The sequence below is a fragment of the Mesoplodon mirus genome (genome assembly GCF_964341445.2).
Source record: "Mesoplodon mirus genome assembly, chromosome: 3".
Lineage (NCBI taxonomy): Eukaryota > Metazoa > Chordata > Mammalia > Artiodactyla > Ziphiidae > Mesoplodon > Mesoplodon mirus.
The window spans coordinates 41,795,798-42,081,888 of NC_138978.1; the positions used below are offsets into that span (position 1 = coordinate 41,795,798).

A 286,091-nucleotide genomic window follows, 5' to 3' on the forward strand; every position below is an offset into this window, starting at 1 on the left:
GCCAGAGGGACCCATGGGGCCCTGAGCCCCCCATTTCCCAGGTCGCTGCTGGACCCTAGGAGGCACATTCCTCTCTCCCCAGTGGGGCTGCGGATCAGGGCGGGGAGCACCCCCTTCACCTTGCCTTCCCACCTCCCTGGGAGGGGCTGGCTGATCAAATATCTGCCCCAAATCTCCTACTGCCCCTCCCAGACCTGAGCCCCGCCTGCCCCTACATACCTCTGCCCCAGGTATACACCTTCCCTGGTGGAGAGGGCACCCCGGGAACTCTGCAGTTCAAATCACTCATGCACTCAGCACTTGCTGAGCACCTGCTGTATGCCTGGCCCTGTGCTGGGCACATAGAAATGAGTAAGGAAAACATGGTCCCTTCTCTCAAGACAGTACAAAACAGGGTCATTTGGGGTTCAAAAAATAGAGAGCCATGGGAGTTCAGAAGAGGGGTCCCTAGCTCAGCCCAGGGAGGTCAGGAAGGCCCCTTGGGAGGGGGACTTTTGAGCTGAGTCCCATAGGTCCAGTGTTCACCAGGAGGGCAAGAGAGAAGAGTATCCTGGGAGGCACAGCACACACAGAGCTGCAGGACCAACGGCTGGTGAGCCTCGAGTCCTGGGGGAGCCGGGGCCTGTCCAGGTGGGGCTTGAGAACGGTGAGGGGTAGTGTCGGGCTGAGGAGGGAAAGGGAAGCTGGGAGCTTGGACTCAAGCTCAAGGGGCATTGGGAGCTATTCCCAGTGGGGGAGTGGGGTGATCAGATTTGCATCTTAGAAAATCCCACCCCCCCCATACCTTTGCTGCATGGTGGCTCGGGAGGAGGTAAGGAGACCGAGAGGAGGCCACTGTCACATCCTGGTGGGAGGAGGGTGGCATCAATGTGGACTAGGGGAGGAGGGGTGGGAGGAGGGGTCAGACTGATGAGAGATTTAGGAAGTAGAATTACTATGGTTACTGCAGGTTTGGGAGGGGTCAAGGGTGCTCCTGAGTCTCTGGCTTGGTGGATGGGGACCCTTGGGCTGGGGTGAGGGGAATGAGCCCGAGTTAGACTGGTCTTTGGGGCACCTTTAATTTATTCAAGGGAAGATGTTGGGATGTACTAGATCAGGGCACAAAAGAGGGGTCTGTCTGCGCTGCTTAGACTTTATTTAATAAGTACTTACATAACACTTTCTCCGTGACTGGCACCTCACAGATATTGTCATTTAATACTCACATAACGCTATGTGGTATTATTATCCCCATTTAACAGATAAGGAAACTGAGGTGCAGAGAGGTTAAATAACTTGCCCATGACCACACAGCTAAGTATTGGGCAAACCAAGGTATGAACCTGGCTAACCTCAGAATCCATGCACTTCACCTTGGTGGTTGTCAACAGAGACAGAGAATGAAACCATGTCACTAAGTAAGACCACACAGGGGACTCTGAGGATAGGACCTCAGGGAAACACTGACTACAAAGCAAAGAAAATTCTGTTATGGAGTTGGGACAAGCTGCTCCCGGCTTGCTGTTGACTTTGGGCAAATAACTGCCCCTTTCTAGTCCTCAGTTTCCTTTTCTGTTGACTGGGAATCATTAACTATGTCCAGACTGCTTCCTGGGAGGTTTAGGTGAGACCAAGAGAAGGGTCTGGAGGAGGTCGAGGGGCTGAGTGGCCTGTGCCCAGCACACAGTAGGTGCTCAGACAGCCCACGGTGGGTGAGTTGAGAAAGGCATGGGGGCTCCCTGGAGCTTCTCCCTGAATCTCCATTTCCTTAGACCTTGGTCCGTGTTTTCCTTCGGTCCAGGGTTCTTTGGGGGCCCTGTGGAAGGGGCACCATCTGAGAGGGTCCTGGTGGATGGACCCCTTTAGGGCGGGGCGGGGCGGGGTCCACCCCTCCCCCGTTTCCCACAGAGCTGCCGGGCCTGGAGCTCCCCCACTCCCACCCCGCCCCATCTCTCATTCTCCACTCCCTTCTGGGAAAGCCGATTAGGAGGCAGCCTCCTGCCCACACCCCTGACAAGTTTGTCTGAACTTCCAACAAAGGCCCTCAGAGGGCTGCAGAGGGAGGGCCCGGCACCAGGAACCTGACACCACTGGCCCAGGATCACCCGGGCAGCCTGTGCAGCTCTGCTCACCCTATGCAGGCAGGAAGGTCTCCCAGAGGGGACCTGGCCCCTCCAAGGCCTGGGGGCTGGCAGGCTGGGAGACATCTCCCCCTGGGAGCCCCTCCTAACGGGGACAGGGCCAGCCCCAGGAGGACAGGTGGGGATCTGCATACATTCTCACCCACAGTCACACACACACTCCCAACTCCCAGGGACACTCGTACCCTCTCCCGCTCACAACCACACACACTCACACACGTATCCTCTCTGTGATACACACGGGACGTGCTGACTTCTGCATTGCACCACACAGTCTCAGGGTGTCTGTGTGTCTGTCTCTGCTACACTTGCACACACCACCCATACAAGCCCTCAGCCTCGCCTGGAGGTTGCACACTTGCCCCACTCCCAGATGTGCACTCTTCCTGGCTTATACTCCGGACAGCATTCCCCCAGCGCTGGGATAGTGGCTCCACCTCCCCCCCTACACACAGGCCTCCAAGCCACACTGCCAGCTTGGTGCCTGGAGATACTCCACGATTGCTGCCCTGGGCCTGCTGAAGACACTGCCCAGATACCCGCACGAGAGTCAGACCCGGGCCTGAGCTACCGTTTTAACACCCTCGTTCCCTGACTCCGTGCATCCATCCTCACACGCCATCTGCTCTCTTGAGGACACCTTGGGGACACATAGGCCCCTGGGCTCAAGCCCTGTATTGTTCTGATGTCTCCATTTCAAAATCCTTAACTTTTTTTTTTTTTGGCGGTACGCGGGCCTCTCACTGCTGTGGCCTCTCCCGTTGCGGAGCACAGGCTCCGGACGCGCAGGCTCAGTGGCCATGGCTCACGGGCCCAGCCGCTCCGCGGCATGTGGGATCCTCCTGGACCAGGGCGCGAACCCGTGTCCCCTGCATCGGCAGGCGGACTCTCAACCACTGCGCCACCAGGGAAGCCCCCAGATCCTTAACTTTCAAACAAAGGACCCTGCATTTTCATATTGCCCCGGACTCCACCAAGTATGGAGCGGCTGTCACTCCCTCATCACAATCTCCCTCAGTCTGACTCACTCGGCCCTTCTGAGGCTTTAGAAACTCAGAGTTTCCAGAAAGCTCTCAACTTTTCCCACCTGCCCGAATGCCTCCACTTCGTCTTACAGCTGAGCCTTCCCTGTCCACTCCCATTCCTCGCCAGGCAGCTGAGTGTGATGGGTGGAGGGAACTACTAAGAATATACTACACTTCTATATACCTCCTCCTAGTGCAATCTTGGGGCTCAGTGTCCTCATCTGTAAAACAGCCTAATGATAACACTGACTTCGGGGTTCTTTGTGAGGTTTAAATAACATCTGTAAAACACTTAGCACAAAGCCTGGCATCTAGTAAATACTCAATAAATACTTGTTATTATTTCTATGATTACATTCTTATAAGTGCTGGCAAACAAAACTAGACTGGCCCTATGATTGTCTAGTGGGTAAAATAGAGATTACTCGAATAATCACACATACAGGGCCTCCCTGGTGGCGCAGTGGTTGAGAGTCCGCCTGCCGATGCAGGGGATACGGGTTCGTGCCCCGGTTTGGGAGGATCCCATATGCCGCGGAGCGGCTGGGCCCGTGAGCCATGGCCGCTGGGCCTGCGCATCCGGAGCCTGTGCTCCGCAACGGGAGAGGCCACAGCAGTGAGAGGCCCGCATACCGCAAAAAGAAAAAAAAAAAAAAAAAAATCACACATACATAAATGTGAAGTAGCAGCAGTGAATGAGGAGCACAGGGCTCTAACTTCGAGAGGTTTACAGCTAACAGGAGAGGCAATCTGAGGCAAGGATCAGGGATTGGTCTGGAACAGGGCCAGGAATAAGTCTGAGGCTAGAATCAGGGATCAGCCCGGGGCACATTGGTTAGGGGACAGAGGTGGGGCTCAGAATGGGGCCAGGGTCAAAGCTTTGTGTGTGGCTGGGATCAGGGATCACTTGGGGCCAGGGGTAGGGTTCAGCCTAGAGCAAATCACAGCTCAATTAGAGGTCAGAGTTGGGGCTCAGAATGGGGCCAGGGCAGAGCTCAGTTCGGGGCAGTGCTGAGCTAAGTCTGTCACTGGTACCAAGTCAATTTCATTTCTAGCAGTGACTCACTGTGGGGCTGTTTTAATAAGCTGCTAGGCTTCTGTGAACCTCTGTTTTATCATCTGTAAAATGGGGAGATCTCTGTCTACCCCCCAGCCCGTGGGAATCCAGTGAGCTAATAATGGAAGCGGAGGATTAAACCGCTGCCACAGCTGCTAATGATTCTAAGCCTGGCCCCCAGGGGTGCTCCTCCCCCCACCGCCAGGCTGGGGAGGCTGTGCCATCCTCACCTAAGTCCCCAGCTGTGGGGAAATCGCCACCCCAGCCTGGGATGCTTTCCAAGAGGAGTCTGGAGATTTAGCAAAGCCCTTTGAACAACAAAGGCCACAGAAGCGATATTTCCTCCTGGGGGCTGACTGCCCAGTGGTTCCTTTTTCTTGGCAACCAGGGTTGAAGAGCCATTCTTGGAAAGAGCTCGTGTGGGGCGTGTGCGGGTGCATGTGAGTGTGAGCATGTGCTTACAAAGCTGCGCTTTGTTGCCGTCCCCACCTGAGCCGCTGCAGACCTGGAAGCCTGGGTCCTTCAGAGTTCAGCCCATCCATCCCTCGCCTCCACACAGGTGTGCTGGGCAGCCAGGAGGGCGGGAACACTTTCTTTTTTACCTTAAGATCTTCCCGGAGGAGAGAACTCCAAGAAACAGGAGCCCTAGTGCCTCAGGAACAATGTAGGCTAGGCTGAGGTGGATGTTTGACAACATGGGAGAAATGAAAGGGAGTTTTGGTTCTTTTAGCAGGTGCAGGGCATCCTCGGCCCTGGGGTCCCTCCCCAGCATACATGGCCCCTCTGGAGCAGGGCCGACAAGATGCCCAAGAGGCTTGCCTCATTCAGACTTACCTTCAGTCTGCTCTTGGTAAGCCACCTAGAGAGAGACTGTGCAGCCAGCAAGCCCCGACCTGCCTCTCGGACTGTGGGACATGGGAGAAGTCCCTCTCTAGGCCTCAGTCCCTGTGTTTAAGTTGGGCTTGGACTGAAGCCCCTGACTGCACTGGGTGGAAGCTCCAGGTATACAGGCAGGACCTGGAGTAGCTGGACCTGCAAAAGGAGTCTTTCTGCCTGTCTTTTCCTCTCCCTTTCTCCTGTTCTAGCTGCCAGGATCCCACTAAGCCCAAGCGAATGGACAAGGGTGGGCTGGCGGTTGCCTATTGGAGGGCCTGATGTGTGTGGATGGTCTGGGGTTTTGTGCTGCAGGTTCTCAGAACAGATATCCTCAGGGGCCCTCCAGTTCAGTCCCCATTTGGGCAGGAGTCACTAACACCCAGCCCCTGCCACAAACCCGCAGGGACGGGAAGCTCATTACTTTGCAGGGCAGCCTGCTCCAGGTCTGACTGGGAAGTTCTTCCTCATTTGAGCTGAAACCTGCCTCCTCCTCCTCAGGCCTGGCCTGGGGGGTGGGGGTGGTGTGCACACAGAAGACATCTATTCACACTGTTTTGGGACATTCAACCAAACTGGACCACGTGGCACCTCCCGCACTCACTGTACCGCTTCCCACCTGTCTGCTCTTGCTAATCAGGCCTTCTGGGGAAAGCCTGTTCACTCTTCAGAACCCATACATATGCACCCTCGCCAGGAAGCCTCACCTGATCACTCCTTAGCCCCTCCCTCTCTTGACCCCTCTTGGCCACCCAGGGACACCGAGATGGAGCTCCCTGAGCTGGACTTGGCACAGGCAGAGCCAGGCTCAGAGTTGTTGTGGGACCAATACTGCACCTGTCTAACTGAACTGGAGGTGCAGCGTGAGGGGCGGGCTCTGCCTGGGACCCTGGGAGCCCGGTTCCTGTCTGGCCTTGCTTTGTGGCCCTGGGCAAGCCCTGGCCTTTTCTGGGCCTCTGTTTCCTGTGTAGAGGTTGGAGGGTAGTCTATTCAGGCCACCCGCCTGCCTTAGACGGCCTTGCTTTCTGAATGTCCTGCTGAGTTTTCTCTTCTGTGTGATATTCACCCCCCAGTTTCCTCAGTTGTTCCATCCAGGGCCTCTCCCCATGCTGGACCACATGACCTGCTGTGGGTGCAGATGGGGCTTGGAGGCACTCGTGGCAAAGGCCCAGCAGCTGCCCAAGGAAGTGGGATGAAGGGGTGTCCAGGGATGGTGCCCAAGGACCAGTGAGCACCCTTTGGCCATGCAGGGCCTCGCCCTTCTCCTTTAGAGATGAGGCTGGGCCTGAGGCTGAGGCTGTAGCCCAGTCCCTGTCTCTTCCTGTCTCTTCTCTTCCTGAGGATGTGGCCCTGTCTTGGCACAGGCTTTAGCTCCCTCCTCTCAGTCTTGAGCCCCAGTGCCCACACTTTAGGGACCACCCGCCACCAGTCTTTGTGAGGTGGATGGGAGGGGCCTCAGTCAACTAATGTTTACTGAGCACCATCTATGTGCCAGACACAGCCTGGGAACTGGGGATGCAGTGCTGAACGAGACTGTCCCTGCTCCCAAGGCACTCATTGTTGGTGGGGAGACAGACAACAGGTAGATAGGTGCTGAAACAAATATGTTTGGGGTGCTGATTAAAGGTTATGAAGAAACTCAAATAGAGAGTGGGGTCAGGGTGCAGCTGAGGAGACGGATGGAAGGAGCAGACCAAGAGTGAGGCCAGAGAGGACCAGACAGATCAGATCGACAGGCTGGCGCAGGCCTGGAGGCTCCACTGAAGGCTCCACTGAAGGCTCTGGGGGAGAAGAGGTGGGGGGTGGTGGGATCTATTAAGCTGATGACTCCAGGCCCTAATCCTGTGCCAGGCCTCGGCGGGTAGTGTGTGTGTTGGGGGGAGGGGAGCACCCCCGCTGGGGTGTAATTTCACGCTGAAGAGCCTGATGGGGCGTCCCAGGGACTGATCCTTTCTGGATCAGAAAACTCACTTCCCTTTGTCGCATGCAAGGACGATTAATGCTTTAACCCTTTGTGGGCTGGCCTAGGGCCAGCCCCGCTCCTCCCCCCCTCCAGCCCCTTGGGACCTAGCCCAGAGCCCTTCGCCTCCAGCCCCATCAGCTCCTGGACCTGGTCCTGTCTGCAGAGAGGGAGAAGCTGTGACTGAGGACAGCCAGGGGACAGCTTTCCAAGCAGCTTTTCCATGTCCCTGTTCCCTGGAATGCAGCTGCCCAGGCCCTGTGCCCCCAGAGACGTGAACTCCCCACACCTATCTGCAGGTTCTCTTATAGCTCAGTTCAAGTCCAGTCTCCTTCAGGAAGCCTGGGGTCTAGTCCACCAGCCACCACAGCCTTCCCACATGTCCTGCGGAGGGGCTGCCACTCTCTCCCGGGGGGCCCCTCCCAGCGGCCGTAAGCAATACAGCCATAACCGCCCAGTCCCGCTGACCTCGCAGCGAGGAATTAACACTGCTCCGCCCCACACCCCCAGAAGGCCAGGTCCCCTGACCCTCACAGTCCACGCCTCCACTAGCACCCCAGGGATAGCCCTGGCCATTCTGTCCAATGGTGGCATTGCAGGCCTGGGCAGCTCACCACCGGCAGCCCCTGCCTCTCCGCCCGCTCGAGATCGCGGCCCCCCTCTCTCCCCGTCTCTATTCAAAGCTCCACCAGGAAGTTGTCGCACCTTCTCTGGCCCCTCCCCTCGCTCCTCGCAGCGTAACTTCGCCGCATCCCGGGGCAGCCCGGGCGGGTCGCCCCTCCCAAGGGGGGCAGAGGGGCAGGGACCCGGGCTGGGCCTCCCCTAAGCTCCCCGGGTCTCTGAAACCCCAGCCCCGTTAAAAGAAAGCCCCTAAATGTTATTTACACTTCGGAGTCTTAAAAACCATTAACAAAAGCCACTTAATTCAATTATCTTCCCGGCTGGCTCGGTTCTCAGAGCTGAGCGCGGGCCTCCCCTTGCCGCCACCCCCCCCACCCCCCCCCACTGTCATTGTGTCGGGCTAATGAGGTAAACTGAAGCGAGCCCTGTCCCCCCTGACAGGTTTATGAGAATTTAATAAAGCGTGGCCGGGACCAAATGAGTTGCCTCAGCCTGGGAGAGCTCATTGTCTTCGGCGTCAGCGTTTTTGACTCGAGCCGCCCCTCCCCCGCCCCGGCTCCCGCCTGGCTCGGCCCCCACGCCCGCGCCAGTGCCGCCCAAGGTGAGCCTGGGGAGGGCCTGGCAGAGGCCCGCTCGGGCCCCGCAGGGCCGAGGCTCGCCGGGCCGGCCCTGACCTGGGCAGTGTGCCCTGCGGAGGGGATGCATGGTGCCTCGCGGACCTGCCTGTCCTCACACACACACCAGACCCCGGGAGGGTACGGGGACCTCCGGGACTCCTCCTTCCCGCCTCCCTGCTCCTGTCTCACCCACCACTGCCAACCTGAGGCTGAGGCCTGGCTGGAGCCGCCTTGAGCATGATTCACTTCCTCTTGCTTGTCTGCAGTGACCGGCCAGAGCGAGGGGGCTTCTCTTCCTGCCAGGGTACACGGTGGGGACACGGGGCCATCAGTCATGACCTGGTCACCTTCTCCCTTTTGCCCTGAAAGGTAACGAGGGGTGGAGCACAGCCCAGTGAGTGGAAGGGACTTGCCCAGGTCTTAGCGGGAGTCAGAAGTGCAGATGGAAGAGGCGCCCAGGCTGGAGGCCCCCAGACGCACAGGCAGGAGGGCAGGCCTCACCGGAGCTCCAGGGGTATCTGGAGAAGGCCCAGCTGTCCTTCGTCCCTCATGTCCCGAACAGCCTAGAACCGGCCTTTCTCTGTCTGGCCTCTCAGGGATGCAATGTCTAGGAGTTTCCGGACCATTCGGAGACCCAGAATTCCTTCTTTCCCCTTCCAAAGTGTTTCCAGAAGTTACTTCCTTCTGGGGCTGAAGCCCGGCCTGGGAACCTCATCTGGAAGGTCCTGAAGTCAATGGGGTGTGTGGGAGCCAGTCTTAGGGATCAAGGCTCAGGCTGTGACCATGATGAAAGCTCAGTCTTAGTTCAGGGTCAGCATTCAGTGTATTGATTAGGGTCAGAGTTCAGGTTGGGACCAGATTCAGGGCTCTGTGACCAGCGTCAGGCTCAACATGTTACCAGAATCAGGGCTTAGAGCATGCATCAGGGTCAGGGCTCAGTCTGTGACCAGAATAAGGGCTTAAAGTTTGTCCATGACCAAGACTCAGTCTGTGCCCAGATCAGGGTTCAATTTTTGATAAAGTTCAGGGTTCAAGTCAGAACTCAGTCTAAGATCAGGATCAGGGTTCACTGTATGGCCCAGGCAGGGTCAAGGCTCCGAATGTGATCAGGATCAAGCTCAGGTCAGGACTTAGTCTAAAATCAGAGTGAGGGCTCAGTCTAGGACCAGACAGACCTAGGACTTACCTGTGTCCTTGATAAAGGATGTCTGTGTCCAGCATCAGGTCTCCCTCTGTCGTAAGGTCAGGTTCCAGGGTTGGAGGTGTCACTTAGTGAATCTGGGTGATTTTAACACCCACCCCCTTCATGCACACCCAACTCCCTTCTCCCCACCTCCTCAGAAGAGGAAAAGGCAAAGTTGTGCAGTCTGGCTGGGCTGTCACCTCTATCCCCCGTCATGTGCCCAGGGTGCCCTCTGGTGGCACTCCCTAGCAGTGCCGGTTTCCTCAGTCTTAGCCCATCCATCTGGCCATCTCCTATGTAGGGGAGCCTGGCCCTCAGGTGCATCCATTAATGCTCATCTAGCCAGCTCTATATTCCTGTGTCACCCCACCTCCCCACAAAGTAGAAAACAGGAATTGGCCAGGAGAACTCCCAAGCGCATAAGGAGCTTTTCTCCCTTCCTGTCCAGAATCAGGCATCTTGATAAATCCCTATTTCCGGCGGCCCAGAACCTTAGCTGTGTGATAACATTCACACCCTTTACTCATTCAGTCGTTTGACACATATTTATGGGGCACCTACCTTGTGCCAGGTAGGCACTGAGTGCACAGCTGTGAATAAGCCAGAAGTCCCAACCTCTTCGAGCTCACATTCTACTCACTTCTCCCTGATCCCCAACTCCTAGTGCACAGACCTCATCAGAAAGGCACTGGCATCAGCAGAAGGTTAGGTGAGATTCAGAACTGGGCAACTTCAAGTCCCTTCTCTCCCCTAGAGTCAGAGGTTGGACTACTCTAGGTTCTGGTTCTTGGTCTTCATCTCTCCTCATACGCCTCATCTGGACTCATGGCTTCACCACCGCCCACAGGTCAATGGCTTCTGCATCTGCCTCCCCAGGGCTCTCCATCTGGGACTCGGGCCTGCGGCTCCAGCTCCTACAGGACAGCTCCACTGGGTTTACTGACATTTCATCTGACCACAGCCCTTGCTTTTCCTCCACCATATGCCCAGCTGCTCAAACCAAAATTCTAGAACTTCCTTCCTGATTCCTCTCTTTCACTCCCTTAAACTCCCCTGACAGGGAGACCTCAAAAATGGGTGTTGAATCGGCCCAGCTCACAGCCACCACTCCGGTCCTGACTCCTAGCATTTCCCACTGCAATGACCTCCTAACCCGGCCCCTCTTTTCCCTCATGTCCCTCAACATCTATTTTCCACATAGCAGGCAGAGTGAGCTGTGCAATCATAAATCAGATCATGTCACTTCCCTGCTTAAAACCCGCCAGTGGCTCCCATCTCATGGAGAATGAAACCCCAGCCCTCACCCTGCTGACTAAGCTTTACAGGAGCTGAGCACTACGCCCGCTCCCACCTTCTCCAACTTCATCTCCCACCCTTGTCTCTACAGCCCTTCTTTCTTGGTCTGACACAATCTCTCCTTAGGGTTGCACTGGCCATTTTCCTGAGCTTGAAATGTTCTTGCTCTAGACCCATGTGTGGCTAACTCTTGTCAGTCAGAGCTCAGCTTAAATGTCACCTCTCAGAGAAGACCTCTCCATCCATCGAAGTCCCTCTGTCACACCTTCCTATTGTGATTTTCTGCACAGCACTATCAACTAGCTAGTATTTTTTGTCTTGTTTGCTTACTTATTTAATTCTTTAATTCTCCCCCAAGTAGAACGTAAGCTCCTCCAGAGCTTGTTCACCAAGCTATGGGTTCATAGTAGGGCTCAGGAATTATTTGTTGAATTAATTAGTAAAAAATGGTCCTAAGTGGCCGCCCTCATTTCTTCTAGTGGGAAGAGAGGGAGGGGATCTGAGTTCCCGGCCCTTAGTGGGTTCCCTTGTCTTGGTCCTCTGGGAGGTGGCCTCACTGTGCCACCCCTGAGCTCCCCCAGGCCCCAGACGGCACCCCTCCTTTCAGAAGGACCAGCTATGTGTCCTCCACTGCAGCCCCTGGACCTCTGAGGACAGACCCTGGTGCCTCAGTTCTGAATCTCAGGGCCAGGAGTGGGAGTGGGAGGGTTTAGCCTTCATCCCAGGACCCCTCGGCAGTGTCCCAGAGGGAGGTGCCAGTTCCTGCTCAGATTCCTCAAGGTCAGGGAGCTTGCTGCCTCTGTGCCCTCAGAATCACCTCCTCTCCTTCCACAGAAACCTGCTCCCCACCTGGTGGCCCGCTGAAGCCCCTCTCTGCCCTCAGTGCCTGGTGCCTGCCCGGGAGGGGACTGCAGACATGCGGGGACAGGGCAATCCTCCAGCCTCCTTGTGTGTGGAGACTGTGGCTGCCCTTGGGCCTCGCTGGCTCCACGGTGGATGCATTGCCCTAGGGGGGCCTGAAGGGATATGAGGGGAGGAGTCCCCGGGTGTGGCAGGCCTGGAGGGATACTGGGGGGGGGCTTTGCTAGGGCTGGCTGATTGGAAAGTGGGTCCTGGGGTATAGAGCATGTCTCCTGGTGTGCCTGGGGAGGGAGAGGAGGCACAGACGGGACAAAAGATGACCTTCAGCTGGCGGTGACAATGCAAGGGAGACTCCAAGGAGCCATGCCCCACAACCCGCCCTCTGCTGCCACCTTGATCCCATTCTATTCACTCACACCATCGCTCTGGGGCCCACTGCCTTGAACCCTATCACATGCTCACTCTCCTCCCCAGCAGCCAGGCTCCAAGACAGGATCTGGAAGTCTTCTTGTAGAAGAGGAAGAAACCATGATGGTGCAACTCCAGGCCTCTGCCAGCAGGAGGGGGAGGGGTTTGGGCTGGGCCTGGCATTCCTGGGCTAGAATCTGGGGTGCCTCTTCTTAAGAAGGTGGTGGGAGAAGGGTGGTCCACACCCCAAGGCGGTATCAGCAGTGGCCCCTCTCACCTCCTACTCTTCCAAGGCAGCAGGTGGCGTCTGAGGCTGCCAGTGGACCAGAAGAGACAGGCCTGGAGCCTGGGGAGGTGGCCTTCCACACACACACACACACACACACACACACACGCACACGCACACGCACACGCATGCAGGTGGGGGTGGGGAAGTGCTCTGAGAAGAGGTCATCAGCTCCAGGGGCTAGATGCTTCAAAGGTTAGGACCATCAACCCGTGCTAATTAATAGAGATGACCTGCTCAGAACCCACTGAGAGGGAGTCACTCTTCTTCAGGTCAGTGGGAGGGAGACAGCAGGAGAGGAAGAGGCAGAGAGAGGGTCAGAGGAAGGGAGGAAGAGCCCCAGGGCTGGTGGAAAGTGCCTGCGCCAGGGCAGAAGAGCAGCAGAACCCAGCCCGGAAAGAGAAAGGGAGGCTGATGAAACCAAGGGCAGCTGGACAGGGAGTCATGGCCAGCCAGGGGTGGTGGGCCAGTGCGTGCCACCATCACTGGGCACTGCTTGCCTGGGTCCGTGAAGTGAGAGGAGGGGCTGGCCCAGGGTTGCAGTGTCTTCCCCCCAGCCCCCAGCCCCCTTGTTTCTTCTTGCAGGGCAGCCTGCATTTCTCTACCAGGCACTCTCATCCACCTGGACAGAAGACAGGCTGAGCCCAGACTGCAAGCTCAGCCAGGCCAGGAGAAAGGTGTAGGCTTTGCAAGACCTGGGGAGCCCTTCTTTTTTTTTCTTGCGGTACGCGGGCCTCTCACTGTTGTGGCCTCTCCCGTTGCGGAGCACAGGCTCCGGACGTGCAGGCTCAGTGGCCATGGATCATGGGCCCAGCTGCTCCGCGGCATGTGGGATCCTCCCAGACCGGGGCACGAACCCGCGTCCCCTGCATCGGCAGGCGGACTCCCAACCACTGCGCCACCAGGGAAGCCCTGGGGAGCCCTTCTTACCTCACCATCCCTGCTGGGTGACCCAGCCCTCAACCACCAACACACACACACACTCACACACACACATGCTCCCACACAGGTGTGATGTCAGACAGTGTCACCCAAAATACTCCCACACTCCCCATCTCATAACGTAGCCAGGCTGTCTCACCCACAGTCACACTCATGTACTCATCCAGCCACCCATCCGACACCCTATTTCCACAGATGTTCACAGGCACCCACAGTCTCAGACAGTCTTTTGTTCACAGTCACACACTCCTCTCCCTGGGGCTCCCTTCCAGGTCTCCAAGGGGGGCTGGTGCTGGGACGATGAAGCACTCTGCCGCAGGGTGGGAGGACCGAAGACTCCAGGGTGCTGGGTCAGAGGCCCCGCAGTCAGCTCCTTCCTCCTGCGCTGCACAAGGGCAGAGGACGACTCCAAAGGTGATTTATTAAGGAGCGAGGGAGGTACAGCGGGAATACACAGTGCGGTTCACACCGAGACCTTCAGGGTGGGAGGAGCCCCCTCACCACTCCTCCCTGTCGGCCCCCAGCTCAGCTCCCCCTGCTCTAGTCGGGCAGAAAGGGTGGAGTGTGCTCAACACAGCTCTATTTTAGGGATGATCTGGCTCAAATCATATCCTCCCCCCATTAATCCCAAAAGGTCATGTTGGGGTAGAGACAAGGAGGGCGGGGAGGGACAGGAGGGGAGCGGGCAGCTTTTCACAGCAGGCGGGGACAGGAGACAGCCCAGGCTGAACCCGTCCTTTCTCCCCTTCTTCCTCCCACCCCTTGGGGGCGAGGGCCTTGCTGAGAGCCCCTCAGAGTGGCTCTGCTCACAGTGCCCAGGGAGGGAAGGACCAGCAGCCCAGTTTCCGGACGTCTGGAGAGTGAGGTAAACTAGGGCCCCGCAGACCCCACCCTTTGAGGGCCCTGCCTGGACACCATCCTCACACTCCCCCCTCCCTCCCCCGGAAGTTCCAGAGATGGGACAGAGGAGGCCACCTGTGCCCAGCACCGGACCCGTATGAAAATTTTCTTTTTCTTGTCTCTCCTCCTCCCTCTCTTTCTTCCTAATGGCACTGAGGGGAGGGAACCGGGACAGGGGAGTCAGGGCCGGGGACCCGGGCGGCTAGGGGGCGACGCGCTCCCGGGGCAGGTCGAGCAGGACCCCGTCGGCGCGCGGCGCGTAGACGGCTGCGGGCGCGGGGGCGTCCAGGGCGAAGGGGCCGGGGCTGGGGCTTGAGCGGCCGGACGACGCGGCCGAGGCGGCGGGGCTGAGCTGCACGGCCGTGGTGTCCTGCGCCGTGCGCTCGCTGCTCTCCATCTCCAGCGCCACCGGCCCGCCGCCCCCGCCCTGGCAGGGACCCGCGGCCGCCGTCGAGCGCGAACGGGGCGCGGTCCCGCGGCGGCGGCTATACACGCAGCAGGCCGCGAAGAAGCCGAGCGCCAGCACGAGCAGCGCTGGCCCCAAGATGAGCGGCGCGTTGTGCCCCGGGACGAAGGAGGCGAAGGCGCCCACCAGCGTCACGTTCACGCCCGCCAGCAGCACGCACAGGCCGCAGGCGCAGAACAGCGCCGGGGACGGCGGGCCGGGCAGCCGGCCTTGAGCGCGGCCCGCGGGCGCCCGGGCCGGGGTGCCTGGCTCTTCTCCGGGGGCGGCATCGGCCTGGGGACTCCGGGCACTCATCCAGCTCCCTCCTGCCGCCGGCCCCGGCCAGCCCACATGTCAGGGGCTCAGCTCACAGTAGTCCTGTGGGCACAGATCAAGGGAGAGGTCAGCAGGGCATCTGGGCTTCCAACCCCACTCTCCGTTCTGTGGCTACATTCAGTGCCTGGGAGTGCAGAGGCCATGCCGTCTTGGCCAGCCCCTGTCTCTGCCTCTGCCTTTGGGAAGCAACAGCTCACCCCCCATGGGAAGACTCCCTTATCCCACCAGGTCTCTGGAGTTCCTCGTGGCTAATCTTGCCGTCTTCCTTCCCTCCCCACTTCCTTATGTCCTCCAGACAGACAGGTCTTCCACCTCCTCTACTCCAGGAAGCCTTCTTGGGCTAATTAAGTGAGTAAATAGGTGTAAAGTCCTCGGCACAGTGCCTAGGTGCTCACTGAGTGATAATCATAATCAGTAGTTCTAATCAGAGGCCAGGTGGCAGCTCTTGGGACTTAGACAGCTTCCTCCCTTGAGTGTTAGAGGCCCTAGAAATCATCTGGTCTAGCCCCAGCTCGTCCAGAAGAAGAAACGGAAGCTCAGAGAGATCTAGCAATTTACCCAATATCCGGGACCGGGACCTCATGACCTGCTGCCTGGCCTGGGGGTCACCACCTTAGGCTCTGATAGGCATAGCAATGACATTAACTTTCCCGAATATCAGATGAGGCCCTGGAGTGAGTGACCACATGAGAGTGAGGAGCTCTTGAAGTTTTAGATGGTCAGTGAGAAGAGACAGTCCCTACATGGCTTGGGCTGGAGCAGACTCAAGGTCCCAGGCCCTTCTCAGACTGGGCATTCTATTAGATTTCACTCCTACCCCTATCCCATCCCCCAGGAGTCTAGTGTTGAACCTGGACTCAAAAGCCCAATCACTGGGTACTAGGATCCCTTTCTAGGATTTTCTCATTGTATCTGGTTGTGGGATCTGTCACTGGATTCTATAATTCTGGGAATGCATACAGAAGCAAGGGTAATGTCATCAGAGTCTGGGGAGTTTAAGACTTCTATTTGAGAATTCTGCTCTATAACATGAAATCACAGGTATTAAGGCCCTCGAAGGATGAGATCATAGCCATGGAGCTGTGTTACAATTGTGAAAAAGTGTCGGAAAAGGGCTCTGAGTTGGGGTGGGAGGGGAGTAATTAGATGGGACTACTGGTTGGCATGGAGCATGCTGGATGAGTAATGGAGCATGACCTGGACAAGTGGCCTAACTCTCTATGCTTCAGTGTTAACACCGGTAATGTGGGGCTAATAAGAGAACCTACCTGATAGGGTGTGGTGATAACTAAATGCTGTAAGCTAAATCAAGTGCTTAGAACAGTGCAGGACGTAGTGAGATTTCCATGTTAGTCATGTTGTAGTGGTGGCTGATAAAGAAGGGGCTCTAAGGTCTCAGATCTGGGGGGGTCAGTCATGTCAAGATTGGAAACAGAACAGTTAGTCTGTCCCTCAGATGGAAGTGCCTCAGGGACAGGCCCTGAATTATCCTTCCTGAGTCCAAAGCCTGTACACTGAGGAGTTGGAGAGAATTTGATGATGGGGTGTGTGAAAATGAGGCCTAGTGCTGGGGAGGGGCTGCTCAGGTTGTCACTCTGGACACAGGTAGGAATCAGCTTGGCCCAAGCAGGTCAGAGGGTCTGGAGGCCACCTCCGGGCCTGCCCAATGTGAAGACTACAGGGCTTCCTCCCCTGGCATCACAGTGGGAGGTGGCACCAGGGGAGGTGACAGCTCTCCTGCAACTCCAGCGAGAAGCTCCTGGCTGACACAGTAAGCTGGCAGGAATTCAGAAATCCCCAAATCCTGGCAAAGAAAGCATGTGTTGACCCTTGAGGGCATCTACCAACCACAGATTCCTCAGGAAGCTCCATATTTGCATGAACCATCTTTGATCTGCTGCTGTTGGTTCTGCCAGGCAGCAATAGCAACCGCTGAAGGGGTGCAATTTACTGTTTTTAAAGCAGCTTCACATCCATGACATCACTGAATGATACACCTGCTTGATACTTATTAACAGCCACATCTTACAACTGAGGAAATGGAGGCTCAGAGAGGGAAGTTGATCTGGGTCTAGTGGCTGGACTAAAAGGAAGACCAGAATCAGAGAACACATGGTCTAGTTCACACCGTATGCAGTCGTGCTTCATTTTAAAGAGAAGGGTTTGATCCCCTTGGTGTTGATGTGGAGATAAATCCCAACACTTTCTTCCTGTTGCCCTCAGGAGGTGCTGTGAAATTCCCAAATTTCACCCCTTCTGTACCTCATCATTATCTGACATTGTCCTTCCTATGGGGAAGGCTCTGTCTGAGGCTGATGGAGGGAGCCCCTGATGGAGGGGATAGTGTCTGGCCTTTCACCTTATCTCACAGCAGACTCCTGAAAGCTGACACTGGACAAGGGTTGGGGGGCGGGGGGGAGGCCTAGGTGGCTAGAGGATCCAAGGCTCACCTTTCTTTTCCCTTATAGAGAAGACTCTTTATCTTTGGGTTTTGGCAGTTTTACTATGATGTGCCAAGGTGAGATTTTCTTTGTATTTATCCTTTGTGGGCTTCCTGATGCTTCTACAATCTGTAGCTTGATTTTTGCCCGTTTTGGAAAATTTTCAGCCATTATCTTTCCCCCTATCCTCTCTCTTCTCTCCTTCTGGAAACCTAATTGCATACATGTTCAACCATTTGACATTGTCCCACACATCTCTTATACTCTATTCTGTATTTTCTAGCCCTCCCCCCCCACCCCGCCCTGGTTCTCTCTGGCTATTTTTCTACTGATCTGTCATCCAGTTCACTAATCCTCTCTTCACCTGTGTCTTCTCTGCTGTAAAATCCATCTACTCAGTTCTTAATTTCAGTTGTTATAACTTTTCAGCTCTAGTATTGCCACTTGATTCTTTTTCATAGATTTCAGTTTTCTACTGAAAAACTCCCTCTTATGTATTTTCTTGAACATATTAAGCTCTTTGAAGTCCATGTCTGAAAACTCCAACATCTGGATCTCTTGTTTCTATTGTCTGTTTTATTGCTTTTGGTTTTGGGTCATTAAGTCTTATCTCCTGTAATGCTAGATCATTTTTTTATTAAACGCCCAACATTGCAGAGATAGCTTGAGGCCCTGGATGATGTTATCTTCCTTTAGAGAAGATTTACTTTTGCTTCTGACATGCAGCTGAAGAAGGGACAGGCCCAATCTGGGACTGCACTGACTGGGAGCTGTGTTTCAGTCTTCCTGAGTCTGGTCTATATCTGGTTAACCAGTACTCCCAGAGGATAGCCTTTTGGGGCCCCCAACTAAAAGCTGGAGGTGTTTAACAGGGCCTTTCCCCTTTTTAAGCCATAAATTCCAATTTTGGCTCCATGGCCACTGCCCCCTACAAACTGGAAAATGCCTTAAGGGAAAGAGTGAAATAAAATATTACTTCTCTTCTCTCCAAGATCTTGGCCCCTCAGGTCCTTACTGCCTTGGTAGCTCTCCCATGCCTTTAAACAGATTTCTTAAATGTTTAATCCAGCCTTTTTAGTCACCCTCTGTGAGTGAGTTGGTCTGATACAAGCTAGGCTTTCTTAGCCATAAACAAGTCTAGATGAGAATCTGAAATTAGCACTTTCAGATTGCTAACCAAGTTAGTTGTGTTATGTTGAGCACTTTGCAATAACATCTAATTTAATTTTCACAGCATGAGATTAAGTATTATTGTCATATCCCCATTTTGTATATGAGGATATTGAGGCACAGAAAGATTCAAGTTTCCGAAGACCATTGAGTGGCAGTGGTGGTGCCAGGATTTGAAAACTGGTGTCTTGACACCAAAGCCTGAGTTCTCAACCCAGCATAGCGCTAGGTTTGCTAAGAGCTTGTTGAATGACAGAAGCACAGGGCATAGGCTTCTGTAGATAAGCTCTGTAATCAGTACTTATGCTGCTCAAATATCAACAGCAGAGGAGGACAGGGTGAGTTTTGTGTGTCTCTTAAGGAAGGTAAACTCACTTTGCTCCTTCCTTGGCTTAGCACACTCAGTTCAGCTAAAGCAAATACCTGTCCAAGGGCTGAGCTTACAGGGGCTGATTGCCAGCGAATGATTCTTACCTGCTCCTGGGAGTCAGAACTGACTCTGGAAGACAGACTACTCCCACAGTCTCCACCCCAGGCAGAGAACAGGCTAAGGGCTGATTCCTGAAGTTGCCTCCACCCTGGTTAATTGGGATCTGGAGCACACAGGGGTGAGGTGTTGAGGTCGTTCAGCTATTGCAATTCAGTCTGCAACACCATTTCCATCTGGTGGACTGTGGCCCTCCAGCTGGGGCTGTTGGATACTCTTTAGTAGCGAGTGCTCTGGCTTGCTCTGCTCTGGGTGTCATTGGTGCTGCTCACTAAATCTTTTTGGTACTCCCGCCTTCTGAACACATGTTATGATTGCACTTTCTGGCCAATTTGTGATTAGGTGGGGCTGTGTGACTAGTTCTGGCCAATGAATTGTGACATTCGTCACTTCTAGGATGGAGTATTTAATTTCAGAAGCAGGACCCTCCGAGTTGGTGCTATTGCTATCCCTTCAAACCCTTTCTACCTCATCCCAAGGCCAGTCTTCAACCCCATTGCCTGAGCAGGAGGGAAGGTCATTGCTCTGAATCTTGAGTTTTAGAATTGGAACCTTCTCTTTAGTGAGCACCACAAGCTGCTGAACCTGTAAAGATCATCTCGTTCAATTCCTTCATCTACAGAGGGGGGGACACTGAGGCTAGGAGTGAGGAAGTTCATGGAGGGAGTCTGTGGCCAAGCCAGACCAGAACCTGGCCTTTTCCCACAAAGCCAGGGCTCTGACCATTGCCATTCAGCTGCGCATGACCCTGGTCAGGCAGCCAGAGTCCCCCCTGCCCTGCCTTGGCCTGGGAGGCCTTGTGGACTCTATTTGGGAGTCCAGGCCACAAGCAGTTTGGGGCAGAGGCAGACACTAGGGGCTGGGCCTCAGATAACCGGGGTTCTTGACTCTGGTCTGGTTGGGCAACTTGGGAGGGCCAGGGGCCCTCTCTGGGCCTCAGCTGCTGAATGTAAAGGGAAAGGTTTAACCAGATTATTGTCTCTGAATCTGTCCTCCTGCTGCTGGTGGTTTGTGAAGGTGGACATGGAAACCAATCAGAAATTACTGCCAATATAGCAAAAGATCTCAAAAAACTGTACACTTATCTGTAATATGGCTGTTGTTTGCTTTGGGCTGGGATTAAGTCATTCCCCTCACCCTGCCCTGCAGAAGTAACCTGATGCTCTGCTGTTCAGGGTGGGGGTGGGGTGGGTGGTAGCTCTGATTTTGGGGAGATGGGCGCTCACGTTGAACAGCAACTCTGTGCTAAGCACTTTCCCTGCACTCACACATTTAATCTTTACTATGACCCCGTGAGCTGTTGCCATCCTGAACCCAGTTCACAGTGAGAAACAGGCTGGGAGAGGTGAAGAACATTCCCTGGTTTACTCAGTTGTGATAGGTAAAGCTGGGATTTGAACCCAGTTCTGTCAGATTGAAAAGCCATGTTGTTTCTGCTACACCAGAATTTCTGCTTACGGAAGGTATAGAGATATTTGATTATTTTAAAAATTAGTAATTGATTATTACTATCCAGCCAATCATCAACAGGCTTGGGGCCCAGGGAGGATGGTCCTCCATAGGTGGATGCAGAGCTCCTAGAGAGGGGGTCTCTGTCTGAAGCCCCTCAGGTCAGCCTGACCCACCCAGTCCCTGAATCTGGGATGTCTGTGTTGTTCTAGAGCAGTTACTTGACCAGGGGCAGCTGCCAGGCCTCCTGGTCCCAGGTTCCTGCTGCAAGGACCCAAGAGCCTCTGGGCAAGGCGGCTGGGGCTTCGGTCCAAGCATCAGGCACTGGTCCCAGCCCCCTGTCTTCCATGTGAGATTGAGTCCCTCATTTGCTCAGTCTGAGCTCTTTCCCCTCACTGTGAACCCCTCTGTTTTCCTTAGCTTTGGCCCTTCTGTTCCTCTTCAGTTCCAGAAAGTCTGGGCCAGCCCCCTCCCCTGGCCTCCCCATCCACCACCCTCCATTCCACCCCCATCCTCAGGGAACCTCCCACATCACCATTACTCAGTGCCAGCTTGTTCACTACCCTGGAAGCTCTCAGCTTCTGCCAACTGAATTCTGCCTCCTGGGAGCCCCCGAAGCTGCCACCACCCCCACCCTAGCCAATCCCACGGCTCCCCTACTTCTGCCCAGACAATAGACATGTGAGAGAGCGCACACACACACACACACACACACTCTCTCTCTCTCTCTCTCACATGGGGCTCACCCAGATTCCCCAGGCTGGAAACAAGAGAATGAAGAGAGTGAAATCTGGAGGTGTGGCTTCCCAGCTCCTGTGTCCGACACCTGGGCCCCATGATCCTCGTCCCTGAGTGCATGTGCACACACACACATCACACGTGTACACTCAGTGGAAAAGAAACTCACACACAGATGCACTACACACTGAGAGTTGCAAACACAGGCCAACACATAGCCAGACAGAAAGACACTCTCAGTTGCCTGCCTATCTGGTAGAAAGAAGCTGTTGCCCAGCAGAGGTACCTCTGGAGACTTCTCTTTGCCTGGGAGCATGGAGGTGGACTGCAGATTGGCTGCAGCCCTTCCTGCCCACCTCCTTCCAAGGCTTTGGGAGGCGCTCTTTCTCCTCCAGCCCAAGTCCCCTGAGGGACTTCAGCATCCTTTGCACGACCACCCCACCCTGCACCCTCTTCATTCCTTGGCTGCTCATTTCCAACACCCAGTTCCTCCATTCCACCCCAACTATGCTCCCCCTCGTTACCCCAAGGACCTCACCACCCCTGTCATCACCCTGAATCCCTCCACCTCTGAGAAACCCAGCCATCCTACTCTTGACTAAACCCCATTGCTACCACTACAGAAACACCTGCACAGCACCTACTATGTGCCAAACACTGTTTTAAGCCTTTTATATTATTAACTCACTTAAGCCCTATGACAACCCTATAGATAGATGCTATTGCCATCTCCAGTTTTGGATGGGAACAAAGAGGCTCAGAGAGGTTGAATCACTTGCCCAGGGTCACGGACATGGTGATAATGTGTGACAGAGCTGGGATTCAGACCTAGGCTGTGTGTCTTCTAAATCTGTGTCCTTCACCACGACTCCGCAGCTCTTGCTGTAACAGTGCTCTGATCTAATGCAATCCTGGAACTCTCTACATTTTCTCCGTGAGCCTCTTGCCTCTGCTTCTTTCTGCTTCCACCCGAGAACCCCCACTGCCTTACTTCGCTTACCCTCTTGCAGTTTACCTTGTCTTGCAACTTGTTCCTTTGTCCTTCTGCCAAAGCTGCCCAGTGATGCCTTGACCCTGCATCAGTCCAGCTTTCTGTCTCCTCCACGTTTGTGCCCAAACTGCTCAGCTTTGTAGGTGAAAAGAAAATCACCATCTGGGCAGCAGGGCCCTCGTGCATCCCTGTCTCTGGCGCGACTCAGGCCCTCAAGGCTCCTGGGGAACGTCCCCCTTCCTAGTCAGTGCTCAGTCCTTCTCACCACACCTGCACCTCCTGGAGGCACTCGAGCCTCTCCTTCTTGAAACCAAACAAAGCCCCCACCTCCCCCACACCTGCCTGCATCTTGAGAGCACTGTCTGCCCTCCCTACTGTACCCGCTTCTCAAAGGTCAGTCCACTCCCGTCGCTCTTCTGTGCCACCGCGCTCCCAAGGCGCTAGCTCCAGGGCCACCAGTCACCTCCTCGGTGCTGAACTCAGTGAGGACAGTTCAGTCCTTAGCTAACTTGACCTCTCCACAGCTTTGGACCCCTGAACGCTCCCTCCTGGGAACATTCTCTTCCTGTTGGAAACAAGCCCATTAAACTTCATCTTCTCCCACAAAGCCCAGACTCCCAGCCGGAAACCTGGCTCCATCCTTGCACCTCCTCCTCCCTCAGGCTCTCCCTCCCACATTTCCAATTTCGTCCATCTCCAGCCCTGCAGATTCTTCCCTCCAGCGGTCTAGAACCCATCCCTTCCTCTCTAGTCTCGCTGCTACCCCACTCCACTCTCCTCCCCCATCGCTCCCTGCTGAAACCCCTCCTGGGCTCTCCCAGCCCTAGCTCCCTCCAGGCAGCCCTCTAGATTTTGCTGGAGCGGAGCAGAACTCTCCAGGTGTGGTCGGGTGGCCACGCTGCTGCTCCTGTTGCCTCTACGTTCACCTGGCTAACTCCAGCTCAACCGTCAGAGCGCAGCTGGGACATCGCTTCCTTCAGGAAGCCTTCCTTTTCCTCGGTGATGGGGAACTGCTGTGTCCAGGTCTGTATCCCCCACTGGTCTACCTTGAGGACCAGGATTATATCCACCTTGTTTGCTGCCACATCCCCACTGGAGTATCTGGGTCTCCCCAGGTGCCCAGGAAATATTGGTTAGACAAACGGTTAAGGTCAGAGGGGCCACTGCGGCCTGCCTTTATCTGTCTCTTGGTTTTGAAGTCGCTCTGTGCCCACTTCTCCCCATTCCCTCCTCACTTTGGGTCTTGGGAGGGTGTGGTGGACAGCTTGTGGGGTGGGGACTGGAGGTGGATTCTAGGGCAGATTTTTACTGAGTTAAAGATGGGGGAGGGATCAGGGTAAAGCAGAGGGGCCCAAGGCAGCCTCCCCGTGCTGTGTGTCCCCCTTCTCCTGTTTCCCTCTCTGTCGTTCTCATCTCTTTTCAGAGAACTGTGCTCAAGGCTACAGGTGCTTGACCTCTTGTCTGGGCACTACTCAGTTCCCCTGGGGTTTAGGGCTGGATATAGAGTATCTCCTCCAACCCTAAAGCTACCCTCCCCATCGTCTCCCTTCTCCTTTCATCCCCTTGCCCTCCCTCCAGCCTCCTCCAACGTGCCTGTAGCTTGCACTTGCCTGAGCCGGTCCAGTGGACACTTCTCTGCCGGACCTGCCCCCGGGAACCCCTAGGGGAGGAAGGATCCCTACAGAGGAGGGCAGCCAGGGGGGTGCCAACTTGGAGGGGGGTGCTGGGGGGAGCGGCGGCCGGCCCCCCTCACTCACCTGGCTGGTGGCTTGCAGATCCCGGGCTTAGCGGGTGGGCGGGGGCGTGAGGGCGGAGGGGCTCCAGGGAGCAGCTCCCGGGGACCCGGAGGTGCCGGGAGGACCCTGGCTGTGGGCTGCGCCGTTCAGAGCGCCCATCTCAGCTTCCTTGCGGCCCCTCGGCTCCCTTTGACGCCCCACGGATCAGCGTTCCCACCAAGTCTCCTCTTCTCTTTGGCTCCGGCTCCGCACCGCCCTTCTCCCCTCCCCGCCTCTATGTTTTAACGCTTTTCAAGCGCCTGGCAATGAACTCCCAGCCGCCCACACACTCTTCAGTCTGGACTTCGTGAGTCCGGGATGGACACATTGCCGTTCACTCTAGAGCGAGGGGTGTAGGTCTCACTGGCTCTGTCTTCAGTTTCTGGCGGATTCCCAACCCTGGGCGGGGGTGGGGCTTGGGGGGCGGATGGGAGGGGGATGGAGCGGTGAGAGCAGGAAGATTTTTCCGGGGATGGGGCTTGTTTTCAGCAACCCTTCTCCAATCACCCTCCACATATCCTGCATCCTAGAAAGAGGTGTGGCCACGAGCCCCTTTTACAGCTCCTGGTGGGATTTGTAGGGGTTTCTTCGGGGGTGGGAGCGGGGAGGGAGTGCTTGGCCTGCCTCCAGGCTGGACTGTGTTGGCGAGGACTGGGTGGGAGTCTGAGGTGCTGATTTTCCAGGACCTGGGGGAGTTCAGCTGGAGGAGCATCTCCAACCCCCTCTTCATTCATTCACTCATCCATTCATAAATCTGCCCTGATGTGAACCACGCGCCAGGCAACCTTCATCCTGACAGTGGCCTGGGAGGGACCACTCATCTTCCATCTGCAGATGAAGAAACTGAGGCTCGAGGCCTCACAGTCTCTTGCCCAGGCCCTGGAGGGGGGAGGGGGGTTGCTGAACCAGTATGTCAGTCTTATCCCTAGACTCCAGCTCCAGCCTGGTCAGTCCTCCAGGTTGGCCCAGTGGGAATGTGACTTCCAGGGGGCTGTCTGGACCAAGCACTCCCCACCTTTGGTATAGTCTCAGCACCCAGCCCAAGGCTGGCTAGTCACATCCACAGTTGAGGTCAGAACAGGGCTATTGGATAGAACTGATTTCATTTATTGAACAGACTGCTGTCCTATAACCTGTCCCTGTCCCCGCCCCCCCGCCCCACGCTGAATGGAGGGTTCCGGACCTGCTCGGAGGGGAGAGGGCACTTTCCCCTAACACTACCCACCGCACCACCCCTGCCTGCTTGGCCCAACCTCAGCTTCTTCCAAAGCATGGATGGGGAGAAGTCATGTGTCTCCACACGGCCACTACTGGGACCAGGTGAAGGGGGTGGGGGTCAGGGGTAGAGATGCAGTTGGGGAGGAGGTATCTGGACACTCACCTGGACTGGGGGAAGGGAGTTCTCAGGAAGCCCATGGCAGGGGAAAGAGAGGAAACAGGCCCAGGCCTTGAGAACTCCCAGAGTTTCAAGGGTCCTTGGAGCCCCACCCAGTTCTTCCCCAAAGGACATAGCTCTTGCCTTTTCACGTGTTCATTTCCTAATTTAATCCGCTCTGATGCCCAACGCTGCTCTGTGCCTGGCCCTGCCAGGCATCTGGGATACCATAGCCCTGCCTGGGGGAGATCATGGCTGGGAAGGGTTGATGGTGGGCGAGGGGGGGACCACAATCCCTACAGCTCAGACACCACCTTCCCCACTTCCACCCCATCCACCCCTAGGCATCTCTTTGGGGTGCTGCTGGTGAGGATGAAGATGGACTGGAGGAAGCGTTTCCTTACTGATCAAGGAAACCAGGCCTGAGTTATTGTTGGAGAAGGGAGAGGGAGAAGGCGGGAGGGAAATGCAAGGAGGGGGACACTGACTTCCCTCGGGCTGGAGGAACAAAAGTCTCCCCAGCCCACCAGCATTTGTGAAATTTGTTCTATCCATGGAGGTCTGTCCCACTGTGGTCAGGGAGTTGGTCCCTGGGGCCTGTGTAGAGGACAGCAGAGGGTAGAGCCGTAGGTGCGGAGGAGAAGAGGCCTGGATGCGAGGTTTGGGACAATCTCTCACCATGGGAGTTCATGAGTCCTTTTCCTGCAGGGCCTCAGCTTTTCCATCTGTACAATGGGGTGCTCTCTCCTGCTTTTGGTGTGATTTTCCAACATCCACTGGGTACCTTCCACGTGCCTGGCCCTCAGCGCCCCCACTCTCGTGAGGGGGAAGTAGACAGAGGCCACTCAGAGTGCTGGGAGCTGTGCTGGAGGGGAGCCCTGGGGCTGTGGGAGCACAGAGAAGTCAGGGGGGGCTTCCAAGAAGAGGTGTCATCTGCACTGATTCTTGAAGAATGAGACTCTTCCTAGCTTGTCTTTTGCTCACCAACAAGGACAGAGGTCCAGTGGAGAAGATGTCCCCACAGAGGTCATACAGCTCTGCTTCACCCTGAGGTCGCAGGTGTATGAGGAGTGGCGTGGAGGGAGGAGCAATGTTTCCTGCACAGCCTGGCTCCAAACCCTGACCACATGTGGAGACTTGAAGTGGCTCTCCCGGGAAAGCCTAGGGAATTGTTTTTCCACTAAATTTAAGCCATTTAACATGTATTGAGCACTTACTGTGCACCCTGATGGTAACTGGAAAAGGGCAATAGACAGTAGGTTTAAACAGGATTCGTAACTGTTTTGTGAAAAAGAAAACTTCAACCTGCCTGGAGGGTGTCGAGAGAGGGAGACAGAGGCTGGTGGAAGAGGATGAGGAGGGCATTGTGGTTAAGGGGACACTTGGAAGGAGGCCTTTAAGGATGGGGGATTTGATAGGCAGAGAGGAGCAGAGTGGGGGGCATCCAGGAGAACACAAGCCAAGGCTTGGGAGCTGCAACGTGTTTAGATGGTCAGGAGCAGTGAGAGGGTGGGGAGAAGAGGAAGGCTGGAGGTCTTGTTTGCAGTCAGATCATGAAAAGCCTTAAATAGTGGAGTCAAACCCCAAGAGTCTCAGCGCAGGGCTCAGCTCAGGAGACACCTCCTCCTGGAAGCCTCCAGGCCCGTGCGTCACCTGGGCTCCTGTCAAGGCAGCGACCATTTTGTTTTTCTAGGCTATGCCGCTGTCTGGTTCCCTGCTGCTCAGGGCCCATTCCTGAGGACCTGCCTGGAGCTTTTGATATTCAGGGGAGTCTGGGCCAGGCCCTCTATGCAGCCAGTGAGCTCTTGAGGCCCAGGGCCAGGCCCAGACCCAGTGTGGTTCCTGTAAGCCTGTGGTTCACTTCCCTGGCCAGGCTGGAGCCAGAGACTGGGGTATCACTGGGCCCCAAATTCCAGAGGATCCAACCAGTAGATCAAAAAGGGAAGAAAGCCGAGCTGCAGTTCAGAGAGAAAATCCAGGTCAAGAGCCTGAAACCAGAGACACCGTGGTCCAGGCCCCACCCCACCACAGGGAATCCATTTCCAGTGGCCTTGGTGAAAGCAGGTCTGGCATCTCCAGGACCTGGTTCATCTCTGGTTTGGACCCAGGCAGGCTCTGAGATTGGGGTAGCAGGTGGGAAGAGAGGGCAGGGCAGGGGGGAGCCCGTCAGCCCCTGCCTCAGCCCTCCCCAGCCCCCCGGCCCCCTGGCTTCAGCTTCTCCAGGGTCCTGCTCACGGTGGACAGGCTGCTGCGGGCTCCTGCGGGAGAGACCAGGACAGGGCTTGCTGAGTAGACAGGTCCCGGGTCAGAGCCACCCAGAGGGACCCACGGTCAGAGCGGGCTAGAATGGGGAGGGAGGGAGGCGCGGATTGTCAGAGTGGCCCTTCTGGAGGACAGCAGCATGATGTGGGTGTTAGAGGCAGGACTCGGGGCTGAAGGCCTGGTTTCTGGCCGCACCACTTCCCGGCTGCCTCATGTAATCTCCCTGTGCCTCAGTTGCCCCATATATAAAGTGGGGCTAATTATAGCACCTGCCTCATATGGCTGTTCTGAGAATGAAACAAATTAACACATGTAAAGTGCTTGGCAGAGTGTCTGGAATGGAAGCTTCTGCTGAGCACTAAGCACTGCCACTGGCTGCAGACACTGAGGGTGGAGGCGTCTTTGAGAAACTCTTGCTCTGGCATCTTCCAGTGTGTGGGGATGAGGGAGGAGGGAGATGCCCAGTTTCAGGTACCAGCTCTGAGAGTTGGATTCCACAATGGGAGAGGAGAGTGAGAAAATAAGCGGGCATGGGGTCTAGGGGAGGGAAGGGGGCAGTGTGGTGCCATGCTGGGCCTGACAGAGAAACCCTGGGGACCAGAGGAGCTGAGCTCAGCTGGGAGCAAGAAGGGTTTGGACTAAGCTCATGGAAGAAATACCCAACGCTGCTGCTTCCCTGTGATTGGAGAAGTCCCCTCTGCACTTCCCTCAAGGTTTCTCTGGGGCCCCACAGAGCTGTGTACCCAGAGGGGGAAGATGGCAGATGGACTCTGGGATTTCTGGGACTTACCTTCTTTATTACCATTGGCGCTGGATCTTCCTTCCCCGTGGTCTGGCCCTGGCTGGGGGTGGATTCTCAGGCTCCCTGTAGGATGAGACCACCCCAGGCCCCCTGGTTACCAAGCCATTCTCAGGTCAAGTCCAGTTTTGGGAAGGGAAGTCCTTCCTATTGTCTACTCTCCACCCCTGCTGCTGTCTTTGCTCCACTACATTCCTTTACGTCTCCCACATGATCTGAGCTGAACTGGGGAGAGGAGCGAAGGTGGAAGAAATGGGCCCTGGAAGGAGAAGGTGGCAGATTTTTAAGGAGGTGGAGGTCCCGGGGAGACCCAGGGATACGTAGCCCCACAGGATTGATGGAGATGGGAGCACATATGTGGGGAGCTGAGAAGAGGAGGGGAGCTGTACAAGGGTCCTAAGGTCTCACACGCAGCCAGTACCAGCGACACACGTGGGCTCGGCTCCACTGCAGAGTGGGCCACAGACTTACAAACAAAGTGTCTCACCCAGTCCTTGGCAGGGGGGTCTGCTGGGGGCCAGGGAGAGGACTCACCTATCGTAGGCAGGATGTGGTCCAGGTTGAACCGAGCCTTCAGGAAGGGGTAGGCCAAGACGAGGAGCCCTGAGAAGAGAGACGCAGAGGGGTTCCGTGATGGGGAGGGAGGCTGTTTAGTCCGAGCTGCGTGAAGCTGTGGGCTGTGAGCCTGGGGGTGGATTATGGGTGAGTATGGGAGGAACCCCAGTGGCAGGGTTGGGACTGTGGGTGTGTAAATGAGCCTGTGAGTGTGTGCGTGGTAGGTTCCCCAATACCCGGCCCCAGGAGGGGTTGGGGAGCAGTGCCTTCTGCGGAAGGGGCTACAGGCTGTGAAGGCCCAGGCTCCCGGCTCCACACTGCCCAGGTGATGAGCAGGTTGGCCTTCTTCCTTCCCAGCTGGCTGGAAATGGGCCCACTGACACTCCCCAACTCTCTGATGCCCCACCCTCCCCTAGGGCCCCCAGGGCAGGACTGGGGGTGCTCCTCATGTGCTCCTTTTCACCCAGACCTGGGGAGGGGGTAGCAGAAGAGCGGGTCCTGCTCCGCCCACTCCCAAGGGTCTGTGGCCCTTGGCCTGAGTTCACAGGTACAGATGCCCAGAGCCCACCAGCCTCGTGCTTCTGGTTCTGCTTGTAGCCCAGGGTGGCGGAGTGGGGCGAGGGATGGTACCCAACACCGCTGTGGGGAGGTGAGTGGAACTGGCCCAGATAGACGGATAGATGCCTGGACAGACAGATCTGCTGCTGTGACATTTGGGAAAAGAAAAGGAAGCCCTCTCTCTGAGCTGGATCCTGTCCTGGCTCAAGGAGGGTCCCACAGAGAACTCTGTCCTCTTCCACCTGCCCCCCATCAACTCAGCCCCAGCAGGCTTATGAGTCCCACACTAACCCAAGAGCCCAGGGCTTGGGACTCGGAGCCGGAGCTGGAGTAGCCCAAGAGGTGGTCGCCAGCGCCTCCTCCACACCTCCTGACCCCTGCAGTGCGCTGCAGGAATCTCACCCCAATCTCCCTCTCCCTCCCTGTGCCCCCCATGGCTGCCTTGCTCACACCTCTTGCTTCCATCCTCCCCAACCATATTCCTGATTACCCAGCTCTTGCCTCCATTTCTTGTTCACCTGACCATGGCCCCGGCTCCCTCTCCGAGCCCAGCACCTGCTCACCCAGAGCAGCGGCACCAATAAAGATTCCACCCACGGCAGCTGCAGCTTTGGACACGGAGACACCAATGATGATGCTGCCGGCCACCAGGCCGAGGGCCACGCAGGCCAGCTGCAGGCAGCGGAAGTCTCTGCTGCTGATGGGGATGTCCATGCAGGCCCACCCGGGGCACAGTCTCCAGCCAGCGGAGCCTTTTCCCCCGAAGAGCCCTGGAGGTCTCAGTCCTCTCGGATGTCTCCTTGCTGGAGCTCCACCTTTAGGGAGGGAGTTTCTGGGCAGTAAGATTCTGGGCTGGTAACCCTTGGCTTTATCTGCAACCCTATCCGACAATAGTCTTAGCTAGGATCTCTCCCAGGTCGCCCCAGCTTACTCTTCCTCCCCTAAAGGCCCCTGAAGCTGGAAGCCACTCTTGGAACTTCTGCCTGGTCACATCCTGCCTTGGCTGCCAGAGTTCTGGAGAGCTGGGACTGCCCCACGGGGTCCTCCCCTGTCAGCCTCCTCTCGGGAGAGCTCAGCCCGAGCTCCCCTGCCCAGGACCTCCTGCCCCAGCTCCCTGGAGCCTGCTCAGCTGCCACTGAGCCTCGGCCTATTAAAGTTTAAAGCAATGGAGGTGGGAGGGGGGAGTGGTCCAGAGGACGTGGCTTCCTCAGAGATGCAGGCGGCAGGAGGTGCTGAGTTAGTTATTTATGAGGTTGCAATGTGAGCTGCTGCCCACAGGCCCACTAGGGCAGTCAGCCCAGGTTCCACTGTTAGTCCTGTACGGGGCAGGATGAGTGGGTGGCTTCACATGCGGCTCGGCAGCCACAGATGTGAGGAGACTCCTTGGCCACATGCTCAGGACCCACTCTGCTGTCCCTTTGGTTGGAGGTGCACTTGGGGGCCTCTGCTTGGGGACTCAGAGACAGAGGCATGGAAGGAGACCTGGACGAGGCTCAGGAGACAGGAACAGCGATGGGGACAGGAGGAGGAGTGGAAGAGGGTCCTTCCAAGTCCCCTCGCTAACCCCGCCTCTCTCCCCTCCCCGCTCCCATCAACCTCTGGGCCCCCAGGCAGGGCTGAGAGGTCCTAGTTTGAGGACGATCTCAGGCGACTCTCTTCTCCTCAGGTAGGCTTCCTTTCAGTTGCCAGTGGGCTGAGAAGGTGAGCCCTTCCATCTGCCTTGGGATCCTGGGCGGGGGGCTGACAGGGAAGAACAGTGGTGGGTGCAGGGGTGGGAGGAAACACATGCAAGCGAGGGGCCTAGGGTTGGGAAGAGGAACTGGCAGGGGCTGGGTGTCAGCAGTCGGGGTCAGGAGACAGGGACAACGCTGGCGCCTCCTGACCTCTGGGCTGAGCTGTGCCCAGCCTGTCTGACCTACTTGCAGAAGCCACCAAGTCAAGGCCGGGCAGCGGTAACCCGGCCCAGCCTGGCCCCGCACCCCCAGTGCCAGCCCTCATCACTAATTGCATTCTCTGGCCGTTAATGAATCGGCACAGTTCCCAGGGTCCCATCACCAGCCCCACTGGCCTCTCTTTAGATCTCCAGTCTCTCCACTCCATGTCTGCCATCAGATGCATCCAGGCCCAAGGCCTCTGGCCTCCACCTGCCTCCACAGCTCCTCCTGCTCCCGGCACCCCCCTTCTCCTCTGCGGCCCTTCTGCTGAGTGTGTACCTGGCCTCTGCCATCTGGAGAACCCTCATCCTGCAGAACCCTGCTTGGGCAGCCCCAACTCTGCAGAGCCATTCCTGATGGCACCTGATGGCTGCATCCCCACACGGAAGTGCCTGCCACCTGTCCCTACACTCTGTCTCCTCTGTAGATGGTGAGCCCCCTGAGGACAGGTTCAGGGAGTGAGCACCACTGAATGGCTAGTGGGCACCTGGGCTGGGCTTCTGGACACAAGGACAGAGCTCAGGGAGGGCTTGGACCTGTACGACCACCTCGGGTTGGCAAAGAGGAGGGCCGCGGGCACCATGGGACCTCTGTCTCTAACAGGAGTCTTTCCTGGGTGGGGGTAGGATCCTGGGAAGGCCAGGGTCATCTGACTGAGCTTCAGCTGAGGGAAGGCCCTGTCAGGAAGCTGGAGTGAGGCCTGGGTGGGGACACGTGTGAACTCAAAGGTGTGAAGAGAGGAGGGGTGACTGCAGAGCACCGATGGGCCCCAGGGCCGTGTTCCCAGCCCCCATATGAGGAAGGCCCTGGAGGTGGCGTCCCAGCCACAGCTGCTGCTGCCAACATCCCCTGTGCCTCTCGCCAGGATGAGGTCTGATTATTCCTCTAATTAGGCATCAAATGACAACCCATGTCTCTGTCACACATAATTTATCCCCCACTGACTAGTTTTAGAAGGAGCCATCAAAATAGTTGTCCATGAAAACGTGTTCCTGAGACATGAAGCTTTGGGAACCTGAACACCCTCCACCATGCCCCCGGCCCCTATTAAGTGTTTGCATAACTCTGGCCGGGCAGGGCCTGTGCCGGCTCCTCTCCTGGTGTCAGGCTGAGGGCGACGCTCCCATATCATCAGCAAGACAGAGGCTCCCCAGCCACATCTCCGAGGTGGGAACGTTGCACTGTGGGACTCACTTTGCTCATCTGGTGAATGGGGATGGGGATGGCAGGGGCCAGAGTCAGGGGTGCCTGCGCATGGTGAGTTTCAGATTCCAGAACACCCTGACCTCTAAAAACTGGAGACAAATTCTAAATTAGAGTTTTCCTTTGACACTGTAAATCCCTCAGGGCACAGGGGCAGAGCAGAGCATATGGAGGAGAGACACACTAAGCCACCATCAGTTACAAGATCACAGGACCTCCCAGCTCCTTTCCAGAACAGATGGGGAAACCAAGACATGGGGAGGTGGAAGGATGGCTTCAGAGTCCATGATGGAACCCAACGTCCAGATTCCCCGCTCAGCTGGGAAGTACGCTAGCACATCTCTAAATTATCTTATTTGAGGTGGGAGGAATTGGCAACCCCATCATCAGAGGGAGACATGGTATTCAGAAGAATCAGTCGAGGCCTGCGTCGTTCCCATGTGACAGGAGGGTCACTAAAGGCTACTGGAAACCTGTGACACCTGCTCCTCTGTTGATCACAAATGTAGAGAGGGAGACTTGCCAATTCTCTCCTGAATACTGGCCGTACCAGCTCTGAAAAAGAAAGTGCACGCTTGCCCTTGGGTGATGAGCTTACTGGCACAGGTGGATGAGATGGGAGCCCAAGGCTCTAGAGCCTGACCACCCCACACATCCCCATCCCCACGCTCAGAGCCCTCCTAGCTGAAGCCTCGGTCCTCCAGGCCCCCGGATCCAGAGTGTGGCTAGGCCGTGAGTCACTGCTGAATTCTGTCACAAAATCTCTTTGTCTGACAGGGAGGCCAGGGCTGGAGGGTGCCTGCCTAGGCTCTCTCCTTCCTGGAAGCACCAAGTCCAAGGTGGCATGGGGGTGGGGAGAAAGAGTGAGTGAAAAGGCCTCAGCTTGGTTTAGTTCTGTTTATTTTCCTTGAGGGGTGAGGACCCTGGAAAAGAGCTTGATTAATTCACTGATCCCCTGGGGGACAGGCAGCTTTCCCGGACTGTTTAGAAGCTGAAGTCGGGGAAGTGGCTTCCAAGGCAACTGCTACCATGGCAACAAGAGTGCCAGCCGTGGGGGGACCTTGCTTCTCACTGCTCCCCTCAGACCTCAGCAGCTGGAGCAGTTGGCATGGGACTAGGGCACTGCTGTTCACCGAGCTGGATCTGGAGAGGGGCAGTCAGCCAGAAGGGAGGAGGGGCCCTCAGAGCTCAGGCAGGTGGACACTTGGAGGGAGAAAGACTCCATCCCTGTACCTGAGCCCCCAGACGGAGCTCAGACAGGAGTCCTCAGGGTCCACTTGAATCAGGACGGGCTGGGGCCGAGGCCTGCCGAGACTGGATTTGAGGCAAGAAGCCTGAGGTCCAGGACACTCCAGCCCTCTCCTAAGGGCAGCCCGCACGTGAGCCCTAGAGCTGGGGCTCTGGCTGCCACAGTTCCACGCCCCAGAGCCTCCCTCAGCATGTCTGCCTCTGCCCAGCAGAGCCAGGCACATGGCCTGGTCCCCAGAAAGAGCAAGGGACTTCCCAAGGTCACCTAGTGAACAGTGGTAGAGGAAGGACTAGGACCCAGGGCCCCAGTCCCCAACCTGGCTCTTCCCGTGGCGTAACAGCTGCCCCGTGGGGACAGGGGCCCTGCCAGCAGGAGGATCCCACAAAGGGCCAGAGGCCAGCCCCGTGTGGAAAGGCCAGACACATCTCCACCCACACAAGCCAAGAAGAAGGTTTCCTCATCTCCATCACTGGGGCCCAGTTGAGCAATTCTGCCCCAGGAGACAACAATAAAAGTAACTACAACCATCACGGCTACTGTAATATTTATTGAGCACTTACTATGTGTGCTTGGAACTGCTCTAAACACTTTACATTTATTTATTTGTAACTTTCACAGTAGCACCACAAGGTAAGCACTAGCCTGCCCAATTTTTGGTTTAAGAAACTGAGACCCTCAGAGATTATGTAACTTGCCCAGAGCCCAAGGCCAGTAAGTGGAAGAGCTGGGATTTGAACCCAGGTAGCACAGCTCTGGGTATCACGTCTCTCTGGGAAGCATTCCAGTTCTACCTTCCTAGCTCTACAGCTGTGGGCAAGCTATTTTTTTCCTTTTTCTGCTTGGTTTTTCATGTTAAGTGGGGTGAAATAGCACCTTACCTCATATAACTGCTCTGAGAATTAAATGAGATAATGCCTGTGAGCTTCTCAGAAAGTATTTACTTAGTAAGTGCACAATAATGCCAGCAAAACCCAAGTAGGCACAGTAGCATTTAAGCAGAGCTGTGGATGAGAGAGGCCTTGCCAGGTGGACCTGGGGAGTGGGATCGGTGGAATACTCGGGTCCAGGAAGCTCCTGTAAGTCACGTCCCTGCTGGGCCAACCTGGAGGATTGACCAGGGTGGGGCTGGAGTCCAAAGACAAAAGTCACACCCTGGTTCCCAGTCCCCAGGGACAAGGAGACTTTGGGTCAAAAGGCTCAGATTCTGCAGGCCAATTTATCCAGCCCATCCCACACTGGGTAGATGAAGAGGGGATGTGAGGATGGTAAGGGTTCCTGCAAAGGAAGGACCATCAACAAAAAGTATGTCCTCGTTGACACGGAGGATTCACGGTGCAGAACACCTGGCAGCCTGGCCCATGACCTGCCCCCACAGGGGAGAGCCCCGCACCCCATCTCGGCTCTCTGCTCCCCCAGGGAGCAAAGCTGGCAGCAGCGCCCAGTCTTCTGCCCTGACACTCAGACCTCCCTCTGCCACCTCCTTGGGAATTTCTAAAGGCCCTCCCCATACAGTCCTCTGAGTCTGGTTCTGAGGATTACTAAGGCAACGCGCACAGAAGCCTTCTGCTCGAAGAACATGAGGACTGTGGATGGAGGCGCCATTTTTCTTTGTTACTAACTCTGGCAGGACAAGCACAGTCCCAGGCACAGGATGGAGCCTCAAGAAAGGCTTAGCGCTGCTTCAGACAGACGGGACTCTGCTCCACGGGTGGGTGGGCTGGGCTGGGTACAGGGCACGCCTGTTAAAGTGCTTTTTGAAGCCAGCTTGTGTGACGGTTGCTGACACAGCCTCTTCCACTGGATAGGGAGATCCTAAAAGGCAGAGGCTGTTCCCCACTTATCTCTGGGTCCTGGCACAGAAAAGGAGATTGACAAATGTTTGATGAATTTCATTTCCTCACCTAAAAAAGAGAAGCAATGATCTCTCCTTCACCTTGTGCTATATTCAGAGGTCTCTACAAGGGGCACCCCCCCTCGGCTGGACCCAGCCCCTCTCTAGAAGGCCTGTCTCCTTCTCAGGGTTGCAGGTGAAGAAAGGACCACCAGGAAGGCACTAGAATTTAAAACAGTTTTATTAAAATAAGCACAATGCATAATAGCATCCTTGTGTTTTAAAAACATCTGACATATGCAAATCGATTTTCTTAGATAACTAAGCAGCTCAGTTGATGCTCAGCTATCAGCTCCCCAGCAGAAGGCACTACATGGCTCAGACCATGGTGGTGGGCAGCCTCCGGACTGGCTCCACATCAGGCACAGAGCTCCTCAGTGCCCCAGACCTGCGCTGCCCTCCACACCAGGCTCGAGAAAGGTAGCAGCAGACACACTGGTCTCTAAGTCACTCATCATCTGAACAGCTTAAAACCAGTTAGAGTAACAGGAAATAGCTCATTAAAACCTTCCAAATGCATGGAAATTCAGGAGAGAAGAGTGAACCCTAAGAGCTCTGGAAAGTCCATGGGCTCACAGTGGGAGCTTAAAGTCTCATCTTTGTCAGAAGAGCACGGTTAGAAAAAATGCCAAATATTGTAAAAAACGGACTACTACTGACTTCAGCAGCAATCAAACAAGGAAGAGGATGATAAATGACGGACACATTTTGGTCATGGCAAAGAAAGATTATGTGCTTCTCTGAGCTATCGACTGGAAGACTGATCTGGCTTCCTGAATGCAGAAGGCTCCCTGCCCTTCCCTGAATTGAGGGGATGGCTTCCCTCAGCCAAGGGGGGAGGACGTCCGGAGGACAGAGGAAGGTGGAAGGACTGCCAGAGGCAGGTGACAGTGCAGAGATAGGGAAGAGCCTCTGTCAACTGACGCTTCTCAAGCCTGGCTCCCTGAAGGCCGCAGCCCCAGCCGGTGAGAGCGGGCTGGATCCTCGATCCGCAGGCGGGTGAGCAAGTGGGCAGGAGCCCAGTAAAGAGATGTTCCTGCCGCAGGCGATTATGCAAAGTGACAAGTGATAGTTTCCCTTTCAAAGACAACTCCTTCAGAAAAGGCTTTTTCCTTGAGGGCTCTGGGGAAAGGAGGACGAGAGCCTTTGTGGATGAAAAGGCCTGGATGGAGCCGCAGAGCAGGCCCCTCACAGGTTTCCAGTGGGGCCAGGCCTGGGGCCCGGAGTGGGACAGAGCGCTGTGGGTGTCGGGCTCAGTTGCGTGTCTCCACTGCGGCCTGCCTGGGCCAGCGCCCTCCGGCGGGCCAGGCGTGACTTGGAGGGAGGGGAAAGCTTCACGGAGCAGAGGCCCTCAGCCAGCGCCTCTGACTCCTTCGCCAGTTCATTCTCCTCGTGCTGAGACAGCTGGCGGTTAAGGGCGATGGCCTCGGCCGCAAAGAGCGTCAGGTCCATTGTGCTGCTATTTCTGCAGGGATGGGGGGAGCAGAGAAGAGAGGAAGGCAGGGCTCAGTGGGGTCCGCCAGCCAGCTCCTCGACACCCACACCAGTTGCTGCGGTTCTATGCTCCCACTGGATTTTTCTGAGCTGGCACAGGCTGCTCTCTGAAGAAGTTTTTGCATGGGTTTGGAATCTGACTTCACTGGGGCTGGAAAGGCTTTGAGCCTCAAGGACAGTCTCTGGACTTAAGAGTTGGGACAAACGCCGCCTTCCAGCCAGAGCCCCCTCTTCTGAGCCCTGCACATGCTCTACCAGAGGAAGGGTCACAGCACTTGAAACTCACCCACGTGTAGCCCTCTCCCCCGTCAGGACAGGGGGCTCCAAGAGCAGGGGCTGTGCCTTTACGTCTGTGTCCCCAGAACCCAGCTCAGGGCTAGCATGTAACCGGCACTCTGGGTTTGCTGAATCAGTTTTCTAAGGTGGATCTGAGGTTTGGAGCCTCAGGGCATCTGGATGCAGCTCTAAAGAATCAGGGAGGAACCCAAGCTGGGCTCAAATGAACTGTGACTATAAAGGTGTAATACTTCCCTGTTTAACTCCCGGAAACTGGCCAGGAGGTTGGTTCCCAGAGGAACCAACCATGGAAGCCAGAGGGCTTCCCATGAGGCTGTATTTAGCTCTGGCCCTTGGGGAATAGGGAGTGCTCACTGGGAACATGATCTAGTGTTAAAAGGCACTAGAGTCAAACACATCTGGGTTCAAAGTCCCACTCCCTAGGCTACTGTGTAGCCTTGAGTAAGTTAACTTGATTTATCTATTCCTCAGTTTTCTCATCTATAAAATGAGGCAGTAGGAGCACCTCTCTTTTAAATGTATCGTAAAGCTTATGAGATTCAATATATGTAAAGCCCTTAGTACGATACCTGGTGGGTGGTTAAGTATTTCCTATACAGTGGCCATTATTATTGTTTGTCTAGTAGTGTATATGACACTTGGTCCCTCTGCCTTACAAGGCCCTAGGTTCCTGCTACTTTCACCAACCCACAGCAGTAGAAGGAAACCTTGGTATGCTTCGGGCTGTAAATAGTGATTTCCAGTTAGGATTCATGTGGATCCACAAAACAGGTTTTTCTCCTGCAAACAGCCTAAGGCAGGATCTTAAAGATGCTGGGGCAGGGGAAGCCATCCAGGTGGAAGAAGAGAAGAGAGGGAGCCAGACCTAGTGTAGAGGGAGACAAGGAAGAGGAGCGAGGAGAGGGAGGCCAGGAGCCCATTCAGGAAGAGGATACCTGAGCCTAGAGATGGGCTCCCCGTGCCCCATGTGGGGATAGGCCCCAATGTGGCTGAGAGCTTGAGGGGAAAGTCAAAGCCAAGTGAGGAAGGGCGTGGAGTGCAGCAGGAGCATTTACCTCTGGAGGACTTGCGGCGTGGGGAGTCCCCTTTCTGGAGCTTGCTAGAATGGGAAGGACAGACGTGTGGGTAAGCGCTGCTCCCTCTTTCAAGAGCTGCCCCCACCCAAGCCAGCGGAGTGGGTAGGTTACTAGAGGCTCGGGCCCAGCACAGGGACTTGCCCATGCGTGCCTGCAGGGTCAGACCTTCCAAGGAGACAGAAAGCAAGGTACAGCCCCCAACCCAGCTGCCTCTGCATGGAGAGCCCTCTCTTTACCTGGCAAAGTCCTAATCACCCTCCGAGACCTAGCTCCAGGGTCACTTCCCCCATGAGACAGTCCCCTTTCCTTGCTGCCCCCCAACCCGTCCCAAGCAGAGGTGGGTCCTTGTCCTTTGGTGCCCTGAACACTTTTTTTTTTTTTTTTTTTTTTGCGGTACGTGGGCCTCTCACCATTGTGGCCTCTCCCGTTGCGGAGCACAGGCTCCAGACACGCAGGTTCAGTGGCCATGGCTCACGGGCCCAGCCGCTCCGCGGCATGTGGGATCCTCCCGGACTGGGGCACGAACCCGTGTCCCCTGCATCGGCAGGCGGACTCTCAACCACTGCGCCACCAGAGAAGCCCCTGAACACTTTTGATAACACTTCTGTCGTACTATCCTATCATTTATTCCCTTGGTTCCCTCTCCCCATCAGAACATGAAGACAGGGCTTGGGTCTCGCTCCTCCCACTGCTGCCAGTGTCTGGCATGTGGTAAGTGCTCAGTGGTGCAGCACTTGGGTGGCTACAGCAGTTCTTGGGTGGTTGGGAATCAGCCACTTGGAGACCCATGGATTGGGTTCCCACCTGTAACTGGGGCTGGCAACGCTTAATTCCTTCCACTGTCAGGGCCACTGAGGCTGGCTAGGGACTGGCAGACCAAGAAGACACAGTACATCACAGAAGGTTTGGCAGACCCCTTGGAGGGACAGAGGTCTCGTATCATGATTAACTGAGGAGGATGGTTAAAATGTTTTCTAGTGAAGACGTGGAGCCTTCCTGTGGGGAAAACACCAGCCTTTGCCTTTCAGGAAAGCTGCAGCCAGACCCCAGCAGCACAAGGGGAACCTATGAGCCCCCAATGCAGCTGCACAGCAAGCAGGGTGGAAAGGGCTTGTTTCTGCGTGCTCTCAGCTAACGAAATTTCTGTATAAGGGGATGCTGCTGCCGTCCGGGCTGCTCCCTCTGCTGTGTGCCTCTGCCAATAGTGGGACGCACATGGAGAATCTTCTAGAGGCCTCTTCCATTCCAGAGGGGCATGGGCCGCCTGGGGCTTAGTCTGCGGCCAAGGTTAGAGCCCAGTCAGTGATATCTGTAAGGCGCTCGGTGTGGGGTTAGGCCAGGGGTCAGTTCAGTTCTACGTGCACAGGGGTTGAAGCTGCCATCTGGCTCCCTCCAGCTGAGATCAGCCACGGGGGTGTGAGAGCTTCCTCATGCCTTGCTGCAGCCCTGAAGAGGTGGACGCCCCCACCCCCCCAACCAGTCACTCACCCCCTGCACCCACGGGTGCTGCAGAACTTGGGCGGCACTCAGTCTCTGTTTCACGTCTCGAACCAGGAGCCTGGAGATGAGGTCTTTGGCCTCGTTGGAGATATGAGCCCAGTCCTTGTCCGGAAACTCATACTTCCCTTCCTGGATGCTCTCAAACAGCTTGTTCTAGGTAAAGAAGGTTCCTACTGAGGCCACACTGGCCAGGGGATGGGCAGGGTGTGCCTGTCATGGTCTGATCATGTGGGTCCAATCGACCTCAGCTGCACCTGCAGCTAGTGGCCTGGGTATTTCCCAGACTAGGGCCCCTTCCCCAACCCCCACCCTCCCCTAAATCATCCAACCACACAGAACGCCCTGGGTGGGTGGGATGGCGATGCTACTTGGGGGGCCAGGTGGGTGATGAGTGAGGAATGTCAACTAGAGAACAATGCCCAATTCCTCAGCCTTTCATCCAGGGCCCTCCATCCAGATGACCGGGCTCATCTCCCGCCACCAGAATCCTTACCCTTCCTCTTCCTCCCTCAACATACACCACTGTTTCAAACCTCCTATCTTTGCTCGTGCTGTTCCTTCTGCTTGCATTTCTTGCCTCTCTTCCCCTCCTGGAGGGGGCCAGACTCCTCCTTTGAGACTCACTCAGCTCAGGAACGATATTCTCTAACAATCCTCCCCTGAACTCCTCTCTGGGCTGAGGGCCTGATGATCTCCATCTCACCTGGTGGCTGCTCTTGGACTGAGAGGGAAAGGCACGATACACCCCATTCCAGATCAGGCACAATCACCAAGCCCAGTCCTGCTTGGCCTCCCCCAGCTGCCTGACCTCCCAGCAGGCTCTGTGCTCACCTGGCACACTGTGCAGACCTCTCCCCGGTCCCAGCCACAGTCGGCTCCGCAGTGACCCACAAAGGGCGGGTAGCCACTCAGCATGATGTAGAGGACCACACCCAGGCTCCACAGGTCACAGCGCTTGTCGTAAAAAGTGGCCTTATCCGTGAAGACTTCTACCACCTCAGGGGCCATATATTCTGCAGAGCCACACTGGGTGGGGCCAGAGGTGGAGAGGGGGAAATGGCAGAGAAGAGAGAGGCTTAGTCACAGGGAGGGGACCGTAATGGGACTTGAGCAACAGGATGGAGTTGCAGAGTAAGAAGCTGTCGAGTAAGTCATCCAGAGAGCTTGACTGGTGCCACCCAGGCACTTAGAAAAGCTGGGCCACTGGACATTTGTAAACTGAGTCCTACCATTCCCCACAATCCACAGGACCAGTTAGTTCCAGGTCACCTTCTTATCTTCTCAGGTCCTTCTCCAGTAGGCAGAGACCCTTGGTCAAGAAGCTCTAGGAATCTCTCCCTGCCCTGGCTCTCTGTAAAACAGTCACTCAATGAGCAGGTACTTCAATGTACCAGGAGCATAGCTCTTGGGAGGAGATCTAATTCCATAAAGCAAGGATTTCTTTCTTTCTTTTTCTTTTTATAAATTTATTTATTTATTTTTGGCTGAGTTGGGTCTTTGCTGGTGCGCGCGGGCTTTTCTCTAGTTGCAGCGAGTGGGGGCTACTCTTGGTTGTGGTGTGCGGGCTTCTCACTGCGGTGGCTTCTCTTGTTGCGGAGCACGGGCTCTAGGCATGCGGGCTTCAGTAGTTGTGGCTCATGGGCTCTAGAGCGCAGGCTCAGTAGTTGTGGTACACGGGCTTAGTTGCTCCATGGCATGTGGGATCTTCCCGGACCAGGGATCAAACCTGTGTCTCCTGCACTGGCAGGTGGATTCTTAACCGCTGCGCCACCAGGGAAGCCCAGCAAGGATTTCTTAAAGTGAAGTCCTGCCAAGCTTCCCTGCTAGCTTTGAGCATGGAAGAATAAGAATTTAGAATTAAGAGACCATCAAAGCTAGGAGAGGTCTTAGAACAAAGCTATCTCCTCACTTCTCCCATTTATGGATGGGAAAACCAAGGACTAGAATGGGACAGGGATTTGTTCAAGCACATCAGTGGCAAACCCAGGTCAAGAATCCAGGATTCCTTCCTCCCATACTTGCATAGAAGACTGCTGATAAAAACAAAACAAACTCTTTTTGCTTCCCTCTTCATTATTTCAGGCTCACCAGGAGGCAACCCTCCCCCCAGCCCTGCAACATACACAACTAATTTGATGGGAAGATGGTGAGCGGAGAAAGGACATTTTCTTTGTTATTGGCAATTAGAGCTAATGACTTTGAGAATAAGGTAGCTCAGTGTAGGAGAAGCTAATATAGAGACATCTCTAATAATGTTGCTTAGAATGAGACATGGGCGTATTTAAAAACGTCTTAAAAAAAGATTATTAGGGACTTCCTTGGTGGCACAGTGGTTAAGAATCCGCCTGCCAATGCAGGGGACACGGGTTTGAGCCCTGGTCCGGGAAGATCCCACATGCTGCAGAGCAACTAAGCTCATGCGCCATAACTGCTGAGCCTGCGTGCTGCAACAAAGAGTAGCCCCCCGCTTGTTGCAACTTGAGAAAGCCCGCGCATAGCAACGAAGGCCCAATGCAGCCAAAAAAAAAATTAGGAAAACTCACTTTTGAAGTGTGCAAATCTCAAAAGAATTGTAATAATTATAGTATATCCAGTATGTACAAGAGATGTCTTAGGAAGAAATAGCTCCCAGCAGCACCATCTGGGCAGGAAATGGGAAATGAGAGAAGCAACAGGATAACTCAGCCAGGCCCTTAGGTGCAAAGACCTCTCAGTTCTTGCCACAGAGGCCACACTCCCTAACCTTCACCATAGGTGGACGCGCCCTGACTCCGCCATGGGAATGGGAGCTGTCCACATGCTCATATGCAAAAGGGTGGGCCTGAGAGTAGTGTCTGTCTTCACCTGGGTCAGGAGTCAGGGCTCAGCCTGTTCTTATGGATATAATTTGTCTCATTAGCAGTGGACTCACCCTAAACTGAAAGCTCCAATGTCAGTTCCACTAGCACCTAAGCAGGGGAGGGGTGGGGGATGGGGGTGGTTGTTAAGATAGGAAGTGAGGCCAAACAACAACTCAGGCAGCAGCAGATACACTTGGTTTCCCTTCCTTAGCCCTCTGTTCTGGTCTCCAGAACATTAGGGACAGGAGCTCAGAAGGGGGCACAGGTGCCCAGCCATACATACTGGAGTGGTCAGCTCTGGTGTGGTTATGGGGGTACAGGAGTTGTTCAGTTTCACCCCACTGCCCAGGTCAAAGTCACAGATTTTCACCGGAGACACCTGAAACGGAAAGCAGGAAGCAAAGTTACAAATAGGAGCAGCCAAAGGGCGTGAGGAGACAGCGTGACTATGTGGGTACACTGCCACAGTGTGGCTGCCACGCTGAAGCCCAGCTTTACCTGGCAGTCATGTTTCCTCCTCTTGAGTGAACTAGAAATCACCTGAGGATTTGTCCTAAGGTGTCCTCTTCTCCATGTTCTTTCCTTGTTTCCCAACTAGGAGAAAATGTGTGCACTACATGGGGTCAGACTGTGGTTGTGAACTTCGTATAAGACAAGGAGCAAACCTATGGAACTCTTGCCAGCAATGTAGGTTGCAACTCAGAAGTTAGAGAAGTTAGCACGTATTCCTGAAAGACTCCTTGTAGCTCACTTACTGCAGGGCAAAGGAGTTTTGCATAAAACCCTTGACCACCTCACGTGGCTTAGGGTGACCAACCTGTCTTTGCTTACTTGGGGTTTTGTTCGGTTTAAGCACCGGAAGTCCTGCATTCCAGGAAATCCCTCAGGCCCGAGCAAACTGAGATGGTTGGTCACTCTAGGCAGCATCAACATAGCAGCCCAGTCCACTGGGACTAGATGCTGCACCCGAGACTGCAGAGAGCATGAGTCATCTCTAGAGCCAAGTGGGAGGCGCTGTGTGCATGCAGGAGAATAGCCTGCGTGGTGGAGTAGCACAGTGAGCGAGTCAAAAGTGCTAGTCCCCGTTTGCCATTTACCTACTGCAGCTCCCACCTCTCTTTCTTTCCTCCCTCCCTTTTCTCTGCCTTTCATTCTAGCTTTCTTCTTTTCTTTTTCACTTAGCTTCTCTTTTTCATTGTGGTTAAAATATATATAACATAAACATGCCATTTTAACCATTTTCAAGTGTACAATTCAGTAGCATTATTACATTCATACTGTTGGGCAACCATTACCAGTATGTTTCCAAAACTGTCACATCACATCAAACAGAAACTCTACCCATTAAGCAATAACTCCCCATTCCCCCTCTTTCCAGCCCCAGTAACATTTAATCTACTTTTCATCTCTATGAATTTGCCTATTCCAGATATTTCATATAAGTGGAATCACACAACATTTGTCCTTTTGTGTCTGGCTTGTTTCGTTTAGCATACTGGTTTCAAGGTTCATCCATGTGGTAGCACGCGTCCGAACTTCATTCTCTTTTACGGCTGAACAATATTCCATTACGTAGACATACCACATTCCGTTCACCCATTCATCTGCTGATGGACACTCGGGCTGTTTCCAGCTTTGGCTATTATGACTAGTGCTGCTATGAACACTGATGTTCAAGTCTCTGTCTTCAACTCTTTTGGGTATATACACAGGGGTGGAATTGCTGAGTGCTATGGTAATGCTATGCTTAGCTTTTTGAGGAACTGCCAAACTGTCTTCCACAGTGGCTGAACCGTTTTACATTCCCACCAGCGATGGGGAAGAGTCCCAGTTTCCCCACATCCTCATCAGCACTTTTTATTTTCTATTTTCGGTATTGTAACTATCCCAGTAGGTGTGACATGGTATCTCACTGTGGTTTTGATTTGCATTTCCCTGATGACTAAAGATGTGGAGCATCTTTTCATGTTCTTACTGGCCATTTGTATATCTTCTTTGGAGAAATGTCTTTCCAAGCCCTTTGCCCATTTTTAAATTAAGTTGTCTTTTTGATATTGAGTTTTAGAAGTTCTTTATATATTTTGGATATTAAACCCTTATCAGACATATGATTTGCAAATATTTTCTCCCATTCTGTGGGTTGTTTTTTTACTTTCTTGATGATGTCTTTTTACACTCAGTCTCTCTTAATTTTAACGTCAGCCATAAAAAGGGGCAAAAAACCTGTGTCGTGAAGATCAAATGAAACAAAGGACATGAAAGTATGCTGTAAACCAGAGGCACTATGACAGAGTAGTTCAGAGCACCAGTGGAGTCTAGGGTCAGACTACCTTAGTTTTAATCTCTACTACTTATCAGCTGAGTGACTTTGGGCAAGTTTCTAAATCTATCTAAGCTTCAGTTTCCTTATCCCCATAAAATGAATATAATAATAGTGTCTACCTCATGAGATTTTATAAATACTAAATAAAACAAGTGTAAGTGCCTGGTACAATGTTAAGTGCTCAAGAAATGTTAAACATAATTATTAATAATAACCATAATGATAATCATGATAAATTATAAAGTTTTATGCCAGAGCCACTGACAGGAAGTCACAAGATTTATTTGAGCGAATTCATTTCTATTCCCCACAAAAGCATTGTAAGTAGCAGGCTGACTCACATGTTCCCTCACAGCCACTCCTTACTTATGAGCTCTCCCCTAATCCAGACCAAGACACGTGTGTCATGCATATGCACATGTATACACACACAGCTAGGAATGTGGGCCATCAAAACCACCTGGGCCTAAGTCCCTCCTAACAAACAAAGACTTTTTCAAATTCATACATGCTATGAAGATGCAAACACTTCCATTTACTAGTAGATTAAGATAAAGATTAAAATAGGTTGCATTTGTTCAACATCAAGTATAAATGTCTTCTTTTTAATGGGCACCTTTGGAAATAAAAATGGAAGCAGAAACCCTTTTCAAGAACTTGCTTCCTAATTATCACTTCTAGTGATGGACACCGGCAGGCATATATACCATAACATAAACATCATTTACAGGCAGAGATTTGCTTGATGTAAGATGGAGCTGCTGTCTGACTCACATCTACTGCTCTAAAGGTAGGTGCATTGGATTAGAAAACATTCATTTTGTGCAGGTCTCATATATTTTACAAACACTCAGGCTTAAGCCAATCTGCTGATAAAGAGCACAGAAGGGCCAAGGATTAGCCCTACTTGGGATGTAGAAACACTACCCGTTAGGTATAATATTCTCATGTGCCTATAATAATCAGTTCAACTTGGTACCTGAGGCTGAGAGAGCTGCTAATGATTTACATTGAAAGTAAGGGTGGCTTCCCTGAGTCAGTATGAACTGTGACATCCCAAATCAGGCCCTAAGTACCTTTTCTGGAGATTCACACAATATATTTTCTGGCTTCAGATCGCGGTGAGCAATGCCTGAAGTGACAAAGAGCGAAGAAATGGTTAACATATGCACTTGATTATCAAACATTCCACACACAATTAATTTTTTCCAAATGCTGCTGTTCGCAGATTAATTCCCAATTATGGTACATTAAAAAATCAACTAGCTGCAGGAGGCAGAAGTAACCAGAGACACAAACCAAAAGCACAGTTGATTCTGCAAGTTCTTTTGAAGCGGAAGCTTTAGAAGTCAGTCAGGGATAAGAAGGGCTAAATGAATCCCAGCCAGCCTACCTCTCATCACCACACTGACAACCCAGAATCAGCAGCCTAATACGAAGCACAGCAAAGAGCCCTGCAAACAGCGATGCTTGGAACAGCGATGAAGAAATAATTAGTGCCTTGTTTAGGAGCATCTCAGGGGGCTGGGACTGCTCTACCTCATTTCTTCTTGTGTGGCCGATTCAAAAAAAAAATGATTCCTTCAGTGGGACTCCCTGAATGTTCAGAGGATCAAGCGTTAGTTAACAAGTCTCCCAAAGCTTGTCTGGTTCCCTTCTCACCTGCTCTGCATGTCCAAGACAGTCCTGCCAGAAGCTCAGCAAGGACTGCTTTGGCCCGAGGGTGCTGTTCTTAAGAGAAACCTCTTCTGTATTTTGGTCAGACTTCCTTGAAGGAGACTGCGGATTTACAGCCTACCCCGTGAGGCATTAAAAGTTGTTGAACTGGCCAAGAAGGCACCTGGGGGCAAAACCCTTTAACCAAAGACAGGGACAAAGAACCAACTCATGGCCATGGTGTTCTAGTGGTGGACACAGAAACTTCCCATTCCTTTTTCATCCTGCAGAGTGTACGGCGCAGATAGAGGGCTATAAAGTCAAGCAAAAGCCAAACGGCTACTGCTTGGAAGCACTGGGAAGCAGCAGAGGATTCGTGGAATAATGGGGAAAAGCAGACTCTGCTTCACTACAACTCACTTGCTGATCAACTTCTCAGGCAGCCCTCTAGATTCCCAGCAGGAGGCACTTCACTAGGGAAGAGGAACCTGAGCTCCAGCAGGCTAAGTAACTTCATCAGTCACCTAATTGAATGAGAACCCAGAGCGACTACGTCCAGGCTGCACAAATGAGCTGGGCTGCAGCTCGCCGCGCTAAAAGTGAAAGATATTTTCCATTACAGCAAGTGCTCCCACAGAAAGATCACGAGCCACACGTGGAGCCTTACTCTTCAAATAGGTGCTGATGGCCCCGTTGTCCCCTGGCCTGCGAACTGAGAGCCAGGCCGTAATAGTGGGCCTCCTCAGTGAGCACACTGGCCATCGAACTGCTCCGGTTCATTTCCCAGAGGTTGAGCTGCAGTATGTCCAGTATTTAAAAGTATGGAACTTGTTTCAGGCTGACCCATTCTAGCCCAATTCATCTTTCCAGCATAAAGTTATTTAGAAAACAGCCAAGTTCAGCTGCAAATCGTTTTTCATCCCCTCCAACTTCTAGTCACATGGGCAGCTGGCCAGCTAGATGTTAACTAGCACTTCAGAACTCCTAAGACACCACCAGCCTCTGTTCCCTGTAGTGCATTCTGGTAAAAAAACACAAAACACAAAAAACCCCGCCTTTACCCCCCTCCAAGGTATGGATCTTATAAAAAGCGTGACCCAGTTTTGCAATCTACAGAGGCAGCTTGGGGAGCAGTTGTAAATCTCTGTCAGGCAGGTGTTACGTACATGCATCCCAGCTTTCAGAAACAGAACTACTGCTATTCATCATGCTGTGCAAAGTACAGACACCCCCTTCTAGGAATTTTCATCCCATGTGCAAGTCAGGCCCCCAACATGGGCAGCGTCAGCGTGGAGCACTCTCCTCAGCCACGGGAGAAAGCAAGGTGGACTGGTGAACCTCCCCTCTGGCACATGTCTCACCAGTCTGCACAGTATCACTGGCACAGAGCGGTATGCGGGAGCAGCATGCCTGTAAGTGGACCTGAGCGCTCACAACCAATGAGGCTGGCCAACGTCCATGGAAGTGAAGGGAGCAGAACTAAGCCTCAGAGCATGTGCTCCACCCCCACGCCCACCAGGCAGAGTGCGTAATTTTAAGGGAATCAGTATGCCGAGTAAAGATGCCTTCTGCCTGGTGGGGGAGGAGGGTGGAGGAAATGTTACTGAAGAACTACTATGTGCCGGGCACTATGCTCCACCTATATATATATATGTTATAAGTATACAACACATACACAAGAGACACACAATTATGTAAACGAATCAATATATATAAAAGGCCCAGGATAGTGCCTGGCACATAACAAGCGCTACGTAAGTGTTAGCTACTGTTGATGATGTCATTATTATCTCTCTTAATTCTCACCATAGCTCTAGGAGATAGGCATTGTTACTGAGAGAGCACACAGCTGGTAAAAAGGTGAAGCCAGAATTCATTTTTGTCATGGCACTGCTGTTAGGCAAATTTTAAAAACGTATGTAATAGTCAAACATATTTCAAGAAATGCAAAAACATATAATTTGCAAAAATATTTAATTTACTACAAAAGTTCTAGCTAAGGAACTGTAAACTGAAGTGTAACTCAAACAATAGCAGCTTTCTATTTACACAATGTTCAACAGATACCTCAAACTCACCATGTTAATAGAAAAATGCATTTCCCATTTATTGTGAACAAGATATAAAACTACACGTATACTACCATGCCAATTTTGAAAAGAGAGATAGAGGTGATATATTTTAAAAGACTAGACTGAATAATACCCAGATATTTATACTAGAGTCTAGGTCATATTATGCATGAGTTTTGCATTCTTCATTAGTAAAGGAAAAGATCATTCACATACACACACTCAGACATACCTTGTTCAACATGAAATTCATTTTTTTTTTACTCCTTGCTCTTTCTCCTGTATCCCTATCCTGCTTAATAGCTCCACATCTACCCACCATTCACATCAGAGATCTAGAAGCCACCCTGGCCTGCCCCCTCACCCTCCTGGGTGGGCCTGCCAGCTGTACCAGCTCCTGGCCCAGCCCTCTACCTGGCCTGCCCCTCTCCCTTGGTCCTCAGAGGCAACCAGCCCAATCCACCCACCACGGCCAAGGCCTGGCTAACCTTTGGTGTGCAGGAAGTCAAGGGCTGTGGCGACATCCTGCACCACTCGGCTGGCTTCTCGCTCGTTGAATTGTTTCTGCTTCTGGATGTGGGTCAGGATGGAGCCTGGAGAGCAGAGGGACACAGAGGAATGCCTTTTCAGGCTCCAGTAAGTGTAACTTCTCAGAGGCCAAGTTTTCAAAAGTTTGGGGTGGGGACATAGGCTCATTCATCGCTAAATGTCCAGCAGCAGTGTGGTACCTGGCACAGAGCAGGTACCAGCACAAAACTGGACCAAACAGAACTGGAAGCCTATCTTCTGTACCTGTCTATGATGAGCACAGAAGGGAGAGAGAATACCATTTAAGTGACCAAAAAATATTAATGCCACTGGGGCAGATTTGGTTTCTGAAATTGAAAAGAACTAAAAGTAAATCCACATGGGGTTGGGGGCCTCTCTAGAGGAACTTTTCCTCCCTTGCATCTGATCTCAGTCCAAACAAAAGCACATGCCTTCAAATGGAAAAGCCACACCTTTATGCGTTACGTAAAGGTCTAGTAAAGGGAAAAAAATGGCTTTCCCCCTGAACTTTTCCACTTAGTATTATTATTGTTATTATTATTTTGTTGTCAATGGCTAACATTTACTGGGTAGTTATACCAAGCACTATGTGATACTCTTTAAATAGATTATCTTATCCTCACTGCAATTGTACAAGATGTACAAAATAGAGTCATCCCCATTACATAGCTATAGATGGGGAACCTGAAGCCAAGAAGGTTAAGCAACTTGCTCAAGATCATATACCAGGAAGTGGTGGCATCATCAGGACCCAAGCCCAGTAAGTCAGGTCTCGGAGCCTGTGCAGACTTTTCCTCAGCAGGACCTATGGTCTGACTCCTGGGGGGGTGGGTTTTCCTGAGCCAACCACACACTCTCTTTACCCGCTGAGTCTGCCCTCAGTAGAGGTGTGCTCTAAGTGATATAGTAGTTACTGATGACCCCGGCTGCATCAAGCATCTCAGATAGGTAATTCATGGTGCTAGTGTGGTTGGGAGGGGCGGGGTAGACACAGGCATGAACATATGGCTTGGCTCCATGTGGTCTGTGCTCACCACTGGAAGCCAGTATTTTGGGGCAGAAGGTGTCATCTCTGTATCCTAAAAATGGCACGTTTACTTATTATCTCTGGTTTTTGTCATGGGGAGGGGATGAAAGATCTTTAATCTTGCCAGATTAAAAATCAAAGGATCCCAACACGCTGTGGAACATTCTGAGAAAACTGGCTCTTGGCTAGGTCTCAGGCTTGCTCTACTGTAGTGAGTCTCTTGTTTTCAAATCTGTTAAAAGGGAGAGTGGCGAGTAATACTCTACACACTTCTAAGATAGCCCCCAGCATACCCAATTGTTACAGCTGACATTTATTGAACCCTTAGTGCCTGTGGGGCACTGAGCTAAGCATTTCACATGAATTATCTCATTTAATCTTCACAGTGTCCCAAGGAGGTAGGTGTTGTCATTATCCTTATTTACAGATATAGTGAATACTGTTGGGAAAGATTATGTGACTTGTTCAAGGTCACACAGCTAGTGAGTGATGGAGCTCCCTTAACCACCAAACCCCTCCGTGTAGCCCTCCACTAGGCTCCAGACATCCTCCCTAACCTTCACCTTGCAAATGCTTCCTAGGGCTGGGTGAGTGATGGGGAGAGAAAGGGCTTCTCTAGGTTAGAAAAGCAACTTAAATATATATTCCAGTGATCATGTGTGTGGGTGATAGTGGTGATGGTCGAGAATGGCATCTGTCCATCTGAAGGATGGCACCTTCTGGTGAGCCTTTTTAGACTTCACAATGAATGCAAGAGCTCCCACCCCATAATTAACTTCATTAAATAGTGAATGTATCAAAACAATGGATTGATAAATTGACGACTAAATGTATCTATATACGAGTCCTATTATAATGAGAAGGCATTTATAGAAGTCCACACAGGTGACATTCTGAGTTCTGCAAAATGCTAATTACATCCTTCCCTCCGGCCTCCCTTCTCCCAAATCAAGGGCAGTTTTAAGTCCTTCATCCTTTTTATTAGCTTGACTCATTTCAGAAGTCTCTGGGATTCATGATGGATGATCACCGCCCTGGGTCTTAATCAGAAGTCCAAACACATACTCAAGAGTAAGTACCTCCTTGCAATTTCTCAAAGACCAAGTAAAACCTTGTGTCATCTTCAAAGAACTCAATCAGCTCCAAAATGTTCCTTAAATAGGGAAAATAGTATTATATATTGAAGCCCACTTACACATACACAATGAAAAAACAAAACAAAACAAAAACCAATGCCCTGTAACAGGGCAGAAATCAGCTTGAAATCAGAATGCTTATTAAAGCCCCATGTTTGAGAAGTAGCCAATGGTGTTAGCAAGATTCAGGTCACCTTATCTTTCCATAATGTTTAGTCTCTGGTGTTTCCACCAAGTCTGTGCTGTCAAACCCCAACCCTAAAACCCACTAGGTAGAGTTATAAAAAAGTCCCAGTCACATTAAACTGAATAAAATCTGCAGCCGACTGGAAGCAATTGTGGCTAATAACACTGAATAGTAGGTGTGTGTCCTGGAGGCAAGCAGCAAATAATTACCTGCCCTCCCTCTTGCCCATAAATCACGGGGCAGTATTTACATTGCCTGGAGAAAATGGAAACATCTGTCAAATAGACTTGGGGCCTAACGTGGGCACCGCTAGACCCTAACTGCTAAGCGCTACTTAATGAAACGGCCGCGTTCCCGGCCACTGTAGCACTTGTGGCCTTCCCCGGTGAGCACTCTCTGCCTGCCTGAGCATTACTGCGCTCTGCCAACAAGGTCGTCTTGTAACTCAGTAGGGAAGCCACCAGCCTGGATATTGGAGGTGTTGGGGGCTTTTTTTCTTTTAAAGAACGAAATAAACCAAGTAGAGTCTGCAATGCTGAACTCAGAAGCTGCAGGGCTGAAAATAAAAATCTGTCCCTCATAAAAAATGCTGACCATTTTGGGAGACACCGGACATTTACTAGCAAAAAGGCGTCCGAATAAGATGGCCAAATGGCCTAATTTGAAAGAAGATTGTAGAGGCAGTGCCTGGAGTTAAATCAACAGCAGCCCCCTTCCTCCAAGCTTAATGACAAAGCCATCAATACTGGCCACTGGCTCCCTGCTGACCCTGCCATGGAGGGAGAGAAAGGGGGGAGCGGCGTCTTAGAGGTCACCCTGATTTAAAGCCACAGTGGGAGAGCCATTCATTTGGAGAGGGTGGTGAGTAGACTAAGATGGGGCTAGAGACCACCTTGGCCCAGTTATCAAGCAACGAGTGTTAAACAAGGTTTCAGGACCCTTAGTAGTAGCTGCACGTATGTAAATATGCTAGGGACAGAAAACAGCGCAAATAGTCTTAAGAGTTCTCATCATCCTCATCTATTAACTAAAGCAGGTCCCTACAGATTTCTACTAGGCAACACTCAGTCAGCCTGCTTTCCACAGGCGCTTGAAAGAAATAAAACCCCATTTTTTCCCAAGCAGCCACTGATTCAGATTGCTTGCTCTTCTAACTTGCATAAATTCATGATATGTACAGTATTTCAGCTTAAATAGACGAGAGCTTCTTTGCTGCTGCTGCTTCTCCTCTCTCTCTCTCTCTCTCTCTGAACACTGAAAGATGGAAGGAGTTATACACAGTTCTGGGGGAAAGAGTGAGAGCTAACTGCTGGGGTCAGGAGACAGTAAGAATAACTTCCTTTTCTGCAGCCAAGCATCCCCCCCAGAGAAGCAGCAAGTAACCCAACACTATACTCACTTGTTTCCTTGACACTGATACAGCGTCTCCACCTCCCGAAATACCCTACTCCGACTGTGTCCTGCATGTTTTTCAATGATCTGTGTGAAAAATAAAATCTGTCATATACACCCACCTGGTCAAAACACCCCTCAGCGGGTGCCCTCTGGGAGAGTGCAAGGCCAAATTCAGCCCAAATCCAGTTTCAAGCGCAAGTCTGGAGTAGGCCTTGTGGCTCTGTCAGCAAAGCAACCGACTGGCCCCAGGGCTTTCTCGCCCACCTGGGCTTGTTTGACTCTGGCCAAGTATATCACCATCGAAGCCTGTGAGGTTGCTACCCCCAGCCACCCAGGGGAGACCGAGGCAGCCAGCAAAACAAAGAACCAGCTCTACCAAGCTCCTACCCTGAAAGCATCTCTCTCTGCTTTAAGGGTAAGAATTTACAAGCTCTGCTAAAGGATCTTCTAGTGCTGGAGGAAGAGCAAGGGGAATAAGGGATACAGTGAAGAGGAACTAAAGTCCCAAGGCCCAGCTCAGATGCCACCTCTGCAATTCTTCTGAGAATCTACCTTTGGCAGGCACCGTATTAAGTCATTTAGGTACATAATCTCAGTTAATCCTTAATTCTTAATCCTTACTATCCCGAAAGATAGGCAGAGGTAAAACATTTTGCCCACAGCTCTGGTAAGTGGCAGGGCTGCAATTCAAGCCCAGAGCTACCTCCAAAGCCCTCACTGTCCTATACCTGCTTATATCCTACACAGCTTTTTCTCACAGAATCTAGAGGCTCTGTCTCTCCTACGATACTGTGGGCTGCTCCCCCTCCCCACTTGTATCTGGAGATGCTTGGCAAGTACTGACTGAAGGAATGCGGGAGCCAACAGCTGAACAGGTGGTTTACACAGGGACTGGCTGACTGTGCACATCTCTACAGACCCATCCAGAGCCCCAAACCATTGCTAGTAGAGCCTGTGGGCAAGTCTTCTGCAGAGCTGGCTCTGTCTTATAGTCCCATGTGCGGAGTGGGCAGACATCTGGTTCCTTCATTCCAAGACTGCTGTCAAGGACACTTCACACTTCTCCAATATGCAGCAGCACAAACATCCACAATCAAGTAATTTTCTAAATAAGTACACGTCTGTTAGTAGACCACTGGACCCATTTTCTGAGCTGTCAGAGAGGTGAGGTGCTGGGGCACAGAAGCTATTCAGCTCGTTTGTTCACCAAGCAGATCAAAGTCAGGAAGAACTTTCAAGCAGGCAACTATTCAGCAATGGCATACTTTTCTGAGAAGGTAATGAGCCCTGCTACCAGAGATGGGGGTGGCGGGTGCCAAACACGGAAAACTATGTGAAGAGTTACAGGGGAGGCTGAGGACCCGATTACCTTGAAATTCTATTCCAACCATAAGACTCTAGGATTCATCAGTTGGATGCCTGTAGGGAAAGTGCTAATAAAACCAAGTACTGTGGAGCCAGGCTGGAGAAGTAGCTCACGTCTGGGGAGCTTTCAAAGAACAGAAGAGAGGTGAGACATGGGCAGAACTGCTGAAACCAAAGAACTGCCAAGCCCAGGTCTGGTGTTTGCCCCAAGATGCCACGGAGCATGAGGGAAGGGCAGCCTTGAAGAAGTAGTGCTGTCATCCATAAATGTCTTCACATCTTTGAAAATCAATTTATATTTGTGTTTTTTACCACACTTAGGCATATATATATATATTTTTTGTGGCACATGGGCCTCTCACTGTTGTGGCCTCTCCCATTGCGGAGCACAGGCTCTGGATGCACAGGCTCAGTGGCCATGGCTCATGGGCCCAGCCGCTCCACAGCATGTGGGATCTTCCCGGACCGGGGCACGAACCCATGTCCCCTGCATCGGCAGGCGGACTCTCAACCACTGCGCCACCAGGGAAGCCCAGCATGTGTATTTTTTTTAAGTTACTTGTAATTTATACTGATCTGTTTCCAACAAGTAATTGAGATAATGCTTTTGTTACCATATGAAGCAACACTCCAGCAAAAAGGGACATGGCTTAGCAGAAGTGTTCTCCTTTATAAATCCAGCTGGGACTAGGACTATGACCAGTTGGTTAAAAGAAGAAACATTTCTTTCAGGAGCCAATTTGGCTGGGTTTGCCCACATGAGGCAGCACTTAGACCTGGTGGCTCCGGCAGATGATATGAAAACTTTGCTGGATACCAGAATCACCCGGACAGCTTGTTAAAATTAATGTTGCTGGGGCCTACCCCTAGTTTCTGATTCAGGAGGTCTGGGATAGGGCCAGACAATTTGTATCTCTAACAAGTTCCCAGGCCATGCTGGTACTGCTGGTACAGGGACCACACTTTGAGAACCACTGCTCTAGATCCATCCCTTCTTCCAGGGAGAGTCGGCAAACGGAAGCACAGAGGGATACGGTGAGCCCCTCCACGGTCATGCAGCTGGAAGTCACCTCTCCTGCCACAAAGCTGAGTGCTCGGTCCTCATCACCACATTGCTGTACATCACTTGTACAGCATCTTGTAATTTATAAAATGTTTCTACTTCTACCAGTTCATTTTTGTTTTCATCTTCATAACTACTCCATGAGACAGAAAGGGCAGGTATTATTATCTTCATTCTAGAGATGCGGGAACTGAGGCTGAAAGAGGTTCAGTGACTTGCCCCAAGTCAAACAGTAGTAGTTTGTCAAAACAGAGATTCAGATAGGCCCTCTAATTCCAAATCTGACTGTCTGCTCCCTGAAGCTAACTTCATTCATTAGAGGCATTGTTCTAAGCACTTCAAACATATTAACTTATTTAATCCTCATGACAATACTATATACTATATGGGTTCTGTTATTACACTTATTATACAGATGAGGAAACTGAAGGACAAAGAGGTTAAGTAACTTGCCCAATGTTACACGGCAAGTAAGCAGAGAAACCAGTGAATCCAGTGAATCCAGCTTCAGAGCTCCCATTCTTATTAAGCCACTATATCACAGAATATAAAATTTAACTGGTTTAGGACAAGCTAAGACTGACTACCTGCAAAGTAAAGCCTGGCATCCAGATGAGACACTCACTTTGACAGCATACTCCTTGCCATTCTGCAGGCTCACGGCACCTTGAACTTTGGCATAGGCTCCCTCTCCAAGCAGCTCAGAGGTCAGTTTGTACATATCTAGAGGTGAAATGGGTGAGAAGAATAACAAGATGAGTCGCCCCTTTGCACAGAAGGAAAGAAGAGCTGTGTCACTTGGCTTCCCCAGTCTGACAGCGCAGGCACACGAGGACTCCACAGCGCTTAATGACGAGAGAGGCTAGTGCTCCCAGCCGCCTTGGGACTCAGCCTCACAACAACCAGGCCACATCGCTGAAGGATCTTGTTCCTCATTTTAGAGATGAGGTCAGTGAAAGAGGCTCAATTCGGCACATGCTTCCCAAGTACCTACTATGTGCCAGACGACATATTAGACTTACGACAGGGACACAGCGAGGAATAAAGTATAGTCCCTGCCCTTTGAGAGTCACGATCCAGTGGGGAAGACAGACACATACACAAGTGACCCCAGAATAAACCAGGCAGTGGTCAGCACTCTATTATCACAGAGGGACAAGACACAGTAAAAAAGAGCGGGGGAAGGGAAAGGTTAAATCTGTTGAGGGAGTCTGGGGGATCCTCACAGAAGGGATGTGATTTGAATGGACATCACTCATTCATTTACTCATTTGTTGAGCACCTGCTATGTGCCCAGCTCTGTGCTAGGAACTGGTGCTACAAAGGGGAATAAAGCACTGTTTTATTTTATACGACACACAATGGAAGTCGCAAGGTTTTTGAGACATTTTCAGAAGTCACCGACAGGAAATAGGAGACAGAAATAAGATGCAAACGGATGCCTTGAGGTTTTTAGGGTGCTGAGTCAGAGCGGTTCTAACACAGCAATAGGCCTGGGTGAAAGTATATTTAGGTGGCCTGCCCAAGGCCCGCTCCTCACAAAGAGCACGAGCTCTCTGACCCCCTTCCAAAGGAAGCCATAGCTCTATCATGGTCTCTGCCGAGGCCTCTCCTCCCTTGGTCTCCATTCTTCAGCTTTTTCCTCTGGAGGCAGCCTAGCATTTAAACCCACAGACTACTGGGCAGAATACTTTTAACCATGAAATTAGATGTTATCACTCTTAGTCATGAGAAACCCCGTAATTGCACAAGCCATCCCTGAATAACAGGAAATACACTCGTGTTCATTGAAAGAGAAAGACCTGTTGATTTGGAAACTATTCTAAAAAACCTTGGGACTTTTGTTCATTCCCCAACCCCCTCTGCCATACACACACATCTACTGTTAAAGACAAACAGACAAAACCTACACTAAGCACCTTGTTGGTTCCATCAAGGTTTGGTCTCACAGCTGTTTGTAAGTATTTTAAATGACGTGCTTCTCTTACAGTGGACACTTGGGTATTAGCCTTTGTGTGTGTCAGGATAGATTGGTGGCTGGAGGTCCAATATTCCTGACTCATAAAGGGCTTGTTTTTAGGACCACTCTACAAAACAGTCAATTCACTAGTACTTCTGCAGTGTTGGAGAGAGGGACCGTAAAGAGAAGCTATTTCAAGTTTCACAATGAAAGAAACAAAATAGATGATGGGGGCTTGGTCACTCCTAGGAGTAGCTACTTATCCTTTCAGTCCTTCGCAGGAGTGTCCAATGAGTCACTTCATCCCATCTGGTGCCCAGTGATAACAGGACCAGCACTAAGCCTGGTGCCTCACACACATTGTTCAAAATGTTTGACGACTCAACAGCGTGTCCCCTGAACACAACATGCACTATTAAAACAGAGTTAAACTCATCCAGCACAAGTAGCTGCAATCTCTATAAGCTGAATTCTCTGCTTATAGAAGATTGAAGTTTCTTTCCTTCTTTCTTTCTTTCCTCCTTCCTTCTTCCCTCCCTGCCTCCCTCCCTCCTCTTTCTCTCCCTCTTTCTTTCTGCTGCGCCATGTGGTTTGCGGGATCTTAGCTCCCCAACCAGGGATTGAACCCTGACAACGGCAGTGAAAGCACAGAGTCCTAACCAGTGGACCGTAAGGGAATTCCCTAGAAGATTTCAGTTTCATTTGCAGCCATGGCCCTTGATGTTCCCTCTTCCTCTGACATGGCTGTTCCACCTCTCGGCAGCTCCTTCAGGACCAGCTGAGGGAAAGATCACATCTGAAAAGCAGCTGAAGCATACCAGGCGATCTCACTCCACGTGCAACTGTGACACATTGGCCTTTCTGTTCCCTGATGAAATGCTCAGACCATTCAGAGGAGGCTTGTGCACCATCCAAGAGCTTTTCCCATCCCTGCACTCTCTATCACCCCTTTCCGTAAACTCTCTCACCCCTATCTTTCACGCCTATCACACGGAGAACCATGAAGCTGGCCCTAAGATGATGCATCCTATGACCTTTACCCCTGGGCTACCAGGACACTCCTCCCATGCCTGGGAAGCCAGCAACCCAGCTCTAAGAGATCAAAGAGAGTGACCAACCTTCAAACTTTCCTGGCAAGGAGTCAGTGGCCCGGGCCTTCCGCTTCTTCTTCTTCCGCTTGTCACTTTCTGCAATGGGAACGGGTTCACTGCTGCCCATCTCTGGGAGAAAAGAGGAGATAGAAGGGAAATATCACTGGACTGATCAGGCTATAAGTTCACCCAAAAGGAAAAAAAGGAGGGGGGGTCCCAGGAGCTTTACACTCACGTTTTTAAAATATCTATGAGGGCTATTTATCTGTTTTGACCCAAGAGGCAAAACTAAAAGCAAAACCATTATAGATCATTAACTGTGGAAAGGAACTCAGACAGATAGGCTAGATTAAAAGAGGATAGCAGAAGCCTGCTGTAACCAAGCTCATTAGCACATGGATTTAGATTTGCCCCCAAACTGAACAATGAATCCTTAAGCAGAATCCCACATGTGACATCCTCCTTCAGCCTCAGCACCAGAAAGGCAGGACCCAGGGAGCTTAAGCAGGAAGGGAGGTGGGTTTGTGGGGGCGGGGGGCAGTCCACGCAAATGAAATTACACGCTGCTCGGTAACATCCCTGTGGATGTGCGTAGGGACTCAAAAGGCCCTCAGTGGAGGCTGCCTCTGTGACGTTACAACAGGGCAGGGGGTGGGTTTGAGGATGGCCCTAAATGTCTTCATGTCCAAGAGCACAGACTTGAGTGCCTGGGAGGCCAGCGCATACTCTCCCTCCTCAGCTCCTTATTTGAGAGGAGGCAGAAGCCTGCAGTTGACAGGTCTACACCGGGTTGCTGGATGCAGTCATTTATTGCAAAAACATTATCTCTCTGGCAAGCACCTGGCTCCCCACCTTAAAGGGAGGATTTGTGAGGCAGACATTCAGACTTTGGACAGATTGGGCAGGAAAGGGTGGGGACAGAAAGAATAAGCATGAAGACTGAGAGGGGCAAAGAGAAAAGGAGGAATAATGAACCAGCAGCCAATCACAGTCCTGTTTCTAAGACACTGGAGTAAGGGCCTTCCCATGTTAAAGATAAATTACTTATAGAACATGCCATGCCCTTGATCCAGAGTGGAGCCTTAATACTCTTCGCCTGCAGTTAGAAATAATAAGATTTCTCTGAAGTCTCTGGGTCTAAATCCCCACCGGGGTGATTAAACCTTTACATCCTTCTAAAATAGAGGCGGTCGAGCACTGATGGGGCATACAATGTGAGAGACTTTTAGACCAACCTTCAATAAACACAGGCTCTGGGTTGCTGGATTTTTTTTTTTCTGAGATTTTGAAATGGAAGCTGGCTCTTTGCCCATTGAGGGGAAAGGCCTACTCTCTTCTCAGAGGACCCCAGCTGAACATGATCAGAAAAATGGCAAGTCTGCTCAGGAAGATTGATTAGAGCCTACGCATGTCTACTGCATACTGTTCTCAGAAGCAAGTACACACAACCATTAGGAGAAAGCACACAGAACAATGGTGCGTTTCAATACCACAATCCAGAACCTGGTTAAGCAGCAAAGTGTCTGACAGCTCAACTGAGGTGCATTCTTCCTTCCATTTTTAGGATCTGATGACAGCAGACTTTCATTTACACTTTAGAGAAGATAAACGTGGAGAAAAGGAATCCACAGAGGATCTCAAAGTATTGCTCTAGCCAACAGCTTCAAGCACAAGACATACCTGGGGACTGCAACATGCTATGAATTCAAAGAACTGAACTTAAACATCAGCAGCCAAAGATCCACGCTCACCAAGGGAAATTAAAAGGAAAAAAGCTGCCCAACATAGTGAGAAATTCTACAGAAATAAAACACAGGGTCACTCATCTCCAGGACCCCAGGAAAGGGGTACTGGCCATTGGGACAGCAGGCTGAGAAGGGGGGACCACTGTCCCTCTTGCCCTGCCCTTGAGTGCAGTCCAGTGGCACCCCTCCCCACCCCATCTATTTTCTCACCAGCACTGAGCTGAGTGCAGAGGGGACAGATTTGGGATTCACTTCTCTTCCTTCTTCCCCTGCCCACACTCTGAAGGAGGGCCGAAGTACAAGCAAAACAGGCCAAAGGCAGCAATGGAAAGGAGCAGCAAGACAGCTGGCGGTGTTATAGTTCATGGGGGACGCTCAGACACACTTATGACTCTAGCTAGAAAACCCCGTTAGCTGCAATTTATACTTGGTTTTCACCACAGCAGGGTTGAGGGAGCCTCTCGTGGAAGAAGCATACCTCTGAGCACTGCCGCATACACGATATTAGATTTTATGGCTTCACACACAAAAAGATCGAGTACCTGGTCTATTCTGCATGGATTTCAATGGAAGAGGGTGCGCCAGAAGGGACAAATGGTTAAGACTTTCCTTGGAAACAGAACTTGTTGAAGGAGAGTTGTTTTTGAAACTAGGAAGAAAAAAATGTAGGAAGACACTGAAGTGAAAAGAACATGCTTAACTTCCCTGTTTACAGCGGGGGAGCGGGATGGAGATGTGTCATAATCTTACCAAAGAGCTGAAAGCTCTTCACCTGGAGCCTGTCCACACACTCTACTGGGACCTTAGTTTATTATGCATGCAATCATTTGAGAAAGGCTTCCTCAGGGTGTGAGGCTCCACAATCAAGCTGGCTTACCTCGTTCCCTTGGCCTAAGAACTCCTCTCAGCCATCAAAACCCAGCTCAAAAGTCTCCCCACCTTAGAGTTAAGTTAAGGTCTGCACAAACACTTTTGAAATCTATGCAAATAGATGGCGTTACTGCACAGAACTCGAACCCGGTGCTCCATCCTCTGTTCCCAAACACCCTGATAGCAGCTATACTAGAGCACTGGTTTTATTTGGCCTTGAGCTCTCTCTGTTGTTCCTAAAGGCCAGGGCTATCCTTGCCTGTTCATCTCTGTGTCTCCTGTAAGTCGTGGTGTGGTGTCAGACATGTATCAGGCATCGGAAAATGTGCACTGAAATGAGAATGATATGAGAGGACGCACATCCTCGGGGTTAGGTGCAGGCCTGTCACCCAGGCCCTCTAAGTAATGAGTGCACACACTGAAAGAAACGTAGGTACACCTTTGCCCTGCAGGCAGCACAGAGTAAGGCTTTACTCAGTCTATGAATTCCCTGATAAACTCCCTCTCAACAAAGCCCTATGACTCAAAAGGTCCTTAACTTTCTAGCAAGAAGCCTGGTATTTGCTATAGGATTGGGCGATGTGTCTGCTATTTCAGAGGAGGGAGTGAGCACTTCCTTCATGTCTGTAGACAGACCTCAGCTGGCATGGAGGCTCCCAGCACTTCACTGCCTCCAGCCCTTACTTTCCCCTTGCGCCAGGCTTGGCGGTCGGTCCACTACTTGTGTATCCGCGGAGGTAGAGCTGGAGAGGAAGGACACTGCTGACAGGGAAGGCTCATGGGCTTGGCATCAGGAGACCTAAGTGAAAGTCTGGTTCAGATATTACCAGACGTAGCACCAAGGTCAAGTTACTTCACCTCTTAGAGTCTCCATTTCCTCATCTACAGGTTAGGTTTAAAAATAATACCTGCCCTTTCCAGTAATGCTGTGAGGACCCAGTGAGCTACTTAATATAAATGCACTTCAAAAAAACATATATGTATGCATAAGTCTGTATGCACATACAACAGAGTAGAAAGATTAGACAGAAATACACAAAATTGTTAAACTACTACAATCTGAAAGAGTGCCTATTATGTGCCAAGCACAGGTATTTTACATACATTATCTCTAATTCTTACACTAATCTCCAAAGTAAGTATTTCACCATATTTCAAGTGAGGAAACTGAGGCTCAGAGGTTAAATTATCTACCAAACACCAAACATCTAGTTAGTGGTTTAACTTGGATTCAAACACAATGCTGCCCTTTCAAGTCCAGGTCACAACTGATCTATAGTAGTTTTCTCTGTGTGATAGGGTGATCTTTATTTTCTTCTTTATATTCTCCAGTATTCTCCAAATTGTATACAATGATGTTTATTACTTTTTTAAAGTGCTATTATTGTTTCAGTCAAGTTTCATTTTTAACAAAATACACAGTAACATTTCTCCAACGCACATTGGAATTTAGAGTCCGATTGTACAGTTTTACAAATTATACCTAGATTTCTTTATATTGAAATTCAACAGTAGGTAAAGAAAAAACATTTCAGGAATATTGGGGCCCTGAATTTTTATAATCTTGGAAAAACAACAAATGGCATTTTAACTTTTATCTTTATAAATGTTACTTTTTAAAAGGAAAAACTTTGTGAAAAAACCCCCAAATAACGCATTGAACATCTGCACCTGAGATACACCCTTTTAAATCCTGGTCTTCACACTGTGTGAGCTTTGGCAAGTTGCTTAGCTTCTCTGAGTATCAGTTTCTTCATATACAAAATAAGGTCAGAGTAAGGCCTGGCCTCCCTAGATCACAAGGCTTTTGTGAGGATCAAATAAGGAAGGAGAAGTGAAAGCACTGCTGACTTACTCATTCAACAAATACTGTTTTTTATTTGGCACCTACTGATTGTCCAGTGCTAGAGAGTGAGAACACAAGAGAAGACACAGTCTCTGCCCTTACGGAATTTAAATCCACTGACATGTAAAACGATTTCAATTCAGTGGGACAAGTGCTATGACAGGGGTACCAGGTGCTGTGGAGCAAAAGACAGGCGGCTAACTCACTATAGGTCACTAGTGACCAGTTTGGTCACTAGAAGAAGGGACAGCTAAGCTGACACCTGAAGGATGAGCAGGAACCAGCCAGGGTGGGGGCTGGGGAGAGAGACAGAGGAGGTGAATGAGCTAAGGCCTGAAGGAGAGGCATCATGGCCGGCTAGTGCCACTGCAAATTGTTCAGGCTGGGTGGAGCATAGAGTATGTGGGGAGTGATGACAAGTCAGCTGAAGGGGTGAGCAGGGGCAGATCATTTGCAGCTTCACCACCACAGTATCATCACCATCATCACTATTATGTGTTTCTATTCCTAGGCATAAGTTTATCTTGTTTTCTCCATTAAAATAAGTGTAGGGATGCATATTCTCCTTTCTTTGTAAAACAGGTATTCATTCGAGGCGTAGTAGGTGCTAAAGATACAGATCCAACCACCAACCTGGCTCCTGCATGGGGAGAGGGCCCAGAGGACTCACAGAGCAGGTGAGGAGCGGCTGAGGGGTCTCACCCGGTGGGACTACCAGAGCCACAGATATTCCTAACATGCCAGTACCGAGCCACTGTTCAGCCCACAAGCTGACCTCAAGGCCCCGCTTCTGAAAGAACTGTGTCATTTCTCGATGAGGTCTTATGAGCCACATTGCCCCCAAAGGCACCAGATCTGTTCACCACCTTTTGGTAGAGCTTAGAGAGAACTAACCAGCTCAACATCTGGTATGTCACACCAAAGACGATCATTCTTCCCCAAGAACATGACTTTGCTGGCTAACCCAGCTCGACCAACTTAGCTCATGCTCCTCTCCCAACCACCCTAGAGTTCTTTTCAAGATCTATGATTCACTTCCCAACGTGTGAGAGCTAGTTCCCTCAGTCGCTAGAGCTTTCTAGAGAAGGAATAGTGGTGACAGGAAGCTGATGAGGGTAATTATCAATTCATCTGCCTTCTCAGTCATCAGCTGGCTGAGGGCCCCCAAACAAATGGAGAACTGAGAAAACGAAAGGCAACTGAGGAAATGAAAGGAAGGGGGAGGGACACTCCTAAGGAAGAGGCCAAGACTAAGAAATCTGAGCAGAGGAGGAAGCAGTGAGGAGGAATGGGGAGACTAGCCCGGGACACTTCCTTCTCCGAAGCAGTAGTAATAGTGGTGGCAGTACACACACTGGCACGGTGCGTACTCCATGCCGGGCGATGTTCTAAGCATTTTACAAATACCACAGTTTACATCTCCTGACTTACTGAACCTTCACAACTCTATGAGGTAAGTATAATTATTATCCACATTTTACAGATGAAGAAACTGGGTGCAAAAAGATTAAGTAAGTTGCCACGATCACATTGCTAGTAAGTGGCAGAGCTGAGATTTAAATCTAAACAGTCTGGCTGAGAATTCAAGCTTTTAACTATTAGAGCATACTTAAACATTAATGCTGAAAGGCAGAAGGGGACAGCCAGTCAGAGTGAGCTGGGCACCAACAAGAATGCTTTTATTTAGAAACCTTAGCACAGAGCCTCCCCACTGATGTGCTGTGAGTGACATATTGATCCTCTCACCAGGCTGAACAACATCATTTTCTCTGTGTGCTACGATGTCCAAAAGCTTGGGTGGCACTGCTCCAGCTTAAACGCAAGGGCATGACGACCACATTATCACTATTATATTAATCTAAAATCTAATTTATCAGAAGTTTCCTCTCCTTGCTCTGAGATAGCTTTGTATTTTGTGTTTTGGCCTGTTTTGTAGGATGAGCTACAAGACAGTCCAACCACATTATTCCATGGCAGTTCTGGTATTAGGACAAGGCTACTGTATTCTTCTTTTGTCTGACCTATTAGTTGGTTGATTTGGTTTCTGATGGTATCATTACCACGTAGGGGACAAGGTCAAGGGTACACTCAAACGGAAGCTAGTCAAATTTAACACACGGTGGATGAAAGGAGCCCCCTGTGAAATCAGCTTGTCCTGATCAAAGGACGGTCTGTTAATGTGATTCCAAGGGGCTAAGGTATTTCACAGGTTTGCCGCAGAGTCCAGTGTGTAGTGCGGCTGGGCAGCATTATGCAGACTGCAGTCTCTCACTCAACTATAGTGAAAGCAGCTTGAGGCCCAGTAAGGTGCCAGAGGGGTGGTGATTCACAACAGGCCTCAAACAGGGCTGGGATGGTAAGATTCCCAGGGGCAAAAGGTCTAGCTTCAGGCCCATCTTCTTCCTCGGTTCTGATTCTGGGATCATATGCAGCCTTCAGAGCTGTCACTGCATCACCTGGTGGAAGGAATGAGAACAGGAATGGTGCCAGGGGTAAAGGGAGTGTGTACTTAAGAAATAGAAAGCAGGAAAACAGAACTACCATATGACGTAGCAATTCCACGTCCGGGTATTTTTCTGAAGAAAATGAAAGCACTAACCTGAAAAGATATCTGCTCCCCCATGTGCACAGCAGCATTATTTACAATAGCAAAGATAAGTAAACAACCTAAGTGTCCACTGATGAATGAGCAGATAAAGAGTGGGAGATACACACACACATACACATATCCATACAACGGAATAGTATTCAGCCATAAAAAAGAGTGACATCTTGCAGTCTGCAACAATATGGATGGTCCTTGAGGGTATCAGGCTAAGTGAAATAAGTCAGACAGAGAAAGACAAATACTATATGATCCGCAGGATTTCACTTATATGTGAAATCTTAAAAACAAAACCAAAAAACAAGCTTACAGAGGACAGATTGGCGATTCCTGGAGGTGGCAGGTGGAGGGTAGGTGAGATTGGGGGTAAAGGGGGTCAAAAGGTACAAAATTCCAGTCATAAAATAAATAAGTCATGGGATGAATGTACAGCATGGCAACTACAGTTAACAATACTGTACTACATATTTGAAAGTTGCTAAGAGAGTAGATCTTAAAAGTTCTCATCACACACAAAAATTCTGTAACTATGTATGGTGACAGATGCTAATGAGACTTATTGTGGTGATCATTTCACAAACATCAAATCATTATGTTGTACACTTGAAACTAATATAATGTTATGTCAATTATACCTTAATTTTTTTAAAAAAGAAAGAAAGAAATAGCAAGTAGGAGTAAAGGACTGGATTTGTGTGAGCAGGACAGTATAAAAAGCTGAAAAAGGCTGAAGTCAGTTCATCCAAGCTTATTAATACGGCCTACAAGGCCCTCCAACATCCAGTGCCTGTCTACTTTCTAGCCTCACTAACCATCAGGCAGTCATTCTTTCAAGGAAAAATGAAAATAGTAGGTAGTTCAGCTTGCAGTTCACAACCTCACAAGTGCTTTTCCTTGAGACAAGCGCTGTGCTTTGGTATGCAGCAGGAGTGCTTTCGAGCATTTCCACTGTGTCACGCAGAACATTAAAAAGATGTGCACTCAAGGGCTGAGATTCAAAAAATTAATAATTTTTACTGCTTCATCAAGGACATATTTAAGTGAAAACGGCATTTTTTAAAAACTGTGAGTGCAGAGCAACAAGAATACAATGACTGCTAGCGCAGCTCGGCGCCACTGCCTTGATTTGCGCTAACGCATCAGCAGTTTTGCCCACTGTTGCTTTGCAACAACAAATAGCATCTTGGCACTATTATGAAAGTAGTTTTGACCTTGCAGATACCTGAAAGGTTTTCAAGGATCCCCAGGGTCTGTAGAGCACACTTGTGAACCACTATTCTAGGCAACGGGGAGGGACTGGGCCCCACTGGAGCTATGCTTTAGGGCCATCAAACCAGCTGTGATGTCAGAACAAACTGGAGGCTGGAGGGGGACTAGAGGGCAGAGCGAGGCTGTGGCAACAACCTGGAGGAAGGCAGGGAAGGTGTGTGGCTGAGGTGGGGATAGAAAGGAAGAGGAAGAGGTGAGGGGTGTGATGGGGAGAGGGAATGAAGCCAGAGAGGCAAAGCTGGTCCTGGTCCTGCCCAATGACTGGAGATGGTGGAGGAGTCCAAGACCACTATCCTCCTTGAAGGGAAGGCACGGAGTCTAATTCCTCTCTATCCCCACTGCCTTGTATGGAACCAGGCACACAGGCGGACCTCGATATATGTTTATTAACCAAAATCAGGTAACTGTAAGAGCAGTAGTACCATCAAAGGAGAGAATTCAGGAAGGGAAGCTGGCTGGGGATGGGGAGCAGGGGAAGACTGTGCCCCTGGAAAGCTTCAGTTGAAGGAGGGTGACATAGCAGCAAAGTCTGAAAACTCTCAGAAGAGGCTAAAGCCATTCTCACCTAGCCCTCATCTGAAACAATCTACAAATGAGGCATTGTTTATAACCGACCAGGCATGGTGAGACCTCAGGATAGTGTGTCATACAGAACACTTCAAAATGTCCTCAGATATGTCACAAATTTTTAAACCCTGGAAAGATACATCTCAAGCCATTATTAGTAACAGTTACTTTGGGAGAATGAAATTGAGTGGGTACAGAATTTTACTTTTGATACTTCTGTTGTATTTGATTTTGTTTTGTTATGATACAGTCATTTTACCTTTATAATTAAAAGGGAATAAATATGTTTTCCTTACTGCATAGTTTTCCTTATGACCCACTCTGCCAGTTTATTCTGGTAGAAATGTGCTCCACCCTACTGAGTAACTGTCTTAGGCATGCCAGAAAGCCCAGCTAATCCTAGCTGCCCAACTGAACACTGGAGTCTCTGACTTACCCCTTCCTCTGGAAATATCAGACACAGGTCTCCCAACTTTTGGAAAGCTTGCTTCACACCACTTTGCTTTTATGAAAGACCTACATTAGTATGTACCTGTTTTCAAGACATACTAAGAGGATTTTCATATTTACGAGAAAGGGTGAAAAGTGAAAATAGGGTTCAGCATTTGTCTTCCAGTGAACATTACAGAGGAACCATGCACCATGAGCAGTGAGAGTGGCACTGCCAAGCTCCTTCCCCAGGAACTACACTCAGCATCAAGCTGACAGAGCTTGGAACTGTGTCTGTGAGCATCTGTGCTTGACCTCCATTTATTTTGTGCATCCGTTAGCGAGATGTGTCCTAAGATAATTGCCTTACACCATTTCTGCTTAAGAAAGGTTTCATGGGAACACTCTACTTTCAGATAGTGGGGGAACCTGCAATTTCAACCTGATGCAATCTAAAAGGTTAAATAAAATGTGCATCCAATCTTACCTATAGGTCTGCCCAACTATGCGAAGCAGACCCTCTGTAAACTTGAAATTCCAAATGCAATAATGCTCCTGTCAGGCGGCTGCTGTCTTCCAGCTGCAGGAAGTGTTTCAATGGCCTCTGTACACAGCAGACATTCTTCAGTTTTCCACTGGCCTCTGCTTCATTATACCTGGCATGAAAATCTTCAGAAAGGAGAAACAGAAAGGAGGTAAAAATGCTGACTTTAAAAAAATGACCAGAGAAGATAAAGATCAACTTGTGTTCCCCAAATCTATGTGTCACACCAGTAAGTAAGTAATCACAAGGCAATCACAGATTTCCCCACTCTTTAAAATTGGAGCATTTAAAATGCTGACACAAAGCATTTGAAGATTTAACAAGGGTCTGGGTAAAAGTTTTTGGATTATGCTTCCATTGTGAGATTCCAGAATCAAAAAGATGTAACTGGACCTGAATGACAGATATGGGCACCTCTGTTCGCTGAGGAGACTCACACGGAAGGTAAAAGCTGCCACTTTTCTGTTGCCCACTTTTTTAGAGATGAATGAGCTCTGTCTTCATCTCCTAGTGGTTAGGTCCAAGACTCACAGGCAGGAGGCACCAGAGTCAGAAACGTAAAGTAGATGCTGAGAGCAGCAGGTGGCATGAACAAGAACAAGGTTTTATGTCAAATGTATAACTATTGCTAGTTTTCCATATGATGACTTCATTTTCTGTATGTCCACTGCTATTTTTAATCTCATGGCTCTAGTTACCATGTGTCAAAGTTGATTTGTCAATTTCTCTACTTAATGAATATGTACTTCCCCTTTTCCCAATGGAAAAGCTCTAAAAATGTAGTTTAAATCCGAATTCTAGGCCCTGGAAGCCAGATGTGTTTCACCATTACCTCAAATCACATGTCCCAAACTGGACTTATCCCCAACCCCCATCTACCACCTCCTTCCTCTTCTTCTCTATCAGATTATATCATTCTGCCAGTCACCCAGCCACAGAACCTTTAAATCATTTCTAATGTTGCTTTCTCCTCCAACCTCATAAACTCTATATATTCCCATTGGCAGGCTCTCCCTCAGCCTGGTATACAGTTCCTTGCAAAGAACACCTATTCATCCTTCCAGGCCTATCACAAATTACTGAAAGTAGTCCCACAAATTACAGGAATAGTCCCTCTTTTTTCTACTTTATTCTGCATTTAATTGAAACCACATCTAAATACTATTGTAATGCTTAGAGTTGGCTATACTCATGCACATGTGGCTCTCCCATGAGGCCATAACCTCCTCAAAGGCAAGGACATGTCTTTTTCATCTTTGTATTTCCAGCACCTAATGTAGTATCTGGCACAAAAAAGGGCTCCAGTAAATATCTGAATGAATTACTTCATCCACAAAATATTTCTTTATTGTTCAAAAGAGAATGTTAGCACGTAGAATTATCCTTCATATTGTGCTTTTTATTCCCAGACAAATCTCTGTGGCCCAATGAAACTATTTCCAGGGCCCAAAGAAGCTCAGGTTGCGTTCCCTCTCCCTATGGCCACAATGCTTCCAGGGACAAACTTGAACACCTTGACTTTAACCCTTTGCCTTCAGTCTTGCCACAGGTTTAAACCCCTTGGTCCCTTCTTGTTGCCTATAGTGAAGGTCGGCAATTTGTTTTCTGTAAAGGGCCAGACAGTCCATATCTTATACTTTGTGTGTCACATGGTCTCTGTCACAACTACTCAATTTTGCCTTTGAAGAGTGAAAGCAGCCAGAGATGATATGAAAATGAGTGATTGTGGCTATATTTCAATAAAACTTTATTTATGGATGCTGAAATTTTAATTTCATATGATTTTTGTGTCACAGAATATTAATTTCTCTTGAATTTCCCCCAGCCATTTAAAAATGCAAATGGCTTGCAGTCCAGACAAAAACAGGTGGTGAACCAGATATGGCCTGTAGGCCATAGTGCGCCAACCCAGCTTATTTCTTTTCCTCACCAACTCCATTCCTCTATACACACACACACCTCTAGTAGGCCTACAGTAAAAACAACCTTCACAATTCCTCTGTGGACTTTTGTTATTTTGCTGTTTGGAGCCACTCTAGGGCTGGGGAGGTAGAAAATGCATGGGCTTTTGAGGCCTAGATTCAGAGTCTGGCCTTACCATATCCTAATGCGGTAGCCTTGGACATAATATTTAACCTCTCTGTGCTTCACTGTCATCATCTATAAAATGGGGGCAGTAATACCTACATGACAGGGATTTTGTGAGAATTAAATGAGCTAATGTGTATCAAGTTCATGGCATAGTGCCTGGTTTATAATAGGCACTCGATAAATAGTAATTATTACTCTAGCTTGGGATATGGCTTCCCCAGATCAGCTGTGACCCTGGAAAGCAATCCAGACACTCTGTAAACCACAACTGGGCAGCAGGAGAGAATGAACTGAGAGCAAAGTACAAAGGCAGGGATAGAATTTGGAGGTTTTCAGACACAGGACCCAGGATTCTAAGTGCCTGGTTTGCCCCGATTCCTTCTGACACCATTCCAAATTCCACTGGGCCTCCTTTCCTCCTCAGAAAGAACTTCTGACTCTCACACTACCTGAATCTCCTTAGCATTCCTTACCAAATACCCATATGAGCCCTGGAACCCTCTCCTCATTCCTGCACCTCTTCCTCGTATAGGGCTGGGAAAGGGTGAATGCGGCCAGACCAAACCTCACAGACTGGCCTGCCACTAGGTCTTAAATAGGCCAGGCACCCAACTCTCTCTCAATTATTCATGAATTTCCTGCCGTACAGAGAATGAACTTTTTTCAGAGGTCAAGAACTAGTCTCTCTATAGAAGTTTTAGAGCAAAAAAAAAAAAACCAAGTATACAAACAAGGGTTCCCCCATAAAACATCAGCGGTGGGCAGATAGGACAGATAAGCTTGTGGTATCTCTGTCCTTGGTACAAAACGCCAGATTTGAGCCTGGTACTTCCTTGCTCCAACACGTCTAATGGGGGTCTACTGCCTCTGGAATGACCAAGCTCCTGTGCTGTCACTCAGGGCCTCCACAATCTTGCCCTGACCCACCCCTCCTGCATTATACCTTACTACTCCTCTATAGAAGTCCTCACCTATAGCCCAGGCAAAATGAACAGTATCTACCTAACTACCCTAAACAATTTCCAGCTTCCCACACTTGTGCATAACTCAATCATAGCACCTGTAACATTTTACTGCACATCTCCCCCTAGGCTGTGAGCTAGCAACAGGGCAGAGACTGTGTCTGATTTATCTTTGGGTCCCCTACACCTAGCACTGTGCCTGACATGGGGGAAACATCCAATAAATGTTAATGAATGAATGAAAACACTTGAAATTATTCCTCCCTTAAACTGTTTTAGTTGGGCTCTTATTAGCAGCTAAGCACAGTCTGGGTCACTGCCAAGACGTAGAAAGACCTAAGAAAAAGAAAAGAAGCATGACCAATGTGATCCAAGCAATGGAAAATAGGTTTTAAGAGTGAAGTCAAAGAAACCAAGGCTGTTTAGCCTGCCGAAGATGAGGCCCAACTCGATTCTGGCTTTAAGTCTACAAAAGGTCCTCATGAGAAAATCTTGATTTCATCCGCCCTTTATAATCAGAGGGAACTTTTCCATACTCATGGAAAATGGAACAAGAAGAAATAGCTTAAGTTAAGGCCAGAGGGGCTAAAGCTAAAGAGAAAGAAGAACCAAATTAGGCACCACTTTTCCAAAGATACTGTTATTGTACTTTTTGACTAGTGAATTGGAGGGGTTTTGCTGAAAACCTTTTTTTCTTTGGCCGCACTGTGTGTGGCTTGTGGGATCTTAGTTCCCGGACCAGGGATTGAACCTGGGCTCTCGGCAGTGAGAACACAGAGTCCTAACCACTGGACCACCAGGGAATTCCCGCTGAGCACTTTTGTTGAAGGCTGTGCAAAAGGAAATGAATATGTTGCTCTGTTCCTGTTTGCTGTGGAGACTAGGTGGGTGAAAACACAAGTTGGGTAAGATTTTCTAATAAGCCACTGACTTTTTCCCCTTTTATTTATTTATTTTTTGTGGTATGCGGGCCTCTCACTGTTGTGGACTCTCTTGTTGCAGAGCACAGGCTCCGGATGCGCAGGCTCAGCGGCCGTGGCTCACGGGCCCAGCCGCTCCGCGGCATGTGGGATCTTCCCGGACGGGGGCACAAACCCGTGTCCCCTGCATCGGCAGGCGGACTCTCAACCACTGCACCACCAGGGAAGCCCGCCACTGACTTTTAACTGACCCTTTTTTCTATAGGCACTTTCTGTCATGTCATGTTTTGCAGTTCTGTAATGGAACAACCTAGTATAGGCATACCTCAGAGATACTGCAGCTTCAGTTCCAGACCACTGTAATAAAACAATTATAGCAAAAAAGCAAGTCACACAAATTTTTCGGTTTCTTGGTGCGTATAAGAGTGATATCTACCCTATACAGTAGTCTATTAAGTACACAATAGCATTATGTCTAAAAAACCCAATGTACATACCTTAATTTAAAAATATTGCTAAAAAATGTTAACCATCATCTGACAATGCAGGGTTGCCACAAACCTTCAATTTGTAAAAGATGTGATAATTGCGAAGTGCAATAAAATGGGGTATGGCTGTATTTCAAATTTTCCTGAAGAGACAATGGAAAGAAAGAGAAGGCAACAATGTCAGAGTAAGATAGTAGGGAAAATGGCCCTAAAAATATATTTTCTATAAAAATAATACCTAACTGGATATTAATAATAATTTTTAAAATAGTATTACTATTAAAGCTAACATCCACTGAGCACCTACTATGTGCCAGGCACTGTGCTAAGTGTTTAACATAAGCTATCTCAATCCTCATAACAACCCCATAAGGTAGGTTATATATGTAGCCCCATTTTACAGGTGAAGAAACTGAGACCCAGGAAGGTTATATAACTTGCCCAAGTCACACAGCTAGCAAGTGTCAGGGCCAGGACTCAAACCCAGGCAGTTCAACGTAGAGTCTACTAACTTACTGTCTCCCTGTAAGAAGGGTGACAGGCTGGAATTTAAACCTTAGCCCCTCTGAATCCAAGTTCGTATTCTCAGCTACTTCCTTATACTGCCCCAAGCCAGGAAGAACAAAGCAACACATGACATCAGCAAGAGAAGGGATCTCAGATGTGAACCAAAAATACCCCCCATATTCCAGAGAAAGAAGCTAAGATGTGAGGATTCACAGATGCTAATGAGCACAACCAGGACTTGAATGCCCCTCTTGACTGCAAGTGGAGTCCTCTTTCCTCCATTATAGATTCTTGTTGAATGTGAGGGTGAGAAAATGAAGGAACAGTATGTGCCAAATGGGCTCCCTCCCCAGGCACTGTTGTAATGAACTGTTAAACTCACATTAGAACCTGTGCCTGAAATACCAAGGCGCCAGCAGCCTCTGTAGACTGATTCTAAGATTCTAGTAGTTGAGATGGCAATGAACTGATTAATGGTACTACAGGAGCTGACAAAATGCTCACATAGTAAACCAATCAAGCAGACCTAGACCAGGCAACTACCATACTGAGTCAGTGGCTCACAGTTTAAGCCTGGACTGAACTATTCCAACAGCTTCCTTGTTGATGTCCCCATTCTCAGACTTCCTTTGCCCCAGACTAGCCTCCATTCTGCAGCCAGAATAAACAGAGCCCCAGTCATGGCATTTAGAGCCTTGCAGCATAATGAAAAGAACATGGATCTTTGAACCCAACACTCATAGGTCTGGACCAAGCTCTGTCACTTACTAGCTATATGACCTTGGGCAAATCACTTTAATCTTTCTGAGGTCCAGTTTCTTCATCTTTAACTTGGGGCTAAATATCTCCTTGTTACAGGATTCTGAGGATTAAATAAATTATAGTGCATCTAATATACTCTTGGCCACAAAGCAGAGTAGAGACTGGATAAATGTTAGCGTTATTCTTCCCATACCCCTCTCTACGTTTTGGCCACAATCAATCATTTCAGCTATTTCCCTTCCTCACCAACTCCATTCCTCTTCCCCAACACACACACACACACACACACACACACACACACACACACACACACACACACCTCTAGACCCCTGCTCGAGCTGTTCTTTCTCACAGTGAACCTCCTCTAAGGCCCAACATACCTTCAGGAATCCTTTCTAGACCCTCTTCGGTTGTGTTGGGATTGATTTCTCCTTTTCCCAAACTCCCACTTTGTTTACATTCTTTACTACGTTTACGATAGTCAGTCTGATTTCAGTTATTTATGTACTTACCTATCTTGCCAACAACACTGGAGGGAGAAGGCTCTAAGAAGAGAATTACTGGGGGTGGTGGTGGTGGGATGAATTGGGAGATTGGGATTGACATATATACACTAATAAGTATAAAATAGATAACTAATAAAAAAAATGAATGTGCATTGGAAAAAAAAGAGAACTACTTATAGGAGGGCAGGAAATGTGTTGTTCTCCTCTGTGTATATTTCTCAATACCTGGGTCTTGTACATAGCAAGAGCTCAACATGCGTTTATTAAACTGAATCTTGCCACTATTGACTGTGCATCTTTACAGAAAGATCCTGGAGTCAGTTTACTCTAAAATTCTGCTTTCACTGCCTGACTTGATCAACATGCAATTTTTAAAGTATACTAATATTCCTAAACTAAGAGCTACCAATACTCATGTTGGTTTGCTTCATTCTTTCATCCTTTCTTTCAACACACTCTGGACTCCTCTCAAGACATCTCTTCAGGGTACAGGGAGACGTGGCTGGGAGGACGTCTCTCACTCATGGAGGTAGGGTGACCTTGGAGAACTGTTCCACCCCACTGGTTAGGAGATGACAGTCATTAAAACCATATTAAAAAGCAGAGTTGGGGAACCCGAAAATAGATCTGAATGATTTCTGTCTCAGTTTCTAAGTCTGTAAAATATAGAGTTTTGAGATGTTACATAAAAAGCGCTTAAAACAGTATCTGCTGCATAGTAAGTACTCAATAAATGTTAGAATTTTATTATAATGTAGTAGACTGGAAAAAACAAGAGTCAGGACTTTTCACTTCTAGTACTATCTCCACCACTGACTGATGTCTTGTCCAATCTTGATCAAGTCCTTTCCCCTCTGTGGGCCTCTCCCCATCTGTAAAACTGAAGTAGAACCAGACGGATCCCAAGCTCCTTCTACCTTCAACGAGGTATATTTTTCTATGATCAACAAAGAGCCTTCTGTTCCAGATGCTGAAGCTGTTGGCAAGGAAAAATTGTAGCTGCTGGTTCCCAGAAGAGAGGGGCCGAGACCAAGGCAAGGCCAGGACAATTGATTAGTAAACCACCTGTGCACCTTCCCCTGTGTGAACTATAACACATTCAGTGCAGGTTCCTGAACAGAGCACCACCTCCCTGCCAACAAAACTCACAGCAAAGGCAAGACAAGAGCCTGAAAACAATAGCAGCAATGAAGAATCCTGCCTTGTGCAGAATTCCTGCACTTTCTTACCTTTGATGCCTGTGGATTAGGCATCAATTAGGGCACCATCAATCTAAACTAGGGCCCTCCTTAGGCACAAAGAGAAGGAAGAACATAAAGGCCCACTCTGAACATGAAAGCTCATAAAACAAAGACCAAAGCGAGTAAATAAAAAATGTCACTGACTCATTTGACTGAACACACTGCAGAGGCCTACTATGTGCTAGGCAGAGGAGGTATGAAACAGACATGATCCCTTTCCACCAATGTAGTCAAAGTACATATGGGGTGACACATCCCAAAGCAGACTGTAATAAGAGCTATATTTGAGGTGTAGCCTCTGCTATGGAAGATGGGAAGGGGGCAACTAATCCAGTAGGGGAGACCACCGAAGCTTCAATGACAAGCTACATGAGACACAGGCCTTGAAAGATGGGGAGGTGGGAACCTCAGGAAGACGGAATATAGGCAAAGGAACATGCAGGGAGTACTTGAGAAAAAAAAAAACAACAAACTAGTTTATTTTGCCTGGGCCACAGGGTGCAGGTTTGGGAGAACAAAGGGAAACAGGGCAGGAGAGAGATTTGGGAACAGATTATGGAGGGACTCATCCACGAGGCTGAAGAGTCCAGCGTCTATATGGCAGGCAATGAGGCCCACCAAGGTTTCTGAGCAGAGATATAACATGATGAGAACACTGTCTCAGGAAGATCACATGGGCACCCATGAAAAGGATGCAAAAGGAACCAAATTACTAGATTACTATGGGAAGCTTCATAAGTATGTTCCGGAATCCAACAGCTCCTGTTCACAGAGCTTCTCTCTGCCCAGGTTCAGCTTCATGTAATCTGAATTTAAGAGGTGTTCCCTTGCCAGGCCCATTAACCGTCAAAATCTGCTAGCATAACAGGACTTCCAGACAAAGTCAAAACCCCAATTAACCCTATGGATCACAGAACAGGAAGAGCTGATGTGGGAGAAGTTGGGGAGGGAGTACCAAAGTCTCCACCTGGCCCAGCTCCACATAAACAACCAACCCTGGATCTCCTCTTAACATCACTTCCTGCCAAGCCTTCTTTACAGGGGCTGAAGCTAAGTACAGTGGGGCTGAAAGCACTTGGTCAGAGGCTGAGGATCTAGTGAAACAATATATATGAAATGCCCAGCACAGTGCTGGGCACATGGGCACTGGTCAGTAAGCACTGACCCAACCTGCAAGGTCAGTTCCACCTATAAATCCCACTGAGGCTTCAAGACCTAAGTCACCTTAACTCTTCCCCCAAGGCCTCTCTAAAGTACCCTAGTCCAAAATGACCTAATTCCTAGATATCACACCCATTTCATGCGTCAAATATTCAGCACCCAATTCATGACAGGTGCCATACAAGGTGACTCATGTAATCCCATTCAACCTTCACAATGACCCTCCTAAGCTCTTTTAATACAGGAGAAACCAAAGCTCTGAGAGGAGACTTTCCCGAGAACACACAGCTAGGAAGTGGCAGAGGTGAGATCTGAACCCAGGACTGCCTGACCCAAACTCAAGCACTTCCAACACTTCAATCCTGTCACCAGCGATGGCCTCTGATCTGCTACTGACCATCTGACAGGTAGCCTGGAAACTCCCTAAGGAGAGAGACGGTACCTGACACTATTCTCTCTCCTCACTGTACAGCGACCCACCTATGTCAGGAGCTTTTAAATGAAAACATCTAACTTTAAAATAATGGAGTACACAGATATGATAAATTCCTCACATGAAAAACTATTCATGACGTTGGACTGCCTGAGCCCTGAGCCCAGCCATATAGCCTGATAGGGACTGAGTCTCAAGCTGGCCCCAGGATGAGCTCCGACCTCAGACACCTGTCACAACCCAAGCCCCGACCCTAGGCACAGGCTGAGCCCGGACCGGAAACACACGCTGCACCCAGAGCTCGTCCCAAACGGAGCGCTGCCAAAGGAGAGCCCTAAAGAAGCGTCCCCTTCAGCTGCCCCCGCCCCCCGCAGCAGAATCCGGTCGTGACCTCGGGCCGTTCTGAAAGCCCCGACTGCTCCGTCCCAGGCACACGACTCATTCACAAATCCACCACCCTCCCCGCACCATTTCACTGGCAGGGAAACCTCGCTGTCTGGATCTTACCTCAGCTGACTCCCGGGAGAGCCTTTCACGCACACCCAGGCAGCAACTCGCTCAGCCAAGAACACGGAAGAAGATATACTAGCCCCGAGGGGTGGGCCCGACGGCGTGTAGGGAGGAGCTGCGCCTGCGCCCTGATGGCTACGCCCAGCGAGTGTGGGCTAAGCAAACTGCGCAGGCGTGACGGGTGAAGGGCGGGGAGGTTGCTGGGATAAGGGGCGGGGCTTAGCTCCTTCTGGCAGTGCCTTTCCCGAGTGGAGGTCGGGAAACCCGGGAAGCGCAAGAAGGGAGGAGGCACGGCAGCAGCAGGTATAATTATATTTACCGAGCGCTTCTGCATGCCGGGAAGGAATTTTTAAAATCCCTTTTACATATGGGGAAATGCTGCCAGTCTTTTTAAAAACGAGAACGAATTCTGTAAAATTTCTTAAAAGGTTTGCGTGCCTGTAATTTCACCGTGAGAGTTTCTCCTTGAGTAAAGTATTACCCCCAGTAGGTAATGGTGGTTTAAAATAAAAAACGTTAAAAGTTCATTTCTTGCAGAAAACTACCTGCAAATAAATTAATATTTCAACCAACCCCCGACCTTCCCCCAGGCTGCAAGTGTGATGAGGGAGTGAGAGTGCTGCCTTGGGGTTAAGGTAGGCCCTAACTGAGTGTGTTTGCTCCGTTGTGAAATGGAAGTAAACATCCATTCCCTGCCTGTCTCAGGATTGCTGTGAGGGTCTGGCGAGCAATGCTCGTGAAAGAGCCTCTTGGACTTCCTTCCCGTCATCCACTCGACACATGTTCGTTCCCTTTCCCCTTCTGGGCTCAGTCTTCTCATCTGTATGATGGAAGGAGGTCTGGAGGTCTGGAACAATAGGGAACATTCAAGGCTTTGCTAGATTTCCCAGTCTGGGTGACGGCTGGAGGCAGGGCGGGTTCTCCCAAGCTTCTGTATTAAGTAAGTCACTTCCAGAATCTCTCAGTTCAACCTGAAAGCCCCTGTGTAAGTTGACCTCTCCCACCATCACCTTCCAGGCCCATCCAAGCTTCAAATCCAAAGAGGCCGCGCTGGCCTCTTCCCATCTCTGTTCCCTAAATGTCTCAATAGCTAGATGATCCTCAGTCACTCAGGTCTGTGTTCCAACCCAGGTTCTCAAAATTGCTGTGTTCCCTGCATGGCAACCAAGTTCAGTTAACAGCAGAGATGAGGGCTCTGGGGGGCTCAGAGGAGGAACAGCTTAAGGAAGGGCTCCCCAAATCAGATGGAGCTCCAGCCATGCCTGTGGCTCCCTTCACCACACACTCCACACAGCTCCTGATGGTGGGGCAGTGGGAGTGGCAGCAGGAAACTTCCAAGAGGCTGCAGTGTTCCTGGGGGCCAAGGGTGGTGGGGCATCTTTTACTCAGCAGGTGAATGCTCTGCTCCAAGGTGGGGAGAATGGCTGGGCAGCTAGGCTGCAGACGGCTGTTTTCCTGTTGGCTCAAGATCCATAAGAATATTTGGAGCAGGGAATGAGGAAGCGAGCCAAACTATCCCTCTACCTTCAATACATTGCCTCTCCAAGGATCCTGTCCTGCCAAGTTTTGCCCTATGGGGGGCTCTTTTCTCTGTGTAGCTGAGGCCTCAGCTCTCTCTCTCTTTTTTTTTTTTTTTTGGTACGCGGGCCTCTCACTGTTGTGGCCTCTCCCGTTGCGGAGCACAGGCTATGGACGCGCAGGCTCAGCAGCCATGGCTCACGGGCCCAGCCGCTCCGCGGCATGTGGCATCTTCCCGGACGGGGGCACAAACCCGTGTCCCCTGCATTGGCAGGCGGACTCTCAACCACTGCGCCATCAGGGAAGCCCAGCTCTCTCTTTTATCTTCTCCTTTCTCTCTCTTCTCCAAGCATCCCTCTCTGAATTTCTCAAAGAAGTTTTGTGAGGGCTTCCTGATGTATTCAGACATTCTCATGTAAGGTGCAGGCCTTGGCCACACAGTTCTGATATAAGTCTATGCTCATATGGTGTATTCCAGAACAACTATGATCCCAGAGCCTGAAGTTTCTAAGAGTCTAAGCTGTCCAGCTTGAGGAGGTAGTGCGTGACCTGTCATAGGAGGTATGCAAGCAGAGCCACCTTTTAGAATGCTGGACTGGGGCCTCCTCTGGTAAGCCAGAAGAAGGGGCTGCAGAGTGCAGGCCTTACAGATCCTACAGCAATGAAGGGAGGGATACCGGGCACCAGGAAGGGAGCTAGGCAACTAGCCAAAGAACGATTCAACAAGCTATTATTATATGTCAAGCATCTAGAGCTGTACCTAACACATAGTATTAGTTATTATTGTGAATGATCCACAGACTGTAATGAAGGAGCTTAGAGATCCGTAAGTCCCTCACTCCCACACCTGATCATGAAGTACATGCCAGAGTACCTTGGGGGCTGGGCTGGGACTGGAACCCAGGTCTCTGTCTCCCAGGAGAGGCACTGCACAAAGCCAGGCTGACTCCTTCTCAGGTAGAAGGAAGAGCTCTAGGTGGGCCTTTGCTGACTCTTAAGAACCAAGCTGGTTTTCAACTCTTGGCTGGGCAGTTGAGGGTAAGGGGCAGTGGACTGACGGCAAGACCTGAGCTAAGAGCGTCATGTGTCTCCTGGGGAAGAAGCTCAGGAGTCAGCCCCATGTCTTGCCACCACTTGGAGCTCTAGCCAGCACCTGACAGACAGCCTTCTTTTGAGAAGCATTTCCTCTGCTGTGATTACAGTTAGGGCTGTATTTCTGCCCTGTACCTTAACCCATTAGCTCCAATAAACCACCCAGATTAAGAGGGTGGAGTGAGAGTAGCCAGTGCCAGGTGACCTGAGCTGAAACAAGGAAAGACTTTCCCAAGAGACTGAGTTCCCCGAAGGCAAGGGCCAGCCCTCCCCACTCTGAGGTTCCCAGCCTAGCCCAGGAATTCTGGGTCTAGGATTCTCAGAGCCCTGGGAAAACTTTGGTGACTCCACCCTGGAGAGCTGGGCCAGACATGACCACATCAGCCAGCCCTCCACATGGCCCAGGACCTCAGGACAAAAAGCCCTCCCTGCCCCATTCTGGCCCAGTTCCTTCTACAGCCTGCCCAGGAGCCATGTGGCACCCAGACCACAGCTTCCCACCAGGGCCTTTAGTTTGCCTCCTTTATTTTACCAAAAATAACAACAATAAAATTTCCCTCTGTTTCACAAAAAAATACATCCCCCGCCCCCTGCCGCGTAATCAGCACTGGCCATAGCCTAGACTCCATCTTCCAATCCACAGTCCTCCTTGGCAGAATCTTTTGACACCGCCCCCCCACCCCCCCTCACACCAGGGCTTCTGGCAAAGCTGCTGGGCCAGTGCTTCCCTCGGGAACTTCTCTGGAGGCAGCTGTCCCAGGTCCAGCTGGCTGGACCCAGGAGCCCCATCTGCTTCCCCAGAGATCTGGCAGCTGCGGGGCCATGGAGAGGGGCATGATTTTGGAGGTTTGGCTCAGCAGACAACCCCAGCAGACCACAGGGGTGGTGGGGCACTCTGGCATCAGGCTAGAAATCCTTGCTCAAAGCAGGAACAGTTGTATCCTGGAGAGGGGCTGTCAAACCCTCCTTTGGAGTGCATCTCATTTCCCTGTGTAGCAATCCACAGGCCAGGGGTGGGAGTCAGAACCCCTGGTTTCCGCTCCAGCTCCACAAAAGCTTTGCTGGGAGGCCTTGGACAGTTTCTCCCGCCTCTCCTCTGGCTTCAGTTTCCTCCCATGTACGTGGATGATTCTGTGAGTGAGACTGGATGATCCTCAGATTCCTTCTGGCTCTCCATCCTGGCCCCCCAGCCTGGAGTCTCCAGGAGAGGAGGGCCTTGACCCTGCCTCAGTTTCCCCACCTGTGGGTCTGGGCGCAGGGCTGGGCATGGCGGTGCTGAGTAATAAGTGCTGAATGAACATGCCAGTTTCTCTGTGGATAGCTATGCTCTGAGATCCAACCAGCTGGAATGTTTCAGGGATGGTTGGGAAGGAGGTGGGTACTTGCAGGATGGGGGCTCTCCAAGCCTGGAAGAGTCCATTCACAGCTATGTGGTCCTCAATGTCCCAGGCGGGAGATAAGGCTCCGGAGCTTCCCAATTCAAGCTCACTAGCTTTGTGGGTTGGAGATTATCTTGTGCTGGGCTTCAGATCCTCACAACCACATCTGGAGATTCAGGAAGCTAGATTGGAGTATGATTCCTGATTTAAGGACTGGGGATCTTTGTGGATATGAAGAATCACCCCTGACGCCCATGAGGCTATCTATAATCAGGCCTCCTGGAGGCAGAGGGATGAGGGAAATGACAGCTCCTGGGCATCTCTAGCTGAGCAAATCAGAACCTATGGTGGGCCAGGATTTTAGTCAGGGCAGGGCCCCCCTTCCTACCTCCCCCCATCAGTAGCTCCCCAGAACTCATGCTGATGGAAGATGGTAGCCTGGAAGATTCAAACATGGAGCTACATCTACAACCACAGTTCGTGCACTTACACACATAGTCAGACACACCAAATGGGGAGACTGACTCGTCATCATTCCTAAGTGGTCATGGTCCGATGGCCCTAATCCCTACTTCCTTCCTTCCTTCCTCCCTTCCATCCATCCATCAATTTACGTAACATTTATGGAGGACCTACTATGTGCCAGGAACAGTCTAAGGCACATAGCTCTCACAGACACACCCCACAGTCAAAATCATACACATACACACCGATATACACATGTCATCCATGTCCACTCACACACAGGCTACTCATGCTCTTGCATCTTTCTTGCCGTCACTTCAGCCACATCCACGTTCCCCAAACAGGCTTGGCAACCACCGTGGAAGGGTCAAGTGTCAGAGCAGACTAGACTTCATGCTAAGGGTTTAGCTGCTCCTTTTTACCTGTCTGCCCACCTTTAAGCTCTTCCCTACTCCACTCACAGTCAGGGGGACATGTGGGCAGACTCCTGAGAACCAGAAGTCCAGGGGCTTTGGGTGTGTGGAGGGGCCCCAGGGCCTTCAGGTCCCTCTGCTACCAGACTTCTGAGGGTCCCCTCCCTGGCCACTCTGTGTTCAGATGGTCCATCTGATGGGCAACAAGGTCCAGGTCTGGGCTCAGTGACAGATCCGCTCTGTCATCTCCCTCTGCAGAGACACAAGGTGGGGAGGGGTCAGTCAGAGCTCAACCTGCCAGGCAGCCCGTTTCCAAACCACAGGGCCCGGTTACTCTTCTACCTGAGCCTGGCCCCTTCCCGCTGCCACCACCTCCCAACTCCAGGCTGCAGATCTGTGTTTGTAAACTGATACTTGAATGAAGTTGCTATTAAAGTGCAAAATCCATTGTTAAATGAATTGCGGTCCCCTGACATATCCACTTGGATGTTGGATTTTCTTAAAGCAGGTAGCCTTTGGATCTGAAAACTCAGAGGCTAGCTCTGGTTGGGGAGGGCAGTGGGGGCTTGGCCTCACCAGTGGCTCCAGCTCCCGCTGGTCCACCAGGCTGAACTCGCGGATGAAGTAATAGAAGTGCTTGTAACAGGTGTTGACGTGCGCCTCGGCCCCCATGCTGAGAATGCTGTCGAAGTGGTGGATGTAGACATGCACAAAGACGCGGAAGAGGCGGGTCAGGATCTTGGTGCAGACCTGCTGGAAGTTCTTGGGGAAGGGAACTCCTAGGGGGCGGGATGGGCAGATATGGGGCATCAGCAATCTGATGATGAAACTCTGCCCAACCCTGCCCTCCCCCCCACAGGCAGCCTTTGCCCAAGATGGCCTCTTCCCTAGCACACTTCCCTGTGGGAAACAGAGATCAAGGTTTGCTTTCTCCCATACTTCCCTTTTTAATGAAGCACTGTGCCTCTCCTCTGCTGAAATACAAACCATCTTCTGATTGTCCCATCACCCTGAACAGGACTCTGCTACTTTGTTGGGTCACTGACCAACCCTTCTTAGACTATAATGGAAGTTATGCCAAAACTCTCCCCAGAAACATGTGCATCTGTAGGTGCTCGCACACAACACCCTTGGATGCAATTCCAAGGAGAGTTCATCAATATCTGGGGTCCATTTTTAAAAATATGGGCCTTCAGGATTGAGTTCTAACTTCCCAGCATGGCGCCTGCTCAAGGCCTTTCATGATCTGATCCTGACTTGCCTCTCCAGCCCTACCGACTCCTTCCCCTTCGCAACATTCACACAGCAGGCCCTAGACGCCAATCCTGAGAATTACTAAATCTTCATGAACAAGTTCATATATCTCTCAGTCCTTCAAATAGTCAATAAGACTCACAAGAACCTTCCATCTGTGAGCCAGGCCCTGTGCTGGGTCCTTTGCACCTTTGGCCTGGTATGATAATGGGTATGGCAGCCATTCTAGATATGATAAAACAGAGGTGCATAAATGTGGAACCACTTGCCCAAGGCCACACAACTATTAATTAGTACAGACTGGAGGCAGGATTCAAGCCCTCTTTGCACTGCACTGCAGCACCCCTCAGAGATAAATGCCACAGACCCTGCCAGAGACAAGGTCCAGGACCTGCGAAAAAGGCACAATTTCTGTACAGTCCCCCATGCTCACGGTGGAGAACTTGGTGGCTACTCTCTCTTCTCTGCTGTGGCAGAGCCATCCCAGGATTAAGGCACAGGCACCTGGGATCTCACAGGCCTGGGGGTGAAGGCTAGAAGGGAACAAGCGGTCAGACGCAGGCCCACACTGACTCACCCCACTCTATGAGGCCCTTCCCCCTCCTCACTGCTCTCGGGTGAGGCTGAGCCCTGTCTCCCTGTGAGCCCTTCCAGGCCCAGCCCAGGTCCCTCAGACTTGTCCTGTCCATCTAGACGTGGGGCCCTGGGCCTCAAGAGACCTGAGCTGGTTCTGAGTCCCTCCTGATTCGGTACACTGTCCCTCTCTCAGCCTGTTTCCTCTCATGTGAAATGAAGATACCCATGTTGGACATGATAGTGCAGGAAATGGAAGGCCACCGACTGGGGAGGGGCGTGGGCACTGATTTGTGACTCAAGGCCCTCAGCATTCAGACTTCTCCCCTCCGGGCCTGACCACCCTGCCCCACCCATCTCTGATTCCCATAGCCTTAACACAGATGAACAGGAGGCCAGGTGGGGCGCGGCTGCTGTGATGAACACAGGGTCATGCCTGCTCAGCTCCTGAGCCAATACCGTGTCTTGCTGCCCTTGGGTGGGGAAGCCAGGGCAGGATGACATCATTCATCTCCTCTCCCCACCCTCACCTGCCCAGGCTGCCCAGCTAAGAAAAGAAAAGGCTCCATGGATTGGGCTTGACAAGGGAAAATTCTGCCTTTAGAGCCCACTGAGGAGGAGATACCGTCTGGCCCCCATGGGGCCCCACCCCCTTCCCTTTCCTGGGGCCAGGAGTCAGAGGGGACTCCCAGGAGGCAGCAAGTCAGATCAGCCCAAGCAGGGCAACCTGCTAGGAGCACCTTGAGGCACCTGTTCTGGAAGGTTTTGAGAATCATAGTGGTCTTGCCAGGGTGTTCCCTGGAGAGACACTCAAGCTTCAGACAAAAAGAGGCCCCAAACTGGGAGCCAGGCAGCCCTAGCTCAAGATGCCTGATCTTGAGCAGACACGATCTCCCTGAGCCTCCATTTCCTCTTGGCTGTATCAAGCTAAATGCCTCATCTGCGCGATGGGCCCCGCTGGCTCCCTTCCTCCCTAGCCAGGCCTGACCTGCCTGCCAGGCGGCACTCACCCACGCGCGTGGGAAAGACATCCTCGTCGTTGATGAGGCCCTCAATCCAGTCCATGAGCAACGCCATGTAGCGCGGCGCCGAGAGCTTGGCCGGCCGCCGGTACTGGCGCTCGTCCTGCCAGCGGTACTCATAGCGGGGCCCGCCGGCCATGACCGGGCAGCTGGTCTCGCTGCAGCGCTCGGCCATGGTGCCGTAGATGAGGTTGATGCGGTTGAAGAAGTCCACCACATGCACGGCGATCCAGTCGTCGATGTTCTCGCCCGGTGGCAGCCTCACCACACTGCGCAGGTCCAGACCCGACTTGAGCGACGCCTGCGCCTTCTTATACAGCTCAAAGCGCTGTGTGCCCGGCTCGAAGCGCTTCCGCGGCCTGAACGTCTTGTCCTTGGCGAACACCTGCTTCAGGCACAGCGCCATGGCCAGGATGGGCCGAGGGCCAGGCGTCCAGGGGCAGGCCCTGCGGATGCCCTGCCAGGGCCAAGGGCATGGGGGAGCATGGTGGTCAGGTCCTTACCAAATGGGCTTGACTTCCTGACACATCATTTCCCTCCCACCTCTCGGCTTTTGGCCTGGAATTCTCTGCCTGGAATCTAAATCCTCCTCATCCCCACAGTCCAGCATCCTGCCCTGTTTCCAGATACCCTAGCTCCCCCTGCCAAGCGTCCACAGCCCTCCCATCTTGTTTAGTTTCCTCTCCACTTTCATTGTGTTTCAGACAGGGCTGGGCCTGGGCTCCAGACAGGTGCTCCTCAGACTTGCTGTGAACCATTAGAGAGCTCGCAGAGGCTTCCTGCAGGCAGAGGCCCCTGCAGGAGGCAGGGGCCTGCACAAGATGACCTCTGGGGATCCCATAGGCTAGTTGGTAAAGCGTGGGAGAGCCGGCCTGCATTGTCCTGGGGGTAGGGGGAGAGCCCCCGCCCTCGGCTTCCTCTGAGATATCCCACAGTCCATCCGGCCACCGGGGATTCCCAGGGAGCATGAGGGACTTTTCTACCAAAAATGTACTTTCCTTTTATTACCCTGAAAGGAAAAAGCTCTCATATGGCCAGCTGGGTGGCCTCTGAGTGTGGCTGCAGGCACTGGAGGGAGGGGGAGGTGGCAGGTCTAGAAGGGCACCACTTCCTCCAGCAGTGGCTGGAGATCCTTCCTCCCAAGCTAGCCTCCTCCAGCCTGAAACACAAACCAGAACAGCCGGTGGCCCCTCCCACTGCACCTGACATTCAGTAGACATTCCTAGAGCACATACTATGTGCCCGGCACTGGAAGGTAGGAAAATGCAGTCAAATCACCCAGCTGGGCCCATCCAGAATTCAGAAGGATTTGCTTTGCCTCTTAGAATTGAAGGATCTCAGTCTCCGAACAGACTCTGGGGACGGTGATAAGAGCCCCAGTCTTTGAGGCTGGAGACCTGGGTTCTAGTCTCATCCACCACTGCTGGGTGACCCCTACAGCAGGCATGAATTGGGCCATGCAACTTCCTCGGTCACTCACAGGCCAAGTTCCTGGGGCTTCCAGGGTAGTCACCTCATCTCCCCTGTGAATGTGTGAGCTCTTGGGAAATGCAGAGCCAAGTACCCACTGGAATTTAGCCACATGAGCACTGATCCTGACCCCAGACTGAGCACTAAGGCTGAGTGTAGGCTAAACACTGAGCTTTTTGGCTGGAGGTTGAATTATGACCTGGCCCTGACCCTGGTCAATTTGAGTCCTGGACTCTAACCCTAGACTGAGGCTTGAATACAGCCACAAAGCCTGGCCTTGACCTCAGAGCTGACACTGGAGTATTTTCCTTTCTCACATCTCTAGAAATACTGGGACAGGTTTGGGGAAGGGAGGGTGGGAACAAGGTGAAAATTGGGTGTAACCAAAGGTACGTGTGGGTCATCATGTCAGACAAGTCAAGCTAGTGGAGAAGTCTAAAACACACAACACACAGGCCAAGAAGGGGAAGTCAAGTAAAATGAGAGGAGTTTGGAGAGTAGGGGCAGGTCTCCCAGCAGGATCTTGTCCTCTTGAAAAAACCTCAAAGGTGTGGCAGGTCATCCATCCCCTACCCCTCAACTGCTCACCCAAAGAAGTCCTCAGTGTGGGACTTCCGGATCCAAGAGGAGATTTCCATGCTTGAATTGCAGCCTGCATTCTAAACTCTGCTTGGGGCAGGAGCTTCCAAAATCATTCAGACTGCAATTAGGTTGGGTCCCTGGGCTCTCCACCTTTGCACAGCCCCCCTCAGTGACAGCTACCAACAGACCCTCACCCTGGCATTCAACACCTCACCCTAGCTTTCCTGCCTCATTTCCCTACAGAAACAACCCTGGGCTTCTTCCTGATCCCTGAACACGCCCCCAGCTCCTGCTTCTGTGTGTTTTCTTACACTGGTCCCTTGGCTTGACTCTAACTGTCAGGTTGAATGCTACCTCCTCCCACAGCCCCTCTACTGAACCCAGATCTCTTTGTCCTTGGGTGGAGGTTACTCTTTGGCCATTTGGTCCCCCACCAGCCCCACCCCCCAGCCTCAGTCAGGGCCTGGCACATAGCAGATGCTCAGGCTTTAAGGAAAGCTCAAAATCAAGAATCATAGGGTTGAAATAGCCCTGAGAAATCAACTGGCCCAACCCACTTCTTGTATGGATGGGGAAACTGAGGCCCAGTAAGGGGACTTGAGGAGACTGCATTCACACAGCAAGTTACAGGCAGGGGATCTCCAATGGCAGAACTGGACACTGGGATAAGGTGGGGCATGACAACTAGTAAAGGGCCATTTTCCTGCACTGGCTGGTCGCTGGTCTGGTGGAGATAAGGGGAAAGGAGGGGAGTGGAGGGAAAGGGGAAGCATCTTCCCATCAACTAGACCAACCTAATTCCTGTTCCCCCAGCACACTGAGCCTTCCCCACACCCCACAGCAACTTTGGTGTCCTAACCAGTGAGCTAGAGTCCCACCTTCCTGCTGCAGAATTTCAAGGCCTGGGTCTTTCCCCAGGAAAATGAAAGCTTGGGGGTGGGGGGATGGATAGATGCCCTTGTATCCATGCCACTTGTCTGTCTTCACTTCCCACTCCCATCCGTTTACTGAGTTTCTAACTCTCACAGAATCTCTGTCCCCTCCCTGAACTTCCAAACCATGGCCATTCCCCCTCTTGGCCCCCGTTTCCTAACTCTGGATGTCCTTTCACTCCTAAAGTGGCTAGTGATGGCTCGCTCCCTGGGTGAGCATCTGGGTTTCCCAAATGAAGACCACAGAGGGGCCCTGCCTGCTTCTGATGCTCAGCCACACCTGCCACTCCCCCAGGCCTGGCCCAGGATCTTGGCCCCAGTCTGAAACCAGAATCCAGCCTCGAGTAGTGCGGGTGTGTGTGTGTGTGTTGGTGTGTGTGTTGTGTGTGTTGGTGTGTGTGGTGGTGTGTGTGTTGTGTGTGTGCGTGTTGTGTGTTGTGTGGTGTGTGTGTGTGTGTGTGTGTGTGTGTTGGTGTGTTGGGGGTGGGGGCAGGCGGGAGGGCTGAGGGCAGAGATCCAAGAGAAAAGTAGAGGCGAGGACTCCCTGCTCTTCCCCGCGGCGCTTGGCCACCTACGACCACTCCTCGGCCTCTCCCAGGACCCCTGACGCCCCTCCCTCCCCAGCCCAGCCGCCGGGACAGACGGGTCGTAGGACCCAGAGGAGCAGGCCTGAAATTTCCGCCTCCGAAGACACGCCCTCCTCCACCGACTCGCCTCAACCCCAGCCCCGACTTTCCAGCTCAGAGCTTCGGACCCGGACCGAGGGCTGTGGCCAGCCTGCTCGGGCACAGGTCGCCTCGGGACGGTGCCACGCCGGGACGGCCGGAGAAATGAAAGTGGAAACGAGGCTGGGCCGTGTGCACGGCGGGGCGCGAGGGGCACTCACTCACGGGGTCCGCCGGGTGGGCTAGCGCGAGTCTGGTCTGGCCGCGAGGTCACATCCCCAGCAGGCGGGCCCCTCCTTTAGCTCGTCGCCGGCCGCGCCGGTCCTCTCGCCCGTCTGCCTGCCCAGCCCGCGTCGCCCTCCCGCCCCCAGGCGACGCGAACTCCGCCCCGGCCCTCCCTGCCCGGCCACGCTGCGGCCACGGGGCGGAGAAGGGGCGGGGAGAGGGGACCCCCCCCAACCCTAATACCCCCGCCTTTCCGGAGAGTCTGTATTGCTCCCCCAGCTTCCCAGAGGCAAAGGACTAAGAGCTGGCCCTCTCAGGAGGGCCAAGGGGGCAGCCTCAACTTCTTCGACTGTAAAATGGGGACAAGCCCAGCTTCTGTCTGGAGCTGGATAATGGTGGTTTCCTTGCCCTCCTAGAATCTTCTGTGTCTCGTGTGTCCCTGAGCTCGAGATCACTATGCACTCCCATACCCTCAGCTCCTGGCATAGTGCCTGGCACATAGCAGGCACTTAATGAATGAATGCCTTGGGTACAATGAGCTGAGTCCCTTACCCCAGCACTGAAAGGACTGGCCCTCAAGAGTGCTCAAATCACAGACTTTCACCTCCCCCACCAGGGCTGGGGTCTTGGCTTAGGCTGGGCAGATTCTCCTCACTCCTTGGCGGAAGTCACCCCATTTCCCCCCACCACATTTTTGTTCCAGCTGTTCCCACTTTGGGATATCTTCTTTCCTTCCTTTCTTCCAGCCAAATCCAAAGCCTTCAAGACCTGATTTGCTTTTGCTACTTTTCTACTTGGGTTCTTCCCCTGAGGGTAGACAAATATTCTGCCGCAGCACAAAATGCACACGGTGCGCCCCAGACCCAGGGACCAGTTGGCTGGCTCTGCCCTAGGGTGGTAGGGAAGGTTCGAGGCCTTCTAGGGTGGGAGAGCCAAGGCAGACAGATGGGCTACAGAAGTCACCTTGGAGGGGTATGAGAGGTGAGCAGGCAGGGCTAAGGGAGAGCTCGAGGCAGGAGATGGGCATTTACATGGCACAGAAGCCCCACTGGGCTCCCCTTGTGTCTGGATCTTCTGCTTGCTGGATGGCATGAGAACACACTGGATCCTTAAAAATCTTAGCTCATAGAACTGAAGGTTCTTTCTTTTGTTGAATACCTATTTTTATCCCAGTCTAAAGCTCTCTTTTTTTTTGACGTCTGAGTCTTAACTCAGCCCCAGATCCTCTATAGGCCAACATTTGCGTGCTCTAGTGTATGCAGAAGGAATTCAAACCTAGTCCTTCATTTATGTGATATCCTAATTAATACCCTTTATTGAGCATGGCTGTTCACTGAGAGCAGGTGACGGAGCTGACCCAGTTGCTGACCTCAGGTGCTGACAGGTGCTGACACAGAGATAACACAAGGTCAGAGCTTAGTCATCCAGTTGTGAGAACACGGTTACGGACTGACAGCGAGCACTTGGTAAGTGTGGAGTTATTGGCGTGAAACACATGGAATACCCAAAGTGGGTGCTTTGAGGAGAGTTTAAAGAAAGCAGTGTTTAGAAGTATAGTCAGGGTGTAGGGAAACCACAGGGATAGCATATCACCAAAGGACTAGTAGCCCTTTGCTGTCTATCCTAAGCTGGAGGGAGGGGTAAAAGTGGGAGCCATGAGGATGGCACTACTGACTAGAGCTGTGGCCCGAGCTCGAGGGACATACCCAGCCCACAGCAATCATACTGCAAAGGACTGGGGGTAAAAAGGGGCCCCACTTCCCTCCCTCTGATTTCTGGCAAGATTTCTTCATTGGCCAAATCCTACCAGAAGCCAAGGACAAGGGAACCAGTTGATGCAGCCCATAGAGGTCAGCCTCCTGGGACCTAGAGCTTGGAGGAGGAGGTTGGAGTGCATCTGGAGGGGCAGTGGAAGATACTCAGCACGTGGGCCCAGGGACTTTGACTTCACAAAGGAAGTAGAAACTGCTTGTGCTTTCCTTATCATTCAGTTCTAAATATTTCATAATTTCATTGTCATTTCCTCTTTAACCCATGGATGATTTAGAAGTGTGTTTTTTAGTTTCTCAACCTATGGGAGGTTTATATCTCTTGTTGACTTCTAATTGTATTTCATTGTGCTCAGAGATCATGGACTGTAAGATTCTTTGGAATGTGATGTGACTCCCTCTGTGGCTTTGTACATGGTCATTTGCTGTACCTCTGAGCTGGGTTTTATAAGATAGGCAGGAGTTTGCTTGCTGAAGAGTGAAAAGCATGGAATCTTACACTGTGGGAAATTTAGATGATCCATTTTGAAGAAACTTCAGAAGTTCCCAGCTTATCAACAGAGCCCCTGGGTGTCTGCCTCAATACAAGCTGACAGGCTGGCATGTGGGATGGGAGGCAGGTGGAAAGGTTGGGAGAAGCCAGAGATAGCTCAGATCCCACAAACATCCCGTACCCTCTTCCTGTGACTCTCAGTCTGGGCTAGAGAGACTGTGTTCTTCCAGGAGGCTCTTTTGGGGCTGAGAAGACCCAAGCCTTGGAGAACAAGGTCCAGACTTTACCATGTATTAGCTCTGTGTCCTTGGGTTACTCCTGCCTTCTCTGATGGCATGCTGTAATAGTACAGCACTGCATACCTACACAGGACAGGCACTGTTCCCTGACACTGTGTCCTGAGTATGATAAGTGCTCACATAAGGCCATCTCTGAAGCTTGGCAGGAGTCGTCAAGGACCTAGTTGAAGATGTACCCTCTCCCACTGCACAGCCCAGGCTCCTTGATGGGAGAGCCAAGTGGCAGTGGAGTGGTGTCCAGACCTGGGCTCCTACCCTGCTTTGTGTCTCTGGGAAAGCCTCTGCCCCTCTCTGGGCCTCACTTTTCCCCATTTGTACCACAAAAGCATCTTCCAGCCATACCATTCCAAGTGCCTTATCAAGACCAGCTTCCTGCTCCTGCCTCTGTGGGCCTGTACCCACTGACTCCACTGATACAGAGTGACCTCTCCCTGGGAACTCCCCAGCCCCTCCTATGCCAGGAAAGGCCCCCCAATCCCAAACTTCTCCCAGAATGAGCAACAGTAGTCCCAGCTCACCCCACCAGGCATCTGGCTGCTCCTGTAGTCTGATGGGGCCCACCTTTTCCTCACTCTCCCAAGAAAAGGTTTCTATTTCAGTTTCTGCCCCTCCCTGCCCAGAAGGCAGGATCTCCCATCCTGGGTCTTCCATCCTGGCACACTGAGGAAAAGCAAAGGACACCCTCATGGCGGTAAGAGGAATTAAGATTGGACTTCCTTTAGCTTGAAGAAGACAAGTTTCAAGGGAATGTGACAGGGGAAGACAAGGTTGAGAAGTATGTACATCAAAATTCTGTGGGACCTCTCTGAGCCTATTTCCGCTTCTGTAATACAGAAACGACAACAACTGGGACTTCCCTGGGGGTCTAGTTGTTAAGACTCCACGTGTCCACTGCAGGGGGCATGGGTTCGATCCCTGGTCGGGGAACTAAGATCCCACATGCTGAGTGGCATGGCAAAACAAAACAAAACAAAACAAAGAAGCAACAACAAAAATAGTAATAATAAGCCTCCCATGGAAGAGCTGTGAGGATCAGATGTGCTAGTCCTCGTAAACAGCAGAAGGCTGCAGCCAGTCTTTCTGGGGGTGCTGCCTTCAAGCACCCTGCAGGCTTTTGTGTAGAAGAGGGATTGCACTTATTTCTCTGGTCCTGGAGGGCATGGGACAGAGACCAGGATAACACGAGGAGACCCTTGGCACATCAGAGCTCTCCAACCATGCAGCCTGGATGGCTACACTCACTTCTCTGGAGGGAAGTGTGCAAGCAAAAATGGCACAGCTCCCCTGTGACATGGGCTTCAGAGGGTTTCAGTCCCTTTGAAGAGCAGGAGTGCCCTCTTGACCTTGAGAACCTTGCCCATGCTCCAAGGTCCTCCTCCCTCTCAGCTCCCCATCCACCTCTTGAGTTGGAGGCAAGGAGACCTCTAGAGGCTGTGGTGGAAGACTGGGTGCATAAGGGCCTTAGGACAATTTCACAGACCCCCGACCTGACCCCCAACATGGCCCTGCTAGGCACTGCCCCCTCCCCCAGGTGCACGCCCTCCAATCACTTGGGTTTGTTCTCAGCTCAGAAGTGTCCCAGGAGTGATAGTCGGGTGGGGGGAGGTTCACCAGTGTCCCAGGCTCAGCCTTCCAAAGAACCCACCACGAAGCCTGCACAGGACGTTCTGTCCAACCCTAACCCCTCCTCTGCCACAGTGGTGCCTCACATTCAGCCTCTGAAGCTGCCTGCCTGGAGCACCACCCCAGTTCAAAGCCCTTCTCCTACAGGCAAGCCTCCTCAGACTGCCCCAGTCCCCATGGCATTTTCTTCCTTCCTCCGCAGTATCCTTTCTCCAAGTGTGTTCAGTAACACGTGCCTCAGAGTTGCCAGTGGGGATGGAGGTTCCTTACAGAGAACCATCTGATTCTGACTAGGCCTGGAAATCTAACTATCAGTTATATGAAGGACTGGGAATAGAGGAACAAGTGAAATGACACTGGGGATGAAATCAGCAAAATCCAGAATGAGGAAAATTCTATAGGTTAGATTCTCAGTAAATAAATAGCAAGAAAACAAAAGAGATGAAGGGACACCTATTAGTTAAAAGTGACAATATGGAATGTTACTCAGCAATAAAAACAAATCAACTATTGATATTTGTAACAACTTGGATGGTTTCAGGGGCATTATGCTGAGTGACAAAATTCAACCTTAAAAGGTAATATACTATATGATTTCATTTACATAAATTCTCAAAATAACAAAATTATAGAGATGGAGAGCAGATCAGTGGTTGCCAGAAGTTAGAGTTGGCAAGGTGCATGCAACTATAAAGACATAGCACATAAACCATAATGGAAAAGACTATGAAAAAGAATATATATACATATATATGTGTATATATATATGTGGATCACTTTGCTGTACAGTAGAAATTAACACAACATTGTAAATCAACTATACTTCAATAAAATAAATTTTTAAAAAAGATAGCACAGAGGACTTTGTGGGTGACAGTTCTGTATCCTGACAAACCTATGCATGTGATAAAATTTCATAGACTTATATACAAAAGGAAAAAAATGAAAAATGAGTACATACAAAAACTGGTAAAATCCAAATAAAGTCTGTAGTTTTAATAGTATTGTACTGATGCCAATTTCCTGGTTTTGATAATTCTACTATGGTTATGTAAGGCTATCATTGGAGGAGGCTGGGTAAAGGGTACACAGGAATTCTGTATCATTTTTGCAACTTTTATGTGACTCTAAAATTATTAAAAAATAAGAGTTTAAGAAACTGACTTAAAAGACTATCCAGTTGCAAGGTATGGATCTTATTTGGATCCTGATTTGAACAAACCAACTGTAAAAAGAAAAGTTATAGGACTAACAGATACACACTACTATATGTAAAATAGATAAACAGCAAGGACCTACTGTATAGCACAGGGAACTATATTCAATATCTTCTAATAACCTCTAATGGAAAAGAAACTGAAAAAAAATATATCAATCATTTTGCTGTACATCAGAAACTAGCACAGCATGATAAATCAACTTAAATTTTTTTTAAAACCACCAAAAAATTAGGAACACTATTAATAAAATTCATCATTAATAGATCTAGGGTGAAAATCAAATTATCATCTCCATATGTATAGGAAAAACATTTGACAAAATCAACACTTGATTTTTAAAAGTAACTCTTATAAGATAGAAATCAAGGGCATTTTTCCTAATGTGATAAAATATATGTTTTTCAGAGCCAAATGGAGTAGTTATGGTACTAATATTTATTTTTTTAAGAACTGCTAATTGTTAAGCGGTAATTCAAGAATCATTTCTACTAAAGTCACAAACAAGATGAGGATGCCCACGTCTATTATTTAACATTATATTGGAGGTAATAGCCAATGCAATTAGGTAAGAGAAAGACATCAGAAGTGTAAAAATGGAAAAGAAGGAAAACGCTATTATTTGCAGACAATACTGTTGTCTCCCTAGAAGATGCAAGAAGTCAACTAAAAATTTACTATAAACAATAAGAGAACTCAGTAAGGTAGCAGAGTACAAAAATATACATAAATTAATAGCTTTCATATATTCAAACTACAGCTAGCTGTAAAATATAATGGAAAAAGAAAGTCCCACTTACAATGGTAACAAAAAATGATAAAATAACTAATAATAAATCTAACAAGAGATGCAAACCTATACGAAAAAACTTTAACACTAATGGATACAAAATAAGATGAGCAAATGGAAAGATACGCATTCTCAGATAGAAACACTGTCATTATTAAAGATGTTGGGATTTCCCTTGTGGTGCAGTAAAGAAGCTGCCTGCCAATTCAGGGGACACCGGTTCGAGCCCTGGTCCAGGAAGTTCCCACATGCTGCGAGCAACTCAGTCTGTGCACCACAACTACTGAGCCTGCACTCTAGAGCCCAAGCTCCACAACTACTGAAGCCCATGCGCCTAGAGCCCGTGCTCTGCAACAAGAGAAGCCACCACAATGAGAAGCCTGCACACTGCAAGGAAGAGTAGCCCCCGCTCGCAACTAGAGAAAGCCCGCTCACAGCAACGAAGACCGAACGCAGCCAAAAAATTAATTAATTAAAAAAAAAGATGTTGATTGTCCCCTAAATTAGTGAATAAATTTAATCTGATTTCAATAAAAATTCCTATAATGTTAAAAAAAGTTATGAGACAATTGGGGAAATTTGAATATGACTGCACTTTTGATAGTATTAAGGAATTATTGTCATTTATTTTAGGAATTTTTAAAAAGTACTTGTCTTTTAGAAATATAAATGGAAGTATATATGGATGAAACAATATGATATCCAGGATTTAGAGGAAAAGTGGGTGGGGATATAAATGAAACCAGATTGTCATGTGTTGAAATTTTTAAATGTTGGATCATAGGGACCTGGTTTCATGCTATTACTGGCTCAATGTCTGAACGTTTCAACAATAAAATGTTTTAAAAAGGAACCACACTAAGGGCAGATTTCTGGGCCTCTTCTCATAAAGATTTTGTTTCAGTGTCTCTGGGGTGAGCCCATGAATCTGCCATTTAGCAAGTTCCCCAGTGGTGTTTATATAGAAGACTAAGGTTTGAGAACCTCTATTATGGACTGAATGCTTGTGTCCCCCCAGATTCATATGTTGAAACCTAACCCCCACTGTGATGGTATTTGGAGATGAAGCCTTTGGGAGGTGATCAGGCCATGAGGGTAGGGCCCTCAGAAATGGGATTAGTGCCCATATAAAAGAGACCCCAGGGAATTCCCTTCCCCCTTCCACCATGTGAGGACACAGTGAGATGACAGCTGTTTATAAACCAGGAAGGAGGTCCTCACCAGACACTGAATCTGTGGATGCCTTCATCTTGGACTCCCCAGCCTCCAGAACTATGAAAAATAAATTTCTGTTGTTTATAAGCCACCACATCTATGGTATTGTGTTATAGCAGCCTGATGGACTAAGATAACCTCTTCCTGTTCCCCATACTGTCGGTACTTGTGGGGTGGGGTAAAAATGGGGGACTTTCAAGAGGGCTAGGGTGATGTCTTCTAATAATAAAAGTGGTAAATTAGTATAGTTTTAACATCTTACAGAGGCAGCATGGTGGGGTGGAAACAGTATATCTATTTCATTCATTTGTTCATTCATTCATTTATACCATAAGTATTTACTGAGGGCTCATTAGATGGCAGGCACTGTACTGGGGCCAGGTGCAGATATTGCCCTTGCTTTGTAGATGATGACAAAGCCTCAGTCTTCTGAGGAACTTCCACTAGGCCCAGGTGTCCCACTTCATAGCTCATAAGACTGAGGCTGCAGAAGATGCTTAGTAAGCAGCAGGTCAGAGATGGGGTGGTTCTTAAAGGGGAAGGGTCCTTGGCTATCACTCAGTCTAATCTCAACAGAGTACATGAGAAAACTGAGGAGCAGGAAGCAAAAGGGATCAGCCCACAGATAAATACTGATGATGATAGACATTCTCTGAACCGTCTCTACACCTGTGCTGGAGATGCATTGTCTTTTCTTCCTCTCATCAACCCTGGGAAGGAGGGAGATTTGTCTTTCTGTAGCTGTTAAGTTGTCCTTCCCTCCAGAGGGAGGGATGGAGGGGCATGAAAGAGAGAAAGACAATCCCCCTAAGGGGGAAGAACGCCTTGGACATGTTAGGATGACACTCCAAACTCTGCCCTGCAGTTCTCTTTGGGAGAACCCTTAGGTGACATCATGGCTTCATTTCCTGGAAGTGGGAAAGCTGTGTCCCCCACATCCAGGAAGCAGCAATTCAGGCAGTGGGCTGGAACTACTTCTTGGTGGAGACCCACACTGCACTCTGTGGAGTCTGGATTCCATGGCAAGTACAGCCTGTGACTTCCCGAAGTTGTTATCCAGCTGGTCATGGGCTGCATTTGGGCCTTTTTCAAGAAGCATCTGTAGGAGCACAGCATTGCCCAAGGCTAAGAGAACTAAGGGCGTGTGCTTTTCTCTTCCAGGAAGTCTTCCTGCCTTATGCCAGCTGCCTGGAACCAACCCTCCTCAGGGGGGAGCCCTTGGCACAGAAAGTTCTTAGTGCTTTGCAGAAATGCTCCTTGCTTAAGCCCATGAGATTATTGTCTTCCCTTTGGATTGTAAACCCTTAAAAGTGGGTTCTTATTTATTTTACCTTCTCCCCTGGAACACTGTAGCAATAGCTGACTGTTGTATGGAATTTTCTGATTCACAAAGTGCTTTCATCACTCCAGACGTTTTTGAGTCCTGCAACAACCACGGGAGGTGAGTATTGGCAGCAAAAGGTGAAATGACTTGGCCAAGGGGTACAGCCTGAAAGTGGCAGAGTTGGGACTCAAACCCACGCCTCCCAACTCCATTCATGGTCCACCCCCTTGCCCAACATTGCCTGAGCGCTTAGCAGATGTAGTCACATGACCCACCCTGTAGGTTAGGGAAAGGAGAACAAATTTGAAAGGGGGTAGGCACTTTTCTAAAAGTGTTCTGGGAAGGTAGATGAATGCAGACATTTGTACCTGGATCCGTGTTAATGCAATTAACAGCATTAAGATCATCAACCGTCCTCAGTAACCTTGACACCACCTTAGATTTCTTGCTTACTCTTTGATACCCTGGCAAAATCTGCTGGGACAGGTCATACTCCATACAGATAGCACCCAAGAAAGAACGTCATTTAGTGTGAGCCGAGGGTAGAAAAGGAGAAGGAGATAGGAAGGAGACCAAGTACAGAGAGAAGGGGTCCAGGAAACAGAAGGCTACTGGAGGATCACTTGGCTCCTAGGGTGGAGGGTTGTCTGCCTCTGGGAATAAGGCACGTGGTAGATCACCTCTGAGATACCCAGAGCTTCCTTGACCTTGAGAGCAATTCCTTCTCCACCGGGGCACCCAGAGGACACATTGCAGGCTGCTGTCTCTGAGAAAAAGTGAGAAGGGCGAGAAAGTTCCAGCCAATCAATCCCAGCTCCAGTGGGGTGTGAGTCTCCCAGCTGAGCTTTGTAGCTGAGTTTCCATCCATTCTCCATCATTGCTGCCTGCCCAGCTCTCCATACATCATCCGCCTCTGCTCCCTCACCACAGGCGAGAGCAAATGCACATACGATGGATGGAGAGCTTCAGCCTACACAGGCAACACACAATTCTCCATGCAGCTACCGGGGCCAGGCACAATAATCCAGTGCAACAGATAATCCAGCATTGGGCTCCAGGGGTCATGGGCCTGGGGAATTCTCAGCTCTCATAACTGAATGTGGAAGCTATCTGGACTTCAAGAGTCAGAAGGCCTCTGCTTTCCTCTGTTGTCCCTCAAGGTCCTCACCCAAGACATGCTAGGAACAGCTAGCCTCTTCCCAGAAATTGTCCCTAGAAGCAAATAATAATCAAATCCTTATTTTTCAGATATCTTCCACTTGTGTTGCCTGGGACGAAAGTGCAGAGAAAATTTGCAACAAAAGGATGGAAGGAATGTTGCTTCCAATACCCTGTATGATGTAGGGGAAGTCATTTCACCTGGTTTGGGGTCTTTTTCCTCAGCTATAAAATCACTAATTTTTGCAGGGGTTCCCAAACCAGGCTGAGCCTCAGAATTACCTAGAGATTTAAAAAAAAATTGTTTTCCAGGCCCAGACCCAAATAATCCATATTTCAGTGGTGGGGCCCAAGAATTGACATCTTTGGCAAGTTCTTCAGGTGTTTCTGATGCCCAGCCAGGTGGGTAAATTACAGGTTTTGGTCTCTTTAAGCTGCCAACTGTTATGTGCAGTGAGTCGACAAGGAATTAAGTAAGCAGTGGTCTGTAATCAGGAGTAACTTGGTCTGATAAGCCAAATAATCTGGCAGGCCCTGCACCTTGGCCTGGAACTTCAAGCGCCACCTGGCTCCTGACCCAGATGTCAGCTCCCGAGCTGAGTCCTGCATTCACGCTTCCCTTTCTTTGTCCAGGTATGGGCACTGGGTCCAGCCAGCTGGTGGTTAAGGAGAGAGAAATAGTGGTAACTCCAACCTGTATGCTCTGGTCTGGGCTTAAGCCAGCCTTCCCCTCCTTGCTCCCACCCGCCAGCTTGTGAATCCAGCCTTGAGATTCCCCAATTCCTAATGTCATGCTCTCTGGCATGATTACTATTGCTCAAGCCTCTTTAAATTCTTGGAAGAGAATTTCTGAAAATGGCAATACAGTGCAGGAAAAATAGCACAACAGAAACTTGTGTTCTAGAAGTAGAAGATCTATGTTCCAGAAGCAGAAGTTCCCACCTCGTCTATATAGGAGACATGTGCCTTGAAAAGGTAAAGAACTTAACCTAACAGCTACTACTCTGTACTTTTATTATGTGTGAAGTATAGAGCTAAGTACTCTACATATATCATTTAATTATTTTCTTAACTTTTGAGATAGGACCATTAATTTTTAAATTTACAGGTGAGAATACAAAGGCTCAGAGAGGACTTCCCTGGTGGCGCAGTGGTTAAGAATCTGCCTGCCAATGCAGGGAACATGGGTTTGAGCCCTGGTCCGGGAAGATCCCACATGCCTCGGAGCAACTAAGCCCATGTGCCACAACTACTGAGCCTTCACTCTAGAGCCCGTGAGCCACAACTACTGAAGCCCACGCGCCTAGAGCCCATGCTCTGCAACAAGAGAAGCCACCGCAGTGAGAAGCCCCTGAATTGCAACGAAGAGTAGTCCCCACTCTCCACAACTAGAGAAAGCCCGCACGCAGCAATGAAGACCAAACAAACACAGCCAAAAAATAAATTTATTAAAAAAAAAAGGCTCAGAGAGATTAATTTGTCCAAAGGCAGAGCTGAGATTCTAATTTAGTCCTTACTCTTAACATTTACCATGCTGTCTCCCCAGTGTCCTCATTTGTAAGATGGGAGTAATGTTATCCTCATAGTATTGTTGAAAAACATCAAATGGAAGAAACTTAGGTAGTGGAAGCAAATATCTCAGTCTGTTGGAAATCATACACCAAGTGAGACTCAGGAAAACACCTCTGTGCTTCTTCTTTTCCCCTGCGAAATCAGTGTCAAAATATAAGATCTGTCAGCTTCTTCCCACCTGACCAGAAGCAGGGCCAAAATGCGAAAATAAATGTAGATTGAAGAAATAAGAATACAAAGTGGGGATTCACGCCAAATCATGAATGTTGGAACAATAACAATAACAAAAGTGATCTGGGGATCACAATGGACCAAAAGTCAAACATGACCCAGTAGTGATGCTTCAAACCAAGGCAAGGATTTTTGTGTGTGGCTGGGGGGAGGGGGTGGAGTAAGTGAAACTCTTGAGGGGACACCTCTGATTACCTCTGATTACTGCCATGGCAGATGTAGAAGAGCACCAAGGAAAAGCGAGTATCACATCTGTAGGGAGGGACACGGGTTCTGGGCAACAGGCAAGGTTCAAATCAAGATGTGATGGGAATGCTGGGCTGAAACCAGCCAGATGAAATGATATAGGGATAAGTGTAGAGACCCAAAAGTCAAGAGTTCCAGATAGGAAAAGCCATGTTTGACAGCAGATCCTGGGAAGACAGCTGAGGGTGGAAGTGGGGACGAGGGTGAGGGGAGGGCACGGTGGAGAGGCAAAGTGGAGAGGTGACTTCGGAGTGGGCCAGGCCAACTCCCAAAGGACTTCCATCCTAAATCCACTCTGGGCACCCCACAAGATTATCTTTGGCTTAACTCCAGGCCCCAACGGTGAGGCAGACACTGGTGAGTTTGTCCAGAAGCAGGGGCTGGGGTTTTGGGTCATATAAGGAAAGACAGAAGTTTGCTCCATTTGCCGAAAAGACTCCAAGGCAACTTGAGAGCTATCTTCACACATCAGCAGGAGATGCTGTGGGGTAGAAAAGCCAACAGACTTTTCTGGGAGGCTCCAGCGACATGGGGCAGAACAAAGCCCAGTGAGGGGAGGGAGAGATGGTTAGATTTCAGTGCATGGTGGGGACAAACCTGCAATCACGCAGAGCTGTCTCTGCAGGGCCCAGGTCAGCTAGCAGGGTAGAGAGCTTGCAGTCCCTGGACGTTTTCGAACAGTTGCCCAATGGCTTGGAGATGCTGTAGGCAGGGCTGCTGTGGTGGCTGGGAGGTTAAACTTGACCAGGTTTTTTTCGGTCTTTCTTGGAAACAGTTTCTTCAAATGACAGCTTATGGGAAGCCCAGTAAAAAAACAAAAACAAAAACCTTGCTTCTCTCTGGTTGAGTTGGGGATAAGGACCAGGCTCCCAGGATCCCCACTTCTAGGAACTGTTGGGATGTTCTTGAAGTACAGTTGAAAACTAGTTACTAGATAGCGTATGAGATCTTTTTAATGCTAAGCCCTGGTAAGCCAAGACAGGAGCTTGAACGTGCCAGGCTGGTAAAAATAATTGTTTTGCTCCCCAAGTTTGTTCGCTGTCTCAGTTCCTTCTGCTTACAAACCCTGGACTGGCTGCCTCCTCTGATGGCTCCTTGGCTTTGTTTTCACATGCAGCCTCTGCAGTAAGAACAAGCGAAATGGCCACTGCCTGGGGCCGGCCTGGGGCATAATCGCGATGGGTTTGCCAGGGCTGGGTCTCATTGTACAAGGGATGTTTGTGGACACAGGTGGTCTGAGCTGAGCAGTCATCCAAGAGGAATTTATTCAACAGTCACTGGTATCTTCTCTCTCTGTGTTGGGCTTCATGCTGGACCCTGGGAATACAATGTCCAGTAAGATATGACCTGTGTCTCTGAGGAGTGTCCAGTCTATGGGAGAGACAGCCTTGTAGAGGCAGAGCACAAAATGCTGGGGAAGCTCAGGGGAGTATACAACCAGGTGGGGACAGCGTAGAGGGGGTTAAGTGCCAGGGAAGGCTCTGGTAGAGATGCTTCAGTGGAGCTTTGAAAGACAAATAAGAATTAACTTGATGAAGGGGGAAAAGCTGGCAAAGTCTATGCTAAGATCAGAGCAGAGGGAAGAACAGCACAGTGTATTTGGGGAACTGCTGGTCATCCGGACTGACTGGAGCTAAGGGAGTCAGAGGGGCCTAGCAGTAGATGCACCTGGAGAAGTCACCAGAGACCAGTTCTTAAAGCTCTCGTGAGCTGACCTAAAGGGACTTTGTTCTGAAAGCTCTAGGCAGCTTGGGAGGATTTATAAGTCGTATGAACTGATTTTTGTTGTGGCTCTTCCAGTTCCTGAGGCCCAGAGGGCTCAGAAGTAGCCCTGTGAATTTGAGGGATGAGCCTGCTCAGTGGGCGTTACCAATGATACCATTAAGTCTGGAGCACGGCCTTCTATTCCTGGCTTGGTTCCTGATGCAGCAACCTTCAAGTCATCTCTTGCCTTTTCGTGCACCAAGTCTCTCCTTTAGCAGAATAGGGATAAAAATGTTGCCACCACCCTGCCACATTAAGAGAATTGCCAAGACCAAAATGTTTCATGTGGTATGAAACAGAGCACAAAAAGGTCCTCCTTTAGGTAGAACATGATGTCTCTTGAAAGAAAGTTTGGATGAATCAGAAATGTATAATGACTGCATTCTGTTCTTAAGTTGTTGGCAGGATAACTGGCACACCTGTTTCTCAGAGCAAGGGTTTGTTCAAGAGACACCCATGACTTCTTAAGGACTGAGCTGGCTATTGGAACGGGTTTGGGGTGATTGGGAAGCTGCCCTCTTTTCTGAGCTGGAGGTGGGGGAAGGCAGGGGGTGCAAGGAGAGCAGCAGCACATCCCACCATCCAGCAGGTTCCTGCTGATCTCATTGGGTTGTTAGAAGGACTGAGACAATCCAAGTAAAGGGCTCAGTACCATGCCCGGCTCATGGTAAGCCCCCAATAATAGATGTTAGTGGTATTGTTAATGTGTATATATTTTGAGACCAACTCTGAACTCAGAGCGCCTCCTGTCTCTTGGATGCAATATATATTCTTTGAGATTTTAATATCATCTACCCTTTATTCCCTGTTAAGCCATGGGTGCTTCAGGGCAGGTACCATGGTCTAGCAAGATTTGCATTCCCCACAGCACCCAGCAGTGTTCTCTAACCCTCCTTGCCCCTCTTCTGAGATGGCACTGGTCAGTTTGCCTTGTATTGTAGTTAGTATTCATGTCAGTGTCTTGCCTCACTGAACTCTGAGCTCATCAATGCTGGACTGAACCTTTAAATCTGTGCCCAGAAACAAGCATGCTTAGCTTGGCCCTGCTTCAAGGCCTCAGCACTTGCTGATCTCTTTACCTGGTACTTTCCCCAGCTCAAGCATCAGCTGTCACCTCTGCAGAGATGGTGTTCCTGACCATTAAGTTATTGCCTTCACTCCACATTCTATCATATTTTAAAATTTTCAGTATTTGAAATAATCTTGTTGGTTTATTCATTTGTCTTCTCCACAAGAATATAAGCTCCATGAGAGCAGGGGCCTTAGTTGTCCCCTTCATTGCTGTATTCCCCAGTTTCTTATAATTGTGCTTGGCATGTAATAGGTGCTCCATAAATATTAATGAATGCTGAATTGATTCTAAATTAAATGGCTGGGGGAGTGGGCCTTTGTACCTCTTCTCCAAGACTGAACAACAGGTCAGTATTGCAGAGATTGCAAAAAACAGAGCATGTGGCTCCTGCGTCCCAACTGCTTGGGGAAGAAAGAAACAGCAGTATAAACATCATCAGAACAAGACAAGGCAAACTCTTACCAGGCGCTAGATGTGAGGCACAGAATCAGAGGCAAGAGACACAGGTGGTGGCTGGAACACAGCTTGAGTGCAGGGACCATCGTACTCACTCCACTGTGTCAGCACACACCTAACTCAGAGGTTGTAGAGGAAGTGCTCTGTGAGCGACTATTGAATTGCACTGAGCAGAGAGCCCACCAAAGAAGTGCAGGAGGTTAGCTGAGATACAGAGAATTTGTGTTTAACTTGCTATCTTCCTATTCAGTTAAGTTTTCGACCTGTGTGTGTCAAGAGAGTCTCTTAAATTCAAGCTATTTAAATATAAGCATATACAGAACAAGATAATGTTTTGGCTAAAATCCATGTCATTTATTTATTTAACAAAAACCTGAGTATCTTCTCTGTTCCAGACCATGTCCTTGGTGCTGAGAATGGAGATAAAGCCTGGCCCTCATGGAGCTCACAGTCTGGGGGAAAGATACGTACATGAGTAAATATAATGTAGCGTATGCCGAGGGGACCCCTACAGGAGGAAAAGAGCAGAGGGACCGGATTCTACAGTTCATGTCCCCAGGAACGAGAGACCTGGCTAACGGGTATTTTTTGTGAAGAACAGAGAAGGTAGTGGTCTTCAGAGTGTGGCTGGCTAATTATCTACATCAGAATCATATGGAGCACATATTAAAATGCAGATTCCCAGCACTTCAGCAGGTTGGGCTTTGGGACCTGGGAGTCTGCATTCTAAAGTGCTCTAGGTAATTCCACTGCAAATTAAAGTTTGAGAACCTGTGAGATAAGGTTTGCTTATAAAACTGGAATGAAGGATGATCTGCACATCTGAAATGCTAATTTGTGTTGGCCTTTGGTGAGAGGCAGGGCAAGAAGGGGGGAAGAAGGGAGATGACATTTATTAAGCTCTGTATAGTCTCTATGTAAGTTAATTTAATTCTCACAATAATCCTGTGAGGTAGATATTATTACTCTCATTTTACAGGTAAAGAAACAGAATTAGAGAGCTTAAATAATTTGTTCAACATTTGGAGCTAATGAATCCCAACACTGAACCTAGATTCACTTAACTGTAAAGCCTGTCCACTTTGTATAACACCATGTTGTACCAGGGGACTGATTAATGTAACAATTTTCTTTTAGCTCTTTGCCAGATCTTGCTAGGTAAATATAAAGAACAGCCAGATGGTACTCTGATCATGTCCAATGTAACTGGCCATGGATACATACTTCTCTGGCGAGTGGGGGATTCAGGGCAAAGCTGGAAGGAATAATAAAATGAGCAGCCAGTTCTGACTTCTTTCCCCATCATTTTCTCACCTTCTGGTGGAGGTGTTATGAAAGGTACTATGGCTAAAGCCTGGGTCCATCTGGAGGGAAAAGGAAACATATCCATGAAAGTAACTCCACCTGATATCAAAGATTCCTGGGACTCCAAACATCCGGATTCAAGTTTCTCAAAAAAATTAACTGTCAGGAACAGAGGCCTGAATTTGCATTAGGAAACAGCTCAACCTTAAGAGAAACTGTGAAAGACCAGCAACTTTTCCAGGTTAAACAAACACTATCTCTTTCTACGCACAGACTCAGAAGTACCTCAAAATAAACACAGCTCAGAAAATAACAGGAAGTCCAACCCCATTTAAAGGACTTGGGGACAAGCCCAACTTATAAAAAGTCTCCTGTAATAAAGAAAACACACACACAAACTGCAAATCCTGGTTACATTCCCACTCACCATATTGTGTCATTCGCCGGACCATAGGCAGGAGCAGCAAAGTGGAGCATGTTAGATGAAGAAAAGGAAAGTATTAGAGTAGAGGCGGCTGACAACAATACTGGGGGCGGGGACACGCTCTGGGGCCTCGAGTTCAGAAGGCAGGTGTGTAACCGCCACCGGCTTCTATCGCTGAGCTCGGAGCCACAACAGTGGTACTACTAACCAAACCTGAGTTTCCTGCGCTGGAGAGCTGCTTTCTTATTTCTGGCATTTCAAGCAACTGCTGAGTCCGAAGATGGGTTTTGATGAAATCAGCCCACAGTACTGACGCTATGGATAGCACACAGCTTAGATTTCACTATTTAGTGTAACAAAGATTATAAGCCAGACTTTATTTTATTGCTACATTTTCCCCACACCCAATATGGGTACATTTGCTTCCGCCTACCTTTTCTATAATACTGGCATGGTTTAGAGTTGTTAAAAAAAAAAAAAAAAGCCAATCTGGATTCATCCTCTCTTTACAAAAGTGTTGATTTATTTATACTGCACTTGATTCAGCCCCTCCAAATACACAGCTTCCAACAGGCAGAGTTAGAGAAGCAGGCGCCACAAACCATAGTTTAAAAATACGCAGGCAGCAGGCACTGCACCCGTTTAACTATAACTGAAATCTGCTGATACTTCAAACCAGCTACACTTTAGTGTAGCTACACTTTAGTGTAGCCATCTCTGGGGGCATCTAGATGGAGTCTTAATCCTGATGGCAATATCTGGTTGTTCTGGAGTCTAACAGGATATCTGGGTTATGCCTTTGGCCAGCCAAGTGGGAAGAGTATGTAAAGCCCACATCTAACTACAGCAGGTCTTCAAGCTTATCATCCTGTCACAGTTTATAAAGATGAGGAGCTAATCATTTGGGAGCTGTGCAGTCGAAATGTCCAGAAAACAAATATACTATTACAGTGTGTAAAATCAAGTCAACCATCTTGTGGATCCTTGGCTGTCTCTGGTTATGACCTCAAACACTTAAAAAGGAAACCTCGGTATGCTGGGAGATAATGATCAGAATGCTTGGGTACCTTGGTTCCTGACTATCAAGTAACAGGGCTCACCTCCATGTTACTTCTTGCAATAAGCATACAGGGCAACTCCTTAGAGACTGCCCATTATAGATGTTGAGCTCCCGAGAGGTCAGGGGGTGGGTAGGCTCAGGACTATCCAGGGCTGAGCAAACTCTGTAAACCAACCTTACAGCTCTAAATCTTATCCTGGTTCTAAGAACATTTCAGTTCTGCTCCAAGTCCGCTTTGTTCCAATTCAGCGATGACAGACATATATTTGAACTCATTTGGTCTGAAGTTAAAGGTCTCCACTAACCCGTAGGTCTCTTTTCGATCAGTGGCATAGAAGAGCTGAACTTGGTTGGCAATGCACTGTGCCTCAGCAACATTCTGAAAGGTAAAAAGAACAGTCAGGTCCTTTCCAGCACAGGGCCATGAAGCTCTGTGTCTAAGTCCTATGGCAGTTGGGGGCCCTCACCCAGGAGTCACCGCTTGCAGAAAGCTTCCCTGACATCCCAAGTCTTGGTGAGGTGCCCCTTTTCTGTGTATTCAAATTACCCTACACGTCCCTCTAACATAGTATGTATCATACTGTATTGTATCTGTCTTTTTTTTCCTCTTTTTCTTTTTTGTCTGTCTTCCTTTGTGTGAATTTCTCAAAGTATGTGCTTCTTTTACATCCTGCACCCAGTGAAATCTGGTGAATGTTTGCTAATAAATTAATGCATATGTTAAAAATTTCCCTCTTCATTCAGTTCTTTAGTAACTGTTAAGTTTATCTCAAGGGGGAAAAAATAGCAATAGTTACCCATCTCCAAGAACCAGTTTGTGAGTTACTACTAAGTTCTTGACTAACAAGACATACTCTTGAATAAAACCTGTTCCTCATACCACCTCAGTCAAAAAAGTAGTGCCAAAGCCAGCTGTAGTTTTACAATTTGTCCATAAAGTCTATGACAATGTTTTTTTCTTTTTTCTTTTTCTTTGGCTGTGCTGCGTGGCTTGTGGGATCTTAGTTCCCTGACCAGGGACTGAACCCAGGCCCTCGGCAGTGAAAGTGCGGAGTCCTAACAACTGGACCGCCAGGGGATTCCCTATGACACTCTTTCTTCTCTGTGATGGAGCCTCGTTTCTCTTTCCTTGAGTGTTGGCTATACATAGTGACTTGCTTCTAACAAATGGACTAAAGTGGCATGATGAAAAATGACTTCTGCTATTCAGTCACAGAAGACATTGCAGCTTCTGTCTTTTTGTCTCTCTTGAATCACTTGCTTTGGGGAAAGTCAGTTGCCATATCATGAGGACATTCAAGTAGCCTACAGAGAAGCCAGTGTGGCAAGGAAATGAGGCCTCCTGCCAACAGCCATGCAAGTGGGGTCAGAGGTGGATCGTCAAGCCCAATCAGCCTTCAAATGACTGTCGTCCTTGCCAACATCTTGACAGCAACTTCATGAGAGACTCTGAGCCAGAAACACCCAGCCACGTTGCTCCTGAACTCCTGACACACAGAAACTGTGAGGCGATAGATATTTGTTATTTTAAGCCACTAAGTTTTGGAGTAGTAATTTGTTATGCAGTCATTTCTAACTAATCCACCCGCAAAGCCCCAGGGAAAAGAAGGGGCCACCTTCTCTAAAGCTCAGTAGCAGGGAAATGGTGACCAGACCGCTCTGTGTAACAGAAGTGGGAGCAGGACACAGGCTACACTCTTGAAACCTTACAAGAGAGTTACTTCAAAGACTCTTACTTTTGCTTCCTATACATTCTCTAGCGCTAGCTGATCAGAGGCACTTATTCACAAGTACAATGTTCACACAGCCAAAACCCAACCCCAAGCGATAATGGAAAATTCCTACTAAAACTGTCAAAAGTGTGCTATGTCTAGCTACAGTGATGAAAATAGGTTTATAAATACCACAGCCTGCTTCACCTCCATTCCCTCCTATGGGCCTTGCAGGTCATTTCTCATAAGCAGGCACTGATCTCTGAGACTGGATCTTCAATCAAAAGCCATTTTCCAAAATGCTGGCTATTTCAAATTAATAGAATTTTAGAGCTGGAAGGGGCCTTAGAGATCACCCAGTCCTCATTTAATGGACCAGGAGACCAAAGCAGATGAGGGTCAGGGATAGACCCAAGGTCATATGGCTAACAAGTGGCAGAGCAAGGACCAGACCTCTCTACTCCCAGGCTGGTATTCCCTCCACTTCACCCTGATAGCATTTCTGGTGGGGCAAATAGTTAAGACTGATCAAGGTCGATAACTCTACTTCATCATTTTTACCTTTCTTATATTCAAACATGCCTCAAGAACAAACCATCTCTAAGGCAAGTGCATAATCTGAGGCAGGTACCACCACTCTCTGAGGCCCTGAACTGTAGGGCCTGTGAGTCAACTTTTATTTAAGGCTTAGGATGGTGGAGGTAAGGGTAATTTCAGTTGTGTACATTCTAGAACAGTGCTGCTCAAACTGCAGAGTCCTAGGTGGAGGTGCCTCTGGTCCCTTCACTTCTTTTTCAGCTGTTATATCCTGGGGTTTAACATAGTAAGATTCTGTGTGGATAAAGGGCTCTGACCACTAGTTTGAAGACCACTAGAATGGTGGATAGAGAGTTAAGATATGGAGATATGTGCAAATGTCTCTCATGGAGGATTATGGAAAGCTCCCCTGCACCCCCAACCCCTGCCCACTTATTCACCCCCTGCCTTTTATTCTCTCAACATGAAACAGTAGTCTCTTCCCTTTCCAAGACCCAAGAAGATAAACATATTAATTCCCTATGTTGCTCAACAAGGAGGTTTATTAACAAACCTGATTCCTCCCTCTCTTTCAATCTTAATAGCTACAATCAAATTACCAAGTCTTGCCCATTTTATTCCCTATATATTTCTGGAGTCATTCTCTCTCCTCCATCCCTACTACCACTGCTCTAGTTTAGGTCTTTACTACTTTTTGCCCAGACTATTGCAACTACATTTTAAATGATCACACTGACCAGGCTAGAACTAAAAAATATTTAGGAAGTAAATACTTAAGGTTAATGGTCTTAAAATCCAACTCTTTATGGGTCACCCCCCATTCAAAACCCTTTAATGATCTTTTTGTGCCTGCAGGATAAAGCTGATCCTTTAAACACAACCCACCAAACTTCCTTTTTTAATATACCAGTGATAGCAAACTGTTTGTAATACCCCAAGTCATTTTATGCCTCCTAGCATTTATGTATTCTATTTCCACCACCTGGAACATTCCCCTCCCCCTCCCCACTTTACCCTGCTAAACTCCTGCTAATCTTTGAGGTGCAGCTCAGGTGTCATCTCTAGGAATGCTTCTTCCTCCTTCTGGGCCAGGAACGCTCCCCCTGCCCCCTCCCCCAAAGCTGTGCATGTCTCTATCCTAGCACTTACTACATTCCAATGAAATCATCTGTTGACACACATGTGGACCCAAATAAGGTTTTCTAATACTATACTAAACTTTCATCATTAAAGTTAATCAGTTCAGAAGAAACCTCTAGTTTCCAGGTATTTCTATTCATTTGCTTTACTGTATTTGGAAACACTATGCCTAAAGTGCAAACTCATGCATGAGTGTGCAGGGGATCATATATTTATATTACATTTCTAGGTTTCCCATCTCTGAATCATGTATCTCTACACTAAATTCTAACATGTCTAATTCTGTACTACATTAGAAACTCATAGTCAAGTTGACTTATACAAGGCAAATGTATGTTGTCTGGTATGATGTTAAATGTTATAAGGCTAGGAAGTAAATTTTAATAATTATGGGTCTGAGACCACTAGGGTGAGGTGGTATAAATGCTAAAACAGAAAGGGTCTCCTCTGACCTCTAGAGTCCACTTCTAATACAGTTAGATATTATGCTTTGCTGAAGATCAGAAAATGCAGTACAATCTCTATGTCACTCACTCCTCCGGTCAAATTTTAAACCTTATCATTATTGATAACCATATCCCCTCCAAATCTCAATTTGAAACATCCGCACTTTGTCTACTATTTCCTATATTTAACACTCACTCCCAAATTAAAAAATCCTTTAACTCAAGTAGGACTCGCAGTTCTGTCTCTAACCTTTCTCATGTTTCCACTTCCCTCTTTATCCAACTTGCACTCCATTGTCAATAATTACAATCATTCTTTTGCATTCACTTTTAACTTCCTGGTCCCTATCTTACTTCATTACATCACTTGGCTAAACCATAACCCTAGTTAAATCCAACTCTCGGTCCTCCCTCTCTGTGCTTGTACCCGCACACCCATTCTCTCTTCCATTTTCCTAGATCACACGTCAACACTTTCTGGAAAGGGCGACTGTTAATATTTTAGGGTCTATGGCCCTATAGTCTCTGTTGCAGCTACTCAACTCTCTGTTGTAGAGGTAAAGCAGCCATAGATAACATGTAAATGATAAGCATGGCTGTGTTCCAATATCTACAGACACTGAAATTTGAATTTCATATACTTTTCACAGGCCATGAAATATTATTCTTTTTTAGTTTTTTTGTTTGTTTGTTTGTTTCAACTACTTAAAGATGTAGAACACATTCTCAACTCATGGGCCTGTCCTAGACAACAATTTCATACTTTCTCTTTTCCACTCAAAAGTCCAACACCTATTCTTCCATCCTCACTCTCAGCTGACGATCTTTCTTTTCACTAAGCAATCTGAAGAGAACTTCTTACAAGCTACCATCACCTCTATTCATTTAACTGTATTTGTGTCATTATATCCTGGCTTCTCTCCTGTTGTTACGTTTCTGGCAAAGATCAACCCCTCATTCCCAAGACTCACCCCACTCAAAAACACCACTTCAACAACTCTCCAGCCTCCTTCTCATGCATTATCAATATTTCCCTCTCTACTGGCTCTTTCCATCAGCATAAACATATAATGTTATTTCTCTCATTTAGAACAAAACCAAAAAAACATTCTCATCCCCACTTCTTACACCCCATTCTCTCCTTCCCTTCTGAAAAACATCCCTTGAAAGATGTGTTTATGCTTACTCTTTCTCTTCCCATTCTTTCTTAAATGTACTCCAATCATGCTTCTGTCCTACCACTCCTTTGAAACTGCCCTTATAAAGGTCCCCAATGACTTCCATGTTGTGAAATCTAGTAAATTCTCAGTCCTCATCTCATTTGCCCTACCAGCAAGTGAGATTTGGCTAGTTGAGCACCCTTGTTCCTTGAAACATTCTATCTTAGCTTCCAGAGGATTCTACCATCTTAATTTTCCTCCTATCTCACTGACTCTTCCTTTTTAATCTTCTTTGCTGATGCTTCCTCATCACTCCAGGGCTCAGTTCTTAGACCTCTTCTCTTTTCTACCTTCATTAACTTCCTTGGTGATTTCATTGTCTCATGGCTTTAAATAACAACCTGTATGCTGACTACTCTCATTTTTATCTCTCTAGCTTGGACCTCTCCCCTGAACTCCAAGCTCATATATCTAACTGCCTACTACTTCGATATCTAATAGGCATCTCAGATTTAACGTGTTGAAAATTGAGCTCCTGATCTTCCTCCCAAACCTCTTCCGCCTGCAATCTTGTCTGTCTCAGTTAATGGCCAAGTCCATTCTTCTGGGTAGGATTTTGGGTGACTTCCAGTTGAGTGTGATGGGTAGAAGGAAGAATGGGAGAAATGGGACTGAACAGTTATAGGAATAACAGACAAGGAAGTAGAGTCTCAATTATGTCCTAGACTTGGGGCTTACTGGTACTATGAGATACTAGCTGAGTAGCATAACTTTTCCCTTTCTTGTATGCAGCTGATTAAGAGACAGAGGAAAAATAAGTGGGTGTTGTAATAAAGAACCTCAGGAGGAAGAGGCACTAAAGTGCCCACTATCTTGAGGACAACCTGAAGTTAAACCCTGCCAGATAAATGAGACTGAAATGAGCAAGGACTAGACGAACAGGCTGAACAGTAATCATAAAACTGCTCCTGGCCCTGGATATGTAAAGAACAAACACAAAAGACATCATTACCTATGGGCATATGGTCAGTGCTCTATCCCAGGAAATGGGAAAAGGAGGAAGGAAATTCACTATGTATGATGAATGCTGTACATGTGAACAGTGTGGAGGAAGATAAAAGATTAAGAACTATTCTAGACTTTGAACTCTTCCCTACATTTAAGAAGCCATTTACTTGTCCATAGTCTCTTGCCTGAAACCCCTAGGGCCAGATGTGTCCTGGAGTCAGAATTACTGGATTTTAGAAAGGTAACAAGTGCGGATACCATATAACTGTATCTGAATACCTTCAGGGTCACCAGGTAAATCCAAAAAGGTAAAAGTTGATTCTTACCAGAAATGTGGAATCCATTTCTGCTGTCATCAGCACTATGCCCTTTTCTTCCTTAAGTTCAGGGTAGTGATATAAAATCAGCTGGCTGGCTGCAGCTTCCCCTCGGGTCTGTAAGGAGGAACACTTAATCAAGGCTCAGTAAGGTGCCACCACAACAAAACTGCGACTTCACAGCAATAGAGTCTGGAGGGAATTCTGGCTCTTAACAGCCCCTTGGGTGGCTGGTGAGTCGGAGGACTGGCACGTGGCGGTGGCCAGGTCTGCCAAGGCACATCGAAACTGACAGCTTGCACAGTGTTATTTGTGTCTTCAATTGAAAAAGGTTTGGCTTTTCTCCCGGAAAATGTTTACAGTAGGCAGTGAATCCTTCATCATGGCCATATATTTAAAAACAAAGCGGCACAAGCAGCTACCAGATCAAGTCTTAAATAAAGCAATATGCCTGTGTAATTGCCGCTTTTATGGACTGGTGCATTTCACAGTTGAAATCTACTCCCCTTGGCTGGCTCTGAGGACTGAGCTCTTTTAAGCTGTAGCAAACAGCTGGAGAGTCTGCACATGGGCCAGATTTGTAATGTGCAGTTTTTTTTTTTTTTTTTTTTTGCGCGGTACGCGGGCCTCTCACTGTTGTGGCCTCTCCCGTTGCGGAGCACAGGCTCCGGATGCGCAGGCTCAGTGGCCATGGCTCACGGGCCCAGCCGCTCCGCGGCATGTGGGATCCTCCCGGACCAGGGCACGAACCCGTGTCCCCTGCATCGGCAGGTGGACTCTCAACCACTGCACCACCAGGGGAGCCCTGTAATGTGCAGTTTTAAAATATAATCTGGGTGGGAGGAAGTGGGGAAAGAAGAATGGGAACATCATAATTTCATGAAGAATGGACAGGGCAGTGGTGACTAGACCTCACTCCAGACTAGGAACAGAGGCTAGGTTCAAAGCCTAAGCCCTCATATAGTATAGAAGGAAACAACTATACATTCAAAAGATCTCTGGGTTTCATCTTTAGAATTTCAGCAAAAGTCCTTTTAATCATCAATACCTAATTATTGCTAGGGTACTCTTAATAATAGTTCAGCCTCAGTTCTCTCAAACATACTTCAAATACACATCATTTTGGTCATAATTATGTTTCTGGATCTTTTTCCTATACTTGTATATGAGCTTCACAAAGCCAGTCCTAGCATAGTTTCCAACACAACAGCATAATGGTTAAGTTCATAGACTTTGGAGTCAATAACCTGGAGTCGAGCAAACCCAGCTCTACCACGTATTAGCACTGCGAACTAACTTCTCTGAGCCCACTATTTTTTTTTCTTTTCTTTCTACTATTTTTTTTTAAAAACAAACACAATATAATTTTTGGATACAATCACAAGGGCTACAGTCATGAGCAAATTCTCATTCTGTTTTGTGCTCCCTTTACCCCAACTTCCAAGCCATTATAATACATTCTTGTTTTTGCTAGATTCAGCCTCCAAATATAGAATGTCAATACTGGTGATGATCTCATTTAAAATACTTTTATTTTAAAAGCTTCAAATGCTTTGGATCAAACTTCTTAATCTAATACTTGGGAGTAAAACAAAGAAAAAGGAAGGAGGGAAGCAAACAAAACGACATCTGTGAAATGAAAACTATGCATCTAGCACCTTAGAAAGTGCTGACTTGGTTAATAAAACACATGTAAGACAAAGAGCCTACCTTAAGGTTATAAAGATAACCTTCATCACTCACCCATGTTGTTAAGTGAGGTACATGCAGTAAATGTTACAGATGTATGGGGAAGAGAGGAGAGAGCCAGAAATAGTCAGAGAACGTGTTTTGGGATCTTTTCAATTTCTAGGTAGTGAGTGGGGCCTAAAAAGCTAGCCCAGCAAAGTACGACAATTCATCAGTGCTACAGCAAATCCTGCTGGTAGTTAGTACATATTCTGTGTCCTCAAGCCTCAGCAAGGGCTCATAATAACACAAAAGGGTAGGCCTCCTTCATCTAGGGGCTGAGCACAGGCCACCTACCTGAATATTTATAAGTGCAGTGAAGTGGAGTTCAGTACCTGTCCAATGCCCGACAAAAAACTCATAACCTTCCCTTCTTGGCAGTGCACACAGAAACTGTGGGAAACAAATACATGAGGAGACAGATGAATAAATAAAATCATTTGCTCTATGTCCAACCACCTGTGTCATTCACTCCATTTCTTCAAAGTTTGGTTTTTAAAACTTCTTTTAAATCATGAAATTCATATGTGATAATGTAACAAACACTCATACACTACCCAACCCACCTAAGAAAGAAAGCATTAGAGATCCAAATGAAGCTCTCTCTGTAAACCCATTCTAATTCCATTCCAGTATAACAGGTAAACAGCATTTGGTGTCTGTCATTCCCTTTCAGGTTTTTATACTTTTAATGTATAGGTATACATCCATAAACAAGAAATAGTACTGTTTGCATGTTTAAAAACTTAAATCGTATCAACTATAGGTATACTTTTTTTTAACATCTTTATTGGAGTATAATTACTTTACAATGGTTATATGTATACTTTTGCAACTCACTTTTTTTACTTCACATCATACTTCTGAGATTTACTCATGTTGATAAGTGTAACTTCTAATTCATTATTTTCACTGTTATATGGAATTTGACTACAGAAATTGCCACAATTTTATCTATCCTTCTTTTGATGAACTTTTGGGTCTTTTTCAATTTCTAAACTTTCTAATGTTGCTGCGTTAATTTTTGTCACAATTATTGTAATCACTTCATATTCTACTATCTGAGGCTGATACTGAAGCATGTCTCTAAACACCAAGAAATAATTAGTTTTATGCTCAAGATGAATTGGGGAGGAGTGGTGCAGAGAATGGTGCCAGAACAAAACAAAGTATAATCAGTCCAATATGCATTAGTCATGGAATTGTCACCTTACTGCTAACCACTAAGGCTCTGTTTTGTTATTATTACATGAGATAACCTCAGTGCCTAAAGGGTAAACATTTTTATTAAAGCTTTATTGCGGTATACTTGAAGTATAAGTTGCATATATTTAAAGCGTACAATTAGAATAGTTGTGACATATGTATACAGTGAAACCATTACCACAACCAACACAATGAACATATCTATTATCTCTAAAAATTCCTTTGTAATTCATGTCTCCCGCTCTCCAACTGTTCCTAAGCAGCCACTGACTTGGTTTCTGTCACTACTGGTCAGTCTTCATTTTCTAGAATTTCGTATAAATGAAACCACAGAATCTATACTTCTTTTTGGTTTGGCTTCTTTCACTTAGCACAATTGTTTTGTGATCTATCCATGTTGGTGCATATATCAATGGTTCATTCCTTCTTATTGCTGAATCTTACTCCATTATATATGTATTGTATATGATGTATATGTACACACACACACAATTTCTTTATTCTTTCACCTGAGACAGAGTTGGGTATCTTCAGTATTTGGTTATTACAAATAAAGCTGCTATGAACACTTGTGTACAAGTCACTGAATGGACATATGCTTTCAGTTCCCTTGGGAAAATATCTAGGAGTAGAATGGCTGGGTCTTATGGCAGGTATACGCTTAACTTTTAAAGAAACTGCCAGACTGTTTTCTAAAGTGGTTGTACTGTTTTACATTATTACCAGCAATATATTAGAGTTCCAGCTGTCCCATATCCTCACCAACACTTGGGATGGTCAATCTTTTTAATTTTAATCATCTTAGTGGTATCTCACTGTGGTTTTAATTTGCATTCCCATTATGACAAATGATGTTGAACATCTTATAACTTCCATTGCACTTCATTGGTGAATTGTCTGACTCTTTTGCTCATTTTTAAATTGGGTTGCTTGTCCGCTTATAAAGTTGTAACAGTTTTTAGTATATTCTATATACAAGTCACTTGTCAATGTATGTTTGCAACTATTTTCTCCTAGTCCGTGGCTTACCTTTTCATTTTCACAACAATGTCTTTCGAAAAGTAGAAATTTTTAGTTTTTTTTATTGTGGTAAAATAGACATAACAGTTACCATTTTAACCATTTAAAGTGCACAATTCAGTGGCATTAAGTACATTCACAATGTTGTGAAACCTTCACCACCATCCATCTCCAGAACCTTTTTCATCTTCCCAACTGAAACTCCATACCCGTTAAACAATAACTCCCCACCGTGCTTTCCGCTTATCCCCTGGCAACCACTGTCCTTCTTTCTGTATATGAATCTATTCTAGGTACCTCATATAAGTGGAATCGTACAGTATTTGTCCTTTTGTGACTGGCTTATTTCACTTAGCATAATGTCTTTAAGGTTCATGAATGTTGTAGCATGTGTCAGAATTTCCTTCCTTTATAAGGCTGAATAATGTTCTACTGCATCTATATATCACATTTTATTTAACCATTCATCTATCAGTGGACACTTGTGTTGCTTCTACCCTTTGGCTACTGTGACTAATGCTGTTATGAACATGGGTATACAAAGAGAAAATTTTAATTTTGACAAAATCTCATTTATTGATTTTTTCTTTTATGGTTTTGTGCTTTTTGTGATGTATCGATACTTAAATCTCTGCCAAGCCCAGGTCACTAAGATTCAATCTTTTTTTTTTTCTAGACCTTTTTTTTTTTTTTGCAGTATGCGGCCTCTCACTGTTGTGGCCTCTCCTGTTGCGGAGCACAGGCTCCGGATGCGCAGGCTCAGCGGCCATGGCTCATGGGCCCAGCCGCTCCGCGGCATGTGGGATCTTCCCGGACTGGGGCACAAACCCGTGTCCCCTACATCGGCAGGTGGACTCTCAACTACTGCGCCACCAGGGAAGCCCTTTTTCTAGATCTTGAGTTAATTTTTGGATACTGTGTGAGGTAAGAGTAGAGGTTCATTTTTTTGCATATGGATACTCAAATTGTTTCGCACAATTTGTTGGACATGTGTTGAAAAGGTTATCCTTTCTCTATTTAATTACCTTGGCACCTTTGCTGAAAAACAACTGACCATGCATACATTAGTTTACTTCTGAATTCTCTATTCTGTTCCATTGATCTATTTGTCTGTCTTTATGCTGTTACCACATTGTCTTCACTAGTGTAGCTTTATGAAAACATAGTCTTGAAATCAGGTAATGTAAGTTCTCTAAATTTGTTCTTCTTTTTCAAAATTGTTTTGTTATTCTAGGTCCTTTGGATATCCAAATAAGTTTTTAAAATTGGCTTGTCAATTTAAAAAAAAAAAAGAAAAAAAAAGCCTATTAGGATTTTGATTGGGATTATATTTTATCTAGAGATCACTTTGGAGAGAAATGACAACAATATTGAGTCGTCCAACACAGTATATCTCTCCATTTACTTAGATGTTTTTTATTTTCTCTCAGCAATGTTTAGAAGCATTTTCTGAGAATCTTAGAAATTAGTATAGACACCAAGTCAGCTGATCCATCTCACCTATTCCCTTTCTCTTAGGTCTTCTGGCAGCTCAATACCCCAGCAACAATTTCATAATTCCTTTTAGGTATATATAATCAAAATAGCATGGCCAAAACTGAAAAGAAACTGCCAATAAAAGAGAAACTTAAAGGAGGATGAAAAGATTAAGGTCTCAGGTGTTGCTTCCAACATTCACTTATATTAATAAATTAAGATCCACATCAGAAAGGGCTGAGATGTTTCAGAGAGCTAAACAGCCACAGGCTTATTGGGCCAAACCCACATGATTTCATAAGGCTAAAAATCTTACTTATCAGTACAATCAACATGTGAGCGTCTTTGTTAAATAACTACAACATGTGAGATGGTATGGAGTATGAAGAGATTGGTTAGGAAACATCCTTGTCTGGCAGCACTGATAAGCAATCCTCATATGGTCACTGGACACTTACTGTTGGACAGGACTGAGCTCGGTTCCAGATCAGATCAAACTTCTCTTTCTGTAGGTTAGAAAAGAATAAAATTCAAAAACAAGAAAACATAAAAGGCCACAATCACATTTAAATTCACCAAGACTGAACTCTAGAACTAAAATACAACTAAAACAATCCCAAGTTCCATCATTTACAAATCCCTCTTACAACAAAGAGGAAAAAGCAGAGGTATGCTTTCCTGTTCAATATCAGAATTATGTGTGAAGAGTGCATATTGCAAATGCTCTAACTCTTCAGGGGACTCTGCCCAGTGTCAGAGACAACAGGTCACTGACTTTGTCCAGGGAGAGCTAAGAAAGCCTGTTCAAACGATGAGTCAGCACTGGAGACCTAAAATATCATGAAAAGTGCTGAGCCTTCTGAATGTTGGACTCATGAAAGGAAAGGGTATATATGTAAAAGATCTTTTTATTTTCTTAAAAGATAGCAATACTCTCACAACAACCAAAAGGCCTGGCTTTATTTTTCCATCTGTAAGTTTTTCTCCTTAAACTTACACATGTAAGCTCAGTATATATTTGGGTGCTTGATATAAACTTAACCTAAAGCTACTTCCTCTTCAGAGAAGAACAATGAAAGAACTAGCTGATAACCCAGTACATTAAATGCTTTCTTCTGGTAGAAGGCAGTAGGACATAAACCAGAAGAAGTCGGCAGCATTCCTTCCCAGTCACAGATCGTAATGGTCAAGCAGTGGCCCGTTACTATCTCCAAGAAAGCAATTTTGAGAAAGGAAAAAAAAAAATGCCACTTGCTGAGGGGAAATGCCAGAAAAAGACTAGGAGGAAGCTCCAAGTCAGCTCAGGTACAGGTCACTCATAGACAGGAAGGGAAGAAAGCTAGGCCAGAGGCCCTGTCCTAAATTCCAACAGCTTGGCTGGAAAATACCAAAAATAAATAAAAGACACTTGGAAATTGCTCAGCAACATAAACTTACACCATGCTCCCTTGTCAGAGACTTGACTCAAAGAGACATTTCTAAACAAGGAAGATGAAAAACAAAAGCCATAAATATACCATATGGAGTTCCCAATCTTTGGTGCTCAGGGCATAATAAAAACCTTCAGAGCTATAAATGTAAGTTCTCAAGAGGCAATAAACATAGGAAAAGTAAAAGCAACTGCCTGCTAAGGTTAGAGCCCTGACCTTCATGTTATAACACTTTCATTTTCCCCTCCAAACTACTTACAGGAATAACTGCGTAGACTGTATCTTTTGCTGCAAAATACTGCTGCCAAATCTGTACAAAAAAGAGAGAGTGTCTGTGACACATCAGTAACCTTTTCAACCTGTACCAAGAAGTGGTGACAGCTTTCATTGCTCGGAGTAATATGCTATTTGATAACAGGGAGGAAAACCCAATGTAATACTTTTATTACTAGTACATGATTGCAAAAAAGATTTAATACCACCTACTCTTCTAGATGATTAAACTGCAACTCTTAATAACAAATTCCTATCAGAGAAACGGATTCTGAGACCTTGTTAATCACTTCTCCCAAGGTGTGCCTTGTGTGTAATAGACAAGCTTTTTTTTTTTTTATCATATCTTCTCTCTTCTCTCCCCAAACCCGCACTGTCCGGCCAACTGTGGGCCCTCTCAGAGAGCCAGGATCAGTCATTCGGAACCAGGGTCTGAAGTCAGGCAGATCTGGATGCAAATCGCAGCTCTTATCATTTGCTGGCTATGCTACTTTGGGAAAACTACTGGAAATCACTAAATTATATCAATATACTCATCAATAAAATAGTAATATTAACCTTAGAGGATTACCGTGAAGACTACTGAAATAATGTTTGTGCTTAGCACAACAGAATTACAATGCAAACCAAAGCCAAGGTGCTCCGAGGGCAAAAAAGAGGCACTTAATCCAAGTTAGGGAACAAGTGGCAGAGGAAGCGACACTTGAGCTGTATCCTGAAGAATGATCAGGAGTTAGCCAGGTGAACAGGGAGTCTGGGAAGATAAACAGGTAGGAGAGAAAATAAGAGACACATTCTAAGCAGAGAATGACAAGCAGTAGCAAAGGCATAGAGGTTGGGGAAGGCATCATAGCCAAGGAGACACCTGAGGGAGCTGGTGTTGAAGACTGGGTCACCTTCTTTTACAGCTGCTCTGCTTTGTCAACATTCCCATGAAAATGGGGGGGAGGGGGGCAACTGAAGATACTAATCAAAGTGTGATCTCACCAACACAAAGCACAGAAGGACTATTACCTCCTAGGACCTCACTCTATCAATTCAGTAAGGTTGCTTTTCTTTTTTTCCTTTTTTTTTTTTGCATGTCAAAACACTGTCTCCTCATTTTAAGGACAGCATATCCTGCTTATTTTTATTTAATTTATATTAGAAGATATTTTCTGAATCCACACTGAATTTATGAGACTGACAGACGTTCCCTAACATAGTTGACCTTGGTTACTCAAAATTATATTAATGAACACAAATTCGTATCTAAAAATGTAGGTCTAAATGATATTTGTCATATGATGATCAGGCCTCCTGGGCCTGGCTTCTTTCTCCCCTAAAGGACATGCCTGGTGTCCACTTTCTATTGGCACTTCTTCCCAAAGGCAGTTTCAGGTCTCCTGGAGAGTTTGCATTAAGCCTCTATTAACAGAAGTTAGAACTCTGCGCTGTTCTCTTTTTGTTTTTGTGTCTCTCTTTCCACTAGGCTGAAACCCTTTGAGAGCTGGGGATTCTCTCATTTATTTCTGTGCCTGGCACAGAGGGTGACATTTAATAACTGTCTGCTGAAATCAATGACACAGCGCTCAAGGACACCCACAGCAATTGGCACAGCTTCCCGTAAGGGAATATGATGTAGAGTCAAACAGACAAGGGTTTGAGTCCTAGCTCTGCCACTAAGTTGCTTCATGTCTTTAAGTTACAGTTTCCTCAGCTGTAAATTGGGAATAATAGCACCTACTTTATAAGGGGGTTATGAGAATACAATGAAATACTGTATATAAAGCACTAAGTACAGTACCTGACACGTAGTATACTGCTTTTATTATTATTTTGATTCTCTCAATAGACCTAAAATATAATTCATGGAACTATAAGGAATACCAATAAATAGCTTATTTTATTCTAATTAGAGAGGAAAGAATCAGATGTGAAAATGTAAATAGCATTTACAAATGCTAATTCAAGCAATATGGAATGCTTGGTATATGGAATGGCCAAACAAGCGGAATAGATCACACATGGTTTGAAGGAAGGTGTCCAGGAAGCTTCCTGCAGAAGGTCCTAAAATAATGGAGGACTCTGAATGTCAAGCAAAGGAATATGGGAAGTCACTGAATATTTGAGAGCAGGTTACTAACATAATATTTATTTATTTAAAAACACAAATATAGCACTTATTCTGTGCCAGGCACTGTTCCAAGTACTTTATAAATATTAACTCATTTAATTCCCCAAATAACTCCATGAGGTAAGTACTATTATTATGTCCACTTTACAGATAGGGAATCTGAGGCCCCCAAAAGTTAACTAACTTATCAAAGTCATTCCGCTAGTAAGTGGCAGAGCTAGGACTTAAAACTGGCAGCTTGGTCCTAGAGTCTGTGTTCTTAACCAATACACTATATGAAGTAGAACTTTAGGAGGATTGAACTGGTGAGGATATGATAGGGGGAGAGGGGGTGGGAGAAGTTAGAGCAGGGAAACCTATTTAGAAAGGTAGTCATCCAGGCATAGAGTAGTGATGATTTTAAATAAGATGTGGACAACAGGAATGAAAAAGAAAGGGGAAATGTGAGTTGATTAGATATATAGGAGTGAGACCAAGTTTTTGTATGCACTATTTTTCACGTAATTCATCATTTTTGCTTTCAATGATTGCCTTTCATTTTGGCTAGAAAGAGGTGTCAGGAAATGTATGCTCTTTTCTACTTTCAGATTTGGTTCACAGAGCACACATTTTCATAAAGTATGCCAATTCATTTTCATTCATTACCTGTTTTATTTCTTCTGCAGTTTTGTCTTTCACCATCTCAATGTTAAAGATTGAACTGAGAGTCTGAAAGAGAAAATAAAAGGCAATTAACACCCACAATTAAAAAAATAAAACAGTTTAACTCTATCTGTAAGCCTTGTGGGAAGCAACATGGGAGGACAGTAAAGCAGATCTTCAATAACTGGAGAATGAGTATAAGAAAACCCACATGCTCAGAAAAGGGAACCCCCAGGGCAGGTTTCACAGTTCTATTTTCAGGGAATATCTACTGGGATCCTAAGAGGAGAAAGTTCGGTTGTTACCTTTAACTGCTATTCTGCCAGAAGTGGCTCCTTATTTGCAAGTTAAATGACAGAGTAAACATGTTTTTATTTGATTTTTAAAAACTTCCTGGGACTTCCCTGGCGGTCCAGTAGTTATGCCTCCACATTTCCACCGCAGGGGGCACGGGTTCAATCCCTGGCTGGAGAACTAAGATCCCGCATGCTGCGCAGCGTGGCCAAAAAAAAAAAAAATCTACTTCCTATAGAAAGTAGGAAGTAGTACACTACATTTCCTTCACATTTCCTCTAGCACCCCCAGGACCCACACTATACTAGGAGTCATATCAAGGTCATAACAAAATTTCATAGAAATACCTCTCATCTCCACAGTTAGAAAATCACAAAATTACTGAACCACAGTAAATATGTTCAAAATTGCAGCCTCTTGTTATAGATGTTCCATATGAATTCACGCTTGGATATTTAATTAGAAACCTACCTTGTCCTTGGTGAATCCTCTGCTCATACGCTGTTTCCCCAATGTGTCTGTCTGAAATATACAATGGGACAGGATATTAAACTATACTTTACCCTTAAGAAGAAGACCACCCTCCCTAGGTGAGGTGCCCAATAACTCATTTAGTAATGTTGCACCTCAGAACTCACTTCTCTCCACTCTATACAGTAACTGTACACATTGTTCTAAGAGTTACTGTTTGTGAGACAACTTTTCTTTGACTGATTCTGAGATACAGAGATGAGAAAGGAGTTCTTTGTTAGTAAACACCATCTACTGGTACTGAGAGTCCATTCTATCCCTGCCACCATGGATGAGGGAATCCTTCCCAGAACAAGCCTACTTGGGTTTCCTGTGCTCTCCTTCCCAGTGAGCCACAGAGGAGGTAAGAACGGAAGGATGTATTTTCCAAGCTGCTTCTTATCTGTGACAGCACTTCTGAAGTCAGGCAACCTCAGCAGACTATTGAGTCTTTTCTAGTATTCCATCTTAGTATTCCCTCCCTCAAATTAGACTCCCCCTCAAAAAAGGCCAGGAACAACTGAAAGTGATTATTTTCTCTCCTAGCCCACTCTCAGATAAAGGCCATGGCCAGGAAATACAATTTTGAGTTGTTTCTGACAGTAGGGATGTGTTGTTCTGAGTTTTCCATTCAATTTCTGTGCCTTTCAGAGAGGAGTGCAATCCACACCTGGGATTCTGAAGCTGAAACATACTTTCTGCATTAAACCCTGTTTTTCATTACTCTGTGCTTTAATGAATCCAAACCTTTCATAAACGATGTCCGTAGAACCAGTACCCACAAATTAGACAAAAGCGTGCTGTAGAAAAACCTACTGGATACACCCTATGTGCCCAAAGTCTCAAGAGCAATTAATGAAACATTTAAAGCATGCCTACTACTGATGCTTTGGAAACCTATGGGGACCTGTTTTTTTGTTATCACAATAATTGACTGGATGGTTTCACCTGCATTTATGGGAGAGGCAGCGGTGGTAAATGAGCTGCAATTCTGCAGATGAGTTCTACATAATGAATTTCCCCTCATCCCACACAACTTTCCAATCCTAGCCAGACCTTCTCTCCTTCCTCCCTCCCTCCTTCCTTTCCTTTCTCTTTCTTTCTCCTTTTTAAAACAGTTTTATTCAATGCTGAATTTTTCAGAAATTCAACTACTATGTAACTTAAGAGAAGACTGTACATTGTGGAATCTCATGAGGGTCACTGATAACAACACTGCTTATGGTTTGGGAGTTTTTATAATTACCAACATCCCGTACCAGTTTGCATTTGTTGCTTATGTATTTATGGTGATTTCATAGAGGTGAAAGAACCTGATGACTGTACTAGGTCTCACAGCATAGTCGTGCCCAAGAACTTACATGCTGAAATCTGTATTTTATTTAAAAAATACTTCCCTTTATTACAGTTAAGGCATTATATTTATTTTTTCCCCCTGAAATTATGTGTGTAGGTGGGTTATATTGTCTACATTTCATTTCAGGGTAGAATTAGAGAGAATTAAATATAATTTATTATAAAAGGGGGATGTTGGGTATCACGTGGTAGGGAACCAATGACTCAAAGTAAAGAAAAGGCTTTAGAAATGTAGCCATTAGCTATTAGCCTTCCTCTAGCTAGGTAAGAAAGACAGTAAGTGAATATTTACCTGAGTTGCCATAATTTAAATTAAATCTTTACTTATTCTGCTCTTGTCATCGTAAAGCTGAATTTCTAAGTCTTGTTTCAAAAAGGGGCAAAAAGCTTTCCCAGATAATATTGAAAGTTTATAATACAGTAATATTTCCCATAGCTATTTATTTGTAATCTTGACACTATAAATGTTTGCTAAAGGAAATTACATTTGATAAAATATTTGTAGTAGAAAGTTATTTGTTCATATAAAATTGTAAACTACGTTTATCACAAGTTGAATTTGCTCCCCAACCTTGTAATGACTAACCCATTAACTATTCTTATTCTAATTAACTCAACCAGTTATTAAAAGACTGAGTGGATTCTCTTAAAATTTAGGATACCCAAGGCAAAAAAAGTTATTTTCCAAGTAAAATAAACATCTCTCCTTTTACAATGTAGAACCCCAATTTTCCACTGTAACTACCTTATTTCAGGCCCATGAAGCCCACACCTGGATATATTCTCCCTGGCTTTGGCCTCTCCCACTCCAATTTGTTCTGTGCACCACCTTAGATTAGTATTTTTCAAATCATAGGTTGTGAAATCAATTTAGTGGACTGTGGCCAAAGTTTTTAAAAGATGAAAATAATAATAAGAGTGCATTGCATGTATCAATAGTAAAAGTAAGCATTTGTTTCAGTTATAATTATATACATATATGTGTAATGAATTGCAATGTAAAATATATTTCTTACCGTGGGTCATGGTCAAAAAGTTTGAGAAGCACTGCATTAGATTAATCTCCCTATACAATTGTCCCCTGGTATCAGTCAGGGATTGGTTCCAGGACCCCTGAAGACACCAGAATCTGTAGGTGCTCAAGTCTCTTGTATAAAATGGTGTAGTATTTGCATATAACCTACGCACATCTTCCCATACACTTTACATCATCTCTAGACTACTTATAATACCTAATACAATGTAAATTCTATGTAAATAGTTGTAAATACAATAAATGCTATGTAAATAGCTACCTGTAAGCGGCAAACTCAAGTGTTGCTTTTTGGAACTTTCTACAGTTTTTTTTCCCCCTGAATACTTTCTATCAGCTGTTGGCTGGATCCACAGATGCAAAATCTGTGGATGCAGAACCTGCAGGTAGGGAGGGCTGACTATACACAGCTTTCAACATGCTTTTCCCCAGCTCTGAGAGCTAACATGTATTAAGCCCTTTTTTCCTCCCTGATCCCTACATGTGTGCCCTTCCTTGACCACTCGACTATACCCCCTGGGAGAAGAGATTACCCTTTTCATCCCCTTGTATCTCCACCATGACTACAGTACCTTGCCAGAAAGAGCAGAATACCATTTATGGATGGAGCTGACCCCCTCAAGGAGCCCACTCCCAGGATAAGGGTCAGGGGTGGGGATGTAGAGCACTGGTGAGCCAACAACACCCTAAGGGCTAAGTCTTACCTTCTGTTCCACACATTTGATAAAGTCACCTTGCTTGGAGTGCCCCACTGGCTGCTTCCGAAACTCACTGCACGTCTCCAGTCGGGACTCAAAAGCAGTTGGGTCAGACCTGATCAAAGGTAAACCAAAGGATAAACCACCTGGGCCTTTCTTTTTTTAAATACATTTATTTATTTATTTTATTTTTGGCTGCGTTGGGTCTTCGTTGCTGCACGCGGGCTTGTCTCTAGTTGTGGAGACAGGGTCTACTCTTCCTTGTGGTGCACAGGCTTCTCATTGCGGTGGCTTCTCTTGCTGCAGAGCATGGGCTCTAGGCACACGGGCTTCAGTAGTTTTGGCATGCGGGCTCAGTAGTTGCAGCTCACGGGCTCTAGAGTGCAGGCTCAGCAGTTGTGGCGCACGGGCTTAGCTGCTTCGCAGCATGTGGGATCTTCCTGGACCAGGGCTTGAACCCATGTCCCCTGCACTGGCAGGCGGATTCTTAACCACTGTGCCGCCAGGGAAGCCCGCCTTTCTGGATTTTGAAATAACAAAGCACCATGCTCCACTTTCACAGAGAGAGGACAGTCAGAGGCTGAAGGATTTGTCTTAATTTAGTTAGGCCTGAGCACAGGCCTACAAATCAAGAAAGTGGAAAAAGAAATCCACTTATTCAACTGTTATTAATCCTCAAGGGGCCTGTGTAACATTTTTCTCCTGCAGGATATTCCCTAGGGTGACACAGGGCTTGCTCCCTCAGGTACTTACACTCTGGGTATTTGGAATTTAAATCCTTAAGATGGGAAAGGTACTTTGTGGTCATCTTGCTGGGTTAGATGCAAGAATCCTCAGGCAGGAATCCCAGGTGTCAAGCTTTTACTGGAACACATCTAATTCTTAGACATCTCCCTTCCCTCCCCGACTAGGGCAAATCTCTATTTATTCAGATCCCGGCAATTCAGAGGCTTCAGGCAGCCTATTTTGCAGATTTAGCACCTGAGTTCTCCCTGACCCTCTCTCCAAAGAACCTGCTCCAGTTGATGGAACATCAGAATTTGTCCTTTATGTCAAAATGGGGCTGGTCTTCAGGCGTGGAGTCCAGGTTGGGGCTGCCATCTGTTAAGAATGCTTCAGGCTGTGTAGCTGACAATATTTGGCTGTGTACACTTTGGTGAAGATGTCATCCAGGGGCTCCAGCTCCCGGGCCATGAGAACTGTAGTGTCATGGGTGATGTCTGCAGGCTCCAAGGGCATCCTGGTCACCCCTCTGGTCCTTCTTGGTCAAGGCAACGGAGGGCACTCCTCCTCCATGTAACTCCTTTCTGGAGGTGATGTCGAACACCACTCCCTTCACTGCCATGTACTTGGATAGATCTTCCTCCCTTCCGGAGAAGGCCAGCTCCTCCTCGATGAAGAGCTGCACCAAGGGCCTAACCTGGTAGGGTGTGGCACCTGCCCGGCCAGGGCTGCAAGTACCAGGGCCTAGGTCAGTGTTGCCAGTGAGCAGATGGAGACGGTGAGGGGTGGCCCAGGCAGTGGAGCCCTGTGTACTCTCACCCTGGACATCTTTTATTATTAAAACATTCAGAGTCTAAGTCGACCTCTCTCTATCTTTCACTCCCCCAGGAACAAGAGAAAATGTCTAGTTCTTTTTATGAGTACCTGAAAATTGCTCTTATGTCACCTCCTAAGTTTCTCTTCTCTAGGTTGAATTTCTTCAGTTTTTTTAGCCTCTCTTCATATACATGATTTGTAAATCATTCCTTACCGTGGACCTGCTCTCTGGGAATCGTTTATGCACACTCTAGATACAGTGGGCCTAAAGCTCTCACCAGTGTAGAGTGTGATGCAAAAACCCAGGTACTGGACTGGAGTGGGGTCAGCAGGGCACACAGCCTTGTCTTGCTGTTGGCTCACACTGAATGGGGGTTATAAGTGCTCCAAGAGCCCAGGTTTTAGTGAGTATGCTACAGCACTAACCAATCAGGACTATAATTCCTTTTAAAATATCTCACGATAGCCTACCTGTTAGTCTTGGGCCTCACGGCGAAGCTCTGTCTTGCCTCTTTCCTTGACTTGGCCCAGGTTCTACTGATCCTTTTTTGGCCCTGCTTTCACTGCTTACCTCCCTTTTCCTCTACTTCATGTTCTTTTCCCTTTTGTAGCCACAGTTTTCCCTCCCATCTCACTCAACTTCTTCTAGGACTTATTCCTTCCTCTCTCCCTTTCACTCATTCAACAAACTTGACTTGTTGTCTCTCGCCTGTTGGTTAACTTGCTGGACTTCAGAGATACAGAAATAAATAAGAAAGAGTCCCTACCTCAAGGAGCTTACCATCTAGTAGGACAGAAAGACATGTAAATAAGTACATAAGAGTGCTACAGGTATTATGATGAAAATTTGCTCAGATATTCCCAAATGGCTGAGGTGGTTTCAGGCTCTGTTGCTCCCCTTACCTGGAACACCTGCCCCCATCATCAGTCCTTTATTCCTTTGTGCTGGGCCATGGAGCTAAAAGGAAGTTTTGGTATTAGATAAAGCTAGGGAGACTGGCAGGTACTAGAGCACAAGGGCCTTGCATGGAACACTAAGGATATGGAGTGGCCTTGGAAAGCCACTCTTTAGGAGATAGCAGTAGTATGTGTAAATACTGACACAGGAATGATCTAGTGGGGAAGGAAAGTAAAACCAGTCATTCATTTGTTCATGAATAAGAATGAACAGGAGCTGTGAAGTATTCAGAATATTAGTAGACCACTCTTCTGAGATGCTTGTCTGTGAAAGGGATCAGTGAGAAAAGGCTGAAGGGGAATGTAGGTCAAGAAAAGGTTTTTAAGATGACAAATACTTGAGTGTATCTGAATGCTGTTGAAGGAGAGCAAAAATCCTCATTCATTTACTCTGTCATTCTTTCAAAGAAAGATCATTATAGTAGCAGTGACATGGACTGGGGGTAGATGGGTCTAAGACCAGAAGTGAGGAAGACTAGTTAGAGCAGGGGTCCCCAACCCCCGGGCCACGGACCGGTACCAGTCCGTGGCCTGTTAGGAACTGGGCCACACAGCAGGAGGTAAGCAGCTGGCAAGCAAGGAAAGTTTCATCTGTATTTACAGCCACTCTCCATCCCTCGCATTACTGCCGGAGTTCCGCCTCCTGTCAGATCAGCGGCAGCATTAGTCTCATAGGAGCGCGAACCCTAATGTGAACTGCGCAGGTGAGGGATCTAGGTTGTGCGCTCCTTCTGAGAATCTAATGCCTCATGATCTGAGGTGGAGCTGAGGCGCTGATGCTAGCGCTGGGGAGCGGCTGCAAATACAGAGTATCATTAGCAGAGAGGTTTGACTGCACAGAGACCATAATAAATCAATTGCTTGCAGACTCCTGTCAAAACCCTATCAGTAGGGACTTCCCTGGTAGTCCAGTGGTTAAGACTCCACGCTCCCAATGCAGGCGGCACAGGTTCAATCCCTGGTTGGGGAACTAAGGTCCCACATGCTGCACAGTGTGACCAAATAAATAAATAAATAAATAAATAAATGTCTTGGGGCTTCCCTGGTGGCGCAGTGGTTGAGAGTCCGCCTGCCGATGCAGGGGACATGGGTTCGTGCCCCGGTCCGGGAAGATCCCACATGCTGCAGAGCGGCTAGGCCCGTTAGCCATGGCCGCTAAGCCTGCGCGTCCGGAGCCTGTGCTCCGCAACGGGAGAGGCCACAACAGTGAGAGGCCCGCGTACCGCAAAACAAAACAAAACAAAACAAATAAACAAACAAAAACCCTCTCAGTGAGTGGCAAGTGAAAACAAGCTCAGGGCTCCCACTGGTTCTGCATTATGGTGAACTGTATAATTATTTCACTATATATTACAATGTAATAATAATAGAAATAAAGTGCACATTAAATGTAATGTACTTGAATCATCCCGAAACCATAACCCGCCTCCCCCCCCACCGCAGTCTGTGGAAAAACTGTCTTCCACAAAACCGGCCCCTGGTGCCAAAATGGTTGGGGACCGCTGAGTTAGAGGATGACTGCAATATTCTGGGTGAAGATGATAGAGTAAATTAAGGCTGTGGAAGTAGAGGTGAGCTAGAACTCAAAGAAGTTACAGTATCAGTCTTAGGTTTCCTTTCCTAAGACAACTGTCTGCCCACCCTGCCAGATTCTCTCCCAAGTCCTTTCAATTTTCACTTTTGATCTCTTTCAGCTCTTCCCAGTTCAACTCTTTGGACCCTCCAAGGCCCCCTTATACCCACCTCAACCTCCTCTAATCTCCAGGTCCTTCTCTCTGGAAGGTGAAGGGTAGTGTTAGGAACCCCGGATTCTAAGTCAGAGAAATCCCAACCAGCTGTGTGACCTTTGGCAGGCCTCTTACTCTCTCTGACCCTCAGTTTTCTCATCTTAATGAGAGTTCAACTGAGAGCCAACTGTAACACTATTAACCTTTGATGCCCTGCCCCCACCCAATCTCCTTTCCTTACAGTCAGGGTCCTCAGCTAGAAGCCTGGGAACCCGAGTCCTAGGACAGGGCTCAGCTGACTCAAATAGGTGACCTTGAGCAAGTCAAGTCCCTTCTCTGGAAGGCTCCATTTTCCCATTTCGATAATGAGTACAGGTCTCTCGGAGTTGCCTGCCTCCTAAGGGCTGTCGTAAGAGTCGACCTCAGCGTTTTGAGAACTAAAGCAGACAGAAAGACAACTGGGGCTTCGCAGAGACTCCCGGCTCTCACACTAGCTGTGTGATCTTAGCCAAGTGACCGAGCCTCTCTGAGCCTAGATAACCATCTGTAGAGTGGGGACAGTGCCAGTGATCCTCTGGCAGGGCTGCTGGAAGGGCTGAGAGCGCCAGATACAGATACACCAGGAGCGCGGGCCGAGCGCCGCCCCTCCTCCCCGCCCGCCGCCGGCCGGGCCCGCACCTGCGCAGCTGCTGGATCTTGTCGCGGTAGCGGTAGTAGAAGGGGTTGGCCTCAATCTCTTTCCCGACCCCGCTGCCTTCGGCGCCCCCCGCGGGCCGGCCCGAGCCGCGGCGCACCGGGAACACGCGCAGCTGCGCGGGTGACACGAGCCCCAGGCCCAGGGCGCGGCTGCGCACCGCGCACAGGCCGCGGTAGAGGCCGGCCACCTGCAGGACGGCCGGGCCCGCGCCACTCGCTGCCGCCACCACGGCAGCCATGGCCGCCCCCGCTTCCTCCTCTTCCTCCTCCTCCTCCCCGGGCACGTCGGCCTCGGCCCGCGGCCCGCGCGCCCGCTCCATCGCCCTCCGGGTCCGCCGCGCCCGCGGTCCAGCAGCGAGGTTCCGCGCGCTCAAGGTTCCGGGAGCCGGTGAAGGGCGCGGTGGGAGGCAGGGGGCTCGCCGCTCCTGCCCCGCGCCCCGCGCCCCGCGCCCGTGCTCTGCAGCTCTAGCGCCCCCGCCCAGCCTTCTCGCCGAGCCTGCGACCAGCAGCCCTTGCGGGCCAAGTCTCCTCTTGTAAGCTGCTCGGACCTACTGGTCCTCACCGAGCTTGCTCCCTTTTAAATTCTTTAGGCACATGCTGGAGTAGACATCCTTCAGCATCGAAGGCCCTTTCATCAGCTGTAATCACAGTAGCAGCTTCTCTTTATTGAGCGTTTCTATGTGCAGGACACCATCTGCTTCATACTGTGTGAGGCAGGTTTTATCCCCATTTTACAGACGAGGAAACTGAAGCTGAGAATCATTAAGAGACTTGTCCAAGACTTGTCCAAGGGCTGAATTCTTTTAAAGATGCCAGCTGCCTCCGAAGCCTTTTCTTCCTCTGCTTCCTGACACCCACCTTGAACTCCAGCCAAACTGCACTACGCTTCTCCCCAGACACACCTGGATTTGTCCTTGACAAGTCTTTATACCTGGAATGCTGTCTCTCCACCCAATGCCACCATCATCTTCACCCCCTGAACCAGGTGTGAGTGAACTCCTGGGGTGAAGAACGGTGACATCAACACCTGGTCTCACCTGTGCCCAGCACAGGGCCAGGCCTGGAGCAGGCCCCCTGTGATGGCACTGATCAGTCTGCCCTCATGAAAGTCCTCCTGTCGGGTCTTACCTGATAGAAACCCCTCTTGAATGATGGACCTCTCAGGGTCAGGGACAGTGCCTTCAACTCTGCTCAGTCCAGCCTGCACTTTTGGAGATGGGCCTTGGGCCCTGGCCTGTGCTGGGAGTAGTGTGGTAAACCCTGAGATTAGCAAGTCCTTTAAGTGTGCCAGCCTGTACCTGCCTTAGCATCCTTGCACTGGCTGCTCCCTTTGCACGTGGCTATCTCCTCATCATCTAGGGCTCAGTTCACAAGTCAGCACCTCAAAGGGACTTTTCTTGATGCACCCCCATCACTTTATATTCTTTATCCCACTACCTTATTTTATTTACTTCAGAGCAGTTAAGGCTACCTGAAATTCCTACGTATTTATTTCCTTGTTTACATTAATTCATGGAGCTTACATTCTAGTGGGGTGAGACACAATATGTATACATACCTACATACATACATAAATAATGTTAGGTGATAATACATGTTATGAAAAAACAAAGCAGGCTAAGAGAGACAGAGATAAGGGGCCAGTTGAGCAGAGACCTGAAGGAAATGAGGCATGGTCTGTGTGGATATCTGGGGGAAGAGCCTTCCAGATGGAATAGCAAGTGCAAAGGCCTTGATGCAGGAGCATGCTTGCCCTGCTTGTGGAACAGCAAGAAGGTTATTGTGCGAAGGAGGCATGGGGAGGGGTAGTTTGATCGCTCAGGGCTTTGTAGGCTTTGGTTAAGGACTTTGGTTTTAAATCTGAGTGAGGGTCCTCCTTGGTGGCACAGTGGTTAAGAATCTCCCTGCCAATGCAGGGGACACGGGTTCGATCCCTGGTCCGGGAAGATCCCACATGTCGTGGAGCGACTAAGCCTGTGTGCCACAACTACTGAGCCTGTGTCTAGAGCCCGTGAGCCACAGCTACCGAAGCCCGCGCCTAGAGCCCGTGCTCCGCAACAAGAGAAGCCACTTTAATGAGAAGCCCACGCACTGCAACAAAGAGTAGCCCCCACTTGCAGCAACTAGAGAAAGCCTGCACATAGCAACGAAGACCCAACACAGCCAACAATAAATAAATAAATAAATAATTTATAATAAAATAAAAAAATAAAAAAGGCTCATTCTGACTGCTGGTGGAATATAGGGCATGGGGGACAAGGATGCAAGCTCTCCCAAGGGTGATTAATTTGTCCTAGTTTACCTGGGATTTTCCTGATTTTAGCATCAAAAGTCCTATGTCCTGGAAACTCCCTCAGTCCCAGGCAAACAGGGATGGTTGATCACCCTAAAGGGAGACCAGGTGAGGGAGGGTGGTACTTGTATTAAAGTGATGATGATGGAAAAATGGTCAGATTCTGGGTATGTTTTGAAAGCAAAGCCTAAAGATTTTGCTACTGGAGTGAATGTGGGTGTGAGAGAATGAAGGGCATCAAGGGTGACTGTCAGGTTTTTGGCCTGAACAACTGGAGGGAGAGAGTTGCCACTTACAAAGAGGAGGAGGCTGGAGTAGGTTTTGGAGATGGACCATCAGGAGTTTGGTTTTGGACATGGTAGTTTGAGATAACTTAACAGACTGGCAAGGAGGATGTCAGCCAGTCTTTTGGGAGTATGAGTCTAAAGTCCTGAGGAATGGTCTGGGCTGGAGGTACAATGTTGAGAGTTGACAGTGTAGATATGGTAGATATGCTATTTAAAGCCATGAGTCTGGGTGAGATCACTGAGGGAACTACTGTGGACAGAGGGCTGAGGACTAAGCCCTAGGGCACCTGACATTTAGAGATCAGGGAAAAGGGGAGAAACTAGCAAAGGAGACTGAAAAGCAGAAGGCAGTGAGGTAGAGCCCAGAGAAAGTAGAACCTGGAGAGAAATCTGTGCTCCTTAGTGCCCCAAGTCCCATGCTGGGGGCTTAAAGAGGGAAGTACTTAGATGGTGCCCAGAAGCTGAGCTAGGCCTAGTGGTGCAACCTTTAGGGAGGCTGACGTGGGTTTAGTTAGGGGAGGGCTTTCTAACTGAGCTGCCCATAAATGGATCAAGCTGCTTCAGGAGGTGTGGGCAAGTCCCTGACCCAAGCAATTCCCCACGTATTAGTGCTGGGTAGGGGAGATCTGCCTCTAGGGCTCAATCATGTGCTGGGAGTTGGACTAGACAACTCTCAAAGTGCCTTCAAACTGGAAACGGTGTGATTCTGGGAAGCCAACTGCAAGAACTTTGTCACAGAGTAGGGGGTGTTGAGCTGAGCCTTGAAGGATAAGCAGGTGTTCAGTGGCGGGGGGGAGAGTGGGGAGGGGCACTCCTAGGTGGAGGAGCAGTGTGAGCAAAGCTGTGAATAAGCAGGGTCTGTTAAGCAGGGTCTGGTCAGAAGGGAAAGGTGTGTGAAGGATGGGGAGGAAGGTGAAGCTGAAAAGAGTTGTAGGGCCAGACGGTGGGGAGCTCCCATAGGGCCTGACGCCCCGAAAGCATTTGCCAATACTCGTTGAAGGAAGGTAATGAAACAAAAGAGAAATTGTAAGAGCCAAGGAAGGAGGTGTTGACCACATAGCTCCCTTGAGTGGGTTGTCTCCTGACAAGTCAGTCGTAGCAGATTTGACAGCAGGGCTGCCCACTGCTCTGGGTGCTCCCTGCCCAGGGATCTGTCAACTGTTCCTTAAAGCCTAGGGACAAAATAAGCCCCCGAGGAATCTAGGGTCCTTTCCTGGGGGCTGCTCTGTGGGTCAGAGGTAGGGGGCCGACAATTCAGAGGGTGGGTCAGTCCCTGGTAGAAGCAGTAGAGATGCACTATGCCTAGGAAACACCACTGGTGGAGTCTGTTCCTTCCATTAGACTTCACAATCATTGCCCTTGGATGCTCAGTGTTCAGAACTCCGTGAACCACCTTTAGGGAACAATGGGGTCTGGGCATTCTGGGGACTCCTATTGGCTAGACAGATGGGTAGGTGAGCTCCCTCTCCCCAGAGCCATTGGCCAGCTTGGTACCAAGGTTTGACCTTATGGATTCCCAAAGGGAGGACCTCACCCTCCCTGGTGGTAAATGTGCTCCGTCCCCAAATCCCTGCCCCTTGCTTTATGCCCTAGGCTTGGGGGCACTCAGGGAAGACCTTTTGCATGGATGGGGGTGATGGCTGCCTGCATGGAAGCATGCTAGGAGTTAGGACAGGGTTTCCTCTAGAAAACTATGGATTTCTTGAGGGCATAGACCATGTCTCTCTGACGGCTCAGAGTGGGTACCACAAATACCCCAGGACATCACAGCTGAAGGTTAGGGGTATGGTGGAATGGGATGGGACATTGGTGTCCCATCGACTGGTAAACTTTTACTTTCTTGATGGGCTTTGCCTTTAGTGAGGCTTCTCATTCTGATGGATCAGACGGGGCCAGGGTTGGGAACCAGAGGCTTGAGTAAGCCTGGGCAGGTCGTGCCCCTCTAGACCTAGCTTTCCTTATCTGTGAAGAGCGAAAGGTGGCCTCTTAAACTCCCTGGAAATCCTGCTTTGACTGAATAAAAGAATGATGAGGCCAGTCAATGAGGAGAAAAGGAAGGAATGGAGAGAGTGGTTAAGTGGAGGGAACGATTGGTGAAAGGGCTAAGGAGAGGAATGAGAAACAGCTGAGACCCCAAGCTACAGCTATTAGCCAGCTTGCTTTTTTTCTTATTGCCTTCCTTAGCATGGGTGCCACTGTACTTTGGATTCTTGGGGCTGTGTTCTGTGATAACCGGCGGCTGCATTCTCTTTCTGCACCGGAGGAAGAACCTGCGGCGGGAAAAGCGTGCCCAGGAGTGGATGGAGGTGATGCGAGCAGCCACATTTACCTACAGCCCGCTGTTGTACTGGATTAACAAGCGACGGCACTATGGCATGAACGCAGCCATCAACACGGGCCCTCCCCCTGATGCCACCAAGAGCGAGACTGACACCCAGAATTCAGATCACCCGTGGGAGTTGGACGTCCCTGAGATCAGGAGCTATGCTACTCGAGACAGCAGCCCCAAGGTGGAGGCCCCCAGCCCCCTGCAACCTGCAGTGCAGCTGATCTCACAGCAGCCCCTACCTTCCCCGGTGCTGCAGCCCCAGGCCAGCTCCCAACTCCCGATTCACATTTTTCAGGAGGTGCCCTTTTCCCTCTCGCTGTGTAACCTACCCCCAGTGCTGAACCACTCAGTCTCCTACCCTTCGGCCGCTTGTCCTGAAAGGAACATCCACTTCCATTCCCTCCCCACACTGGCCCACGGGGACCACTGCTTAAATGCCAAGCTGTCTGCTTCAGAATTGGGAGCTGAAGGTATCGGGGCGGTGCAGGAAATGGAGCTGACCTCAGGGAGGTGGTACTGACACAGAGGCCAGGGCCCATCTGGATGTCACATAATGAAAGATTTTAAAAAGTCCAAGGCTCCCTTGCGTCTCATTTGCTGTTAGGAGGGAAAGTGTCTGAGGGGGGCGCTTCACAAACCAAGCTGAAGGTCAGAGTCTCACCAATACCAATGGGAACTGAGGGTTGGCTGTGGGGAGACACGCTGAACCAGTACTTGTGATGGGCTCAACATCCCTCTCAACAGTAGTTAAGAACAAAACCGTATGCCAGACCCTGGGCTAGGTACCCAAAGGCACTGCCGTTCTGTGGGACATTAAGCACAGCTGCGACGAGTGACAGCCACTGAGGATGCATGAACGATGGTGACCGGTAGTGGCCAAAACAAGTCAGTATGAAAACCATGAGCCACACTGCACTGCTGCTGGAACTGCATTCTTTGTTAACATCTAAGATGTGTTGCGTTCTTGTGTGGTTGTCTACATTATTTCTAAGACAAGAACACTGCCAAACGGATATCACAATCCTCCTCTTACAGATGAAGTTTCCAAGGGCGTTTGCCGTATCATTTTTATGTTGCAGAGCAAGGTCTCAAATTTATGTCTGTCTAGCATCAAATTTCCTGATCTTCCCACCATATACCATGGTGTCCATTCCCTAGTGATGTCTTGTTTGAAGACACTTGGAAAATGATTTATTGTGTACGGGGGTGTAATTAACTTGGTTCAAGGATTGGCTTGGGGGAAGGGCTGGTCAATGAACCTACTAAAAAATGTATATATATATATTTTAATCTTTCTCAAGGGGATTCACGGCCTCTCGCAAAGTTAAGATCCACTGTGTGCAAATATTAATTTTTGTACCTTCTGGAAACTATTCTAAAAGGAGAGACAAAGATAATACTGGCTATTTGGTCCCAGTTCAAAGACAAGGAAACCCAGCTCTGCTCCAGGATATAAAATTTTCCCTTTCACTTTGGAAATGAGAAAATCATCTTACCATATTTGTAAATGAGCTAAGCCTTTTTCCTCCTGAGAGGAAAGGCCACCCAGATTGTGTGTGTGTGTGTGTGTGTGCAACCCCAGAATCTAGCAGTCATGTAGAGCTATTACAATTTTTTTTTCCTGTGTGTGAAAAAAGCCCAGCCCCTCCCTATATGACCCCTTATCTTGAAATGGATTTCAAGCCTTTTTCCTTCTTTTTTTCCAAAGACATTGGAATATTTCTTGTAAACATGCTCTTATATTGAATCTCAAAATAGAAAACAGGTGTAAGTGGAACTGCTCTGGTTGATACAGAGGCAGGGGTTCACTATTCCCTCATCCTGCTCCCTTCCCACCCTGCACATGCCAAAACAGCCTTCATTTCTTCAGGCCAAATTGGGCGGATCTTCAGGCAGATTCTTCAGCGTTACTTTCTGTCCACCATCTGTTAGGCTTTGCATTCAAAAGGAGGGAGTCCATAAAAATAGGGATCAAAGCAGATTTTTTTCTTAGTAATTGGGGGGATGGGGGGGTGAGCCTTTAATCACAGACACAGTGAGAGAAAAAAGAAATGTTTTATTTAAATTAAAATTGTTTTATTACTGATATTAAATTAGCAAAGCCCAAATCAAGTGATGGAAATCTTGAATTCCCTCCCTAAACAGAACCAAAATTGCTTAAACATTACCAAAATAGCTCCACTTAAGGAAAGCAGATTTACATTTCTTAATATGAGAAAACAACAAGGTAGGTTAGGTTCGTATAACAAACAGTACACGCTCTATAAAGTCTCAGGAATACCCAAATGTGTTCTGGTTTGGATATGAAAGAGGGGACCATATCAAACTGGCGTTGGTAAGCAAGCCAATGAGGTGTAGCAAACAAAAGCTGTTACTAAAAACAACTCAACAGCAGGCCATAGGAGTATGAGCCCATCACAGTCAAAATCTTCAACTGTGACCGGCAAGACCAACATGGGGGGCGCGGGGGCGCGCAGACGTGGTTACGTCCAGAGATATAATGTGAGGGGGAACGCCAAAGGAAGGGAAAGAAACCAGCTGCAGGTGAAGGGTGTCCACTCTTCAGCTGTGCTGTATCAGACACAATCCTAAGAGCCAGGCCCTTCTCGGCCTTTAAGACGACACTACAGTCATCCCTAAGCCAGGTTCTCTCTTCTTTTGGTTCTTCTCTTCCTATAATACATTGCCTCTCTGATTTATGGGGGAGGCGCTCTAGGTAAACATTATACCAGATAGAAGGCGAAAGAAAAACAGGACCAAGAAGACATGCTTTGGGTAACTCAGGAAAGCAGCAGGAGGAGCTGCCGGAGTGCAAAGGTAAAAGCATTTGAAACGAAAACCAAAACCAAACTCACTACTACTACCTAGCCTTCCTCTCAGGGCTGAGGTGTGGTAGGTGAGGCTTGATTACAGATCGACACAAGTCATAGGTTGGATAAATTAAGACAACTTTCAAATAAAAATCCCAAATTAATACTGAATGATATAGGCTTATGAGAATTCTTTTTTTAAGCCAATGAATATGCTTAACTTAGAACAAAGGAGTTCAAGATGTCCTAGTTCTGCCTGGGAGATATAGCACTTTCCCAGGCGGTGTGGCAAGGGTACTCACAGGTCTGAGGGTGCAGCAGGAACACCTCTGCCAAATCTGGTGGGGAGAGGATGGAACCATCCAGCTGGCTCAGGGATGATGGTAGGTGGCGGACAAGCTTCAGGTGGGAAGAATGGAGGCTAAACTAAAAAGCACAGCTGATGCAAAAGAAAAGTATATACGAAGAGTTAAGGTGTCCTCAAAGTATTTGCCTATGAATAAGAATTTGAAACTAAAAAGGACAAGCTACATTACCCTCAAGTACACTTCACATAAATCAGTTCTCAAAAAAATACCTTCCAGGTACAGACATACTATTTATGGTACAGTACATATAAATATAGCAGTATAATTCAGTTTATTGCTAGAATTTTATTTGGTTGTTACAAAATCTGCAAGGGTATATATATTAAAAAGGGGGGGGCATGAAAGGCAGCCAGAAGAGTAAGTTATCTTCAAGTTACCTAAAGTGCCAGGCTAATTTTATACTATATTTAAACCTTTCCAAGAAAGTAAAATAGCATAGGTAGGCAAAGGAATTGTTTGAGAGAGAGAAATAGAATGAGAAGCATAAGCCATAATGAGGTAAGCAGACACATTCATGGGAAAAGACTTCATCCTACTTTAACTAAATTTTAATATTTCTAGAAAAAAACCCCAAGGTTAGCCAACACCGAGCTAAACATCATATAAAGAAAAAAAACAGCCCTTAAATATTTAAGGGTGCTCCACTGCATCCATGGCTAACAGGGCAACTTGGACAAAGTTAAAATGGAAACAAGCTTTACTAAAGAAGTCTGAAAGCTTCTCTAGTTTCTCCCTGACTTGGCCTACAGCACAGTTAAGTTTTGCAGTTTTCCTTTTGTGTTGCCTGAAGATTGCTTCTAAGATCAACACAGCACACACAGAGGTGACATGGAGGAATAATTCCTTCCAGTTCAGGGACCTTTAGTAGCAGGGCTACAGAAGTATTTAATGGGAGAAGTACTGCACTTGCTTGTATTAGATTTGCTGCCATCACGTGAAGCCCCCCACCCTAGGCCTGCCTGCCATGTTTGGCATCCTCTGGACAGAAAGCCTCTAGCTATTTCTGAGCTGTAATTGTAAGGAAACCTAATATGATTTCAGGTGTTTCATTTCACAACCTTTTTGGCCTTAGTCAGCCCACAGAAGAACATTAGGTTCTTGGTTAGGCCCCAGGTAAAATCTCAAGAAGTTTCCTGGATCAAAATTAGAGGCAGAGCTTTCCTCTATAGTTCCTGAGTAGCCAGGCTGAGACAGTGGCTGAAGGACTGCAGCCCTGCCATTCAGAATGGAGTATCAGAGGTGAAAGTCAGTTACGGCTTAAAGGTAGACTTGAATGGGTGCGTGGGGGAAGATAATCTAGTTCACTCAGGGAGGAAAGGTAGCTCCCACTGGATAACTTTTTATGCTCATAAACCCTGAAACAGGATTAAAAGAGAGAAAATCCCCAAACAAGACTTCTCTGGTTCACAGGTTGGGAGGAGCTGAGAGGATAGACCAAAGAGCCAGAATCCTGAGCCTGGAGGCAGCACCGTCCCCACAGTGTCCACTCCCTAGATCTACTCCCCCAGCACCAGGCCAAACCCCATGGCAGCACCCAAAGAGGATGTCTTAAGGAGATGGGGACACAGCTTCAAGCTGCTACCAGATCAGATTAGCATTTTTTAACAGCAAGTCATTTGTTCACGTCCTGTTTCAAACCATTCTTCCTACTTCCCACAAAATATGGACAACTCTTTCATTTTAAATATTTACAAACAGAAAAGGTCTATCTGTTAAAGGAAAGACATTTTCTGAGTCTGTATAAAGTGCAGCTAATTTAAGGCAAATTTATGCAAAATATAAAAGGTGGCTTATTCTCTCTATATACACATTTTCCAGTTTTAAAAGATAAGGTCTCCTCCCCTCAAAAAAAAAAAAAAAGGAAAGAGAAAAAAGAGGGCTTGACTTTTTTTCTGGCAATTTTAAAATTAAGATCCTACTGGTTTAAGGAAATCATAGATATCTGAATATCATATTATAAGTAAAATGGTCTTTTATAAAAAAATAACTTTTACATAGCTTTTTCAAACAAGTTAAAAGGTGGCAATGTGTCTGCTACTGTAGTTTGGAGGACTGGAGGATTGATGGGTAGGTAGAAGGGTTGTTTCTGTTAGCTGAGTAGGAATTAGGTAGTCCAGGGCATACATCCATTTCTAAAATAAGCCTGATGAGGCTAGACACCTAAAGCTACTCTTAGCTCCAGGAATGAGTATCTTCCGTCTCCATCAGAATCAAACTCCCTCAAACGCTCTGGTTCTGGCACAGCAGAATGTAAGGAGTCCCAGATTTCCTGGTAGGTCAGCTTCCCATCCACATCCTGCCCAGTCTTATGGAATAAATCCTGAAGATCTGTTAAAAAGGAATTACAAAAAAATGTATATGTCTATACATATAACTAAATTTAGTTAACAGTTTAAAAAGTAGTCTCAACAGAATTTTAAGCACTGAAAGAAAAGCTACTTTGCAGACTTTGTTCCCAAAAGGTAAAGTTTAAGATCTCACTAAATCTGAAAGACGAATTCTTCCTTTAAGAATGAGAGGAACACTGTAAGGCACTATCGTCCCAAAATAGAATCAGTGACAGATAATCACAGGAGAAGTGAATGGACTGGCTTTCTCTCTGTTCAGGGCCTTTCTTTTAGATTTTCCAGATTTTATTCTTACGTTGAAGGGGTGGAAAGGACTGTAGAAGCCTAAAGAGCTAACTGATAGGAGCTCTGATAGCCTATAAAACAGACTACGTATGGCATATTGTTAGTTCAACAGTTACTATATAACCCAGCAATTCCACTCCTAGGGTATATACTCAAGAGAAATGAAAACATGTTGTCTACACAAAAAGTTGTATACGTATGTTCATAGCTTCATTGTTCCTAAGAGTCAAAAAGTGGAAACAACCCAAATAAATGTCCCTCAACTAATGAAAGGATAAACAAAATGCAGTATATCCGTAGGATGTAATATTATTCAGTCATAAAAAGGAATGAAATATTGCTGCACGCCACAACATGCATGCCAACCTTGAAAACATTATGGTAAGTGAAAGGAGCATATTGAAAGAAAGAAGCATACATAAGACCATGTATTATGATTCCACTTATATGAAACACCCAGAATAGGCAAATCCAAAGAGACAGTGGTGGAGAGATTAGTGGTTGCCAGGGGTGGGGGCAGGGGGATAACAGGGTGTAACTGTTCTCTCTTGGCGACTGACCCCCTCCCCGACCCAAGAGAGGGCCCTATAATAAATACCTAGGAGGGCCGATTGTTTACACAACGTCTAAAAAGGGCTTGGATGTGTCCCCACTGAATGACTTAGTGGATTCAGTCTCTAATACCAGAGGACAGGACTGTCAAGCAATTTTGTAGACAAGCTTTTTGGGTAAGTCCCTACTTTTAGTCCTAAGACAGCCCCAACAAAGCAGCTAAATAAAGTCTCAAAAGCTCTCCGAAAAGCCAGAAAAGCAGTGAGACACTTGTTCCCAATGCCTGCCACCAAGTGGCTAGCTGGAAAATGCTTGTGTGTGTGTACATGGGGCATGAGTTTATAGAGCATGCTATGTACTCTACAGCAGTATTCAAATAAAAATCTGATTGATACCTCAGGTCATTTATAAAATGTAGTCATTCAAAAGTGTGTAAGGTCTCCGTTAGGGATTAAAGTATAAACGTTAAATTGGCTATTTCTTAATCTGCTCTAACAGTCTTTCCTCCTTTTATTCTCATCAATTCTTGATGTGATAATGAAGAGTAGGAGGAGGCAACTTGTGTTTGCCAATAAACACAACTTAACACTTTCTTGTCTCTCCAGAAAACAGAAAAAAAAAAATTGGGGACAGGGAAAAAAGTAATTGCATTTAAATGACAATATAAATTTAAGCCTTCTATGCTTTAAAAGCATTAATTGTAGCCTGTAGACAACTCATTCACTTAACAAATATTCACATGTACCAGGCACTAGGCTAGGGGCTGGGAGTGAAGTTAAATGTTATAGGTCCCCAGGAAATTACAATGGAGTGACACGTGCAAATGTAAGATATTATGAGTGCATACATAGGAGGAGCATAATCCAGTCCTGGGAGGTAAGAAAATGTTTTCTGGTGGAAAGGTATCTAAACTGAGGTGAAGAGCTGGGCAGAGACAGGGTGACAGGAATGGGTGATTTTTCAGGCAGTTAGTAAGTGCAAAAACAGGAGACCAAACACCACGAAGAGGGATGGAACACACACTGTTGGAAGCAAGGCAAGCACATTTCTCTGTGAATCATATCCTTCCTACTAAAGTTTTTCTTGCTGATTTTCAGCCAAAGGACTTCTCATTTTCGGAGGGCTCTGACAAACAGGGTCAACTTTTACTTTATTTTGCTAATCTCACAGTATTGTGTTTGCTTGCTTGTCTTCTCCACTAGACTGTTATATCCATGAAGAAAGTGAGAATGCTTCTTATACTGTATTCTTACTGCTTACACTGGGTCTAACTAGGCACTCATTGAATGAATAAAGAAGACTCTAAAAAACATTCAGAGAGATAATATAGTGCAGTGTGGTTAAGAGTGCAAACTTCAGCGTCAAACTGCCTTGGTGTGAATTTTGCCTCAATCAATTATTTGCTATCTGGACGTAGGTAATTCCTCTATCAGTAAAATGGGTATAATACATGAATATTGACAGTCCCAGGATTGTTATCAGGATTATATGATATAATGCATATCAAGTATCTGGCCTATAGGAAGTGCTCAATCCATGTTAGATATCATTCTTTATCTTACAAGTTAAAAAAGTCAGAAAGTTATAACTTTGAGCATTTCCTCTATCACTCCATAATATAAAAATTTACCTTCGATGCTAGAAATTCCTGGTAAGGAGACAGGCCTTAGCTGGGCAGCTTTCTCAATCTGGCCTCCAAGAGACCGTGGGAATTTTGGCAATGCTGATGGCTTTGATGTGAAACTCTGAACTTGCTCTGTAACAAACAATACAGTTTTAGGTTACTAATGTGACACCAAATTAAACCAGTATTGAAGGTCCTAACCTTTTAGGGCAAATTCATATGTACTTAATTTAAGAGAAACAGCTGAGAATTAAGTAGCATAGTGACTACATGAAGTTAAAGATACGAATTGAGATGTTTTGCAGATAAGTGAAGATCAATCAATATTATGTAACATTAAGGTTTGAAGCCGTGGTCCCACTGGATGCTCTTATAGTACAAGTTAGCATTCCACATGTTTAGAGGTTGAGAGTTCAAGCTGCAAGTGAGAAAAGCATTGGGTATTTGACATCCTAGGAGCTGTGCTATGAGCCCGATCTGGGGGTATGTGCCACCAGACCAGCTGGTGCTGAAAGAGTGCTAACATACGATTATGTAGCACAGTGTTAGGACAAGGCCTCTCACTGTACTTTGTCTCTCACTTAAAAGAGAGTAAGAGAAGTTGTATTGCTTTCCCCAAAATGAAAAATACTTGTGGGAGGGTAGGGGTCAAAACCAACATAATATAATGCCGTGGTTACATCCTCATAGAGCAGCACCAGCAGAGGTTGATGCACCTGCTAATATCGATTAGGTTATGTCCCGGACTAAAGCCAAAGGCCCTTCCAACCCAATGACCCCATTGTTATTTGTTAATGGTTTTTCAGAAGGACTAATATTTATTTTTAAGTAAATTTTTATGCATTTACAGAAATGAAGACTCCCATAAACAACATTTAGGGCTGGTTTAATACATGCTACGACAGTAATGTTTTTGCCTATAATTGGATGCAGACAGCATGGAGAAGTCTATTTCCAGCTACACATTACCCATTTTTCCCTTAATAGACTGGAGTACAAATCATGTGCAAAATGGGCTTTTTCTAAATGAAAGCAAAGTGTAGCAGCTTCATCTCAGTGCGCTCAGGCATCATTCACTCAGTGTCATCAGTCCTGCTGGAACACCTTTCCCCACTCTGTGTGGGAGGCGAGCTGCCCAAGCCTGCGTGAAATATTCAGAAGCCAACCCTGAATATCTCACCTTCATTGGCAGTCTCTGGAGGCGGCCTGCTGCTCTCAGGTTTGTTTGTGAGAGCACTGATCAGCTGCAGTTTCTCTCTGAGCTTGGATACCTGAGAATCTGAACTATCTTCTTTCTGTCCAAAACAAAGATCACAGGAGGTTTAAGGCGGAAGGAAGACCTCATCTGATTCTTCATGATATACCCAAAGCCTATTTAGCCTGTAGTGCTTGACCCCAAGTAGGCTTCCTCTGAAAGCAATGAAGGAATGAATCAACAATTACTAGAGATATCTTCAGTACTCAGTGTTGATCAGGGCCTGGCTGGATTTGAGCCTAGGCCATCAAGGGAACATTATGCTACAGATGATCTGATTCACTGTGTGCATTTGGCGGATGGGGAAGGCAAGCATGTGTCAGCAGTAAAGGAAACATACACTTGCTCAGGTGTTGTTGTGGTACCCATTTCCTAAATGGGTAGGATATTGTTTTCTAGGTACTATTTCACACTAACTACATAATTTTCCTGAATAGCTTACTTCACCCTGTGACTAGATCGCTTTAGGCAGTTTTATGCTCTTATCACCTTAAAAAAAAAAAAAGCAACCAAACCACAAGTATTCCCCCTGACCTTCCTTCTCTGCCACCATGGTAATGATTCAACTGGTGGCAGGAACTGTTAGGAACATAAGGGAGCTATACTATTTCTTTTTTTTTTTTTACTGTTCTTCATTCATTTATTTATTTTTTAACATCTTTATTGGAGTATAATTGCTTTACAATGGTGTGTCAGTTTCTGCTTTATAACAAAGTGAATCCGCTATACATATACATATATCCCCATATCTTTTCCCTCTTGTGTCTCCCTCCCTCCCACCCTCCCTATCCCACCCCTCTAGGTGGTCACAAAGTACCAAGCTGATCAGGGAGCTATAATATTTCTAATTTGAGGCCTTACTTGTATCTTTAAAAAAATTTTTTTCCCCTATCCTGCCTCATTCCCAGATGATACAGTGGCATATAAAAAATACAATTAATTATAAAAAGAGAGAAGTCTGGTTTCTGTGAGGTCAGTTTCTAACTGCGGAGGCTAGTGTGAAAGGTCCTGAGCCCATGTTTAGTTAGAATATCGACCGTCACACATTTCTTTTATTCAATATATATTTACTTATTTCTCTCCTATCCTTATTCTACCCTAACAGTTACTGTACAGTAGATCACTCTTAGTTTATTTAGGGAGCTAAAATATGGATGTATATAGCTAAAACTAGGTCCTAAATGCTTGAATAATTTATGGCAAGGAGAAATTACATTTCTTTTGGACACTTAGATGAGGTAGGACAGAGGGACTAATACATTGGGGTAAGAGTTAAAAACACAAAGTGTCAGAAAGTAAAGCCAAAAAATTCAGGCAAAAATGTGTACTAGCTCTATTTTATTCTGATATTTACTGTCAAAATCTGAACTGTTGCTGAAATCACTACTATTTTCCAATAGTAACCACCCGTTACTTTTTTTGTGCTTGAACATTTTTATCTGGATCTTAACTTTTTCTTGTCATTCTCTAGGTGAAGATAAATGTTTTTTTTGGGTAGCAGCAGTTAGAAAACTCAACAAAAGCCTAGCTTATAAAGCACTAAAATCTTAATATGTGATTTTTATCCAGACAATACAAAACAAGTCTAGATGCAAAGCATTACATTGAAAACTGCCTGACATATGGTTCATTTCCAAGTTCATTTCCTGTGAACCCCATCCTTGAGCTCATCGAATGCAATGTGCATCTAGTCACTCAGTCACAATCTTTCTGGCTTTTCCTTTATTTTAGCCAAGATCTTATAATATTAAACAGTACTCTAATCACAGAGAATGCTGAAAACAAACTTTCTTTCCTGGGATAACAAAGCACATCACAGATTACTTGTCTTATCTTGACAATATGTCTGGGAAGAACAAAAAAAGGGAAGGTACAAGGTGAAGGGAACTGGCTGAAGCTTAAAGGGACTATGTATGTACTGAGACTGCAGTCTTTCTTTTCCCCCTTCCACCCCCCAAGAGTCTGTAATTTTAAAAATAAGAAATAATTTTTAGTTTAGACACCATTTTTAGATTATCTATGCCTCTCATCATTAGTACAGATAACTTACTGTCTTAGCTTAAAAGTCACTTCCTTAGGGAAGTCCTACTGTTCTCTGTTAGCACTGTTATACCCTATACCTTTCCTTTGTAGCACTTATCATACTCGTGATTATCTGCTCAGTTATGTGTTAATGATCTTCTGGCTGAGGGGCTTCGAGCTCCACCAGAATAGGTGTCACATGTCTACCCTGCTCACAGTGGTCACACCAGCTCCTAGCAAAGAGCTGGGCAAAGGGCAGGCTCCTGATAAAGTATTTGCTTATTTACCAATATACTAATTTACTAATTACTTTGTCTTGAAGTTTCAAAAAAAGACCAAAGTGCTCCTTTGAGAAAGAAGCAGGTGCTCATGCATTTATTCTTACTTCAGAGAAAGCCTCCTATTATTTACCTTTATGCTCTGGGATTTTACTGACTCTGTTCTGTTGGTCACTTGATGCAAAGACTCCCTCTTCAGAGTGGCAGCTCTATCATTCATCTTAAAGGGTGAAAGGAACAAAACAAGAGAAGATTAAAGGAAAACATTAAAACTTAAACAACATCCAGCATTTTAAAAACAAACTGGCCAAACTTATTTAAAGGGTCTCGATATACAACTGCTTCACTATGCTGTACACCTGAAACCAACACAACGTTGTAAATCAACTATACTCCAATAAAAATTAAAAATAAATAAATAAATAAAGGGTCTCAGAACATTTTCAACAGAAAACCAGCAGGAGAATGAGAGGAGAGAGGGAGAAAGGCCTCAGAGAGACAAAGCTGAAACTGGTGCTTCTAGTTTCCCTCATAAACTTTAAAACTTTAACGTATAAAAGGCGAGAGGACTTCTACCCAAAACCATGCTGGGTATGATGCTGCTGGAAGAAACAGTAGGACAGATGGCACTATTGGCAATTTCCTCTTCTGGAAAAAAATAGGGTGAGGAGGGGAGGGATGGTATGGAGAGTCTTGGGGCTGGTGAGTTTTCACTATAAGCCTTGAAAACCAACCTTCAAGACCTAATACTCATCAAATCATCCAAAGTTCCTAGCCTCTACCGTACTCAGTTTAGCTAAGTTCAAAAAGGCTTTTAAAAATGAGGCTCCTTTAATCTTCACAGCTTTGTAGTAAATTACACACCCCTGTAAAGGAGGAAGAGGAGCAGGTCCTCTTACTCTACCCTCAAAGCCAAGGCCGGGCAACTTGCCAGGGCTCCACTGTAGCAGAGCCAGTTCAAAGGCTGCTTCCTATGTGCCAGAGCTTGACTTTACTTGTAGACTTGCTTCCAGCTTTGGTAGTTACTTGATTTATACAATTTATAAATTTATACAATTTATAGTTACTTGACTTATATAATTTACACAATCTCCTGTATTTGGTTTCCATTTCTATATGCCTATATCTTTGCTGTATGAAATCTTTAAGAGTGGGGCTTGCAGCTATTAAAAAATAACCCACGTGGATCCTAGAACAATGTATATGTGAAAGGTGATTAAAAGAAACAACCACCACATCTTATTTGCAATAACACGAAAACCAGTAAACCATACGGTCTGTCAGCATCAGTGACTCAGTACGTCATTCAGGTTCCTCTTATGTAAAATGAGAGGATAGACTCAATGATCTCTTAAGGGGAGGAGCTGGTCTGACTGATTTCTCTTAAATAGCTTTCCTGACATTATCTGCAAGGGGATCCCTCTCATATGCCCATGAAACAGGACAAGTCTGAAGGCCGAGTCTGGGCTTAAGGAAATGACAAAAGATTCTCTAGTTATTGTCACTGTCATTGTTCCCACCCTTAATAAATTAAAAAAGTAAAGATCAAGAAGACCTCCCTTGGAAATACGTGCCAGAGCTTCCCTACCAGATGAGTCACTGGTAACATAAAAGGAAGCTTGTCATCTCTGCCAACTACTTGTGGTGAGGCCTTGGCAAGCAACTGAATCTCTCTACATCTCCCTTCCAAATCAGGACTGACATCGTCTGTGCCATTCACATCACACAGCTAGTGTAAGGATTAAAGGAGACAAGGATTAAGCATAACACAAACGTGGAGCCTCTCAAGTATCCTAGAAGTCGTGGTCTGAAAAGGTTGTGGAATGTCATCCATGTACAGACAAAACACACTGCAACACAGAACATGTCACAAAAGACGTGAAGAGGCTTACCATGCTGAAGGACAGGTTCGCTTGCTTTTCTACCTTGCTCATAGCAACCAGATCTCTTTCTATCAAGTTGACTCTCTGGGTAAGATTACTGACTGTCTCATTCATCCCCTTGAGTTTAAGATCATTCTCTCTCTGGTACCCCACTAGGGCACTGTTTACCTCCTCTAAAAAGTTGTGGAGGTACAGGATATCCTGGAGTGGAAATAAATCAAGTTGTGGAATCCAGCTAAAGACATGTACTAGACAAGCAGGCCAGCAGCACTGAACAACCATTATTATGTCAACTTATTGAAGTAAACTCCTTTTCCTGCTCTTGACCATTGATCGTCAGTCTCTGTTTTGTCCCTCCACTCTGAACTGCTCCCAGTTTACTCCCTCTGGAATTGTCTGACATCAGTTAGACAGGAGGGGGAGAGAGGGAAGAGACTACCAACATGATTCACTCTCTGGTCCCAGAAAGCTGAGAGCTTGGGAATTGATTTCCCAATGTTTACCTCACCTGCTGGTGAGAAAGCCTGCTGGGTTATTGACTGAAACGCTCATTAACCTAATTTGTCAGAACAAAACTACCGTAGAAACAATACCAATTGCTGAATTGGCTCATGTAGCAAAACCATAACAGGTAGTGCATTATTCAGTACAAGATTCAATTATTTTTGACATTCTCCAGTACTGATTGTTATTTAGAAAGGAGTGATGATTATAGGCTTTAAAGGGCATTAAACTCACGACAGGAATTCTTCTCAGTGAAGATTTCTTTTATTCTTTTTAATGTGATTCTGAACTCATCCTTTTCCCTCCTCTGGTCTTTAGAAAATCTTGATTTTCAAGGATATGCTTTCTAATGTTCTTAGTATTTACTGTGACCCCAAACAGCCATCACTTTGAATTAATCTGCTATCCATCCATCTTTAACTTGCCCAGATTGTTATTCAAAAACTGTTCAAAAACAGTTTCAGGATAATCTGGTCACTTTATAACTTTCAAGATGTGAAAAGGAATTTACTCCATTGATCGACATGCAGGGAGAAAAAGCAGACTACCAAGGAAGACACAGGCAGCACGTTAGCTCCCTGACAGAGCCACCCTGCCCCCCCCCCCCCCCCCCGCCTCACCTCTCAGGCAGGCAAACGTGTGCACGAGATGCCTGCTCAGGGATCGCAACATGGAGCCTACACTACTCAGGCCGCCTCCAGAGTTCACGGGTCACAGGGAGTTAAGCCAGAGACAAAAGTACCTGTTTCAAATTCTCACTGTGGGTTTTACTGTCAAGTTCAGATGTAGCTGAAGGTGATGGAATGATCTGGTTGCTTCCACTGGTTTCCTGTAAGGCATGCTGATTCTGTGAACAGGAATGAAGGTTGGTATAGGCAATAAGTAATAACTAAGTCTACTTATCCATCAGGGACGGTCCTGGAACATTCTAGCTTCTCACAGGTGGCATCCACAGATTAATCAACAATTATTTCCCAGGAGCCTTGGTATGACCAATCCTGTGCTAGGCCTGAGGGCACCAGGTACTTCTTGGGATCCCCAGCCTAAAGCCTGGACTGGATCAGCAGCACCCAGACTGCATCAGGGAACTGAGGTCCTCTGTTTCTCAGTCTCTGAATGGAATGAACTCCCTAGAAACCAGGCCTCCTCTCCCTGTCACCTGTACTCCCAGAGAAACTATACAACCACTGTATCTCCCAGGACCAACTCAGTTTGAACCCGGTTAGTGTCACTGTTTCCCCAGGACTAAAGAGATTTATACATTCAAAGAACAGCAAGCCAAGGAACCACTGGCTTTGGGCACTGAGCACAGTAACCAACCATGCACATTATTAGTTTTTCAGTTTGTACAGCACGTGCCAAGAGTTATGAGGGTAACCCTTCCTTTCTCATCCCCTTCCCACTGCTCAAGTCTCTCCTGGTGGCGACTGAAGTATAACATGCTTATATACACTTTTCCCTCTAATGGAAAAACTTTGTATGGCTTATTCAGTAGGAGGATTACCACTGGCAACCATGGAAGTTTAAAAGATGCACATTTAATGATAACAGGATGCAACTGGTCAAAATAAATTGTTTTCCTTGAAATCTGAAATCCTAGACATTTGTCAACTCTGCTTTTATAGGAGACAAATGGTGACAATAAAGAGAAAAGGAGGAGAGGATGAGAAAAAAAAGAAAAAAACCCCATGGTTCTATAAAGTATGAATTTTTGAGTTAGTAAAAAGTATTTTAGAAAATAATTACTTTGAGAAAATGCTCAAGCTATTAAAATAATAATAATAATAATAATAATAATAATAATAATAATAATAATAAAAGAACTGTTGAGTTAGAGAAGTCTTTATTATTATGGATCACACAGTTACTCAGTGGCAGAGTTGGAATTAGAATCCACGGTGTCTGGATACCTAGATCAAGGCTTTTTCCTCTGGGTCAGCCCCACTAAATAAAAGTGAGGAGTATTTGTTCTGAAGAAAATGAAAAACCCTCCTTTCTAGAGCTCTAATATAGCCCAGGTCTCCTTGGCACAAACTGCCCAGTTTAAACTTGAAACTCCAGCGCTTGAAAAGAGCATGTAGGGCAGATCTAGAACTTGGTGGAGAAGCTAGGGAACTTCTGTGTGCCTTGAACTGTCCTGATTTCATATATGTATAACTCATCTCTCCAGCAGGACAGCGAGGGCTGTGCCATCCTTTTTCACCCTTCATAAATCTTTCATGGAGCTGAGTATCCATTAGGAGATTAATTAAGGCCTCTGAATGACTGCAGACAGCTTACATCTGCACAGCATTAAGCAATATTTGAAAACAATTCCTGAGCACTGCAGGGGTTTGCTTCTGTCTCAGTTATCTGTTGCTGTAAAATAAATCATCCCCAGGGACTTCCCTGGCGGTCCAGTGGTTAAGACTTCGCCTTCCAGTGCAGGGGGTGAGGGTTTGATCCCTGGTTGGGGAGCTAGGATCCCACATGCCTCGCCGCCCAAAAACCAAGGCATAAAACAGAAGCAATATTGTAACAAATTCAATAAAGACTTTTAAAACAGTCCGCATCAAAAAAAAAAATCTTAAAAAAAAAAAGAATCATGCCCAAACTTTGTGGCTTAAAACGTTTATTATTTCTCATGATTCTGTGGGTTGACTGGGCTCAGTGGGGGTGGGGTGGCTTCCTGTTCCCCGTGGTATAGGATGAGGTCACACACGTGGTTGTATTCGACTGCGAGACTGGCCGAAGCTGGAACACCCAAGATGGCCTTTCATCCTCTGGAGCTCCTCTTTGCTTTGCCTCTAATCATTCCCAGTCTAACAGCCCTGCCCAAACTCCTGATCCACAGAACAGTGAGAAATAATAAACTGTTGTTTTAAGCCACTAAGTCTTAGGGTGATTTGTTATGTAGCAATAAATAAGACACTTCCCCACTCCCCTTTCCTTCTTTTCCATTTTCCTTCCTACCCATTCAACTCTAAGGACAGTGTCTTAGTGCTGTATCTCCTCTACCACGTTTGCAAAAGACTCAGCTTTTAATCCTATCTACCTCAATTTATAGATTGTAGTAAAATCAATCAACACTGCTTATTTTATCTTTTAAAAAGGTGCCTGTGGGGCCTGTTTAGGTAAATGGAAAGTTGGTACCACAAGATTACACAGAAAAGGGTAGGCAGGAGTATGCTGACTTTCTGTAGCATTTGTAGATTTCCGTACCATATCACTCTGCAGTAACTCCATGGTTTTCTTGTGTTCGTCCACAGTCTTCTGTATTGCCTCCACAGCAAGATGGACGCTGTTTAAAGTATTGCCAATGGAAGCTACACTCTGAACAGAAACATGTAGTAGGGTCAGTGTTTTTTCCTTTTTAAAATTTTTTAATAACTTTATTAAGATATAACTGAGAAACAATAAACTTTATGTATTTAAAATGTATAACTTGATAAGTTTTTACATATATATATATATATACACACACACACACACATACCTGTGAAACCATTACCACAATCAAGATAATAAACATCCATCACCCCCAAGTTTCCTCATGCCTCCTTGTAATTCTTCCCTCCCTGTTCCCAGGCAACCACTGATCCACTTTCTATCACTATATATATATGTGTCACTATCTATCTGTCTATCCATACTCATATATATCAGTTTGCATTTCCTGGAATTTTACATAAATAGAACAGTGAGTGAGCATGTACTTTTTTTTTTTTTTTGGTATGGCTTCTTTCATGCAGCATAATTATTCTGAGATTTATGCATGTTGTAGCTACTCAGCATGTTGTGGAGTAGCATTCCCTTCTACAGATACATCACCTTGACCTGTTGATGGTGTTTTAGGTTTTAGGTTGTTTTCAACATTTGACTATTACAAATAAAGCTGCTATGAACATTGACGTACAAGCCTTCATGTGGGCATATGCTTTCATTTCCCTTCATCATAAGCTTTCTCGTTATCACAATTCCTAGGAGGTGAGTGGCTGATCATATGGTAGGTGTAGGCTTAACTTTTTTACTCCATCTCCTCATCAATACTGGTATCCTCAATCTGTTCCACGTTAGCCATTCTAGTGGGAGTGTAGTGGTATATCATTGTGATTTTACTTAAACACTGACCTAATGGAGGATTATTTCAAATATCTTCGAACTATGAACTCCATGTAGTTTATACTGACACAATTAACCAGAAACTACACATACACACACATGTAATTTTCATAGAGGAAAGCCAGATCTTTCCTTAAAAACAAAACAGAATAAACAAAACAAAAAAACCCCCAAAAAACTAGCTTATAAATCTGGGATCTGCAGATAAAGTTCTCCCACAAACTGCCTCTATCAAGCCCTGCAGGCAGATGGCCAGAGCTACCATTGTAGACTGCCACTCTCAGGAGCAAATGATGACTTCTGAGTGAAAACGGGTGGAACCATTTTTGGCCTTGGAAAACCCAGCATTGCAGAGATGAAGGGAAAATTCCATTTGGCAGCATGTGTTCTTCTGCTTTAGAATCCCATCAGTAACTACTGAGTAGAGTTAGATATGGCTAGTAGCTTACTTGCTTTCATTAGGTCTAAGGAGCCCAAGTGGATTGCAGACTTAGGAATATAATTCAGAAACGATCTTTTAAAACAGGCTTGTCCTAAAGGAACATCTAAAAGAGTGTTACTAATTTGATAGGTTTTGGTCTTTCATTAAGATATACTGACAATTTTATAGTGTCCCATTAGTACTTTTAACCAAGGGTGTTTTTATTATACTGATAGCCAAGAATCCAAGAGAAAAAGAAATGACATTTTCAACATTAAAAAAAAAATTACATGAGATACATTGAAGTTAGGTTTCTTGAGATGACCTACCACTTCAAAACTGAGCCACCTGTAATAAAAGTAGTGCCTGACATTATAAATGCACAGATTTGCAAAGAGACAACATACTGGGTAGAAGTCTCTAAGCTGGGATTTTGTCTACGTAAGCTCTGTTGTTACAGAAGCTACAAGCATTCAAAGACATCCACTGTTAGAGAATCCTCACTGGCTGGATGCATGAGCCCATCAGGATGCAAGAAGATAGTAAGCTCTTGTTTACGATTTTTTTTTTAAGGAAGCAGCTGACAGAGCCATGTGAACTCTAGAGCAAAACCCTGAAACTAGTATTCTCACCAACTGTGAAGTGCCTGGCACACACTGGAGGAAGCCCCACAAATGTTTGTTGAATTAACGAATGCAAGAATAAACCAATTTCCTTTTTGAATGCAAGACTGCCAGAGTTGCTTCTGTATTAAAGGCTACAGAGGCCTACCTTTTCCATTTGACCCTTGGGAATAATGGCAAAAACAGTCTGGCCTCATCAAAGTTGTCCCTACTTTTTTTTTTAAGTTGTAAGCAGATGACCATATTGGACAAACAGCAGACTATAGAGACTGAGCACACACAGGTGGTGTGGCTATAAAATAACAAGTTTTGTTTCTGGCTTAGGAATTTCTCACTCCTTTGAGGAAACAATTTGTATGTTTATGGAGCCTGGTATATAATCAAATCAAACTCAGCACACACTGACTTTTAAAAGCCAAAGATTCTAGATTTGATACCCATTGTTTGGGGTTCCCTGCTCCAGAATCCTTCTTCCACCTCCTGCTACAGGGCCTCATGTTGCTTGTGTGCCCATTAAGCATGCTCTTTTCCTTCCATTCCCTACCCACTCTCCCCACCCAGCTCTAAAGATCCCAACATATTCTTCAACTGGTTGGTTACTGCCTCCTGCTCTAGGCTGAATCCTAGGGATCAAGTAAACAGAAATTCTAAAGTAATGTTTGCCTAGGCCCTAGAGTCTAGGGCATATACCTAAGAGTGATTTGCTTAGAGGGTGTGTCTCTCTACCTTTATAAAATAATATATATTGTTTTCCAAAATGCTTTTTACCAATTTATACTCCCAGCAGGAGTGTTTGAAAGTTTCCCTCTATCCACATCCTTGGCAGTACTTATCATATCCTGAATTTTTATTTTGCACTCTCCCAAATTATCTTTTTTTAAAAAACAAAACCAATGAAAACAAACAAAAAATCCTCTCTCTTTCTCAATCATGGAAAATAATAGCAACTTAGAGCAACTCTCATGTACAATTGCTCTGCTTTCATAAAGATGTTGTGGATGATGAACTGAAAAGGCAAGTAATGAAAATCAAACCCACACATGTTAACATGTTTACTAGGGGTAAAACAGGAATAAAGACACAGACCTACTTGAGAATGGACTTGAGGATATGGGGAGGGGGAAGGGTAAGCTGTGACAAAGCGAGAGAGAGGCATGGACATATATACACTACCAAACGTAAGGTAGGTAGATAGTGGGAAGCAGCCGCATAGCACAGGGAGATCAGCTAGGTGGTTTGTGACCGCCTGGAGGGGTGGGATAGGGAGGGTGGGAGGGAGGGAGACGCAAGAGGGAAGGGATATGGGAACAGATGTATATGTATAACTGATTCACTTTGTTATAAAGCAGAAACTAAAAAAAAAAAAAAAAAAAGAGTCCCAGCAAAGCAATCCTGGGACTTGGAAAGCCAAATAAAAAGGTGTGAATCCATATAAACCATAGCTAAAACCACCTGTTGCAAATTAAAGGCCCAACTAACCAGACCAAAGCAGAGATGTCTTGAACTCTATTACTGTCCTCTTGGAGTAGCTGATTTCAAATGCCAGCCTTTCAAAGAGAATTTTTAAGAAGACAGAATTACAGTAGGTTAGTTTCAGTGCCCATACACAGCACTTACCTTCTGAAGTCCCTCTACAGTGGCAGGCAGGCTAATTAAGTCTGCAGCTGACTTGACATTGGCTTTGAGGTGGTTTACTGCAGAAGTCAGCAGAGAAATCTGAAAAGAAATGAGTAATAAACAGTGAAAACAGGACTTGTAGAACAATGCTCCCTTCACACACTCTACAGCTGATGGTGATGTCAAGCACCTTTGGACATCATGCGATTCTGTGATCCAGACATTCTGACTGGTCAGGTCACAGGAGTAGAAGAACTCTGCAGAGTACCTTGGATAGACTTGAGATGTGGGAGGAAGCAATAACACCCCTTCTCTCCCTGCCCAGTTTAAATACCAGTGCCAAGGAGGGAAAGGCAGGCATTATTCTTTACCCCACTCCTGGCAGCTACAAGATGCAAAAATCTTAAGTTACCCAAAAGATGCAGTAATTACAACACAATCCTTCAACAACTGGACAGGAAGAAAGCTAATGATCAAGGACCTCTGAAAGATTTTATTTTGGTAAAAAATACCACCTCAGCTATTTGCTGAACTTTTGTTTCTGCCCAAGTGGGAACGTATATTATAAAGTAAAAGCCCAACATCACAATATACAGTTGACAGCAACTGAACCCTGACAACTTGAATGGCACTTTCAACTACTTGGGGATTTAGTTTTGGTTTAACAATGTGATTAATATTTCAAACTCAATAGCTCAACCAAAGCACTACTTTGTACCCTGAAGGGGCTCAATAAATACCCACGGACCTGCTGGCTGACTGATAATACTGAATGTATTAAAATAGGAATTGAATCAAAATAAAATGTATCTTCCCTTCTGCTATTTATGAGTAAAATTCTAAATAGCTGGACTTCTCTCTAGAATGAGGACTGATGGAACCTTTGTAATACTCAGTTTCAGGTTGCAGAGATCATATTCTAAAAACCTTGCAATGTGGCTCAAAACTTGGTTCCACACTGCTTTCCTGTCCCAAATTCTAGGATGAGGACACAGATCTACCAACAGCAATTATATTCAGAATGGCCTCACAGAGTGACCATGAAAGTTTCTAGGCACTTGTGACATGCCTAACCCTGTGGTAGGCATCAGATGGATACAAGACAAAGTAAACCTGACCCCTTATTCTTTTCTTCAACAAATGTCTGGCACCTTCTCTGTGCCCAGAACTGTGGAGAAAGTGGCAAATAAGACCGTGAGGTCTTGCTTTCGTGGAGCTTACATCCTGGTAGGAGGTGACAGAAGAACAAAGAAGCAAAGTATTAGATAGTAATAAGTACTGTGTACAGTATTTAAAGAGAGCTCCTGGAGTGAGCAGCAGCGTGTTCTGAACAAGGGAGTGCAGTGAGGAGCCTTGGAACTCTTCTCCCTCTTTCCTTTTAGGAGGGATGTGTTCAGGGGCGTCAGACCATTTTCCTTTCATTCATCCACTCATTCATTCATTCCTGCAACAAATATCTATTAAGCCCTATTTTATTCCAGTGGTGAACAACACAGATGCCAGTGATCTTTGGTGTTTACATTTTAGTGCAAAGAGACAATTTGATATACGAAAAATATTAGATAGCGGGATACATTAGAGGAAAATGAAAATAAGGTGACTTCTGTTTACAACAGCCAGGACATGGAAGCAACCTAAATGTCCATCAACAGATGAATGGATAAAGAAGATGTGGCACATTTATACAATGGAATATTACTCAGCCATAAAAAGGAATGAAACTGAGTTATTTGTAGTGAGGTGGATGTACCTAGAATCTGTCATACAGAGTGAAGTCAGAAAGAGAAAAACAAATATTGTATGCTAACGCATATATATGGAATTTTAAAAAGCGGTACTGATGAACCTAGTGGCAGGGCAGGAATAAAGACGTAGAGGTAGAAAACGGACTTGAGAGCATGGGGAGGAAGGGGAAGCTGGCATGAAGTGAGAGAGTAGCATTGACATACATACCCTACCAAATGTAAAATGGATGGCTAGTGGGAAGCTGCTGCATAGCACAGGGAGATCAGCTCGCTGCTTTGTGACGACCCAGAGGGATGGGATAGGGAGGGTGGGAGGGAGGCTCAAGAAGGAGGGGATATGGGGATATATGTATACATACAGCTGATTCACTTTGTTGTACAGTAGAAACTAACACAACATTGTAAAGCATTTATACTCCAATAAAGATGTGAAAAAAAATAAAATAAGGTGATGATGAGTGACTGGGTAGCTACTTTAGATTGGACTGCCAGAGAGGGCCTCTATTAGAAGATAAAATTTAAACTGAGATCTAAATAATAAGGAATTAACCAGAGAGAGATAAAAAGAAGTACATTTCAGGGCAGAGGGAATTGCTAGGGCAAAGGTCCCAATGTGGGAAAGAGCTTGGCATATTTGAAGAATAGAAAGAAGGCCTGGGGGGCAGGAGCAAAATATGAGTGAGAAAAGGAGAGGGAGAGGGGGAGGGGAAGAGAAAGGAGGAGGGAGAGGCAGAGGGAGGGGAGAGGGAGGGAGGGAGGGAGAGGGAGAGGTAGAAGTAGATAGGTAACATTAAAGAAAGGTACTAAATGTGATACTGAATACAGTCTAAGAAAATATTAGTGCGGGTTGAAAGGGACAGGCTTCAGTGAAGCAGGACTCAAATCAGACTCTGATAGAGAAGTAAGAGTTTTATATATAGAAATAAATCAGCTATCCTTTCTAGGTTAGAAGGGTGAGTGTGGCATCAGGGAATAGGTAAGAAGCAATAGCAAGAATAGGCCCAGAATACTTTTCCTTCATAGCATTTCTCAGAGTGACAATGATTTATTTATGTGTGTGATTTTAAATTAAGGTTTCTCTCCTCCACTAGACTGTAAGCTCCATGTCATCAAGGACCATGTCTGTTTTATTTTCCATAATACACCTGACACAAAGACAGGCATTCAATAAGCAACTACCAAATGAATGAATGGCTAAGAATGAACACTCTGTGTCTGGGATGGATGCTGAGAAGGGTAGTCCAAGCAGAGTAGAGGGTAGAGTCTAGGAAGTAGGAGATAAGGCTACATTAAGTGTGAACTCATTTTCCTCACTGGTAGCATGGTATAACAACAACCATCTCATTGGGACATATGATGGTTTTAAAATATGTCCACAAATTCTTTGATAGTCCTCCCGTCAAGAGGTGGACACTAATTCCCTTTCCCTTGAGTGTGGCCTGCACTGAGTGTCTCACTTTTGGCCCACAGAATAAAGTGCAAGTAACAATGGGCAACTTTGAAAACTAGGTCATAAAAAAGCACTGTCTTCCTTTTTGCTCTCTTTTGGATCACTCACTCTGGATAAGCCAGCTGCCATGTTGTGATAACACTCAAGCAGCCCCATGGAGAAGCCATGGTGGGACAAACTGAGACCTCCTGCCAACAGCCATGTGAGTGAGGATGCTTCAGTCCCAGTCAAGCCTTCAGATATGCAGCCCTGGCCGTATATCTTAGCTGCAACCTTAGAGAGATCCTAGTCAGAACAACTCAACTAAGCTGCTTCCAAATTTCTGACCCAGAAAACCTGTGAGATAATAAATGTTTGTTGTTTTAAGTCATTAAGCTTTGGGACAAATGTAACACAGCAACAGATGACTAATACAGGTTATGAGGCTTAAATGAGATACATATCTAGAGCTCTCAGCACAGTACCTGATACAAACAAAATACCAAGTAAGTGTTAGCTCTTTAATAATGAAATTTTAATAAGCACTTAAACATGCAATTCTCCATAAGTGCTCCAAAATACTCAGACTAATCTTCAACATTCCAACTCTATCCATTTAAAAATAAAATGGGTGAGAAACTTCAGCTCCAGAGAGATACTCTCAGCAAACTATAAACCTCTTAAGAGCAGCAGTTACATCAAGGAGGTTTTAACACATGCCCTTAAAAAGATATGAATAACACTGAGGTTTGAAAAGCACAAACGGAAATAGGTATTCTCATGCACTGTTAATGGAAATGTAAATTGGAGAAGACTTGTTAGATGGTTATCTAGGATTATCTGTCACAATTTGAAACGTTCACACCCTTTAATTCAGCAATTTCATTTCTAGAAATCTATCCTAAAGGTTACTTGTTTAATCAAAAAGAATAAAATACCTAGGAATAAATCTAACTAAGGAGGTAAAAGACCTGTACTTGGAAAACTGTAAGACCCTGATGAAAGAAACTGAAGACGACACAAACAGATGGAAAGATAGATCGTGTTCATGGATTGGAAAAATTATTGTTAAAATGACCATACTGCCCAAGGTAAAATACAGATTCAATGCAATCCATATCAAAATACCAATGGCGTTTTTCACAGAACTAGAACAAATAATTCTAAAATTTGTATCGAAACACAGAAGACTCTAAATGGCCAAAACAATCTTGAGAAAGAACAAAACTATGGGTATCATGCTCCCTGATTTCAAACTATACTATAAAGCTACAGTAATCAAAATAGTATGGGACTGGCACAAAAACAGACACATAGATCAATGGAACAGAATAGAGAGCCCAGAAATGAACCCACAGTTATCTGGGCAATTAATCTACAACAAATAAGGCAAGACTATGCAATGGGGAAAAGACAGCCTCTTCGACAAATGGTGTTGGGAAAACTGGACAGCTACATGAAAAAGAATTGAATTGGATTACTCTCTCACACCATGAACAAAAATAAATTCAAAATGGATTAAAGACTCAAATGTAAAGACCTGAAACCATAAGACTTCTACAAGAAAACACAGGTAGTAAGCTCTTTGACAGTGGTTTTATTAACACCTTTTTGAATATGTCTCCTTAGGCAAGAGAAACAAAAGCAAAAATAAACAAATGGGATTTCATCAAACTAAAGTGCTTTTACACAGTGAAGGAAACTGTCAACCAAACAAAAAGGGATCCCACTGAATGGGAGAAGATATTTGCAAACGATATATCTGAGGAGGGGTTAATACTCAAAAATATACAAAGAGCTCAAACAACTCAACATCTAAAAAACAAACAACCCAATTAAAAAATGGGCAGAGGATCTGAACAGACTTTTTTCCAAAGAAGACAGGCACATGAAAAGATGTTCAACATCACTAATCATCAGGGAAATGCAAATGAAAACCACAATGAGATATTGCCTCATACCTGTCAGAATGGCTACTATCAAAAAGACAACAAGGGCCTCCCTGGTGGCGCAGTGGTTGAGAGTCCGCCTGCCGATGCAGGGGATACGGGTTCGTGCCCCGGTCTGGGAGGATCCCATATGCCGCGGAGCGGCTGGGCCCGTGAGCCATGGCCGCTGGGCCTGCGCATCCGGAGCCTGTGCTCCGCAACGGGAGAGGCCACAACAGTGAGAGGCCCGCATACCGCAAAAAAAAAAAAAAAAAAAAAAAAAAAAAAAAAGACAACAAATAACAAGTACTGGCAAGGATGTGGAGAAAAGGGAACCCTCTTGCACTGGGAATGTAAACTGGTGCAGCCGCTATGGAAAACAGTAGGGAGATTTCTCAAAAAAATAAAGAACAGAACTACCATATGATTCAGTAGTTCCATTTCTGGGTATTTATCCAAAGAAAATGAAAACACTAATTAGAAGAGATATATACACCTCTACGTTCATTGTAGCATTATTTACTATAGGAAAGATATGGAAGCAAACTGAGTGCCCATCAACAGATAAACGGATAAAGAAGTTGTGGTGTGTATGATACACACACACACACACACACACACACACATATATATACAAAATGGAATATTACTCAGCCATAAAAAAGAATAAAATCTTCCCATCTGTGACAACATGGATGGACCCAAAGGATGTTATGCTATGTGAAATAAGTCAGACAGAGAAAGACAAATACTGTGTGATATCACTTATATGTGGAATCTAAGAAACAAATGAACAAACATAACAAAATGGAAACAGTTACAGATACAGAGAGCAAACAGGTGTTTGCCAGAGGGGAGGAAGCGTGGGGGAAGGAAAGAACTAAGTGAGGGAGATTATGAGGTACAAACTTCCAGGTGAAAAATAAATGAGTCACAGGCATGAAATGCACAGTGTTAGGAATGCAGTTAATAACTACATATTATCTTTATATGGTGGCATAAGTAACTAGACTTATTGTGGTGATCATTTTGAAATGTATATAAATATCAAATCACTATGTTGTATAACAGAAACTAACAGTATTACAGGTCAATTATAGTTCAAAAACAAACCAACAGACTCATAAAAAGAGACCAAATTTGTGGTTGGTTACCAGAGGCGGGGTGGGGGGGAATTATGAGGGGAGGGGGAGTGGGAGGAAGGTGGTCAAAAGGTACAAACTTCTTGTTATAAGATAAATAAGTACTAGGGATGTGATGTACAACATGATAAACATAATTAACACTGATGTATGTTATATACGAAAGTTAAGAGAGTAAACCCTAAGAGTTCTCATCACAGGGACAAATATATATATTTTTTCTACTTCTTTAATTTTGTATCTATATGAGATGATGGATGTTCAGTAAATGTACTGTGATAATCATTTTAGATGTATTAAGTCAAATCATTATGCTGTACACCTTAAACTTATACAGTGCTGTATATCAATTACATCTCAATAAAACTGGAAGAAAACAAATTAAAAAAAGATTACTTTATGCTCACCAGCATAAAGATGTACGTTCAAGACTATTCACTGCTTTCTTATTTGTAATAGCAAAACTCTAGAAACATCTAAATGTCTAACACTAAGGATGTAGATATACTGAGTTAAACAGAGAAAGCTGTAGAATATATACCTAATGACTCCATTTAGTCACATACACGCGTGTGCATGTGCACACGCTAACCTAAAAGCTAATTCATATTAAAAGCTATTACAATTCTGTAAATGCATATAAAGGGGACTGTAAGAATGTAGCCCAGACTACTGACAGCGAAGAACTATGGGGACAGGGAATGTGTGTTATGTGTGTGTATCTGTGTGTGATGGGGGCACATACAGAGATGCGGTTGAAGGGGAGTTTTCGTAAGAGTTCTATGTGTATTTTGCTATTAAATCTTATATAAGAATACATTCACATATTACTCATGAAATTTTAAAGACAAAAGATGGGGAAGAAATATACACATAGGAAAACACATCACAAAGCTTTGTAAGGGGTGTGACAGATTTCCTTGGCTGGCCCTTTCCCCATGACCTCCACTGGGCCTTCCAAGACTATCTTAACATGCTCAATCATAAAGTATTTGGAAGGGGTCTCCCCCATGTGTGTTTTACTCAGTGTCCCAAATCACGTACACAACTGGCTCTACACCAACTCGATGGGCAAGGATATGATTATTCCAAATGACCTATCAATTGTGTGGTTCCCTTTTTTTCACCTGAGGGAACAACTCCTTCCAGTGACAACTGGCCAGATCTTAAAGGAACAACAAGCTGTGTTCTAGGTGGAACAATCTGGGTAGAAACTACTTTCCCAGGTAAGGCTCTATCCTGAGGCTGTGGCAGAGCCTGATGTTAGTCACAGGTATCTCAAAAATGGTAATGGTCTCACAAATGGCCAGTGTGGCTGGTTAACAGCTATCATTTCACCCAAAACCAGAGGAGCAGCCTGAAAGCCGAGGCAACGTAAGGTGAGGTGCTGTTCCACTTCTCCCCATGCCCCAAAAGCTCTAGGCCTAGGGTATCAGCTGCCTCACAGAAAGAGTATGCTCTGGAGAGCTGACCACTAATTCTCCAATTACCAGGCAACACTTAGGACTTCTTACTCTCTTATAAGACCTGGACCACACACTGTCACTAGGACTCAGCTACAGTCCCAGAAAGCGCAAAGCTGGATTGCATTTTTCAGCATTCCTCTCTTGGGTGGAATAATGCCCAAACCTATGGAAAACTAGAGCAAAGCTACATGTTTAACTAGAATAGAGAGACAAGGGGCACTCTCCCATTATTGATATCTGGGACTGCTTTGGTCTCTGATAGACACATTCTAGCATGTCAGATTGGATTCAAGTGTTATAGAACTTATCTCTAAAGTCACACATTGCAATTCAAAGAGACTAAAAAGTTGAATTAGGTACAAACCATTAAGGAAAAATCCCCCACATTCCAGCCAAAAGATGAGTCATGAATTTCATGCATATTACATGACTTTTCATTAGTGAAATTAAAAATAGCTACTGTAGACCATTTTATTAGACCATTTTACACTATAAAGCCTGAAATGCTGCTTTTCTGCTTTGGGGTTAAAATTAAGTGTTCTTTAAATAGTAAGTAAAAAAGTTACTAAAACAGACAATCATCAATGATGAATGATTATGAGCCCTGATAGGGACTTGACTTCACATCCTTTCAGCTTTATCTACTAAGCACCTACTGTGTCCTTTAGAGGTTATAAAGATGGAAGGCAGAGTAGAAAATTGGAAAGAAAACAGGCTCCTACAACTTGAATCTTTTGTTAGAACTGCTACACAGCTGTTGACCTTGGGCAAACTACTTAACCTCATTGAGCCTTAGTTTTCTTATCTATAAAATGGAGATATGGGCTTCCCTGGTGGCGCAGTGGTTGAGAGTCCGCCTGCCGATGCAGGGGACACGGGTTTGTGCCCCGGTCCAGGAAGATCCCACATGCCATGGAGCGGCTGGGCCCGTGAGCCATGGCCGCCGAGCCTGCGTGTCCGGAGCTTGTGCTCTGCAACGGGAGAGGCCACAACAGTGAGAGGCCCGGTAAACTCCATGACTGGCTACTATAAAGAACCCACAGTTTGCCCCAGAGAGAGATGCTAATTGTCTCTCAGTGCTTCATGGTGGTTTACTTTCACCTGATGTACTCTCTGGACAAACTGCTCATTTGCTCTGTGAATACAAGCAAGACCACAGTTTATCCCAATTTTCTTGTAAAAACGGAGTGAATACCTGCTTTTCCCTTATAACTCAGAGTCCAAGGCTAAATGATAACTAATAAATACTAGGTGCTGCAACCCATCAATTATTTCACGAATACTTTTTAAAAATGAAAGAGAACTGAACAAAAAATAATAAAATATCCTAAGGCAGCATAATATTAAGGACAAGTGACTGTTTTCAGATACTTTTATTTCAGTTACATACATGTATGCATGTGTTTACTGGGTAATGATGAAAAATATTTCTTAATGTGGGTTCCAGGCAAAAGTTTGAAAGCTTCTGCCCCAGGTCACTGATCTCTGGTCACAAGTGCTGAACCGCCCCACTCCCAAACTACTGCTGAAAGGAGGGGGTAGCTTCCAAAACATTGGCAAGCACTTTATTCTAGCACAGTGCTCTCTGCCCTGGCTGATTCTGAACTTTGTGACTCCACTCTGAGAAGAGAATATCCTCTTAGCCACGACAGGGACAACAGGGAAAACTAGCTTTAAGCACTTTGTGGGTGTACTATTCACTTGGCACTTGAGTTTTCTTCTCGACGCACATGTCTTTCTTAACTAAGCCACAGAAACTGAGAACAGGGGCTATAGTTACCAAGTGGCAACTGCAGCACCTTATTCATATAAACACAAGGTTTGACTGCTGAATCCTGACAATGCTGCATCAACATCTTCTGAATATGCTCTTTTCCTCTGACAGAGTCCCTCTTTCGGAATGAATGTGAGATCTGGCCAATTTAGGGACTGGAAAAGTTTTGGCTCTAGTCCTGTTTGCCTGGTCAAGGTATTTAACCAACTCTGCCATTTCCTCCAATGCTATTCTAGAATAATACTTATCATTAGCTGCTGATAAGTTTTTAGTACAGCATGTAGCACTACACCGCAAGGCTGTAAGTCTGTAAACTATATTAAACAAGATAAGCTCTCATTAGCTAATAAAAACAAGTTATCCAATTTTCTTGGGCGTTAGACGACACTGTTCTTAAATTTAATACCTACACTGTTCCTTAGGAAAAGTTGATTCAAGAATTTCTAACTTCCTCTAAACTGTTCTACTTGGTAAAACTCTGTTCCTTTGCAGAAAGGGTTAACATTTTAAATATTGGGTAAATGCATAACTATTACCTATTTTACCTGACTTTAATGTGTTGGGATCACAGTATGCAAAGCACCATTTCAAAAAGTAAAACAATCTGAAGTGAGTTCCCTATACTTACAGATACATACTAAACAGACAAAATGAAATATTCATAGCTTACAGAGAAATAGAATCACACTTTTGCTACCTGCTTATTCATTTCTGTGATGTTTATCCAGACTTTGTTCAATCCCAGCTCTCCAGATTCAATCTTCTCAAGTTGTTTTTGTTTGCTGAGTAGTTCTTCGTTAAGTTTGGGAATTTCTTGGAATGAGCTTTTCTGATTAGATTCCACTAAAAGCAAAAATAAGAACAATGATAAATAGCCATAAAGTTCCCTCATGGCTCCAAGATGAAAAAATAATCATACAGCAGGAAAGAAGATAGATTAATGAAAGTTAATTCTGGGAGGATAATGACAACTCACATCTTTCAACTCCACTGTTCTTTTATTTACGTAAACGTATATCTTTAATGCTAAAGCTCCATTTAACTGGGGCTATTTCACTACTGGCAATACAACTTTTTAAAGTCAGGTGGCTAAGAATGATAACAAACAACATCAGCAGAAAGAGTTAGATTTGAATTTCAACTCTGTAACTTACTAACTGTGATTTTGAGCAAACTACTCAAATTTTTTGAGCTTAGTTTCTTCATCTGTAATACAGTGATAATTCTAACCATCCTGTGAAGTATATTTTAAGTGAAAGAATGGCTGTAAAGCACTACACACAGCTGGCCAGGCATATAATACGTGATAAATAAATGTTAAGTACTGACCTGCTCAGTTAAGAAGCTTTCTGACTGGTCAATGAAGATTTATAAACCTTACTCCATTAATGTTCAAGGTGACAGCCTAAGTTATATCTCTAAATGTTTAAATCTATTTTTTTCTATCTCAAATTGGTCAAACGCAAGATAGATTCTTACCACCTTTCAAGTACTGTTATGAGAGCGAAGATTTTAAATCTTTTTCATAAACAGCAAATAGTGTTTTCTTAAATCAACCCAAAAGCTCAAAGTGAAACAGAAGATAAAGGAAAATGTTAGGTGAAGTATAGGGTATTATTTGGCCTTTCTTTTGGGAAACAACATCTCATGGATGGTTTAGAGATTTGCCAGCCTCAAGGTAGAGGCCTGAAAGAGTGCTTTCTCTTCTTTCTTTATTCTTTCCTTTTCATGGAAAATAAAATACTGATTGATAGTGGTTGGTCCTCCAGAATAAAACCTATGTCTTTCTTTTAAAGCCACAGACTGCCTGATTAGTTATCGTATGCTTTCCTTAAAACCAAAAACTGGCATAATGGACAGATAAAAAATAATTTACTAAAATGTAAGTTCCCAGACTTTTTTTGTTCATTTCTGTATAGTTGGCATTTAGAATATACCTGGCACATTTCAGGCACTCAGTAAGTATTAGAGACTGAATAAATCTGGCCTTTGCTTACCTCCCAACCATATTTCTCATCACTTTAGCTACCACTTCAATCTACTTTCTAGCCAAGCTGATTTTCCTGACACACCAACCTCTTTAAGCCTCAGTGACTGCACACCCTATTCTCTCTGCCTAGATGCCCTTGGCTTGCCCCTTCTTCATTTCTGCCACCTTAGCCTAGTTAATTCCTTTCAAGATTCAGCACAAAGAGCTGGCCCCCACCTTGGACCACCGTTACCTCTTTACCACTCCCAAGTCTACTGAGCACTGAACACACTGTGCTATACTTATTTACTTGTCTGTCCCCTCCATCAGACTGACAGAGAGCTGCCTGAGGACAGGTCTTATTGGGTCCTGTATTCCAGGGGCCAGCACAGTCCCAGGTACACAGAAGCATGCAAATGCCTGTCCAGTGAAATGACTGTATGGTATGAAATGGAGTTAATATTATCCTATTAAGTTAAACAAAGAAAACTCAACAAATAAATAAATTCAACAACAAAAAAATCCCCACAAAAATCAGGGGGGGGGGGTGGTATCCTCACTGTAAGCAAACCCACTACCTGAAAATTCAGAATTATTAAAATAAATTAGATATTTTTATTCACTTTTCAAAAATATGTGCTGAGGGATTTCTTTAAAAAATAGTAGACTTGGCTAAGTGCTTTTAACGTAACATTTGCTTTACACACAGTTTGCAGGAATACATTCATCTCATGTGGTAGGAATATTTTACCAGTCAGTCGAAATTAAGGTACCACTTATGGCACCCAACTGAACTCCGTATACATATGCGGTGAGGTTATAAAGAGAAACGCATCCCACACACGTCTGCCGTTCTCTGGTGGGAAAACATCCTAAGGCTGGGGGAGAGCCTTTTCCCCGTAATCTATATGAATTAAGTAGAGGAGGAAGTAAGACAAACACATAAATAACTTGGATTAAAATTATTAACTAATAAACACGTGAGTCTGACAAGCCCTGAAAACACTCTGGATCCTGAGGATTGTATGAGTTAAGAGGGGATTATATTCATGATCGGATTTGGGGTTGTTTAGGAGAGATAAGACAAGTAAAGGCACTCTGATTACATAAATGGAATGAAGTGTAGTAAACAAACAACTTATGATTACTAATTCATGTTCTTTCAACATGGAAAGCAACTTATTTAAAATTTAGTATAGTAATGCTCAAAAGAACTTACTTAGCTCTTTTCCTGATCTTTAAGATCAGGAAATGGAGATTTTTGCCTATACCCTTTAGATACAACATATGATGCCAATAACAATACTTTATAATTATACATTTTTATAATTTACAATAAACTTTTATGTAATTACTCATCTTGTGATCGAGTCCCTACTGTGTGCCTGGCCCTGTACTTGGCACTAGTGCATACAAAAGACCCTGAAGCTCTCAGTCTAGTGGGGAGCAAGGCGTCGCCCCAGAATTACTATACAGTGTGACAGGTGTTATGACAGAGGAATGCCCAAAGTGCTTTCATAGCACAAATACATCTTTACATATTATGGATGGGAAAATGAGGTTCAGAAAGAATAAGTGACTTGCCTATGTTTCATAGCTAGTAATGAGCAAGTCAGGATTCAACAGTCAAACCTTGTGCTTCTAAGACCAATACTCTTTCTAGTATACTTCAGCTGTCACAGATGCTTACAGCCTAACAAGACCATTTTTAAGTTCTGCACTGAATGACCAAACTGCTACTCTCCCTGTATGACCAGCAATAAAGATGTCTGATTTATCAATACTGTGTTTTTCTTCCAAATTCTTTCCCCTCACTTTAGCCTTGAGCGATAGGGAAGATTGCTTAGGAATAGAATCTTCTTTATAATAACTGTGGAGGTCTTCTGGAGTACCTGGTTCTAGAAGAAGAATACTGAGCTGAGTTTCAGGCCAGCCAGCACTTCAAGCTTAAGGATCAAGTTACTCCTGGGCCTCAAGGGAAAAATACCAAGCCTATCTGCTTTCCTTTCTGTTCCAGATATTTCAGCAATCCTGCCTCCTTTCCTCACAAGTGTCTTGGAAGATAATGAGATAAAGGACAAGGGGCTCTGAATTTTTCAAAAAGGTATTTAAACCAGGTCAGCAGGTGGTCTTACTTCCACTGTCCTCTTGAAAAACAAGAAATAAAAATAAACTTATTGAAATATATTGAAAGTAGAAGCATAATTCAAAGGAAGATTATTTAAGTTTAACAAGATTAACCACTGCGCCACCAGGGAAGCCCCAAATATGCATTTCTAAACAAAGAAATTTCCTGAAAATGAAAAGCTCAGCTAAGGTACAAGTTACACTGGTGTCCTGAAAACACAGGCACAGAGCAATCAGAGAAATGAATCCCTGGAAGGCAGAAGTGAGCAATGTTTTGAAATGTATAAATAAATAACTCCTATATGTAACCAAAACAAGCTGTAGTACAAATGGAGGAGGCCCAACTAGTTACGGAGAGATGATGGCACAGACAGGTGTCGCCAGTGGTTATTTATAGTTAAACACTGCTTCTCAGAACCTCATTTCCAAGTTATGATTACTACTTACCAAGAAAACACTGGCCTTAAAAACACCTTGTAATACTGCTAAGGACAGCATTCAGGAGGGAAAATAACTAGAATACAAATCTCATTCTTACACTGTAGTCTGATCCCACCAATTGATAAAACATATAGGTCAGGATGATCCTGGCAGAGAACTGTGGCCTACCCTATCCCATTCCCTGAATCAGAAGCTCAGAAGAAAACCAAAGTTAGTATCTATCTATCTATCTATCTATCTATCTATCTATATATATATTTTTTGTGGCCTCTCCCGTTGCGGGGCACAGGCTCCGGACGCGCAGGCTCGGCGGCCACGGCTCACGGGCCCAGCTGCTCCGCGGCATGTGGGATCTTCCCGGACCGGGGCACGAACCCGCGTCCCCTGCATCAGCAGGTGGACTCTCAACCACTGCGCCACCAGGGAAGCCCCTCAATATATTTTTTTCAAGCAACATCACTAGGAACGTCATTAACATACTCACTAAGGATTAGCTGTCCCTAGGTCAGGTTTGGAACTTAACTAACTGCGGGCAGCAAAGAGAAGCTGGGGTGAAGGAAAGCTAGGAGGTTGTGACCTCCTGTGGCTTAAGAGAGGAAGTAAGGAAACAACTCTTAATTCTAGTTCTGGGGCCAGATTTCTTTATGACCTTGAGAAAGCCTGGTGGTCAGTTTCCTGGTGTGTTAAAGCTGCTAAAGTTAGGGTATTTTTGATTAACCTGAAACTGCTTCCTTAGCTTAGAAATTTTTTAAAAATTAATTTGATTATTTATAATAAAATTCAGGTTGTAATTGTAGCTATGCACTAATTGTTAGTTAAAACAAAGACTGAGTAAAGCATCTTTTGGGTATAACTTTACTAGCTTTAGAAAATTAACCCTTGAAACCTAGAACTAAAGATCTCAGTATTGCTAAAGGAAGATCTTTAGGTTAAAACAGGTTGAAGCTGCCATGCAAACACACCTTTCAGAAAAAGAACTTTGGATGTGCAAAATACAACTTGACAATTTTGAATACATAAAACTCTTCAACTTAAAGTTTCTTAAACTTTAAACCACTCATGAGACAAATATTTATTTCTGACTTGGCATACAGTAAGCACTCCATACATGCTGGCTATCATTATTACTGCTCGGTCCTATGTTTCTATAGGTTTTTCTTAAGGAGGAAACTGTCTGACAGACACTCCCACATGCTTTCTCAAGTGTCCCTGTGAGGAGGAAGGGAACAGCCTAGTGTTGCTATTGCCACTTTATAGTTGGGGAATATGAAGTGGTCACAGGTGGAGATTAACCAAGCTTCTACACTTCTGGATCTTAGCCCTTGCCTCCTGCACTGTAAGTGTTTGACTGCAATACCATCATTTCAGATGCTATTTGTCCTAGTGGCGCGTAAGTACTGGTTTTTGTTTGTGGATTTAAAAATGAGTAACTGTTACTGCATTCAAGCTGACAGCTAAGAAAGAGTTTAAAAATGCTGACAGGAACATATAATTGCTTCATCAGAGTGAGCAAAAGTCTTAATTCAGTGTGGTTCACTTTGTCCTAGAACCTGGAAAAAGAGTCCAAAATTATACTCTGAAAAGGGTGACCACTTACTTGTTCTAAATTTTTCCTTGAGGGCATCCAGGTCCTCCTTCAGAGCAACTTGCATCCACACCAAGCCAACGCAGGCCACGACACAGGCGGCAAGGATGACAAAAGCACAGAGGGGATAACAGATCTTGCAGCATCGTAAATAGTCTCCCCTGATCATAAGAACAAATTCAACCAGGAGTACAAAAGAGATTTGAATACAGCTTTATTCAAAATAGCACGTTCTGCCATGCAATTATAATCTCTAATGAATACCAGTTAATTCACCAGGGAACACAGGGGTAACACACTTAAATCTGAACAGCAGGTTGAATATGTCTAAATAATATGACCTATAAAGAGTTCATCTATAGGGGACGAAGGTTTCAAACTTCACATGAAACAGAGGGAGTTCCTGTGAGCTACAGGAAGCACCTGTGGGCACTGCAGCTCACTGCCATCATCAAGTCATCATCAGTTTCTTTGGAAACTGGCTCAGGTTAGGGAAGTGTAAAGACCAGAGCTTCTCTGCCATTCCATCACTGTACTGTAATTCACTTATCTATTTCTCTCTCTTAAATACATACTCACGCCAGAGGACCTCATTTCAGTTTACTGAAACTTTATAAACTTTTGAGTGAGTTTTACTCCAAATGGAATGAAAAAAAGTAGACAGTAGGTTTAAATGGACACCTGGTACACTCCAGCTTACTGGCTCAGAAGGAAGGGAAACATAGAAAGGGGTTAGATTTCACACCAAATTTCAACCAGCACTCAAGGTCTAAACTAACCCAACAGGATAACTATTCCAGTTAACTATTCCACTTCATCAGATATTCACAGCTCAAACCCAGGATTACCCTGAACTACCTCACCTGGCAAAGAAACCAATCTCTTCCTTTAACATAAAAGGACACAGACATTCTAAACAAACAAACCTCAAAGGATTCAATCTCTTTTCTTTTAGCATCCCAACCTTCTGCCTAGCTCTTGCTTCCACAACCTCAGCAGCATATTCTTCTTTTAACGTGCTCCTTAAGAGAGTCCAAGGGCACCTTCAAGGTTCCCTTCAGCCGTTTCCCACCGTAACCCCTAATTCGCAATGTCTTTGTACTCACTACTGGATTTGTCTAGTGGCTGCACCATCTAAAAGTGGTTTGAGAAAACCGGCTTCTTCTTTTTGTTTCCCACCCGTCATTTCTCTCAAGGCTCATGCTTTTAACAGAATGTCCCTCACCACATTCCCCCATCACCAAGATTCAGACCCATCAAGAGTGCAAAAAAAACAGAAACAAAAAAACCCTCAACAACAACCCCCCCACAAAAACAACAACCAAAAAAATCCAACCAACCTAACAAAAAAACCTGCAGTCCTAAGGTCCCTGTCTCTCCTATACTTAACAAAAGGTCTAGTCCCCCAAATTTCTCTGTTCTTAGTTCCCTATTCTTAGCTTCTTTGCTACTCCCACCTTGGTCTCTCTGGGCTCTTAGCACGTTCCCCAAGTCCACCCTTCCACCCTAGATTCAGAGCTCTTCTTTGCATACTCAGAGATAGGTCTCTAATTTATCCTTCATTCAGAAACTGAACTCATCTTCTCCCTAACATTCTTCCTCCCTCTGTGCCTTCCAAGGTCTACACACTTTTTTCTTCCTAAGAACTCCCTTCTCCTTCTCTTTGATTTGCCTCCTTGGTAGTGCAAGGAGATGCCTTTTCCCCATCCCACCCCTGAGTACTGCATTACTCACTTGACAAAGCGAGAGCGATTTCCAACTACACCAAATTCCTCTTCCTCCTCTGAGCTGGACTCAGAGTCTGAGTCAGGAGGCTCGGTGCGAAGCAGGCGGTGGCCTGAGCCTTTCTTGGGCTTCTTTCTCCGGCTGTCCCCAGCCAAGCCGATCAGTGCATTGAGCTCTTTGCGCTTTTTCATCTTCTTGTGTGGGGTAAGTGGAGCACCCACTCCTGAGCTGCCAGGTTCGTACCCGACGCCCAATTCTCTCGAGGCCTTGGAGCCGCCTTCCAGGGTGAGGAATCCTGGGCCAGAGCCCCTCTGGTCAGTCCCACCCAGGAGTGGGACTGACCAGATCCGCTGGGGGCTGGAGATTGGAGCCCAGAGGAAACTGTAACTCAGATGGGTGGAGGAAGTCACCTAAAGATGGCCAGGGAGCTGGTGATCCAAATGGATAAAGTCCTAGGCATGCACTGTCAGCTACCGAAGGGGGTGTTGGACGTGGAGGAGGGGGGAACCTTTGTCTCCCAAAGAAAATAAAAAGTCAAGTCAAGAGACTCTCAGACCTGGTCAGTATATAGTATTTCTAAGGGTGCTCCAGGAGCTGGGGAAGGACACAGATGGGTGCTTTGGACTTCCGGGGTAGAATTTCCAATGGAGAGAAAAAAAGAAACTTGTTCTTCAATGGGAGGAGAGGGAGAGATGCAGAGCGAGACGATGGGAAGGCGCTGTTCCCTCCCTAGCTGGCAGCAGGAGGGGGCTCCCAGCCGCTACCACCCCGACAGAGAAAATGCCCGAGTTTGAGATGATCACCGTCCTCCGGCCTGAGTTTGAAGGAAGCCAGAGGCCGAGGAAGACCCAGAGCCCGGCCTGGAGGGCTTGGCCTGAGAGGAGCCAGTCCCGCGCCCGGGGAGACCCCAGCCCTGCTGTCTGGGCCTGGGGGCGCGGTGAGGAGGGGCGACGGCGGCTCAGCCCACCTGAAGCGCTCCCACCCAGAGTTCGAGGTGTTCCGGCACGGGCGACTCTCGGCAACTCACACGCGCCGCCTCCACTCCAGCCGCGACTCCGGCCCCCGCTCCGGCTGCGGCCACACCTGCTCCCGACTTGCTGGCGGCGGCGGCGGCGGCGGCGGCCGCGGGCTCCAGACGCGGGCCATAGCTCCAGCCCCAACTCACTTCCCTTTGGCAGCAACCGCCGACACCGCCTGCCAGTAAGGCGCGCTCCCATTGGCCGCCCGTCTGGTGACGTCTTGCGAGGAGGCGGTGGGGAGGCGGGGTGTTAAAGGATGCAGGCTCAAGCGAGGGCAGGTCCCACCTGCCAGTCGAGGAGGCCCCGCCCCCAGGAGGGTCTGGGACCTGTAGCTCAGCTGACAAGGACGAGTTTTGTTTCTTTTATTTTCTTTCTTTTTTTTTTTTTTGCGGTACGCGGGCCTCTCACTGTTGTGGCCCCTCCCGTTGCGGAGCACAGGCTCCGGACGCGCAGGCTCAGCGGCCATGGCTCACGGGCCCAGCCGCTCCGCGGCATGTGGGATCTTTCCTGACCGGGGCACCAGCCCGTGTCCCCTGCATCGGCAGGCGGACTCTCAACCACTGCGCCACCAGGGAAGCCCAGAGTTTTGTTTCTTGAGGAGCAGGGATGGGCCAGGCAAAGCATCCAGCTGCTCGACCTGCTTGGGAAGTTCATCAGCCGCCCGGGCCCCCCAAGTTGTGACTAACCCAGCCTAGAGGCTCCAACCCTCTGACTCTCATGCTGTTTATTAAAGGTTTAGCCGTGTTACAGATTAATGACCCGGTTGAACATGTTCATTCATTCATTGCGTAAATATTTATTGAGAGATTACCATATGTCAGGAGCAGTTCTACCGCTGAGGATAGAACAATAAACAAGATAACCACTAACCCTGCCTTCCTGCATAGGGTTGCCCAATTTAGCAAATAAAAATACAGGACACTCAGTAACGTTTGAATTTCAGGTAAACAACGAATTTTTTTTGGTATAAGTATATCCCATGCAACGTCTGGGACATCTTCATAGTTTTAAAAGTTAATTCTATTTTACCTGAAATTACTTTTAACAGGGTGTCCTGTGTTTTATCTGCCAACTCTATTCCTGCAGCTTATACTCGAGTGGGAGGACAGCAATAACATATAAAATGTCAGGAGATAATAAATAGTATGAGGAAAACTGAAACATGATAAGGGGACGGGGAGTGCCTCTGTGATAAGGGGACCTTTGGTTAGAGATTGGGAGGCAGTGAGGGAGTGAGTTGTGCAAGTGGCCAAGAGGAAGGAGTGGCCTGGAAGACCTGCTGTGGCTGGACCTGAAGAGCAAGAGGAGAGCGGTAGAAAATGAGGTCAGACAAGCATCAGGGGCAGATCTTTTTTTTTTTTTTAATTTTATTTATTTATTTATGTCTGTGTTGGGTCTTCGTTTCTGTGCGAGGGCTTTCTCTAGTTGTGGCAGGTGGGGGCCACTCTTCAGCTTTCTCTAGTTGCAGCAAGTGGGGGCCACTCTTCATTGCAATGTGCGGGCCTCTCACTGTCGCGGTCTCTCTTGTTGCGGAGCACAGGCTCCAGACGCGCAGGCTCAGTAATTGTGGCTCATGGGCCTAGTTGCTCCGTGGCATGTGGGATCTTCCCAGACCAGGGCTCGAACCCGTGTCCTCTGCATTGGTAGGCAGATTCTCAACCACTGCGCCACCAGGGAAGCCCCAGGGGCAGATCTTGTAGGGCCTTATGGACCACTGTGAGGACTTTGGAAAACCCTTGGTGCTTTAAGCTCTGGCTTAGATTTTTGAAAGATCTAAGCCACTGTGTGGAAAAGAGAATCAGGGAACAGTGAGGGACAAATAAAGATGATGGCAGTTGTGGAGATGGTGAGCATTTTGGATGCTTCTTGACCACAGAGCTAACAATATTTGCTGATGGTTTACACAGAAGGTGAGCAAAAAAAGAGGAGTAATAGATGACTCCAGGGTCTTAGGGTGGAACAGCTGGAAGAAAGGAATTGCTGTTTACTGAGATGGGAAAGAACAGATTTGGGGCAAACTTGAGAAGTCAATTCAGCATTCAGATGGACCGTTTGGTATATCTATTTGGAGTTCTCGGCAGAGGTTGGGGCCTGAAATGTAAATCTGAAAGTCATCAGATGTAGATGGTATTTAAAGCAAAGTGCTTTGAACTACTTGGAAAAAAGTTGCTTAAAGTAATTTTTATACCCACATTCTTATTGTGTCAATCACACTGTCTTTGTCTAGGGACCCACCCAAAGTCTGGGTCTGTCTCTTATTTATCTTTATGTGTCTAGACCAGAGGTAGATGATCCAATATATATGTGATGCCTACATGAGTGGGCAGAGTTATACAGAGGTATGAGTGGAGTTTTGGAATCAAGAGATCTGCAACGAAATCATGCTTTGAATATTTGCTAACTGTCTGCATGGAAGCCATATAAATTCTAAGTTTCAGTTTTCCTCTCTGCAAAATGAGGATTAATATCTATTTCACAGGACAGACAAATGAGAAGATGCATGTGAAAGTGCTTTTGAAGCCCCCAAACATGGGCAGTTATTTTGGTTTTTTTTTTTTTTGTCTCCTTTTGTTTCTAGAGCTGCACTGCCCAGTATAATAAGTAGTCATTAGCCACATATGGCAATTTAAATTTACATTTAGCTTAACTAAAATTAAATTAAAAGTTTAAATTAGTTCCCCAGTCTCACTGGCCACTGTGCTCCACAACCATATGTGGCTAGTGGCTATTGGGCAGCACAGAACAGTACATTTCCATCATTATAGAAAGTTTTATTGGAAAACTCTGCAGTAGCACCTCCCTGAAGGTCTAGGGATGGACAAGAAAAGGTCTTGACTTCAAGAACCATTTCACAAACAAACCCTGTATTCATAAGAAGACACAGGCAAAAGGGGTGACTGACCCAGGATGGCCCTTCCCATGGCCCTCCTGTGCTGTAGATGTTGCATGTTCACCAAGGGAACCAGGGACTGAGGAACCCAAGGGAGTAAGGTGGAGCCAACGATGTATCACCTAGTTACAATGACATCTGGTCAGCCAGGCCCTGCCCTTTCATGCAATGGACTGGTCATGGGTGGGGAGGCTGGAGGAGGGTAGTTGAGAGCTAATGGGATGCTTCTGCTGGATCTACCATTCAGTCCCTCTGTCTGCCTGTTTGTCTATTGGTCTATAGATAATACACCCTTCTGTGTTGGGTAAATATCCCATGAGATGCTGAGTCATCCTTTGAAAACTGATGGCCAGATGTTTTTTTCTCTCAGGAGCTCTTGGTACCTCCCTAGCCTCCTCCCTCATACCTGGGACCCTCAAGGCCAACGATTAGATTAATCCAACCGTCTCAGAGCAAGGGCTCCTGCACTGAGGAGCCCATGGTGCCCTCCTACACCAGGACTCCTCAAGATTGTAACCATGTTTTCATTTGGGGATGTTCATATTATGATCTTGTGTCTAGGGAGGCCTGTTACCCATTCAAAACTTGCCTGAAACGCAATGTGATCTTCCATAAGTCACTTTGCAGCTCTGGTACTCCAACTTTCCTGTCAGTAAAACGAGAATAAGAATATTCCCTGCCCAGCCTTCTGCTCTGTGCTTTTTGGGGGAGGGAGCAGCATGAAAGTGTTTATATGCTGTGAAGTGTCATGTAGGGTGGGTGATGCCTGCTGAATCCTCCTAGCAGCTCTGTGGGGAGAGTGAGCAAGGATGACTTCCCTGGGCTCAGAATTCCATCCTGTGTGAGTGGCAAAGCCTCTTGAGATGCTGTGCTATCTTAGAAGACTCTACAGAGCACCTTCACTTGGGAAAACTGAGGCAGAGAGTGGGGGCAAACCTGCCTAGGGCCATGATCAGAAATGGGACCCAGGACTTCTGATTCCTGGGCTGAAGCTCTTTAAGAGCTTTAAGAGCTTTAAGAATCCTCTCTTCTCTGGGATCGAAGTCCACATCTGAACTCTGCCACTTGGCAGCTGTGTGACCTTGGACAAGTGGCTGAGCCTCTCTGAGCCTCCACTTTTGTGAAATGGTGGTAATAAGAGTACCCAGGACCAGCCATATAATTTGTGGGGCCCAGTGCAAAAGAAAATGCAAGGCCCCTTGTTCAAAAATCAGGAAAAAAGCTTTTTTCCGTTCTCTCATGATTTCTTGCTCAGCACATCATGCTGTTTATTGCTCACTAGTTAACGTCGTGCTCCCTTGGGCATAGGGACCCTCACGGGGCGGGGGGGGGGCCCTTCCTTAGACTTGGCATGCACCGCCAACCCAGCCCTCTTTGTGCCTGCACGCAGGCCCCTGTCTAGGATGAGGCGGGGCAGGGGGACAGGCAGCTTAGAACCCCTCCTGGGGACGGGGAGAGGGAGGTTAGGAGAGGCAGGACTATGTATGAGTGGAGCTTCCAAGTCCCCAGTGTATGCTCCATGTCCCATCAGACTTCACTTTCAAACCAGAAATTCAAAAATAAAATGATTAAGAATTTCAAGATGGCGACCACAGAGCATTAAACCCCAATTGTGGGGCAAACTTCTGAGTTACGGGTTCTGTGCAACTGCACTGGTCACATACCCATGAAGCTGGCCCTGACAATACCTAACTCACAGAATAACTGTGAAGAAGTAATGCGCCTGACTCATAGTAAATGCTCAATAAATGTACCTGTTCCATTAATGTGATTATTAATTATTAAATGTGATTTATTACAGATTTATTAAGTGTGATTTTGATGATGACCCAGTTGTGGTAATACATCTTCATTTACCTAATAGAAAGCGCTGCTTCCATCTGCTACAATAACACCCTTTGCCATCGTCTTTCTTGGTGTTTTTCTATGGTTAAAGTGGGGGGAAGGAACAGAAATGAACATTTAAAAATACTCAGGTATTAGGCATTTTTGTGTTAATTGTGACTGCAATAAGCTAATCCTCACTAGGCAAGCAACTTATCCTTGCTCTAACTGAGAAGAAAATTGATGCTCAGAGATTGTAAGAGGCTTGCCCAGGGACACACAGCACATCAGTGGCAGATACTGGACTGGGCCTTGAATCTGGATCTGAGCCTCTGAAGCCTGAGTTCTGCACCTGGTGCCCAGCTCCATACTGGCGGAGTCTGCTGCCTGGGCCTTTGTCTGCAGCTCATCTAGGAAGGGACAACCAGCTGAAGCGTCTTACCTCTCCTGGGATGGCCTCATCTGCTCCCCCCAGCCCCTTCCCCATTCTTTTTGCTGCTGTGTCGGCAGCTGCTTCCTGTACCCTGATGAGAGGGCTAAAGACAATGGGAAAGGGAAGGATTGGGTGGTAGGAAAGGGGCCAAGCTCCAAGCTAAACAATGGTTTTTCTCCCGGTGGGTCCCAGGCAGCAGGAAGCAACACTGGTTCCCAGCATTATTGTGGGCAGGGGTGAGGGCTGCCCCCACCGGGTCTCTTCTTCTATTCCAGGCACAGTCTCCTCCGAGTTGCTGCAAGCTTTTGTTGGTGCAAGCCTCAGTTTCCCCATATACTGACGGTGTCTTAGCACCCAGAACAGGGTCCAGTGTTGGAGGGACCTCAGGGACTGTTTGCTGAATTAAATTATTGGAAGAGCAGAGGAGACTCTAAATAGAGTTTCCAGGCATTGTCCTTCATCTTGGTGACTCCATCCATCCATCCATCCATCCATCCATCCATCCGACAATCCTGCCTTAAGGAAGCCCCTACCATGTGCGAAGCCCTGTGTCTGGCCCTGGAATACACCAGTAATATCCAAGCTCTGTTCTGTAAGAGTTCCCAGGAAGCAGGCAGAGGTCCCCAGGGTTTATATTGGGAGGGAAAAAAAAAGAAAGTCTGGAGCGACTGGCTTTATTTTAGGATGAGAACAATAATCCCGGGAGGAAAGCACGTACACTATGGCCTCCAGAACACCTGCTCCTGCCCTCTTCCCTGGGGGCTTGGGCTGGAGAGGGGGTTGCAGCTGGACCAGAAGGAGCCCTGGACCAGTACAGTCTGGTGTTGAGTCTCAGCCTCTTCACCCACTAAACTGTGTGATCTTAGGTGAGTTCCTTTTCCTCTCTGAGTCTGTTTTCTCATCTGTAAATTGGAACTAACAATGCTCACCTCCTGGCAGTGCCTGTGGTAGGATTAAATTTAAATGGTGGGCATTAAAGGACTTCAAGGGAATTGCTAAGTGCATTGAGTGGACAGGGAGGCCAGGAAACAGACCTCTGAGAAATCCTATTTGGAGCAGGGAACTTAAACAGCACAGGCTGGGAGAGAAGGTGGTGAAGGGAAGGCTCTTATAATTGAGGAAGGGCTGTGTGTGTGCGTGCACTCCCTCCATCAATGTTGGGTGTGGATGAAGGCGTAAATGGCAGGAGATGCTGAATCAGCAAGGGGTGGGGGTAACCAGGAGAGGCTGCCTGGGCCCTCCTGAGTCCTTTACTGAGGGAATAGCACTAGATCTGTGTGTCTAAGTCAGCCTGAGACTACAGTCCATCTCCATCTGGGACCAGTCCCTACTTACCTGAGAAGACTGGCTCTAGAAGACAATAGTCATGCATGACCTCGTGCTGCCCTCTGCTGGTTTCCTGCACAACTGTACCTCTTGGATGGGGACAATTTCCATTCAACACAAATGATAACTCTCCTGTGTCCAGCCCTGTGTAGGGAGATGGGGACACACAGATAGACATGATCACACTCCTGTTGTGTAAGAACTTCTGGGGTGTGTGTGTGCATGTGTGTGTGTGTGTGTGAGAGAGAGAGAGAGAGATAGAGACAGAGAGAGAAACAGAGAGAAACAGACACATGAACAATAAAGATGTGATCAGCACCATGATACAAGATGCAGAATGGGTAGGGATGGCATTAGGGAAAGATTTTGGAAAGAGGTAAGCTTTCATCCATCCATCCATCTATCCATCATATATTTATTGAGCACTTAATGTATTCTAAGCCCTAATCTTTGTGCTAGAGCTATAACAGGGAACAAAATATACAGATATCCTTGCCTGCATGGAACCTACATTCTAATGAAAGGAAAGAATTCATAAATAAGATGGTAAATATATACAGTGTTGGATGATGAGTACTAAGGAGAAAAATGAAGCAAGAAAGGAGGACAGAGAGTATTGTAGGAGTGATTACAACTTTTGAAGTGAAATTTGAATAAAAAGACCCAAGGGAGAGGGATTTTAGCTTCTGAACATGATTAAGTTGTACTGAACTTTCTGTCCTGCATAAATAACTAGAAAACTGGACAAATATATGAAACAACTTTTCAGTCATTGGACAACTGTTAGCACAGAACTATGATCCTTGAGATAAGGAAAACAAATAAGATGATTCTGATGATCACCCTAGCTTTATGCCTGAGGCACTTTCTGGCAGAGCAGGGAGAGAAAACCCAAGTAGACCTCAGGGGTATTTTTGTGTTGATGAGAGGGATGTTGGAGTTTGGAAAGGCTGACACATTAGAATTTGCAGGGTAAGAGTACCAGAGAGGAAGCAGCTACTCAGAAATGAGCTCAAGAAATATGCATAGAGGGTCTCACTTGAGTCTTTGTCTAAATGCTAAATTGTGCATGCACAGGATGAAACTCCATGAGTGTGGGTAAAAACTACTGGGGAGTTATACTTTCCAGAATTCAGACTGGGCTGGGAGACATTCACGTTCCATCTGTATAGAGTGGAGAGAACTTGTTGAACCAGGGACATTCAGTAGAGACCTCAAAAGAATCATAATAGTAGGGCTAAAGTAGCCTTAAAGACTACTCTAGAGCTACCTTAATAAAGCTTGAAAAATGATGGAACTGATCCACAAGTAACTTAATTGCCTGCCCAAACAAAACACACTTCAACATTCTTTAAAGAAAGGAAACAAACTTCAGACTCTCAACAATGAAACATTTACAATGTCCGACATCCACTAAAATGATTAGACATGAAAAGAAGCAGGAAAATATAATCCATAACCAGAAGAAATCTTAATTCATAGAAATAGATCCAGAAATGACAGAGATGATGGAATTAGCAGACATAGACTTTGAAGCAACAATTCTAAATATACATTAAGAGATTTGAATGGAAACATGAGCATAATGAAGAAAGAATTTGAAGTTACCAAATGGAACCTCAAGAGTTTAAAAGTACAATATCTGAACTAAAGAATACATTGTATGTCTTTATAGCAGATTAGATACTGAAGAAGAAAATATCAGTGAATTTGAAAACACAGCAATAGAAAATATCCAAACGGTAGCACAGAAAGAAAAAAGACTTAAAAAAATGAATAGAGCCTCAGTACCTATGAGCACTACAAGTAATCTAACATGTTTGTAACTGGGGTCCCAGGAAGGGTAGGGGTGAAAAATATTTGAAGAAATAATAGCCCTATTTTTCCAAATTTGAAGACTATAAACAACAGACCCAAGAAACTCAACAAACCCTAAAAGGATAAGCACATTAAAAAAAAACATACCAAAGCACATCATAACCAATTTACTAAAAAATTAGTGATAAATAGGAAATATTAGAGGCAGACTGAAAAGAAGATATGTATTATATACAGGGAAATAAAAAAAGAATCATCACTGATTTCTCACTAGGAACAATGCAAGGCAAAACACAATGGAATATGTCTTTAAAGAGGTGAGAGAGAGGGCTTCCCTGGTGGCGCAGTGGTTGAGAGTCCGCCTGCTGATGCAGGGGACATGGGTTCGTGCCCCGGTCCGGGAAGATCCCATATGCTGCAGAGCGGCTGGGCCCTGAGCCATGGCTGCTGAGCCTGCGTGTCCGGAGCCTGTGCTCTGCAACGGGAGAGGCCACAACAGTGAGAGGCCCGCGTACCACAAAAAAAAAAAAAAAAAAAAAAAAAAAAAGAGGTGAGGGAGAGAGAGACAGAGAGAAGAGAGACAGAGAGATCAAATTAGAATTATACACTGGTTAAAATGCTCTTCAAAATCAAATGAAAATAAAGACATTTTTAGACAAACAAAAGCTGAGAGAATTTACACAAACTACTTTGCACTAAAAGAAATGCTAAAGGAAATTCTGCAAGCTGAAGTAAGGTGATACCAGATGAAAATTTGGGTCTATACAAAGAAATGGCAAGCACAGGGAATGTTAAATACAGAGTCCTTTCATCTCAGTTTAAAAAATTTAAATTAACTATTTAATGCAAAATAATAACAAGGTACTGTGGTATTTATCACATATGTAGAAGTAAAATGTATGACAAAAAAGGATAAGAAGGAGAAATGGAAGCATATTATTATTTCCTTCAATATGTGTGAAGTGGTATAATATTGTTTGAAGGTAGAGTGTGATAAGTTACAGATGCATATTTTAAACCTTAGAGAAAATAAAAGATGCATGACTGATAAGCCAATGGTGTAAACAAAATAGTAAAACAAACAAATAAACAAACAAAACCCCCTCTATCCAAAAGAAGGCAGGAAAAAAAAAGGACATCAAAATTTGAGGGTAGTGACTAAAATTACTTAAAATGAAACTGTAATTTAAAATTCTTGCATTAGAAAGAAACAAAGGTTGAAAAGTAATTATATAAAAGTTTACCTTAACATAATAAGAGAGACTTCCCTGATGGTGCAGTGGCTAAGAATCTGCCTGCCAATGCAGGGGTCACGAGTTCGAGCCCTGGTCCAGGAAGATCCCACATACTGTGGAGCAACTAAGCCCCTGCACCACAACCACTGAGCCTGAACTCTGGAGCCTGCTAGCCACAACTACTGAGCCCACGTGCCACAGCTACTGAAGCCCCTGTGCCTAGAGCCTGTGCTCCGCAACAAGAGAAGCCACCACAATGAGAAGCCCGTGCACTGCAACAAAGAGCAGTCCCTGCTCTCTGCAACTATAGAAAGCTTGAGCATAGCAATGAAGACCCAATGCAGCCAAAAGTAAATAAATAAATAAAAGGTTTTCCTTAAAAAAAAAAAGCGTAAGAAATAATTTTAAAGAACATAATAGGGGGCTTCCCTGGTGGCGCAGTGGTTGAGAGTCCACCTGCCGATGCAGGAGACATGGGTTCGTGCCCCGATCCGGGAAGATCCCACATGCCGTGGAGCAGCTGGGCCCGTGAACCATGGCCGCTGAGCCTGCGCGTCCGGAGCCTGCGTGTCTGGAGCCTGTGCTCCACAACGGGAGAGGCCACAACAGTGAGAGGCCCGCATACTGAAACAAACAAACAAACAAAAACATAATAGGAAAAAAAGGAGCAAATTAAGTTAAAAACAAATATGGTTGACCCTTGAACAATGTGAGGGTTAATCTGTGTATAACTTAGACTGGCCCTCTGAACCCATGGTTTCTCTGCATCCACAGATTCAGCCAACCATGTAGATCTGTGGTATTTACTATTGAAAAATATCCACTTGTAAGTGGGTCCATGCAGTTCAAACTAACGTTGTTCAAGGGCCAACTGCAGAAGGAAGGAAATAATAAAGATATGAGTGGAAATCAATTAAGTAGAAAACAAACAATAGAAAAAAATTAAACCAAAGCTGGGCTCTTTGAAAATATCAATAAAACTGGTATATCTCTAGTCAGACTGATTAAGAGAAAAGAGAGAAGATGTGAATTATCAATAACAGAAATAGAAGAGAGAACATCACTACATATCCTTTAGATGTGAAAAGGATAATAAGGTAATAGTTTGAAAAATTTTATGCCAATAAATCTGACAACTTAGATGAAATGGACAAATCCCTTGAAAAGTACAAACTGCCAAAACTTACTAGAGAAAAAAAATTCTGTATTGAATAGCCTTACATCTATTAAATAAATTAAATTTATAATTAAAATCTCTCCCCACTTCCCCCCAAAAATAATAAAGGAGAAGAAAATCCAGGATTAAATAGCTTCTCTGGTAAGTTTTATTAAACAGCTGAGGAAGAAATAATACTAATTCAACACAAACTCATTAAAAAACATGGGAAGAGGGAAATTTCTCCAATTTATTTTTTGAGATGAATATTATCCTGATATTAAAACCAAACAAAGATATTACAAAGAAAATTACTAATTTTCTCTTATGAAAATAGGTACAAAAAACATTTAACAATTGTTACCAAACTGTAACCAACTACAAATAAAAAGCATATATCATGACTTAAGTTGGGTTCATCTTAGAAATGCAGGATTAGTTTAACGTTTGAAAATCGCCATGTTATAAAATAAAGGAGAAAAACAAAATTTATCACAATACATGCAAAAACAAGAGCATTGTTAACATTCACCAACTATTTATAAGAAAAGCTCTAAGAAAATTAAGAGTAGAATGTGATAAAAAGCAACTATGAAAATCCTACAGCTAATATCATACGTAATGCTGAAAGAGAATACTTTTACTCTTAGATTAGGAACAAAACAAGGACGTCTGCTCTCACTATTTCTGTTCAACATTGTACTGAGGTCCTATTCATTGCCATAGCCAAAAAAAAAAAAAAAAAAGGCACATAGTTAGATATGAAGAAGTAAACTGTCTTTATTTACAGATCAGATGATATGATCATGTACTGTAAATAAAAAATCCTAAGGAATCTACAAAATAGCTATTAGAACTAATATATTAGTTTAGCAAAATCACCAGATAAAAGGTCAATGTGCAAAAGTTAATTGTATTTTTATATACTAGAAATGAACAACTGGAAAATAAAAATTTTAAAGTATCATTTACAATGACTTAAAAACATGAAATATTTATGGATAAGTTTAGCAAATTATGTGTAACATCGGTACACTAAAACTACAAAATATTGCTGAGAGACTAAAGTAAGACCTAAATAAATGAAGACATGTACCATGTTCATGGATTGGAAGACAATATTGTTATGATGTCAGTTATTCCTAAATTGATCTATAGATTCAATGCAGCCTTAAGCAAAAAACCAGCAGGATTTTTTTTTTGGATAAAAAAACGCTGATACTAAAATATATATAAAAATGCCAAAAACTTATAATAGTAAAAAAAACTTTGAGAAAGAAGAACAAAGTTGGAAGATTTACAATATTTGATTCTAAGACTAGCTCCAAGGTGGGAGCATGTTTGCACGTTTGAGGAACACTGAGGATACTGGTATGGCTGGAGCAGAATGATTGATGCAAAGAGATAATGGATTTCATTCTAAGTGAGTTAGGGAGCTATTAGAGGATTTTGATATGCGGGATCATATGATCCCCCTTAATGTTTTAATAGGATCACTTTGGCTGCCATGTTCAGAACAGAATGAAAGGCAAAAGAGCAGAAGCAGAAAATCAGTTTAGAGGCTACTGCAATAATACAGAGGTGATGGTGATTTAGACCAAGTGGTGAGAAGTGGTTGGTTTATGGACACATTTTTGAAGGCAGAGCTGACTGAATTTCCTGATGAAATGGATATAGGATATGAAAGAAAGAAAGAGAGAAGTTAAGGCCTGGGCAACTGGACAACAGAACTGCTGATTACTGAGATGGGGAAGCTGGTAGGAGGATGAGACCAAGGGTTTTGTGTGGCTGAACCACACTGACTCCATTTTGTCAGCTTCATCTTACACCTGAAGTCCTACCCCCTCCCCTTTCTGCATGACTGAGCTTTAATTTACTCACAAGGAATGCGCCCAAACCAGATAAGTTCTCTATCAACTTTTACCCTTGCCTCATTTCATATGAAAACTGGAAGAATGCTTTTTGCTGATGCAGATGGTTAATGGTCATGAGACCCCTGGGGGAGAGGAAAAACGCCCAGTTCCATCTGGTGTTGACGTGCTTCTCACTTGGTAGTCAGGTTTTACTTTTAGCTTTGGTCTCTTTTTTTTTTTTTTTTGCGGTACGCTGGCCTCTCACTATTGTGGCCTCCTCCGTTGCGGAGCACAGACTCTGGACGTGCAGGCTCAGTGGCCATGGCTCATAGGCCCAGCCGCTCCGCGGCATGTGGGATCTTCCCGGACCGGGGCACGAACCCATGTCCCCTGCATTGGCAGGCAGACTCTCAACCACTGCGCCACCAGGGAAGCCCCTAGCTTTGGCCTCTTTAAATCCTCCTGTACCCCTTCCGCAGTCTGGTGTGCAGCACCGCTACAAATGCCTCTGGATCATAGTCTGCCCAGTCCTGCCTGTATGTAAGTTACCCACAGTAAATTTCATTATTGCACTTTATGGAGTTGCCTGCTGTGTTTTTCAATCTTGAAGTTCCTTCTCAATTCAGAGGATATTATTCCATATCCCTCCTCCCAACAATTTTGTTAGAGACATAAATCTGAGATATCTATTGGTTACCCAAGTGGGGCTATCAAGTAGATAGATATATGAATCTGAAGTCTAGGGTAGAAGTCTAGGCTAGAGATGTATTTAAAGTCATGGGATTGGATAAGATGACTAATGGGATGAGTGGAAATAGAAGAAAAATTCCAAAGACTGAGCCTTGTGGATCCTCCAATATTTAGCACTTGGGGGATTAGAGGGGTTCATCAGAGAAGTAGGAGGGAAAGCTTTGTTAGGAGCAAAGGTGTTAGGAAGAGAAGAGACTGATAATAGACATATGGGCAGCGGAAGTCATGAAGGGCCTTGAATGCCAGGATAGGGATATCAATGAAGGGTTTCTAAAAAGACAGAGTCATGATCAGATTCAAGACATAGAAAGATTGTTCTGGTAGCACTGTGAGGCTGGAATGGAAGTTAGGAAGGTGTGAGGCTGTAGGCAGGAAGACCAGGGAAGAGGCAAAAGCAATCATGAGGTCATCCAGTCAGGCCAAATCAGGACTGATGATCTCCTGATTTGGGATTTCCCTGTCCTTGAGCTCCTGGAGCCCACGGATTTGTCTGCCAAAGATTCCAGCTGGGTGTTCCTGGCTTGACCTGAGCCCTGAGAAGAAATGAATAGTCAAGGCCTCTGTCCATGGTGCTGATTTGTAAGGTCCTCTCTCCACCTCTTGAAGGCACTTCTGTGTTCCTATCTCAGCTTTCAGGACTGGCACAGAATCAACCAGCCCAGCATCACTCTGCATATAGCCAGAGGCTCAGAGCATTGGGATGTGATAAAAGATGTTTTTGCGTTGTGTGTCTGGCTCCACCTCTTTTCAGATCTCCCAGGGCATTGTTGCTTTGATAGAGTCTTGCTGGCCAGACAGATTGAGAAAGGCTTCATACCTAGGGAATGGAGGGCACTGACCCAGTCACTTTTCTAGGCCCCACCCCACCCATGTGTTTGAGGTTGTTGGACCTGCATAGTTCCTTAGACTTTTCTATTATAGGGACAGTTCCTTAGCCTATTTCCCATTCTGCTCAGCAATTATCCTTAACAACCCAAGCCCAAACTTTCTGGCCTTTTATATTTGCATGTTGACTTTTCCTGAAAAGCCTTTTTATGCCTCCTTCATCTGAATCAATCCTAGGTGCTCCTCAATGCTCAGATTAGGGGTACCTTATTCCAGAAAGCCTTCTCTGATATCCAGGTTGCTTAGGTGTCTCTTTCTTTTCCTACTCTTCCTCTTCATCTTAATTGACACCAGTTGCACAAAATTGGCTTACCTATAATCTTGGCTCATGACACTGTCATCATTAGTCTTTGCACAGACCTCTTTTCCTCCCTCCTTCCCTCCTCTTCCCTCCTTCCTTCCTTTCTCCCTTTCTCCCTCTTTCCTTTCTTTCTCCCTCTCCCTCCTCCCTCCATTCCTCCCGCTCTCTCTCTCTCACACACACACACACAAACACACACACACACACACAGACATACAGAAGCTCACAACCCAACCCAGCAAGTAACATCAACAGTAATTATAGAGATTGGTTCAAGATGGCAGAGTAGAAGTGTGGGTGACACAAACTGGAGAACAATTATACCACAGAAGTCCACCCATTGGAGTGAAAGTTCTGAGCCCAACGTCAGGCTTCCCAACCTGGGGGTCTGGCAATGGGAGGAGGAATTCCCAGAGAATCAGACTTTTAAGGCTAGCGGGATTTGATTGCAGGACTTTGACAGGACTGGGGGAAACAGAGACTCCACACTTGGAGGGCACATACAAAGTAGTGTGTGCATTAAGACGCAGGGGGAAGAAGCAGTGACCCCATAGGAGACTGAACCATACCTACCTGCTAGTGTTGGAAGGTCTCCTGCAAAAGCGGAGGAGTGGCTGTGGCTCACCAAGGGGACAAAGACACTGGCAGCAGGAGTTCTGGGAAGTACTCCTTGGTGTGAGCCCTCTTGGAGTCCACCATTAGCTCCACCAAAGAGCCTCTAGGCTCCAGTGCTGGGTCACCTCAGGCCAAACAACCAACAGGGAGGGAACTCAGCCCCACCCATCAGCAGACAAGTGGATTAAAGTTTTACTGAGCCCTGCCCACCAGAGCAACACCCAGCTTTACTACCACCAGTCCCTCCCATCAGGAAGCTTGCACAAGTCTCTTAGATAGCCTCATCCACCAAAGGGCAGACAGCAGAAGTGAGAAAAACTACAGTCTTGCAGCTTGAGGAACGTAAAGTATATTCACAGAAAGACAGGCAAAATGAAAAGGCAGAGGACTATGTACCAGATGAAGGAACAAGATAAAACCCTAGAGAAACAACTAAATGAAGTGGAGATGGGCAACTTTCCAGAAAAATAATTCAGAATGATGATAGTGAAGATGTTCCAGGACCTCAGAAAAAGAATGGAGGCAAAGATCGAGAAGAAGCAAGAAATGTTTAACAAAGACCTAGAAGAATTAAAGAACAAACACCTAGGAGAATTAAAGAGCAAACAAACAGAGATGAACAATACAATAACTGAAATGAAAAATACACTAGAAGGAATCAATAGCAGAATAACTGAGGCAGAAGAACGGATAAGCGACCTGGAAGACAGAATGGTGGAATTCACGGCTGTGGAACAGAAAAAAGAAAAAAAGAATGAAAAGAAATGAAGACAGCCTAAGAGACCTCTGGGACAACATTAAACACACCAACATTCACATTATAGGGGTCCCAGAAGGAGTAGAGAGAGAGAAAGGACCTGAGAAAATATTTGAAGAGATAATAGTCAAAAATTTCCCTAACATGGGAAAGGAAATAGCCACCCAAGTGCAGGGAGTGCAGCGAGTCCCAGCCAAGATAAACCCAAGGAGAAACACACCGAGACACAGAGTAATCAAAGTGACAAAAATTTAAGACAAAGAAAAATTATTAAAAGCAACAAGGGAAAAACAGCCAAAAACATACAAGCGAACTCCCATAAGGTTAACAGGTGATTTCTCAGCAGAAACTCTACAAGCCAGAAGGGAGTGGCATGATATATTTAAAGTGATGAAAGGGAAGAACCTACAACCAGGATTACCCTAGCCGTCAAGGATCTCATTTAGATTCAGCAGAGAAATTGAAAGCATTACAGACAAGCAAAAGCTAAGAGAATTCAGCACCACCAAACCAGCTCTACAACAAATGCTAAAGGAACTTCTCTAAGTGGGAAACACAAGAGAAAAGGACTTACAAAAACAAACCCAAAACAATTAAGAAAATGGTAATAGGAAGATACGTATCGATAATTACCTTAAATGTGAATGGATTAAATGCTCCAACAAAAAGACACAGGCTCGCTGAATGGATACAAAAACAAGACCCACATATATGCCGTCTACAGGAGACCCACTTCAGACCTAGGGACACATACAGACTGAAACTGCAGGTATGGAAAAAGATACTCCATGCAAATGGAAATCAAAAGAAAGCTGGAGTAGCAATACTCATATCAGATAAGACAGATTTTAAAACAAGGAAATAAGGAATGTTACAAGAAACAAGGAAGGACACTACATAATTATCAAGGGATCAATCCAAGAAGAAGATATAACAATTATAAATATATATACACCCAACATAGGAGCACCTCAATACGTAAGGCAAATGCTAACAGCTCTAAAAGAGGAAATCGACAGTAACACAGTAATAATGGGGGACTTTAACACCTCACTTACACCAATGGACAGATCATCCAGACAGAAAATTAATAAGGAAACACAAGCTTTAAATGACACAGTAGACCAGACAGACTTAATTGATATTTATAGGACATTCCATCTGTAAACAGCAGATTACACTTTCCCCTCAAGTGCACATGGAACATTCTCCAGGATAGATCACATCTTGGGTCACAAATCGAGCCTCGGTAAATTTAAGAAAATTGAAATCATATCAAGTATCTTTTCTGACCACAACGCTATGAGATTAGAAATAAATTACAGGGAAAAAAACATAAAAAACACAAACACATGGAGGCTAAACAATACATTACTAAATAACCAAGAGATCACTGAAGAAATCAAAGAGGAAATCAAAAAATACCTAGAGACAAATGACAATGAAAACACGACAATCCAAAGCCTGTGGGATGCAGCAAAGGCAGTTCTAAGAAGGAAGTTTATAGCAGCACAATTCTATCTCAAGAAACAAGAAAAATCTCATATAAACACTCTAACCTTACACCTAAAGGAACTAGAGAAAGAAGAACAAACAAAACCCAAAGTTAGTAGAAGGAAAGAAATCATAAAGATCAGAGCAGAAATAAATGAAGTAGAAACAAAGAAAACAATAGCAAAGATCAATAAAACTAAAAGCTGGTTCTTTGAGAAGATAAACAAAATTGATAAACCATTAGCCAGACTCGTCAAGAAAAAGAGGGGAGAGGACTCAAATCAATAACTTTCGAAATCAAAATGGAGTAGTTACAACAGACACCACAGAAATACAAAGCATCCGAAGAGACTACTACAGGCAACTCTATGCCAATAAAATGGACAACCTGGAAGAAATGGACAAATTCTTAGAAAGGTATAACCTCCCATGACTGAACTAGGAAGAAATAGAAAATATGAACAGATTAATCACAAGTAATGAAATTGAAACTGTGATTAAAAATCTTCCAACAAACAAAAGTCCAGGACCACATGCCTTCACAGGTGAATTCTATCAAACATTTAGAGAAGAGTTAACACCCATCCTCCTCAAACTCTCCCAAAAAATTGCAGAGGAAGGAACAGTCCCAAATTCATTCTACGAGGCCACCATCACCCTGATACCAAAACCAGACAAAGATACTACAAAAAAAGAAAATTACAGACCAATATCACTGATGAATATAGATGCAAAAATCCTCAACAAAATACTAGCAAACAGAATCCAACAACACATTAAAAGGATCATATACCATGATCAAGTGGGATTTATCAGGGATGCAAGGATTCTTCAGTATACACAAATCAATCAATGTGATACATCATATTAACCAATTGAAGAGTAAAAACCGTATGAGCCTCTTAATAGATGCAGAAAAAGCTTTTGACAAAATGCAACACCCATTTATGATAAAAATTCTCCAGAAAGTGAGCATATAGGAAACCTACTTCAACATAATAAAGGCCATGTATGACAAAGCCACAGCAAACATCATTCTCAGTGGTGAAAAACTGAAAGCACTTCCTCTAAGATCAGGAGCAAGACAAGTATGTCCACTCTTACCACTATTTTTCAACATAATTCTGGAAGTCTCAACCATGGCAATCAGAGAAGAAAAAGAAATAAAATGAATACAAATAGGAAAAGAAGAAGTAAAATTGTCACTGTTTGCAGATGACATGATACTATACATAGATAATCCTAAAGATGCCAGCAGAAAACTAGAGCTAATCAGTGAACTTGGTAAAGTGGCAGGATACAAAATTAATGAACAGAAATCTCTTGCATTCCTATACACTAACAGTGAAAGATCAGAAGGAGAAATTAAGGAAATAATCTCATTCACCACTGCAACAAAAAGAATAAAATACCTAGGAATAAACCTACCTAAGGAGGCAAAAGGCCTGTACTAAGAAAACCATAAGACACTGAAGAAAGAAATCAAAGATGACGCAAACAGATGGAGAGATATACCATGTTCTTGGATTGGAAGAATCAATATTGTGAAAATGACTATACTACCCAAAGCAATCTACAGATTCAGTGCAATCCCTAACAGATTACCAATGGCATTTTTTACAGAACTAGAACAAAATATAAAATTTGTATGGAGACAAAAAAGACCCTGAACAGCAAAAGCAATCTTTAGGGAAAAAAAACAGAGCTGGAAGAATCAGAATCTCTGACTTCAGACTATACTACAAAGCTACAGTAATCAAGATAATATGGTACTGACACAAAAACAGAAATATAGATCAATGGAACAGGATAAAAAGCCCAGAGACAAACCCATGTACCTATGGTCACCTAATCTATGACAAAGGAGGCAAGGATATAAAATGGAGAAAAGACAGCCTCTTCAGTAAGTTGTGCTGGGAAAACTGGACAGCTCCATGTAAAAGAATGAAATTAGAACACTCCCTAACACCATACACGAACATAAACTCAAAATGGATTAAGGACTTAAATGTAAGACTGGACACTATAAAACTCTTAGAGGAAAACATAGGAAGAACACTCTTTGACATAAATCACAGCAAGATCTTTTTTGACCCACCTCCTAGAGTAATGGAAATAAAAACAAAAATAAACAAGTGGGACCTAATGAAACTTAAAAGCTTTTGCACAGCAAAGCAAACTATAAACAAGATAAAAGAGAACCCTCAGAATGGGAGAAAATATTTGCAAATGAATCAACGGACAAAGGATTAATCTCCAAAATATATAAACAGCTCATGTAGCTCAATATTAAAAAAACAAACAACCCAATCCAAAAATGGGCAGAAGATCTAAATAGACATTTCTCCAAAGAAGATATACAGATGGCCTAGAAGCACATGAAAAGCTGCTCTACATCACTAATTATTAGAGAAATGCAAATCAAAACTACAACTCACACCGGTTAGAATGAGCATCATCAGAAAATTGACAAACAACAAATGCTGGAGAGGGTGTGGAGAAAAGGGAACCCTCTTGCACTGTTCGTGGGAATGTAAATTGATACAGCCACTATGGACAACAGTATGGAGGTTCCTTAAAAAACTAAGAATGGAATTACCATATGACCCAGCAATCCCACTACTGGGCATATACTCAGAGAAAACCATAATTCAAAAAGACATATGCACCCCAATGTTCATTGCAGCACTGTTTACAATAGCCAGGTCATGGAAGCAACCTAAATGCCCACTGATAGAGCAATGGATAAAGAAGATGTGGTACATATATAAAATGGAATATTACTCAGCCATAAAAAAGAATGAAATTGGGTCATTTTAGAGACGTGGATGGACCTAGAGACTGTCATACAGAATGAAGTAAGTCAGAAAGAGAAAAACAAATATCATATTTTAACACATATATGTGGAATCTAGAAAATGGTACAGATGAACAGGTTTGCAAGGCAGAAATAGAGACACAGATGTAGATAACAAACATATGGACACCAAGCGGGGAAAGCGGAGGTGGTGGTGGGGGTGGTGGGATGAATTGGGCGATTGGGATTGACCGGTATACACTAATATGTATAAAATGGATAACTGATAAGAACATGCTGTATAAAAAAATAATAAAATAAAATTCACAAAAGAATAGCAAAAAACAAAAATGAAAACAATAATTACATTTAAGTGTCCATCCCCTTTCCCTGTCCCATGTAAACACCATCCTGAAGTTTCTTTTTGTCATTTCTTTGATTTTCAAAACAAACACACATACACACTTTTTGTAGTTCTAGCTTTTTTTGAAATTTACAAAAAAAAATCATGCTGTATACAATCTTCTGAGACTTGCTTTTTTCTTTTAATATAAATATTACCAGTATTCAACCAAATTGTAATATGGGCTATAGTTCATTCAATTTTGCTGCTGCATATAAAATATCCTTTTCTGAAAATATATCACAATTTATTGATTTTCCTGTCAATGGATAGTAATGGAGTTGTCTCTATTATTTTGCTATTACCAACAGTACTGCTAAAAATATTATTTTACATGTATCCTGGTGCATCTCTCCTCATACACACCCACACTTACATACACACACATACATATCTTGAAGTGGAATTTCTGGGCTGTAGAGTATGTGAAAATTTAAACTTATAAGATAATACTAAATTTTTAATCAAAATGGTTGTGTAAATTTACACTCCAACGAACAGTGTATAGTAGAATAGTTGACCAACATTCTTTCTAACATTTGCTATTGTCAGACTTCTTTATTTATTTTTTATTTTTAACCATTTTAAATTGAAGTATAGTTAATTTACAATGTTGTGTTAGTTTCAGGTGTACAGCAAAGTGATTCAGTTATATCTATCTATATCTATATCTCTCTCCATATATACATAAATATATTCTTTTTCAGATTCTTTTCCATTATAGTTTATTACAAGATATTGAATATGTTCCCTGTGCTATGCTGTCAGACTTCTTAATCTTTGTAAATTGAATGGGGTCATTGGGATTTCATTGTAGCCTTTGTTTTCCTTTACCTGATTACTAATGAGGTTCAGCAAATGTTTATTAAAGATTTGGTTCCCTTTTCTGTGAAATGCCTAATTGTGACTTTAGTTCATTTTTCTATTGTTTTTCCTTCTATGAATGACTTGAGGCATTTTATACATTCTTAATATGTCCTTTGTTGGTTTTCTGTTACAACTGTATTTTTTCCAATTTGTAAATTTTTGCTTATCTTTCTTTAAAATGTCTTTTAATGGACAGAAGTAATTATTTTAATACAGTTCATTATTCTTTTTATTTTATGATTAGCTCTTCTATTGTAAATTGTTTAAGAAATTATTTTCCAGGTCAAAGTTATAAAGATATTAACCTGTATTTTGTACTAAATGCTTCAAAGTTTTATATTTTCCATTTTGGTCCTTAGTTCATCTTGAACGGATTTTTTGTGTATAGGGCAAAATATGGATCCAATTTCACATTTTTCATTTCTGTCATATTACATGAGAGATCTGTTTGGGGATTGTCTATTCTAATTCATATTGGCCAGTTTCTATCATCATACTGTCTTAATTACCGTGATTTCATAATATATTCTGATAACTGGTAGGGCAAGTCTTTCCACCCTTTTCTTCTTCAGAAATATCTAGGATATTCTTGGCCCTTTCCTCTTCCATATTAATTTACAATCAGCTTTTTAGGTTGAATTTTTAAAAAGCTCTATGGGGATTTTGATTGAGGTTGAATTGAATCTAAAATTAACCATATTAAATATTTCTATTTGGAGACATGGGATAGATATGTCTCTATTTATTTAGATCTTTCATATCTTTCAGTAAGGTTTTCCCCCCAGCTTTTAATTTAGGAACAATAATCAGGACTATATACATCCACAAGAGTAGTAAATCAATACCTGCGCACCCTTGCAATATTTGCTTTAGCTCTCTATATTTATATAAGTATTAATGTGCTCTTTTGTTCTGAACAATTTGAGGGTAAGTTACTCTCAAATTATGAAATTGTACTCCCAAATATTTCTGCATATAACTCCCAAGTACATAGATGTTCTTCTGCATGAGCACAGTGTAATGATCATATTCAGGAAATTTGACACTGATGTATTATTATTTTCTAATATAAAGTTCTTAATAAATATTCCTCAGTTGTTCCTTTAATGTTCTTCATAGCTGATTTAAAAAACATCAGGATCAAATCAAAGATCTCACACCATATTTAATTGCTTTGTCTTTTTTCTCCTCTAATCTAGAGCAGTTTCCCAGCTGTAATTAACCTGTGTGAATTTTTGTCTTTTGTGATATTTTTGAAAGTACAGGCCAGTTGTTTTGCAAAAATGTCCTTCAATTTAGATTCAAAATGGTTGTCAAATATACACTCCCACCAGGAAATGTTGTATGATTGTTTCCTCAAGGTTAGATTCAGGTTAAACATTTTTGGCAGGAATTCCTCAAGGTTAGATTCAGGTTAAACATTTTTGGCAGGAGTACTATAACACTGAGATATCCATCTCAGTGCATCACATTTGAGGGTACAGTGTCATCTGTGTAATTATTGGTGAAGTTAGATTTGATCATTTCTCTGAGGAAGTATCTCTCAGTAATTTATTATAATTATTTACATGTGGATCTTACACAACTTTTAGTTACTATTATGACTAAGTACTTTATAATTTTGTTGCTATTATAGTTAGAATCTTTTAAATATTGTTTTCTATGGCAATTGTTGGTTGCTGGTGTATAGAAATGCAATGACCTTTGTATATTGCCTTTATGTCCAATTGCCTTGCTCTCCTAATAATTCTAATAATTTGTAGATTTTTTTGTTTTGTTTCATTGTATGTGGACAATCATATTATCTGTGTTTAATGACAACTTTATTTCTCCCTTTCCAGTCATTTATGCCTGAATGCCTTTTTCATTTATTAGGGTTGAAGTTTCTCCTTTGTGCTCTCTCATCCCCAGTGCTTCCCTGTCATGCAAAATGTTTTTCTCTTCTGAACCTAAATTCTAAGGAAGGACTAAATATGTGTGTTTCCCTGCCAGTTGGTTCCTGTCTGTTGTCTTAACTTCTTTCTGTCCCTGTGAGTCTTTGTCAATATCCATGTCCTAAGAAATTTCTATAGGTTGTGGGAACCAGGATAAATTTCTCTGGTGGAAACCCACCTGTGGAGTCTAACAAGATTAGTGGGGTGAAGTTAAAACAAAGCTTTGAAGGTGAGGGCAACTCCTTCAGGAGTTGGTCCAGGAATTCCAGTGAGAAGGTATTACAATGTGTTGCAAGGTCTTGAGAGCCTTACCTGAATACAGGGTGGGCTTATACTCAGAGACAGCTGTGGCTTTGGCTGGTTGACTCTGTTGACCTCCTGCCGCATTTCCCTGTTCACTGCTTTGGGGGAGAGGGGATTGAGGAGCAGAAAGGATTATGCCAAGAGATGCTATGATTGGAGACCTGTAGGTCATCCTGGGCTTGGCTCTATCCTCTGTTGTTTTAGGGCTGAACAACTGGGTCCTTGGGACAGGCTGGCACAACAGCAGGTCTTTCCTTGACTCCTCCAGTCATGCACAGTCCTCATCCCACCCCATCAATACCTGCCTGAAGCATGGCTGCCTCTCCCACCAGATTGGAGCTCCTTAAGGGCAGGGCCAACTTCTTATATATTCCTGTGGTCCCTAGCACCCAGCACATTGGGGAAGGGACATCAGAAAATGCTTGATCATTAACATTTGTGGGGTAGCTCAGATCATGTCTGTCCACAGACATTATCCAGGCATAATCTCTTTTTCCCCAAAGTCACGACAATTCTTTGAAACATGGTAGGGATCATCACCCATTTTATAGCCAAGGAAACAGAGGTTCAGAGAGGTAAGTGATACATCCAGTTTCACACTGCTGGTAAGTGGCTGGCGGTCTATATGCTGCTTCACATCTGCTGCCTCTGGAGGGATCCACATCTGGAGGGAGGCTGGTGTCCTCCCACTGGGGAATGCTCAATGTAGGGAGATTCCTTCTGTGGTTGAGGAGATAGGGAGCTCTGTCTGGTTTCAGCCTCCTTTCCCCGGTGCTGTCTGCTCCTTTTGGCCAGCAGAGGGAAGCACTGAAACACAGAACTTTCTAAAGCCCAGGACTGCTTTGGGTTCACCCTCCCTTTCCACGGTCAGAGCCTCGGCAGAGCTCTAGGCAAGTAATAACGACTGCCATTTACTGAACGCCTACTATGTGCCACAATTATTATCATATATATTATTTTTAATCTTTAAAACAACTGCACGTGGAAGGGAGGACAGTCTTCATTTTCGAGATGGGGAAACTGGTTCAGAAATTAAGTCACTTTCCTGTGGCTGTGGAACTGGTAAATGGTATACCTGGGATGTGAACCAGGTCTGCTGGTTCCAAAGGATTGGTGTGTCTCCCTTAGCAAGTTCAGGACAAATGTCTGTTGAACAAACTTGTTGAATGAAGTCAAGGCAGGGTCCTCCTCCCTCCCAGACACCCTACTCCTCCAAGCTATCCTACTTCTTGGGGTTGACACCACACAGAGCTGGGTGCTGATCTCCAGCTTGAGGAGGAAATCATCCTGCTCCCTGCCTGCTCCCTGCCTTCTACCTCCTGATTCTGTCACTGCCCAAAGTCTCCCATAATGTCTTTTTCTTCTTTCTTTCTGAAGCTGCCTCCAATGCTTCTTTTCCATCCAAAGCTGGGACAGGAAACAGGAGCTTGGGGCTAGAGTCTGGGACACTGGACTGGACTGGACTGCTGACCTCTGACCTCTGATCTTGCTGCTGCTAGTCTTACACCCAGGTGATCCTCAGTGGCCACTGCCCTAGTATAAGCCTCCACCCTCTCTGGTCAGCCCTCCTCACTGCTCTACTACCCTCTAGGCCTTTCCACCTCTCCACATTAATCCCCACATTAGCCAGAGTGACTAATGCCTCAGTTCCCTTCAAATCTTTCAGCCCTCCCCATGGCCTCTAGGGTAAAGCCCCAGCTCCTCAGCCTGGCCTACGAGGCTTGGTGTGATCTGGGTCTGGCCTGCCTCTCCAGCCTCTTCCCTCAGTCTGCCCCATCCTCATGCCCAGTGCCCTGGCATTACTCAACAACTGGCTGGCTGTCCCCTGCCTCTGTGGCCTTGGCCATCCACATTATTTTCTCTGCTAGGGAAGGCTTGCTTATCTTTCCAGACTCAATTCTAGTGACTCTCTTCTGGGCATGCTTCCATGATCTCTCTTTCCATCCCAGCTGGAACAAATTCCTCCTCCACTCCCTTCCCTGTGGTTCCAGTAATGGGAAGTATTTCACTGCCTAATTCGTTCTGTGTTTTTCTCTCCCACTCCTCTGCGAGTTCCTCCATGTCTGAGATAGTTCTGTGTCCCCAGCACTCAGTATGGGGCCCAGCACACAGTAGTAGCTTAGTGGGTGTCTGTTGAAAGCATGATGGCTTTACTGCTCAGGCCTGTGGCTTCAGGCTCCTGCTGCTGCAATCTCCTCTGAAGTTATGGGAAAACTGGGCAAAGTTGTATGAAGAAAGAGCTGGCTTCAGTGTCCCTGCTGGTCAGGCTCCCCCTTTCTCTGGACACCCTTCCACAATGAGTAAGCATCCCCCACCATATCCCGCCATGGCCAGAGGGAGATCCTGCCTTGGAGTTCCGCCTTGGCATAAGCCTTGAGGCACATTCCCTCCTTCTTTCTCTCCCAACCACTTCCCTCTCCAAAAGTCTGCCAAGAGTCTATAAAATGCGCAGCTCCTGGCATCCCCTGTTGCCTCCTGGCTTTACTCACCCTCTGTTGTCAATTGTCAGGAGAGAGGGCGAGGGAGCAGGTGGGGTTGGAGATAGGAGAGAGTGGAGGTGGAGAGGGTGAGTCATATCTTGATGTTCTAGGACTTCCGTCTTCTCAGTGAAGGGGCAAGGAGAAGTAACTCCTCCTCTTTGGCACTTTTTGCAGGGAAGGGGATGAATGATTTAATATCAGGAACCCCAACACCTTCCCTCGGAAGGTCCTCAGAGGCACCTGGAGCCAGCAGGTGCCTGCCTTTTAGCAGAACCCGATTCACATTTTCTGCCCTTGTCTTGTCCTCTCCCACTCGCAGACATGTTTGCAATACATAAGTTCTGATTTGCTTTACTATTAGACACTAACCATGTTGTAGAGGGATTCACTTTTCAATCCATCTATGCTGAATTTTTTTTTTTTTTTTTTTTTTTTTTTGCGGTACGCGGGCCTTTCACTGCTGTGACCTCTCCCGTTGCGGAGCACAGGCTCCGGACGCGCAGGCTTAGCGGCCATGGCTCACGGGCCCAGCCGCTCCGCAGCATGTAGGATCTTCCCGGCCACGAACCCGTGTCCCCTGCATCGGCAGGCGGACTCTCAACCACTGCGCCACCAGGGAAGCCCCATCTATGCTGATTTTAACTGTCTGGTTTAGTCTGTGAGTTTTGATCACTGGAGGAACCATCACCCACCTCTGGGTGTGTCCAGCAGAGTCCTGGTCAGTCCCAAAGTCAATTCCAGATACTCATTCCCATGTCTTCAAATTGCTGTACCCTCTCTTGTAGCAATGCTTGTAGTGAGTGCCACAAATTTTACACATTTGTCAAATTTTAAGCAACCATGTGCATATTATGGAAACAAGCCCTGAACAGTTTCACTTGCTCCAGGTTACTCATTCACCAGCGCAGTCCAACGTCCAAGGCAGAGGGTAGTGAGTTTACTGCCTACTGGGGGGTCAGACAGGCAAACTGGCAGCAATTCCCTGGGTTCCCCAAAGTCCTCTAGCCTCTGGGGTCACACTGCCCTTTGCCACTCAAATAGAATCATCTGGGATGCATTTCCACACATGGTGGAAGATTAGCCTGACCCTCACAATCAATATCTTCAGGGATTCTCAGGGGCTTGTGTTTCTCCTGGTGATTTCTTGGTCTTTGTGGTGATCTTAAACTTGTCTACAAATTCTTCCTATCAAGAAGTGACGTCTAATCCCCTTCCCCTTGACTATGGGCTGGCCTCAGTGATCTGCTTCTCATAAACAGAAAGAGGCAAGGGAATTCCCTAGCGGTCCAAAAGTTAGGACTCCACGCTGCCACTGCAGGGGGTGTGGGTTTGATCCCTGGTTGGGGAACTAAGATCCCACACGCCATGTGTCATGGCCAAACAAAACAAAACGAAACAACCGGAAAGAGGCGAAGGTGATGCTGCTTGATTCCTGAGGCTACATTATACAAGATGATAGAGCTTCTGTCAGGCTCTCTTTCTGGATGCTTGCTTTTGGAACCCAGTCGCCATGCTGTGAGGAACCCCAGGCCACATGGAGAGGCCATATGCAGGTGTTCTGGCCAACAGCCTTAACCGTGGTCCCAGGTGACATGTGAGTGGTGAGTGAGGAAGCCTTTGAGAGGACTCCAGCCCCAGCCACTGTCTGACTGCCACCACGCTATGTCCTGGCAGTGCTATCCTCTTTCTTTGCTGCTTGGGTCCACACACACCATTGCTCCTCCTCCTTCATCCTTGCAAAGCATTACTCATGCAAAACTAGTATGTGCAGTGGATGATATTGAAGGTTTGGGGCCACAGAGGGGAGCTGCAGCAAAGACCAGGACAAATGAGAACTTGAATCTGAGTATTAAACTCCCTTTAGGGAAAGTTCACAGGCATTCCCTTCCACGGGGGATTTTTGCTGGTCCTGTACATCCTTGGGTCAAGGCTTTCTGCCATCATCTTGGACCTCTCTTTCTCCCTCCACCCTCAATCCTCCTCTCCCTCTGTAGCTGCATTAATTCTTGTTTTCACAGGCAGAGCCATTCAACCGTTACAGTCTTAGTCCACAAACATAAGGCTGCAAGAAATGAAAGATTATTTCTCTCCATGTGAACTTAATTTCTTTTCCCAGCACCCTTCCTACAGGTGGCAGAAACATATCTCAGTCACCTCTGGGTATCCTCACTCCTCTACCAGGTGTGTGTCACATTCTGGGAGTCACTGAAAGACTAGTGCAGCTGGGGTGTGGTGTCTGTTCTTGAGGGGTGTGCCCTGAGTGTACATGGTTCTGCCTCACTGTTATTGTCAATTAGCAAAGGTGGTCACCGGGTCTTCCCTTGTGTCCAACCTCAAGGTCTCTCCAGGTCCAGCTCCCTCTCAGCCGCCCCTGAATCCCACCTGGGTGCACAGAACACTCATCCGCTCCCATGCTGTGAGACTGTTAAGACCCATCAGCCTAGAAGCACCGTGCAGCCCCTTCCTCACCACATTTCCAGAGCAACCTGGGCTGTGCTGCTTTCCTGGGCTTGACCCTGGGAGGGCATGTGTCCCTTTTTGCTCTCTGAGTTCCCACATAGGTAACATGAGGACTTTCTCAGGGACTCATCAGAGTCTCATCTCTTCCTCACCCCTGGCTCTTTCTCTGTCCCTGCTGCTCCCTTCAGTTCGGTTCCAGTCTCAGCTGCGGGAGGGTAGCGCCGATTGCTCATGTATTCCTTTAAATCTACTATGTATGTTACAGAGCTTATGCTCCAAATCCTTCAGGGCTTAGGCTTTTGAAGTTAGAAAGCCTGGGTTTTTGCAACTCCAGGCCTTGGCTTTTGAATCCCCAAATCAAGAATTTCACTCTGATTGCAAAGAATTGCAGGCCTAGCTGCCTGGGTGGGTACTGGGAAGGGGATGGGGAGGGCAGTGCATAGAGACAAAAGAGTCCTAGGAAGTAAACATCTTACACAGTGGTTTTTAAAAGAAATTTTTTATTAAAGAATAGTTGATATACAGTATTATGTTACAGGTGTACAATATAGTGATTCACAATTTTTAAAGGTTATGCTCCATTTATAGTTATCATAAAATATTAGCTATATTCCTTGTGATGTACAATATATCCTTGTAGCTTATTTTTTTTTTTTTTTTTTTTTTTTGCTGTACGCGGGCCTCTCACTGTTGTGGCCTCTCCCGTTGCGGAGCACAGGCTCCGGATGCACAGGCTCAGCGGCCACGGCCCACGGGCCCAGCCGCTCCGCGGCATATGGGATCCTCCCAGACCGGGGCACGAACCCGTATCCCCTGCATCGGCAGGCGGACTCTCAACCACTGCGCCACCAGGGAGGCCCCTTTTGTAGCTTATTTTATACATAATGGTTTTTACCTCTTAATCCCCTACCCCTATATTGCCCCTCCCCCCTTCCCTTTCCCCACTGGTAACCACTAGTTTGTTCTCTGTATTTGTGAATCTGCTTCTTTTTTGTTATATTCAGTAGTTTGTTGTATTTTTTAGATTCCACATGTAAGTGGTCTCACACAGTATTTGTCTTTTTGTGAGGATATACTTTAGTTCACTATATGTGCTAATATGTTTATTCAGGTTATTTTTATCAAGTTATTTAGGTAGAAAGATTTTTAAAATAATTTAAATTAAATAATATACATTTCTTTCCCAATAACCCTAAAGAATGGCGAAAAGGTAAGAAAATCTGATTCCCCAAAACTTTGTTACCCCTTGTGTGCTTGTTTTGAAGGAGGTGAGGCATTTTGATGGTTGTGATCTTCAGTTATTTTTTATCTACAGTTTTTTCCTTAAAAACCAATTCCACACCCTAAGAAGAATGTACTGATTTTGATTTCTTCTATAGAAAAATTTAATCTGAGAGGATATGTGGTTTTCATTCTTGATTTCCCTTGGAGGCATGATGGGACCCCCTGGGCCACGAGGGTTTTCTGGTCATCCAGGATTTCCAGGGGCAGCTGGTATTCCTGGGAGAGCTGATTCTACTCCAGGAAAACCAGGGAACCAGGGACCACCTGTGTTGCCTGGAGCGCCAGGGCTGCCAGGACCTGCAGGATCAGATGGTAAAGTGCTCTTCATTCATTAGCATTTATGTTGCATTTGATATTTGCAGTATTATTCAGAAAATGTTTCCAAATTTTTAAAAAGTTAACTAATATTTCATAAGCCAAATCAGTATTATTAATAATACAAAAAAGTAAACTGATGTTGGATTACCACATCAATTAAAGTATGTGAAAATGGTTGGGAATTTGTGATGATAGAATTTTGTAAGTTAACACAATTTTAATTTTTTAAAGGTAGTTGTCATTTTTATAGAGTTATATTGGGTTGGCCAAAAAGTTTGTTCGGGTCTGTCTGTAAGACATGGAAAACCCGAATGAACTTTTTGGCCAGCCTAATATATGGCCCTGGCTTAAGAGTCAAACAGTTCTATGAAGCCTGTTGTGAAGAACTGCCAACCCAGGGAACCCCTTCTCCTATTCTGTCCTCCCCAGGGGCAATTATTTCCACACAATTAGCTGGACTTTTTTTTTTTTTTTTTTTTTTTTGCGGTACTTGGGCCTCTCCCTGTTGTGGCCTCTCCCGTTGTGGCGCACAGGCTCCGGACGCGCAGGCCCAGCGGCCATGGCTCAGGGGCCCAGCCGCTCCGCGGCACATGGGATCCTCCCGGACTGGGGCACGAACCCATGTCCCCTGCATCGGCAGGCGGACTCTCAACCACTGTGCCACCAGGGAAGCCCCTGGATCTTTTGTTATTTGCCTCTGTATTGCCATTCAACATATTTGTGTTGCAATTTCTTAATTTTTCAGTTTGAGCATTATCTTTTTAACTTTCCTCTCTAGTGGATGAATTTACCTCTCTTCCTGTCACACATGCACCTTTTCTACTCCTACAACCTATCAATATAGTTATCATCATAATTTTAGTTAAATAAATATTCAGTGTTTACATTGAAGGGTTATATAAATGCTATTCACTAGTTTAGTCATATAATAATATATTATTACTTTTCAGCATAACATTTTGTTAATAGTTGTCTTATATTCTTCATATTTGCTTGGTTTTCAGTATACTTACTGCTAACTCAACCTCAAACCATCTAGAATTGTATAAATCTCTTAATCATACATTCTAACTCATTACCAGTATTTGAATAAACCTCTCCTGGGGCTTTTTAAAAAATTAATTTATTTATTTATTTTTGGCTGCATTGGGTCTTCATTGCTATGCGCGAGCTTTTTTTGGTTGCCGCGAGCGGGAGCTACTTTTCGTTGCCGTACGTGGGCTTCTCATTCTCTTGTTGCAGAGCACGGGCTCTAGGTGCGTGGGCTTCAGTATTTGTGGCGCACGGGCTTAGTTGCTCCGCGGCATGTGGGATTCCTGGACCAGAGCTCGAACCCATGACCCCTGCATTAGCAGGCAGATTCTTAACCACTGCTCCACCAGGACAGTCCTCTCCTGGGGCTTTTTGACCTGTTCAAATTAGTTCAGGCTGCAATTTTATATAAAAGCTGCTGTGACACTGCCTTGAGATCTTCCTTCACCATTATTCTAGGAATTCTCTCTCTCTGTCTCTGTCTCTGTGTCTCTTTCTGGGTCCCTTTGTTTCCCACAACTCATATATTTCTTCTAATGGTTTACTCTCTAATTATACTTTGTGAGAAAGTGTTTTAATTTGGGGTATCTTCACTGTTTGAAATCCTTTACTCTACTGTGGAAGTTGATTAATAGTTTGATTGGATATAAAATTCTAGATTGGACTCATTTTTCCTTCAGGTTTTCTTTTTTTTGCGGTACGCAGGCCTCTCACTGCTGTGGCCTCTCCCATTGCGGATCACAGGCTCTGGACACGCAGGCTCAATGGCCATGGCTCACGGGCCCAGCCGCTCCGCGGCATGTGGGATTTTCCTGGACCGGGGCACGAACCTGTATCCCCTGCATCGGCAGGCGGACTCTCAACCACTGCGCCACCAGGGAAGCCCAGGCAGGCAGATTCTTAACCACTGTGCCACCAAGGAAGTCCCACTGAAGGGTTTTAAGTATATCTCTAAACGTCTCCCTCCACACAGGGAAAAATGGATAAATATATCCTGCAGTGGAATACTAGGCAGTTGTTAGAAATACTGAGGGACAGTTAAATGCACTAGTTTGGAAAGAAGGACAAAATATGTTAAATTAAAAAAGGCAGATTTTGGAAAAGTATTTGTCGTATACCCCATTTACATAAAACACTTTTAGATGAGTAGATGTGGCTAGAAAAACCTCCAAAGAGCACACACCACCCTCTGGATGATCTCTCCAACCACATCACAGGCCACTGTCCCCCTAGTGGCAGCTCCTGGGAGCCACCATACTTTTTCCTACTCCAGACTCTGTGCTTGCTGTTCCCTCTCCCTGGAATGCTCTTCCCTTACTCTTCACACGGTCAGCTCCTTATCATCCTTCTGGTTTGACCTTGAATGTCCTTTCCAGCAAGAGCCCGTCCTGGGTCACTGTATCTAAGCAGGGCCTCCCGTTAGTCTCTCTCCCAGTGCTGTTTTATTTCCTTCTTATTATTCATTACTTTCTGCAATCTTTTTATTTTGTTGTTTACTTGTTTATTATCAGTCTTCCCCCCATAGAAGGAAAGGGCAGGATCATGTTTCTCTCATTCCCCTGAGACAGGGCTCTGCACATAGCAGGTCCTCAATAAAAATGTGTTGCATGACTTAACAGGGGTGGAATCGACATGATTTCTGTATTGAACAAGAAGCTGGAATTCTCATTCTAATGAAAAACTTTGATGCTGAAAAGAAATCTCCTTCTGGCTGCAGTGGAGATAGGAGGTTGGTGGCAGGCACCAGATGGAAGTAGGTTGGCTGAGCTTGCCCAGGGGCAATAAGAGGGTAGCTTGGACTTAGAGCAGTGGTTATGGGACTGGAGAGGGGACTGAGCCCAAAGATGTGTAGGACAGGGTGACTGGCTAGGAGAGGGGGTGCAGGAGGAGGGAGTTGGTGCTCTCTGGGCCTTCCTGGGCAGTCTCCTCTCTTCCCCGCTGGCCTGGCTGGTGATGCTGTGTTCCTGAGTGGCCTGGCCTTCTGTTGCCATTTCAGATCCGGCAAATGGGAAGTCTGGACAAGGTGGTGTCCCTACGCCCACCCAGTCTGGTTGGGACAGTTCCTTGGCTTCCTGAACATCTATGACCCTGACTACACCAAAGCTGTGTACAGTCGAGGCGGTGAGGGCTCCTGGGAGAAGGTGGAGCTTCCTGAGAGCAAAGGAACCATGGAGGGAGGGGTTCTGGGCCAGTGCCCTATGTCTAGGCAGCTGAGGTCCCCACCTTATTTATCACCAAGCATCCTCCGGAAATCCCCAGTCCCCGCTTGACCCAAGCTTCTCTTTGTTCTGCAGACCCTAAGGCCCCGGATGTGTTTGACTTCTTCCTCCAGTGGGTTGGTGAGTGGGCACCTGCCTTTCCTGTCCTTGGTGCTGGGTGAGCAGGAGCCATCCCTGTCCAGACCTCCCTGCCCAGTGCCCAATCTGGTAGTTGTTCCATCCACCAGACCACCTGGCCCCCAACTGCCTATGTTAAGCTCAGCTGCTCAGTAGGAAACGCGGGAGGAAGCAGGAGAGCTCCAGGCTGCCAGGGACGTGGGTCTCAGGCAACTTCCCCTGCCAGAGTGTCTCTTCCCTAGGGAGCCAGGGCAAAGGCTCTGGACAATGTGTCCCTGTGAGGAACAGCGTCCTGGAGGAGGCGGCACTAGAGGTGATCCAGGAGGTTTTATTGGTGGCGCTGTCTGGGGTCAGGGCCTGAGGAAAGGAGTGGTGGCAGGACCCAGGCTGGTGTCACCAGAGGCTGCGAGGCTGGGTGTCTGGAAGGCAGAGCTGGGTTGGGATGCGAGGCTGGGCAGGGAGGACGGGGGCGGGGTTGGCTGTGCTTGGCCCAGGGCTGCCAGGGATGGGGCAGGATTGTGTGACCTGCCCGGCCCGCCCTCTCCCATCCCTTCCCCAGGGAAAGGCTTGCTGCTCCTCCAGGGGCCCAAGTAGTTTCAGCATCGCAAGCTGCTCACACCTGGCTTCCCCTATGACGTGCTGAAGCTCTATGTGGCCGTGTTCACCGAGTCTACACGTGCCATGCTGGCGAGCTCTCCGTGCCAGACTCCTGGAGTCTGTGCTGCAGGGCCAGTTTTCCCTGGGGGAGGGCAGTGAGGAGAATTGCTGAGGCCCCGAGGCCTGTTTCTGTGTGCAGTAGCTGTGCGAGCCTTGCCCTGCCTGACGCCTGCTGTGGGCTGGGTGCTGACCAGGTGCTGAGGCTCCAAGTGGCCAGGCAGCCCCGGCCCTTTTCTCCACCAGGAAACCCAGTCCTCCCTCTTCCCAGATCAAAGGGGCTCTGTGAGACCCCAGTAAATCTCCTACTGTAGCCGATTTGAGGGCTGCCTGTACTTGAGAATATTAAGAAGACCTTCCATGTCTAAAAAGTGTCTCCTTATTCTCGGCCTAGTACAACTGCCTGAAATAAGGTCAAGAGGAACTCATCTCTAAAATGGATGCTGGGGGACTTCCCTGACGGTCCAGTGGTTATGACTCTGTGCTCCCAATGCAGGGGGCACGGGTTTGATCCCTGGTCAGGGAACTAAGGTCCTGCATGCCACATGGTGTAGCCTAAAACATAAATAAAATTTATTATAAAATAAAATAAAATGGATGCCGGGCATCAGGTGTCCAGCTCAGAGTCTTAGGGCTGGACCAGATGTTACCCAGGCTGGTCTTTCCCTTTGCAGGAGACTCCTCCCCAGTATCGCTGCAGGCCTGACTTACACACAGACTGTGCTGGGGAGCTCACCACCCCTTGGCCCTCCACTCCCCTTACACACAGCTGCCTGGCTGGGAAGAAGTGTCTGTGTGTGCTGGGCGAGGCTGCCTCCTGGTTCTGCCCTCTGAGCCTGAAGCCTCTTCCCTCCACCACCCCCATAACAGCAGGATGGAGGCCAGGCCAGGGACCGGGGGTGTGCGGGGGTGGGTCCTGGAGGGGAGGTGTCGGGCACCCAGCCTGGCTGGCCTCTCTCCCTCATCATCTTCCATCTCTGGGTTCTAGGACAAGTGGGAGGAAAAGTCTCGTGAGCATAAGAGCTTTGACATCTTCTGTGATGTGGGCCCCATGGTGCTGGACTCGCTCCTGAAGTGCACCTTTGTCAGAGGAAAGAGCAGCCCGGGCCACAGGTCAGGGGCCCTCGGTGCTGACCGCAGTCTCCACCCAGGCGGGCTTGGCGGGGCGAGGTGGCAGGACTCCCAGGCCCTGGTCTGAGAGGAGATAGGGTCCTGCCCTAGGGAGCCCAGCTCAGGTGGAGCCGGGCCTTTCCCATGGCTTTGGTGGGAGGCTAATGGCAGGGAGAGGACAGGCAGAGAGCACAGCGGCTGAGGCTGGATTGTGGAATGGAGCCGCTCGGGGGCTCTGCTGGGGGTCAGTGTCTGAGCATCCCTCCCTCCCTCCGCTGTGCAGGGACAGGAGCTACTGCCTGGCGGTCAGCAATCGCTGCTGATGCAGCCGCGCTTCGAGCCCTTCCAGTACCACAAGGACTCCATCTACTGGCTCACCCCGCAGGGCCGCCACTTCCTGCAGGCCTACCAGGTGGCCCACGGCCACGCAGGTGGGACCTTCCTGCACGGCCCACCCACGGGAAACCCAGGTTCTAGTCTAGCTCCTCCCAGCCCCTGGGGGACCCCTCCCATTGCAGGACATCCGTTCCCCCTTCGGGCAGAGGGTGGGTCCCCAGACAGTGACACCCTGTGCTCCCGGGACAGACCAGGTCATCAGGGAACGGAAGGCAGCCCTGCAGGACACGAAAGAGAGGAAGAAGATCCAGAGCCGGAGGCACCTGGACTTCCTGGATGTTCTCCTTGGGGCCCGGGTGAGTGCACACTCGCCCGCCCCGACCTGAGAACTTGTCCCACATGGGTCTTCAGAGCGTCCTCCTGGGACAGGGCTCACTGGACAGCAGCAGGGGCTAAGCATTTTCTTCCTCTTTCCCCAGCACATATGACCTGTTTCTTGTCCCATGATACATACCAGCAAAGGCTCAGAGGTGGGAAGGGGCTGGCTGTGGCTGGCCGTGGCACTGGGGAGAGATGTAGTGGCAGGGACGCTGGATCACATGCGTGAAGACCAATGCCAGACTTCTAAGACTCTGAAGAATCTTAGCACCCGCAAATCTTACAATCTTAGGCTTTATACATTACTTATTCATTCATTCACTCATTCAGTTGGTCCTTTATTCACTCACTCCACAAACTCACTGAGCCCTACCCTGGGTTAGTGTCCGTGCTAGGGATGCAGACGCTGAGAAAGCCTTGGCCTTGGCCTCCAGATGCTGACGGTCTAGTGCAGGAGACAGGAGGTGGACATTGACAGACCTCTTCCTCCTCCGGGTGGTATTCTGTGTGTCAAGTGAGCCAAGATGACAGGGCTGGTGAAGTCACAGGTCACTTGGCCAGAGAGGTCAAAGAAGGCTTCCTGGAGTAGGAGGCATCCAAGCTGTGCTTGGGAGAACAGATAGGAATCTAGGGGAAGGTCCTCACCCCCAGTCTGAAAAGGAGCTTTCCCTCCCCGCCCCAGACCTTCATTTGACAGCTACTGTTATGAGGTCTTGTTGGAACCTACCTCAGATGCCTTGGGTCGCATTGTGCCTTTCTGACCCAGGATGAAGATGGGATCGAGCTGTCAGATGCAGACCTCTGGGCCGAGGTGGTCATGTTCATGTTTGAAGGCCATGACACCACCCTGTGGCATGTCCTGGTTCCTCTTCTGCATGGCCCTGTACCCCGAGCGCCAGCATCGCTGTCGGGGGGAGGTGCGAGAGATTCTTGGGGACCGGGACTCCATCCAGTGGTGAGTGAGGCTGTGGGTGAGCCCCATCTGTCCTGCTTCCCGGTCCCAGGGAAGAGCTGTGCTTACAGGGCCACCCTGGAAACCAGGTGACGGCAGGTAACCCTTGTCCTTTTCCCCTTCAGTGCTGTGGCTTTGTGGGGAGCTCTGCATGGACCCAGCCCTGAGCCCTTTCTCTCAGAACAGACCCTTTTCAGATGGGAGTCATGGAGACAAGGTGGTGAGCAGGAGGCTGACCTGTGTTCCGGCTCCCTCTGCTGGCAGAACGTGAGAACCCTTCTGGGTTCCTGGACAGAGCAGGCAGCACCGGGAGAGGAAGGTTTGGAAACAGAGGATGCACAGAGCTGGGGTAGCTGGGGGAGTGGATTCCCTCCCACCTGCCTTTGGATGGCCATGTGCAGCCTCTAGACTCCTCTGATGAAGGAGAAAAGGCTGTTTCCCAAACTCCATCACTTCAAAACTTGCAACTGTTTTCCGTTTCTTGGTTCAAGCTTGAGCTCACTGACACGACACTGGTTGACGCTGACCTCTCTGTGCAGAATGAGCTTTGGCGATCTCCCACGGGCCCCTCTCCCAGCTGTGCCCTCTGCCCCGTCTCCCTTCCTCCCCTCAGGCCTTCGAGTCCTGTCACCTTTCTCTCTTTCTCAAAGGGCTAGGCACACAGCAGGGCCTCTGAAAATGCTCAGTTGAGGGGAGACACTTTAGATTCACTGAGGGAGACTGACTGAGAACTCCAGCATCCGGGTGAAGGATGTGTGGTTTTATTGGTCAGACGCTGGAAACCTCCCAGGGTCTGCGGCCGTGTGCCAGGCGCTCTCCGGGGTGTGGGTGCGGAGGGGGTGGAGGCACGATACTGCCCTCGGGGAGTTTTCAGAAAGACAGACTCACAGAACCAAAAAGCTAGAGAAAACCGCAGAACAGGGTACGTGGCCCCGTGTTGAGAGCGGAAGAGTCAAAAGGGGTGGGCCTGAGTTGGCTTCCTAAGGAGCCCTGAAACTCAGATAGGCAAAGGGGGAGAGCTGGGCCCTCCAGGTCGGGGAGCAATGTGAAGACGGCCTGGGGGCAGGGAGTTGAAACATGTATTTAATTTTCATTTCAATCCATTTCAAACTTGAAGCAACTTAAAGGACACCTATTCAATGAAATGTAGAACACACATGAACAATGAGGACCAGGGGAATAAACCCTAGAGTTGGCGCTCTGTAATAAGGTGTTGCACAGTAGTTATAGTTGGACCACATTTGGGTCTGAGCTTCCTAGTGGCAATATATTCCTATATATAGAAAATTACTCACCCTCCTCTGAGCTTGTCACTGTTTATGCATTTCTTGCTTCATTTGACCAGTGTATATCAGCCCCTATTCCTCTCCATTCCAGCTCCCCAGGGAAACCAAGCAGAACCTAAAGAACTGTCCCCTGGGGGTTTCTGTGGGGCCCTGAGAGACACAGCAGTGACCTTGTGTTTGATGCCCGGAAGCACATACACCCCTAGGGTCCTGTGCTTTCCCTTCCTAGCAGTGCAGGTGAGGGAGGGATGGAGAAAAGTGGAGCTAGATCCCTGGGTCTGAGTGGCCACCCTATGTCCAGCCTGGCCTGGACACTTGGAGCACTCGTGTCCCTCTGACTCTCGGGTGTGTGATGGTGGTGAAGGGAGGAGCTGGGGCTGGGCCCGCCTTCCCGCAGGACTGTGTTGCTCGCAGCCCGGAAAGGCCTGGCTGTGTTGCTGGCAGCGATGATCTGAGGAAGATGACCTACCTGACCACGTGCCTCAAGGAGAGCTTCCGTCTCTACCCCCCTGTGCACCAGGTGTACTGCCAGCTCAGCAAGCCCGTCACTTTGTGGATGGTCGCTGTCTACCTGCAGGTGGGATAGGGTGGATTCTGGGTGGAACCGGAGTCCTTGCGGGTGCTCTCTGTACCCTCGCACCAGTGCGGAAGAACCCAGGCTTTGTGTTTGGCCTGCGTCCAAGTCCTAGCTCCACAAGGTAGGGGTAAATCTCTCCAGCTCTAAGCCTCTTCTCTCTCTTCTGTACCTGGGGATGAGAAGGGTCCCTGCCTTACTGGGTTGTTCTCAGGAGGAAAGAGACAACTTTCGTCAGGGCTGTCATGTACCACCATGCATGGTGGGCACTGAACAACTTCAGGAGGCATCATTTACTTCGGGTACGATGCTGTGCAACGTCCAACCTCTGTAACCGTGTGTGGTAGCTTTGTAAGGAGTGTTTAATGCTGGATCTGACACATAGTAAGCACCAATGAATGGTAGCTGTTACTGCTGAGAGCATAATATAATGAACAAGTACTTCCCTTGAGAGTCAGTTAATGGAAACCAGAAAGTGTGTGATAGTCCTTGCCTGGCCTACCTCGTGGTGGGGTGCATCAGTCCTTTTTTCCTTTTCCTTTCTACAAATGTCTGTGTCAAGTGTTGTGCTCAGTGAGGGGCTGCAGGAAGTAGGTGTGATGTTGATCAGAAGCATTTTGATGTGTTGAGGGTGGTCGTGGACTCTCTGTCACTGGCAGTGCTCAGGGAGGGGCTGGTACCCAGTTAGGGGGATGCTAGGGGATGGATTCTGGCCCTGTGAGGAGGTGGGCCTGGCTGCCTCACAGCCACCTGGTCACCAGGCCTCTGCTCTGCCCACAGGTAACCTGATTTCTCTGCACATCTATGCCCACCGTAGGAATAGTGCAGTGTGGCTCGACCCCGAGGTACGCCATCCCAGGGCCCAGAGGTCAGATGGGGTGGGTGGCTATGGGGTCAGCCTGCCCTAGGACCTGGCAGGTATTTAAGCAAGGCCTGTCCCCTCAGGTCTTCGACCCCCTGCCCTTTTCCCCAGAGAATGTGGTTGGATTTTTGCCTTCATTCTGTTCTCTGCTGGGCCCAGGTAAGGAGAGCCTAACATCCCTGGTCCTCTGGACCAGGGAGGTGAGGATGGAGGATGTGGTTGGGGAGGCATCCTGTGGGGGAACTCTGGGATGAGGGGGACCATGCTGGGTGTGCAGTGACCCTGATGCAGGGGAAGTTCCAGGGACCTTCCTCCTACCATTAGCATAGTCTTGTCCTTGGCAGGTGGGTGGGTGAGTCGTTCCAAGAGAGACCCCCTAAGCCACAGCCCACAGTGTGAACCTACCTGGTCTGGGACCCTCACCATACTCCCAGGATCTGTTTCTTAAGCCCAGGTCAATCAATCAATCATTCAGTTGATCAACTGATCAATCAATCAATTCATCCAAAAAGAGTTACTGATTTCTGCTGGTCACTTAGAGCACTGGTTTTCATCCCTCTGGACACCCTGTAGCCTGATGTCATTTTGTGCTGCTCGTCGCAGGAACTGCCTTGCACAGCAGTTTGCCATGAACAAGATGAATGTGGTCACAGCCCTCTGCTTGCTCTGTTTTGAGTTTTCCCTGGACCCCTCAAGGCCACCCATCCAGATACCCTGCACTCCAAGAATGGCATCCACCTCCACCTGAAGCCACTGGGCCCCAGCTCTGGGAAGTAGATCTGCTGAGAGTAGGGCCCCAGCCAGCCCAGGTTGTGGCCTCTCCCTGGGTGCTGCCATCTCCAAGCTGGGTTGTAGACTAGCTGTGTTCCCTTGTCTTCCGTAGGCTTGTGGATTAGAGGGGAATAGGCACCTGCATAGACTGTCACCTCGAGGGCAGTGCCATGTAAACATGTGTGTCTATAAATGCTTACAATGCGTGTGTTCCAGAGCTCACTCATTCATTCCACAAACATATGGTGAACACCTACTTGCTTCTAGACTCTCCCGGTATCTCTCATTATTGTTCATCTTTCTAAAATTTACACAGCATTTGCTGCAGAAGCTGTGCCTTGGGATTGGCGGTTATGAGAAGGCACTCACCCACTTCACGTGATAGATGGATGGCTTTCGGGCCTGCCCCTTCACTGAGATCTGTGTCTTTGTTTAACTTTGTGTGTATGTTTTTGGAATACAACACACATAAGGAAAAATTGCTTAAACCAAAAGTACACAAGACAATGAATTTTTAAAATAAATTTATTTATTTACTTTTGGCTGCGTTGAGTCTGTTGCTGCGCGCAGGCTTTCTCTAGTTGCGGGGGCTACTCTTCGTCACTGTGCGTGGGCTTCTCATTGCAGTGGCTTTTCTTGTTGCAGAGCATGGGCTCTAGGCACTCGGGCTTCAGTAGTTGTGGCACGCAGGCTCAGTAGCTGTGGCTCGTGGGCTCTAGAGCGCAGGCTCAGTAGTTGTGGTGTATGTACTTAGTCGCACAAGTGAAGAAATGGCTTCAACAGGCATCATCAGGGAGCAGAGCCCAGTGTCCCAACCATGTCTGGCCCACGGGTGGCACGTGAGCCTAAGATGTGTCTACTTCCCTGATCTCTGGATCCTCAGGAGGCCAGTGAGGCAGGACTGAGGAGGCTGTTATCCCACTTAAATACTAAGGGAAGGAACCTGCCAAGATGCTCATCAGGGAGGAGCTTGAGCGGAGGCCTTCTGACTCTGGCCTCTTTTGACTAAGACTGCATGGGTAGAATTGCCTTTCTCTCTGAGGACTCGTGTCTGTGGGAGCTCTGGAGCCAGAGGGAAGGAGGAGGCTCCATGTGAGAGGGGAGCTGGGAGCAGTGGGCACCCAAGATGAATTCCACGCAATCCTACCCGCTTGCAAAACAAAGCCTGCTGCCTCCTGGGATCCAGAGCCTGTGTGCATGTGTGTGAGCAGAGCGTGGAGTGTACAAGGGGCACATATAGGTGAGGCTGCACAGGGGTGACTGTCTATGTATGTGTCCTGGGGGGGGTGCATAGGAGTGTGGACACAGCTGGGGTTTTTCCTACTGCGTGGAGCGAGCAGGGTCTGTTCTTAGTCACTCTCTTCAGCTCCTGTAAAATCCTGTGGTTAGAGCTCACGTCCATGGCTGGCACCCAGAAGACAAAGTTCCCATCGTCCCATGCTCTGAGAGTGACCAACCCGAGCCCTTCTGCACCACCTAATGCCAGGGGACCTGCCAAGCTTCCTGTCCAGGACGCTCCCAGCTAACTCTCTTGCCCCACCCCCGGTCAGGCACAGAGTGTCCTCCTGGCCCCATCTTGGAGCAGAGTGAACTAGCCCTGTGACCTCGGAACGGGGAGGGGACTGGACAGAAGGTTCCAGCTGCAGGCAGCGGCTGGGGGCGATGTCCCCTTCAGGAGGCACATGGCGGCATCACAGCACAGCACAGCACAGGGCTGCAGGGGGGTCTCCTCTGGCATCCGGGGCCCTGGCTTAGGAAGGGCAGGGGTGGGACGGGAGGAGGAACTCTGTGCAGAAGCAGCAAGAGAGCAGGGCTGGTGCAGAGAGGCTGGTGGAGGAGTGCAAGGGGCCTGGCGCTGGTCAGGGTCAGGAGGACCAGTCCCCCTGAGGTCTCCAGGAGTGCCAGGGTTGAAGAAGCCCGTCCTTGCTCAGGGGCCGGGCAGACATGCTGGGGACTGCAAGGGGCTGTCCTGTGGGGGAGGTGCACCGGCTGGTCCTCTGCTTCGGGTCTGACATCCTCTCCCAGCAGCCAAGGCTCGTGCCCAGCTGTTTCCTCCCAGACCCTCCTGCACAGCCACCCGCTCGGGCCTCTGTGGAGCCTGCAGGCCCTGCGTGTGAGGAAGGGCTGCCGAGGGCTGGTGACATGGCCAGGCTGGGCTCTTCTCAAATCTCATGTGGGGTGAAGGATTGGCTTCCTGAGGCCCTCGCGCTGAGCCAAGTCTGTAAGTCTTGTTTGCTCAGGGCAGGATGGACTCTGGCTGGGCCCCTCTAAAGATGTAGTTGAGGAAGCTACCACACAATACCTGGGAGGCTCCTTCCCCGACAGGTGCCCGGGGTGAGCTTCTTCCCTCTGAGCCTTTGGAGACGAGCCCTTTCTCCTGACTCAGCTGCCATGGGATCCTCAGGTGACAGGCGGGTTGTGGGGCGTGAGGGACCCCAGAGTGGGAGGCTGCAGGAGCGCTGGGACACGCTTGTCCTGCTGGGGTTCTGGGCCCACAGACCAAGGGTCATGTCCCCTCCTCGTCTCCTCTGCCTTCCCTCCCCTTCTCTCTCTCTTCCATTCCATCCAGCTCCTTGCCAGGGAAGGGTAAGCTGGGACAAAGTGAGAGAGTGGCATGGACATATATACACTACCAAATGTAAAATAGATAGGTAGTGGGAAGCAGCTGCATCGCACAGGGAGATCAGCTTGGTGCTTTGTGACCACCTAGAGGGGTGGGGTAGGGAGGGTGGGAGGGAGACGCAAGAGGGAGGAGATATAGGGACATATGTATACGTATAGCTGATTCACTTTGTTATACAGCAGAAACTAACACAACATTGTAAAGCAATTATACTCCGATAAAGACGTTAAAAAAACAACAACCAGGTTTAAAAAAAAAAAAAAGAGAAGACACACACACTCCATATAACATTGTGAATTTATCCAGGGAGTGGGAAAGAGGGGAAGCCAGGTAAGTGACAAACTGGTAGACCCGTAACACACGGGAGAGATTAGGGGCCCAGGGCAATGGTAGTCACACAGGATTTAGCAGCTACAGTAACGGCTGCCCAGGGTGTCCTAATCCTAATCCCTGGAACCGGAGAAGAAGCCTGTTTGATCTGTTGGGTCCATGTAATCACAAAGGCCCTTATGAAAGAGAAAGTGATGTCAAGACAGAGCAGGGGAACATTTGAAGAAGCTGCTGGATTTGAATATGGAGGAGGGCCCAGGAGCCAAGGAATGCAAGGATTGCAGTTCTAGATGTGGGAAAAGGCAAAGAGAGGGATCCTCTCCTAGATCCCTTCATAGGGGGCCGTGCCAACATCTTGGTTGTGTCCAGGGAAACCCATTTCCAACTTCTGACTCCAGAGCTGTCAAAAAATAACTCTTTGCTGTTCTAAATCCAAAGGGCTGTGGCCAGTTTTATTATCAGCAAAAGGAGGTGAATTCAGGGACAGATAGGCAGGCAGAAGGGGTGAAAGACAAGGAGAGAGTAGACAGACTGAAGGAGGGCAGGCGATCAGGATTTAGGTGGACAGTCAGAGACACAGGTGGGTCAGAGACAGATGGAGAGATAAGCAGATAGGGAGCCTGGAGAAAGGTGCGAGGAGAAGGGCAGAACGTCTGATGGGCAGGAGGCAGGAGATGAGGTAGGCCAGCAGGTGGGCAGATAGAAGCAGGAAGTGGGCACAGAGGCAAGGACGGGAGAGAGTGACAGCGAGCCAGGACGGCAGGCAGGGCCCTCAGAGCTCGTCCTTGTCTCCAACAAGCATTACAGGAGCTTCCTGAGCTTCAAGTGGATCCCATTCTTGGGCTTCAGCACAACTTTTGGAATGGGAACAGGGACCCTGGAGGGATCGGGTGCCAGCTCAAAGCGAAGCAAGGTCAGGGCCACGGCCACCTTCATCTCATTCATGGCAAACTGCTTCCCGATGCAGTTCCTGGGTCAGGGAGGGAAAAGGAAGTGAGCAGAGCCTTCTAACCCCTGCTGGGCACAGGGCATTCAGGGCTCTCCTCCACGTGGCCCAGCCCCGATCCCTTCCTTACGGGTCACACTGAACGTGCCGCCCAAGCCTCGGTCCACCCTCTCCCCCTGACCTTTACAAAGGCCACCTCTCTCCAGGACTAGCTCCTAACTCCTACTTCTGCTCTCAGCAGTAGCAAGTCCTGTTGGGTAGGGTTGGCCCTCTAAGCCACAGGGTCAAGTCACGTGAATTAGTAAATGTGAATTAGTACTTTGTTCACTCGTCCACAGGCAGTTTCTGGTTTCAGGCCAGGCCAGGGCACTGTAGGGGGGTGTGGGCCACTCTCGGGCCCTCACCACCCATGGCAGACAAGCAGGGGCCCCAGTCCCCAGACAGGACAGGACAGAGTTGTATAAGAAAGTCAGGATGGCAATTGGGAGGCTTCTTGGAGGGGCCACGGGTTAGCGCCCCTTGACCTGCTGGACCACTTGCCTCCCAGTTAATGCTCCGGCCTCCTGTCTCCCCGCAGCCCCTCAATCAACCCGCCCCTGGAGCCTTCCCATTCTGCTCCAGCAAGGCCCCTCCTCCCGTCCCGTGGGCTCCTCACTGGCCTCTTCAGTCTCCTTGCCTCCCCTCCCTCTACTGCAGCCACGGCGGCTCGGGGCCTGCTGCGCCCTCCATCACAGGGAGGACACGTCGCGGGGCCTCAGCTGGCGTCACAGTGCTCTCTGGGCTGCTCCTCACTCACCTCGCCCCTGTCCAGTCCCTCTTCCTCACTCCACTCCTGTTGCAGTCCCCTCCCCCTGCCTCTGCTGGCCACATGCTCAAGACTCAGTCTAGTGACCGCCTGGCCTCCCGCCTCTGCCGCCTGCGCCTCTTTCTCTCACATCCCCACGCAGCTTTAGTGTTAACTCAAGGACACATCACCGTCCAGTGACCAGGACAGTGCCAGAAACATGGAACATTGCACAATCTGCTCAGTGAATGAATGAATGAGTGAAAGAGTGGATGAATGCATGATGTCTGTCTTGTAAGGCAAACGTACTGACCACTACACTATGGAAACATCACATGTCTGTCTTGAATAGCGGTAGTTGTTTCTTGACTGTGAACTCTTGGAGCAAGGAAAGTTCCTTTCGTCTCTGTGTTCCCATCTTGTAATATATGGTTTGGCACACAGAGGCTTGCTTAATAAATAGCTTTCTATTTGAACAAAGTTAATTGAATTGAAAAAAAAAAAGGACTGGATTAAAATTAAACATTATTTCAGACCTCGGAATTGACTTGCCAGGTACCCCCTCTCCTCTGTTGGCAGCCGCATGACCTGCAGCCAATGTCTACAAGGAAGAACAGGACCCTGGCACAGACCAAATCCTAGAGCAAATTCTGGGAATGTGTTACGTCAAGCCTGTTTGTGAAGGATGATTCACCAACTGAAAATTTCACAGAATTATACACTCAGAAAAACCTTGGATTACTAAGTAGTTCCAAAGTTATGAAAGTTACTATTTCAGGGGGATCTGTTGCCATTGAAGATTTTCACAGCAGTCATTTTGGAGTGTATCATCCAGCTTAACAGCTATATCATACATGCTTTATATTTTACACAGCAGGAAGTTCTCAAATGCATGTGTCAAACACAAAATAGTGAATTTTCTCTCAAAAGCACTTGAGTGCCTTCAATTTCAACCTTTTTTGACAAAGTTAGACTCTGTAGATTCTGGGACTATGGTATATAATCCCCACTACATATATAGAATTTTGGCAGCCAGAAATGGTGTCATGTTTATATGAATATGCAGTCACAACTGTTAGGTTTGACTACAGAAATAGAAAAGACACACGTGGCTATGTAACTTTCTTCAAACGGCAACTGTAAGTGATCACATACATGGTTTGAAGCCTCAGGAGAAGAAAAGCAGTTGGAAATCTAAATCCATGCAAACACGACTGATGATACAGTCAGAGGTGGATTGTTGAATTAAGTAGAAAAGGCAGTGGGCTGGACTAGGAATGTGTGAAGACAGAAAACCATCTTTAAAGATGACTGATAATTGTGGAAAGCAAACATCTGAAGTTTACCTTTCATGAAAAATTCTAAAGCTGAAAAGTCATACTCCTAAAGTGAGGAAAACCCTGGAATACTTTGGAGCGGCCACGGCCATGGAAATGTGGCTTGGCATTGTGGAAGTCAGGAGGTCAAGGTCTCCATGGTGTGCCCTGAAGTTCTTCTTGTACATGGGGATACACGTCTCCTTCTCAAAACGTTAACATACAGGGACATAACTGCATACACCACATATGAATTTAGACAGTCACACACATCAGGTAGCACCCAGTGACACCCAGATGCCCCAGGTACAGAAGACCTCACCTGGATCCTCCTGAGAAGGGCAGGAAAGCATGGCTGTGTTGAGAAGAACCTGGTGCAAACCGGGATGGGTCAAACACCTGCAGAGAGAGCACCGGGGCCAGGACAGGTGGGGTCAAACTCCTTGCACCAACCCACCAGGGGACAAGAATCCCCTAGAGGGAGCAGGGGAGGTGCTGGTCTGGAGAGAGCATCCCATCCCCTCCTCTATCATACCTCTGGATTCGGCCACACCTTCGGGTTGTGGTGAAGCCCATAAAAGAAGAGGGAGACTGGGATTCCTGTGGGGCAGGGAGGAGAGAGAGAAGACTGCTGGTAACCATGGCAACAGGGGCAATGTGCACAAAAGGCCCGGGAGCCACCATGAGAGCTACCCTCCATCACTCTGAATGAAATGGTGCTCTTGCAAGACAGGTGGGCTGGAGGTGACAAAGCACAACAGCACAGATTAGGAGTAGGTAACCATGCCCAGGGTTGAGAAGGAAAAGAATTGGAGGCTTACATTTAGGAGCAATTCAAGTGACAACTCTCATTTATCAGGTGCCATCATGAGTCCTCGGGGAATGTGGATTAACTCATTTAATCCTTACAGCAGCCCTCAAGGAAGGCACTCCTATCCCCATGTGCAAATGACTCACCTAAGCTTCTGAGAGATTAAGGGACGTGACCATAATCCCACAGTTAGGAAGTGGCAGAGCTGGGATTCAGACCAACTGGGAGGTGAGCCAATTGGTGGCCTCCAACCACGGCAGGGCTCTCAGACCTATTCATCAGCTGCTCTCTACCATCCACCTGAGGGCTCCTCAGAGACTGGACCATCTGACCCATGACAGTGGATTCTCTGAGCTCCCTCATTTACTTAGACCCTATAAAGAAAGAACCACATCTCCACCTGCTTCTCTCATAAGCCTTGATGTCTCAAGGAATTAGAATTTTCGGGCTCTATTACAAGACCACCTTCAGGGCTAGCATTTGTTTACTGATCTTTTGCTGTGTTCAACTTCTATGTCAAGCATTTTACAAAACTTGTCCAAACTACAGAGTAAACATTAATTATTTTAAGGTGGAAACGAGTCAGAGCATCCCAGAACTGGGAAAGCACATGTGTATTTCTGATCTCCCATGTGGTCTTGCAGAGTGCTTAGTTTAGTGGGTGTGGTGAAGCTCATACCTGCAGGTAAGGAGCGTCCATCAGGGAAGGTGATGGGCTTGCTCAGATCTCTGAAAATGAATGGCACTGGTGGATAGAGTCGTAGTGCCTCCTTGATGCACATGGTGATGTAGGGCATCTGTTCCAGGTGGTCCCTGAAAGGCAGCCCATTTGAGAGCGGCAGAGCCAGACAATCAGGGGTTCTCCATTAGCTGAGAGGCAAGGTTCTCCCACCGGTTGGGCACTCACAAGGTGATGGAGGCGCCATCCCCCAGGAGGCTCTGGATCTCTTTCCGGCACCTCTGCTGATGCTCAGGGTGGGAGGCCAGAGCATAGAGGGTCCAGGAGATGCCAGTGGCTGTGGTGTCGTGACCCTCGAACATGAACGTATCCACTTCGGCACGGAGCTCCCTGTCAGACAAGCTGCTCCCATTCTCCATCTGTGGAGGCAGGGAGAGTGCAGGGTTTGCCCTACCTCTGTGCTTCTGGGCAAAGCCTCAGGCCTCTCCTGCCCACACTCACTCTGGCAAAGAGGAGGATGTCCAGGAAATCCAAGTGCCTCTTGCTCCTCACCTTCTCCAGCTCTCCCTCCTTCTGCAGGTGAGCTTTCCTCAGCTTGATCACTTCATCTGTCCCAGAACAGTGGTTCTCAGGCAGAGCTTAGGGCTCTGGGGAACCAGATGCAACACCCACCATACCCCTATCTGCCCCTCAGGCCCAATCTGGGTACCAGGTGGATGAGGACGAGGGTGGGAATGGGCGCACATGTCAGGGCAGAGAGCTCCAGCATCGTCTGATCCAGGTCGGGCATCCCCTCAATAGCACAGCCCATGGAGGCTCTGCCTCAGTGATGCTGGGACGGGGTCTCATTCAACCGTTACCAACGTGGTGACACATGTGTCTCCCTGCACCTCACCTGACACCCTGACGTCTCGGTTCCCAACCCCTGCACCAGGGAAGTACCCAGTGTGGGTGTGTGCCAGCCCCTGAAGAGGAAGCAGGAGTCTGGGCTCTGCCTGAGGGGTCAAGGCCAGGCCCTTTTACATGTGCATGATGGGGGTGGGAGGGCGGGAGACGCCCAGAAGGATTAGAAGAACCTGTGTGTTGATGGGTGAGCTGACAGGCCCGGTGGCTCCAGCGGCCTTCAGGGGTCAGCCTGTAGATGATGTCGTTCTGGTAGAAGATATTCCTCACCCGGGAAAAACTCAGATTGCTGAGGTCCTTGATGGCCTGGATGTAGGATTGGATTTTCCTGAAGGGAGAGGATGCAGAGGAGACCGGAGTGGAGGGAGCCTCTGACCTGGAGACGGAGTGGGGCTCCGGGTGGGGACTCCTCAGTCAGTGGGTACAGGCAGCACTGAGGCTTTGTTATTTCTGCCTTACAACCCTGGAGACCCTCAGTCCTTTACAAGTGGCCTGAGTGGCCAGGTTTCTCCCTGTTCAGGAATCAGGGACCTGTGACTGAGTCAAGGTTGGTCTGGGTGGAATTTGACCGTGGTCCATGGCTCTGTGCAGAATGTTGCTTTCTGTGCTGATAAGCATCCACGCTGTGCTAACTCCCTCTCAGGTAAGTCCTCCCCAGCTGGTGAGAACAAGGACCCTGCCATTGAAAGGCTGTCACTGACCTGTCTGTCTGGATGCTGCCCTGGTGGCTGAAGGCGCACTTCATGATGGTGTCCAGGGTCATCAAGGAGACGGGTCCAAGGACCTCCAGATGTGAGTCCAGGCTGACGAGCTCCTCCCACTTGTCCTGTGATGGGAGGGGGACATTGACCCTGCTCTGCTCTCCCAGAAGGCCTGTGCTGACAAGGCCAGGCTCTCTGTCTGTCTCTCTAAATCTTCGGATGAGATTTCCTCACTTTCTAAGCATATGTGTTTTAGCAATTCAAGGCTGTATCACACACGTGTAATGTGACGCCTATTTTCTCAGAATCTTTTATTATATAATCAATCATGTTCTCTCATAATATTCTGTATTAGTTCCAAATTTTAGGAACAAGTTTTGATCATAACAACCTTATGGGAGGCCAGAAAGCATAGTTTCTCAGGGAACAAATGTGGAATCTTTTGTGTCCTGAGATTGGAACCAGACAGGTGATGTCCAACACTAGTATGCAAATATTTCAAGACAAGGAAAAGCTTATGGGGCTCTATTGGCTCCTAGGAAGGGACATGAGGTAATTCCATTCCTTTTATTCATTCAATGTTAGCTGAGACCAGGTGGTGCCCAGTCCGGATGAGAGGTGATGCTTGTGAAGACCCAGCTCTCTGAGTGTAGACCTGGCCTCATTTCCTCCCATGAGTGGCTCAATTCCATGCAGAGGCCCTGGACTCCATGCCAGAGCCTATCTGAGTGACATCCTGGTATGCCCACTCTACCACTGAAGCTGCCATTGTCCAGGGCAGCCAGGGGCAGTTTGCACTGCTGTACAGGGGAATGACCCTTGCTCTTTCCTTTGTGTTGAAGATGTGGAGATGAGAGGAGAGTGGCCCCTGAATATACCATGGCCCTGCTTTCCCTTTCCTCAGATCCAAGCTGGTTCTGGGATACCCCTCTGTCCCATCCCGTTTTGGTGAGAACTGTCTCAGAGTACATTCTGAATGCATCATTCTGGGGGCTGTGTCTGACGGATGCCTGAGGGACACAAGTGTCTGAGAGTGGACCTTTTTTTTTTTTTTTTTTTTGCGGTATGCGGACCCCTCACTGTTGTGGCCTCTCCCGTTGTGGAGCACAGGCTCCGGACGCACAGGCTCAGCAGCCATGGCTCACGGGCCCAGCCGCTCCACGGCATGTGAGATCTTCCCGGACCGGGGCACGAACCCGTGTCCCCTGCAATGGCAGGCGGACTCTCAACCACTGCACCACCAGGGAAGCCCCTGAGAGTGGACTCTGTCAGCTGTGCTGGATATGAGTGGGTCCAGGTGACGAGGGATGGACTCACCAGCATCACTCGGACAGAGTCGGCCATGAGACCCACGTAGGGCTTCAGGATGTCATAGTGGAAGGCTGGGGTCAGCATCCGCCGGTGCTGGAACCACGTCTGCCCCTCCAACACAAGCAAACCATTCCCTGGGCCACAGATGGGTGTGTGTGTGGGTCGGGGAGCCTGGATCAGAGGGACGACTGTGCACAACTTGGGAGGAACCAAGGGTGTCAGGAAAAGACACGTCATGGGCAAAGGTAGGAAAGGGCAGTACTGTTCAGGAATGTGAATTTCCAAAATGGCTGGTCCATAGGATGTGATTATGACAGCTGTGAGACAGAGGTTGAAAAAGAGTAGGGGGGCAGGTGATAGAAGGTATTAATTAATAGTCAGGCTGAGAATATCGCAGAGGACTGAGGAGTGATGAAGACGAGGCTGAGTTTCAGGAGGGCTATCAGCACCATTACAAAGGGTGAGAGTTTCACTGGAAGGAGAGAAATGAGGCTTGACTGAGAGATGAGGTGGTGACAGGGTGCCTGGCACCTGTTGTTCTCCATTAACCAAAGTGGTAGCTCTTGGTAAACCTAACTGGTGGGTGGACTGCAGTTGTATTTAAATGTACTTACCAATCCAGGGAATCAGCAATCTGTAGGCATCATGAGACTTTGGGTCTGAAAGATAAGGCAGGAAAGTGGAGGGCACCAAACAAGACAGGCAGCCCCCAGAGCAGCTGTGGTACCTTCCATTCCTGATGCTTGTCAGCTGGCAGTCTGTCTCAAGCCACCTCCCTCTTGCCTCCCATCCCTGACTCTCTCTGTCCTGATGGTCACTGTGGGCCCAGGAAGGCAGACTCAGTGTCCCAGCAGCAGAAAGAAGCCTGTGGTTTTCCTACAGTTTGTGGTGGTTTGGCCATTTCATGACCCAGGACAGGCAACAGTGAGAGGTGCTTAACCTAAATCAGTATGGACAGGGAATTGTCTTCCAGACCTGGGACCATCTCAATTGGGTTAAAACAAGAAAGAAAGTAAGACAGAAAAGAGAAGTCAGCCCCACCCAGGTGTTTAAGCATTTACTATAAATGAATAATGTTGGCCTTAGTCTGGCTTGTGGGCTGCAAGAATGGCTGGTAGAGAGTCAGGTATTAATGGCTGAAGTGCCAGTTTCTTCTGGAATTTCACAGATCCAGGGGCATGTACTCAGGAGGGAAGATTTTCTCCTGCTGGGATGTGGGTTTCCCTCTCACCTGATCTCCCCAGGACCACCTTCATGTAGTCAGGGTCATAGATCAACACTTGGGCTTTCGTCCCCCACAGCCAGCGAGCACAGGCACTTGGGTATTTCTCTACCCTCTTCAGTAGGGGTTGCAGCTCGGTCTCCTCTTGGAACTGTCCCCAAGGGAAAGATAAATCAATAAAACCCTTCTCTGAGTTCCAGTGCTGGAGTGGGGGTGAAGGGCAGGATGGGTACAGAGAGATCGTTCTTGATCGATCCGCAGGACTAGGAGTTTGGAACTATTTCTTCTGACCTGGGCTCTGCCTCAGACCTTGCTGGCTGTCCACCTTCGTCCTAAGACCACATTCTGTCCCCTTGTCGGGTAGAGCCCTGGGCCACCGGTACGAACTGCCTACAGAAACTTACAGCAGGGATTCACTCCCAGGTGTAGAAAACTTTGGGAAGTGACTCGTACAACATTTGCATGAGCAATTTATGATTATTCGTATCACTTGGTAAGCAGTTTTGTTGTATAATTTTGTTTATTTAGAGAATAAGATAGATTATATGTTTAAAATTAAATGTATACATTAATTTCATTTTGTCTTACTTGTTTTATATTTTCAATAGTATCTCAGCATACATATAAATGTTAATTTGAAAAAGTGTTTGGGATGTACATGGCTAAGTGAAAAAAATTAAATACTAAATTGTGGTTTGAATCATATTATATTACATATTGAGAGAGTACACAGATTATGGATGTATCATGAAAATGGTATTGAATTAAGGTTTTGACGTGTGGATTATTTTATCCCATTTTCATTTACCTGTGTCCAGAAACTTGTGTGCACTTTCCACCGCCTAGAGGAATCTCTTGAAACTCCTCAGTGTGGACCACAAAGGCCCTTGCTTTCTGGCTTTACCCTCTCTATTCTTGCCTCCTGCCAGGCTGGCGAGTCCACAGGACCCATTGCTCTGCCTCCAAAGATGCTGCCGCCAGTGCTCCTTGCACGGGCCCCACCTGCTCACACTTCTAGGCCTCTGCCCAGGTTCTTTCCTCTACCTGGTGTGCCCCTCCTCTTTGCCACAGAGCAACTGCCTCTCCTTAACCTTGGAGATTCAGCTTCGTTTTATCACCTCTGGATTTCTCGTCAACATTTCGTCCTAGGCATGTTCCATGCAGTCACCTCGTCTTTAATTCAATGGCTTCTGTGTAGCTCAAAGCAACCATCTGCCACTTTGGTATCTAATCTCTGTCTGCATCCTTCTACCATCAGGACTCACCAGCTCTGAGGCAACTTGCCTTCTAGAGGATGGGTTCCTTCACTGAGCACATATTTACTGAGCATTTACTATGTGCCAGGCACTGGTTTAAGGCACTGAATTAGGATGCGGCTGTAGATGCTTGTCTGTTTGGAGCCTCCAGGAGGAGACAGTGAGATTGAGGACATGACAACCATAGGGGCTCATGAATGTGTGATGGACGGAAGACCAAGCCTCTGGGGAAGCTTTGGGGCAGGGACCCTAACTCAGACCTGAACGTTAGAAAGCTCTTCGTCATGCACTTGCTCATTCATCGAGTCATCATTTACCAAGATGCTCTCGGGTTACAAAGATGAACCAGAGGCGGGCTCTCCCAGAAGGAGCTCACAGCTATGACACTGCAGACAAAAGTAGCTGAATCTGGTTAGCACTGCCTTATGAGAAGGACAGCCAAGGGAAAAAGGGTTGTCCCCTGCGCTCCTGGGAAACCCAGAAAGACATCTTGGAGGAGGTGGCTTGGGGTTGGGCCTTGGTAGACAGACATATGAGGGACAATTTCATTCCAGGTAGAGGGCACATGGGAGCAGAGTCCCAGGGGCCAGAATGCCCAGGCAGGCGGGGAGGACGCCGAGTAACCTGGGATGCAGGAGATTAGGAAGGAGAGGGGAGAGAGGTACTGGGCCAGCCCACGTGGGGCTTGGGCTGTTTCCGGTTCCCGTCTCTGGCTCCACTCTACAATAATCATGCTGCAGAGAAAGGGAGGCCTCAGCTCTCTGCAGCCCCTGATTTTCTCCCAACATTTGTTCAGTCCACAAGCCCTTGAGGAGCCCCTCTCCATGTGGCCCCTGACTTGGCTCTGAGCCCCCTGCCGCCCAGGCTAGTGCTGCCAGTGCTGGGGGGGTAGGCGCTGCCCCTCCCCAGCCTGCAAGCCGCTCCTTCCCTCCTTCCTGTCCCTCCACACATTGGACTGACATCCCTCTGCGCAGGCTCTGTGCAGGGTGCTGGGGGTGAGGGGGATTTCACGCTCGGTTCCAAGAGCTCATAGTCCAGTGAGGGAGGACAACAGGCAGGTGACCTCACCCTGTGGATGGTGCAACTCAAATGTCAGTTCTCCTTACCTGGCACCCTCCTGGGAACCTCACTCATGTGTGCCAGCAGCTTGTCAGAGTTTAAGAACTGAAATCAGGAGGCTGGAAAATTCCTCAGTCTTAACAAACCGAGCCAGTTTGTCCCTACAGTGACATAAACCCCCACCCAGCAATTGGGTCTCTTTTCCTGTGACCTGACACCTTTCTAGATTCCTGTCTGTCATCTCCACAGACAGTGAGCCCACAGGGCAGCATCCATCAGACTGATGTCTGTGCTCCCAGGCAAGCTCAGGGCCAGGCAGAAAGGATGGGATTGAGGGATGGGGCAGGGAAGCATCTAGAAGCCTGTTCTATGAGAATAGCTGAAGCTGCTCAGCCTGAGACGGGGGAGACTCAGGAAGGAAGAGCCACTGTCCTCAAAGTGCAGGGCTGCTAGGACAGCCTGCAGATCTACCTAAAGAAGGAGTGTCTGACAGACCCGCAGACACCAGCACAGGGTCCTGGGAGGGAGTGAGCTCCCTGGACTGGGATGAAGAGCCAAGATCTGAGGGGTAAGCTGGGTCCTTTTGTGAGGCCACGTGCTTCTCCCACAACAAGGCTTCGTCCCATGGGCTTGCTGACCAGGACCATGGTCTGAGAGCCCCGGCCCTCCCTGCCCTCCCACTCCCCCGCCCCACTCCATCCTACCTCCTGCATGTGCCCATAGAGCCAGTGGGAAGGAGGAGACGGGAACTGCTGGAGGGCTTTGAGCAGCCACTGTCTGCGCAGGTAGAGCTGTGCTGCCTTGAGCAGAAGCAGAACCAGGCCGAGCAGGGAGACCACCTGCAGGAGCCCAGAGACACTGCCCAGGGCTCTGGTGGGGCTCAGCACAGAGACACTCATGGTGCAGCGGCTTCTGGATTGCTGACTGTCCCTGAAGGTGGCTGACCTCCCCTGAGCACCCACCTGGTCAGGGAGGCTTGCCCCGCCCACCTGGGGGAGGGTGAAGGTGAGGGCAGAGCTCAGACCTGGACTTCCAGAGTTGTCTTTTTTTTTTTTTAATTTAAACTAATATCTCTTGTTACAAAATGTAAGTAATATAAAGAGATGATAATATTTATAAATAGAAATGGGAGTTTGGGTTGTAGCAGGATCCTGTAAACTATCACATGCTTACATTTTAAAAAACTTATACAAATGGAAATAAAACAGAAAAATGAATGTTTTTTAAAACTTCCTTGAATAACCTATCACTGTGATATCTTGTTTAACACTGTGATATTGTACAGAACCAGAGTTTAAGTCTGTAGTATCATCTAACTGTAGACTACCCTGCATGACCACATGAATCTTTTTCATTTGTTCAATGCAACTGAAAATTCCATCTTCCCTGCTTTTTTTTTTTAACTAACCAGTAAGTTAATGAACACTGAGGGTATGGATGCTTAATATTTTCTTAAGTTTGCAGTGATATGTCTGTGTCAATACCCCTGCCTTCCTTCTTAAGAAATGAGAGAATACAAATTTGATATGTAGTAAAAGATGGCTACTACTGAAATATGATAGTCTTAGTTTTAAAAAAGGTTTAGGATTATGTACTTAATATTTAAATACATTTTATTCAGATCTCTTGTTTTAGTCACCTTTTAGGCTTAAAGATTCTTAAAGCAAGATTCCTTTCAGAGTCATTGTTTTCACCTTGCTATTTATTAATTATTGACTTAATCTGTGTTTTTCTACATCTATCATTCTTTCTCTCTGTATGATCATGCCTTCATCTCTCAGCAAGTGTTTATGGAGGCTCTACCTCGTACCAGTCACTTTACTAGAAGCTGGAGATACAGTCACAGATAAACAGATACAGTCACTGTCCTTGTGCAGCTGGGTCCAGGCGATACAGGAGGGAATGTCTACCCTTCTGAGGTTGGCACCTCACCATTCTGCCACCATCATGTCTGAGGGGCACTGCTGAATCCTATTCCAAGAATCTGATTCTAATCTCATGGCCAAGGCGTCTATCTGCTACAGTCAACTGTGGTTGGTGGTGAATAGGGCTTTCAAAGGCCCACCCTGTGCGAGGGAAGAGATCTCAGAGCAGACATCCAAAATGTTTCCACTACAGTGAATGTCAAATACATGAATGAGTAGATGGGTAGAAGGACTCATTCGTTTATCTGGTAACTCTGTGTTGAGTACTTACTTTGGGTCAACTTCCATCCTAGGAGCTAGAGATCCAGCAGTGAACAACAAAATCCCTGCTATTGTGGAGCTCCTGTTCTAGTGGTGTGGGCGGGGCTGACAATCCTGCCCTGAACTGAGACATGTCCTGCTTGAATTCATTCTGGGGGCTGCTCTGTGTTCCCAGGTCACGTCCATCATTGGGACTGCCCTGCTCTGTTGATCCAGTGCAGGGACTGACTGGTGGGAGCCTCTTACCTCCCCAGCTATGTTACCTAGTTTTCCTGGATCTCCTCTTGTTGGCCCAGAGGACTTGGGGTCCGTGTTTCTGCACAGGAGCATGCCTCCTTTCTGATTGCTTGGTGCCCAAGCCAGCCAGCTGCCTGCAAATCCTTCTTCATTGGCACTGCCTTTGTTCTACCCAATTATGTATGGCATTCTAATTCCTGACTCTGCCAATATTAGAGGGGTTGAAAGAAATCTCAGTATTATAAGAGCTAGAAATATTTGGTTGTGATTGCTATATTAGGCCAGTAGAAATTGAGAGGTGATTAAGCACCATGAGTAGTATAATTTATGTAAGGGAAATTATCTACTTATTGAGTCTATATATTCTCTGATGGCCATCAGTGTAATGGGAACATCACTGGAGGTGTTTTAGGGGTTCCATCCGTCAACTCTTAACTCAGAAAAGTGACAACTGCATCAAAAAAAGACCACAATTTCTCAAAATCAAAATAATCTGGAAATCGAATACAACCATTTTCATGAACAAACTGGGCTTTGGCTGACTCTCTGTGGCTGATTCCAATAGAAGCCATCTTAGCTCCACTCTGCTGATAATTGCTCGGCCTCCTTCTCTTGAGAAAAGACTGGCTCTCACTGTGTGCCCTCACCCCCTGCATCCCCCCGGGGCTGAGTGCTGGCTCACTCAGTGGGTAGGCACTGCCCTTCCCCAGCCTGCAATCTGCTCCTTTCTCTCTGTCTGCTCTCACTCCACACACTGGGCAGAACATCTCTCCAGGTCAGGCTCTGTGCTGGGTACTGGCATACAGGAAGGGGATGATATCTCAGCCCCAGGAAGCTCGCCGTACGGGGTATGAGGGAAGAGAGCCCAGAGATGAAGAGACACTACTTAATGGCACAGTCAAATGTCAATACCCTTTGCCTAGAGGCCATCCTTGAGGCCTGATTGATCAGTTTGCCTGGGAATATCACAGTTTTAACCACTCAGAGTCCTGCATTCCACCAAATGGAGCCAGTTGGCCCCCCTCTGGCTGACATAAGCCTCTACCCAGCAGGTGGGCCTCTTTTCCTGTCACCTGACACCTTCTTAGATTCCTGTCTATCATCTCCATGGACTGTGAACCCACAGGGCAGCATCCATCAGACTGATGTCTGTGCTCCCAGGCAAGGTCAGGGCCAGACAGAGAGGATGGGATTGAGGGATGGGGCAGGGAAGCATCTAGAAGCCTGTTCTATGAGAATAGGTGAGGCTGCTCAGCCTGGAGAGTAGGGAGACTTAGTAAGAAGAGCTGTTGTCCTCAAAGTGCAGGGCTGCCAGGACAGCCTGCAGATCTACCTAAGGAAGGTGTGTCTGACAGACCTGAGGACACCAGGAACACAGGTTCCTGGGAGGGAGTGAGCTCAGCGAACTGGGATGAAGAGCCAAGACCTGAGAGGTAAGCTGAGTTTTCCCCAGGAACCATGTGCTTGCTACACAACAAGACTTTGTCCTGTGGACTTGTTGACCATGACCATGCTCTGAGAGCCCTGGCCCTCCCTGCCCTCCCACTCCCCCCGTCCCACCTCTTCCTACCTCCTGGTTGTGCCCGTGGCTAATTAGAAGCCCTTCAAGAACATTTTAATAATCACATTGGATAGATCGGTTTTGCAATATCAATAGCAAAATCATTTATCCGTTCAAATACATGAGAATTTCAAGATTAAGTTTTATCCTTAATCTTAATTATGATATTTTCCTACTAATAGGTTTACTTTGAACTGCAACCAGGAAATGTGCTCAGCTGGGACTACATCCCTCACTTCCATCATCCGTAGAGGGTCCAACACCAGTTTCAGTCCTACTTCACTGAAGTACTACAGTTGTAGCAGGAGTAGTTTTATTAATTCCCTTTTATCCTATGTTAGAATGGATATTTATTACGTTGAGGTAGGTTCCCTCTATGCCCACTATCTGGAGAGTTTTTATCATAAATGGTTGTTGAATTTTGTCAAAAGCTTTTCTTGCATCTATTGAGGTGATCATATGGTTTTTATTTTTTAATTTGTTAATATGGTGTATCACATTGATTGATTTGCATATATTGAAGAATCCTTGCATCCCTGGGATAAAGCCCACTTGATCATGTTGTATGACCTTTTTGATGTGTTGTTGGTTTCTGTTTGCTACTATATTGTTGAGGATTTTTGTGTCTATAATCCAGGAGCATGGTATATTTCTCCATCTGTTTATGTTTATGAAGATATTGGTCTGTAATTTTCTTTTTTTGTGATATGCTTGTCTGGTTTTGGTATCAGGGTGATGGTGGCCTTGTAGAACGAATTTGGGAGTGTTTCTCCTCTGCAGTTTTTTGGAAAAGTTTGAGAAGGTTAGTTGTCAACTCTTCTCTAAATATTTGATAGAATTTGCCTGTGAAGCCATCTGGTCCTGGACTTTTGTTTGTTGGAAGATTTTTAATTACAGTTTCAATTTCATTACCTGTGATTGGTCTGTTTATATTTTCTAATTCCTGGTTCAATCTTGGAAAGTTGTACCTTTCCAAGAATTTGTCCATTTCTTCCAGGTTGTCCATTTTATTGGCCTATGGTTGCTTATAGTAGTCTCTTATGATGCTTTGTGTTTCCGCAGTGTCAGTTGTAATCTCTCCATTTTCATTTATAATTTTATTGATTTGAGTCCTCTCCCTTTTTTCTTGATGAGTCTGGCTAAAGGTTTATCAATTTTGTTTATCTCCTCAAAGAACCAACTTTTAGTTTTATTGATCTTTGCTATTGTTTTCTTCATTTCTATTTCATTTATTTTTGCTCTGATCTTTACGATTTCTTTCCTTCTACTAGGGTTTTCTTTGTTCTTTCTTTTTCTAGTTGCTTTAGGTGTAAGGTTAGATTGTTTATTTGACATTTTTCTTGTTTCTTGAGGTGAGCTTGAATTGCTATAAACTTTCCTCTTAGAACTGCTTTTGCTGCATGCCATATGTTTTGGGTTGTCGTGTTTTCATTGTCATGTTTCTAGGTTTTTTTTTTTCTTCTTCTTCTTTGATTTCTTCAGTGATCTCCTGGTTATTTAGCAGTGCACTGTTTAGCCTCCATGTATTTGTGTTTTTTAGTTTTTTTTCCTGTAATTACCTTCTAATCTCATAGCATTGTGTTCGGAAAAGATGCTTGCTACAATCTTAATTTTCTTAAATTTTCCAAAGCTTGATTTGTGACCCAAGATGTGATCTATTCTGGAGAATGTTCCATGTGCACTTGAGAAGAAAGTGTATTCTGCTTTCAGCTGGAATGTCCTAAAAATATCAATTAAGTCTATCTGGTCTATTGTGTCATTTAAAGCTTGTGTTTCCTTATTAATTTTCTGTCTGGATGATCTGTCCATTGGTGTAAGTGAGGTGTTAAAGTCCCCCATTATTACTGTGTTACTGTTGATTTCTCCTTTTATGGCTGTTAGCATTTGCCTTATGTATTGAGGTGCTCCTATGTTGGGTGCATAGATATTTACAATTGTTATGTTTTCTTCTTGGATTGATCCCTTGATCATTATGTAGTGTCCTTCCTTATCTCTTGTAACAGACTTTATCTTAAAGTCTATTCTATCTAATGAGTATTGCTACTCTAGCTTTCTTCAGATGTCCATTAGCATGGAATATCTTTTTCCATCCTCTCACTTTCAGTCTGTATGTGTCCCTAGGTCTGAAGTGGGTTTCTTGTAGACAGCATATATAAGGGTCTTGTTTTTGTATCCATTCAGCCAGTCTGTGTCTTTTGGGTGGAGCATTTAATCCATTTACATTTAAGGTAATTATCAATATGTATGTTTCTATTACCATTTTCTTAATTGATTTGGGTTTGTTTTTGTGGGTCTTTTTCTTGAGTTTCCCACTTAGAGAAGTTCATTTAGCATTTGTTGTAGAGCTGGTTTGGTGGTGCTGAATTCTCGTAGCTTTTGCTTGTCTGTAAACTTTTGATCTCTGCATTGAATCTGAATGAGAACTTTGCTGGGTAGAGTAATCTTGGTTGTAGATTTTTCCCTTTCATCACTTTAAATATGTCCTGCCACTCCCTTCTGGCCTGTAGAGTTTCTGCTGAGAAATCAACTGATAACCTTATGGGGATTCCCTTGTATGTTAATTTTTGCTTTTCCCTTGCTGCTTTTAATATATTTTTCTTTGAATTTAATTTTTGTTAGTTTGATTAATATGTGTCTTGGAGTGTTTCTCCTAGGGTTTATCCTGTATGGGACTCTCTGTGCTTCCTGGACTTGAGTGGTTATTTTCTTTCCCATGTTAGGGAAGTTTTCAGCTATAATCTCTTCACATATTTTCTCAGACCCTTTCTCTTTCTATTCTTTTTCTGGGACCCCTATAATTCAAATGTTGGTGTGTTTAATGTTGTCCCAGAGAATTCTGAGACTGTCCTCAATTCTTTTCATTCTTTTTTCTTTATTTTGCTCTGCAGCAGTTATTTCCACCATTTTATCTTCCAGCTCACTTATCCACTCTTCTGCCTCAGTTATTCTGCTATTGATTCCTTCTAGAGTATTTTTAATTTCAGTTATTGTGTTGTTCATCACTGTTTGTTTGCTCTTCAGTTCTTCTAGGTCCTTGTTAAACATTTCTTGTATTTTCTCCATTCTGTTTCTGAAATTTTGGATCATCTTTAGTATCATTACTCTGAACTCTTTTTCAGGTAGGTTGCCTATTTCATCTTCATTTATTTGGTCTTGTAGGTTTTTACCTTGCTCCTTCGTCTGTAACATAATTTTTTGTCATTTCATTGGTTTTTTTTTTTTTTTTTTTGATGGGTGGGGATGTATTCCCATCTTACTGGTTGTTTGGCTTGAGGCGTCTAGCACTGGAGTTTGCAGGTGGTTGGTTAGAGCCGGGTCTTGGTGCCGAGATGAGGACCTCCAGGAGACCTCACTCTGATTAATATTCCCTGAGGTCTGAGGTTCTCTGTTAGTCCAGTGGTTTGGACTCAGTGCTCCCACCACAGGAGCTCAGGCCTGACCTCCAGCCTGGGAACCAAGATCCCACAAGCCATGCAGTACAGCAAAAAACAAAAAAAGAAAAAAAAAAGGAGCTGTACAATAACAAAGAATAAAAAATAAAATAAAATTAGAAAGATAAAAAATACATTAAGAAAAATAAAAATATTATTGAAACAACTGCAACAAGATAAAACAAACCACAACAGAATAAAGAAAAAAAAGTGGGTTGTGGGGGGAGAAGCCAAAAGGAGCAGGAAAAAAACAAAGAATAAAATTAGAAAAATAAAAGATTTATTAGAAAAATTAAAATATAAATGAATCAGGTAAAACAGAACCCCAACCTAAAAGAAGAAAAATAAAGAAAGAAGAAGAAGAAAAAAGGCCCTGGCTATCGGGGGTGGAGCTTATGCAGGGGTGGGGCTTAGGGGTGGGGTTTAGGGTGAGGCAGGGCCTAGGCATGGTGGGGGTGGTTACTTTTAAGCATGGGGAAGGGCCTAGTCTTAGGGCCTGTGTGGAAGGGGAAAGACAGCAAGTCCACAGTGTGGCCTCCGGAATGTGGAGTTCTGGAGTTTGGAGGTAAGGCCCTCGGTGAGGGTATGTGTGTGAGGTTTAGGCCCAGTGCAGTTGGAGGGGGTCTCAGAGGGGGGTCTCCGAGTGTAGAGGTAGGGCCCTGGGTGGGGGTGTAGGTGCAGACCTTGGGCTCTTTGTGGCAAGAGGGAGGTTCTGAGGGCAGAGGATTATGCTTGGGAGCCCAACAGGCTCCCCAGTGCCCACGTGGGCAGGGAAAGCACTGGCCACATTCTCTTCTGTTCCTCTGCCTCCCCTGAGGGTCTTCCCCATTGCTGCTGGACCCCTAACCATGGGTGGGTCCTGCTGGGTGTAGGAACTCCTCCTCTCCCCCAGCCGCCCCTCAGGGATGCCGGTCCCATAGGTCTGGCCTTTACTTTTGCTCCCCCTGCCCTCCCTCCCACTCCCTCAGGACCCACGCAGCTGGAGGGGGCCTCTGTGGGCAGAGGATCAGGCCTGGCATCTCAGCAGACTCTCAGGAGCCAAGTGGGCAGGGGAAACCCTGGTCACACTCCTTTTTTATCCTGTGCCCTCCCAATGGTGCCCCCCTCTCCCCCTCCAGGCGTGGGACCCCTTCCCCTCCCCCACCCACCCCTAAGGGGCACAGGTCCTGTCCCACCTCCACTTCTCCTCCCCCCTCACTCCCCCAAAAACCTCATGTCCTACCCGGTTGCTGGGGTTCCTCCCATCCCCTTAGGTGTCCGTGGTCCCCTTAGGTGTCTGTGGTCCCCTACCGGTGCCTGGTAGGTGTCCTAGTTGTACAGAGACACGAATTCCACGTCCTCCTTGTCTGCCATTTTGACTCTGCTCAGCAGACGGATTCTTAACCACTGTGCCACCAGGGAAGTCCTGCAACTCTTCTTAACAATACGTTCATTATTAATCACTTGTTACAAGCTATTCCTATTTAATTAGCCATAGCATTCCTAATGTTAATTGTACAAAAAGTTTTAGGGTATACACAACTTCAAAAAGGACCTAGTATTATTGTCTTCTATGGACTACTATAACTAATCGCCAAAGCTGTAAAATTATTAAAGAATCATTATAAGCATGAACTTCCTCTATGTTAATATTTATCATTATATCAGTTCTGTTGCTTGCCTTAATGTTAGCAAATTGAATGCCCTTACCCAAAGCATGTCCATTAACTAATATAAAATTAGGGATATGATTTATTGTACCAATAGCAAGTTAGCTGTGTACTCCATCCTAAGATCAGGATAGGCTTCAAATTCAAAATATGCCTAAAATTGGTACACAGGAGCAGTTGCACAATTTCATATGAGGTAATTTCAGCAATGATTTTATTATCAGTTATATTAATAAGTGGGTCATGTATACTATGTACTCTTATGATTACTCAAGACTATTTATGATTAAATTTCCCCTCATGACCACTTACCATAATAGGATTTATTTCAACTTTAAAAGAAATGACTTGAGCTCCATTTGACTCAACTGAGGGAGAATCAGAACCTGTACCTGGCTTTCATGTTAAATATGCAGTTGGACCATTTCCCTTTTCTTCTTAGCTGAGTATTAGCTGAGTATGCTAATATCATCATGATCAATACTTCTATAAAAATTCAGTTTTTAAAGTTGAAGTATAGTTGATTTACTATGTTGTGTTAGTTTCAGGTGTACAGCAACATGATTTAGTTATACATACATATATATATATACATGTATATATATTATTTTTTAGATTCTTTTCCATTATAGGTAATTTAAAGATATTGAATATAGTTTCCTGTGCTATACAGTAGGATCTTGTCATTTATCTATTTTCTATATAGTAGTGTGTGTCTGTTAAACCCAAACTCCTAATTTATCCCTCACCCTCAAAATTCAATTTTTAGGAGCATTTCATAACCTCTGTATTCCAGAAATCTACACATTTGATTTTATTGTTAAGACTTTAACAATTTTATTTCTATGAGTGCCAGCATCTTACCCATTATTTTGTTATGGCCAACTCATTCATTTCCTATGAAATAATTTCCTGCCACTAACCTGAGCCCTATTCATGTGACATGTTTCAATCTCCATTACATTATCACTATTCCACCACAAACATTAAAAAAAAGAAAGAAAGATACTGTAGTTTTAAGCCAATGATGTTTGAGGAGATTTTGGACTGGAGTTAATGTTGTAATGGGTTGAGGCTTTTGGAATGTTAGGATGGGATGAATGTGTTTTGCAAAGGGGATGAACAAGAATGTTTGAAAGCCAGAGGGCAGACTGCAGTAGGCTGAAAAATGACCCCCAAAGATATCAGGGTCTCATCCTGAGAACCTGTGGATGTTATATGATTTGGGAAAATAGTCTTTTTAGATGTGATAACTTAAGAATCTCAAGCTGGGGAAATTATCATGGGTTATCAAGGTGGGCCCTAAATGCAGGGAGAGATTTGGCACACACAGAGGAGAAAATCATGCATGCCAAGATGCAGAAGAGAAAGACTTGAAGATGTTGGCCTTGAAGATTGGAGTGATGCAGCCATAGCCAAGGAATGCTGGCAACATCAGGGAACGGATTCTCCACTAGAGCCTTTGGAGAAAGCACAGCCCTGCTGACATTTTGGCTTTGGTCCAGGATGCTGATTTTGGACTTCAGGCCTCCAGAACTGTGAGAGATTAAATTTCTGTTGTTTTCAGTGACCATGGTTGTGGTAATTTGTTACAGCAGCCCTAGGGTTTTTGAACCAGAGGAGGGGGTGTTGTAACAAATACCTAAAAGTGAAAGTGGCTTTGGAATTGAGTAATAGGTAGAGGCTGGAAGAATTTTGAAGCGCATGATAGAAAAAACCTAGACTGCCTTGAACAGATTATTAGTAGGCATATGGACACGAAAGGTGCTTTGGTGAAAACTCAGAATGAAGTGGAAGCATGGAAGGAAATGCTTATAGTCTTAGAGAATACACATTTCATCATAACAGAATGTTGGGCCAAATATAAACATTAAAGGCGCTTCTGATGATGGCTTAGAAGGAAATGAGGAACATGTTATTGGAAACTAGAGAAAAGCAAACCTTGTTGTATAGTGGCAGGAAATTTACCCGAATTATATGCTACAGTTGTGTGGAAAGCAGGACTTCTAAGAAATGACCTTGGATATTTAGCTGACAAGATTTCCAAGCAAAATATTGAAAATATAGCCTGGTTTCTTCTTGCTGCTTATAATAAGAAGTGAGAATAAAGAAATAAATTGAGGGAAGAGCTGTTAAACAAAAAGAAACTAGTTCTTTATGATTTGGGAAATTGCCAGCCTATCCAGATTGTAAAAATTATGCTAAAATGAAGAGAATCCCTCTTAGGAAATCATGCCATGCAGAGAAGTCCAAGGGTGTCCTTTGTCGGTTCTGAAGAGGTCAAATGTGTGACACATAGATTCTCTCAAGAAACTCAGAAGGCAGGAATAGAGGTGGGATTATTCAGAAAAGGCCTTTGGAGGATCTTTTTGTCTAATGGCATGAAGCCCTGTGACATACAGGGGAGATCCACAAGATTTATGAGAATGTTTTATTATCTGAGTTAGCTTGTACTGAAAGGGATCAAGAGAGGACAAAATGAAGGAAGGCCGCTGGACTCCAAATTCTACAGGAAAGAAACAAGCTAACAAAACTACTCAGCTGCAAATATGTGCTATCCTTCAAGAGAAAGGGAGAATGATTCCAAGACAAAACCTTAGTGTCAGAGGGTACAGTCATGAGCCCAGAGGATGGAGCCTCAAGCCACAAAGGATTATTCCCAGGCCTGAAATATAATGACATTTGCCCTGCTGAATTTTGAAATTGCTACAAACCGGAGACTCCTTTCTTCTCTTGTCTTCCTTTTGGAATAGGAATGTCTATAACTCTTATACTAGGCTTTGTCACCAATTTACTTTGGGAACAGATCAATTGTTTTTTACTTTCACAGGGCCAAATATTTAGGGGAATTTTGTTCAAGGATGGCTTATACCCAGGCTCACACCCGTACCAAAGTGAGATGATTTAGGTAATAAGATTGAGACTTTTGAGCCGATGATATTTCCATGAGACTTTGGACTTGAGTTGATACTTATTATAAAGGACGGAGGTTTGGGGGGTTATAGGATGGAGTGAATGTATTTTGCAAGTGGAATGGACATGAATCTTTGGGAGACACAGGGCAGACATTCGTAGGCTGAATAATGACTCCCAAATATATCAGATTCTATTGATAATTCTAGGACCATGTAAATATTACCTTACTAGAAAAAATGGTCTGGGAAGATGTGATTACATTCAGAATTTTGAGACTGGGAGATTATCCTGGATTATCAAGGTGGCTCCCAGATTAAATCATTTGTATCCTGATAAGAGGGAGGCAGAGGTAGATGTAACACACATGGGAGATGATCATGTGAAGACAGAGTGAAAAGAGATTTGAAGATGCTGACTTTGAAGAATGGAGATATGTGGCCATAAGCCAAGGAATTCCAGCAGCCACCAGAAGCTGGAAAAGAAAGGAAATGAATTCACCCTAGAGATTCCAGAGAGAGTGTGGCTCTGCCAATATCTTGATTTTGCCCCAGGGACACTGATTTCACGCTATAGCCCCAAGAATGATGACATATTAAATTTATATTGTTTTAAGCCACCAAGTTTCTGGTAAATTGCTACAGTTGCCCCAGGAGACTAAGATAGATAGGATAGTAATCCTTTCTCTGAACACCTCATAGAATTATTCATTCATTCAGTCATTCATTCACTCAAAAACTACTATCTTTTGAGTTCACAGTTTAGTGCCTAAAGGCAGAAAAAAAAATTAGTACAATAAATTATGATAAAGGATGTCCTGAAGGAATGAATAGTAGGCATAGACCACCTAGAGAAAGAGAAAATTAAAAAATAAAGATATCTTGGAGGATGGATAGGAGAATACCAGTTGGAAACGCTAGAAAAGATTTTAAAGTATTAGCAAATCTATGGATATCATACATAAAAAAGCCAGGGATTAGGACACAATCTTCAACCCAACATTCCTCTCACTTTTCTCTATTATCTCATTCGAGGTCATACCCAAGACCCAAAACACAGAAAGTAAAAAAATATGCATTTCAGGAAGAATTCCTTGGAAGGCATCCTCCAAGGGGCCCCATTTCCTACAGACCTGCTCTTCCACTTATTTACCTCTTGCTCCCAACACCCTCCTCCTTTGCCTGTCCTCGTGACAGCTAATTCATTACACAACCCATGAGGCCAGAGTTCTTTTCTTTCTCCCCTAAATCCTGGGCTCGGTCCAAACTCCAGGGCATGTAACCACTTACATTCATTCCTCTCCACTTTCCCCCAGTTCCATGGAACTGATCTCCGTCCCCCTCTGGGCTCCCCTCCCCCCACCACAGGGACTCTTGGACTCCAACTCTTTCCCTTACTTGGCTCAGCACCAGCTTTTCGCCCACAGCATAGGGGCAGTAAGGGAAAGACCTTTGAAGTGGGAGAGCCTGGGTTTGAATTCTGCTTGTACCTCTTTCTTTCCCTCCCTCAGTCCTCGGCTTCTTCTATATAGTTGGGATCACAACGCTCGGTAATAGTGAACACTAGTGAGCACTTCCTATGTTCTAGGCACTGAGCTCAGCCCAGTATATCATTTCTCCCACAACAATCCTACAAAACTGATGAAAAAAGAAAATCGCCATACTCTAGAGGAGAAAACTAAGGCACAAAGAGCTTAGCTGCTTGCTCAGGATCACTCTGTTGGTAAAAAGTAGAACCAGGATGCAAACCCAGGGAGTCTAGCTCCAGAGACTTTGCTGTTAACTGTGAACGTAGAGAGATGACTAGTGGGTTGAGCCTCTGTTCCATACGTGACAGCCCCCTAATTTTCCAGGGGCGTTTCATGTTTGATCTGTTTTCCAGTGTTTCCAAGTAGCAGGAGAGTGTTTCAGGTTATCAACTCCATGTACTGGTACAAATGCAAGCCTCACTATCCAGGGCTGCTTTTGTGAGAAAGGGTTAGGCAAACTATGTGCTTAGATGGAGCAGTCATTGAAAATGATGTTTATGGAGACTTTTCAGTGGGCTTATAACAAAGTGATCAAAGCAGACCGTACAACTCTCTGTAGCGTATGAGCTAAACTCAAAAAAACTGTGTCATCTGTGGTCAATATTTATTAACCAGTAAATATTTTTCCCATTCATTTGGTACCCACACAACCCAACCAAGGACTCCTTGAAGGTTGTCACTAGGCGTTCTATATCCTTATACCTTCCATAGCCTGGACCAGAGGACTGTGTCTACTGATGATGCCCAATAAATAGTTACTGATTTGATGAACAGATGAAGGAGGGACAAGCACAACTTTGCACTGGTTCAATCATCACCTTCAACAGACCAGGGTCAGTTTTGGGTGTCATATTTTAAAAAGGAAATTAATATTTTTATTCCAGGATGCTTCCTGATTCAGTTTATAGGTAACAGAAAGGCAGAAGAGGGGATGTAGTCAATTTCCAAGGCAGCAGCTTGAAGTGATTACTGCTGTGGGGAGATCACTCCAGGCACTTCTGTTTTTTTTGCGTTACGCGGGCCTCTCACTGTTGTGGCCTCTCCCGCTGTGGAGCACAGGCTCCGGACGCGCAGGCTCAGCGGCCATGGCTCACAGGCTTAGCCGCTTCGCGGCACGTAGGATCTTCCCAGACTGGGGCACGAACCCGTGTCCCCTGCATCAGCAGGCGGACTCTCAACTACTGCACCACCAGGGAAGCCCCAGGCACTTCCTGTTTTCTGTGTTTGAAAAAGTTGGGTTTGATGCTGATGCAATTTATCATATTGTTATTATTTTTATTCTCCTACAAAGGCTGAAACTTCCAGGCAAAAGTTTTTTAAACCTAAATATTTGCTTGCTTTCCCCATCCAGTGCAAGGCACAGAACTATTCTGTTTATTTTCACCTGAGTCAATCTATATTATCACTTTTTACCTGGAATGAGATACAGAAGTGATTCTGAGAAAGTGAGGTCTCTTACTCTGTACTCTGCACGACGCAGGCAGTATAAGCAGGAAAGGTTTAAAACTATCTCCTCAACGTTTGCATAGTGCTTGTACTTTCCAAAGCACAGTCACAATGACTCCTCAATTTACCAGGTGTTATTAACCTTGGTTTATGGACAAGAAAACAGGGCCAGACATGTCAGTTGACTTTTCAAGGCACAAAGCAAGTAAGTGTCAGAGTTAAGACCATCACCGCAAATTTCTAACTCCAGGTTTGCTAATACATTGCTCTCACTCATTTTGTAGCTACTTGCTTTGTGCTGGCATGTTGCCAAGTGCTTTCTCTATGATGTCTCTTCATCCTTTCAATACTCTGTCCTAGAGCACACACCACTCCCTGGACAATCTCTCCAACCTTATCTCAGGCCACTGTCCTATGTAGTGGCAGCTCCTGGGAGACACCATACTTTTTCCTACTCCAGACTCTGTGCTTGCTGTTCCCTCTCCTTGGAATGCTCTTCCCTTACTCTTCACACGGTCAGCTCCTTATCAACCTTCCGGTTTGACCTTGAATGTCCTTTCCAGCAAGAGCCCATCCTGGGTCACTCTATCTAAGCAGGGCCTCCCGTTAGTCTCTCTCCCAGCGCTGTGTTTATTTCCTTCTTATTACTCACTACTTTCTGCAATCTTTTTACTTTGTTGTTTACTTGTTTATTATCAGTCTTCCCCCCATAGAAGGAAAGGGCAGGATCATGTTTCTCTCATTCCCCTGAGACAGGGCTCTGCACATAGCAGGTCCTCAATAAAAATGTGTTGCATGACATAACAGGGCTGGAATCAAGGTGGTTTCTGTATTGAACAACAAGCTGGAATTCTCTTTATAATGAAAAACTTTGATGCTGAAAAGAAATCTCTTTCTGGCTACAGTGGAGACAGGCAGGCACCAGATGGAAGTAGGTTGGCCAGTTTCGGATTGCTGTGCTCACCCAGGGGCAATAAGAAGGTGGCTTGGACTTAGAGCAGTGGCTATGGGGCTGGAGAAGGGACTGAGTCCAGAGATGTGTAGGACAGGGTGACTGGCTGGGAGAGGGGGTGCAGGAAGAGAGAGTGGGTGCTCCCTGGGCCTTCCTGGGCAGCCTCCTCTCTTCCCCGCTGGCCTGGCTGGTGATGCTGTGTTCCTGAGTGGCCTGGCCTTCTGTTGCCATTTCAGATCCAGCCGATGGGGAGTCTGGACAAGGTGGTGTCCTGGGCCCACAAATCCCCCTACACCCACCCACTGTGGTTGGGACAGTTCCTTGGCTTCTTGAACATCTATGACACTGACTCTGCCAAAGCTATGTACAGTCGAGGAGGTGAGGGTTCCTGGGAGAAGGTGGAGCTTCCTGAGAGCAACGGGCTCAGGGCACCATGTGTGGAGGGGTCCTGGGCCTATGCCCTAAGTCTGGGCAGGTGAGGTTCCCACCCTATTTATCACCAGACCTCATCTGGGAACCCCTCAGTCCCTTCCTGACTCAATCTTCTCTTTCTCCTGCAGATCCTAAGGCCCCATTTGTGTATAACTGCTTCCTCCAGTGGATTGGTGAGTGGGCACCTGCCTTCCCTTCCCTTTCCACTCCACTTTGGTGCTGGGGGAGCAGCATGCTTCCCTGGCCCGTCTCTCCCTGCCCTGTTCCCACTCAGTCAGTTATCCCATCCATCAGACTGCCTGGTCCCCATGTTCCCCTCTTAAGCTCAGCTGCTCAGTGGGATTACAGGGCAGGAGGCAGAAGAGCTCCGGGCTGGCCAGGGAAGTAGCCTTCAGGTACCTTCTCCTGCAGGGTTTGTCTCTTTCCCTGCATGGACATCTATTCTACTGGTTCTATTTCTCTGTTAGAACTCTGACTAATACAGATTTTAGTACCCAGAATGGTTGTAGAGGAACAGAATCTTTGGATGAGTTTCCTGAATTGGCTTCTGGGTTTTCCAGAATTGGTTCTCTAATAGAAGTAGTTGGAAAGATACTAATGACTCTGTGGTCAATGGTAAAGAGGACACAGGCAGTCCAGGGCACGAGGTAGCAATAGAGATACACAAAACATCATCACTGGATGCTACTAACCAAATTTTTATAAAAGGCAAGGTTCTGATGACCATATATTTGATATCATGACATTTTAGTCAAACTAAAGGGTATAATAAGACTGGCTGGTTGCTCCTGGCTGCACTGGAGAAAGTGCGGAAAGAAACGGATGAGACGGGGAATTTGAATTGCCAGCCCAAACTACAGGTAAACTACCAGAAAGCTTCTTTGCCTATTTCCTCTTCATTTGTTAGGTCTGGTGGGGTTTTACCTTGCTCCTTCATCTGCTGTGTGTTTTTCTGTCTTCTCATTTTGCTTATCTTACTGTGTTTGGGGTCTCCTTTCTGCAGGCTGCAGGTTCGTAGTTCCCATTGTTTTTGGTGTCTGTTCCCAGTGGCTAAGGTTGGTTCAGTGGGTTGTGTAGGCTTCCTGGTGGAGGGGACTAGTGCCTGTGTTCTGGTGGATGAGGCTGGATCTTGTCTTTCTGGTGGGCAGGTCCACGTCTGGTGGTGTGTTTTGGGTGTGTCTGTGGCCTTATTATGATTTTAGGCAGCCTCTCTGCTAATGGATGGGGCTGTGTTCCTGTCCTGCTAGTTGTTTGACATAGAGTGTCCAGCATTGTAGCTTGCTGGTCGTTGAGTGAAGCTGGGTGCTGGTGTTGAGATGGAGATCTCTGGGAGATTTTTGCTGTTTGATATTATGTGGAGCTGGCATACAGAGTGAAGTAAGTCAGAAAGAGAAAAACAAATACTGTATGCTAACACATATATATGGAATCTAAGGGGGAAAAAAAGGTCATGAAGAACCTAGGAGTAAGATGGGAATAAAGACACAGACCTGCTAGAGAATGGACTTGAGGATATGGGGAGGGGGAAGGGTAAGCTGTGACAAAGTGAGAGAGTGGCATGGACATATATACACTACCAAACATAAAATAGCTAGATAGTGGGAAGCAGCCGCATAGCACAGGGAGATCAGCTCGGTGCTTTGTGACCACCTAGAGGGGTGGGATAGGGAGGGTGGGAGGGAGGGAGACGCAAGAGGGAAGAGATATGGGAACATATGTATATGTATAACTGATTCACTTTGTTATAAAGCAGAAACTAACACACCATTCTTTCATTCTTTCATTCTTTTTTATGGCTGAGTAGTATTCCATTGTATATATACCACATCTTTATCCATTCATCTGTTGATGGACATAGGTTGCTTCCATGTCTTGGCTATTGTAAACAGTGCTGCTATAAACATGGTGTTGTTTCTTCCACTGCCAAGATTCACATGTCCAGGAATCAAGGAATGGAAATATGAGTGGCACCACTCATTATTATTATAACGCCAAGTGATCCTATTAGCAAAATGTTTGCTTCTTGTCCCTGCAACTTTATGCTCTGTTAGCCTAGAGCTCCCTTAGTTCCAAAGGGAGGCAGGCTTCCACCCAGAAACACAACAATGATGACACTGAACTGAAAGTTAAGGCTGCCACCTGGCCACTTACGGCTCCTCATGCCTTTGTATCGAAGACAGTTTCTGTACTGGAATAATCCTGAATACTGAAGTGAAATTGGTAGGTTCCTTACCATTGAAGGTCAGGAGGAGTATGTCCAGAATAGAGGAGATACTTTGGGTGACTCTTAGAACTACCATGCCCAGTCATTAAAATAAATGGAAAAATGCCACAGTGCAGTTCAGACAGGCTAGTAATGGCCCAGATCCTTCAAGAATGAAGTTTTGAATCATCCCACTAGGCAAAGAACCATGACCAGATGAGGTGCTTTCTGAGGGCAAAGAGAACATAGAGTGGGTGATGGGAGAAGGTAGTTATCATAGCTAGTTATGACCATGTGATCAGTTGCAGAAACAAGGACAGTAATTATTATGAGTATTTCTTCCTTATTTTGTTATGAATATGACTGTGTGTGCATGTTTGTGTGTATCAGACTTTTTTCTTCCTTCTCTTATTCTCTTCACATATAACATAAGGTGTATTAATAATTGTTAAGTTAACCTCACAGCATTAAAATTCCAGGATATCAGGGAGAAGAGTGACCACCATCCAATGACTTTCTGTTGTCTTGAGGGGAAAGGGTTAGAGTCTTTCAATTATACATCAAATACTTGGCAGAGTATGACTTTATAAAGTCTTTATTTGCAGATTAAGTATGGTCTAAGGGGATTTGTAGGGATGCCAAGTTGAAGGGGTGGACTGTAATGTTTAGTTTTTTGTGTAAACTTGGATAAGCTGTAGATGCAGTTAATCAATTAAACAGAAGTCTAGCTGTCGCTCTGAAGATTTTGTAGATATGGTTAACATCTACAATCCACTGAATTTAAGAAAAGATTTCCTTGATAATCTGGGAGGGCCTAATCCACTCACTGAAAAGCATTGTAAAGTTCTAGAAGCTGGGAATGCAAGAAAAGAGATTCTCCCTTAGAGCTTCTGAAACACCTTGGTTGTGGCTCAGTTAAACCAATTTCAGATTTGTGATCTCCTAAACTGTAAGATTAAAATTTTGTGTTGTTGGGGCTTCACTGGTGGCACAGTGGTTGAGAGTCTGCCTGCTGATGCAGGGGACGCGGGTTCGTGCCCCGGTCCGGGAGGATCCCGCATGCCGTGGGGCAGCTGGGCCCGTGGGCCATGGCCGCTGGGCCTGTGCATCCGGAGCCTGTGCTCCGCGGCGGGAGAGGCCACAGCAGTGAGAGGCCCGCGTACCGCAAAAAAAAAAAAAAAAAAATTTGTGGTGTTGTACGTCACTAAATTCCTGGTAATTTTTTTGTAGCGGGAAGAGGAAACTAATACAGAACAGACAAGCAGGCAGAAAGGGAAAAAGGCAGGGAGAGGGCAGACAGGCTGCAGTAGGGCAGGTGATGAGGAGTTTGGCAGACAGAGATACAGGTGGGTCGGAGAAAGGTAACAGAAAAAGAAGTAGGAAGCCTGAGAAAGGGTGAGAGAGTCTGATGGGCAGGAAGCAGGAGACAAGGTAGGCCGGCAGGTGGGCAGATAGAAGCAGGAAGTGGTCACAGAGGCAAGGACAGGAGAGAGTGACAGCGAGCCAGGACGGCAGGCAGGGCCCTCAGAGCTCGTCCTTGTCCCCAACAAGCACTACAGGAGCTTCCTGAGCTGCAAGCGGATCCCATTCTTGGGCTTCAGCACAAGCCTTGGAATGGGAACAGGGACCCTGGAGGGATCGGGTGCCAGCTCAAAGCGAAGCAAGGTCAGGGCCACGGCCACCTTCATCTCATTCATGGCAAACTGCTTCCCGATGCAGTTCCTGGGTCAGGGAGGGAAAAGGAAGTGAGCAGAGCCTTCTAACCCCTGCTGGGCACAGGGCATTCAGGGCTCTCCTCCACGTGGCCCAGCCCCGATCCCTTCCTTATGGGTCACATTGAACGTGCCGTCCAAGCCTCGGTCCACCCTCTCCCCCTGACCTTTACAAAGGCCACCTCTCTCCAGGACTAGCTCCTAATTCCTACTTCTGCTCTCAGCAATAGCAAGTCCTGTTGGGGAGGTCGGTGCTCTAAGCCACAGGGTCAAGTCACGTGAATCAGTAAATATGAATTAGTACTTTGTTCACTCATCCACAGGCAGTTTCTGGTTTCAGGCCAGGCCAGGGCACTGTAGGGGGGTCTGGGGAACTCTCGGGCCCTCACCACCCATGGCAGACAAGCAGGGGCCCCAGTCCCCAGACAGGACAGGACAGAGTTGTGTAAGGAAGTCAGGCAGGCTTCTTGGAGGGGCCACGGGTTAGCGCCCCTCAACCTGCTGGACCACTTGCCTCCCCCTTAATGCTCTGGCCTCCTGTCTCCCCGCAGCCCCTCAGTCAACCCGCCCCTGGAGCCTTCCCATTCTACTCCAGCAAGGCCCCTCCTCCCATCCCGTGGGCTCCTCACCGGCCTTTTCAGTCTCCTTGCCTCCCCTCCCTCTACTGCAGCCACGGCGGCTCGGGGCCTGCTGCGCCCTCCATCACAGGGAGGACACGTCGCGGGGCCTCAGCTGGCGTCACAGCGCTCTCTGGGCTGCTCCTCACTCACCTCGCCCCTGTCCAGCCCCTCTTCCTCACTCCGCTCCTGTTGAGGTCCCCTCCCCCCACCTCTGCTGGCCACATGCTCAAGACTCAGTCTAGTGACCGCCTGGCCTCCTGCCTCTGCCGCCTGCACCTCTTTCTCCCACATCCTCAAGGACACATCACCGTCCAGTGACCAGGACAATGCCAGAAACATGGAACATTTAACAACCTGCTCAGTGAATGAATGAGTGAGTGAAAGAAAGAAGGAATGATGTCTGTCTTGAGTAGAGGTGTTTGTTATTTTGTTTTTTGGCCGTGCCACGAGGCTTGCGGGATTTTAGTTCCCTGACCAGGGATTGAACCTGGGCCACGGCAGTGAAAGCCCAGAGTCCTAACCCCTGGACTGCCAGGGAATTGCCGAGGTTTTTGTTTCTTGACTGTGAACTCTAGGAGGCAGGGACAGTGTCTTTCATCTCTGCCTTCCCATCTCCTAGCACAGAACTTGGCACACAGAGACAACTTAATAGTTTTATATTTAAATAAAGTTAATTGAATTGAAAAATAAAACCAGAATGGAATAAAAGTAAATATTAATTCTGACCTAGGAATTGAGCTGCCTAGTACATACCCCCGTCCTCTAGTGGCAGCCGCATTATGTGCAGCCAATATCTATAAGAAAGAACAGGACCCTGGCAGAAACCAAAACCTAGAGCGTATTCTGGAAGCATGTTTGTGTCAAGCCTGTTCTCTGAAGGTTGATTCACCAACTGAAAATTTCACAGAATTAGAGATTCAGAAAAAAACTTGTTTCTACTAAGTAATTACAAAGTTTATGGAAGTTCCATTACAGGGGAGGATTCTAGCAGCCTGGGAGGATTTTCCCAGCAGCCGATATGAAGTATTCTTGTCCAGCTCAACAGCTATTTCAAGTATGCTCTATATTTTACATGCCAGAAACCTTTCAAATGTTTGTATCATATACAAATTAGTAGATTTTTCTCTCAAAGGCATTTGATTGTCTCAATTCTATACTTTTGCCTGCTTGGACTATTGGACTCAATGTATAATATCATGGAAAAAGATCTAAGATCACAGGAAAAGTTTTGACAACTGGGGAAATTGTCATGTGTATCAGACATTAATATGCTGTCAAAACGTCTTTTGGATAGACCCCAAGCACAAAGTGACACACATTGCTAACAAACTTTCTTAAAAAGCTGCTATAACTTTTCCAGTATATGGCTTCAACAGTTTCACGCAGGGCGTCTGAAAATGGAAGCATATGTAGACTACTCATGATGCAACAGGATGCATAATGGGGAAGTAAATAGAAAAGGTGGGACTGAGAAGATGTAGAATTAAAAAATCTACCCTTTAAAATTATGACAATTGAAACGGAGGACAGTTGAAATTTAACATACAGTGAGTAATTTTAATTAGGTAGAGTCATCATCTTACAGTGAGGAAAAACACTACAATACACTAAACTTGGAACAGCCATCAACACTGAAATGTGGCCAGCCATTGAGAAAGAGCTGTGGGTTACTCTGTGGCCTGCCCTAAAGGCTACTTGTATGTTGAACATACAGAAACATGCTTCCATCCCAATACACCAACATAAAAGCCATAACTGCATGCACCACATATGAATGCAGGAGGTCACAGACATGGGGTAGCACTCAGTGACACCCAGCTGCACCAAGTACAGAAAGCCTCACCTGCATCCTCCTGAGAAGGGTAGGAAAGCATGGCTGTGTTGAGAAGAACCTGGTGCAAACCGGGATGGGTCAAACACCTGCAGAGAGAGCACCGGGGCCAGGACAGGTGGGGTCAAACTCCTTGCACCAATCCACCAGGGGACAAGAATCCCCTAGAGGGAGCAGGGGAGGTGCTGGTCTGGAGAGAGCATTCCATCCCCTCCTCCCATGGCCATCATACCTCTGGGTTCGGCCACACCTTCAGGTTGTGGTGAAGCCCATAAAAGGAGAGGGAGAGTGGGATTCCTGTGGGGCAGGGAGGAGAGAGAGAAAACTGATGGTACCCATGGCAGCAGGAGCAATGTGCACAAAAGGCCTGGGAGCCGCCATGAGAGCTACCCTCCATCATTCTGAATGAAATGGTGCTCTTGCAAGACAGGAGGGCTGGAGGTGACAAAGCACAACAGCACAGATTAAGAGTAGGTAACCATGGCCCAGGATTTAAAAGGAAAAGAATTAGAGGCTTACATTTAGGAGCAACTCAAGTGACAGCTCTCATTTATCAGGTGCCATCATGAGTCCTCGGGGAATGTGGATTAACTCATTTAATCCTTACAGCAGCCCTCAAGGAAGGCACTCCTATCCCCATGTGCAGATGACTCACCTAAGCTTCTGAGAGATTAAGGGACATGACCATAATCCCACAGTTAGGAGGTGGCAGGGCTGGGATTCAGACCCACTGGGAGGTGAGCCAATAGGTGGCCTCCAACCACGGCAGGGTTCTCAGACCTGAGCATCAGCTGCTCTCTACCATCCACCTGAGGGCTCCTCAGAGACTGGACCATCTGATCCGTGACAGTGGATTCTCTGAGCTCCCTCATTTACTTAGACCCTATAAAGAAAGAACCACATCTCCACCCGCTTCTCTCTTAAGCCTTGATGTCTAAAGGAATTAGAATTTTCGGGCTCCATTACAAGACCACATTCAGGATCTAGCATTTGTTTATCGCACTTTTGCTGTGTTCAAGTTCTGTGTCAAGCATTTCATACACCTTATCCTAACTACAGAGTGAATAATTATCTTGAGGTGTAAACAATAGTCAGAGTATCCTGGAAGTGGGCAAGCCCATGTGGATTTCTGATCTCCCATGTGGTCTTGCAGAGTGCTTAGGTTAGTGGGTGGGGTGAAGTTCATACCTGCAGGTAGGGAGCATCCATTAAGGAAGGTGATGGGCTTGCTCAGATCTCTGCCGATGACGGGCACTGGTGGATAGAGTTGCAGTGCCTACTTGATGCACGTGGTGGTGTTGGGCATCTGGTTCAGTGGTCCCTGAAAGGAAGCCCATCTGAGGGCAGGCAGGGCTGGACAACAAGGGGTTCCCCACTGGCTGAGGGGGCAGGGTTCCCCCATCTGTTGGGCACTCACCAAGTGATGGAGGTGCCATCCCCCAGGAGGCTCTGGATCTCTTCCCGGCACCTCTGCTGATGCTCGGGGTGGGAGGCCAGAGCATGGAGGATCCAGGAGATGCCACTGGCTGTGGTGTCTTGATCCTTGAACATGAACGTGTCCACTTCTGCACGGAGGTCTGTGTCAGACAAGCTGCTCCCATTCTCCATCTGCGGAGGCAGGGAGAGTGCAGGGTTTGCCCTTCCTCTGTGTTTCTGGGCAAAGCCTCAGGCCTCTCCTGCCCACACTCACTCTGGCAAAGAGGAGGATGTCCAGGAAATCCAAGTGCCTCTTGCTCCTCACCTTCTCCAGCTCTCCCTCCTGCAGGTGAGACTGCCTCAGTTTGACCCCTTCATCTGTCCCAGAACAGTGGTTCCCAGGGAGAGCTGAGGGCTCCTGGGGGCTCAGATGCAACACCCACCGTAGCCCCATCTGCCCCTCAAGCCCAATCTGGGTACCAGGTGGATGAGGATGAGGGTGGGAATGGGCGCACATGTCAGGGCAGAGAGCTCCAGCATCGTCTGATCCAGGTCGGGCATCCCCTCAATAGCACAGCCCATGGAGGCTCTGCCTCAGTGATGCTGGGAGGGGGTCTCATTCCACCATTGCCAAAGTGTGTACCCAGTGTGGGTGTGTGCCAGCTCCTGAAGAAGAAGCAGGAGTCTGGGCTCTGCCTGAGGGGTCAAGGCCAGGCCCTTTTACATGTGCATGATGGGGGTGGGTGGGCGGGAGCCGCCCAGAAGGATTAGAAGAAACTGTGTGTTGATGGGTGAGCTGACAGACGCGGTGACTCCAGCGGCCTTCAGGGGTCAGCCTGTAGATGATGTCGTTCTGGTGGAAAACATTTCTTAATCGGGAAAAAGTCAGATTGCTGAGGTCCCTGATGACCTGGATGTAGGATTGGATTTTCCTGAAGAGAGAGGATGCAGAGGAGACTGGAATGGAGGGAGCCTCTGACCTGGAGACGGAGTGGGGCTCCGGGTGGGGATTCTTCAGTCAGTGGGGACAGGCAGCACTGAGGCTTTGTCATTTCTACCTTACAACCCTGGAGACCCTCAGTCCTTTACAAGTGGCCTGAGCAGCCAGGCTCCTCCCTGTGCAGGAATCAGGAACCTGTGACTGAGTCATGGTTGGTCTGAGTGGAATTTGACTGTGGTCCATGGCTCTGTGCAGAATGTTGCTTTCTGTGCTGATAAGCATCCACGCTGTGCTAACTCCCTCTCAGGTAAGTCCTCCCCAGCTGGTAAGAACAAGGACTCTAATGTTGAAGGGTCGTCACTGACCTGTCTGTCTGGATGCTGCCCTGGTGGCTGAAGGCACACTTCATGATGATGTCCAGGGTCATCAAGGAGACGTGTCCAAGGATCTCCAGATGTGAGTCCAGGCTGACGAGCTCCTCCCACTTGCCCTGTGGTGGGAGGGGGACATTGACCCTGCTCTGCTCTCCCAGAAGGCCTGTGCTGACAAGGCCAGGCTCTCTCTCTGTCTCTCTAAATCTTCGGATGAGTTTTCCTCACTTTCTAAGCAGATGTGTTTTAGCAATTTAAGGCTATAGCACACATGTGTAATGTGATGCCTATTTTATCAGAAACTTTTATAACTTTTATATTTCTGGCCTTTTGGAAGGCCAGAAAGCATAGTTTCTCAGGAGACAAGGGGGAATCTTTCGTATCCTGAGATCAGACCTGGATAGACGATGGCCAACATGGTAAGCAAATTTGTCAAGGTAAGAGATAGCATAAGATTCCAGTACTAGGGTCCCTAAGAAAGGGACATCAGAGACTTCCTTTCATTCATTAAACGTTAGCTGAGACCAGTTGGTGAGAAATCAAAATCCTGCAGGACCCAGCTCTGTGAATGTATGATAGCCCTGCTCCCATTTCCTCCCCTGAGGAGCTCAATTCCATGCAGAAGCCCTGGGTCCCAGGCCAGAGCCCACCTGAGTGATATCCTGGGATGTCCACCCTTCCCCCAAAGGTGTCATTGCCCAGGCCAGCCAGGGGCAGCTTGCCCTGCTGTCAAGGGGAATAACCCTTGATCTAGTCCACTGAGTTGAAGACATGGAGTTGGGAGGATAGTGGACCCTGAATACACCATGGCCCACCCGGGGATGATTATTTTTTGTCAGGATGAACCATCACTGCCAGCTGCCTATAGGCCTTCTTCAGTTCAACATCCGATGCTGTGACTCCAACCCCTAACACATGAAAAGGGTTTAGCTCATCCTCAGGAACCCCAGCCATGGTCAACAGTCGAGCCACGTCCTCTTCAGGCTGGCAGTAGCAACCACTAGCTACAGGTGCAGTCCCCTGCTTATTCCTCTGCTTGACCCAAGGCCAACTCCAGCCAACCCCACTGAACTATTCTCACCAGCTGCTGCCACGGCCTGCTATCTCTCGGCAGAATCAGGCACTGCTGCCAGGTGGGAGAATCCAGCCAAGAGAAGAGCCAGGTGGCTTTACCCCTCCTGCCTACCTGGTCACTCAGTGCTACCAGAAACTTCCAGCGCAACTGTAGGCAGCCCAACAAAGGGGCCAGAGCTGGGAGCAGCAAAGCACCCAGTAGCCTAAGAAAACGGGTGAACAGCCCTACCCCATAGCAAAACCCTTGGCTCAGAAATTGGAACATTACCTGGTCCCAGCCCCCCAGCCGCCCTGCCCAGACTCCCACCCAGACACAAAAAAGGTCCAGATCACTGCCTTTCAGCTCCCTGCGTGCATGGATGAGTTGGCCATAAGTTTCCACGTACTCCCCCACTAATACCAGCAGTTCGATCAGCCTCCAGAAACCTTCCTGTCCAAGCTGACACAGTTCCTCTGCCCCCCACAATTCCAGTCCTCTGCCTGACTCCGTTTCCGACCCAGCCAATGTAGACCAGGGGATCTGGGATCGCTGCGTCCACCCTCCCAAGTATCCTCCTTGGCTGGAACGCGGTGCCGTTGTCTCTGGGGTGCAGGTTTCTTTCCACTGGGCACACGTGAAAAATCACTGGGAAACTTAAGAGGTTCCTCCTCTTCATATTCCTCTTCCAACTCTTCATCTTCCCCCAAAGCGAAGAGCTGCGGTAACTCCTCCCTGGCAGAGGGCCAGGAGGAGCTAGGAGAGCAGCTCCCCTGGCTCCGCCTGCTGTTCACTCTCTGCTCGGGACCCAAGATTTTTAAGTGCATTGACTCAGATGTCCTATCTCATGTATTAGGGTCCCATTCTTCCCAACTGGTATCCTGACTTTGTTGTGGCAATCCTGCTGAGGTTGAAAGTTTAACCTCCTCTGGAGCTTTGTTCTTCTTGGAATTAAGTTCTGGAGCTGATCTTCAGTCCTTTCTGCACTTTGGCTGCAGCAGGGCAATCCCAGGAGAAGGATGCATCTTGGAGCCATTAACGGCCAACACACCAGGGAGCTAGAAGAATGAATGCCTTGGTTCTGCAGGGGGATCTGAAGGTGAACAAGGGCTTCCGCTGCAAGCCCTATGAATAGGTACTGAAATAAATGCCCATTTTACAACAGAGGAAACTGAGTCTCCAAAGCCGCAAAGTAACTTGCTCAAGGCTACACAGATAGCAAATGGTGCTCCATATTTGAAACTGGTTTGTTCTGAATATTGAGCCAAGAATCTTAACCAATATGTTTTATTTCATGAGTGTGTTTGCCAAATATCTCAGCTTCAAAAACCTACTTAGTTACTTGGACAACCCTCAGTTAACTTTTGGATTACTTTCTGTGATAGGCAGAATAACAGCCCTTCCAAATATGTCCATGTTCTTATCCTTAGAACCTGTGTGTATGTCACTTACATGACAAAAGGGACTTCGAAGATGTGATTAAGTTAAAGACTTTGAGATGGGGGAGATTTTCCTGTATTATTTGGATGGGTCCAAACTGAATCACATGGGTCCTTAAAGCAGAGAACCTTTCCAGGCTGTGGTCAGAGGGAGATGTGACTACAGAAGGGTCAGAGATCCAGTGTTGCTGACTTTGGAGATGGTGGAAGGAGTCTATGAACCAAGGAATGTGGATGGTCTCTAGAAGCTGGAAAAAACAATGAAATGGATTCTCCCCTTGAGCCTCCAGAAAGAAATGCAGCCTTGCTGACACCTTGATTTTAGCTCAGTGAGACCCATGTCAGACTTCTGGCCTACAGAACTGTAAGATAATAAATTAGCGTTATTTTAAGCTACTAAGTTTGTGGCACTTTGCGGCAGCACCTTCCTTTGAAATTATTCCTGCTTCCCTCCATTTGTGTAGCTATAAGAGTTGCACAGTGTCAACTGAAAAAAAAATATTTTTATGGTGGTGATGGTTGTACACCTTGGGAATATACTAAAAACCACTGAATTGTGCACCTTAAAATGGTGACTTTTGTAGTTTGTGAATTATGTCTCATTTTTTAAAGAAAATACATGTGCTTCTTCACAGGGTTATTAGGAGACAGAGAGAAAGGGTACACAAAACCTTTATAAGATTACAACGTGCCATTTTTAGTGAGGATCAGATATATTAGTTGGGAGTTTCATTGTTGTTGTTGTTTGTTTGTTTAGGTTTTAGTGGAAAGTAACAGAAACCTAACCTGAGACTTTACTGATTCACATAACCAAATCACAGGATGCCACAGACCTGGAATTAGAGATTCCAAGGGGGTCACATTCTCTCCACCTCTCATCTTGGCTTTTCTTCTTTTTAAATTAATTAACTAATTAATCAGTTTTATTGAGGTATAATTGATCTACAATATTATATAAGTTTCAGATGTACAGCATAGTGATTCACAATTTTTAAAGACTATACACCATTTATAGTTATTATAAAATATTGGCTATATTCTCTGTGCTGTACAATATATCCTTGCAGCTTATTTATTTTATATATAGTAGTTTGTACCTCTTAATCTCCTACCCCAATCTCGTCCCTCCCCACTTCCCTCTCCTCATGATAACCACTAGTTTCTTCTCTATATATGTGAGTCTGTTTCTTTTTGTTATATTCGCTAGTTGTTTTATTTTTTAGATTCCTTGTATAAGTGATAACATACAGTATTTGTCTTCATCTATCTGACTTATTTCACTAAGCATAATACCCTCCAGGTCCAACCATGTTGTTGCAAATGGCAAAATTTCATTTTTTAAAATGGTTGATTAGTATTCCATTGTGTATATACATACCGCATCTTCTTTACCCATTCCTCTGTTGATGGACACTTAGGTTGCTTCCATATCTTGGCAGTTGTAAGTAATGCTGCTATGAACATTGAGGTGCATGTATCTTTTCAAATTAGTGTTTTCATTTTCTTCAGATATATACCCAGGATTAGAATTGCTGGATCATATAGTAGTTCTATTTTTATTTTTTTGAGGAACTTCCATACTATTTTCCACAGTGGCTGCATCGAGTTACATTCCCACCAACAGTGTGTGAGGGTTCTCTTTTCTCCACATCCTCATTGATATCTATTATTTGTGTTCTATTTGATGATAGTCATCCTGACAAGTGTGAGGTGATATCTCATTGTGGTTTTTATTTCATTCCTCTGATGATTAGTGATGTTGAGCATTTTTTCATGTGCCTGTTGGCCATCTGTATGTCTTCCTTGGAAAAATGTCTATTCAGGTCTTCTGCCCATTTTTCAATCAGGTTGTTTTTTTGATATTGAGTTGTATGAGCTGTTTATATATTTCGGATATTAACCTAGAAGTAGAATCAGATGTACACCTTGAAGCTGACTCTGTTTGTCCTATGAGAGTCCCTTGAGTTGTAGGGAGAATAGATATCCATTTTCTGGGACAACTCAGGGTGTAATAGGACCTTCTGTTTGTGGGATTGGGCAAACACTGTGTCTCTGAGTCAAAGTTCTCTACACAGACAGGTACAGAAGGACAAACACTCCTTCCTCAGCTGCATAATTGGAAGCGAGGGAGATTTGGGAGGACCAACAACGTGGTCCTGATAATCTCAGTGGCAGGGAAGGGCAGTGATTCCATTTAAATAAAATTACCTTATGCAAAGGGATATTCTAGACCGGGCACCACATTCACTGTAAGCCGTAAGCCCCTAGGAGTTTTTAGGGGAAGGAATGATTTTTGCCTTGGTTTGTGGCTCATTCTAGTAGCTTTTTCTGGTGCAGTGCTTTGAGGCACAGTGGCTGAAATGGGAGATGGTGTCAACTAAAAAGAATTGTGACATTAGCAGTCCCCTAGGTGGGCAGCCCTGACTGAAGCTTGGGCAACATCAGTGGTACCTCAGCATCCCTCCCAGGTGGCTTTACAGAGCAAAACCAGTTTCCAACAGTGCCACCTCCTGGCAGTAAGAACAATGACAGTGGCCGGGCTAGTAGACTCCACTTTTGGTCTGGACTTGACTACCTACTTTGGGACCTCGAGTAAGTCCCTTGGGGGGAGATGTGTGGAAAGAAAGGCCTCAAGAGGAAGCTGGCTGAAACTCTGTGCCTGTTGGCATTCCTGATATGAAATGAATCCCTTGCTTTATCTTCTCTAACCTTCTACTGGCTGTGAATTTTCTGCTGGGATCTTCAGAGCCCATCCAATTGGGGAGGAGGTGAATTGAGAAGGAATCAGAAGGAAGGAACAGCAAAGGCAAAGGTCTGAAGGCATGGTGCTTTTAGGGAATGATGAGGTGAGTTGGCTGAGGGGGAAAAAGGGCCGTGGAAGATGGAGATGGAAGTAAGAGTAGGGGTATAACTTGTGATAGGCCTTGCATGCCATCACAAGAAAGAAGACCTTTTCCAAAACCCATGATAGTTTTGAAGCAAGACATTGACTTGGTCTAGGTCTGACCTACAACCATGGCAGCAGCAAGACTGGACAGATCAGATTTGAAATTTGTTTGTAAGGTAGAGTCAGCAGTTTGTGAGGCAGAACAGGAAGAGAAAGTATCTGTCAGACTACAGAGGGGCCTCCATTCACCCCCTCAGGGACCAAAGTGTCAGTTTACCCCCGGGGTCCCCCACTAGGCTCATTAAGAAGTCTGAAAAAAAAATTTAGGGCTTCCCTGGTAGCGCAGTGGTTGAGAGTCCACCTGCCGATGCAGGGGACACGGGTTCGTGCCCCGGTCCGGGAAGATCCCACATGCCGTGGAGCGGCTGGGCCCGTGAGCCATGGCCACTGAGCCTGCAGGTCTGGAGCCTGTGCTCCGCAACAGGAGAGGCCACAGCACAGAGAGGCCCGTGTACCGCAAAAAAAAAAAAAAAAAAAAAAAAAGAAGAAGTCTGAGTGGGACCCCGTGCAGAGCCTACGTTTCTTTAAAAATACCAAGCACAGATAGGAAGCATCCATTCGGAGGTGGGGTAGGGGGAGGACAAAGGCTTCCTGAGCTCCCAGAATAAGAACTGACTTAGGGCTTCTACCCTGACTCTCAAAATACGGGCCATGGAAGGGACTTTGGAATGGGGGGTAAGGCATCTGTTCTACCCTGGAATCTGGGGGATCTGAATCTATCTTCATCACTACACCCCAACTTTCTGCACTGGGTCTTGATCCACACCCTGACCACGACTTCCTCATCTGGGCCCAGACATTAGTTTCCCTTGTAGATCATCAGGTGGGTCTCTCTGACTTATATAAGTTAGCCCCTACCCCAGGCATTGCATTTTTTCTACCTCCTCAGCTCAGCTTCTTCAAGACTGACTGATCGTCTGACCTCCACTCTCTCCTTTCCTACATCCCCCTTCCTTGGCAACACATGCATGCCCTCCTACCAGTTCTGGAAAATCCTGGCCAGAAAGAGATGACACAAATGTGAAACAATACACATGCCAGTCCCTTTTGCAACGGCTGCCGAGAGCCCAAGCTGGGACCAGCGACCCAGATTTAGTCTCACTTGTACATCCGGCTCACCCTGGGAGCTCTCTGTGCTTCTGCATCCTTATCTGTGAAATGAACCTTATGTTGCCCTACCTTTCGCAGAGCAATCGGGAGAATCAAGCAAGCGAATATTTCTGAAAGTGACATATTTCTGTAAGCTCTTGTTATTTCCACTTCCTTGTGTTCCAGGTATGGATTCTTTTAAATTACAAGAGTCTGAAAGTCCATTTGTCTCTAAAATAAGTCCCTTTTTCTGTAACAAAAAATAATTAAAGTCCTTTACCTAACCTTATTACTTAACTCATTTCTGCCCATTTGAGCATCTTTCTGTTTAAAAGGTTTTGGCTGTGCTTTTCAGTTCCTTAGCAGCACATAAAGTAATTTCCAGCTTTCAGATTCATTCTAGGGGCAAAACCACCCCACCATTTCCTCAATAGTGGTAGCTGTTGTAGCTGGTTTGCTCAGAATTTTTGAAAATGTAGGGATGAAAGCATTGAAAAAGAGGTTTGAACTATGGTTCATTCACTCACTCAATAAGCATTCACTTGGTGGGAAATATGTGGTAGATGGTAAACTGCATGATGGTGTCTTTGCATGTTTGTTTATTGATGGGATGTGTTTGTTTAGTATACATATTTTTGGTTTAATTTATGTTTGTTTAATGGCTGAATGGCTGAATGACAAACCCCTTCCTTCACTTCCTTAGGTTTCCCTGGCTGGAGCCCTGGTTTCTCTGATAATCACAGTATATAAAAACATGTGTGCACTCACTGCTCTGGCACAGTGCTCAGTGCTGTGCATTTAATTCTCACAGTAACTGACTGTGGTAGGTGCTATTGTCATTGCCATGTTTTACAGTTGGGGAAACTGAGGCTTAGGTTGCCACTGGCTTAAGTACCACTTGAGTCCAGGAGTTATGTTCCATCCACAGAATGGCACATTGCAGGAAGCTGGTCAGCGGTTTGATCTGTAAGTAGATCTGACACAAAGCAGGATAATTTTTGGAGACATTAATCCTCATTTCCCTCTTTCCTGGCTCGGTTATTTCTTGTCCTGGGGAAAGTTAATGTAGGGCAGGCAGGGCAGAAAGACTGGTTTCTTCTCTTGCTTTGTTTTCTACTGGCTGAGATCCAGATGGTGTGCTTCCAACTCTGAGCAGAGTGTCAGGCAAAAGGGCTATAAAGTATCATTTTTGTTATGCACTTGATAGAGTGATTACTTTAGCAATTTTAATATTTCAAGAACTGACTTACTGATGCCAACATACTTGCATTTTTTTCCCCTCCAACCCAATTATTTCAAGTGGAGGAAAATCTATTGTAAAAAATATAAAGGTTGCAAAAAAACAAAAAATGAAGTGACCCATCAGAGCTATTACCAATACAATGAAGGCTTTGAATAAAATCATTAAAAATGAAATTGAAAAAATACTTCTGCAGATCTGCTGAGATCATTATCATAAATACAATATACATGCAAGTTTTGCAAAATAGGTTCTTCATTAATTTTATTTTGACAATTCCCATCTTTGTCTCTATGGTAGAATGTCTTTCTGCATATTAAAAATTAAAAGCCATTTAAGTAACACAATGGGATAGCCATGATTAATAGAGCTACTGCTGTTAACCATGGAAGCTAAAGCAATTGAAAAAAAATGGAAGTAGTAACACATTTATAATTTTGCTAATGTCACATTACAAAGAAGAATATTTTAAGTTTAAAATATTTAAACATTTTTAAAATTTGCTTGTAAAGGCAACGTCTTTAGTCTTTGTCAAGTTTTTCCTTAAAGTTTAAGATTTCATATTTGTATATATAGTTTTTGTTTATCAAAATGGGTGCCATTTTATGAATAAAGTTATGTGGTATTTACTTATAGAAAAATAAGCACCTTCTGTTGTCCATAGAAAAGTTTGGATCCTGTTCTACAAGAATATAGGAACCTGGATATATTTTTCTAATTCTGAATAAGGCTCAGAGTTCATTGTAATTGGAGTAGGTAACTGTGCTCTAAGTTTCAGGAATTTAAGTAATTTAAGGAAATGTGAATAGTGGTCACCTGGTAAAATACTTAGATGATTTGAATTTGGTAATATTGAATACTTCAAAATGTATAATTCAGGCTGATTTTCCTTTTTGTTTCTTACCAGGGTATAATGTTTTTATTTAGTCAATAATGAATGCAGGTTGATATTAGAAAATATTGGTCCATTTATGGCTCACTATATGTGTCTGTGTAATGAGGAGAACTGGCAGGGGAGGGGTCTTGTGATACCTTGGAGGCACCATGTGATACAGAGGACAGATCAAGGTCATGTGACTTAGCTTCTCTAGCCTTCAATGTGCTCATCTGTAAAGTGGGGATGGTAAGTAAGGCCTACCTAGAAGAATGGAGACAGTGCATGCAAAGTGCCTGGCATGTAGTATGGGTTCAATATTATTTTGATTTTATTATTATTCCGGATGAGAGTCTATCTTAGCAAAGGCTATTATGCCCTATAGTTATGTTACTTATGTGATAGCTCAAATAAAATTATTTTTTGAATTGCACCCAATTCAAACAAATGTGAAGGATTGCTGAAGGCATTTGTTTAACTTACTGTTGAGAATAACAATTTATTTAACTCGATATTATGCAAGTATACTTTTGATCAGATGACTTCAATGTACTCGTAAATTCAAGTATTTTGAATTTAAAATAGTTTTGAAACTATTTTAACATTTACATTTTTAAAAAAGAAGATAAGAGACTAGCTCTTAAAATTGTAAAATTGAGTGATATGTATATAATTCAAAACTATGATCTGGAGACTTTTTTATGGGATTTTTAGGAGATTTACATTTTGTGCTCTTCTCTGTTGTGGTTTGAAATACCACAAAATGTGAAACTTTGCATCTACCCCTAACCTTTCCTTCTTCCTTCTAGCTCAAGACTAGTGACTGCACCAAGGATCCCAACCCCTCTCCTAAGAACCAGGGTAGCGGGGAGACCTTAACTTCCACTCTCAAATCCCTAACTAGGTAACATCCTAATTTTCTCTTTCTCAGAGCCAAACTTTTCAGGGTGGTTAATATTTCCTCCACAGTCTCAACAAATTGCCATCATGTTCACTTCTCAACCCACTTTATTTTGGCTTCAATATCTATCATTTCAACAACTCTTCTAACAGTTACCACTGACTTCCATGACACTAATTCCAAGAAACACATTTTATACTTGGTCCTTGTTATCTCAGGAGTGCTTGACATCCATCTTTCTTTTCATGTGTTTCGATACTCCTTGTAGGCCATAAGCTTTGGTGCTCCTGGTTTCCCTCATACCTCTCTGCTGGCTCCTTTTCCTCCTCTGGAGCCTCACACTTCTCTACTCAGTTTTTAAAATATTGGAATTACTCAAGGTAACAGAGCAACATGATTAGACACATTCATTTAAAAGTCTCCCCGATTCACTGGTTGTGTCATTCAAAGGGAGTGGGGAGAATAGTGCAACTGCTGTGTCATACAGGTGATGAGGAAAGGAGAAAGGACCTTGAAATTCTCAGTCTGGTGATAAGGGGCTTAGGGCAAGCCCCTTTCCTTTTTTCGGATTTAATTTCCTTATTCGGAAGACAGGACAAGGTCTAGATGATCCATGTGCGTCCTTCCAGTTGTAGCATATATCCATTATACTGTATCTCTTTGCTTATCAATCTGTCCCCTCCACCAGATTGTGAGCTGTCCCAGGGAAAGTCCTCCCCTTTATTCACCTTTGTATCCTGGCATTGCTCAGCACTAGCTGGTATACAGGAGGCAGCAGTGAGTGTGGGGACTGAGTCTATACCTCCTTCCTGAACATTTCCATTCTCTTACCTCCAGGCTCTTGAGGGAGAAAATAATGGAACTATGAGTCCTTGGCCCTCTGTATGGAACCTGCCATGTAAATGCTATTGGTTCCTGTCTTTTAACAACTTGCTTGCCCATGCCCTCAACATTAACCATAGCAGCTGTTCTAAATCGTCGCTCTGCTCAGGCACTCAATCCTCCCTGCCCCTGCCAGGGCAGATGATGCCTCTGAATCCTCTAAGAAAATAGAGGTTATTTGGCATCAGAAATCTAATCTGCCCACTCCCTCCCCCTTTCTTGTCTCTTATACTTCTAACGTGTTGGTCTTCCCAGTTGGACCCCTTCACAAACTATGACTACTGTGTTAAATTAAGAGCAGAACAAAGTGATTTCTACCTAGCCTCAATACTTTAGTAAAAATGTCCATCTGTGAAGTTTCTGAGCCCCATCCCATCCAGCTCATCCATTCTATTTAATGCCCATTCATCCCCTGGCCCCATTTTTTTCTCTCTTATTGCCCCTCTCTCAGCACTTTTCAGCACCATCTCCCTTATGAACAAACACCAGGCTCCCTGTCATGAAAACAGCTGTCATTTTATTTTATTCTTCCTCTTCTCAGCTCCTTTCCCCACTCCCTGCCCTATGTTTATTCTCTTAGTATACAAACTCCTTGACCTGCAATGTCTCCATTTCTTTGTTGCCCCCTTGCTTTAGAGATCATTTCTATATTCCTCATTCTGCTCTTTCCTAAGTCTCCCCCTCTTCCCATACGTCTTCTTAGTTCAAGTAAATTAAATAACTGTAAAACATCTACTGTGTGCCAAGCCCAAATCTGAGCTCCAAGGGAATCCAAGAGATGAAAAAAACAATGTTTGAATCACCATAGAGTTTCAAAACCTAATTAGGAAGACAAGTTGTATATACAAAGAGATACATAAAGAGGCTGCTTAGGATTGCTGATTGTGGAATGAATAGTAAATGAAAAAAGTGTCAAATGAGAGCTATAAAAATGAATGCTTTAATTGTTCACAGGTTAGATTCCCATGGGCGGGTGGTGGTTAGAGAAGCGTTTATAGAGGAGGTGAGTCATGAACATGGTTTTGAGAAGAGCACGAGACACACAGCACAAGAGTTGGGGGATGTTGGGGAGGGTGGTGTTAGGAATATTGATTCTTCTTCCTTTGTCTATCTCAATGAATAGAAACATAGGGATCGTCCTAGATTTCTTCCCTACTGTGCCCACATCCAGCCAGTTACCAATTCCCATCAAAAATACACTCCAATATTTCTCCCACTCATTCTGCCTCTCTGTCCCATGAAATTCCCAGTCCAGGCCATCATCACATTCTATCTGAATACTACAATAGGATTTGAACTGGTCTCTTAGTTCAGGTCTTATACCCCCTATACACACACATAATTTGCTCCCATAAGTGTTAAGATCCTGGGACGTGGATTTCTGAAACTGCCTCCTTACCCTCTGATGTCCTTGAGCAAATTGTATAATCTCTCTGTGTCCCAGTTTCCATATATGTAAAACGAGGATAAGTAAAATGCTAATACCAACCTCCAATTTTTAATATGAGAATTAAATGAGCTACTACCTATAAATCACTTTAGAACAGTACTTGGCACTTAGTCGGCACACAATGAATATTTACCTGCTATTATTATCCAAATAGTCATCAGAGTGCTCTAGTATCTAAACGTGTAACTTTCCATCTTAAATCCCTTCAGTGGCCTAAGTAAAGTCCGAAATCCTTACCTGGACCTGCCAAGCATCATTATCTGTGCTGCTGGGGGCTTTTTCAATGGCCGCTGTCCCCTGTATTGCAGCTGAGGAAATTTAATTCAGTGGACATTTGCATAGGAATGCCGAGAGAAGGAAGGGATCGCTTCCCCAAAATGGGATTTTTGAGTCGCAGTAAGTATGGTAAGCCATTCTTTGGCCAGAATAAATAATTCTCTAAATTCCTGTATCTCCCACTGCTGGAGTGGATTGTAGATCTTTGCTCTCAATTAGAGGTAGAAAGAACACAGGCAATATCATAAGGAAAGTTTCTACTACATGAAATGGAGGTTGTGGAAAATCCACCTCTTCCAGCCTGGTGGGCTGAGGCAAGAATGGGCAGAGGCCAGGAAGCCAGTGCTCAGGAGAGTAAATGATTTCTCCCATCGAGGCGGAAATCCGGGGAGGGGGAGTTTTGGATAGATGAGGGAAAAGTTGAGAGCACAGAGTTCCTTTTTGGGAGGAACCAGAGTGAAAATGGCAGTGAAGCAGAAAGAAGGCCTGAGCTAGCACCCTCAAGCCTCTTTTAGGTTCCAGGGTATGTTGTAAAAAGCCCCAAAGTTCCTTTGTTTTCCAAGGAAGGACATGAAATGCAGCTGATGGACTGGCCAGGTCTCAGAGGGATAACACCTCCAGCAAGAGCCTGGGTATGACTGGGTCAGCTAAGGTGTCCTCAGGCCCTGACCTTGCAGAGAGAACTAACTAGAAGTTCACCAACCCAGGGACCAGACAAGACTAGATCTCACGAAGCTTAGACTAGCCAGGACCCTAGACATGGATCTGAGGTCTTCAGCCCGACCACCATGATGCAGTCTTATGAAGGCCACCATACACTCATCATGATTTGGGGAAAGAGCAGGGCACAGAGAAAGAATCTGAAAAATGAAAATGCCATGAGTCTCCCAGGAGAGACTATAAACCAGAAGATTCTGAGACACTGTCAAATAGCAACTTCTAGCTGAGGGATGGAGGTAGGCAGGAGGTGGGAAGATCTGGAGAAGAGGGAGCTGAAACACTTCATGTGTGGTGCACGATGGATTCAAAGGGCCAGCACTCGGTCCAGATGAAGTCATCCTCACTGGAGTGTGTCTTAACTATTACCCTGCCAAGTAAAATCTGGCTCCAGAGACTGGGGTTCCCAACCTGAGGAGTGCAAGGCAGTGAGGAGAGGAGAGCAGGGAGTTTTAGCAGAGACTGGGTTTATTGTTCTGGGCTGTAAATCCAACACCTTACATGTGCCTGTTTTAGCATAAATAAATGAATGAATAAAAGAATTCTGGACAATGTGTAAAAAGCAGGCTGGGAGTGGGGGACAGCAGCTTGGGAAGTTATGTCCTTTGGGTCCTAGTTTACCATCTGATAGGTAATAAGTACTAAAAACTCATCACTTTCTAATTATTTTACTATATTTTACCATTATCTATAATAATAGATAAGCTTGAGATTAATTACCTCTCTTGTATCCAGGGCTGGCTTCATGGGCCCGGGTCCTGAGCAGTCACACGGGGCTCTGCACTCAAAAGGGTGCTTGGTTTAATGCTCTGCTGTCATCAACTTGAAATTGTTAATACATTTTTAACAAGGGGCCCCACATTTTCACTTTGCGCTGGGACCCACAAATCTTGCAGTGGACCCTTCTTGTGTCCGTGTGGTGGAAATACTGTATGATGGTAGCTACTTTGCATCTCTTCCCAGCTGAGTGTTCTGGGTCCTCTGCTGGCAGGCTTGAAATAGGACATGGTGGACATTGGCAAGCACCAGAAATCAGAGTGAGAACCAGTTGTAAAACATTTACCAGCGCACCACTGGACAGACCACGCTCTTCAGGCCTAGTGATCATACACACCCACTACCAGCCCCCAGACACCTGTGGAGTTTGATAACATTTCAGTGAGAAAGGAGCTCTTTTTTCAGAGCAGTTTACTAGTTCTTTGTGACAAAGAAGAAAAATAATGACCTCAGCTTTGGCATTATTTCAAAACTTAAATGCAGATCTTCGGTGATTGAAAATTGTCACAGTTGAATTATGACACTCCATGAGAAGAAAGTGTCCTGAACGAAGGTCGGCACCAATTGATAAAGGGCTAGAAATCCAGGAACTCGCGCCTGCCTGCCTTCTCCGGCCAAGCCAGAGCTGCCCCTCCCACCGCTCCTGCTTTCTCTGGGGGAAGCGGGGATCTTGCCGGAGGGCCCAGAGATGCGGTGGGCTGGCTCTGCCCTGGAGTGAGTGGATGGATCCTCCCCCAAGAGCCGGGCTACAGAAAGCTCCCCCGCAATCCGCGCAGCGCAGAGCGAAGGAATCCTCCTGGCGCCAGGAGCACTGGGCAAGGCCCTTTGACCTGGCGTTGGTGTTCTGCTTGGCCCCGGGGCTGCTGCAGGCCGTCAAGCTCTACCTGCAGAGGCGTCCGCTGCTTCGAGACCTGCGCCCCTTCCCCTGGCACCCCACCCACTGGTTCTACGGGCATCACAAGGTAGATAGAGGGAAGGGAGGGGTGAAGGAGGATGCTGGAAACTGGGCGGGCAGAGAAGTGGTTGTTTCCTTCCCTTACTCCCATCCCTCCCATCCCTCCGTCCTGCACAGACCTCTCCTGCCCCACCTGTGGCTCTCGGCATTTTCATTACTCTAGACTTGTTCTCTCACAGCCCCCAGGGAAATGGAAACACCCTAGAGCCACTAGAAAGGAGTTTGGGAGGCTGGGAGGGGGCTATTTAAAGACACAATAGGAAAAAAGAGGGCTGTGGTTTAATTCAGGTCTAATTGCTTCACCCATCTCTTGCATTTTGTGTACTGTGGTTTTTTTTGTTTGTTTGTTTGTTTGCAGTACGCGAGCCTTTCACTGCTGTGGCCTCTCCCGCCGCAGAGCACAGGCTCCGGACGTGCAGGCCCAGGAGCCATGGCCCACGGGCCCAGCCGCTCCGCGGCACTCGGGATCCTCCCGGACTGGGGCACGAACCCGCGCCCCCCGCATTGGCAGGCAGACTCTCAACCACTGCGCCACCAGGGAAGCCCTGTACTGTGTTTTAAAAAGCCTTCCACGTATACTGCTAAAAAAGTCTGTTATCCTAAATAATACTTATTAAGTGCAGAAGATACACAAAATTGGACACAATAGTTGCCACCCTTAGTCCTTTCCAACCAGAGATTCTTGTGAAGTAGGGAGCAGCCCCAGCCAATCACACAAAAAATACTGCCTAATTGGAATTTGTAGAGAGAGCCCCCTTACCTTTTGTTCTCTCCTGTTCTCTAAATCCACTCCCCACCCATTCCTTGTTTTATTCATTCAACCAACTTTGAGTGTCAGTTGTGTGATAGGTGCTAAGATTACAAAGAGAAGACAGGTGCCTGCCCTCAAGGGGCCCAAGTCAGATGTATACTTAGACCACAAAGGGAAAATGAAAATACAGGGTAATGAGTGCTTTGGCAGAGGCCTAGGGACAAGGCAATCTTGGAGGGAAGTATATATCTCTACCTAGAGGAGAAAAAGTACTATGAAAGGCTGAGCAGAATCTTAAAGGATGGGTGGGTGGAGAGGGTGTTCCCAGCAGACCTATTGTGTGATCTTTTGGCTCCCCGACTCCTAGTCCCTCTTCCCTAAAGCAACCACTTTCCCTTCTTTTATCTGTTTATTTTATTTTTATTTTTTTATTTTTTTGCGGTACGCGGGCCTCTCACTGTTGTGGCCTCTCCCGTTGTGGAGCACAGACTCCGGACGCACAGGCTCAGCGGCCATGGCTCACGGGCCCAGCCGCTCCACGGCATGTGGGATCTTCCCGGACCGGGGCACAAACCCGTGTCCCCTGCATCAGCAGGCAGACTCTCAACCACTGTGCCACCAGGGAAGCCCCTTATCTGTTTATTTAAATCCTTACCTGTAAGATAATACTGGGTTGGCCAAAATGTTTGTTTGGGTTTTTATATACGCTCTTACAGAAAAACCTGAATGAACTTTTTGGCCAACCCAATATTACTACATTGCATTTCTTAATTTAATAATTTTAGTTATCCATCTATTAACTACCTTATGATGAGTAATCCCTTACACCCATCTTTTACTGTCCCAATATAGTTATACTGTATTTTTTATTAAATAGAAAAATTATTATTTATATTCTTTTGATTATGTAAATGTTATTTATCACTGACCTAATGGTTGATTTTGGTCCTTTTCTCATAGAGCTTTTTTTACCCTCATGGCATTGTTAACTTCCTCCTTTTCTCATTTGCTTAGTTTTTCAATATCTATCACTATTTTTTTCCCAAATGCTTTAATAGGTCTGTCAAACACATTGCAATAATATTTCCAAATATTGGAACATATCAAACAATCTATCAGCCCATATGTTCTTCTGGAGGCATTTCTCTCACAGACCTCTCTTCATGTTCCAATCTGGACTGGTTGCTCTCTAGACCTGGTACCCAGATGTTGTGCTGTCCTATGTCATATCTCCTGTCTCCTGGACATTATGTCTTTTTTCTTCCTAATTTATTTAATCATTTTTATGGGTGACTTCTTGAGACTGAGTGAAGGAATGCCAGGTGAATTTTTTGAGCTCCTGAGTCATTGTAAATGTCTTTATTATAATTTTGAACTTGAGTGATAACTTGGTTGGATATAGAATTATACTTTGGAAATAAATTTCTGTCATAATTTTGAAAACATGTTCCATTGCCTTCTAGCTTTCAGGATGACTTGAAAATTTCTTATTTTTTTCCAACTTTTTTATTGTGGTCAAATACACCTAAAATAAAACTTACCATCTTAACCATTTTTAAAGTGTACAGTTCAGTGATGTTAAATACATTCATAATGTTGTGAAACTATCAACTCATCCGTCTCTGTAACTCTTTCATCTTGTAAAACTGAAACTCTTTACCCATTAAGCAGTAACTCCCCACTTCTGCCTTTCCCCAGCTCCTGGCAACCACCATTCTATTTTCTGTCTCTAAGATTTTGACTGCTCTTAAGTATCTCATACAAGTGGAATCGTGTAGTATTTACCTTTCTGTGATTAGCTTATTTCACTTAGCATAATGTCCTCAAAGTTCATCCATATTGTAGCATATGTCAGAATTTCCTGCTTTTTTAAGGCTGAATAATATTCCATTGTATGTATATACCACATTTTGCTTATCCATTCACTTAATGGAGTTGGTGGACTCTTGGGTTGTTTCTACATTTTAGCTGTTGTGAACATGGGTGTACAAATATCTCTTTGAGACCTTGCTTTCAATTCTTTTGGGTAAATATCCAGAAATGGAATTGCTGGATCATATGGTAATTCTATTTTTAATTTTTTGAGGAACCACTGTACTGTTTTCCACAGTGGCTATACCATTTTACTTTTTCACCAGAAGTGCACAGGGGTTCCAGTTTCTCAACATTCTTGCTAAAACTTGTTATTTTCTATGCTTTTTTTTTTAATAGCGGCCATCCTAATGGATGTGAGGTAGTAGCTCATAGTTTGATGTGCATTTCCCTAGTGATCTGTGATACTGAGCATCTTTTCATGAGCTTATTGCCATTTGCATATCTTACTTGGAGAAATGTCTATTTAACTCTTTTGTTCATTTTTCTGAAATTAAAAAAAATTTAATTAAAATTTTTTATGGAATGAAAATTCATTATTTTTTAATAAATTTATTTATTTTTGGCTGCGTTGGGTCCTTGTTGCTGCGTGTGGGCTTTCTCTAGTTGCAGCGAACAGGAGCTACTCTTCATTGCTGTGTGTGGGCTTCTCACTGCAGTGGCTTCTCTTGTTGCTGAGCACAGGCTCTAGGCACACAGGCTTCAGTAGCTGTGGCACGTGGGCTCAGTAGTTGTGGCTCGCAGGCTCTAGAGCGCAGGCTCAGTAGTTGTGGTGCACGGGCTTAGTTGCTTTGCGGCATGTGGAATCTTCCTGGACCAGAGATCGAACCCGTGTCCCCTGCATTGGCAGGTGGATTCTTAACCACTGAGCCACCAGGGAAGATCCTGAATGAAAATTCTTTAAATTCTTTAGTGCTTTACAATTTTCAAAAGTTTCACACACGATTTCATATGATCCCCTAATAATCCTTTTTCCCCCACCCCTATATTGCCCACCCCCTCCCCACTGGTAACCACTAATTTCTTCTCTATATCTGTGTCTGCTTCTTTTTTGTTTTATTCACTAGTTTGTTGTATTTTTTATATTCCACATATAAGTGATATCGTACAGTAGTTTTCTTTCTCTGTCTGACTTATTTCACTTAACATAATGCCCTCCAAGTCCATCCATATTGTTGCAAATGGCAAAATTTCATCTTTTATGGCTGAGAAGTATTCCACTGTGTGTATATATATATACCACAATTTCTTTATCCATTCAGCTGTTGATGGACACTTAGGTTGCTTCCATACCTTGGCTATTGCAAACAATGCTGCTGTGAACATTGGAGTGCATGTATCTTTTCGAATTAGTGTTTTTGGTTTTTTTAGGATATATACTCAGGAGTGGAATTGCTGAGGCATATGATAGTTCTATTTATAGTTTTTTGAGAAACGTTCATACTTTCCACAGTGGCTGTAACAATTTACAATTCTCACCAACAGTGTACGAGGACTCCCTTTTCTCCATATCCTCGCTAACATTTGTTATTTGTTGTCTTTTTGATGATAGCCATTCTGACAGGTATGTGGTGATATCTCATTGTGGTTTTGATTTGCATTTCCCTAATGATTAGTGATGTTGAGCATCTTTTAACGTGCCTGTTGGCATCTGCATTTCCTTTTTGGAAAAATGTCTATTCAGTCCTTTGTTCATTTTGAATAAGGTGGTTTTTTGTTGTTGAGTTTTAGGAGTTCTCTATATATTCTGGATATTGATCTCAGATGTATGATTTGCTAATATCTCCTCTCAATCTGGATTGTCTTTTTACTCTGTTGATACTGTCTTTTCATGTACAAAAATTTTTTAATTTCATGAATTTGTCTATTTTTTCTTTTGTTGCTTGTGCCTTTGGTGTCGTACCTAAGAAATCATTGCCAAATCCAATGTTGTGAAGCTTTTGTCCTATATTTTCTTTTAAGAGTTTTAAAGTTTTAGGCCTTTGATCTATTTTGGGTTATATTTTGTATTGTTGGTAAGGGTACAACTTCATTCTGTTGCATGTGAACATCCAATTTTCCCAGCACATTTGTTGAAAGTCTGCCCTTTCCCCATTTAATGGTCCTGGCACCTTTGTCATAAATCATTTAACCATATATTAAAGGGTTTATTTCTGAGCTTTCTATCCCATTCCATTTGTCTATTTTTAAGCCAGAACCATACTATTTTGATTACTGTACTTTTGTAGTAAGTTTTGAAATCAGGAAAAATGAGTCATCCAGCTTTGTTCTTATTGAAGATTGTTTGGGCTATTCAAGGTCCTTTGCTATGCCACATGAGTTTTAGAATGGATTTTTCTATTTCTGCAAAAGCATAACTGGGATTTTGATAGGGATTGCATTGAATCTGTAGATTGCTTTGGGTAGAATTCACATCTTAATATTAAATCTTCCAATCCATGAACATGGGATATGTTTCCACCTATTTATGCCTTTTTAAATCTCTTTCAGCAGTGTTTTATAATTTTCAATGAATAAGTCTTTCACTTTGTTGTTTGGAAATACATAGTTTTCCAATACTTGGAAAGGCGGAAGTTTCACTTCCTAAGTATTTTATTTATTCTTTTTGATACGCAGGCAGCAAAGCAGGCTCCAATGTCCACGAATAAACCCTAGGTTAATAAATGCAGATGCTGATTATGGTATATATTAAGGTGGTAAGGATGAAGAGTTAGGGACAGGACACTAACAGTGAATACTACAATTTCTTTGATATGTCCCCTACCTCTCTCAATTTCTCTTTTCTCTCTTTCTGGAACTCCTATTGGTTGGAGATAAACCTTCTAGATCCATTTTTTAATCTTTTCTTCTTGATTTTATATTCCTAGAATTTCTACTAAAACATTGAAAAATTTTGACTGTCATAATTTTGATTTCCAAGAGCTCTGTCCTATTCTTCATCTATTCTTGCATCAGTTTCCTTATGATGCATTAAAAAACACCCTAAAACTTAGTGGCTTAAGACACAGCCAGCTATTTAGCTCATGATTCTGTGGGTCAGCAATTTGAGCTGGACTAGGCTATGAGGTTCTGCTGTTATGATCCAGGCTCAGTTGACCTCAGTTTGGCTCACTGATGCATCTGTGGTCAGCTGCTGGGGCAGGTAAAGGCTGGTTGTCACCTTGGGTGCCTTCGTTCTCTTCCATCTAGTTTATTATCCTTCAGCTGGTTAGCCCAGCCTTGCTCACATAGTATCGGGGTCTCAAGAATAGCAAGAGACCAAGCTTCAATGTGCAAGTGCTTTCTAAGTCTCTGAGTCATGTTTGCTACTCTCCCAAAGGAAGACACATGGCAGAGTCAGTGTGGGAGAACACTATCAAAGTGTATGAATACAGGGAGGCATTAACAAATTGAGGCCATTACTACAGTCAATTTAACACATTCCTCTTTGGTATAGAATCCTGATCTTGTTTCATGAAATGCTATATCATGTCTTTTTTGAAGTATTAATAACTTTTTTCAGTGTTTTTTCTGTTTGTGTATTAGTTATCTATTGCAGCTTAGCAAATTACCCCCAAGCTTAGCAACGTAACCCATGGTGATTATCTCACACAGTTTGTGAAGGTCAAGAATTTGGGAGTGGCATTGATTAGGTGGGTGAGTCTCTGTGAGAGACTCAGTGTCTCTCCTAAGGTTTCATGGGGTTGGCTGGGGCTGCAGTCATCGCAGGGCTCCACTGGAGCTGGAGAATCCACTTTCAAGCTCACTTACATTGCTATTAACAGGCTATTGGCCAGGACACTTCGGTTCTTCCCACATGGACCTTTCCATAGGGCTGCTCACAACTAGGGTGACCTACTCGTCCCAGGTTACCTGGTTGTCTCCTGATTTTAGTTCTGAAGGTTTTATCTCCTGGGAACCTCTTCAGTCCGGCAAGGTGGAAGGGTTAGTCACCCTGCTCTCAACAAGGCAGCTTATTTCCCTCAGGGTAAGATGTGAGAGAGCAAGAGTGAGAGAGAGAGAATCTAAGATGGAAATTGCAATCATTTATAACCTCATCTTGGAATGTTTATACCATCACTTGTACTGTATGCAATCAGTCACACCGACAAATCCGTGTACAGTGTGGGAGGGGACAATATAAAAAGATGGGAGATGATTGGAGGCCATTTTGGAGGCTGGCTACTGCAGTTTGTTTTGCTTTATGCCTTTCTTCTTGGAGGCTATCCTCAAATGTCAGATGCTCTTTGGCTGTCATTTCATTTTCTAGAGTGAGGCACTAAAGATGTTTGAAGTCTTGTGTACAGAGCGAGAACTTTCCCTGAGAGCAAACCTGTTGGAGGACCCAAACTGCCAGTATCTGTGGTTTTGTTTTTATTTTATTTTTTCCAGTTTCTTAGAGATGAATCTGCCTTTTACTTAGGAGATTGCAGATGACTTCTGTCATTCTGGGAGCAGAAAAAGGGAGTTAGGGATCTAATCATTTGTTATGCAGTCTTTCATTTAACTCCTCTATTTTTAGTCCAGTGATTCATCCCTGCCCTCCACAATGCCTGATTTCTTCCAGTCTTAGAGCCTCTCTGGTTTAGTTTTTCTAGAAAATAAAACCTCTGATCTGTTGTGGGACTTAAAGGGGGTATTGCATGGGGAGAGGGTAGAGACCTGGGGTTGAACCAGCTCTTCCTTTAATCTACTTCTCCTTTAAGTTACTGCTCTCTATGTAACTTTTTTTTAAAATTTAACCTGACTGACTTTTTCTAAACCCATTCCTCAACTTCCATTTACTCTGTTTCTCTGTAGAGTTTGATTTTTACCTTCCAGAAACTGGAGTTGAGAAGGAGCTATCAATCAGAAGTTGGGAATACTGAAAATGGCCCAAGAGATCTGTTCTACCAGCTATTGAGAATGATGTATTAATGTAGTGCTTCTCAAAGTATTTGTAGTGAAGAACCAGTTTTTTTTCCAATCTCTTGTAGACGTTTACATTCATATAAAAAAAAAACCCAGAAATTGCAACAATGTCAAGTTACTATAAAAATTTCTAAATGCTATGCTCAGTTTCTATAATTATCTCATCATGGACTGGTTTATGGACCATGCTTTCAGTAACATTGTGTTAAAGTCTTCCACTCTTATTGTGAATTTGTTTATTTCTTTTTTTAGTTCTGATGTCCATTTTTGTTTTATCAATTTTCAAGATATAGTATAGTGTGCATACAGATTTTGAATTATTATATCTTCCTAGTAGACTAATCCTTTTTATATATGAACCATTCCTTTTTATATCTAGTAAGACTTCTTGCCTTAAATTCTACTTTATCTGATATTAGTGTAACTACACAAACTTTTTGTTAGTATTTAAATGATACTTTTAATCCTTTATTTTTAACCTTTTGGACTTTTTGTCTTGTGTCTTTTGTAAGCAGTATATAGGTAGGCTTTTAAAAAACATAACCTGACACGCTTTGTCTTTTACTTGAAATAATTAGGCTATTTACATGTAATATAATTACTGATATGTTATTGACTTTTTCAGAGGATAAATTTATTTGATATTTGAAAAGAACTGAGAAGATGTCTGGCACTTTGTAAGTGCTATGTAAGTGTTTGTTAAATGAAACATAAGTTCCACCACCAGACTGTGACCACTATAGGGTAAGGCACTAACCTGTCTTAATTCCATGTCTTCAGCACCTGGTACTTTGTATATTCCTTGTTCTTGTTCCCTCTGTGCTATTTGGTTTGGCTTGTCTATTACATGCTTACTAGTCCATTGTTAAAGCAAATCCCATTCTTCACTGACACCATTACTATATTCTATCAGCTGATAGATAAATTGCTTCATTGTAGTTTTTTGTAAAGCTTTATTGAGATATAACTCACATACCACAAACTTTTACCCACTTAAAGTGTGTAATTAGATAGTTTTTAGTATAGTCACAGAGTTGTGTAATCATAACCACAATCAATTTTAGAATATTTTTATCATCTGAAAAAACCCCACAAAACCTATACCCTTTAGCTCTCAGTCCCAAAGCACCCCATCACTAATCCCTGGGCAATCATTAATCTACTTTCTGTCTTTATATACTTGCCTCTTAAGAATATTTCATATAAATGAAATTAAATAACATGGTCTTTTGTAACTTGCTTCTTTCATTCAGTGTAATGTTTTTAAGGTTCATCCACGTTGTAGCATATATCTATGCTTCATTCCTTTTGTGGCTGAATAATATTCCATTGTATGTATGTACTACATTTTGTTTATCCATTTGTCAATTGATGGGCATTTGAGTTGTTTCCAATTTAGGGCTATTATTTGAACATTTTTTAACATATTTTTGTGTGGGTGTATGTTTTCATTTCTCTTGGGCATATATACCTAGGATTGGAATTGCTGGGTTAAATGGTAACTCTGTGTTTAACTTTTTGAGGAGCTACCAGAGTTTTTTTCCAAAGTGACTACACCATTTTACATTCCCATCAGCAGTGTATGAAAGTTCCAATTTTTTCACATCCTCACCAACACTTGTTATTATCTGTCTTTTTTATTATAGCCATTCTAGTAGGTATGAAGTGGTCTCTCATGGTTTTGATTTGCATTTCCCTGATGACTAATGATATTGAACACCTTCTCATGTTCTTCATTGGCCATTTGTATATCTTCTTTGGAGAAATGTCTATTCAGATTATTTGTCAATTTTTAATTGGGTTATGTGTCTTTATTATTGAGTTGTAAGAGAGTTTTTAAAGATATATATTAGCTACAAGTTTCTTATTAGATATGCGATTTGCAAATATTTTCTCCCATTCTGTAGTGTCTTTTAAAGCACAAAAGTTTTTAATTTTAAAGAAATCTAATTTATCTGTTTTTTTCTTTTATTGCTTGTGCTTTTGGTGTCATAGCTAAGAAACAACTGCCAAATCCGAGACTAAGTCTTTATGTTTTCTTCTAAAGTTTCATGTTTTTAGCTCTTTTATTTAGAACTTTGATCCATTTTTTTTTTTTTTCTTTTTGCGATATGCGGGCCTCTCACTGTTGTGGCCTCTCCCGTTGCGGAGCACAGGCTCCGGACGCGCAGGCCCAGCGGCCATGGCTCACGGGCCCAGCCGCTCCGCGGCATATGGGATCCTCCCAGACCGGGGCACGAACCCGTATCCCCTGCATCGGCAGGCGGACTCTCAACCACTGCGCCACCAGGGAGGCCCCTTTGATCCATTTTGAGTTAATTTTTGTGTGTTGTGTGAAGTAGGGGTCCAAGTTCATTCTTTTGCATGTGGATGTCCAGTTATCCCAGCACCATTTGTTGAGAAGACTATTATTTCTCCCAGTTGAATTGTTGTGGTACCTGAGTAGGAAGATTCCAGTCTTCCTCCTGCGTTTCTCCTTTACTCTCACATTACTACCACACTCACAGCACTTCTGATGCCAGATGTGTGTGGGTTTTCCCCACATCAAGGAGTTCGGTGACACTAACTGCGTGTCCTACAATTTACCTCAACTGTACTCAGTTAACATTATCTACCTGGAGGTAGCATCAGATCCCACAGATTAAGATAACATTCAGTCCCATAAGACTTATGGGATGAGATGCCAATTGCAAGTCCAGGTTGTTACCTATGCTTTTGACCAATCAGCTGCAAACCTGAGATTCCCATGACCATCTCCTCAGTTTTGATTAATTTGCTAGAACAGCTCACAGAACTCAGGAAAACAGTTTACTTACTGGTTTATCGTAAAAGGATATGATAAAAGATACACATGAACATCCAGATGGAAGAGGTGCATAGGCAAGGTGTGTGGGAAGGAACACAGAGTTTCCATGCCCTCTCCAGGTGTACCACTGTCCCAGCACCACCACCTGTTCATCAACCCAGAAGGTCTTTTGACCCTGTACTTTGGGGATTCTTATGAAGGCTTCATCATGTAGGCGTGAATGATCATTAATTCCATTTCTAGCCCTTCTCCCATCTCTGGATAATGGGAGGAGGGGGCTGAAGATTCCAAGTTTCTAATCATGGTTTGGTCTTTCTGGTGACCATCCCCCATCCAGGAGCCCGCCAAGAGTCATCTCATTAGAGCAAAAGACACTGGTATCACCCAGGAAATCCTAAGGAATTTAAGAACTCTGTCAGGAACTGGGGTCAAAGATCAAATATTGGGGGCTTCCCTGGTGGCGCAGTGGTTGAGAGTCCACCTGCCGATGCAGGGGACACGGGTTCGCGCCCCGGTCCGGGAATATCCCACATGCCGTGGAGCGGCTGGGCCCGTGAGCCATGGCCGCTGAGCCTGCGTGTCCGGAGCCTGTGCTCCACAATGGGAGAGGCCACAATAGTGAGAGGCCCGCATACCGCAAAAAAAAAAAAAAACAGATCAAATATTGGAACAAAAGATGTTCCCAGTACTCTTATCACTTAAGAATTACAAGGGTTTTAGGAGCTCTGTGCCAGGAACCAGGAGCAGATATATATATAATTATAATAATATGTACAATTATTTTTGTATTATCTCACAGCACTTTTGTCAAAAATCAGTTGACTGTACATGTGAAGTTTTATTTCCGGATTCTCAATTCTGTTCCATTGAGCTATATGTCTATCTTTATGCCAATACCACTGTCTTAATTACTGTTGCTTTATAGTAAGTTTTGAAATCAGGAAGTGTGAGTCCTCCTACTTTATTCTTTTTCAAGAATAAGGCTGTTCTGGATACCTCTGGTTTCCATACAAATTTTAGGATCATCTTGTCAATTTCTACAAAGAATCCATCTGTGATTCTGATGGGAACTGTATTGAATCTGCAGATCAATTTGGGAAGTATTGCCATCTTAATACTGAATCTTCTGAGCCATGAACATGGCTGTCCTTCATTTTATTTAAGTTTTTAGAAATTTCTTTCAGCAATGGTTTGTAGCTTTTGCTGTATGAGTTTTACATTTCTTCTGTTAAATTTATTTCTGAATGTTTTATTCTTTTTGATACTGCTATAAATGGAATGGTTTTATTTTCAGATTTTTAATTGTATTCATAGTGTTTCAAAGTCCATGTCCCTCCTGACTGTCACTAGATTATTTTTTGAATATTTTAGAGATGCCTCTATCAGAGTTTTCAAGATTAGAAGTGGCTGATATGTCAAGCTGGCTAATATCCCCAACCCTGCCTATTTACCTTTTTTTAACTTTTTATGTTCCTTTTGATGATTCATCACTTAGTCGCAAGGAAAGGATGGAACTACTTCACATAGACAGTAACATTTTAGATATAGTCATAAGGTTCCAGAAGGAAAATGTGTGTGTAGTGAAAATTCCCTACAAGACCGAAAATTTCATTCCTTGCTCTGTTCCAGTCATACTGGTCTTCCCACTATTCCTCAAATATGACAAGCAAATTCCCTCAGGGCTCCCTCAGGGCTTTGGATATGCTCTTCTCTGGTTGGAATGCTCTCCATGCACTATTTTCAGGCCTTTGAACAAATGTCACTCAAACTAAAATAGAGCCTCCAGTACTCTCTATCCCTAACTTTGTTTTTATTATCTTAGCATTTATCACTCTCTGACATCATATTATATACTCTGTTACTATACACTCCTGTTGACTGAAAAAAAATGCACAACTTAAAAGTTGAGAATTATATTTTATTCGGTGGACTTTCTGAGGACTTCAAGCCTGGGAGGTAGCCTCTCCGATAGCTCTGAGGGACTGCTCCAGAGAGGTAAGGGAGGGGGCAAGATATGTAGGAGTTTTGCAACAAAGATCAGGTAGTTGGAACTTCAAAAGATTACTGTTAATTAAAGAAAACCAGGGGCAATCCCAGGCTGTCCAGTGGTTAGGACGCAGAGCTTCCACTGCAGGGGGCATGGGTTCGATCCCTGGTCAGGGAACTAAGATCCCACAAGCTGCACAGTGTGACCAAAAATAATATTAATAATAATAGAATGAAGAAAACCAGATATCTCAACTTAAGGAGTTTAGCACTTTTCTATGTATGGGAAGATGCAAGAGTCTGGGCTCATTGAAGTCATTCCTTTGATATGCACTTTAGCTATCTAGGGGCAGCATCCTGTTCTTTCCCATTCTGTGTATGCTCAGGCTCACTGTTGGGGGGCAGTGGTAGTGGCTGATGGCTTCAACATCCTTTGTTTGCTGATATGGCAGGCAACATTTTTCATCCACACTCCCCTTCTCCCCACTAGAATATAGGATCTGTGAGAGGAGAGTCTTTGTTCACCACTATAAACCCAGTGCTTGCCTCATAGTAGGTGTTCAATAACTACTTTGTTGCTGGAGAGGATGTGCAGAAAAGGGAACCCTCCCACACGGTTGGTGGGAATGTAAGTTGGTGCAGCCACTGTGGAAAAAAGTATGGGAGTTCCTCAAAAAACTAAAAATAGAATTATCATATGATCCAGCAATCCCACTCCTGGGCATATATCCAGACAAAACTATAATCCAAAAAAATAATGCACGCCTATGTTCATAGGAGCACTATTCACAATAGCCAAGAAACAACCTAAATGTCCATCGACAGATGAATGGATAAAGAAGATGTGGTACCTATATACAATGGAATAGTACTCAGCCATAAAAAAGAATGAAATAATGCCTTTGCAGCAACATGGGTACAACTAGAGATTATCATGCAAAGTGAAGTAAGTCAGAAAGAAAGAGAAAGACAAATACCATATGGTATCACTTATATGTGGAATCTAAAATATGACACAAATGGACCTATGTACAAACCAGAAACAGACTCACAGACATAGAGAACAGACTTGTGGTTGCCAAGGGGGAGTGGGGGTGGGGGAGGGATGGACTGGGATTTTTGGGTTAGCAGGTGCAAACTACTACATGTAGAATGGATAAACAAGGTCCTACTCTATAGCACAGGGAACTATATTCAATATCCTGAGAAACCATAATGGAAAAGAATATAAAAAAGAAAGTATATATGTATAACTGAATCACTTCACTGTACAGCAGAAATTAACACAACATTGTAAATCAACTATATACTTCAATAAAAAGACTACTTTGTTGAATGCTCACATATATTAGATGCTAAATAAATTCATTCATTCAAAGATTTACTGACTACAAAGAATAGACCAGGTAGACTGACACTTGTTCAGTAGGCCAGTGTATCCCAGCCAGTGTGGGGGACCTAGTGTGTGTTTATGCAGGGTATATGTGTGTGTGTGTGTGTGTGTATGCTTGTATGTAATTCAGGGAAAGTCTGTGTAGATAAGTAGCACTTGGGCTCCATAGTTCAATTCAGGTTTGAATCCTTACTACTAGTTGCTGGCTACATAATCTGGGAGAGATTACTTAACCTCTCTAAAGTTCAATTTCCTCATCTGTAAAATGGAGATCGCAGTCGTATCTGCTTCATAGGGTTCCTGATGTAAAGATTAAAGAATATAAAGCATAGAAAGCACTTGGCAGTGTGAATATAAAATGTGGCCCACCATGTCAGCAAACAAAGGGTGTTAGAGCCATCAAGCCACTACAGCCACCCCCGAAGGTGAGCCCTGAAGGAACTCAGGATGGAGACAGACGGGCTGCCGGCTGCCAAGTCCTCAGCCGCTGCAACCACACCCCCAGTGGTGCACCCTGAGGGGATTCAGGATGGAGAAAATCAGGATACTGCTCCCAGGTAGCTGAGGTGCATACTAAATGAATGATCTCAATGAACCCAGACTCTTGCATCTTCTGATACATAGAAAAGTGCCAAATTCCTTAACTTGAGATCTGATTTTCTTTCATTAACACTAGTCTTTTGAAGTTTCAGCTACCTGGTCTTTGTTACAAAAACTCCTGTATATCCTGGCTCCTCCCTTACCTCTTGGGAGCAGTTTCTCAGAGGTATCTGAGAGGCTGAGTTCTGGGCTTAAGTCCTCAGTTTTGTCTGCCAACTAAAACATAATTCTCAGCATTTAAGTTGTGCATTTTTTTCCATCAGCAGCAGCACCTAGCTCATTGTAGTGCTTGGTAAATGTTAGCTATTACTATTTCTCAGGGGCTAAGCATTTCGAATGTTTCTGGACAGTGTTTCCTAAATATGTGTGACATTTATTTTCAAATGTATTTATATTTACAAGACTCACGATAGCTTTCTGTCCTTTTTGTCCAGGCAAGAGTTACTAAAAGTATAACCAAATGCTTATGGCTGAGGGCG

The 286,091-nt window shown here is 46.2% G+C and overlaps 9 protein-coding genes and 1 pseudogene across 21 annotated transcripts; 2 read left to right on the plus strand and 8 right to left on the minus strand.

The window, feature by feature from the left end:
* Positions 1-14,351: 14,351 nt before the first annotated feature.
* On the minus strand, positions 14,352-14,884 carry TMEM275 (transmembrane protein 275; the record flags this gene model as incomplete). Its single annotated transcript, XM_082615557.1, is given in 2 exon segments — positions 14,352-14,863; positions 14,866-14,884. Coding segments are annotated over 2 exon segments (531 nt in total).
* Positions 14,885-27,534: 12,650 nt separating this feature from the next.
* KNCN (kinocilin) lies at positions 27,535-30,244 on the minus strand (the record flags this gene model as incomplete). Of its 2 annotated transcripts, none has more annotated exons than XM_082612919.1 (4): positions 27,535-27,614; positions 28,409-28,483; positions 28,952-29,020; positions 30,094-30,244. In XM_082612919.1, 4 exons carry the CDS (start codon positions 30,242-30,244, stop codon positions 27,535-27,537), a joined length of 375 nt encoding a protein of 124 aa, XP_082469045.1. The 2 variants fall into 2 exon arrangements, with proteins under 2 accessions (XP_082469045.1, XP_082469044.1); XM_082612918.1 differs by having other exon boundaries at positions 28,409-28,510.
* Positions 30,245-35,970: 5,726 nt separating this feature from the next.
* Positions 35,971-89,964, minus strand: MKNK1 (MAPK interacting serine/threonine kinase 1). Of its 6 annotated transcripts, none has more exons than XM_082615887.1 (14): positions 89,885-89,964; positions 68,657-68,838; positions 61,126-61,232; positions 58,866-58,967; positions 56,413-56,510; positions 53,364-53,443; positions 51,721-51,794; positions 49,554-49,658; positions 46,414-46,469; positions 43,298-43,393; positions 41,006-41,200; positions 40,163-40,327; positions 38,654-38,697; positions 35,971-37,272 (listed from the first exon to the last, which is right to left on the minus strand). In XM_082615887.1, the coding sequence occupies exons 3-14, from the start codon at positions 61,139-61,141 to the stop codon at positions 36,996-36,998; spliced, it is 1,308 nt and encodes a 435-aa protein (XP_082472013.1). In that variant the 5' UTR covers positions 61,142-61,232; positions 68,657-68,838; positions 89,885-89,964; the 3' UTR covers positions 35,971-36,995. The 6 variants fall into 6 exon arrangements, with proteins under 6 accessions (XP_082472013.1, XP_082472014.1, XP_082472012.1 ...); XM_082615888.1 differs by having other exon boundaries at positions 89,881-89,956; XM_082615886.1 differs by lacking the exon at positions 89,885-89,964 and adding an exon at positions 78,292-78,400.
* MOB3C (MOB kinase activator 3C) lies at positions 81,603-89,972 on the minus strand. 3 transcript variants are annotated; one of them, XM_082615892.1, is made up of 4 exons: positions 89,885-89,972; positions 85,999-86,467; positions 83,738-83,940; positions 81,603-82,465 (listed from the first exon to the last, which is right to left on the minus strand). In XM_082615892.1, exons 2-4 carry the CDS (start codon positions 86,414-86,416, stop codon positions 82,430-82,432), a joined length of 657 nt encoding a protein of 218 aa, XP_082472018.1. In that variant the 5' UTR covers positions 86,417-86,467; positions 89,885-89,972; the 3' UTR covers positions 81,603-82,429. The 3 variants fall into 3 exon arrangements, with proteins under 3 accessions (XP_082472018.1, XP_082472020.1, XP_082472019.1); XM_082615894.1 differs by having other exon boundaries at positions 81,603-83,413; XM_082615893.1 differs by having other exon boundaries at positions 89,881-89,959.
* A 15,480-nt stretch (positions 89,973-105,452) lies between these two features.
* ATPAF1 (ATP synthase mitochondrial F1 complex assembly factor 1) lies at positions 105,453-133,373 on the minus strand. 2 transcript variants are annotated; one of them, XM_082614581.1, is made up of 9 exons: positions 132,906-133,372; positions 128,011-128,119; positions 124,879-124,929; positions 124,117-124,179; positions 121,342-121,392; positions 120,111-120,158; positions 116,248-116,343; positions 114,232-114,339; positions 105,453-108,281 (listed from the first exon to the last, which is right to left on the minus strand). In XM_082614581.1, exons 1-9 carry the CDS (start codon positions 133,241-133,243, stop codon positions 108,105-108,107), a joined length of 1,041 nt encoding a protein of 346 aa, XP_082470707.1. In that variant the 5' UTR covers positions 133,244-133,372; the 3' UTR covers positions 105,453-108,104. The 2 variants fall into 2 exon arrangements, with proteins under 2 accessions (XP_082470707.1, XP_082470708.1); XM_082614582.1 differs by lacking the exon at positions 121,342-121,392 and having other exon boundaries at positions 132,906-133,373.
* A 3,638-nt stretch (positions 133,374-137,011) lies between these two features.
* On the plus strand, positions 137,012-138,352 carry TEX38 (testis expressed 38; the record flags this gene model as incomplete). The annotated part of the gene is made up of 2 exons (XM_082612134.1): positions 137,012-137,048; positions 137,688-138,352. The coding sequence occupies 2 exons, from the start codon at positions 137,012-137,014 to the stop codon at positions 138,350-138,352; spliced, it is 702 nt and encodes a 233-aa protein (XP_082468260.1).
* Positions 138,353-139,868: 1,516 nt separating this feature from the next.
* Positions 139,869-177,184, minus strand: EFCAB14 (EF-hand calcium binding domain 14). Of its 2 annotated transcripts, XM_082613657.1 has the most exons (11): positions 175,864-177,184; positions 174,142-174,290; positions 168,705-168,850; positions 158,524-158,622; positions 154,963-155,073; positions 152,504-152,608; positions 151,267-151,458; positions 149,508-149,594; positions 147,000-147,114; positions 145,826-145,951; positions 139,869-143,338 (listed from the first exon to the last, which is right to left on the minus strand). In XM_082613657.1, the coding sequence occupies exons 1-11, from the start codon at positions 176,043-176,045 to the stop codon at positions 143,163-143,165; spliced, it is 1,488 nt and encodes a 495-aa protein (XP_082469783.1). In that variant the 5' UTR covers positions 176,046-177,184; the 3' UTR covers positions 139,869-143,162. The 2 variants fall into 2 exon arrangements, with proteins under 2 accessions (XP_082469783.1, XP_082469784.1); XM_082613658.1 differs by lacking the exon at positions 151,267-151,458 and having other exon boundaries at positions 175,864-177,176.
* Positions 176,635-217,353, plus strand: CYP4B1 (cytochrome P450 family 4 subfamily B member 1; the record flags this gene model as incomplete). The annotated part of the gene is given in 19 exon segments (XM_082612135.1): positions 176,635-176,791; positions 176,841-177,054; positions 210,085-210,209; positions 210,383-210,427; positions 210,984-211,015; positions 211,019-211,111; positions 212,067-212,191; positions 212,472-212,497; positions 212,500-212,619; positions 212,774-212,880; positions 213,669-213,748; positions 213,750-213,857; positions 215,585-215,685; positions 215,688-215,717; positions 216,495-216,559; positions 216,660-216,699; positions 216,702-216,735; positions 217,180-217,286; positions 217,289-217,353. Coding segments are annotated over 19 exon segments (1,674 nt in total).
* Positions 217,354-220,810: 3,457 nt separating this feature from the next.
* On the minus strand, positions 220,811-232,222 carry LOC309800452 (taurochenodeoxycholic 6 alpha-hydroxylase-like). 2 transcript variants are annotated; one of them, XM_082614580.1, is made up of 12 exons: positions 231,993-232,222; positions 228,983-229,124; positions 228,366-228,410; positions 227,758-227,885; positions 226,441-226,565; positions 225,913-226,067; positions 225,338-225,444; positions 225,065-225,255; positions 224,837-224,970; positions 223,882-223,946; positions 223,669-223,745; positions 220,811-221,270 (listed from the first exon to the last, which is right to left on the minus strand). In XM_082614580.1, the coding sequence occupies exons 1-12, from the start codon at positions 232,185-232,187 to the stop codon at positions 221,102-221,104; spliced, it is 1,533 nt and encodes a 510-aa protein (XP_082470706.1). In that variant the 5' UTR covers positions 232,188-232,222; the 3' UTR covers positions 220,811-221,101. The 2 variants fall into 2 exon arrangements, with proteins under 2 accessions (XP_082470706.1, XP_082470705.1); XM_082614579.1 differs by lacking the exons at positions 220,811-221,270; positions 223,669-223,745; positions 223,882-223,946 and adding an exon at positions 223,968-224,531 and having other exon boundaries at positions 231,993-232,209.
* Positions 232,223-251,379: 19,157 nt separating this feature from the next.
* Positions 251,380-256,954, minus strand: LOC309800454 (cytochrome P450 4A11-like; annotated as a pseudogene). The gene is made up of 8 exons: positions 256,711-256,954; positions 256,184-256,337; positions 255,680-255,784; positions 255,407-255,597; positions 255,178-255,310; positions 254,222-254,286; positions 254,002-254,078; positions 251,380-251,548 (listed from the first exon to the last, which is right to left on the minus strand). The product of its transcript is annotated as a cytochrome P450 4A11-like (transcript).
* Positions 256,955-286,091: the final 29,137 nt, after the last annotated feature.

Excerpts from the sequence above, each read along its gene's own strand:
- MKNK1 (XM_082615887.1), bottom strand. Across the intron at positions 56,511-58,865 it reads CTTGCCAGGAAAGTTTGAAG|ATATGTACAAACTGACCTCT; the intron begins GTTGGTCACTCT and ends TTTCACCTCTAG. Across the intron at positions 40,328-41,005 it reads AGGTCTGCACAGTGTGCCAG|AACAAGCTGTTTGAGAGCAT; the intron begins GTGAGCACAGAG and ends TTCTTTACCTAG.
- MOB3C (XM_082615892.1), bottom strand. The coding sequence starts at position 86,416 with ATGGCGCTGTGCCTGAAGCAGGTGTTCGCCAAGGACAAGACGTTCAGG. Across the intron at positions 83,941-85,998 it reads TGTCTTTCCCACGCGCGTGG|GAGTTCCCTTCCCCAAGAAC; the intron begins GTGAGTGCCGCC and ends CCCGCCCCCTAG. Across the intron at positions 82,466-83,737 it reads AGCGGGAGCTGGAGCCACTG|CTTCCTGAATCTCCAGATGT; the intron begins GTGAGGCCAAGC and ends ACTCCAATCTAG.
- ATPAF1 (XM_082614581.1), bottom strand. The coding sequence starts at position 133,243 with ATGGAGCGGGCGCGCGGGCCGCGGGCCGAGGCCGACGTGCCCGGGGAG. Across the intron at positions 124,930-128,010 it reads TCAAATGTGTGGAACAGAAG|ACAGACACATTGGGGAAACA; the intron begins GTAAGACTTAGC and ends TGTATATTTCAG. Across the intron at positions 121,393-124,116 it reads CTGCAGAAGAAATAAAACAG|ATTTGGCAGCAGTATTTTGC; the intron begins GTAATGAATGAA and ends TTTTTTGTACAG.
- EFCAB14 (XM_082613657.1), bottom strand. The coding sequence starts at position 176,045 with ATGAAAAAGCGCAAAGAGCTCAATGCACTGATCGGCTTGGCTGGGGAC. Across the intron at positions 145,952-146,999 it reads TCCAGAGACTGCCAATGAAG|AGCAAGTTCAGAGTTTCACA; the intron begins GTGAGATATTCA and ends TGTTTGTTACAG. Across the intron at positions 143,339-145,825 it reads AGGAATTTCTAGCATCGAAG|ATCTTCAGGATTTATTCCAT; the intron begins GTAAATTTTTAT and ends CCTTTTTAACAG.
- LOC309800452 (XM_082614580.1), bottom strand. The coding sequence starts at position 232,187 with ATGAGTGTCTCTGTGCTGAGCCCCACCAGAGCCCTGGGCAGTGTCTCT. Across the intron at positions 229,125-231,992 it reads TCTATGGGCACATGCAGGAG|TTCCAAGAGGAGACCGAGCT; the intron begins GTAGGATGGAGT and ends CCTTGGGGACAG. Across the intron at positions 221,271-223,668 it reads CCCTTCTCAGGAGGATCCAG|GAACTGCATCGGGAAGCAGT; the intron begins GTGAGGTCTTCT and ends TCCCTGACCCAG.